A 288358-nucleotide genomic window follows, 5' to 3' on the forward strand; every position below is an offset into this window, starting at 1 on the left:
CCTATCTTGGGCACCACTTCTGTAAACACGCACATACTGATCTTTATTCAAGCATGTAAGGTCTATTAATTACTGTCACAAGTAAAGTTAAACCTAGACATAAACATTTGCAGGATCAAGGTTTTACTCTGCCTCTGTCATTTCTCTCTTCTTTGGGCCTGCCTCCATATGTGTGTCTGGGGGCTGAATGGGAGGAGGAGGAGGAGGCAAAGGTGGCAACTGCTCCAGGACCCAGTGATACAAAAGGGCCTGGATCTCCTGATTGCTGCTGCTGCTCTAGCTTCAAGCCTTTTAAATTGCTGCCAGAGTGCCACTGAGGGCTCTGGAGTGGGCGGGGTGGGGGGATACTATGGTCTAGGCAATGCTGAGATCTGGCTGCCCCCAACTCCAACCTTTCTGTCTCAGGCCTAGCCCATTCTGGGTGTGCAGAGAAGCCACTTCCCTAGCCACCTTGCCAAGGGGCCCAATAAGTCTGTTGGTCCTGCTGCTCATGTTATTGCAGGATCCCTAGAGGTATAGTGACATGTTGGGGCATGCAAGAAGCCAAAAGCCTCTGCAACCTGAAATTCAATTTCTTGCTCATTCCACTAGATTTGGGGTTAAAGGCAGGGGAGTAGATCTCTGCTGCTAGACTTCAGCACAACATTTTAGATGTAAACTATAGGCAATGTTCTTCTAGCGACACGTGCATTCCTTTACATGTTCTGTTTTAAGTCAATTGTAGTACACATAGCACCCCATTTAAGCTTTGCGTGATCAGGGCCATGGTTTAGGGACTTTGTTTTCTTTTTTTTTTTTTTCATTCAGAATTCTCTAGCTTCTGTTCTTGGTTGTTAGGCTATTGTTGTCTAAAAATGTCATTGCTTATGATAAAATATTATAAAGAGTGGATGTTTCCATTAATTATAAGTGATAGTGTTGATCATGTAGGTGATGAAAGGTGACTGCAGGTGATTATCTGTATTATTAATTTTTAGCTTTTACCAAATACCTACAATTTTCATAATTTGCTGCATAATTTGAAATAATAAAACATAAACAAATTTACATTATTTTATTTCATCCTGTGTAGATTACGGTGGAAATGCACAAGGAATAAATCAGCACAGGATTTGGTTCATTATGCTATAATATTCATCATTCATTACAGTCCTAATCAGAAGACAGATGGCTAAATTATGGTCTCAATTATTCTTTTGCAACCCCTCCCCCGCAAGCCGGACTGAAAGCAAAGGTATAAATCAAAGGATCTGATCACTTAGGATTGAAATTGCTGCCAGAATTGCCAGAAACAAAGTAACTTTGAAGTTTCTGAGATAGTGCATTCCAAATGAAACTGAAGATATAAGGTGTAGTTCAGAAATGCTATTTAAGATAATGTATGTGAGGTCCCTTATATTTGACCCCTTTGTGTTCAGATGCACTGAGACTCTCTGTCCGTGTGTGTAATTTGTAAATCAAGGAGATGGTAGGAGAGGTAAAGGAGTGTAATTTAAGAAGGGTAATACATTACACCCAGCTAACTTCTCTTACATCATCCCACTACTAATTCTTAAACTACACAGAAAGGCTCAGGGCATTTGTTTCTGAAGCTTGGCTATATACAAGAGAAGAGACAGAAAAGACGAGAGAAAGAGAAGCAAAACGCTACCAGGAGTTATCCTCCTGGCTCCAAATATGTGCTGAGAATGACACACTGCTTCTGCCCTGAGAAGTGAGCAGCCCCTGAAAATGGGGACCTTGTCCACCTTGCAATCTCTGTTTATAATCTCAGCCCAAGCCCTAGGGGCATCCTTACCTGCAGTCAGTTGGGGCATGAGGAGAGCCCTGTGCACACCAGACATTTACCTTAGTGACTGTGGTGGCTGCTCTGCTCTCAGCTGGACAGCTTTTGTCTCTGATAAATATGGTGCAGGCTTACTGATCTTGGCAGTGTCACAAAACTGCTTCTTGTCATTTATAAAACATTGTCAGGAAATACCCACCACCTCCAGTAACTGCTGTAGCACTACAGCTAAAAAGAAGCCTGTTGTACCTACATCCAAAATAGTCACTCTGTATAGCAGAAAATTCCTCTTCTGTTTCCTGCCTCCATCCATTTCAAAAACTGATAGCTACAAAATTCTGATCAGAAGACCTTACATCTTTTTGTACACCTGCATTTCTTCTTTGAAAATGAACTGAAATGAAAGAAATCTGGAGCACATGACCTATGAGGAGAGGCTGAGGGACTTGGGCTTATTTAGTTTGCAGAAGAGAACACTGAGGGGCCATTTGATAGCAGCTTTCAACTTCCAGAAGGGAGCTTTAAAGAAGATAAAGAGAAACTGTCTCAGTGGTGACAGATGGCAAAATGAGGAGAATGGTCAAAAGTTACAAAGGGAGAGGTGTAGGCTGGATATTAGGAAAAGTTATTTCACAAGGACAGTGGTGAAGCACTGGAATGCATTGCCTAGAGAGAAGGTGGAACCTCCATCCTGAGAGGTTTTTAAGTCCCAGCTTGACAAAGTCCTGGCTGGGATGATTTAGATGGGGTTGATCCTGCTTTTGGCAGGGGACTGGACTAGATGACCCCCTAAGGTCCCTTCCAGCCTTAGGATTCTATGATTCTACAATTCTGTGAGCCAATACATCCCTAAAAGAATCCCTGGGATAGAAGGAGAAAATAAAACATACAAATATTCTACAGTTCTTCCTTAGATTAGGTTGTTCTGTTTATGATTATGAGAGGTAGCAGTCACAATGCTTACAACAAAATAGATTTAAGGAGGCCAATGAACTAAAGTGCTTTCAGTGCAGTTCAGTTATTATGGTGTATGTCATTCACTAATACACAGCATGCTTCCAAGCATATGACAAGGCAATGATGAAAAACCACAATGCAGCCAGGAAATTATATTTGTATTCAACCAACTCAGCACAATTCCTGCCATCCTCCCCGTTCTCAAATTGCCTTCCAGTCAGAACACTGACCTTCTAGTCCTTTGCCAGAGCTCAGGTGGGAGGGATAGCTCAGTGATTTGAGTATTAGTTTGCTAACCCCCAGGTTGTCAGTTTAGTCCTTTAGGGGGGCCATTTTGGGATGTAGGGCAAACAAATTAAAAAAAAAAATCTTTCAGGGATGGTGATGGGTCCTGCTGAGAGGGCAGGGAATTGGACTCAATGACCTCCAAAGGTCCCTTTCAGCTCTGTGAGATAGTCAGACCTCCATATTTCAAACTTGCTGTGGCCAATTAGTAAGATTACAGCTTTCAGCCAGATCACATCCAGAAACTAAGCTACAACAACAGAAGGAAGTCACTCTGGGCAAAGTTGTTTCTTATAGAGCATTATGGAACTATGACAATCAGGCATGTCCACAGCACCAGGGTACCGAAACTGTTCTAGGCTCCCAGTCCTGTGAAAAGAATCCATCTGCCTAGAATCCCACTGTTGTCACCTGGACTCTATGCAAGTGTTAGAGTCCATGAAGGTGCACAACTTCAGAAGACGAGTACAATAGCTGACAGATATTATTCTTTCTGCACACCAATTAAAATTTAGAACTGGTGCCTGCCCTTTGACATGTAGCTGTTTGATTTTTACATGACCATCTTAGACTGCATTTCTTTATACTGTTCCTTAGTTACTCTGAAAATTGTTCAGTGTAACAAAAGCAACATTGCTTTTCAATTGTGACTTTTTAAGTTTAAAAGCATTCACTACTGACTGAGTTTGCTCTGTGTTTTTAGATCCATTGTTTAAAACACAAGAGGAAGCAAGGTATAGAATTAATGGATTTTGGAGAAAGATGACAAAAAATAAAAAGAAAGTATTGCCATATAAGATAGAATAGTTGGATAAAACCCATTACTAAAATTCTGTCAATACAGTACTAGCCTTTTAGGAGGAGCATGAAAATGTCCAAGCATTAGCATAGTTTTATGATCTTCTATCCTTTTTAGTACCTTTCAAGATCAGAAGTGTCCCAAACTACCATGTTCAATCACTTTCTGAAAAAAGAACTTTGTTATTTGCAAGAATTAGGTTTTTGACTAACGCTAAGCACATCTTTGATCATTTTACCTTGCCTTTGGACAATTTAGTCAGTTCAGAGCCATTCCCCAAAAATATAAATATTACTGCTCTTCTTGCCCATTTTTTCCAGAATTTACAGGTCCTGTTGTTGGATTGATATATTAAGTTTTAAGTAACCAAGATACAGAGACTTAGTTACATAAAAGGTATTTTCTGGCTATAGTCTTTACCAAAAAAAATGGTTACATTCTGCTTGGAGACAATGACTATTTCAATAAGCAGAAAACGTACTCCAGCTTTGCAAGGAGATGTAAATATAGTAAACAGGAACACAACATCAAAAGATATATGCTTTTTAATTAAATAAAACAGTGATTGTTTTAGCGCAACCCTTCCGCCCCCTCTCCCCACCCCCTTGAAGTAAATGATGTGTGAATATATTAGCAAATCAGTCAGTGGGCTTTTAATTAGTTGATTTCCTACCATTCATGCCCCCCACCCTATATTCTCAGCCAAAACCACAATTCTTCCTCCGTTAAGAGTAATATGATAGCTGTGCTGTTCTATCAGTTCGATGAAATTGTGGAAAATGAAAAGCACTTTCTGGTCCTTAGATGCTCTATCCAATTATCAGTAAAAACAGATTACAAATCAAACACCAATATACCAAGCTAGTGGATGTGAACACCTGCACACTAAGCGTGAATAAGTACAATTGATCATTTTTTTCCTTTACTGATTTCACTAACAATTAGCAACCTTTAGAGTGTTTATAGTATGGTAAATCTTCTAGCTTCGCACTAACTTTTGATACCCATTTATGCCAACTGGAGAAGAGCACATTTTTATGTGATGATAAATGTCAGAAAGTCTGACAAACTACCTTCTCCCAACAAACTGTTCTCAGAATATTTAGGCAGGCAGAGTCTTGTAACATAGCATAGGCTAAATGGTCACGTTGATTGTAGACACATTGGTTGTAGACACATTGGTCATGCATATCATTGGCTGCGTCTACACGTGCACGCTACTTCGAAGTAGCGGCAGTAACTTCGAAATAGCGCCCGTCACGTCTACACGTGTTGGGCGCTATTTCGAAGTTGAAATCGACGTTAGGCGGCGAGACGTCGAAGTCGCTAACCCCATGAGCGGATGGGAATAGCGCCGTACTTCGACGTTCAACATCGAAGTAGGGACGTGTAGACGATCCGCGTCCCGCAACATCGAAATAGCGGGGTCCTCCATGGCGGCCATCAGCTGGGGGGTTGAGAGATACTCTCTCTCCAGCCCTTGCGGGGCTCTGTGGTCACCGTGGGCAGCAGCCCTTAGCCCAGGGCTTCTGGCTGCTGCTGCTGCAGCTGGGGGTCCGTGCTGCATATACAGGGTCTGCAACTAGTTGTTGGCTCTGTGTATCTTGCACTGTTTAATGAAAGTGTGTCTGGGAGGGGCCCTTTAAGGGAGCGGCTTGCTGTTGAGTCCGCCCCGTGACCCTGTCTGCAGCTGTGCCTGGCTCCCTTATTTCGATGTGTGCTACTTTGCCGTGTAGATGTTCCCTCGTTGTGCCTATTTCGATGTTGGGCTGAGCAACGTCGAAGTTGAACATCGACGTTGCCAGCCCTGGAGGACGTGTAGACGTTATTCATCGAAATAGCCTATTTCGATGTCGCAACATCGAAATAAGCTATTTCGATGTAGGCTTCACGTGTAGACGTAGCCATTGTGTGGTAAATGTACAACACTGTGTATCAGACGTTACATAGGTGTTCTGGAAATATGTTCTTAAAATGTTTTAGAGTCAATTGATTAAAAAAAAATCCTGTATAGAAAAATGGGATGTGAATGTACTTGTCTGCCGCGATCAAGCTAGAAAAGGACAGAGAGGAGAAAACAGCGTGGCTTGATTACAAGCATAGGATTGTGAAAGTATGTTTGCATCTAAAGTAAGCAAAGTTATCAAGCTAATCAGGAAATTAAATTTACCAGGTGCCTGTACGCTGAAGAACAAGAAGCAGGAGAATGGAACTTGATGTGAGTTTACTTTTCAAAGGCTACATTTTTGGATGGATATAGCCAATGGGAGAGTGCCTTTGCTTCTGCAAATGTTGAGACCTCCTGCCTGAGTGGTTGAAGATGTAGATATTTTAATGTAAGTGAGAAAGCTGCTTAGGCAAAATTGTAGGTTACTAAAGTTTAGTTTTTTGCTATAGAAAGTGTGGTATTCTTGTTTTCTCTGCGACCAGATCCTCTCTCTTTCTCATGCTTAAAATCACTTAAATCACTGTTCTTTATTAATAAACATTATTGTTCTATTATAAATTCATCTCAATGTTATTATACTAAAGTAAGCATCCTCAGCTGAACCAACAGACTTGTGTATGTCCTATCTCTTTGGAGACAGAGGAATTGGTCATTTTCTGTGAGTGTCCAGTGAAAGGAACTGGAGACTGCCAGGATACAGAACTGGCGGTTGCTGAATGTTATTTGCAAAGCAAGTTTTTGACTGGCAGAGTCTCCAGGACTTTGCTGGTGTGGTGGACAGACTGGTGGGGCAGGGAGAAGATGCACAGTTGAAACTTTAGGAAAACTCTCTGGCTGAGATGGAGGTGTAACACAGGGATTTGACCGTTCTGGGTCCCCTAAGGAAGCATCAAATGTTTTAAAAATATAATAGTTCATCTTTTAAAATCATTCTTGGTTCATGGGGAAATAAAATGCCACATGGTCACATTTAATTTTTAAGTGTAATTTCCTAACCTGCTAAGATGGCAGCTCATTGTAAATACGCCATCTATTTTTTTTTTCTTTTTGGTTTAATGTTATGCATTATCACACCTCTTAAGGCCCTACTCCTGGTACAGCACTGTAGTGGGGCTTCTGCCTCACCCTTGAAGGGAAGGGGTTAAAACAATCTGGAGGGAGCCTGAACAGAGCCCCAGACAATGGGAGAGAGGTTTGTAAGGAACCAGTCAGAGGGCACTTTGCTGGGGCAGCCCTGTGTATGAGGAGAAGGGGAGAAGCACCTGGAGAGAGATGTTCTGGGAAGACTCAGGGGAGTGGGAGAGTGGCTCCAGACTGCTGGCCATGACATAAGAGCCAGGACAGCGCAAGGGTTACTGGTAAAGTGGCCCAGGGAGGAAGAGGCAGTTAAGGGGAGAGGAGGAGGGCAGGACTATGCTACCACCAGAGTGTCCCTGGGCCAGGACCCAGAGTAGTGTGTAGGCCTGAGTCACCATCCCACCCCCCACTCCTTGCACCACACCTGGCCACCGAGGGTGGTGGCCAGTACAGACTGCAGCTTGCCCCAGAGTGAGGCGCTATATTTTGGCAGCAGCTGATCACAGTGGAAAGTGTAGAGACCCAGAAGCGGGCATAAGAGACTGAGTAGAGGGCACTTCTAGACAGCAGTATCCCGCAGAAGATGCCATGATCTAAGGAGTCGTGTGTGTCCAGAGCAGGGCATCTAGAGAGTGCAGAATCATCTCCTTTGTTCCAGTCACCCCCACTTAAAAATATTATTTATGTAGCAATTTAGACAGTATCCTAGTACAAGCCAGATCATTTATAGAACAAGCCAGGCATGACACTGATCTGCCCCGAATATTGCATTATTTTTTCACTTATCTTCTGTGGAACAAAGCCAATTTTAATAGCCTATTACATAAGTAACCTCTCATGTTCCGTCAACATGCTCTCAGGTCAAGGAGTTTCTTGGCACCCCTCCAAGCCATCACAGCATACTTTTCCCTGTGTGCCTAGCCAGGTTGGCAAACTGGTGCTGAGTGGAGTGCATCTGTGGATCTGTCTACACAGGGTTCTCTTTTAAGATGTCTGACTCTCAAAGTGTTCTGAGAATAGAGTAAGCCCTACATTCCAGCAAGCACTAGAAATAGATGGTTCCCAATGGCTGCAACGTTTGTAGTAGCAATGTGGGAAATCTTCTTGCATCCTTCTCCCCCACGTTTTCTGTCTGAACACTTGGGCACAATTTGGCCATATATTGAAAAGTTTACTTTGGACCTATCTCTCTCAGATCTATTAGATTTAATCATGCCAATATATCAAACTGTACTCTCTGCATCCACTGAGGGGCAGAACTTTAACCCCTCCAAACCAAGACTCAGTATTGTGCCAGTTAAACATATAAACAAATATGCTGCTGCCTGCATCTGGTTTATATACAGGTCTGAAAAGGGTTCCTTACAGAAATGAATAGCAAAAGTCTCACTGACTTCATAAAGCTAAAATAATTCATGTGGCACAGAGGAGATTTAAAGAAAAGACTATGTTAATTTTAAAAAATGAATTATACAATTTACAATTCACTGGACATTCACTGTAAAACAATATAGGTAACAACTGAGAAAGAAAATTGTAGCTATGGTTCTTTGGTGCAGAGTCAATCACAGTTTTTAAGTGCACATTACATTGGGCCAGCTATGGAGCTGATATATGACTGAATAGTCTGACAACATTAACAAAGGTGATCTGATGAAATTAAGGGAACTCCAATCAAGTGCTGCAGTTTTGTTTGTCCATTGAGTTTCCCTGATTGCTCATTTTTATTTTAGTTAATGTTAATTTTAGACTGAATGAATCTATAATATTTGGACTGATTATAAGGGTTATGTTTGAACATGGATTATAGATAGATGGTCCAATTTTCATGTTACCTTTATTATATAAACCAACCAGATATTAAATGCACCTATTTAGCCATTTATGCTTGCAGTTACCAGATCTGGAAATCAAAGCTTTGAGACAACCTCATCCATGCTAAATACAAAGCTGAAGCTTAGTTTTCGATCACCAGTATAAAAAACTACAAGCATACATTTATAGCTCACATCTCAGACTTCTGAGTCATTGACACTGCCACAGAGATACCATTTTCCAAATCTTGGATTTAAAGTAACACAGTTTACTTGACTTGCTGCCTTTGAGCTCAAATTCACTAGTGTGTGAGATGCTATTCATTGGAGCTACCCTGAACAACAAAGGGAGTGCTTTAAATTCCATCAGTTTTTAGGTGAAACACAGCAATTTGGGGGTATATGGTTTTACAATATAAAGTGAAGAATGATTTCTCTTACAAAGAAGACTTTTAGGTACAGTACATTAGATTTCATACTTTGTAGTTAGTCGGGCTATGATAGTTAAAAGAAAAATTATTAGTTTAAGGGGAAAAAGGAGTCATTTAATCAGATATGCTCAGATCTCCAGATTAAGGTGTCATCTGAAAGACAGGAAAATCAGAATGCATGGTAATGAAGACAAAACAGTAAAAAGATCACAGTATCAACTAACTTGTTGTGTCTAGCAGTGAATCCGGGTACAAGTGCATTCATTTTCTAAATGAGAGACAAATTGTAGCTACTTTATTATTTCTTTTTGTTGTAAAAATAAAGGTATAGAATTTTATCTTAATTATAACAGTGTTAGGTATATTGGAGCGTCATGTAAGTTCACATAGGGTTTGAGTTGTTTGTGATTAAAAATGGTCTCATAAGAAACTTCCATTCTAATTAGAAGACACCTGGATTCATAAAAGAATACAGTACTTCCAAATAGCCACATGACAAAAGGATGCATTTGTATACTTCAACATTATAAATTCCTATGCCTATGTATTAAGGTTCTAACACTTAATATACAAAATCTTGCTTCATGCTTTCAGGGCTTCTCAAGGAAAAGGAACAAATGAAAAGGATTGAAATGCTAGTGTCATAGTATAACAGACACTTCAAAATGAACAGCTACTCAGTTAAAAGCACATTTAGCTGGCAAAATCAGATTGGCATATTACTTCTCCCCTTCTCTCCCACATACACTGGAAGAAGAATGAACCCAATGATGCTGGTACATATCAAACACTTGCTATGTGTTAAAGTCCTCTCTATGCCCAGTGAACAGAGGATATGAATTTATTATATGCCTAGCAAAAAAGCTTTAGCAGCTGACTTTTAAAAAAAATGCTGAAGGTCCCCAATTCAATCCCAGTGTAGCAACCAAGATGGCAGCAGTCACATCATGTCTGCTAATATTTGCTTGCAAATGCCAGTGCAACCAGAAAAGGTGACAAGAATTTGAATATAAAAGAGAGTTCATCAGCCTCTCTTTCAAGAGTGTTCCTGTTCAGTAACACTCAAACTCTTAAGTCATTAACAGAATGGCCCACTCCATTAATATGCCAGCTAACAGGTTTGTGGACCAGGAGTGTTTTTATGTCTGCTTAGTGCCTGTTAATTCTTTGTCTAAGACAGTTTGAAGTCTGTCCAATTTACAAAGCATCTGGGCATTGTTGGTACATGATGGCATATATGATGTTAGTTGACGAACATGAGAATGTGCTTGTGATTCTGTGAATAACCTGGTTAGGTCCAGTGATGGTATCCCCAGAATAGATGTGTGGACAAAGCTGGCAGCGGGCTTTGTTGCAAAGAAAAGTTCCAGGAGTGGTGTTCCTGCAGTATAGAATGTGGCTGTTGGTGAGAGTCCTCATAAAGTTGGGAGGGTGTCTGTAGGAGAGAACAGGCCTCTCACCTAGGGCCTTCTGGAGTGTGACATCCTGATTAAGGATAGGTTGTAGGTCTCTAATAATTTGTTACAGTGGTTTGAGTTGGGGTCTGTAGATGATGACCAGTGGTGTTATGTTCTTGGCTTTTTTGGGTCTAACTTGGAGTAGCTGGTCTCTGGTTATTCATCTGGCCCTGTCAATTTGTTTTTTTTATTTCTCCTGGTGAGTAATTTGGGTTTATGAATATTTGGCAAAGATTTGTAGTTTTTGGTCTCTGTCAGTAGGATCAAAGCAAATGCAATTGTACCTAAGGGCTTGACTGTAAACAATGGAACTAGTTAGGTGTGCAGGATGGAAGCTGGAAGCGTGTAGGTAAGTACAGTGATCAGTGGGTTTCCAGTTCAGTGTGGTACCAATCAGTCCATCCTTGATTTGTACTGTAGTGTCCAGGAAGTGTATCTCTCGCGTGGAGTAATCGAGGCATACGTTGATGGTGGGGTGCAGATTGTTAAAGTCTCTGTGGAATTCTTCTAGAGTCTCTATACCATTGGTCCAAATCATAAAGACGTCATCAATGTATGGTAAGTAGAGGAGGAGTAATAGGGGACGAGAGCTGAGAATCATTGTTCCAGGTCAGCCATAAATATATTAGCATATTGTGGGGCCACATGGGTGCCCATAGCAGTGCCACTAATCTGGAGATATAAATTGCCCCCGAACTGGAAATAATTGTGGGTGAGAACAAAGTTACAGAGGTCAGACACCAGATTGGCTGTGGTGGCATCAGGGATGGTATTTCTGATTGCTTGTAATCCGTCTTCATGTGGAATATTTGTGTACAGACCCTCTATATCCATTGTGTCAAGGATGGCATTGCCAGGAACTTTTCCAATGTTTTGTAATTTCCTCAGGAAGTCAGTGGTATCTTGGAGATAGCCGGGAGTGTTGGTGGCAAAGGGTTTGAGGAAAGAGTCCGCATAACTGGATAGTCCAGTGGTAAGGGTGCCAATACCTGATATGATAGGGCATCCGAGGTTTCCAGGTTTGTGGATTTTGGGATGTAAATAGAATAATCCAGGCTGGGGCTCAGATGGTGTGTCTAAGTGAGTAAGGTCCCAAGTAGCAGCAGGCAGTTCCTTAAGTAGTTGTTGTAGTTTCTTTGGAATTCCAAAGTGGGATCAGTGGAGAGAGGTCTGTAAAATGTGGTGTTGGAGAGTTGTCTGGTTGCCTCCTGTTCATAGTCTGATTTATTCATGATGACAACAGCACCCCCTTTGTCAGCTGGTTTGATTATAATGTCTGGGTTATTTTTGAGACTCTGGACAGCATAGTGTTCAGCATAGTTGACACTGTGGCTCATTTGGCATTGTTACTGTATTTTTAGTTATTGCAATTAGCATGAGTCCTACTTCCAAATTTCAGTCCGTATATCTGCACTTGTCAAAATTCTAAACACAGCTGAGATATTCTAAGACACTGACACATTTCAGCAAATGATAACCAACCATCCTGGGGTCAGGTAGAGTCCTCTATTTTGCAGTCATTCTTCTCTGGTAAGGAATAGCCTTTTTGGCCAGGATTGCATAATTCGGTATTTTCTCTTATACACAACGACCATTTGGGTACTAAGGGAACTGTGGAACTTTCTGGTCTATGTAAATGAGCTTTACTCATTCATTGACAATTTTATAGTGTTATTTAATAAGTAATTGCATTGCAATCTGAAGGCATTTGAGTAATCTCTTTGCCCTCTGGGTAAGCTTGGTTCAGCACCAGCAGGATGACACAGCTGAATAAATCATTAACTTTGGTTTCAGTATCTATTTGTTCCCTTCCTTAATATATGAAATTAAATCACTTGACTGTGTACTTCTGATCTCTGAGTCTATTTACTTCTTTGTAAAGCAAGTGAGAACATTCTAAAGCCATTCAGTTCCTCGTGGCATGTTTCCTCTAGGTTTACCTTGAAGACGTACACTGCACGTTCACTTTTCAATATACAAATACCCAACTGTATCATAAACAGAAATAGTGCCCATGGCCAACATTCGGTAATGTGTTCATTATCTAATAACCAATGATATTTCAAATATGGAAAGATATATCTTTTATAAAATAAGATTATAGTCTCTTAGGTTTCACTTAGAACAAACTTATTTTAAGGGGTTTGTGGGTTCAGTAGGCTTCAAAATTTTAAATACCTAAGTATCTCTGGAGAACACTTGTTGCCCAATGTGCCCAGACGCACAGGCAGACCTAAGTCTAAGTCTAAGTAAGTATCAGCATTTTAAGTCCATCTAAAACTATGGTTCAGTCATATATTGTTTGGTAATATTACATTATTTTCATCCACCAACATTGTGTTTTAAAAACAACATTAAAATATTATTCCATATCTTTTAACAATTATATGGCTCCTTTTTGTCTCAAGAGACCATGATTGGCAGTGGTGGTGAGGATCCATGGGAAGTGTTTGAGTCTGCAGCTTCTCTCCTGGCTTATCTGTCCAATACTTGGATTTTCACAGTTGATTGCAATAACCGCATGTCAGTGTATTTCCAAATTCTGGAGTCTGAGAGATTATCCTTCTGAGACAAAGTTCTTTTGCGTGGCTTGCAGATATACTATTGAAGGATGATGTGCCCCATTGTAGCAATTGTTGCTGGGTATTTTGAGCTGATCACGTAGATTCCCAGAATTTTGGGTCGATGTTGAACTTTTTCATGGCTTTTTTGCATGCATCCTTGAATCTTAGCTTTGGTCTTCCTCTTGTTCTCAACCCACATGACAGTTCACCAAAGAGGATTTCTTTGGGAAGACATTTGACACCCATTCTTCTCACATGACCAAGCCATTTAGTCTTCTGCCATTGAGGATCACCATGGCTGTGCCAAGACTAGCACCCAACTTTGAAAGGGGCATGGTAATTAGGGTGCCAGGAGATTACTAATGAAGGGCTGCAGTACATATGCAGCACTTCATTAGGCTACAGCTCCCCCATGGCAACTTTGAAGTGTGCAATTTTGAACTTCTGGCTTGCGTGTAGCCACGGGTCAGCCTGAGGAGTAAAGGGACTTCGAAGTAGCGCAGCACTTTGAAGTACCTGCAGCTGAACAGGGGCTGCACGCATGCTGGCGCTTCAAAGTTTCACACTTCGAAGTTGCTGTGGGGAACATTTAACCTAATGAAGTGCTGCATATGCACCACAGCACTTCATTATTAATCTCCCAACACTGTAATTACCATGCCCACTTCAAAGTTGGTGGCTAGTGTAGATGCAGCCTATGAGGCTGGGTATGCCAGATGTTGACAGGACATCTGCATTTGAAAGTTTATCTTGCCAGTTGATATTCATAATTCTGCAGGGACAGTGAAGATGGAAGCTGTTCAGTTTTTTCTCCTGATTCGAATAGGTGGTCCGTGCCTCAGAATCATATAGCAGGATACTCAGTACACATGCCTGGTAGATTAGTATCTTTGTTTTCACTGTCACCTTAGGATTGTTCCATGCTCGTTTGGTAAGTCTGCCAAAAATAGGAGCTGCCTTCCTGATTCTGATGTTTAGTTCTTCATCCATGAATAGGTCTGTGGTGACAGTGGATCCAAGGTAACAATTGTTGAACCACATCTAAAGGGCTGTTATCCAGAATGACATTGGGTTGCTGAGATATACCTTGAGTGAATACGACAGTTTTCTTCATGTTTATGTCAAGGGAAAACAACTTGCAGGCTTTGGATAAAGAATCCATAAGTGAGTGTAGCATGTCTTCATTATCAGCAATGAAAGCTGCATCATCTGTGAAGATTTTTTCTCTGATGAGGACTTTCTTGACGTTAATTTTGGCCTTGAGTGTTGCCAGGTTGTAGAGAGAGCCATCTAATCTTGTGTGGAGAAATACGTCACTGCCTGAGTTTTGAAATGTGCAATTTAGTAGAACTTAGAAGAATATGCCAAAGAGGGTAGGAACAAGAACACACCCTTGTTTGACTCCACTGTTCATTGCAAATGGTTCCTATGTAGATCCATCATATTGCACTGTTGCTTTCTTGTTTTCGTGAAAGGATTTTATGAGCTTGAGTACAGTCAGTGGGCAGCCAGTCTTGGTTAATACTATGTATAGTACTGACCTACTAACTGTGTGAAACACCTTTGTTAAGTCCACAAATGCTATGAATAATGGCTTTCCTTGTTCTCTGCATTTTTCCTGTAGTTTTCAAAGTGAGAAAATCATGTCCATTGTTGACCTGCCAGCCCTGAAGCCACATTGTGTTTCTGGATAGACTCAATCTGTGAGTTTTTGCAGGCATTTGAGAATGACACAGGCAAATGCTTTGCCTGAGATGCTGAGTAACAAGATGCCTCTGTAGTTGCTGCAGTCACACTTGTTGCCTTTGTTTTTATAGAGAGTGATGATATTTGCATCCTTCATGTCATGTGGGACATCCCCTGCTCACCAACATTTTAGGAGTAAATCATAGATGAAGGGGAAAAGCACAGCCTCATTTGCCTTAAGGATTTCAGCTGGAATGCTGTTGTTTCCTGGTGCTTTTCCATTACAGAGAGCATCAAGAGCTTGAGAAAGTTCCTCCTCTGCAGGCTCTGCATCTAGCTCAGACATTTCTGAAAGAGTTGGGATGAGGTTGTCAAGTTCAGGTTGTATTGTACACTTGTGGGTATAGAGACTTAAGCAGTGTTCCACCCATCTGGACATCTGCAGCTTTTTTTCTGTGATCACCTGTCCATTTAAATGCTTCAGTGGGGCGACTTTGGTAATGCTTGGTCCAAGTGCTTTCTTCAATCCATCATATATGATTTTCAGTTTGCCCAAATCAGATGCCTTTTGAATATTAGAACATAGATCAGCCTAATACTTGTTTGTACACTGCCTGGATTCTGATAACCTTGCACTTTAACAAGATCATTTTCACTTTGAAATATATTTTGTTAGAAAAATATAATCTGCTTCTTTTTGCTGTGTAAAATTTCTACACCTAGGTACCCATCATTGATTTATACGGCATTAATAAAATCCATGTTGCTATAAAATCTTACCGTGCCACAAGATTGGAATTCTGAAAATGTCCCCTAGTGGGAATTCTTATGAGTAATTTCACAATTTCGTTAAGACTTGCGATCATGTAGAAAAATGTTTACAGGACTTTATCTCTCAAGTTTGGGAATTTTTTTGTTAGCTTGGCTTTACTGAATTTTAAATCTAAAAATAAAAATAGATATATAGTCAAGCAATACACAGAAAAAATATTTAAAAGTTTTAGCAACTTGATTCCAAGTAGACTTTCATAATGTTAAATGCCAGACTACTGACCTTCTTTCCAAGGTGTTGAAAAAGAACCACTAAAGCAAACATCTTAGCAGTAAAAATAGTTTTCATCGGTGATCCTGAATGAAGTTTAGGAAACAGCAATAAAGCAAAAGTGTCAAGTATAAACTGGAGATGAGAAAAATACCTTAATAAACAATCATGATAATAAATATGCTGTAATGTTTACCAATATCATACAATATAACAACATTCTCAAGGTAATATCCTAAAATTCACTAAAGACCCTGAAGCATCTACAAAAGAAATATCATATATTCTTAGCATCTGGCTACACAATATTAGTTCTGTGATCCTTATCAATCAACTCCACATGAGTAGTTTTGCAAATGTAGTGTTTTTTCTGCCTTGTAAATACAGGATTGTCAAAGAGTGAAAATGAGAGATGGTTGCCATGAAAGCATCAAATAGAGAACTATGAATTATTGGGAAAAAAACCCACTGAGAATTGTCAAGTTCTTTGTCAAGGGAAGATGAATATCTCAGTTCAAGATATCAGAAGATTAAGGCCAGACAAAATCCTGACTAAAATGAATGTTTTCAAATCTTATTAACTGCAGCACTAAAAATTATGGAAATAAAGTAACTTTAACAAATGTACAAAGGGAAAACAAAGGGAAAGAAAACAATAATGTGAAAGAGTGAATTTTCTAAAAGTCAGCCTGTATGTAGCAGTCCCTTTCCAAAACAGAAATTTCAAGTAGGCTTTCCAAAGCAACTCCTTAGGTTAGGTAAATTTCTATGCTTCCAATAGATTCTAAAAATATATACAGGAATATTGTTCATGACTAGTGTCAATTTGCCCAAAATGCCCTGAAACAGTGGTGTTCAATGGCCAGCTACAAAAGGGAGTGCATGCTGCAGCCTCTCATTGAAGAATACAAGAAAAAGACTTACACTGAGCTCTGCTCAAGGGGAATTCTGGATAATGAGGTACCATTCATATTTGAATTCCACTCCAGCGAGGTCCATCTGGATAACCTTGAAGTGAAAACTGTGGATTTAACAATGTCCACTGCATTCTCTGTCCTGAGACTTATTTAGATCTTGCCAAACATGTATATATGAATTTCCACACCATTTTTGTCAAAATTGTCACCAGATGTAGTCCTGCATTTGGTTGCACTACACAAGACTTCATACTCATGTAGCGTTTACAGTGACACTACCACTACAATGATGATACATACTATTAGTAAATAAAATGGGCACCCCACTTCCCCAGTGATCTTGCTAAACTCCATTTTTAGAGTTAGCAAGCACAGGACTATTCCCCTTCTTGACAGAAAAAGTTACATGATCTAAATTGCCAACCACGCTGGTAGCAAGTGAGGAACTTCCATGTAAGTGTAAATGAGAAGTAATCATCAGGGGAGGTTTTTCTGCTGGGTCCTGCAGACATCAGTTCTTGGCTCTGTGGCTGTTAAACAGTTTTACCAATGACCTAAAGGAAATTATAACGCAAAAGTAAGGGGGGAGGTAAACAAAGAAGGTGACAGGTCACTGAGAGAGCAAGACGGGCACTAGCAAACAATAGCTATTTTAATACAGCTAAATGTAAATGTATGTATCTAAGAACAAAAGATGTAGGCTATACTTACATGCCAGTGGGACTTAATCAGAAAATGCTTTGGGTCTCATGGTGCAGAATCAGCTGAGCATGAGCTCTTAGGGCAATGCTATGACCAAAAGAACCAATTCACGCTCAGGTGCAGAAGCAGTGGGATCTGAAGAGAGCAAAGAGGTAATTTCCCCTTCTATATTTGGAACTGATGTGACCACAGCTGAAATATTGAACCCAGTTCTGAGGTCCACACTTAAGAAAGGGTGTTCATAAATTTAAAAGGATTTAGAGAACCACAAGAATGATTAAAGGATTCAAAAATATGGATTTTGGTGGAAGTTTTTTTGGTTTTTTTTCTTTTGTTGGGGTCCCTGACACACAGAAAAATAATTCAGGGACCATGCACAGACAAAAAAAGTAAGAAAAACAAACAAAACAACAAAACCCTGACTAACCTGCTCTCAAGGGTGAAACAATAAGCCACCCCCAAGCACCATCGCTACATTAAATCAATTCTCTTAATTATAGCAGCTCTCTTTCTGGTAGTGCTTAAAATGGAGTCAATTCCAGCTGCAACCTCTCAGTCTTCCCTGTTGTCTGTTTGAATTTGAAGCCTGAATTGGGTCTGAAACTCAACCCCTCCGCCCATTTACACCACCGACCTTAACAGCAAAGAAAAAAAAAATTGTAAGAAAAAATGAGACAGAGGAGCATCTGCTCTCCAGCATATTATTCCATGATCCCTATTTAGACCCCCATTCTAGTAATTAGTATATGTGAGTAAACACTTTCATACATAGGGAGCCCAATGCACTTTTATAGGAGTTCATCTAGGTGTAAGGTCTGAACAGATTGGATTTCAGGACAAGTTAATAAGTGAAGTCATGTTTTAAAATATTAGCCCTTTACATGATGAGATACATGGATTGTCAAGTCTGTTTTAACTGACTATTTTCTTTTTATATCAACTTGACACAAATTAATAAATGGTTTGAACTAGCAGAAAGATATTACTTGGAATTTTAGTAGTTCCTATCTTTGCTAATCTTGACCCAAACTGATAGCCATAAGTAGCTCAAGATTCAGAACAGAAACTATATTAGTGCTATGCTTCTATGTCAGGAAAATAGAACTTCTATTTAGTATGGAGAAAAGTAAAATAATGGCATAAAAATGGCAGCCTGACTTCTGTCTCTTCAATTGACTAACATTGTCTCAGAAAAATTTAAATTGCAAGGATCTTTTCATCCCTCTTTTTGTCTTAGAAATTAGTGGCTCCAGTCATCCTGAAATATCCTTGGTTAGACTACTCATTATTGACCATTACCTGTACTTTTCTGTTCATTTTCAATTGATAATGCTCATTATTTAATATTTCAAACAGAAAGTCACTCAGTACCAGACCATTTCTAAAAATCACATTATCAATTATACTAGGAAATATTTATAAGAAATAGCCTAATTCCAGTCATTGTAACTCATCTAGGATGAAATTCTGGCACTGTCAAAGTCAATGGGAATTTTGCCAATGATTTCAACAGGGCCAACATTTCATAACTTTTTTTTTTTAACTGGTGCACTGTCTTCATTCCAGCTTCAAATAGCTAGGGTTTTTTCCATGAACAGTAAATCGAATTATGTATAGCTGTCCAAATGAACGCTAGCTTAACTCCCCATATTAGACTATTTTGACATTTCATTTCCTATAAACCAGATTTTATGTTATTTGTCACTTACCTGCCAGCAAGAATCCAAAAGTCCTCAGTAGTCTGATTTTTCCAGTGATGATCTCTAGGGGAACACTCAAAATGTGCCTTGTTCAAAAAATGAAGAGTTGGATTTTCCTCCCACTGGAATATTTAATTATACTGGGATTTTTTTTAAAGAAAATACTATGAAGGAAACAACATCTGATTAAGAAACACGGTGTAGAGAAAAAGGTTGAGTCAAATGTTCAAGTGATTCAAGTAATGGACTTTGGATCCTTACAGCTCCAAATCATTGGTTTGAATCTAGTCCACACCAGAAATCCATTACCAGAAGATGGTTGCTTGGTAAGTTGTGTGGAGTGAATTATCACCCTTGCTATCTAGCAGGAAGTTTGTGAAATGAAAGCCACCAGCCGCAATAAGTAGAACATTAACTGATTCAGAGGAACAAGAACATTTAACTCCTGGTTCCCAACCTTTTCAGTAACATTGGTCACTTTAATGAGACAAACAATCCTATGGCGCACACACTTTTTACTCATGGATATGGGGGAGGAAGTGCGAGCATTTTGAAATCAGGTCCCAGCTCCAACATGCTCCCACCCTCTCTCTATCCCCACTTGCTGCAGCAGGGAGGGAGAAAGAAGGCTCCCTGCCACCCATTCAGGCCAGGAAGCAGCATTTCAGCTGCCTCCTGACACAAAGGGGCTCCTGTGTGGGTCAGCATTTCCCTTTGCGGCAGCTCTACAAAGAGCCACTGTAAGGGGAAGTTGACAAACCCTGCACCAGCTGGGACTCAGATAGTCTTCTGCTTGAGCCCCAGCTGGCCCTGGGTCTTAATTCCCTCCCATGGTGGCTCTGCAAAGAGCAGTGGTGAGGGGAAGTTGACAAAATTTAATGGGACTTTTGGACAGTTCTCATGGAACCTCAGTGTGTCACAGCATTCTGGTTGAAAACCACTGGTCTACACTATGAGGTTAGGTCGAAGTTAGATGTGCTAGTTAACTCTTACCTAGAATCTGTCTATACCACCAAGCTCCTTCCGCTGACCTTTAATGCTTTTAAAATTGATTGCAATACTCCACCTTGAGGAGATAAGTAACACTAAATCTGACCTTCCAGAGTTGAATTTGGCCAGCATAGGCACAGCGATGTTCAATTTGACATTCTTGGGCTCTGGGAGTTGTTGCGCACTGTCCCAAAGGGATCACGGTTGCCAGTACTTTCAAATACGTTGTTCTTCCAGATACACAGGAAAAGCCCCAGTAACTTTTGAATTTCATTTTTTTGTTTGGTCAGCAGGTCAAGCCCAGCAACACACCTGACAAGTGGATTCCAGCATGGACCGTGCAGGAGATACTGGACCTGATTATTGTGCGGAGAGAAGAACGTGTGCAGGCAGAACTCCAGCTGAAGAAACTCTGACATCTATGCCAAAATTGTACAGGACATGGTAGAAAAAAGATACACAGTGGATAACCAGCAAGGCCACATGAAAATAAAGGAGCTCAGGAGAACATACCAGAAGACAAAGATGTCACAGTCTCTCTGAGTCAGAACTACAGACATGGCGTTTCTATGAGTAGATGCATGGGATTCTCGGATCGGACCCCAATAGTATCGCAAAACTGTCTGCGGCTACCTCCAAAGTGGTTCTTCGGGCAGCCCTGGGCAGCAACAAGATGACAGTGTAGACAAAGAGGAGGAGATGCAGGGGAAGAGTGATCACCAGGCATGTGGAGGATCCACACCCACTGACAGCCAGGACCTCTTCCTAACTTTAGAGCGGGTCCCGTCTTAGAAATTATTCATTCTGTACACTTATGATAGGGAACACACATCTGGTGAGTGCACATTTGTAATCATGTTACAGTAGTTAAATGTCATTTGCGCTAATTCTTAATCTGCCTTGAATTCTTTGGGTGCACTTGCAGCCAGTCCACCTACACAAGAGGTACACCCCAGAACAATTTGTAATATGCCTGGCAATGGAGTAGGTATCCTCCCTGAACATATTTAAAAAGTTCTCATTGAGGAACTGCAATCCTTCTCGGAAGGTTTCTTGGGAGGATTGTCAATAGGACACCTTAGTATGCCAAGTCAACAGTACGTGATCTGGCATCATTACAGCACAAAGCAAAACAGCATATGGTCCACATCTCTGTACATATTGGTACACCATCTGCTCTCCATCATGCTGTCTGATGCACAGAACACTGACATCGTGCATGGTGTCCTGGATGAAATGGGAAAAGTTTTGTACCTCTATTTGTTCCTTTCTCCCCTGCCCGCAGTTATGACTGTAGGGTAGGGTGACCATTGATCCTGTTTTTCCCAGGACAGTCCTTTGTTTAAGCCATTTCACAGGCATCCCAGCTTTTTAAGAAAATGGGCAAATTGTCCCGTATTTTGCAGGATGCCTGTTCATTGGTGACTTGGTGTCTCAGAGCTGCAGCCCTTAGTGCCAGAAGGGTCCTCCATGGGGCAACTGCCCAGTTTCCCAGTGCCCTGTGCTTTGAGGCCTGGGGAGATTCTCTGTGGGGCAACTAACCCACTCTCTGGCTCCCCATGGTGGCAACCCCCACTGCCAGTGAGTTCTGCTGTGGAGCGGCTTCCTCATTCCCTGGTGTCCCATGCCTCAGGAACAAAGCTCCTTCTTCCAGGGATCCCCTCCCTGAGCAGAATGCCTCAACCCTCAGCATCCCAATTATCCACCTTGAGGAGGCAGATCCAGTGAGGTGGAAGCTCCTCCAAGGGGCAGCGGCCACATTCTGTGTCCCCTGCTGCTGTGAGGCTGCAAAGCCCCTGTTCTCGGCACCCCCCCCCACCGCCAGAAGGTTGCAGAGCTACCAGCTTATGCTCCTCCGTCATCAGGATGCTGTGGAGACCACCATCCCCAATGCCCCACCATGGGGCAGGAGCTCCCATCACCAAGAAGCTGTGACATGGGAAAGTGCCCCACCCGCATCTGTGGAGGCCAGTGTCCCATATCAGCCATAGGGCAATGTGGTCACCGTACTGCAGGCTTGCTGCCCTGTTTGCAGAGGGCTTGAAGGGATCGTCCTCAAGACCAGGCAGGCTGTGTGGGAAGGGGGCCCCATGCTGACTGTGCACATCTGTCGCATCTGACGAAGTGGGTCTTTGCCCACAAAAGCTTATGCTCCTATAAATCTGTTAGTCCATAAGGTGCCACAGGACTTCTCATTGTTTTTTTAGATACAGACTAACACAGCTACCCCTCTGATACCTGTGCACATCTGTGTCTCTCCACCCCAAACTCACTTCTCCCTCCCTTCTGCAGGCTGACGAGGCAAATGAGGACTGAAGTTTGCAATCATGCTTTGCAGCAGAGGTGACTCACACCCACTGTGAACATCTGTGCCCCTCCTTCCCAAATCTGCTGCTCCCCTTTACAAAGCAAACACATGAACAACAAGGAGGGCCATAGTATGCAAGCAACTTCCCCACGTTTTCAAAACAGAACCCAAAGACCATGTAAAGTGTTGCTTACAATCAAGCCTGCAAACTGAGGTCTGCTGCCCATTGCCCTGCCACGTCTTATAACTTATTGGTAGGTACTTCATTTAAAATGAAAAATACTGCCTTGTATCTTACAGCACGTGCTTTGTGCTATAAACTGATTTATTCGCTATAAAAGACTTAACCTTTTGGGTTTTTGGTTTTTTGTTTTTTTTTTCCCACTGCACTCTCTGTAAAGCCTGTCCTTGCTAATTTTTTCCAGTGTAGCTGAAGGCCCATCCGTGGTAGTCTTTCTCAGATTAGAAGGTGAAAATAATGTACATGCAACGAAATGTTTAGCAATCTACCCGCAACTCAATGCATGGAGGCACACAGTATTAGATGTCACCTGCATCAGACAGGGACATGTGAAGAGAATAGGAGCATAAGACATAGGAGCTGCGTCTACACCTGCACACTACTTCGAAGTAGCGGCACCAACTTCGAAATAGCGCCCGTCGCGTCTACACGCGTCGGGCGTTATTTCGAAGTTAACTTCGACGTTAGGCGGCGAGACGTCGAAGTCGCTAACCTCATGAGGGGATAGGAATAGCGCCCTACTTCGACGTTCAACGTCGAAGTAGGGACCGTGTAGACGATCCGCGTCCCGCAACGTCGAAATTGCTGGGTCCTCCATGGCGGCCATCAGCTGGGGGGTTGAGAGATGCTCTCTCTCCAGCCCCTGCGGGGCTCTATGGTCACCGTGGGCAGCAGCCCTTAGCCCAGGGCTTCTGGCTGCTTCTGCGGCAGCTGGGGATCTATGCTGCAGGCACAGGGTCTGCAACCAGTTGTCAGCTCTGTGGATCTTGTGTTGTTTAGTGCAACTGTGTCTGGGAGGGGCCCTTTAAGGGAGCGGCTGGCTGTTGAGTCCGCCCTGTGACCCTGTCTGCAGCTGTGCCTGGCATCCCTATTTCGATGTGTGCTACTTTGACGTGTAGACGTTCCCTCGCTGTGCCTATTTCGATGTTGGGCTGAGCAACGTCGAAGTTGAACATCGACGTTGCCGGCCCTGGAGGACGTGTAGACGTTATTCATCGAAATAGACTATTTCGATGTCGCAACATCGAAATAAGCTATTTCGATGTTGGCTGCACGTGTAGACATAGCCAGGATGAGATATTGAGGTTCCTGCAGGGAGCAAACAGACCTGATGATAGAGGTTCAGGAACAGCATATACAGAACAGAGTCCCCTGTACTCTGTGATAAATGACATGCCCTTCTAACCAAGTTCCATAGCGGGCTCTCTAAGACATCCTAGAATGCCCAGGAAGACTTCCACTCATCTTCGAGGGATGGCTCCTGGAGCAGAAGGCTGTCATTACCACCGCTTTGATTTCTACATAGGACAACTGTAATAAGCCACATGTACTTATGCTCCCTTCCTCCTACCCCTCATGTTATCAGACCCTTTTGGTGCCTCCAAGCGCTGTGTTCTGTGTTGCCAGTGTTCACTGTGCTGCCTAAATAAAAATTCATGATTTCAGAATAAAAGGGTATCTATTCACTCTGGCAGTTTGGGGGAGGAATGTTGGCTTACAGAGCAGTATACTTACATCAGGACCAGCTTGTTACTGAGCAACACTCGTAAACATCACATACTTGTTCATGAAACTGGTTTTCAAGCCTCTCCATGTGCAGTGCATTTCAATGTGCTCTTCTTAGTGCCCTGGGTGTCTGGTTACTCATAAATGGCAATGTGCCTCCATTCTTTACCCCACCAGAAACTTTCCCCCCTTGATTTCACACACCTTCTACAGTAAACAGAAAGCAGCAGCAACCATAAGAATATTGCTTTTGTTGAGGTTGAACCTAGTCAATACATTGCATCAGTCTCCTTTTAAATGGCCAAAGGCACATTACATCATTTCTTCATTTGTTCAGCCTATAGTTGAACTGCTTCTTAATGCTGCCCAGGCTGCCTATGTAGGGCTTCATGAGCCATGGGAACAAGGGCTAGGCTGGGTCTCCAAGGATAATTATTGGCATTTCAATATCAGTCATAGTTGCCTGGTTGGGGAAAAAAGTTCTGCCTTGAAGCTTTAGGAAGAAACTGGAATTTCTGAAGTTGTATGTGTCGTGCACCTTTTATAGCCATCCCACACTGATATCAGTAAAATAGCACTTTTGATCCTGTGAGTTACCCTGCCTTAAGGGCCAGGCAAAAGAGCCAGATTCACTCTTAAACCTCATCTCCTCAGCTGAGTCATTTCCTGGATTTTATAATCACCTGATCTCTAGCTAATAAATCTCAGCTGGTAGGTAGCTCATCAGTTACTGTTAAGGAGAGCCCAACGGCCATTACAGGGCCAGCTATCCCGTGAAAAGCCCAGTGAAATCAAAGAGAAATTCTACTTTAAAAAAAGGGGAAAAATAATATTAAAGTAATAACCCAATGTTGCTTGAAGTACTTAAAGAATTAAAATGCACAAGCTATAACTATGTCTGGATATATACACACAAATAGATCTCCCTTCACAATAGGGTTTCAATTCAATATATTAATTTTTTGCATATTTTATATTATATTACACACAATACAAAAGAATGTGGCATGGTTTAATTAACCTTTGTTATCTTATCATTTGGGATGACCTTGGTATAAATCATGAGTGGTTTTGGCTCAAGATATCTTTCGTAGATTTCTTGTATATTTGTGCATGTGTGTGTGTGTGTGACAAAGAGAGAAAATATACGCAAAGTCATCTTGCTCCCAGCAGCAAAATACTGTACCTCTTACACACAAAGTACAGATGGTGACAAATTGCTGTAATGCACTCATAGAGCTAATTCAGTGAAGCAGGCTCACAGCTTTATGTTGCACCAGCTGAAACCCACTATCACAGAGTATACAACATAATCCATGGGACACATAAGCATGAATAGCTATTTTGAGGCCCAGGTCTGAAATACATTGCCACCTGTCTTATTGAAAAACAAACAACTCATCTTCATCATTAATCCCATTTAAGCTTCCTGTAGTTACATGAGATTTCCAAAGCCACTCCAAAGTGCAACCCTGCTGCACAAATGAAGGGTAGGAACATTTTTCAATATCCTTCTCTTAACATGCCAGCATCACCTGAATCTTTCCTGGATTAAAATCACGTCAGGTCTGCCACATTCAAGATCAAGTACCTGCAAAGCATTGGGAAAACAGAAACCTCATACCAGCTAGGACTGATGAAAACAAGACTGAGCTGCATTTAGTTTTCATCCTGATCACTGAAACGTATATACAGTTAAGATAGATTACACATAAAAGTCATTAATTTGTTTTGGTGTTGATTATTGGCTTTGCTTTCTTTTCTCCCCCTCCCCCCGCCTTTTTTTTTCAATTTCAAGATTAAAAACAATTGGTGAGATCACTAGATTCAAGTGACAGCCCCTTAAGCAAGGATTTAATAACTGCTTGCTAGAGCAATAAGTAGCTTGGCTAGGAAAATAATGCAGTTATTGGGCTCATGGCAAAACCTTAATCTATCAACCTCACTTCTTTCTATTAGCCAACTGGGGCAAGATTCCAACTCCCATGTCACAAAGGTCCCCAGAAATCTAAAACCTAATGAGTGACACTGGTTTAAAATCAGCCAATCCAGACCATAACTAGTGAGGTTTGTCCAATGAATCACAGTAACTAGAAAACTTCTCCACATCAACCCCCTGGAACCTTTCCGCACGCAGGACTTCACAAACACATTGTTGTTCTGGATAATTAAATAGTTTTTCTTAAGCTGCACCAGAACAGCACGTAATCTTAAACGCTTGCCATGCCCTGATTAGTTTGACTTCAGGATGGTCCTTCAGGGCTAATAGTGTAAGAACTAATGCCTCCATGCACTGTTAAGTGTGGATGTTCAGTCCCAATCTGTATTTTAGGCTAATTTCAAGATTCTTAACACTTAAACAAACGATTCAAGTGCAGCATCTGATTAATTCAATTTGTTAACAACAAATTTTACACTTTCAGAGAAACAATGTTTCACTGCCAAGACCTCGAAAGGTCAATGAGCAAGGCCACAGTAAGTTCAAATACTGCAATATAATCAGGCATTTTGAAAGCATACCACATAAAGAGCTGGAATTGCTATCATAAACATAATACAGGTTAATATTCATTCTTGATATGAAAACATGTAGTTTGGAATTGGATTAAATGATGCAAGTTGTTATCATTTACATTACTAAAAGCAGGGTAACATTTTGTTTGTTTTTTTCTCACCCACAACAGAGCAAGACAAATTCATTTAACAGAACAAACTATTCCCAGGAACAGTACATGACCAGAGAAATTCTTCATCAGTATCCTGAAACATTTATTACAGCAGATAGTATATTTGAATTAAATGCTTATGTTTTCTGAGGGTCACTGAGTGAAAATTGCATTGCCCAATATTTGCAAAAGGTGACTAGACAAAAAATGCTTCGTCATTGTTTGCTTGAAAAGAGTAAAACTAACAGACAAATCACATTACACAATTTAATTAATTTTATTTTAAATTAGTCTGGTGATACTGATGTTCCAAAACCATTAACCTGGATTTCCAGTTTACATTTATGACAGACATTTTTACATAAGATAAAAAGCAGTTAGAATGGTGCTTTGCCTGTAAAGCCTGGTTTCAAAACAAATTTCAAAGAAGGGAATGTACTGAATAAAGATCATGGGGTAATGAAGCTAATTTTGGAAATTATTTGTTTGCCTTTATTTGTTTGGAAATGTGTTTTTGAAAAAAATTGTTTATTTAAATTATTGCATTTTCAAAAATACAGTGTTATTTTATTAGCTTACTTTTATTTCAATTTTCTTTTAAAAGAGATTTTGAAAATTTGTCTATCTTTAATACATTTTTAAATGGGAATTCTGTTAAATGTATTTTTTCTTCATTCCTATATACTATTATTATTCACTATGTTTCAACAAAAACAGACTGTAGTCAATTTGGTTTCTAAAAATATTTTCTTCTAGATTTCAAACTTTAAGGATTGATTTAAAGCCCTGCTCCAAATATGTCCTTTTTATCTCTTTTCTGGAATGTTTATTGAGCAGAAATCCTTTCCCAGTTTCACCCTATTTTTCTAGCTCATCTTGATTCAGTCTTTCTCACCCTGGAGTTAGTTATGTCAGTTTGGAGGACTGTCCTTGATTTGGTGATTCTCTTTGCTGTTCAGTTTTTTGAAAAGCAATCCCATTCCAGGCACATCCCATTTTCATGGCACAGCACAACCAAAGCTTTACACTGCTTTAAATTATGATAAAAGGAAGCTTTATACTGCATTTGGTAGTCCTAGTTCTTACAGTTTAGGAGGAGTTCCTGACCAAATGGACAAACACTCTAAAATATATTGTAGATGGATAGATTACACATACAGACACACACACAAACATAAGCTGTGTCATTACATTTGAGAACCTTATGTTGAATCTCCACCTCAATAGAAGGATTTGACCCCCACCCCATTCATTCAGCTCTTAATCTTTTCTTTGAAGACGTTCCATTTTCAATAAATACAGTAACCTTAACCAGACCAAAGAGAGAATAAGAATGAGAATGATGTATATACCTGGGAGGGAGAGGATGTGAATTCAAATTCCCTCTTTCAGGTAACTGACTTAATATCAGGCAACACAGAAGCTCTCATTGTCTTTCACCTTGTATAACTACTTAAATTCTCATTGGACCAGAGTAGAACAGCTTCAACAGAAAAGCCTGAGAGTAAATAAATCTGCAGTAGCTGGTAGCCTTGGGTTTCAGACATTCACCTAGAGGAAGAAAGAACTGAATTACCTCTTCTGGATGCTCAGCAAATATCCTGACTTGCTGGCTGTGAGTAATAGGGAAATTCACACTTTTCCAATTTGGCAAAAAAATCCAAATATTTTCTGAATTGAGTATTTTTTTCTGGGTTATTTTTTTTTTCTTTTTTTCAGCTCTCTGGTAAATTTAAAAAAAATCCACAGTAGTTCACCAAGCCTTGTGCAGAAGTATACATCTCAATTGTAGCGTCCTGACTTATCTTAAGTTTGCCTCAATGCATCTGTACCCATGTTTTGTCACTAATGCCTGTCACCAGAGCAAATCTCTAGAGCTGATAAGGATTAAGCGAATCTCAAAAGAATCCACACCTGCTCTCTACGGCAGCAAACGCACTCCCTTTTCAGACAAAAACATGCAGTATCTGTGGGGTCAGGGTATCAAAGACTAGTTTAGGACACATAGACTGTACAGCATTCTGGGCTGTAGTAGCTGATGCTCCTGTATCTGCTTCCCCATGGGCACTACAGCCTTCTTCCTGCATCTCTCTCTCTTCAGGCGCAATGGCCTCACCTGCCATATAGGATCTCCCATGGCGGTAGGGACTAGAGCCACTATCTCTCTCGGTATGCATTTATCTTGTCTGGCACCACTGTGGAGAAACAATCTATCTTGAAGAGTTTTCAGGAACAAATGAATACGTTTGAATTGAAATTTTGAAAACTTTTGTTAAGTAATTGAAGGCTGACAAAAATTTAATCCTGTCATTGGCATGACAGAAGTTTTGTCTGAGAGGAATATTCTCTGTGGAAAACAAACAAGCAGTTTAAAAAATCATTTACGCTTTAATTTGAAGGAATAAATAAGATTAGCCTCTCCTCAGGCTACCACGCTCAGTAAAAGCTACAGTCATTTTACCTAAATGAGTTTGAAAAATATGACACAGGAGGATGGACTGAATGATCCCGTTGAGGTCTCTTCCAGCCCTGCAGTTCCATGATTCAATAAGTGCCTGACAAAGGCTACTAACAGGAAGTGGATGGGTCAAAAGGGGCAATTGCCCTGGGTCCCTGAGAGTCAAAGGGGAACAAGGGTCCCAGCTGCTGCCACGGCAGTGGCCAGAATCCCAAGCCCTTTAAATTGACACTGAAGCCCCATGTGGCGCTCTACAGAGCTCCAGGCTGCACACTCTGGATAGCACTGGGAGTTGGGGCTGGGGGGAGCAGAGCAATCCAGGTGGCACTGAGGACTGGCTGCCCCAGCACTGCCCCTTCTGCCCAAGACCCTGTCTCTTCTGGGAGTGCAGAACCGGCCCCCTGACATACACGATGCCCAGAGACCTGACAATGGTCCTGCACTGGGGCAGGGGGCTGGACTCGATGGCCTCTCAAGGTCCCTTCCAGTCCTAGCATTCTATGATTCTATGATTCTAAGTCTTTCAGCTCACCTGCAGCCTGATCTTGGATCCTACAGATCAGACTGCACAGGTGAATATGGCTTCAAGTATCAGGTCTTCATGGGACAAAATGAACGCTGAGAATATTAAATATGACCTTGCTTAATTAACAATACTGGAGACTGGGTACAAGAAAGCAGATACAAAATATGGAGCTGCGGTCTTACTTAAAGTTTGTTGGATTGTTTTTTTTTCTCTCATAACTCTTATTTTGTGATGGATACCATGTTAGTTGAAATTGAAAAATGTCAGTTTTGATGGCTATTGCTGTTGGGCATCCAGAACTTGGAGCAATTTTTCAGAGCTGAGCATCACCCATATTTAGCTTTAAAAGCTACTTTTTGGGTCTGAGAACCCAGTAACTATGGACTATTTCTCCACGAGAGGCTTTTCCTGGAAAAACTGGTCTTTTGTTGGGAAAAACCACAAAACAGATACATGCAAAATGTGCTTTGTCGACAGTTTGTCAACAAAACTCAGCTCACCCACTGGCAGTGTTATACCCATCCCTGTTCAGGTACAATGCCTCTCTTGACAGTGTTCTGTTGATAAAACAGCCATGTAAACCGTCTTTTGTCAACAAACCGGGCTTCTGGTTCACCAGGCAGCCCTGTTTGCAGAGCTTCCAGTCAGCTGTTCTGTTGACAGAGGGCCAGACAATCTGGCTGTTCTCTGTCAACAAAGCAGATTGCTCTTTCGATCTGCTGTTACGTGTAGATGCAATCTGTCAACAGAAGTTTTGTGGAGAAATCCCTTCCGACAGTCACTTCTGTAGACAGAGGCTTTTCATTCAGATGAAGCCATGATGTCTCCAATTTAGAGACATGCTGAACACTCAGAGACTATGAACTTCAGCTGGTGCCCATCTTTCACCGATCAAGCCCATTCTGCTCATCCAAGTGAGAAAGAAAATCCCCTTCCACTTAAATGATTCTTGAAGCCTTGCTCAATTATTTCTGCTAGACAGCTTTGCTTGACAGCTATTATAATTAAGTGAAACTAGGTTAGAAAAAAATGCAATGACAAAGGACAATCAATGCTAGTAGTATTTAATCTCAGTTATGATGTTTTCTGAATATTATTCTATTGTAAATGGATAAGCTTTTGTCTGAATAGAATGTGAATAATATCCTCGGCAAATCCACTGGTAAATCCTTTTAAGTTATGTTCTTTATCCTTGCAGATGAAATATGGTTTGTATCGCCTAGTGTGAAATGTCTGGAAAGGGATGAAATCTTTCCTTTGCATCTCTGTTCCAACTTCTTGGGGCAGTGTCAATTCAACCACTTGCAGCATTGGCTTGGGAACACATTGCTTTCAATGATGGGATGACATTTTATTGCTGTCTGACAGAAGTAAGATCATGTGTTCATATTAAGGAACTTATGTGTCCCGGAGGCATTCACAGTGAGTGACAGAATACCAAGCTCCAATATGGATGTGTCTCTGTGGTTGAGCAATAAAATCCCTCTAGATAACACTTGGGTTGTAAACAACTTGTAACAGAATATGTGCCATGATATAAAGCTGACAAGTTCAGGTGAATAAACATATGCTCAGATTTGTAGTTGAAAATTACAAAACTATAGATTAAAGTGCATTAACTGCCACAATATTTCCTGTACATAAATGGTCTAGCTGGAGATTTATAACATATTTGCTCAAACATTAGGTTTGAACACAATATTGCATTTAAATATCAAAATGCCTCTCTGCCTGGCAATGGTGCATGTGCAATGGCTTGACACATGGCATCCCATGCACTCAGCAAGGGGACCAGGATTTAGCTGCCCTGTGCACCCAGCCATGACATGCACGTCTTCTTATTACAAGATCATTGCACCCACAGTCCATGTGTACCTTCTCAAATACTGGTGCACCACACCTTACTTCTCCCCAGCCCACCTTTGTGAGCTATGGAGTTAGGATGCAAAAGATAGATGTGTGACAGCTTCAGGTTTTCCCCTTCTGAGACTATTTATTGGTTGTATTGTGGGTCTGATACTGCAAGATATTTAGCATGACAACTCCGTTGACTTGAGTGGAAGCCTAGTGTGTGAGCAGCTGACTGCACTGGGCCAAAATAACCTGATTCAGCACCAGTTGAAATCAATGGGAAGCCTCCTGTTGATTTCAGTGGACACTGGATTCATTTTTAATAACCACCAGCTTAAGTTGTGTTCCTCCGTTTAGGTGAAGTAAGTGGTGCTATTAACCTGCACGCTTAGTCATTTTTGTCTTTTACATTTTATCAGTGTTCATTTGCTAATGAATGCTGTAGTTAAACCTGCTAACAATGGCTGGCATGGCCCTCTCATTTCACTTGTTCATATAAGCTATGTCTACACTACAGCGCTCCTTGTGGTCGAAAGATGCCCTTTCAAAGGGGAGCGTCTACACATGGGCCGGGGCTGGTGCCGTCAATGAGCGCTGTTGAAAGGGCCATTTGCCATGTCAAAAGGGACCATCCAGGATATCGAAAGAGAGCATCTATACTCACCAATGGCCTCTTTTGAAAGAAAGGACCAGGAAATGCTGCAGATGGGGTTGCAAGGCGTCCAAGCACTTCCAGGGCTGCAGCAAGCTGCTCCTTTAAAGTGCCCCTAACCAACAGCCTCAGCCTGCACAGCTGCCACAAGCCCTGCAGATACAGTGCCAACAGGAATGGACATGGAGCAGCAGCAGCTTGACACCCTGCTGGCTGCCACCAGTGGAGTGGGAGTCCGCTGGCCGCAGCACTGGTGGCCACACCTCAGCTCCTGGCAGCACCCCTGCAAGGGGCAGAAGGGGACTCCCCAGATCATGAGGTCCTCTGCACCCCCAGGCACTCTGCCAGCTCTGGAGCTACCCCACCAGCTCAGAGTGGTGGGAGCATCTTATCATGGGGGAGTGGCATGACCGGTGGCTCCACAATTTCTGGATGCGGCAGCAGAACTTCCTGGAGCTCTGCCAGTGACTGTCCCTGACCCTGAGACACCAGGACACCTGGATGTGGTGCACCTTCCCCTGGGAGAATAGGGCCACGATAGCTGTTTGGAAGCTAGCCACTCCAGACAGCTACCACTCTGTGGGACACCAATTTGGTGTGGAGAAGGCCAGGGTTGGGGCCATCATGCTGGAAGGAAGGAGGGCTGGGCATTCACCCACCGGACGGTGGGGGGCCCAGGTGGGGCCAGGGTGAGGCCTGGGGTGGGGCTAGGGGGGCTGGGCACACACCACACACCTTCACAGGTGCCTACGTTCCCCCCTCTCTCCCTGCAGGTGGTACACACTCTAAATCCAACAGCAACGAAGGGTCCTGCGGCACCTGCAGATTTCCAAGACCAGTATCTGATGAAGTGAGTCCGTGCTCACGAGAGTTCATGCTCAAAACTTTTCTTAGTCTATAAGGTGCCACAGGACCCTTCGTTGCTGTTACAGATCCAGACTAACACGACTACCCCTCCGATACTCTAAATCCATGTTCCTCCAGAGAGTCGTCCACATCAGGGACCTGGATGCAGCCATTGCAGGATTCGCCACACTGGAGTTCCTCAATGAGACTCACATACTTATCTGTGCTCCGGAGCACAGTGGAGGACAATTCATTAACAGGAAGGGCTACCATTCCATGGTCCTGCAGGCCATGGTGGACAGCTGGAGCCAGTTCCAGGACGTGTATGTGGGCTGGCACAGCTGCTCCCATGACGTGTGGGTCTTCCACAATTCAGGCCTGTGCTGCTGGCTTGAGCCAGGGACCTACGCTCCCAAAGGGAGATCCCACTGGGGTACACCACCATGACCCTTTCTCTGGTGGCCGATGTGGTATGCCTGCTGCAGATCTGACTCATGCAGTCCTATATGGGCCACCTCACCGCACCCCCCCCAGCCAGGAGTGCTTCAACAGCCAGCTTAACCATGCCCACCAGGTGGCTGAGCGCACCTTCAGTTGCTTGAAGGGGTGGTGGGATTGTCTCCTCACCCACCTGGACGTGGATGTTGTCAATGTGCCCCAGGTTGTGGGCACCTGCTGCATGCTCCACAATATTATGGAGATTAAGAGGGATGCCTTCATGTCGGGGGCGGACAGTTGAGGCCAGCACAGACTACCCCCAGCCAGCCACCGCCCCTAGCCGCCAGGCCCATCAGGATGGGATCCATGTCCATGAGGCCCTGCTCCGGTACTTTGATGAGAAGCTTCAGTGAGCACTACCCCAGCCACTCCTCAGTGGGCCTTCCACACACTGCTCCCACCTCCCGCACACTGACCCCACCCCATCGAGAACACAGTGCACAGGATTTTTTGAAAAATAAAATGGTGTATTATAAGCCGCAAAAATGGTGTGAGCAATTCTTATTGGTAAACATAATGGTCCAGCTTACTACACACAGGAGGAGTGGGGGCTAACTATTTACAGGGGGAGGGGGACTCAGATGGCCTGCCCAGTGGGCCATCACTCTGGGGCAGGAGTGCAAGGGTGCAATCCCTGCCAGCCCCAGGTCTCACACCCCCCTCATCTGGGATCCCCGGTGGGGCCGGGCGGGGGTGGAGAGTACAGGGAGGTAGGACTGGGGATCAGACGTGGGCTGGCAGTACAGGCCAGTGGGGTCCTCTACTGGGGAGCTGGAGGGTGCATCCATGGTGGGAGGGGCAGCAGATGGGGCAGCAGGAGGTGCAGCAGTCGGACCGGTGGGAGGTGGCAGCTGGGCCAGGAGCTCCCAGTAGGAGGCTGCAATGTCCTGGAACATGGCCAGAAATTCCTCGCAGTCTGCCTGGCATCAGGAGGTTTCCCCCTCCTCAAAACGGAGCCAGTGCTTGGCCAGCTCCACTTGGTGCCAGATGGAGGTGGCAAGGTGGGGGCCTCTGTCAGCCAACTTGGCTCCACTGTGACCGGGCCCATCCTGGTGCTGGTGGCAGCTCTGGCTGGTCACCACCCCTTGCTGCCGGCGGGGGGGGCTGCCCGGGACCGCAAATGGAGCAAGGCTGTCCTGGCCCTTGGATGAAGCAGCTGCAGAAACAGTGGGGAAGGGAGGAATAGGCCATAAGTACCAACCTCTGCCCCATGGCCCACACCCCCTCATCTCTCCATGGGTGCCAGGGTCCCATCCCCTATCCCCCATCCGTGGGTGTGGTGGCCCTGTGGGTGGTCCCCTTGTGTACTCTGCCCCTCCTCCCCCTGGGGGCAGGGCGCAGCACTGTCCACAGGAGTGGGTGCTGATGGGCACAGGCAGCTGCCGTCCTGGGGCCATGGTCCGCCTAGACCTTGATGGGCTGGGGTCTGCCCCTGCACCATGATCCAGGGTGTGTGACTTGCTGGGTACATACCTGTGGGTCCATGGCCAAGGTCAGGGGATGGCTGTCTGGCTGATGCCCTGCTGGAGGTGTGGGAGGGGAGGTCAATGACCAGGTATCTGTCCTCACTGGACCAGTCCCCAGCCAAGGCTAGCTCTGTCTACAGTGCTGGTGGTGTGGGGCTGTCTTCTGGTCCCAGCTCCTGCTTCTCTCCTGTCTTGGGCTCCTCGGCAGAGGTGTCCAGGATGGCCAGCAGGGAGGAGGTGTCACGGGGGCCCAGGGTGCTCCTGAGGTTCCTGTAATAAAGGCAGGCAGTGGGAGTGGCCCTTGACTGGCTGGCTGGGATCCAAGCCCTTGCAGAAACTTGCTGCAACTCCTTCAGCTTACTCCTGACCCGGGCAGGGCTGAGGGCAAGGTGACCCTGGGTAATGAGGCCCTCATCCAGCTGGGTGAAGGCAGACACATTCTGCCACTTGCTCCCCACCACCTGTAGCACCTCCTCCTCCTGCCAGAGCTCCAGCAGGTCCTGGAGCTTGTGCTCACTCCAGGAGGGGGCACAAATTTTTCCCCCGTGACTGGACCCGTGGGAGAGCTGGGTGCGATCAGAGGCAGGGTCCCTTAGGTTCCTGACCTGCCTGGCTGGTGGCCATCATGAGCAGGTGGCTGCTGGGGGTTGCACTGAGGCATGCATGGTCAGCTTCCTGCAACGGGGGTTTCCTGGTCCACGCTGCTTTTAAAGCACAGACCATAGAGCCCCACAGGGGCTGGGCAGCACTTCTCCACCTAACAGCTGATTGCCGCCACAGCAGACCCTACTTTTTTGAAAAAGCGGGACACAGAGTGTCTACACACATCCTTTTTGAAAAACAGACCTGAAAAAGCGGCCTATTTTTCTGTTTCAATGAGCAGTTTTGATTCCCGCAGGGCCTAACATCAATTTCATCTTCAAAAGAAAGTGCGGAGTGTGCAGACACGTCATATGCTGCTTCGAAGTGGAGTCTGCTCTTTCGAAAGAACCGGCTAGCGTAGACACAAATATAAGGTTAAAGAAAATTGAGCGGGGATGAGTGGGGGGAGCTGAATTTTAACATGATTTTCCCTCAGCTGAAAAGGGTTGGCAGAATAGTTTCCACTGAACAGACACTACACAAAGTCCATCAGGCCATTTTTGAGAGATTGAAAAAATACTCCCAAACTCCTTTATAAATTGCTAGACATTTCTGTTCTCTTCTCCCTTAAGCCACTCCAAATAGACAAATGTTTATAACTTGAAATATATAAGAAGAATCCATTGAGGCTTTTGTCTATCTTTTGATCAAATCTGATTAGATTAAAAAATATCTAAGTGACCAAAAATTATTTGGAATTTTCACAATTCTATTCTGCATAGTTTCTTGCCCTTTCACCTATACTGGCTGAGCTAAGGTTCACACCATGACCAGCATCTGATGAAGTGAGTCTGTGCTCACGAAAGCTCATGCTCAAAATTTTTCTGTTAGTCTATAAGGTGCCACAGGACCCTTCGTTGCTGTTACAGATCCAGACTAACATGAGTACCCCTCCAATACTATGTCAAGCAAGGGTAGAGAAATTCACACCAATGAACAATATAATTATACTGCCCTAGCTCCCAGCATAGACCACATGATGTTGCTGAGATTACTTATGTCAACACGGCTACCACCTCTTGGGAAGGTGGTTTAACTACAATGATGGAAGAAGTTCTCCTACCGGGATAGGAGCATCTTCATTTCAGTGATACACTGAAGCAACTGAACGGATGCAGTGTGTTAAGCCCATACTGGTCTTGAGCAGCACCACAACAAACATTTTAATTTTCCCTCCTGAGCCTAAGGGACATAGACTGCTGGAACAGCATTCAAAAAGGATATTTATGTTATGGAGACATCTTCATTAAAGTAATTGAAAAAGTGCTGGCTGAACATATGGAACAAAACCACATTTTTCGGCATGGATCATTTTAAGGTCTCCACAATTGTTACTACATACAGCTATGTCTTCACTTTTATCTTTCTCAGTTGTCAAGAATGCATCCCTTGTAGGTTTTGGCCCATAGTAGAGTAGTTTTTTAATCCAATTCACTCAGCTTAACTAATAGTTGTATGTGCCCATCTGGTTACCTGAAACATCTCTAAAGTTAATATGACAACATCTTATGGAAGTACTTACAGGGTCAGCACCTGCACCAATATCATATATACCTATATGAAAATAATATTAGGTTTTGGGCACAAATTTCTTTTGCAGGCAAGAATTCAGTGAAATGATTACTTCATTACTTCCTAAATGCCAAATTTGACAAGGAATATCAACCCAAATAGATCACCAGTGTGTTCCATTGAGATTTCAGTGGGCGATCAGAACAATGGAATATGAAAACAAAAGTGCTGGACAGCAAATAACAAGTTCTCCCTTGGGACATGAAACACACACACTGCAGGGCTCTCAGCTCTGAGAGTAAAGAAATTCCATTACTTCAAAAGGTGAAGAGAATCTCTTATGAGTTCAAATACTTAAAAAGTAAGACCGTGTCTCCACGTGCCACTTCTTCTGGAAGCAGCACACTAATGAGCTATCCAGAAGATGCTAATGAGGCACAGAGGCAAATTTTCGATGCCTCATTAGCATATTTGCACATGGTTCGGAGTCTGGCAGAAGCTCTTCCGGACTCTGACGTACATGTGGCCCATGTGGATCTTCCAGAAGGAAACCCTCCTTCCAGAAGCCCCCACCCCCCTACCCCCGTGGGTTGCACATCTGCACATGTACTTCAGAGTCCAGAAGAGCTCTTCCGGACTCCAAACCACATGCCGATATGTTACTGAGGCAGAGAAAATTTGCATCCATGCCACATTATCATCTTCTGGATATCTCATTAGCATGCCGCTTCTGGAAGAAGTGGCATTTGGAGAGACAGCTTAAGGGTATCCACTTGTTCTGTGCAGCATCACATTTCATTTTTATGTATGGTCTGTGGTCTATGTGTATAAATGTAGGATTGTTTTTCCCCCTCAACCCAGAGCAGAACTCCCTCTAATGTCAATAGCATATGTAAAGAAAGATTGGGATAGACTATGGTTTTTATGAAGCAACAAACCTTTCATTATTGTCAATATTTGCTTGGCATATTACTGCTGCATTTAGCATCAAAATACGCTCATTTTATGATTATTGCTTCCTCTGGTATTGGTCCTCTTCCTTCCCCTTCTGAGGGAACAGCTAAACAAGGGATATGTCAGTCACAGAATTGGTGATTTCACAAGTGTGTGGACAGAATAATTCAGTTATAGCTTTTGTGACAATTCAAAGTCCTTTAGTATGGAGCAAGAAAATAAATATTTATAAAAATGCTTTCCCCACCACCACCACTATAAAACAATATTTTGCACCACACCAAAAGAAGCAAAACAAAGTCTTTGATTTCTTTGTAGCCAAATTCAAACATTTTAATTATAAATATAATCGAACTCAGAACAGGATTCAGGGTCCAGAGGAGGGGTTTGTGGCACTATTCTCCCAGGCTGTTTCATGGTTTGGAAATATTTCTGAGATTTGTTTTGTGCAATTGCAGTTGATAGACATGTTCTTCATTCACACAGTAGAGTTTAAGGGCTGTTGAAAAAATTGGAAGGAACAGGCAAGGTGCCATGTTTAATCCAGACTCTTCTGTTAAGGAAACAGTTTCCACTGTAACAGAAATGGCCACAACACTACTGTTGCTTTTCACTCACATCGCAGTTAGACCTGAACATAGAAGAAGAAGCTTTCTTTTCTCCATAGTTGTTCATATGCACTATCCCTTGTAATGGAGCTTAATAACTGACTGATGAACAACACATTGAAACAAGTGTTGCAGACGCCTCAGGGTATGTGATATTGCTCATCATAAGTACAGGAACTTGTGCTGTTGAGGGTATTGCCACTTCTTTTCACCTAAAGCAGTATCTGTGATATGCAGGGCTTACCATTTGGTTCAGCAACTTTCAGCATCTCCCACCTGTACCAGGTGTTCTAATACCCTTCATACTGACGCATTTTCAACTACATCTGAGCCTTCAGAAGTCTGTGCACACACAGACCAGGTTTTTAGCTCACCTCAGATATTTTCCTAAGTACTTAAGAGTCGACAGAATGCATTTGTAGTGTGGATGCTCCAGGAGTTTTGTGGACAGAACCCCAGTTTTGTCAATAAAACTCTGTAGTGTAGACACAGCCTTAGAATATAATGAGAAATGAAAGATAGGGTAAGAAACAGAGGAAACATTGAGACAAATTTTTGTACTAAACATGACAATCTAATGGTCACACAGCAGTGACAATGTGTTCATTCTCTAGTCATTGTCAATTGTTCTGTCAGCTTCCCACTGGAGGCAAGTTTTAATCAAGATTGCGAGGGAAGTTCTGATGGTGACTCTACAAATTTTTATCAGGAGCTGCTGCTTAGCTTGAAAATATTGATCTAACAGATGATGAAAACTGGCATTGCTGGCTGATGAAAGCTAAGGCCAGGTCAACAGACTGGCAATTCATTGCAGATTATATATGGGGTAAAGGTAAGCAGCACATTTTGGAGTGGGACAAGATCACATTTTGAGACAAGGAAGGAAGAAGTACCAGTAGTCAAGACAGTATAGCAAAGTCAAGGGGTAGAAAGGGAAGAAATAGTGTGCATGTGAGCAATGCTGAAGGAAACAAAAGCCGCATCTATACTACAAGATACATTCAAATTTAAGGCAGTTTGCTCAATATTACAACAAGACTGTCTTCACTTTAAAAACCATTAGCTCAGTTTAGGGAGCACTCGTATTGATATAATATCGTCAGAACTGGCTGGATGTAGCATCAAGTTCAAATTTAAAAATTCAAATAAAGGCCAGTGTGGAAGCACCACTTCTTAAAATCAAATTTATTAGTCTCTAAAGGTGTCCCTTGTGTACCCCACAATGCCTCAAAGTGCTCCGCTCTGGCTGCTGTTCTCCAGGTGCGCAGGAACTGGGTAACAGGAAGACCATGAATTTCAAATTGGGATCAGGAAGCCTGTGGCTGTGGGTTCATGTTTGTATGAGAGCCTGAGAAATGTCTTTCTTTGCTATTAGTGCTTTGAGCGCATCTACCCATTACATCTAGCCCCAACACAGAGTTCATGGTTCTGTTTTTACCACTGCTAGCTGAGCACTTCATATTTTTTCTGTGCTGCATGATGTCCCATGGCAGCACGTCTGTTGTGGTGGGTGTACTTGTACAAGAGGTCAAAAAACTTCTTTTCAGTGGTTTACATTTGTGCAGGCCCCTCACCCACTACACAGTGCCTAAGAAGTCTCCCCCAGTGGCCAAGATTTCTGGTTGCTTGCAGCCATCCAGGGGAACTGCTTCAACTGCCCCCCCACCCAAAATACTTTCAGGGCCTTTCTGCCACCAATAGGAAGTCTCCCCCAACAGCTATGAATTGCAGGGCCTGACTGCCACCCGGGGGAACAGTTTAAGTGGCCCTTGAGCCACAGATCCTGCACCCCACAGTCAAAAAAGATTTTCAGGGACCATGTCAACTGGCTACTCAACCTCCCAAATACCAAACTTCCCCACAAGGGCAATGAAATTTGGTGAGACATATCCCCAACTCCCATGTTGGCAATGTCTGTGTAATGAAAAGGGAAGCCAAAAATCTTTTTTCCTAGCCTTTTCTATCCTCTTTCTTCTAACTTTGGACCCATTCACACAGGGAGGTGTGGGTGGAGGGTCAGTTGAGAACACAGACTGTGCACAGAAGCTGTATAATGGACTGGGAAGCCAAATACCCTCCCTCACCAAATCTCTTTTTTCAAAACCTTTACTATCAACTCTTCCTTCATACATTTTCATTGACCCTGTATTATCTTCAGGGATCAGATGTAATCAAGGGTAAGGGGGGCAGTTGGTGGAGGACCAATTGAGATGACACTCATCTGCTGATTTTTATAAAATCTTTCATTATTCAATTACAGCTACAATTTTACAAAGCAATTCAACTGTAGAAGAAAGAGATTTCTGTGCATTTGTGATCTTTGATGATGCACTAGTTTTCCTTCTTTCCACCGGGAAAAATGGACATTTGCTTACTACCGGAGAGGAATGATGGCAGTGCAACGTGTGAAGATGTCAAATACCAGTGAAAGTACCCAGAATGCTACAGGGATGAGGGAACTGTGGGATAAGTTCCCACAATGCACTGCTGCAACAGTCTATGTTTGCCGACTGAGTGTGGCAGCAAAAAGTCAACTTTGTGAGGAGCACTTGGGGAGCTGAGGATAGTCAAATTTGAGTTTATAAAATCCATCATTATAACATCAATATTACTAAATTTGAATTTATCTTGTAGTGTAGGTTTAGCCAAAGTAATGGTCAGAAAGGGATTTTTGGGAGCAGTGGGAAGTGAGCAGAAGAGCAAATCAAAGTTTGTAGGATGTAAGAGGAGGTTATGCAGGGCAGACGTGAACTTTATTTGTAAAAATTCTGAACTGTACACTTTTATAAGATCCTTGAGACCTTAAAAGACAAAGATGCTCTTCATTGTTTGCTACTTTAACTGGAAAATTTGGCATTGTCATGAGGAACCTTCACATAAAGAGGGACAGAAGACAAGAAAACAAACAAAAGTAAGGCCTGATCCTTGTTTATAGGACAGTGACTCTGCAAAGCACAAAAAGGGAGCTCTATACACAATTCTAGAATGTTAAGAAAATTTATTTTGCTCCCTTCTGTGGTGGAGATCATCTTAACACAGTCCCTAACATGTTAACCAACTTATGGCAGGAAGTGAGTGACAACTACGCATGTCTCTCCGATGCTCTGTGATAGATATGTTTCAGTGTTCCTTTGCACATTCCTCCACACCTCATTTCCTCCACATTTCCTCTTCTGAAACAATTCCAACTCCTACCCCATACGTGTTCCACTGACTAAAATATTTGGCACTGAAATATTTGTTTGTCATTTAACTCATCACTGTTAGGTTTAAGAGATAATACCCCAAAGATATTCATGAAGGATGGGACAGTTACATTTCTCAGAGCTATTGAATCACAAAATCAGTTGGAATCCGTTTGGAATCATTGCAACCATGAGTCCTAGAAACCTGCTTCTCCTGTCAAGACTTCTTTTATTTTAATGAAAGCTGAGATTCTGTGGACACATTGTGTGGCCTAGGAAAATACATTGAAAGGGGTGATTGATTGACAGTACCTCCTAAAAGGAAAAGGGAGTAAAATGTACTATAACTTAGAAGAACATAAACCAAAAGAAAATAAAAATCATCCCTCAACAACATTGAAATACCATTTGATACAAAAAAAATCTCCACCAGATATAAGCAAGTTGGGCTGACATCTCGTCTGTATTTGAAAAATTGTACTGCATTTACGAATTTAATGGTTGCTTGTGTCAATATAGCTTGTATCAGGCTTAGTCTACACTAATGTAGGATGTTGGTCTGAGTTAATCTATTTCATCTGTGTGAATAAAGTAGCTGAAGTTAATGTACTGACTGTGGTATCTTCACTGCAGTTAGTTGACAGCTGATGCTCTCCCATTGACTCCACCTGTGCTTCACAAGCTGGTGGCGTACTGAAGTCAACAGGAGAGCACTCACCAGTTGATTTATCATGTCTATACTAGGAGCAAGAAAGATCACTGCCCATTGATTTGGCAGGTAGTGAAGACATACCCTCAGTAAACTACAGAGGCCTCATCTACACTAGATCAAAGTCGATCCCAGATACGTGATTCATGTCATGCTGTTTGCATAGTTAGATTTGACGTATCAGGATCAACTTTCTTCACTAGTGCAGATCAGGGATTTTTGGGCTCATCCAGATGTCCATTAGTCTACACATCAGTATGGAGTACCAAGGTCGATGGCCAAGCCCAGAGAGGTTGATTTTGTCACATCTTCACGCATGCAGCAAAATCAATCCCCGGCATGCTAACCCTCCCATAAGTATTGACATACCCAGAGTTAAGTAAACTTATTTACAAGCTCAAGTGCATCTATACTAGAGATTTACACCACTTTAATTTGATCAATTTGAAATCTATTTAGTCAAACAAATGCAATTTTATTAATACAGTCCAGCCCCTTGTCTAGTTCCCAGAGAACAAATTTCAAGTTCACAAATATCCTATATTTAGCACCCTTGTAAAAAAAGTATTGGTAATCCTTCGCTACTGCCATTTGTATTGCACTTGTTTTGTGGATCTTCTGTCTAAAACATTTCAACTAGTTATATAAGAAGTTTTGTCAAAAATATGCGATTTTATCAAGTATCAAAGGTTTTTATGGGAATGTATTGATTTTGATGAAATTTTTGAGGTGACATAGCTGAAACATTTTGTTTCAGCAATGTCAAAAATATTTCATTTAAATTTTACATTCACATAATATGAAAATATTTATTTCTATAAACTATATATATATACTATTTCTATAAACTATATATATACATATATATTGTTTAGTATTCCACATATATAATATAACCTTTTAATATATGGTAAAAAGTGATATGTTGGCAGGACATGGTGATTCTAAGGTATCTGTTTGGTTTGATTTTTAGTTCCTGAAAGCTGAATATTGAATATTATTTTGCAGACAGATTTGGTAAATTTCTGTGTAAGGTTGTTTTACTTCAGTAAATGAAAGCATTATCTTAAAACTCAAGGTAAGAAATTATTATACATTATTTTATGTATCTTTATATAAAAAGTTACAAGTAGCAAGCATATGACACAAAGAAATAGAACAATAACATCAGTAAATATGAATGCATGCTTTTTACAATGTATTTAATAAAAGGGATTTTTGCCAACTCAGTAACATTCATGCAGATTATTTTCTCTGTGATCAAATTCAGTCATTTTGCTAGATGCATATCCAACAAACATTTCTATTCAAACGATTATGAAAGCATAAATACCTGATGTAAATAAATTGCTCCTGAAATTCGGTATCTTACTTTGTAACCAAATTTAAAAAGGGCCAGGTGGCGGGGGGAAGGAAAATGACCAATAATGGTAGTAGAGTCTTATTGCCATCTAGTAATTTTACTCAATGCAGTTTGCTGAACTTTATCATGATATGAGAACAGGTGAGCAGAGTCCATAAAACCTCTAGCTGGTATTTCCATGGTCCATACTTTCACATTTCATTGTAGCATGTTCAAAATCACTCAGGAACGCACTATTCTCAAGCAGTCTATATAATGAAAACAATGTACATACAACAAAAGTTCAATGTCAAATAATCTTCTTGCACATATCACACAACAGACAAGCTGATAAAGACATAAAATTTATCAACTGAAATAATACTAACATAAAAAATAAAGCTAGGATAATTTCAGCCAGGAGCTAATTTCTTCTTCAAGTTTCCAGAAAATCTCAAAGTGTATTTAAAAACTAAGGAACACTTGGTGGCCAGCAACCAAATTACAAAAGAAGCATGCTATTGTGCAATGAGAGTATGTTGCTGAGGAAGTAAAAATTGTCTGTTAATCTTAGGTTTAGATAAAAGTAGTGGAATGAATTTAGAAATAGATCCACTTTTTTTTTCCAGACAGTTGAAATAATTCACTATAGATTTTTTCCTTTCACAGTCCCCATGTTTTCGTAAATTGTTCTTCTCTGAAAACAAAACACAGTTAAAAAGCTTTCTCCCTATAAAGGAAAATATAGGTAGACATAGTTATCTAAAATCTGTTATCTGTAAAATAGATATATACACTTATAAACATATAGGTAAAAGTCCTGTGCCACCTTAAATACTCTACTAACACTATGCACCTGATGAAGTGGCTTTTAACTACAGCAGCTTATACCCAAATAAATATGTTATTATTTAATATGCCACAAGGCTCCTCACTGATTTTGCAGATACAGACTTCTACATCTATCCCTCTGAGATTTATCATATATATAACAATTATATGCAAAACAAATGAATATAGTCTATGATCTAGAAAGAACTTCCTTATGAATGTTTAGATGATATTTATTTAGATAAATGGCAGTGGTAACAAATTAAATGCAAATGAACAACTTAGTAAATGACAAATAAAATGATTTGTAAATGGGGAATATTAAAACAACACAGCTGACTCCCAAAACCACCAGAACTCTGCCTCACCACACTGGACACTGCTGAATGAGTCAAATGAACTAACATCAGGTAGCTTCATATTTTGATGAGTAAAACTAGCTAGGCTGCCAGATTTTACATGATGTGTAACATGACAGGACTTTTTAAATGTAATTGTCATAAATAAAAAATGAAACCATATATCCATGCAAATCATCTGTCTTTACAACGTGCTCAAAATGTGGACCATATTTAGCAGTGGGATGTTAAAAGCTATCAAGAATTTATGTTTATATTGTTAAAACAGTCAGTTGCAATTTTAAATTCTCTCCATATATTCTAAAATGACTCTCTATATGCAAAGCCTGTAGGTAGGTAGCATATACCTTGAAAACTATCAACATTTTTCAAATAAAACAAAATACAACGGAATGCAAGAGATGGTGCATGTATATTTACTTACCTTGAGTTTGCCTTTTAGACCCTAGTAGTGTTGTATTCAGATTCATGTTTGCTTAGAGACCCAATGAGGCAGAACCTGGAATGTTATGTCTATTTCATTCAACATAATAAAGTTTGCATAGAGAAAATAAATATATGCATGTATACACTTAATAAAGAGATAATTTGATCAATTTGTACCAATTGTACCAACTCATTTACACTGGCATGCAACTACATTAAAATAAACAAAGGATTTTTAAGAGACTTAGGTTAAAAATGCAAAAATAAATGTAAAACACATAAGCACAAAAATAATATATGCAAGGCAAAACACACGTAGATATAAAAAGTTTCTGAGTGCTCTTTTCCAAATAAGTCATCCATAAGTGATTCTGTTTTTTCTTTTTCTTTACTTGTAAAATTTTAGCCGTTCTTATTTAGAGGCATTTAAGATGCAATACACAATAAAAATAGCTTCTATTTTTAAAATCCCCAAGCTTTCCTTTTTTTCATTGATTAGAAAGACTCTTCTCAATATTTCAATATGTAAATATATAAGGATATTCTATAAGCACTGAAAGTTGGAGAGATATATTATATGACAAGCTGTGATATCATGGTTGATAACAGATTATAGTATTTTGAAAATAATGTAGAAAACAGTGTTTCGTAAGACCAGGCATTTCCCTATCTCGGCAGTGTTTTGCATTTGTCTGTCAGGTACCAAAATAGATCAATAGATCCTTTTTACTGATTAGGATTTCACCCTTCTCATAGCTTATGGACAGTACTCAAGGCCACCTCTTAGCTATAAGGAAACCACATGCATGAATCTCTTTAAAAAAATACAGATTTTTATCAAAAAAACTTCTTTGGTTCAGTAAAAATTGTACCCATCCCTAGTTGAGGTGTGTGTGTGTGTGTGTGTGTGAGAGAGAGAGAGAGAGAGAGAGAGAGTAAAAAAATGAAAGAACAAATAAACAAACAAGGTGGAGGAGTTTCATGAAAAGAGAAGATGGAGATAGAGTTAAAAAGAAAGAGTAAGGAGAGAGAAGGAAATGCAGGACAATATATAATGGCCTAACCTATAAAAATCAATGTATAAATTAAAAAACAATGAGCAAACAATAATATTTAGGGGCAATCAAGTCTTTATGAAATAGTCTTCATCAAAAATCTATTGATACTGACCGCTGGACAGCTTTATCATGTCTTGACAGCCTGTGACTTGTAGTTGGTACCTCTTCAATTTCATCTATCTCACATGCATCTGCAGCATCTTGTGAGTAGCTATGCTTCATGACAAGGATATTTCTCCTGTTCATGGGCTGGATGAGGGGCTTTACAGGCTGGGGTTGTATTTCTGTCAAGATAGAAGCATCTCTTGTGCTGAGGTTACTACGGCTGCCCTTAGTGCTAGACAGTTGTGATCCACAGTGATGGTCATGAATGCATTTTGAAGATGATCTCCGCAGTTTATGATAATTTTCAAAGTCATCTGCAACATCAGCAAGGTCAGCTGCAGCCCCTGACCCTCTAAGAGTACATAACTCATAATGAGGAGGCTCAAATACCTCCTGGAATACTGTTTGATCAAAGTCTGTTTTCCTTTGGACAAATTTCTTACGAGGTTGTTTGATCTGTACTATAACAGAGATAATAATGAGGATGATCACAATGCAAGAGGTCACCCCAATTATAGTCCCACTGGTATTGGTAAGTTGGTCCAAAAGGTTAGCCTTTCTTTTTTCTGCATGACAGAAGAAAAGCACTGGATTAATAGCCAATTAAAAATAAACATAGCTATGATGGTTTTGATACTTAGCATAAAGTTGTTGCTATTCTGTGTTTTGATTTTACAGAAGCAATTTTAAAAAATAAGCAAATAAAAAGTGGTATTAGGGCCAAGCTAAAGAAATCACATGTAGATTCCACCACCTTTTCTATTTGTCAGTGATAACCAGGATGTAACCAAACTTTAAGTTATGAAAGTCCAATTTCGATTTTAAGTACTGTCTTTAGCTTTATTCCCAAATACCCTTTGCATTCGAAAACAAATCCCACAGTCTTCTACACAGCACTTCATTTCTACGTTCATATGCCCTCACTAGATATCTAGAGTTGAGAAATGAGATCAATGAAAACAGAAACGGTTTATAGAGAATTAAAAATAAATATTTCTTTGTATTTTGGAACTTATCCAAACTACTAATATTAATGAGCTGGGGATATTCAAAGACTGAACTGAAACAGTAGAAAATAGAGGAGTTATACAAAATAACATTTCCAGCAAAACTCTTCTAATTTGCCATTACATAATTTATTTCCAGTAAGACATAGACCCAGGTTAAAGAATTTTATTCTTTAGAATGTCTCTGGCCCAAACTCAAAGACTGATCCTACACACTACCCCTACCTTATTATGGGTTGCCAAGTACCAATCTAGCTCATTGTTAGTATATGGAAGAAAGAGAAATTCTCCCTGCCTGCTAAGATAGTTGTCCCAGCATTAAAAATGTTCAGTGGCATCTCACAAAAAGGGAATTTAGTTTCATCTTCCTTTTCTATAGATCTTCTTGTGGTTTGCCTCTTAATTTATATGGGTACATTGGCTGACGATGTAGTCCAAAGGGAGTTGGAAGAGCATTACACGTCTTTGTACCAGGGCCTTTAGCTATAGGGCATTCAATGGGAATTGCAAATAATATTTATCTTTTAATTCAGTCTCATTTCTACTGTCACACTTGTGCACAACATATGGATGTAACTTCAAAATCAAAAACAATGAGGAGTTGTGGCACATTAAAATATAAGAGATTTATTAGGGCATCAGCTGTCATAGGTAGAACCCACTTTATCAGACACACTGGAGTGCCAATATAGTATATCAACAGAAGGGAGATACTTGTTGAATGTAGAACCAATTTGGTCAGTGTGGATGTAGATTACAAAGGTAATTTTCCCTCTTCTGGTATTTACACTTTCTCATCAGCTGCTGTGAGTAATCTACTTCCACCTTGACTGAACTGGCCTCATCACTCTTGACCCTACATATGATAAGTATCTCCCTTCTTTTCGGATACCATATGTATATTTGAAAAGAAGGGAGATACATATACATATAGGCTACATCTACACTAGAGGGTTTTGTCGACAAAACTCACAAAGTGCCTACACACAAAATGCATTTTGTCAACAGAAACTGTCAACAAAATAGCTGTGTAGATGCTCTGGGCAGCCCTTTTGTCAACAGAGCAGATCAAAAGATTGATCTGCTTTTATGTGTAGACAGGATCTGTTGACAGAAGTTTTATCAGAACATCTCTTCCAACAGTAACTTCTGTAGACAGATGCTTCTAGTGCAGATGTAGCCAATATTGTTTGTGTGTATATATATTTCCACTTCAGTGCATTTGATGAAGTGTGTCTTACCCACAAAAGCTTATGTCCTAAGAAATCTGTTAGTCTTTAATGTGTCACAGGACTTCCCGTTGTTCCTGGAGACACAGACTACCATGCCTACCCCTCTGAAATTTCAAAATCAAAGGCATTCACAATGAAACAGTGACACCCAATGCTTGGCCTGCAGGCATCTTTTCTTGTGGCCTGCAGGGTATTTAACGTGCTGCCTCACTCCCCATTGGAATGATACTTTTCCAGGGTCCCGCAAGGCACTGACAAAGAGCAGGCAGCAGTCCCAGATTCAAAAAAGCAGCTGCACAGCAATCAGACTACTTGTTTGCTGGAGCCAGCACATCTACTTCCTACTAAGAATCATAGGGAGGAATAAATAAAAACTTGCCTTAGTAGTAATGGTACCTTTTCAGCATGGCACTTGAACAACTGGAGATGAGATTTATTCTAGAAATTATAAGAAATCAGTCTCTCCCCACCCCACCTTTTTTTTAAGTTTATAAATCAAAAAAAAAACCAACACTTTTCCTCAACTGCAAGCCAAGCTTCTGCAAGGAATATTACTCATGTTAAGTGCTTCATTGTGTTCTTTGCCCATATGAGTTTATTTTCTTTCCCTGTTTCTCAGAGGATTTTACAGACTTTAGTGGATTTATAAGCTGAATGTTAAGCCGCCACATTTTTCCCCGCTTGATTTGTTCCTAAATTTGGTTTGTCTCATGTTTCCAGGAACAAATCTTCCCTGACAGAATAAGCAAATGGTGTTCACAGCCTCAAACAAGATTTAAAACATTTTTGCTGAAGAAACCAAATGCTGATTTTTTTCAAAAATAAAGAGAATCTGACTTAGGCCACTTGAAAACTAATGCCCCCACCTGAATCAGGAGTTCCAATCTCTCTCCACGACACAGGCATTACGCCTGGTTTCCTGTATCTAGTCTCTACATTTCAACCTGGCTTGGAGTTTACACATGGATTTGGCTGCTAGATACAGAATTACTCCTACTATCTCTGGAGTTTCAGCAGTGCTGTTATGAGAACCAGACATCACCACTGAAAAACAGATTTCAAACGATAAGGGATGTTTTTTCCCTCTTATCCCAGCCACCCACACTGATGTCAAAGGAGGTAATGATGGCCTAAAACTTTCTTTCTTTTCTTAGTCCACTTAATAAAAGAGCAAATAGGCCTTTATACACCACCTCCTGTGTCACTACTGGAAAGTTCCCTCTGACACGGACTCCAAAGTTGAAAAACAGACTCATCCTCACTTACATGCAAGAAAGCAGAGGACAAAGAGTTCAAGCTATCAGACGGCCAGCCCCTGGGTCAGAACCTGTGCAGCCCAGTTCACTAGTGAAAAGCTAAACAAAATGGCAAATGGTTTATGCAAGTTGGCTATTTTTTTTTCATCCCTTTCCATTTTCTTGGGTGCCTGCTGTATACTGTCCTTCATTTGCTCCTGCTTGAAGCTTTAACCTTTCTGGTATATAGGTAAATAAGTCACTGGGTATAATCATGCTGTTCACTACAGAGTAAAATGTTTTGACAATTCTAGTTCTGTATACTGATACATTACCTTTACAGTGGTTCTCATCCCAAGGGTACACACAGTTCTGCAGTCCATTGCAGACCAATGTATTATTAATGCACATATTACTATGGCAAAAAAATGCATTGGCTTCACAGGGGGCTAAAAACAAGAATGGAAAACAAATATTAAGCAGTAGATCACTCACCTTTCAAAACTAAGAACTCTAGGAATGATAATATCATCTTAAACAGAAATTAACTATATAACAGAGGTTCCACAACAGCGGTAATTCTTTATTATACTAGTTATATTATACCATACCACCACTCAAATCTCATATCACATACAGGATACTAATCTGGGGCACAGGATTTCTCTCATGTTTAAAATGGATGGGATTATTGCCCAGAATTGTTTTTATTCTAACAAATGTGGCAGCTTAGAATGTATAGAAACCAGTTCTAGATAAAATAGTGGTGTCAATGGCTTAAGAGCTTGAGCTACTGGATGTACTTATTTGACTCATATTACTAGCATCTGAAGATAGACATTCCACATGTGATAAAATAATAATTATAAGAAAAAATACAAATTCACCCTTCTGATAGCTCATGAACAAAGATTATAAAGCTCTATGAGCCAGAGAGATTGCACGGTTTCCCTAAGTTGTAGAGGCTGGAAGACTCAGGTCAATAATACTACCAAAGCTTGACTGGATCTGGTTCACCAAGCCACCAGATTCAACCATGGATGCAGTGAGTCACCTTAGGCAGACTCCCTACCTGCCCCATCCCCTGAACACCACTCAGAAAAGTGGATGCAGGGCACTGTTTGTCCTTCAGGAGCTGCAAGCCCAGAGAGAGAATGAAAGAGGCTTCGAGCGCTCCCCCCACCCCCAGCACAACCTGCTTGGCTGGTTTCTCGTCAATGGGAGCTTCCTGTTTGAAACATCCCTTTCCTTCTTCCTTACCTCTCAGGCTCACAAACACAAATGACCCCACCATAGCCCCCAAAACACTGCTTGTAAAATCAGCTGGTCTGCTAGCTGGGAGTCACCCAGGTAAGTCTCCTGCTCACAGCCTGTCTCCAGCACCCCATACCCTCCTTTGCCCCACCACTCTGCCCCTCACTCCTCCCCCACCACTCTGCCTAATGCAAACACTCTGCCTCTCATCCTCCACCCCTACTTCACATAACCCAAACCCTCTGCCTCTCCTCCTGCACCCACACTGCTTCCAAGATCCTGAACCTCACTCCTGTACCCCAGGACACAACCCAAACCTCTGCACCCTAGTCCCAGGCCCCAGGGCACAACTGCATCCTTCAACCAAAGTCCTTTCCAGACCCCATGTCCCCTCTTGCACCCCAATCCATTACCCCAAGCTCACTTCTGCACCCAACCCTCATCTCAGACCTTGCACCTTCTCCATTAATATAATGGAAAAGCGTGGCCCTGGAACACTCACCAAATTCTTGGAGTAACCCCACATGAGAAGCATTGCCCACCTCTGTCAATAAGTCTGGACAGTAGAATACTGAGATACCAGCACTTGGCTTCTGCATATCTCAGGTTAATCTGACTTTCAGCGGTAGAGAGCTGGCATCCAGCTCCAGGTTGCTAGGTGCCAGCTCCCCTCCACTTAGAGGAGTGGGGAAACTGACCAGCTGCTGCACTGGTCAGTTTCCCAGTACCAAGGAGTGGCGGGTTGCTGGGAACCTGGCAGCAGCCTAGATCCCATCTCCCTGCCTCTCTGGGAGCCAGGAAACTGACCAGCGCACCAGTGCTGGTCAGTTTCCTGGCTCTCACAAGCTCAGGAGAGCTAGGAAATAGGCTGCTGCCTGGTTCCCGGGTCCTCCTGAATTTCACAAAATTTGAGTTACACAAGCTGGCCCATGAACTTAGCGTAACTTGGGTGTCTAGTGTACATGCAAAATCAACCCCGTCAATTGGAATTATACATGTTTATAAATGAACTATGCCATACAACAGCCACTGAGAGTCCTTGGTATTAGGCTGGTAAGTATTCTTCAAAATGATTTAAAACACTATAATTAAAATATTTGATTCTGCATATTTAAGTGTCATATCAGTAGTTGTTCTGTCAATGTTCCTCTTAGTAATAGAAAAATTACAAATGTTTGGCATTTTAATGACAACTGTTCATTTATAACAGCACAAAACCAATATAAAGTCATTGACTTAAGCAAATCTTTGTGTTCATATAACACTGAAAGCATTTATCTAAAACAGCTAAAAGTTGTTACCTGAACTAATCACTGTGATTAATCTGAAGGGATCTTGCTGGTCACAAGGATGACTTTGCAAGTCAGATGCTGTGCTCATGTAAGCATGTGCCCTATAGTGGTTTTTTTAAGTAGAACTTAGGATTGCATAAATTCATGATACTAACACAGACATTTTGGAACAGTTTACACATAGACAAACTCAAAACAGTGAAAATTATTTATTCCAGCAGTGGACAACTTAGGTTACTGAGTGGGCTGCATAAGTGGCCCTTCTTCACCTCAGTGGGCTAAGTGTCATAACCAAGACAGTCTCCTGGAATAGGGTAGTTTTACTAACTGCATGTGTATACCTAGAATTTTTGCCAATTTGTGGGGTGTGCTGGTTGAACTACAGCAGTCCTTTGATTGTCTTCTGAGGGAGTGCATGGCTTTCACTGTTGTGTGCAATCCTCACACACATCAATTCATATGCTCTAGTTTTACATGCATGTCGCTTTAGTAATACCAATAGGGACAAAACTAAGTGGATGGAAACTGGTAGATCTGGCAACTCTGCAGGTGGGAAACAGTAAAGAAAATGTCATGTGGGCCACACATAGAATGTCAACAGGTAACAGGTTGCCTGGTTCTGACTTATACTGTGGAATTTCATGGCTCCCTATATCACATTAAAAGAACTCAATTTTTGTTCAAAAGTCCTTAACTGTAGCTTTCCATAATTGACTATAACAATTTCTTCAGCACTATTATGGTATGTTAAGCAAATAATAAATATTATCAAAATTTGTATGGTTCCCAAAAATAGTCACCCAATGGAACATAATAGCTATAATGTCCGTTTTCAATTTTAGCACATACACCAAAAGCCATATAATAAGCCAAGCAGATTGGAATGGCTCCAATAAAGCAGGTATGGTCCAATAGCTAAATACACCTTTAGAAAAAAACAGAACTAGTTATCTCTCTGATCATAAATATATATTTCTAAGACAGCACATTAATGTTTTTAAGAAATCTTTCATGTTACCCTCACATTTTCTCACCCCTTTTTTTACCCCTGTGTGGCTTCTTAAAAAACAAACCTGTAAATAGATGGGGTTAAATATACATGTCAAAATACAGCCAGGTGAAAACTTGGTGTATTTGGCTGACAGGTACTCCAGAAGTTGGAGGGAGTTATTCTTCTGTTTGAACCCTTGAAGGTTCCACTCCTATGTCTGTTTGAGTTTGGAATATAAACGCAATGCTTGAAAACAAAAGTTTAGCTAAGCTGAAATGGCTGGATTTCACTTGGCTACCACAGAAAACCAACAGACTAGATGCCTTGCTAAAATCTCAGCCAAGTTTGCTCAAAATCCTGGGAAAAAACCTTCCCCGTTCTTGTCATGGCCCCCAGCTGAGATTTACATTTGTTATAACAAGGTTTAGCCTCTGGACTAGACAAACACTACAAGAGGTGATCACCAGGCTTGGTAACAGTAACAAAACAAGACTGTATAACAGTAGCACAGTGTGAATGCACCCCTATCATCAGCAGGGGTGTGCTACTGCAGCTGTCCTAATCTGAATGAGGGGCTCTTTTGAAAGGGGAACTGCACATTGTGTATATACAAAGTCAGTTTCTCTTCTAAGACCTTATGCTCTAAAGGGAAAAAATTGGCAAAAGGGAAGCTTGAAGAGCCAGTCATGCTGAGGTATGTGGATACGGTAAGAAGGAGAAAGAATGTAGAGGAAAAGGTCCAAAAAGAGTAGATAGGGAGAGAAGAAAAGAGGAAAGGCAAGGAGGGGCAGTAGGAAGTCTCAACAAGTCAAAATATTCAAAAACTACTGTGAGCAAGGAGCACAGAAGAAAGTCACAGAGCATGAAGAGAAAGATTTGAAGAAGTGTTCGATCTCTGAAGCCATGTCTACATAGCATTCTCATTTTGGAGGAGAAACACAAATGAGTGAAAGTGAAAATGCAAATGAAGTGCTGATTTACAAATGTTATGTTTCATTTGCATAATCTTGTGTGATCATGCTTCCAGAAGAAGCTTTTCTAGAAGCAAAAATGCCATGTAGATAGGGTTCCGTCAGACAAAAACACTGTTTTCCAAAGAACCCTTCTTCCTGAAATGAATGAGGAAGAAGGGTTCTTTCAAAAAAATGTTTTTTTTCCAATGGAACCCCATCTACATGGCTGTTTTTGCTCCTGGAAAAGCCTCTTCCAGGGATGCAATTGCACAAGATTATGTAAATAAAGCATGAGATTTGTAAATCAGCACTTCATTTGCATTTTTGCTCTCGCTTATTTGCATTCCCTTTCTGGAACGGGAGTGCTGTGTGGAAGTGGCCTGAGTGTGTACAGCCACACGGAATTCTTCTGCCTTGGCCTCTGTAAATCTGTTCAGATCCTAAGCACCACAAAGGACATTAATGATGGAAAAACCAAAACCCATTTGGAAAATTTGAGGAGCAGCTCAAAGGAAGAATGGGATGTCACAATGCACAGAAGTAGAGGTAATTCCAAGTCTACAAAATGGGGCAAGGGAGGAATAAAGAGTGCCTGGAAAGAGGGCAGAGGAGGAAATAAGAGCAGAATTAGGAAGAAACAAGAGCATGATGTAGAAGAGAAAAAAATTGAGGTATAAGTGGCAGCTGATGTGTAGATGAGACTGGAAAGGGAATGACAAAATTTTGAATGAAACAGGAAATCAGTGAAGAAATTCAAGGATGGGAGATGATACAGTGATTTTTACCAACATAATTTTAAATAGACTAGGGACAAAAGATATGAGAAGCACGGAAGCTTTTTAGACTGGACAAAGTGGATCGCATTAGTGATGCTCTTCCTGGGAGTGGTTTCAGAAAAACAGCAAGGGTGAGAAACAGAGGACAGTTTCGAGATGAGAGTAGGAGGAGTGGACTTTGATGGATCAAGAACCGGTTTATTAAGAAGCTTAAAACTTCAAGGGAGAAGCTGAGCAAGGCTTTCTTAAAAGGGAGAGGAATGAACAACCAAAGGAAAAGAGAAAGGAATAGGAGGTTAAATGAAAAGAAAAGAAGAGTTGAGAGATAGTTGAAGGAGGTGAAGGCAAGATCACTAAATCTACAGATGAGCAGGACAGACTCCCAACCAGCCTGGGTAAAAATAAATATAGTAATAGCAATCAGAAACCCAAATGTGACAATCCCTAAATCTAACACGTAATGGATGCCATCATTTAGATGTTTAAAATAGTCAGCACCTTGACTCTGATCTTTTGATTAGTGGTTATTGAGGAAGTGAAGAATGTGACCTTGCAACATTGAGGTTGCAATGCTATGCTACCCCACAGCATAGGAGAATTAGATTCAAAGTAACTTATATATTTTAAAGAGAGAGAAAGAGCAATGAGAGAGAGAGAGAGAGAGCAAAGGTGTTTTTGAGCCTCACTACTCCAGAATGTAAGCATCTCACTCACTACACTAAGTAATAGATTACATTAAGATTGGCTGGACATGATGTGGAATCCCCTGAATAGATTGAAGAGATTGACCAGGTCATTAGGATCTCCTGAAGAAGATGGCACATAAGACACAAAGGAGATGGCATCTGGTAGCGTGGGATAGTTGACTGTAGGGTTTGATGGGATGCCTGAAAGTTTTCGAAATTTTCTTGAAAAGGTCAAGATCAAATTGTGCATCACTAATGTTAGGGGAGATTTTAAATTCAAGGCTAAGTTTTATTGCTCACAAAAATAAATTTTGATATAACTGGTAATGTGAGAAAATACAGCACAAGATTCTCCATACAATTATGCTGGTGGCCCCACAAAATATTTGCTATTACAGACAGGAGACGCTTGCAGCAGACTTACAAGTTGGGCGTGACTATGTAAGTCTGGTTTCCAAATGAATACTGTATTAATGAAATCATACCTATGTCCTCTGCATCACAATCCAGACTTAGGCTGTGTCTACACTTGCACTTGATTGACAAAACTTTTGTTGTTCATGGGTGCTTAACCCCCACAATGAATGATGAACTTTGCCATGGAAAATGAAAGTGTGATTGCTACTTTGTCATGAGTAGCACTCTGCTGTTGACATAGTGAAACTCCCTGCTAAGGGGTGGAAGTATTTTGTCAACAAAAGTGACAACAAACAACATCCACACACACTGACTTCAAGTGACAGAGAAGAGTAGACACAACCTTCTCATTAAAATCAGTGTAACAAAGACACACCCTTATAAAATCCTAGAACAGGGTTGGACAAATAGTGGCCCATGGACCAGATCCTGTCCTCGAGAGTTAGCCCTTGTCTGGCCCTCACCTTCATATTTACAGGTGCCTCCTCAAGTATCAGGTGATCACAGCTCTCAGTGGCCACATATTGTCATTCCCAGACAATGGGAGAGCTGCAGGAAGCAGTGACCCAGTTCATACCACTTCCTGACACTCCCATTGGCCTCAAATAGTGATCCGTGTCCAATAAGAGCTGTGATCACCTGACACCTGTGGAGGCGCAGGTCAATATAGTGGCAGCAGAGTGTCAAGGACTAATACTGGTGGACCACCACTCTTTTATTGTCCATCCCCATCCCAGAAGGTGACTGGACTAAATAGAAGTTAATAATATATATTCCTTCTATACAGTGAACAAATTATGACACTGACAATTCTTTTATAACTTTAAATATTTACAATTTTAATTTTAAAAAACTCAAAACATATGTCAGAGAGGTAGCGGTGTAGTATGTATCTTTAAAAACAACAAGAAGTCCTGTGGCACCTTGTAGACTAACAGATATTTTGGGAGCATAAGCTTTCATGGGCAAAGACCCGCTTCATGCATCTGATGAAGCGGGTCTTTGCCCATGAAAGTTTATGCTCCAAAATATCTGTTAGTCTATAAGGTGCCATAGGACTTCTTGTTGTTTTCAAAACATATGAAAATTCTAATTTTAAATTATATCAGATGAATGCATCAGCTAAAGTCAGTTTTTAAAACCATTTAGATTTTTTTGTCCAAATTCCATTTTAAGGGCTGGCCAGTCATTTAAGCATTATTTCACTGCAGTGCTACAGTGTATATCACTATCAAAACAGGGAATCTTTGCTTTCTGATTGATTCATATCTTCTCAGCTACTGAAAATATTGACACACGATGGTGCCCTGATAATAGAAGATTAAAAACACATTCAACACTCACAATATGAAGTATATGGGCGACTGCACTGAAAGAAAGAAAATAAAACCATGGGATGGCTAAAAAATTCTCAAAGGGTTGCCCTCTTCAGAAACAGCAGGGAAGCAGCTCTTCCTCTTTCTTCTCCCTACCACACCTCCTCTCCTAGGATGCTTTTTCACTACACAGTTAACTCAGACTCTTGTCTGTTTTCTAGCCCATACTTCCCTCCTTACCATCCACACAGAAAAGCCTCTGACCCATGTTTGGAGGTGTTTAATACCAGGCCAGCTGGGGGTGTAGATTAGAATCTGGGCTCTGTTTTAAACTCAAACTGAAACTCACTTTGTGGTGAGGATGATGACTAAATTGCTCAATGGCCAACAGTCCTCCAGTGCCTTTAGACAATTCTTCAGAAGGACAGACCCCTAGTTCTCTTGCAACTGATAGCTGATGAGCAAACAGTCAAAAGAGTCTTAACTCTAAGAGCCATGGGATATGCTCTGAGACACAGTTGTGCATAGAAAATAACAAAGACTGCAGTAATGGCAAAGTTTTGCACTGGGCATGGTCATAGTCAGATGGTCAAAACTAGGTGTTGATCACCAGGGTTCATCTTGATCACTAGGGATGATCTCTGCAATGCAGATGAAACCCCAGAAGTTGAGCAAGTGACTCTATCTCCCACCACCACACACACCATTTTTGGTATTGGAAAGTGAGTGCATATTTGATACAATCCCTCTGAACATCAAATAAGTTATAGCACTGTGCACTGGATACTTATATTTTCATCTGTAGATCACCTGGAACTGTTTAGTCCCTGATCCTTCTTAGCGAAGAGGGGCTTTCTTTTTACAAGCTCACAAGAAGCAAAATATTTCAGGTACTCTTCCCATCATCCTCAAAACAGTGAGAAAAGTTTCTCTTCTCAGACTCCAGAGAGAAGTAATCTGTCAGCAGTGCCACGTCTTCTACTTTATTTGTACCATTAAAATTGTTACAATAGCAAACATCACAATGCACTAGGGCTGGGTCTACACGTTCCCCTTCCTTTCGAAAGGGGCATGTTAATGAGCAGGTTCGAAATATGGTAATGAGGCACTGCAGTGAATATGCTTAATGGCAGCCACGGCGACTGGAAAGTGCGGCTTTTCAAATCGTGCGCCACCCGTGGAGACGGGACCTTCCGAAAGGATCCCCTCAGTTTTCGAAAGCCCTTCTTCTGATCACCAGATCCTTCTTAGTGTCATGGGAAACACATCATAACAAATCCTTTTAAACCTTGAATAACAATATATAGAAAATGAATGGAAAAAGCTAAACAATTCAAACATAAAGTATTAATTAAAGCTTCCATTTTATCAATAGCCCTTCTTCCCTTTCCTCTCAGTTATAGACATTGTAGAAGGAAATCACATTTAATAGTTTTAGAAAGTATTAAATAGCATCATGCATCTCTGTCTGGTAGAAAAGGAGAAGAGAAAAGTTAGCTGAGATAGGACTGGAGATAGGATTTTTATTACCGCTGCTAAACTCCAGTCGTGTTTCCTGGAAGACAAAACCAGAAACTTAGAAGGAAAGAGAAAAGACAGTGAGGGTGTGTCTACACTAGGAACCTAATTTCGAAGTAGACAGCAGAGAGTCTACACACATTTTTTTTCCCTTACTTCAAAGTTAACTTGGACCAGCTCCCATTGTGCAAGGTAATTTACATATAGAGGACAGAAATATTATGTCTTCCCAAAAAGCTAACAACGTAAGTAAAAGGGAATTTTGCTAAGGACTAGTAGTAAATAAACACCAGCATTTTTTTTATTTATAATTTAATGTGTAACTATTCCAATAACTTTGAAGTAGGGAGCCCAACTTTGAAGTCCTTACTCCATTCCTGGGAATGGAGTAGTGCCCTACTTTGAAGTTTAACTTCGAAATAAGGTGTGTGTAGACATTTAACTTAGAAGTTGCTTACTTTGAAGTTGTACTTTGAAGTTAGCAAGTTTTAAGTTATTTTTGTAGTGTAGACACAGCCTGAGTGTAGCTACTGTCCCTGATTTTGACCCATTTGCAACCTCATTAGTGAAAAAACAGAGGTACAGCACTGTGTAACAGCCACTCCGTGATGAAGAAAATTTGTATTGGTATCAAGCTGTTTACAGCATTGCTTTTAGTTGCATCATTTTTGTTATCAGCGTCCAGACTCTTCTTAAACAGAAATCAAAAGGAGAGACACATAGGAAAGAGAAGGCATTTGATATGGAAGGAAAAGAACATCTGCAGGATGGGGAGCAATAAAGTCTCACATCCCAGATGCTGTTTGGTATTTAGCAATAGCCAGTAGTGCCACCTAGCTCCCACTCTCTGATTCACTGTGGTCAGCATATCCCTCAGGATTAGGACGTTAAAGGTCCAATATTGCCTCTTGTATCCTGGAGTCCCAGGAGATAATGAAAGGGGCAGCCAAGATGGTGAAGCTGACTATTTCCCAGTCTTTCATTTACTAATTGTTGCATTAGTTTCACTAATGTTTCTTCCAAAGTCTTCTTTATTTGAGAATCATGAAAGAGAGTGATGGGTGGGTTCCTCCTTTTATTTTATCCACTAATTCAGCCTACTGTCTAACACACCAGTTTTGGTTAATTAACTTCCAGTCACACTTTTCTCTTGTTCATCAGGCAGGATCTTAACATAGCCCTTGAATTAGATCAGTAGGACTTTTTGTTTAGATAAATATGGTTTCTCTCCACTCTGCATCCTTTCCAACCAACATATAAGATGAATCTACACTAGCAAGTTCTTTCGAAAGATATTTCAAAAGAAGGGGGCTCTTTCAAAAGAGCCAGTGGGGCATCTCCACACAAAAAGCGTTCTTTTGAAAGTAAATGGAATGTGGCACTCTTTTTGAAATCGCTCTCCTTTTCCCATTTTAAGAAAAGTACCCCCTTTTGAAAGCTTCTTTAGAAAGAAAAGGTGTGTAGATGCGCCGCAGGCCCTTTCTTTCGAAAGAGCAGTCCTCATGGTGCCTGATTTGTTGATCCATTATCTCTTCTTTCGAAAGAGCAGGGGCTGTGTGGATGCTCTCACTCAAAAGAGCAGATCACTCTTTTGATCCACTTTTATGTGTGTGGACACGCTTCTTTGAAGGAAGGTCTTTTGGAAGAGATCTTCCTGAACGCTTCTTTCGAAAGATCTCTGTTGTATAGAGGTAGCCATATTGTTATAGGTTACAGGTTATACAGTACATCCCTGACTTTCTCATTGAAGTCAACTGGAATAACAGAATTGGGCCTATTTATATTAGTATACATGTTCAGTAGCATAACCAGTAACCCAAAATACTGCACCAGGAAATGCAGACCCATTAGGTAAGACATGAAGTCAAGGGGGTCACACCAGGGCAACTGTCAGTAGAACCTGAAATCTCATCTCTCTCACTGCCTGTGTTCTCCTACAAGTACACAGTCAGTAGTTCAGCAACCATTATTTGATTTGATTTTTGTTTTAATTTTATAAATTGGGAGGGAAACTAGAAGGTTTCAGTGTTTGAAGATTTTTTTTCCATATTTTGCCACACCTGAATAGAACAGACTACAGCCATTTTCTCTAGCTGATGGCTCTAACATATATTTTATTTTTCACTGTCTGCCTAACTCAAAACAAGTGAACAGATTTCACTCAAACTTCATAAAATGCTCCATATGTAAAAAAATTGCACCATGAAAAAAAATTCAGAAAAGCAGGAGTGTCTGAAGAATAATCTATGGACAGTTTCAACTACCCGTAGTCACACACAAACATATTGTTCAGCGGAGTACCACATATACATTTACTGTAATACACGCACCTACATATGCTCTTTTTATATATGCACACTCAATCTATGTCTCAATCAGGAAGTATGACTTTTTTTCCTGTGGAATTAGGTGGTACACCCTAGCTCTTGGGGTTTGATTGTTTTGCACACAGTGCAGCTCAAGATCATACATACAGAGGTTGCTTAATTTAGTGTTTCTCAACCGGGAGAGGGTATTTTTTTTCGGTTTTTTTAATTTTTTTTTCCTATGGAAAGGAGCAGAACTACATTCCACCACCTTTTTTCCTAGCGCCATTTTTAAAAGGTGCCACTTTGCCTCCAACACCCAGCCTGCAGAGGAAAGAGCAGAACTCAATTTAATTGGCTTAATGGCCAGTCAGACCAGTAAACCAATTACATTGACTCCTGCTCCTTCAGCTGTACAGTGGGAGAGCCGCACAGCTGGGAAAGCAGCAGGAGCATGTGGAGCTCATTTTGAAATATAAGTCCTAGGTTTTGGCCAGGGGGCAGTTGGGGAAGGTTAAACCTGGAAGTGGGTTGGGGCTGTGGAAGGTGAGTGGGGGTTAAGACTGGAAGTGGGTTAGAGCTGCAGGGAGGCAAGGCTTGTTTGAGCCTAGGCTGTAGCTGTATGGAGAGTTGAGCTGGGGCCATGAGGCCATGTGAAGGTGTGGGCTGAGTGGGAGATGGGTTGAGCTGGGGCCGTGGGGTGGGGGGTTGAGCTGGAGAAGGAGGTGGGTTGTGGGGAATATTGAGCCAGGGCTGTGCAGCTGTGTGGGGTTTAAGCCTGGGCCACATGGACATGGAGAGGGGCTGAGTGTGGGGTGGGTTGAGCTGGGGCCATGAGGAGATTGAGTGGATAGTGGATTGAGTTGGGGCTGCATGGGGTGTTGAGACCAGGAAAGGGATGAGTTGATCTAGGGCCACACAGCTGTGCAGGGAATTTTGCCGGGGAGGTGCATAGACCTGGGGCTTCGTGGGAAGGTTGAGCAATGAGGCTGGAGAGAGAGTGATCTGTGGCCACAGAGGATTGAGCTGGGGATGTGATTTGGGGCTGAAGTTCTGGAATATTTTTGTGTAGAAAAAAAGCACAGATTAAGGGTACGTGTACCCATGGGGATACAGGGAAGTCTCCCAGGAGGGTATGGCATCTCATCTAGATATTTGCCTAGTTTTACAACAAGCTACATTAAAAACATTAGTAAAGTCAGCACAATCTACAAGTTCATTCAGAATTACTTGTTTCTATTGTTTCATATGCCTTATGCTGAAATGTAAGTACAATAGTTCTACTCCAATTCATTTATCTGCTAATAAGATGGTAGAAATCCAGCCACTTTTCAGTAGTAGTCTTCTGTGATAATTTTGCATGTTTTTGTAAGTAGGTTTTAAGTGAGGTGTAACTTGGTGGTATGCAAAACAGATCTGACTCCTGAAAAGGCTATAGTTAGGTAATCTGAGGTTTTGAAACATGTTTCACAAATGGTGGCATGTGTGTGCTTAGAAGTATGCGAGAGAAATCTGGGGGTACTTACATTTTTAAAAAAAAGGGTATTTTATAAAAAAAGGTTGAGAAACACTAGCTTAGTTTATCCCCAGTCCTGGTATAGCTCTTGTCAGGTCTGCCTCCCATCTCTGACACTCCAAGTGCAGAAAGTGGGGCTCCGCAAAAACCTTAAAAATATCATGCCTTTAAAGGGTCTGCTTAAAAAAGGTCCCCATAGACAGATTCCCTGACCCTGGGGGGTGGGTAATTGCTACCAACCCCAAGTGAGAAAAACCCCCTTCAGCTCAGGTAGACACATTTAGGATATCTCCCTGTGGCGTAACCCCAAGATCTTAACCCTCCCTTAGGACAGAGCTTGGAAACAAAGAACTGTAATCTGATAGCTGACCTTTCAGTCTAATGAATGAATATAAATTGACCCTTCTCTAAAACACAGGAATCAAGTCATTGTCTTAAAATAATTTATTCACAAAATGAGAGAAAACAACTCAAAATATTCTGGTTGCAGCACAGAGAATTACTTCCCTGAGATTCATCTTAAAAGTTACAGAGTACAGTGGAAAGAATCAAAAATTAATCAGCCTTGAAGTCCATCACCAAATCCAAAAAATAAAAAATAACCTGATCTCACCTAATTAAACATTTCCTTTCTACTCACATACCCTTGTGATGATTATAACATGGCCAGGAGATTTACTGGATTCATTCAAGCATTTTTGGTCTCTCCCTGCTCTAGTGGCAGACACAGACAAAGATGACTCAGCCTACAATTGTTCACAATTTAAAAGAATTTCTCTTCCTCCCATTGGCTTACCTGATCATCCCCTGCAGAGAGCCCTCTGTTAACCCTTCACAGGCATTCTTTCCTGACAGCTCTGAAACACGGTCAGTCAACCTGCTCTATGTTAGAGTTGCCTAGGAGATCCTCATAGTTATGGCAGCTACAGAATGTCCCCTCTAGTGCCAGAAATCAGCTGAAGATCAGTGAGGCAAAGGGTGTCTCAAACTCTTTTTCTCCTACTGTGCTAGAGGGAAGGCACAAGAGTAGCATGCCTATTTACAGCTAAGCTCTTCAAGGCAGAGACTTTTCTCACTGGCTGCATCTACACTAGCAAGTCCTTCCAAAAATCAGTCCCTCTTCCAAAAGAAGACACAGAGTGTCTATACACAAAATGTCCCCTTTCAATCAGAAATTGCAAGTCTCTTCTGGGAGCTGTCTTCCAATCCAAGATCAGGAAGAGTGACTTTTTCCAAAAGATTATTTCAGGAAAAAGTGTGTTTAGATGCTCTGGGGGCCCTTCCCTTGAAAAAGCAGTCCTCATAGCACTGGATTTTTCAGTCCCTGGCCTGTTCTTTCAAAAGAGCAGAGGCTGTGTGGACGCTCTCTTTTCAATCCTCTTTTTTGTGCGTGGATGTGATCTTCCAGATGATGATTAATGCCATCATTTTCAATTGCCTTATTTCTAATTCACACTAGTACTGTGAGTGCAAAACCAGATTTAAATCATTTGGTAGTACCCCTAGGATACATATACACTACAGATCCCTACAGTGATCTTTTGAAAGAAGTCCTTCCAGAAGATCTCCTTTTAAAGAACTTCTTTCGAAAGTGTGCACCCATACACAAAAAAAGAATCTGCTCTTTCAAAAGAGAGAGTCCACACAGCCCCCGCTTTTTTGAAAGAACGGGACAGGGATAAAAAAATCAGGCACCATGAGGACTACTCTCCCCAAAAAAAAAAAAGGGCCTGCGGAGCATCTACACACATTTTCTTTTGAAGGAAGCTTATGAAAGAAAGCTCTGTCCTTCAAACAGGAGAGGAAAAGTGCTTTGGAAAGGAGCAACAAGTTCTTTTGATTTGAAAAGAGCACCTTTTGGCCACTTCTACACAAATGAGCAGCCCAGAAAATGCTAATAAGGCATGGAGTAAATTTCCGAGGCCTCATTAGCATATGGCCACTTGATTCAAAGTCCGGAAGAAGCTCTTCTGGACTCCAAAATATCGGTGTAGATGTGCAGCCCACGGGGATCTCTCAGGAGGAAATCCTCCTTTTGCAAGCCCCCTCTTCCTCAAAATTTACATCTGTGCCTCATTAGCATTTTCTGGGCTGCTCATTACTACCAGAGGAAGGGGCATGTGTAGAAACGGCCTTTGTGTGTAGACGCTCCATTGGATATTTTGAAATATCCCCTTCTTTCAAAAACTATTTCAAAAGAATTTGCAAGTGTACATGTGGCCTAAGTATACATACAGTACTAAACGCTTGCTTGGTTATGAACTGACATAATGAAAATAAATAGACTCCCTATACTGTTTCTATTCCATTGGCAGATTGCCTTTACACAGGGCTCTCCTCCTCGGACAGGTTAGTTTGGCTGAAAGGATGCGCTTAGCTGGTTTCACTACACGAGTCAACCTGGTGCTATATTCCACTATCAGAAAATGTGTTTAGAGAAAGAAACTAGGAAGAATGGTAGAATCTCCCTTTAAGACTGCAAAGCATAATAGGACTTCTAAAGTGCTCAATGCTAGCTTTTAAATCTGAGGGTGGCGATAAAGGTAGGTGAATGGATGTTATTTTCTGATGGAGGCTGGAGGAAGGAGATTCCCTCATTAGCAGGCATGTTCAATGCACTCAGGATTATAGATAGAGGGATGGAGTACTAATAAATAGCTGTCAAAAGTGATAGAATAATCTTCTTGTCTGTTGTTCCTCTAGAGGAATTTTCTCTTATTCATAGATACAGGTTCTGAGAGTCTGCTTGTAGGTGAACGCATAGGCGTGTCTCTTTAGAAGCAAGCTCACCGACATGGTTATAGATGTCTGCAGGTAGAATGCTTGTCATTGATCAGGGTGGAGATCACTGTCAGAGTTTACATAGGTGAAGTGAACAGTCAGTAGGTGGGGAAGGAAACGCCTGTAATATTTATAAGGATAGTTCAGGGAATAACAGTTTTTTCATGTCTCACCTGAACATGCAAACTAACCTTTTTTTTTTTCTTTTCACCCTTTTCATTTTGTCCCTTTATTCTGATTTTAAACACAAATTCTTTTTTTTTTTTTATTTTGAAGTGTGCTGCAGTCACTATCACATACGGAAATTATTAAATACTACTGGAGCATGGGGAAGGCACATTTTGAGAGAACAGAACATGGGACTGGACTATAGCTAGATGAATTGAACAGAGCTTAAACAGACAAACCTCAATGGTATTTGGTGCACCTGATGATTCTTCTTTGTTTATACTGAAGTGCTAAGCATCTCTGTTACTATTTCTGTCACATTAGAGGCAGTCACTCAGTTTTGTTGGTACAATTAAATTAGATTCTTTTGCATGATACTGTCTCCCTTACTTCAGACTAGTCTGACCAGTGATACTAGCGTCATTCCCTTGCAGAGCAATAGCAGAAATGCAGGGTCTAGTACGGAAGAAGAAATCTGTGATGTAGAATTGTATCTTCCAAGGATAAACTTATTTTATTTATATAGTCCTGGAATACAGGTACACAAACAGAATGCAGGCAAAACCTTCCTTCAGATTTCTGTATATAGAATTAATGGCCAGTACCCAAAAAGCTACTGGGCCTAAATAATTAATTCTAATGAGAAACCGAGGCATAAAGCAATATCTCCTTATAAGTGGAAACCATCAGGACCATTGCCACAACACAATGTATTTCATAATGAAAACTAATACCATAACAGTACGTATTTCAAGGAGTGAACATGGCATTCTATGAAATGGGCCTTGGAAGGTTAACTTGGAACCATGTCACTTTTTGACAAGGATCACAACATATAAAAACATTTGCCACTCATCATTGCGTCTATGAATATATGAAACAAATACATAAAAACGTCAGACCCTTTCTAAACTGCAGAGATTAATGAAGAACACACATGGAAAAATTCATGGCCTATTCTGTTAACAAACTGCCTTTTTTCCTCTTCTGGGTTAATCTAACAGTGGCGACTCAGGTCTCCACGCCTACTCTTCTGGTTTTCCTTTCCATGATCTTTGTGTTGCTGAATTATGTATGACTGGGGAAGCTGCAAATCTTGTCCTCTCAGTGTGGACCATCTCATCATTTCTCTGAGACACTAAAAGACAAACTTTTCATTCCTTTTCATCTTTTCAACTTTTCATCTCACTGCTCTTCAAAGAGAAACAGCCAAGCTGGCTTTTATATTCAAATTCGGCACATTAACACATGGTTTAAATCGTGATGGGAACTTTCTGAGTCACTATAGGGGCTCGTCTGCATACTTGGCTTAATCTAATTCTTGATCTCCCCCTCCACCCCTCCACTCTCTGATTTGCTCACCTTGATTATCTTTTTCTGATTTGTCCTCCTTGCTTACTGTTTTTGGTTCTCTGTGTCTTAAATATTGAGTCTGTTCTGGTCTGACTATGATCTGAAGAAGTGGGTCTGTCCCACGAAAGCTCACCTAATAAACAATTTTGCTAGTCTTTAAAGTGCTACTTGACTGCTTTTTGTTTTCATCCCTCTGTTTTGCATCTTATAGTTGACATATCAGACATCTACTTTAGCTTTGATCTTAGATACCTAACAACAATTATCTAGGTCCATAACCACCTCTGGCCTACTGACATGGTCCACATGAATTTAGCCTTTAATGTGTGCTAAGACTGTAACATGACTGTGACAGTTTAGAGGAAAACTGACCAGTTACTACAACAAGGAAATATTTTCAACCATCCTGCCAGAATATAGTCTAACGCCCAATGCCCATTTTTAATTATAAAGTGGGTATTCGTCAGCTTTTATAGATATGATCTTTGTTAGTGATGGTGGTATTTTGTTTGTTTTTTGTTTTGTTTACTTGCTTTTCTGTTTTTTTTTTGTTTGTTTCATTGTTGTTGTTGTTGTTTTGTTTTTTTGGATGAGCCAGGCTTAGAGAACTGTTTCAAGATTTCATGGAATATATTTAAAAAAATTGGTTTCCCCTGGTTATGACTGAATTTCAGAGCTTTGTAAACATATGTTTGCTCAAATTTTGGTCATAGGTTTATGTTCATATGCATTACTCTTCAGTCCTTGTGAAGCAGTGACTCTTCAGTGCCTATTCTCTGTTTCTAAGGTAACAGCGAAAGATTTTTTTTTCGGTTTTCCAGTGAATCAGACCTTGAATATTCAAGACTGCTCCAGCCATAGAAACAAAACAAAGAGCAGTATCATCTCAGAGGAATCTCTGTATTTCAGACTTCGGTTGATTTATAGATAAGAGAAACACGAACTACTCTTAAAGCTACAGCATGAGACAACTGTGACAAACACAACTGGGAGGCCAGTAGAACATCAGAAATTTTTAATCAGGGTCAAGTTAATGCATTACAAAGGTTCACCTCCAAAGTCTGATTACTTCATCGTAGAATACATGTAGAATGCACATGAAAAATATATTTGTTTGAATTCTTTGTACATTCTAGTCATTGATGGCTTTCCAGTAAACCAAATATTTTTATTTGTGGAATTCTGGCTATCCAGCTACAAGTTACTGCTATTGTCTGTATTGGGGTTATCTACCTTAACTCACCTCATCTTAAATAAATGGAAATTGAGGTAGGCGGAGGCCAAGAGACTTGCCCAAAGTCATAGAAAAATTCATTGTAAGGAATAATATCCTGCTTCCCAGTCCTGTTCTCTACTCACTGTCTCAGAAATCATTAAAATGTGTAACATATGGAATAAAACCTTCTTGGCAATTTCAATAGGAACTACCTTCCATTTTTTACTCTGTGTGAAAAAAAGTGTCATTAACAATTTAGGAGACTTACATCTACTGAAAGATAGAGTGTTTAGAGTCTTACGTTCTTGGAAAGATGTGAAGAGCATCTGGAAACGGCTGTTTCGACTGCCTTCATCTGCCCACATGCGGATTACCCCAAGACCTGTACGCAGCATCACATCGTTAGCAACTGTGCTACAAAATTTAGCTTTCAAATCCTCCACCGAGCTACTTCCATCATAGACAGCCACAAAATTCCTTTTGCATTCATTAGAATTCTGCATTTCATAGTCCAAGAACCGTAAATAGATCTAAAAAACAACAACAATGAAATTTATCAACTAAAATAGAAGCATAAATGCATACATATCTCCCTGTGATAAAAAGCAATCACTTGAACTCTAATCAGATCGCCATCATGTTGCTATTGAGGTGACAACACAGATCACTTTTACTCTATTTGCTCGAATACAGTAACTGAGCACTGTTTACCCTTCATTACATTTTGCCTTCTTTTAAAGTCTAGTCCAGATGAAATCTCAATGCTTCTTTTCTTCCCTATGTGGAGACCATCTCTTCCAATTTTAACTCCTAAATATATCCCTTTTAGGAGAAGCAACTGTTCCTTCTAATCATCCAGCCTGATGACAGGTCAGAAACTTTTTCCGGTACTGACACAATATTGTTCAATAACTCACCCAGCCAGGAGAACAATAAGGCAAATACTTGCAACTTCCTCCAGGGAGTCAGTGTGTGTCATCCCTGTGACATGGCTAAACTCCACTGATTCAGGAAGTGAGAATCTAGAAGCCATTCACAACCCAAAGATTATCTTTTCATGTTTTGTCAAACAGTCTAGCCACCATCTCACTCTTTTTCAACAAAGTCCCTACTGTAAAGTCAACAGGGATGCAACCAACAGAGTTTCTGTGACATTAATCTAAATAGTGTCTTTAAGGCTTTAATAAAAGAGGAATAGCTTTTTCTGGAATTTTAAGCCATCTTGTTAAGTGTAACTAAAACAATCATTCTGGCTAAAGAGGTCAGTAGATATGTTTGTGAATAATTAAGGAAAACTTATCCTCGATTAAAATCTATACGCCCTCCAACAGGGAAATCCATGTTACTGATTGGAGAGACTTTGCTAATAACTTAAACCAAAATCAAACACGGCAGTACTAAGAATAAATAAATAAATAGATAGATAAATCAAAGGTCAGGCAGGAAAATGATACACAACTAGAACACACAGAAAAACCAGCTCAACAGAGGAAAAAAATGAAGAAAGTGAGACGGTACAGCAGAAATAGGTAAAAAGTCCAACCTATATACGTATTTAAACCCACTGACTGAACATATCTCAAAGCTGCATCTTTATTTCAAAATAAAAACACAAAAACCGATGCCTTATTTTGCAAAGCATATTAATTCTCTCCTCAGTGAACTTTCTGCACAAACAAATCTCACCTTCAACTAGTTCTTCCCATGAAAATACAGAAGGGGAGAAGCACATGATCTATATTTTTGTGGCTTTGGAAAAGTATATAAATAACTCCTCCCAGGGAATCTGAAGGAATCTAGATTTCAAGACACTCATTTTTCAAAATTCCTAGGCTACATCTACAGTAGGAGCATCTGTGTACAGAAGTTACTGCCAGAAGAGATATTCCAACAAAACTTCTGTTAACGGATCACAGCTACACACAAAAGTGGATTGATCTTTTGATCTGCTCTGTCGACAAAAGGGTCCTCTGGAGTGTATACATGGCTTTTTGTTGACAGTTTCTGTCGACAAAATGCATTTTGTACATAGATGCTCCATGGCTGGGTCTACACTAGAGATTTTTGTCGACAGATGGGGGTCTTCTGTCGACATAACTCAGGGGTTGTCTACACACTTAAAGCATTCTGTCGACAAAGTATCATTATAACTCTGCATTTTCCTCTACATTATTATCCCTCAAAAATTTGAGGCATGACAATCTCTGGAGATAGTACAGTCGATGAAAGTGCAGTGTGGACACTTCTGTTCACAGAGAGGACTTCCAGTTGCCTGGGAGCCCTATTTGCAGAGCTGCCATTCCACTTTCCGGCACCAGACAACAATGCAGTCTGGCAGTTCTGTGTCGACAGAGCAAGTTGTGTGTAGATGCTATCTGTTAACACAGGTTCTGTTGAGATTATCCTGTCGACAGTAATGTCTGTCGTCAGATGCTTCTAGTGTAGACATCATGAGTTTTGTTGAAAAAAAACCAGTTTCGTTGACAAAACTCTCTGGTGTAAATGTAGCCCTGTTGATTAGAATGAAGAACTCTATTTAGCACCCTGCCATTTCACAGTGTTAATGTCCAAAACACCTATTAAATTTAAAATACAGTATTGGAATGTGTGATACTCTTTACACCTTTTAACTAGTGTCCCTTTAAAGAATGCTGTTCTTAACAGGATTTGTGTTCCTCAAACCACAGCATGAAAATAAGGTTTCTTGATTTCATTATATTCATCTAAACCATATTTTAATAATAATAGTGCACATTGGTTTATGTACACAGTATATTTGATCACAGGTTTAAAATATGGAATACAAACATTAACTGATCACAGCAACACTCTTGTGACTGTTAATATTCCTATTTTACAAATGAGGAAACTGAGTCACACAGTAAAAGTGTTTCAGTATCAGAATGATAAGCTAGAAGCCCTCACCTCCAATCCCATTCTCCAGACACTAACTCAAGATCTTCCCCGATGGCTGTTCTGGAGTGGTAATACAGTGATGAGCATGTCTGAGAGGATTAAATTCCAAACAATTTACATAACTTGTTCTAAAGTAATTTATATTCCTGAAGTCTCAGTCTACATGTGCCACTTCTTCTGAAAGTGGCATGGTAATGAGCCATCCAGAAGATGCTAATGAGGTGTGGATGTAAATTTCCCATGCCTCATTAGCATATGGCTGTGTGATTCAGAGTCTGGAAGAGCTTCATTTGCATGCCTCTTTGAAAAGAGGAATGCACGTTTTAGACACAGCCCCAGTGAGATTAACTTTTTAGAAATACTCTTTTAATACCTACATAAATATATCTTAATTGCTTCTTTGCCTTGTAATCATTGTAGTGGTTGCTTCAAGGATGTGTGTTATGTGCAAAGGAGAGTCCTCAAAATTTTGGGGAAAAAGGGGCTTCCAGAAGGAAGATTTTACTCCGCGGGCCATGCATCTGCACATGTATTTTGGAGTCCAGAAGAGCTTATTTTGGAGTCCAGAAGAGCTTCTTCTGGACTCCGAATCATGTGCCCATGTGCTAATGAGCTGCAGGAAATTTACATCTGCACCTCATTAGCATCTTTCAGATGGCTCATTACCACGCCGCTTCAGGAAGAAGCGGCACATGTAGACGCAGCCAAACAGTCTAGCTGGATTTTATAAAAGAAACCACGCATTGATGAGACTTTAGCTTGGTTAAGCTATAAAATGAAACACATGATTTAATCCACAAACTCTTCTTTCTGCAAAACATTATTTCATAACATTCTATTTACAGGACTGTCCTTTGCATGTAACACACAATTAATTGTGAAGTTGACTGAAGAACTGTTACATTGCTCTTTTTTGTGTGTTGCCAAATGTTCTTCATTACACTGATATTTTTAAGGCATAATGTCTTGAGGAACATCTCCATTAACCCATGAGTATGTATAATCCATCCTTGGGGCAACCACTACAATTATTACGAGGCAAAGAAGCAATTAAGATACATTTATGTATGTATTAAAAGCATATTTCTAAAAAGTTATTCTCACTGGGGCTGTGTCTACACATGCATTCCTCTTTTGAAAGAGACATACAAATGAGGGAAATTGAAAACGCAAATAAGGTATAGATTTACATGTGCAGTGCCTCATTTGCATATTCTTCTTTCAAAAGAGCTTCTTTCCAAAGGAGAAAAGCAGTGTAGATGAGGCTCTTTCGAAAATAAACCCCATAAAAAAAGGGAAGAAGGGTTCTTTTGAAGATGAGGTTTACTTTCAAAAGAGCCACGTCTACAAAGCTTTTCTTCTTTTGAAAGAAGCTCTTTCGAAAGAAGAATATGTAAATGAGGTGCCCATTTTATAAATCTGCACCTCATTTGCATTTTTGATTTCCTTCATTTACATGCCTGTTTTGAAAGAGGAATGCAAGTGTAGACAGAGCCACTATGTTTTGCTTTTACTTTCACCTCCTTACTAACTATTCTGCTCAACTCTTCCCCTGGCTCCCATCTCCCTGCACTTGAATGCTGCCTAAATACCTCATCTTCTTTCTCTCTGGTTTTCAATTTCTTCATACCTCTCCTACTTCTTCTTTCCCCCCAACTACTTGAGGTGTTCATCTATTGCTGATAGCTGGTTTCTCTAGCCCTGTTGGGGATAATAGTCCCCACAGTTGCTTTAATTCCTCTCCTCCACTTCTTAAATAGCATTAGCCTCTGGTACAGACTACTTTGTATCCAGTATTTTATAAAGCTTCTGTTTGCTAGGAAGACTCAGCACAGATGTTCCTTCTAATCTTTTCCACCCATGTGCAGATATTTTTCCATCCAAGTGCAGAATAATTTTTTCAAACATGCCTTGGTGCATGCAAAGTGCACCACCAATAGAAACATTAAACCTAGCAGTGGACACTCTGCACATCAGCTGGTTGGTATTTGAATTGCTCCTGAGCAGCATCACAAGAGCACAGATTACAGGGAACACTGCTCAGCACATCTGTAGGAGGAGCTGGAAACAAGCAATAGAATCTCCAGCAAAATCTAGCCAGACCTCTTCAAGCTACCAGCAGATGGTGAGGCAATCATGTGTTACTACTCTTTTTTAAAGGACAAAATTGTGAGTGTCTCCTGGGCATTCCTCTGAAGCTGGGACAGGCAAAGAGGAATTCTTTCCCACCATGAAAGATTGCGGAGAGCATGCCATCAGTAGCAGCCCCTGTGCTCTGGGAAGCATATGTCCATGTCAAAGCAATACTCTGAAAAAAAAGGGATAGAAAAAATCATGCCACTTCTACACTGATGGCTCATATCTTGTGGAGTGCAATCTGTCACATTCTACTGAACCAAGCAGATTGCTCACCTCCTGTGTGCAAGGAGAAGGACACAGAAATTGTAGCACAATGCCTCTGCCTTCCCCAGTGCTCGTCCTGCACTAATGTAGCTCTGCATAACCTCCTGATCAGGATGGAGACTTCAATGTTAATCTTATTTTCTTATGCTCCTCTCACACTCCTCCACCTTAGACCCGAACTATGGTTTCAAGTTATCATGAAGGGGAATGGCAACATACAGGGCTGAGGTCAGAGCCCATGTCATATCATGAGCTGGCTGGCAGAGGTGTGGTGAGCAGTGTCACCAAAATCCTCTCCTGGGGGCTGCAGGCAGTGGTTTACCAATATGCTTGTATAGATCCACACTCACATGTGAATCTCTGAGAGGGAAGCCCAGAGTGAGTTCAACACATCCTTGCAGTTAAGAACTATGCTCATACCCCTAATGTATTCTCCACAAGGAAAGGGGGTGTGAAAGTATGGCTGAAACTTTCAGGCCAACTTCCCATCCCCACCCCTACTCTCCCCCCAAAAAACCCAAACACATTATTCTAAAAGCTACATAATCACAGTAACACTATAATTTGCCTCATGGAGAAAAAGAAAATCCCAGTGAATTCCCTTCAGTAATTGGGGCTAACAGATTTCATTCATGACAAAATAAAATCAGGGCTAATTTTCATCACTATTACTTAGTACCATTCTCATACGTTCTAACACTCAGTGAAACTTCTTTGTTCATTCACTGTAGGCATTTGGTTCACAAGGGCCTCTTTATTTCTGCAGGCTTCTGTTTTAAAGACCTCCAGAGGCTTATCTCCCTTTAGCCTTATAAAAAAATAGACTGTTTCTAAACGTTAATTTAATATGGCAGAAAACATAAAAACAGGATGATAATGTGGATTTTTAACTCCCTGTTGCTTTCAAATAAGGCAACAATCATGTTCATAAATGAAATATTTTTTCTAGTCCAAATTCTGTTTTCATTCACAGGACCTTAGGTCTGGCATTGCTGGTACTACTGTGAGTCCTGCTTGGCTTTGCAAATACAGATTGGTCAGAAAGCAACACTGAAGCACTGAATTAAAATATTAAGGTTAAAATGGTACGTCAATCCTGAATACAAATGACAGAAGCTCCAGCAACAAACTGAAGATTTGCACATGAAAGCCAAGGAAGATCTGATCCTGCAAGTTTGCACACGCTTTCAACCCTCTGGCCGCACCTACACTAGCAAGTTCTTTTATAAATCAGGCCCTTTTTCAAAAGAGCAGTCCTCATGGTGCCGGATTTTTTCAATCCTTGGCCCATTCCTTCAAAAGATCAGGGGCTGTGTGGATGCTCTCTATTGAAAGAGCAGATCAATCTTTTGCTCTGCTTTAATGAGTGTGGATGTGTTCCTTCAAAAAGATCTTTGAGAAGATCATCTTTCAAAAGATTGGGGTAGCATAGATAGGGCCTTTATGGCCATCACAAAAGTTCAGTGCTCTCAGAACCTCATATGAGATAACCATCCAAAGTTCACTGAAATCAATCAGCACCTTTCTTTTGACGCCAGTTGAGCTTGGATCAGTCCCACAGCACTTCACAAGATCAAAGTCCTGAGCTAGTCAGAGTATTTATTCCTAAAAACAGAATCCCACTTAAAAGGGCTCTGACAACTTAACAACTGCTCAATTAAAAAATAAGAGCTAAAAATAATCTCAAGTACCATACCTGCTTTTGCTTACCTTTGCTAATTTGTGTGGTTTTATGATGACCTATTCCTGTATTTCTCTAACCTGATGATGTGCAAAACACCTACACAAATAGTGGAAGCTGACTAGCAAACTGATTATACTGGAAGAAAGAGTAAAACTGACTTTGTTAACTCACAATGCAATCAAAAGCCCATTAAAGTCAACAGCAAGATATTTATTGGTTTTACTGAATGTAGGGTCAGGTTTAAAGTGGTCCAAATGAAAATGAGAGATTTTTTTCTTATTTTTCTAATCTCATGTATTGTGATTGTGCTACTTGTAATACCGGTACATACAAAACTTTTACACATAAGTTAACAGAATCCTTTAACATACATGTAATGCCTTCTCCAGCCTCCATTCAGGTCCTTGAAATCAGTGACCAAACCCCCAATGTGAAGGGATTGGGTAGTTACTATTTTAAGAAAGCCCTTGCACATGACCATATTTAGCATTGTGAAGTCTTATTCAATTGAACACTACAATATAAACATAGCCACTGTATCTTATTTTTTTCCTGACAGAAGCATGGAAAATTTAAATTAAGTTATTTTCTGTAAAATCACCTATTTCATATTCTACTGGGGGAATCAGGGGTCAGGGAAAACATATGAGCACAATTTTAGCGTATTAGTTTTTATCAAGCTTTTAGATGTCACTGCAAATGCCAGTGCTATTAGCAACAAAAATGATAAAGCTTCACTGCAGCTGAAGCATATATAATTTATATCTGCTGATCGCATTATGATTTAAATAATTGTTTTGTCACCTTTAAGTTTTGTATTTTATCATTATATTGAAAAAAACTATGCTGGGCAAATTGTACTATTTTTATTTAGACCAGAATGTAACAGAAAGCCCTGATGGAATGTATGAAAGGAAAGGAAAGATTGTAAACTACAAATAATATATAACTCAGTAAACCAGTCAGATTATAATCTCTCCATTGTGAATTACTTTTGATGAGTTCTTTTTTAATCATTCACCAAAGTTTTGGGCTGACAATATAATTGATAAGGCAGGTTCGGAAACATTTCAGATCATTTCCCAGAATATCTGTCGATACGAGTGTGCAGAGAATCAGTTCTCTATAAGACACCAAAACAAAGTGCATAATAAAAAGGATTTCTGCAGCTGCCAGGAATAATGCACGTGAAAGAAAAGCTCCTTTCACTCTTGACCTAACTTCAAAATCCTGTACACCTGGTCTCCTTCTGCAGTGACTTTCCCTTGTACCTGAGTGGTGTAGGTGAACCTAAGCCTCCCTCCTGTACAATCCTGGGCGTAGGAGCATATCTAGGATGAGATGGATTGAATGGCTCAAGCGCTTTGCATGCTCCCCATTCTGAACTGTGGAACACAACAAAGGCAATCTGTGCAAAGTTGCTATAAATCAGAGCAGCACTAGGAGCTACCCTAACTTATTCTGCAGACTATGACAACTCCATGAGCAGTCCTGCATTAGGAAAGCCTAAATATTTTGGGTTTTGTTGTTGTTGTTGTTGTTTTGTATTTTTGATTGTTTGGCTGATACTCAACTAGTTTTGCATTATGGTGCAATAATTGTTTTCACTCTACACAATGAACATCATCCACAGCTCTTTATTCTAGCAGACCTGGGGAATCCCATCTATTTAACAGAAATCTTGTATTTATATTGCAATTATACAAAAAACAGCCTAATAAATAGGAACTTAAATAATCCTGCTCCTTCCTTTGCCACACAACTACTTAACATTTTCCCCAAGCTTTTACTGATAAAGAAAGGCTGCCATAGATCAGTCATCCAATTTTATGTACCATTCAGACAACTTTTCATTTTGGGTACTGAATGCCAAATGTTATAATAGGAAGGTACATTCTGTTCATTCTGCTCTGGAATAACACACAATGGCTTATCTCCCAGTTTTGCCAAGTCGGTGTGCACACAGAGACAAGGTCTATGTCTACATTACAGTTATCTGTTGACAGAAGCTACTGTCAGAAGATATCTTTTGAAAATCTTATGTCAACAAATTGTGGCCACAAACGAAAGCTGATTATACTGTTGATCTGCTCTGTCAACGGAGAGCAGCCAAACTGCCCAGCCACTCTTTTGACAGAACGGCCAACCAGAAGCACAGCAAACAGGGCTGCCCAGTGTTCCAGAAGCCCTATCTGTTAACGGAGGGCCCCCTGGAGTGTCCACACTGGCTTTTAGTCAACAATTCTGTCAAGAAAGGTATTCTGCCACCTGGGAGAACAGCAGAACACTGTTATTGGAAGTGCTGCATTCTGTCAATTTACTATTGACAGAATGCATTTGCAATGTGGCAGCTCTGAGTGTTTTGTTGACAAATCACCGGTTTTGCCAACAAAACTCTCTAGTGTAGACATAGCCCTCATGTAGTATAGCCACACTACCAAGTTTTGTTGCTAAAAACTGCCCTTTAGCAACAAAACAATGAAAGCGTTCACACTGCAATGCATCTTTTGTTGGAAAAATCACTCATTCCAGCAACAAAAATCATCCATCTCATAAAAGACTTTTTTCTCTCTCCCTCTGTTTATTTTTAAAAAAGAAGCAATGTAGACTCTTCTGTTTGTTTGTTAACAGAACTGGCTTCCTCCAGTATCCCACAATACCTACCCTGATGGCTCAGCTCAGTGCTTTGGCCTGTACTACCCTGTAGGCATGCACCCCTCCCCTTTCAAAGCTCCAGGGAATTTCTGACAGCTGACTGAGCTGTTCCACTTGAGGAACAAAGAACAAACCATTGTACTGCTCCTGTTTACCATGCACTAGAAACACAGTGACAGGCAGACTGCTGCGGGTCACAGGGCAGGAGAGGAGCGGGGCAGATTCATTTGCTGCTTTGACATTCCTCGGCCTGGGGAGCTCACAGAGGAACTCATGATGCCACTCCTAGTTGCTGCTGAGGGAGTGGGAGAACTCAGAAGGAATCCCAAGATGATCAGGGATCACCTCTAACTTCCCACAGTGTTGCACTGTGAAATATATACCCAAAATGCATTGCACATAATGGCTGTTTCTACACAGGCCACTTCCTTCGGAAGTGGTATGCTAATACAGGGAACAAAATATGCTAATGAGGCATGGATGAAAATTCCCCGTGCCTCATTAACATAATGTCACATGATTTGGAGTCCAGAAGACTGTTCTTCTGGATTACAAAACACCGTGTAGAAGCGTGGCCACCGGGGGGGTTTCCAGAAGGAAGTCCTTCTTCCAGAGGCCCCTTCTGCCCAAAAATTTTTGGGAAGAACGGGCCTCCGGAAGGAGGACTTCCTTCTGTAAGCCCTCCTACCCCCCCGGGCCACACTTCTACTCGGCATTTGGAGTCCAGAAGAACGGTCTTTCAGACTCCAAATCACGTGGTGTTATGTTAATGAGGCGCGGGGAATTTGCATCCATGCCTCATGAGCGTATTTCGCTCCCTGTATTAGCATGCCACTTCCGAAGGAAGTGGCCTGTGTAGAAATGGCCAATGAGAGTGATGGTGGCTGCAGTGTAGACATGATCTGTCAACAGAGGTAGTATGTGTGATCACCCTCTGGCAATTTTTTTTGGTCAACATTTGGATATTGACATAAATTTTCTCATCAAAACTTGATAATATAGACATACCATAGTTTGGAAAGCCTAGCCTCTGAAGCAGTTTCTGCTGATGGGGGTTGTGCCCTGACATCATGGGTAAAATGCACCAACTTAAGTGAATACATTTGAAGAGGTGAGTGAAAACAGGTGAATGCAAAGTTATTCCACTCAGAGAGAAGAAATCGTGTACTACCCATCAGTAATTAATTTTGATCCGTAAAGCTGAACAATAATGCGCTTTTCACTTGGTGGCTGAAAAATGACCCAGGTAAATTATTTCACATCAAACCATAACTGACTTTTTAATACTATTATTTTGTTTGATTTTTCCCTTCTCCTTATTCCCTTTTTTAAAATGACAGTGAAATTTCAAAATGAAACATTGTTTTGAAACTAAAAGTCAAGAGCTGCATCTACACTACAGATTTCAGTCAATGGAAGTCATGGCCGACAGATATAATCCAACAGAACCTCTGTTGACAGAACATGTCCACATCAAAAACAAGGTCCCTCCATAGATGCCCTCTGTCAACAGAGAGCTGCCAGGCTGCCCAGACCTCTGTCTACAGAACAGAGGTTCTGCAAACAGGGCAGCCAGTGAACCAGAAGCCCTCTCTGTTGACAGAGGGCCCCCAGAGCATCTACACTACTTTCTTGTGGACAGAAATCTGTCAACAGAGTCATTATTCCTCCAGACAGAACTCTCTCGGGAAATCTGCTGCATTCTGTTAACAGAATTCTGTAAGGTAAACCCAGCTTAGATGTTTTATTCCAAAAATATTCAGAAAAAATATCAAAACTATTAGTTGAATTCAATCTAGATTTCTGAATATTTATAATCAGTCTCCAAAAGGGTGAATAAATTATTTATTTAAACAAATTGTCCAGCTCTACTAAGTAGCTCCTGGATGAATGAGACACTCCAATAAAGACAAAGAAGAGAATGATTAGATTAAAGGAAAACATCACTTTGTTATACTCTATTTCAGAGATGAAGTAAATGGATGACTATGGAGAAAAAATATGAATTAAAAGTGTATTCATCAATGTCTCAATCTCAGGGTCCAGACTAATGATATATGAGTGTCTGTGGCTCTGTTTTCATTAAATTTCCAGGCTGACAAACAGAAGATGATATTCTTGGATTTGGCATTGAGTTTCAACATTACATTTACTGGACACATGATTTTAGTGTCAATACAAAGATCAGGAGTAAAATATGGAAAATCAAGGGATACATCACTTCACAGTTAATGATATCTCCTGATACTTTAAAGCTCAGAGAAAAGACACTTTGAAGAAACTTACCCATTATGCTGCCCAAATTGTTATTTATAGCAAATGAAAGTTGCTATGACAGTGAAGTAACAAGTTACCTTCTACTGCCAAAGAAAAATAGTTTAAATTTGAGCAAAATTGCTAAGCAAGATCCATATGTGCAAAGAAATACTCACCATATTCTTATTCTTAAATGAAGGGCCAAACCAGTAAGAAGATGCAGGACTGACCTTGGAACGTGGTGGTGCTCTGATGTACCATTTACAATCAACTGCCTCCGTGTCAGAAGCTTTTCCTTCTTTCACAATTTGCACAGATTCCACAATTCCTTCAGGTCCTCCCATCTCAAACTCACAAACTGAACAACAAAATACCATAAAAATGAAACCTGAATAGCAAGCAAGAATATTATCTATAGCAGAAGGCAAAGGCCTCCAAGTTTTATGAAATATCTAGCATACCAACCTGGCAATGGTTTCAAAACTCCCAAGTCCTTAAAGTCTGGATCTTAAAAATTTAGAAAGAGAAAATTAGTCTTATTCAATATGTTGGTTATAACACTGAGTTAGAATATTACAAGCACCTGTGGGAAAATAACAATACGCTTATTACCCAGAAACTTTTAAAGACCACAACAATTGATAACGAGCATCATATTGCTATTTTACTATTCAACTCTTATTTTCCAACATGAAATTCGGGTATGGTCATAATTTGCTTTGTCCCCAGGCCTCTTTCTTATCACTGAACATAAGATATGTTTTCAGGATGCACTAGTGAGCAGAAGCATAAGACAGCCATGCCCTTGATGCTTTGATGCAGCACTTAAATGCAAGTAGTTATCTTTCTAGACATTCCACACCTAATTCCCTTTTCTGCTTCACAAACCCTTGCACAACATGGTTACCATGGCTAAAAGAACGTATATAGCAATTTATGATATCTAAACGATCTGCAACCACAACTAGTACTGGTAGTTGAGCCATTGTCTTTGCCAAAAAAATAAATATATATATAGACCTTTGACTGTTAATAGACATAACATAATGCTATTTTCCATGGGTATATTGACTGAAGAAAGTTAGCGGATATTGCTGTTTTAATGCATACATTCACAAGGCTATTTTTAATCTTGAGACACTTTATACCCTGTTATAGCCAAGTGCATAGTTTACATGAAACAAGATTGTCTTAGCTCTGTGCCCCAATGGACAAGTGTCGCATTATACATATCAGCATCTCACAAGGTTTGGCAGAGTAAGCTGACACTGTTCAAGAAAAGCCCAAAACTGAAATGCAAAAGAGACTAAAATATTTCAAGAGAATATGATCTCTTGAGACTAGATTAGTCATTCTGGAATCAGAGTGTATATTGCATAATCATTCTCCATGACATGCATCTTCCAGCTTCCCATAGGCTGTCTCTTTACCTTCATGAGAAAGAAAACTAGAAGAAAAGAATGTGCTGGTCTTGGTAATTTTGTCAAAATTCATAGGATTCGGTCTCCCCAGAAAGGTGACAAATAGTTATGGCAAAAACTTTTCGAGAACTTCTCCGGGACTCATTAGAATTCTGAGCCATCATTTGCCGCGACTTCATTGGGATAGTTCAAGATATAAGCCATGAGATAGTTTGGTTCAATGATATTGTGTATCTGATAGATTCTCTGTCTCTGAATTAAGTCAATGTTAAAGCACGAAAAAATTTATTCAGAAATATGGAAAATGGAGCAAAATTTCTGCAATGTCCTCTCAGTCAGGCCTAGTTGATCAATACAAGAAGAACAGGACTGTTCAGTTTACTGGATCAGTTATGATATACTGGCTTTAAAAATAAATTCATAAAATCACCTCAGAACACTGTGTCTGCATACTTTAGTGTGTGTTTATGTTCTTTCCAATTATATTTGTTGTTTCAGAATATAATCTTAGAGTATAATCTTTGATAAATGTGCATAGGCTAAAGAGATTGCAGATATATCTGAGCAAACAGACAATCGGCATTAACTGTTAAACAAAAGACATTTAAAAAAAAGCCTCAGTGTAATTAGATATGACAGTTAATAAATTTAGCCATCAATACATATAGCTGAAAGCAAGATGTTTATTATATAAATGGAATGTATGTAATTCAACTACAAACTCAGATTAACACCCAAACCATAGATTTCAATGTACAGTGCAGCCATTCAATTTTCTTTAACAGCTGAATCATCACGGGTGGGAGTCTCAGGTCTGCTGAGGTAACTTTAAGGCCACTTTGCCTGCATCTATACTACTCTTTCCCTTTTGGAAGGGGTATGTAAATACAGTGGATCGAAAATCCTTATGAGGTGCTGATATGAATATTCAGTGCCTCATTTGCATGATGATGACCACTTGCTGCATTGAAAGTGCTGCTTTCAAAATGTAAAGTAGGCATGTAGATGGGGTTCCTTCAAAAGGAAGCCCCGTTTTCGAAAGCACCTTTCTTCCCAATTTGCATAACACAGGCCCAGTAACTCTTCCGTCAAGTCCTATCAGAGCCAGCACAGAGGCACACTTGTTCCAAAAGAATTTTAATCAACTCATGTGGAAGTCACTTGGGCTTGACCTGCATCTCCCATTGACTTCTTCTGGACACATGAGTTCAGAGGACACCTGAAAATATGCACATCTGTAGCTTTTCTGGAGCAAAATCATGAGGGGTTATTTTGAGATTAAAAAGAAACAAAACTAAAGGCTCCTGATGCTACTCCACATCAGCTCCATAAAGTATAAATATATGATACACAAATAAATAAATAAAGCAACAATCTAGAATGGAATTTATACATTCTAAATGAGTCTGAAATTCGAACAGTTTTCAAACAGTTTGTTATTTGAATAACCCATAGCTAGCAGATTTATTGTGTGTTTCTGAAATAATATCACACTAAATGTTTTATATTTGAAGTCTGCTGTTTGTGATTTAATAAAACAGATGGTGCTGATTCATTATTAGCTCTGCTCAGTCAAGGTAAGGCAGAGCAGAGCCTTTGTTAAGTTATTTATATACTGATTTGCTAGGTCTTCTGATTGGAGACAAATATCCTTTTGCTTGTAACTGGAAGAAACAATGGGCAAATCTAGAAGACATTATAAGGCAGAAGAAAAGGATGGTATAAAGGAATTTCTAAGGGAAACTGGAGTGCATCAGAAAGTGTCTGAGAAGTCTCTGGAAGGGGCAGATGACTTGCAGTCTCTATAAGACAGCACAGAGTATCTCCATGTGAGGATGCAGGAATGCATTTGATTCAATAAATGGAAGGAGTTGTGGCATATTGGGTTTGCTTGAAAAGGGATTCTATTGAGTATTTACTGGAGCAGAAAAGATTGCTGAAACAAATCAGAGGTATTAAGGCATCCTTGAAGTGGAGGGTGTTGCAGCCCATTTCTCAACTAAATGAGTTCCTAAAAATCAAATACATATGAACACCTATTGGAAAGACCAAAGAGCAGAAGTACAGCTGAGCTTCTAAGGAAAGAGTAAAGGAGTGAACTAAGATGTTTAGAGTGGGCTGCAGGAGAAAATGAAAGACAGGGGAATTCATTAGAATCCATAAATAGAGGGCAGAGGTTATCTATATAGTTTGTAAATATGCATGACAACTCTTATTAGAAGGGGATAAAGAGGCCTTGGGATCTGAAAAGGAGAGACAGGAGGAGAATATTAAGACATCTCCATAGATAGAAGTTTATGAAGGATCACTACATTTCTTCAAAAAGTAAATCAGCCACACCATGTTTTCCAGACAGTTTAGGCAAACTAGTCTCTCATGAAACTACAGTTACACACACGCACACACAAAACCTATAGAAGGTTACCACAATGTGGCCAAGAACTAAACTGCCTCATAAACGTTTTGGTCAGTCAGCTTATGAACCGATGCCTGATTCAGTTCTTCTTTTCATAGCAAAATAAATCAAGAGCTAAGTCTTGTGCAGTGATGAGCATCCTCAGCTCCCAGGCCGTGGCCACACTAGCCCTTCCTTTCAAAAGGGCTATGGTAATGTGGCACTTCAGAATACACTAATTAAGTGCTCATATGAATATTCAGTGCCTCATTAGCATAATATCGGCTGTGCGTGCTTCAAAACTGCCAGTTTCAAAATGCATGCCACCTGTGTAGCCAGGGGCCTTTCAAAACAACCCCCTTGATTTCAAAAGCCCCTTCTTCCCAAAGCCAGATGGGAAGAAGGGACTTTCAAAAGCAGGGAGGTCATTTTGAAAGGCCCCCAGCTACACGGGCAGCGTGCGTTTCGAAACTGGCAGCTTTGAAGCACACACAGCCACTATTATGCTCATGAAGCATTGCATATTCATGGTAGTGCCTCATTAGAATATTCTGAAGTGCCACATTACCATAGCCCTTTCGAAAGGAGGGGCTAGTGTGGCCACAGCCCCACCAACTGACTTCATTGGATGCCCACCACACATAACTCTTCACGAGAGTAATATAAAATAGCAGCTTCGCACAGTTTCAAACTTCATCAAGTTTCAGACTACACCAAGAATACATGATGGACAATTTTGCAACAAAAATACACCATTACTCCAATGTCGCAACATACATGCAAAACAAACTCTCCAAAACAATTCGGCATCAAGTCACTTTTATGGGAAAAAATACAAAATATGCCTAATATAACTTCCCAGTGGGCTCACAACACAGATGCAATAATGTCAACTATAGATATTTCACCACTGTGCTGGGCTAAAACAAAAGTTTCACACAAAACACCATGACTGCTAAAGAGACAATGCTCATAACGATGAGCAGCATAACAGCCGATTTCATGTTGCATGAAAATTTAGAAAACAAATATATTTCACATCAAAATACAGATTTCACAGTCTTTTCAAACTGAAAAACAAACATTTGGTATATATTCTGGAATTTGTGTCACTGCATACTTTATGTTACTGTATTACGTATTCGGAACATATGTTGGGAGAAAGATGCAGTTGAAGTTACTTTGAAGCTGTGATCTGGAATCGATCTTGCTTTTAACTTTTCATTCCTTCAAAAAGAAAGCAACATATCTGGCTTCTAAAATGGTTTGAAATTATGAAACAAATACGAGCAGACAGGCCAATAACTAAACTGTTCATGTTGAAGTCAATGGGAGTTAAGACACTTGTCCCTAAAGTAACAGAGAGGTAGCCATGTGAGTCTGTATCTTCAAAAACAGCAAGAAGTCCTGTGGCAGCTTATAGACTAACACATATTTTGGAGCATAAGTGAAGCAGGTCTTTGTCCATGAAAGCTTATGCTCCAAAATATCTGTTAAGTCTATAAGGTGCCACAGGACTTCTTGCTGTTTTTCTCCCTATAGTTTTACAAATAAGAAATGGTGTTATTTCATAAGATGTCTGAGCAACACATGGGCTGTGTCTACCCCTCCCTTTCAGAAGGGGCATATTAATGAGGCACTTCGGACCTGGTTAATAAGGCACTGATACGCATATTCAGTGCCTCATTAGCATAATGGCAGCCCGCCAGGAGGCCCTGAAGAATTACTTTGATTAGGGGGCCCAGTGAGTGCCACCCAGGCCATGCCTGGCAAGCCTCCTGCACACTGCCCCCACTACCCACATTCCCCCACCACCCACACACTGCCCCCACCAAAAGCACACGTAGCACGGGGGATAGGGAAAAATAAAAGTAAATTATTGTTAACTAATCAAAATGCTTGCCTATGGTTTTGGAACAAAAAAACAAATACCATAGCTATGTACATGTGGGAGGGATAACTATATACACGGGAGAATAATTATAATACATGAGGGGGACCATGCAGACAGGCCAGACATTGTCCCATCACTCGGGGCAGGAGTGGACGGGTGCGACCCCTGCCAAGTCTGGGTCATTGCTCCTGCCTTGTCCAGGGTCCCCGACAAGGCCAACTGGGGGCCAAGAGGATGGGGAGGTACAGCCAGGACAGGTCCTCAACCCAGTCATCAGCCCCCGGGGGCTCCTGCCCTGGGGGGCTGGCAGGCGGAGCAGCATGTGGGGCAGCAGATGGGACAGCAGAGAGGGTGACGTGGGGGGTGGGGGCAGCCGGTCCCCCAGCTTCTCAAAGGAGGCAGCCTCCTGGCTAAAGGTGGCCATGAAGTCCGGCCAGGCTTCCCAGTGTCAGGCAGCCTCCTGCTTCTCAAAGTGGAGCCTCTGCTCTATGACGTCTGCCTGGTGACGAAGGGCAGCAGCCACCTTGGGGTCCAGGGAGGTATGCCTCTGACCCCGGTGGGGACAGGCCTGTCCCAGTGCTAGTGATGCCCCCCCGGCAGTCGCAGTCCAAGGATCTGGGGGAGGGGGCTGTCTGGGACCACAGATGGTGCCATGCAGTCCTGGCCCTCAGATGATGTGGCTACAGAAACAGCAGGGAAGAGAGAGGGAGGCTGTGAGTACTAAGCCCTGCCCCATGGCCCGCGCCCCCCAGCTCCCTGTAGGCATCTGGTCCCCAACCCCTGTCCTCCATCCTCCATCAGTGCTTGTGGTGTCCCTGTGGGCAGCCCCCTCCTCCCTGGGGCTGGCCGTGGCTCTTTCCACAGTTGCGAGTGCTGATAGGCACTGGAGGCCATGGTGTCATCCTGGGGCCATGGTCTGCTGGGGCCCTAGTGGGCAGGGGGCTGCTGGAGGCGTGGGGGGCCCCTGGTCATGTATGGTGCCCCATGCCCTAGCGGTGTGTGCCCTGTCGGGCACTTACCTAACAGTCCACTGCCATGGTCAGGGAAGGCCCATCAGGCAGCTGCTCTGCTGGAGCTGTGGGAGGGGACATCCATCACCAGCTCCCCCTCCTCACTGGACCACTCAGACGGTGGGGCGGATGGTCCTGGCTCTGGCTCTGGCTCTGGCTCTGGCCCTGGGGGTGTAGGGCTGGCCTCCGGTTCTGACTCTGGCTACACATCCTGTTAGGGCTCCTCAGCTGTGGTATCAAGGATGGTTGGGATGGGAGGAGGTGTCGTGGGGGCTTAGGATGGCCCTGAGCTCCCGGTAAGAGGGGCAAGCAGCAGGGGCGGCCTCAGACCAGATGGCCGAGTCCCACGCGTGGGTGCAACCCTGCCACAGTTCCTTGACTTTACTCCTGACATGGTCAGGAGTGTGGGCAGGGTGACCCTGGGTGGTCAGGCCCTCGGCCAGCTGGATGAATGCTTCCACGTTCCACTGTTTGCTCTCCATTACATGGAGCACCTCCTCCTCACTCCAGAGCCCCAGCAGGTCACGCAGCTTGGAGTCAGTCCAGGAAGTGCACTGCTTCCTCCCCTGGTGGCTGGAGGCCTGGGAGCCCTGGGATGGTCCTGAGGGGGAGTCCTGGAGGGACTCAGGGGGTTGGTTGGCTGCCAAGTGCTTCTTTTGGGCTGTGCAGGGGCACCTCGTGGCATGGCTGCTGCCTGCATGGTCTCAACTTCGTGCTACAGTTCCTCCGGGTCCATGTGGCTTTAAGAGCCACTGGGCGCAGAGATCATAGGGCCCTGCAGGGGCTGGACAGCACGTCTCTGCCTAACAGCTGATTGCCTCCATGGTGGACCCCGTTATTTCAAAGTAATGGGCCACGGATCGTCTAAACATGTCCTACTTCGATGTTAGATGTCAAACCAGGGCGCTTATCCCATTTGCTCATAGGAATAGTGACTTCAATATCTCCACACCTAACATCTATTTCAACTTCAAAGTACTGTGCGGCGTGTGTGCATGTGGTGTGCGCTATTTTGAAGTTGTGCCTGCTACTTTGAAGTAGTGCTGCAGTGTAGCTGCACCTTCAGATTCAGAATCATTCAGACCCTCAAGACTACTCCCTTTGGGATCTGAGCTTTTTGGAGTTTCTTTTTGAGTTGGTGACTGAGACTCCTTCTCTTCTTAGTATCTATCTATTTTTTGGGGGCTTACCTTACCAGGAATACAGATTAACCCACATCACCCTCGGCTTTTAGTGAAAAAAGCTCTGAAGTAAATAAGATACCACCTACAGAGTTCCTCAAGATTATTGATAACTGGGATCCAGAGGTAGAAAGCAAATTAAGTGTGCTCAGCAGCCATTGTACAGGAGGGTCAGAATCTAGCCACAGAGTTTGTTCCATCATCAAGATCTTGAACCTTATATCACTAGGTTACAAGATCTGCTCCTCATTCAGGAGCTGATCTTACCGATAGCTGCTCTATGATCACCTTGCAAACTTCAGGGATAGCAAAAATCCTTCTCTCTGGAGTAATCTCCCAGCAGGAAAACATGTTTAAGTCCTGGGGATCCCAGTTTGACTAGAGAGTAAAAGCCCAGAATAGCTCCTCAAACAGAGAAGAACAAAGGGAAGACACGACCGCTCTTCATCTATAGCAACTAAGTTAAAACATAATACGAACATTTGAAGTTGGCATGTTTGATAAACTGTCTAAGGCTAAAGGCTGTTGAGGGTGGTTCTCCTGGACTACCCGATATATATATATATATATATATATATATATAAAATCAGTATGGGCTGTGAGGCTGGGGGAGAATGGCAGAATGGGCACTATTACTGAAAATCACTGCTACACCCAGGAATGAAAAATGAAATCACAGCTACACCTAGGAATGAAAAATGAAACACATAAACACAAAATAAGGAATAACTAGTTAAATGGTTGTACTGCTTAAAAGGAGCAAGGGGTTACAGTGCATCATAAATTGAATGAGTCAATAATGAGTTGCAATTGCAAAAGAAGACTACTGTCTCTGGGTGGCCTAGAAGCAGAGTTTTAGGCCACATCTACACTAAATGGAAAGCTTGAATTAAAATATACAGCTCCAGCTACATTAAGTATGTAGCTGGAATCGACATACCTTAATTCAAGCTTGTGCACAGTCTCCACAGAGAGGTCCATGAGAGCGAACACTCCCATTGACTTCCTTTACTCCTCAAGAGCCACAGGAGTTCTGGCATTGACAGGGACACTCTCCAAGTTCTGTTTAGCGTGTCCCTACCAGACATGCTAAATTGAGCTCCAGAAGATCAGCCATGGGAATGTCCGTTGTCCCCATAATGAAGACATGCCCTTATGTAAGACTCAGGCGGTAACAGACACATTGGTGAGGCTGTAGCTGGAGCATTGTGGTCCAATTTTTAGTGCCCCAATTTAGGAAAGATGTGGACTAATTAAACAAGCAAAGACAAGAAAAATGAAAAGGTGTCTAAAAATCCTGACCTGTGAGGAAAAGTTAAAAAAGGGCATGTTCAGTCTTAAGAAAAGATTGAAGAGGAAGAATCAAGTAACAGTCTTCAAATATGCTAAGGGCTTCTATAAAGATGGCTAGTATCAACTGTTTTCCACCTCTACTAAGGGTAAGAAAAGACACAATGGGCTAAATCTGCAGCAAGAGCAATTCAGGTTTGCAATTAGGGAAAAAAAATACATTCTAGCATTTGAGTGGTTATGATTTGGAACAGGCTTCCAAGGGAGGTCACGGAATCTTCTTCACAGAGGGTTTTAAAAACAGGTTGAACAAACACCTTGTCTGCTATAGTCTCTTGTCCCGCCTCAGCACAATTGGCTGTACTTGGTGACCTCTGAAGAACACTTTCAGACCAACATTTCTATTATATTGCTCAATAGAAACCCTGGGACACTTCTAAAATCATTAGAGCTGGTAATAACTATACGTAGCATTTAGTTTTTGTTTTCTGTGTATGGTGTCTAAGATTCCAGTTTTGTGCTGGCCTAGTGTTTGTAGCTTCCTAAAGGAAAGAAACCACTTCAGAGCACTTTTGCATATACATCTTAATTTTGCTTTACTTATTTGGGTATTTATTTGCAGTGTTATTGACCTGAGAGTACAAGGTTTCTCTTTGTGCATGGGAAGCATAACAAATGAATGTTGAAAAGGCCTGTGAAAATTAAAATGATTTGATATGCTATATGACAAATTAAGCTTCAGTAATAGAACCACAGTTCATTACCTGTGAATGACAAACATGAAATGGTTATTTTAAAAAGATTGAAGGATTTATTTGTGTACTTATTTCATTATATTTCTTAAAAAATTGTCCAAATAGCTCCAATTTTAAATTTTAAAAAGTGCTTTTAATATTTCAAAATAAAAATATTGTAGACGTCAGTTTGTTTTTCTTGATCTTGACCCATTTTCATCAGCAAATGGATCCAATGTGTGACCCAATGTATATCTTATAGAACTCCTCTGACTTTAATGGGATTCTATAGACTGAGTCTGGCAGCATTCTGCCATATACATAGAATTCTTGAAAAAATATCTATTGATCCTTTTACATTGATATTTCCATATGGAAAATTTGAATGGTATGAAAAATATTATTTCATCTGTACAACTCCTCACCTTTATTTATTTGACCATAAGGATACTTAAGGCCCAAACCCCCACCTAGCGCATATGTATATTAGGCTGACCTACTCAAGCCAATTACTCTGGTTAGTCAAGAGGGATGCACAAAAGAGAATTCCATGGGGAGCAAGTGCAGATCAGATTACAGGGGCAGTTAACATTATGCACTAAAGCTCTTACAGGGAAGAGAGAAAGGAAGTCTCAAGTCCCTAATATTAAATCAGACAAAAGACAGAATCTGGCTGGAGTTCCCTGGGGGATATAAATATTTAATAATTATAGTAACATGTATTACCATAACATCCAGAGGCCCCACACAGGTATCAGATCCTTTAATGCTAGCCACTGGAAAGATGTCCCCATACTAAAAAATTAGGAACAGAGCCATTGCCTATACCATACCAGGACCCAGAAAAATACCATTGCCCAGGACCCAGAAAAATCTCTTGCCAGCCCTGGATGTGCCCTTTCATCCTCTGATCAATTGATCAGCTGTGATTTGTCAGCTTCAGTGAGGCCATGACTCTGTTCTACTTCAAAGATATATAAGTCTACAATATGGGAAAGGAACTGCAGCTGTGCCTCTGTAGCAGAGTTACTTCATTTACTGACAGAAGGGAACTTTCCATCAATGTAGATAAATCAACCTGGCTGAGGTGTAGGGAGATCAGTGAAACAATTCTTCTTTTGATCTCGTGGCATCTACTGTGGGGATTCCTCATCCAAGCTATTTCATATAGAGTGTGAACATTTTTTCACAGTTCTTAAGTAGCAAGTCAATTAAAGTTTTAGGTGTAGATCAGGCCTGAGCCAATAGATCTCTACTGAAACCATGACAAGTATCAGAGAGGTAGCCGTGTTAGTCTGTAGCTTCGAGAACAACAAGAAGCCGTGTGGCACCTTATAGACTAACAGATATTTTGGAGCATAAGTTTTCATGGGCAAAGACCCGCTTCATCAAATGCATTGAAACTGTACATTCCTAACCAGTAATCAAGAGACTATCAGGTAACCCATATGTGGCTATTGGGAAGGCACAGAAGATACAGAGTGCCTCCTCAAGATACTTTCCCACTTCTCAGATGTCCTGGAGGAATGGACTCTGACCCCAGCCTAGAAGAGTGCTGGACAACCACAAAGCTGTCTATAGCCACAGCTGAATGATGTTAATCCTTCCAGATGAAGGGTGTTATGGAGTCTGGCTGAGCTATGTAATTTAGCCACTCTAATATCACAGAACCAACAAGGTTCAGTCTTTGTCACATTCACTTTTTTAGGGGCAAATTCTAGGCTTCCCTTAAAAAAGTGGCATGGCTGGTATAGAAATAGTGATGCCTACATGTCCAGCACAACAGACATTCTACAACAGAGGGACAGATGGCACAGAGTAGTTCGTCATAGTAAGCTTCTAGCCTTTTCTTCCTGCAAAATGACCAGTTTACCCAGGAGTTCTACTGAAGTTTAGCATATACTGTTGGTAGAAGAACATAGATTAGCTGGACTGAGAGCTAGACACTTGACCTAGCCTACAGCCCACAGATGAAATTCTTGGGGACATGGTGCACACTCACACATATGATCCACATCTAGTTCCTAGCAACTTTGTAAGGTTGAGGGGATCCTGCTTGGTTCTTTAGTGAAAGGAAAAGGCTCTCACACAATTATGCATTACAGGGAAGGATTTAGATTATAGATAGCATTAATGACAATCTATAAACAAGCAGAAATAATAAATTAATAACAATGTCCTAATTCTTTTGAAGGGCTACATGGGAATATAATTAACCCATTTTTACAAATTAAAATAGCAAAGTATATTTATGAGTATCTGGGTGGGTTCAAATAGCATTGCCTAGCCTAGAGGCCTGATCCCAGAAGAGATAAACTGAAGTGTTGCTTCCTGTTCATGCCCCAGTGCAACTGTGTGGAATAAGAATAACTCTATGGTAAAAACAGAGCCCCGAGGGGAACCAAGAGATTCTCAGCTTGAATTGGTGCACCTCAAGTTTTCCTCCTGTGCTTTAACCGGAACATTCATGCACTATTCCCCTAAGTCTCCACAAATGCATACACCAGCTTTGAATGTTCCCTTATTCTCATGCCCGTTTCTCACCTAGGAGGCAAAACAGAGTAGAGCACAATTATTTTTGATCTTAAGTGAAAGGTCCAATTGAATAATACTGCAAAGGATCACAAGTGCATTTAAATGACCCTGACACTATTTTCAGGAAAGGTATGCATTTTTGCTTCATCAGACTACACCATAATTTACTGCACAGTAGATTAAAATAGACATATTGTTCCTGAGTAGGAACAAGCCAAATATATAACTTCTATATAATTATAACTTCTACAGCCCTTTGGACTTGAAGGAACTTTGTGAAACAGGTATTCTATAAGATGCTTCTTGATTATTTGTGTATAATGATGTTAGATTTTAAAAACTTATTGTGCATACTTCTTATAACAAAGTTATTTCATATCTCCAAAATCCAACGTAACAGGAAATGCTCTCCATCTGGAACTGAAATCTGAACATGCACAGCTGAAGAACTCTGGACTCTTTCTGCTTCACAGAGATGTCAATGTTCTCCTCCCAAACACTATATCTTAGAAGAAGAGGCAAATACAGGTTTTAAATCCCATGAGTTTACCTTTAGTTCTCAACACCTGTGTCCCTTGCAAGTTGTGGGAGGAAGATTTAGCCACATCAGAAAGCAAAAAGGAGTAAATCTTCACTAACTCTAGAAACATCTGCAGGGAGACCCAGGACATCTGGGCTGTGTCTACACGTGCACGCTACTTCGAAGTAGCGGCACTAACTTCGAAATAGCACCCGTCGCGGCTACACGCGTCGGGCGCTATTTCGAAGTTAACTTCGATGTTAGGCGGCGAGACGTCGAAGTCGCTAACCTCATGAGGGGATCGGAATAGCGCCCTACTTCGACGTTCAACGTCGAAGTAGGGACCATGTAGACGATACGCGTCCCGCAACGTCGAAATTGTGGGGTCCTCCATGGCAGCCATCAGCTGGGGGGTTGAGAGACGCTGTCTCTCCAGCCCGTGCAGGGCTCTATGGTCACCGTGTGCAGCAGCCTTTAGCCCAGGGCTTCTGGCTGCTGCTGCTGCAGCGGGGGATTCATGCTGCATGCACAGGGTCTGCAACTCGTTGTCGGCTCTGTGGATCTTGTGCTGTTTAGTGCAAGTGTGTCTGGGAGGGGCCCTTTAAGGGAGCGGCTGGCTGTTGAGTCCGCCCTGTGACCCTGTCTGCAGCTGTGCCTGGCACCCTTATTTCGATGTGTGCTACTGTGGCGTGTAGACGTTCCCTCGCAGCGCCTATTTCGATGTGGTGCTGCGCAACGTCGATGTTGAACATCGACGTTGCCAGCCCTGGAGGACGTGTAGACGTTATTCATCGAAATAGCCTATTTCGATGTCGCCACATCGAAATAGGCTACTTCGATGTAGGCTTCACGTGTAGACGTAGCCCTGCACTTGTATTCCTGCATTTGAAATAGTACAGCTTTCTCCCTTCACTCTCCCTTGTGGTTGATCGTGATCCACTCTGCTTTTGCATCAGTTTCTGCTTGAAACCATCTGATTATGAAGAGGGTCCTATGGTAGCAATTCTCTATCATTTCTCCCCAAGGCTTACAAAGACCCCAGACACTGAACAAGAGCACAGAAGGGTTTTCACAAACTATAAGGAAGAGACCTGCTGTGTTTTTTTCACAAAACAATGTGTTGCAATTTGTCAGAGCGAACTCTTGGCCAGAAAGGATCCATTTCAAGAAACTGCCTGACTTGGAAAAATGCTGAAAAATATTTCACAATTCAGGTAGACAGTTTGTGAATGAAAAGTTGCGGTATTTTCATTAAGAACAACATTTTATTTTGAAATCTATCTTGATTTGCTTTATCAAAAATTAAAGAGGAAGAAAGGTCAGGTTCAAAAGAAAATAGTGCATAACTATCAAAATGAAACATCAAAACAAAAAGCAGTCAAGTAGCACTTTAAAGACTAGCAAAATAGTTTATGAGGTGAGCTTTCGTGGGACAGACCCACTTCTTCAGACCATAGCCAGACCAGAACAGACTCAATATTTAAGACACAGAGAACCAAAAACAGTAAGCAAGGAGGACAAATCAGAAAAAGATAATCAAGGTGAGCAAATCAGAGAGTGGAGGGGTGGGGGGAAAGATCAAGAATTAGATTAAGTCAATCTAATTGAGTCAATCTAATTCTTGATCTCCCCCCCCCACTCCTCCACTCTCTGATTTGCTCACCTTGATTATCTTTTTTCTGATTTGTCCTCCTTGCTTACTGTTTTTGGTTCTCTGTGTCTTAAATATTGAGTCTGTTCTGGTCTGGATATGGTCTGAAGAAGTGGGTCTGTCCCACGAAAGCTCACCTCATAAACTATTTTGCTAGTCTTTAAAGTGCTACTTGACTGTTTTTTGTTTTGATAGTGTATAGACTAGCACGGCTTACTCTCTGTTACTATTCAAAATGAAACATGATCACCTCAGAGATGGGCACAACTTGAAGAGAGAACATTGGACACACTGGACACAACTTTGAGATGGCACAAAGCCTTCTCCCTCAGATGCTTGACTGGCTGGTTCACATTCAACAAATAAAGTCTAACTGATTCTCATATGTTGGGATGGGAAGGAATTTCCCTGAGGTCACACTGGTAGCGATTGAGGTTTCTTCTTCTCCCTCAGCAGTGTGCGGATGAAGATCACTTTTTACTATTATCTCAGTATATCTAATGTAAGCACTTCCCAGTCTTCACAGGGTGTGCTTGGAACACTTTGCCCCCTCTTCTTTTTCTGCATATGGTATACATTAGACCAGTCTCCAAAGTCTCCACTATTTTGGCAAAATTTCAGTTGTTGGGTTATCATTCAGATATTTGTGGTGTGGTGTTCTGTGGCACCCAAAAGATCAGACTAGATGATCGGCAAGTGCTTCTGGCCTTTAACTATGTGACTAACTCAAATTCAAGGCAAAAAGTTATTTTTCTTTAACTCATCTTCCAGTAGATTTTGTAATTTATATTTAATATGATTAATTCCTTAGGAACTTTAATTCTGAGAATGCAAAATGCTACACCAAAGCAGATTAACATTATTTGGGAAGGGTAGCAGAAGCCCCCTACTTCCCAATAATTATGACTTTAAGAAGTGTAGGGTTTTTTTCCACCAGTTTTATAAAACAGAATAACGGAAATACAAAACTACTCACAATAGCTAATTCCAAAGCAGACTGTGAAGAGTTATGAAGAAATCACACAAACCCAACTGACAATGCAACAAAATGGCAGATGAAATTCAATGTTGATAAATGCAAAGTAGTGTACGTATGAGAACACACTCTGACTATACATACAAAAGCATGGGATCTAAATTATCTGTAACTGTTTAAGAAAGAGATCTTGATCCACTGTGGCTTGTTTTCAAAAAAGGTGTACTCAATGTGTGGCAGGCTGGCAGCAATCATAAAAGCTAATAGACTGCTTGAAATCATTAGGAAAGAAATATATAATGACAGAAAATATCATAATGCCTCTATATAAATACATAGTACAACCACATCTTGAAAAATGTGTGTGAATCTAGTTGCCCCATCTCAAGATTTACTGGATTCAGAAAAGGTATAGAAAAAAGCACCAAAATTATTACGGGTATGGAACTGCTACTATGGCCATGTCTACCCTAGCCCAAAACTCCGAAATGGCATTTTGAAGTTTACTAATGAAGCACTGAAATACATATTCAGCGCCTCATTAGAATGCTGGCAGCTTTGGCACTTCAAAATTGACACGGCTTGCCGCCACAGGGCTCGTCCAGATGGGGCTCCATTTCAAAAGGACCCCGGCAACTTTGAAATCCCCTTATTCCTATCTGCTGTTAGGTAAAAAGGGATTTTGAAGTTGGTGGGATCCTTTTGAAAAGGAGCCCCATCTGGACGAGCCTCACAGTTTCAAAGTGCTGTGGCTGTCAGCATTCTAATGAGGTGCTGAATATGTATTTCAGCGCTTCATTAGTAAACTTCGGAATGGCCATTTGCATGGCCACTTTGAAGTTTTGGGCTAGTGTAGATGTAGCCTATATGAAGAGAAAATAATAAGACTGTGACTTTTTAGCTCAGAAAAGAGACAACTAATACATACAATAATATGATATAGGTCTCAAATACATGATTGGTGTGGAGGAGTAAATGACACTTCCTTGTTTAATCTTTCATTTCAGACAAATGCAAAGTGCTCCACTTAGGAAGGAACAATCAGTTTCACTCATACAGAATGGGAAGTGACTGTCCAGGAAGGAGAATGGAGGAAAGGGATCTGGGGTTTATAGTGGACCACAAGTTAAATATGAGTCAATAGTGTGATGCTGTTTCAAAAAAAGCAAACATGATTCTGGGATGCATTAACAGATGTGCTGTGAACAAGACACAAGAAGTCATTCTTCCACTCTACTCTGCACTGGTCAGGCCTCAGTTGGAGTATTGTGTCCAGTTCTGGGCACTTCATTTCAAGAAAGGTTTGGAGGAATTGGAAAGGGTCCAGAAAAGAGCAACAAGAATGATCACAGGTCTAGAGAACATGACCTATGAAGAAAGGCTGAAAGAACTGGGCTTGCTTAGTTTGAAAAAAAGAAAATTGAGGGTGGACATGATAGTGATTTTCAGATATCTAAAAGGGTGTCACAAGGAGGAGGGAGAAAATTCGTTCTTCTTGGCCTCTAAGAATAGAACAAGAAACAATGGGCTTAAACACGGGAGGTTTAGGTTGGACATTAGGAAAAAGTTCCTAACTATGAGGGTGGTCAAACACTGGAATAAATTGCCTAGGGAGGTTGTGAAATCTCCATCTCTGGATATATTTAAGAACAGGTTAGATGGCTGTCTATTGGGGATGGTCTAGACAGTACTTGGTCCTGCCATGGGGGCAGGGGGCTGGACCCGTTGACTGCTCAAGGTCCCTTCCAGTCCTAGTATTCTATGATTCTATGATTCTGTGATTCTCAGGACACTAGAAATAGAGGATCACCAAATGAAATTAATTGTCAGCAGGTTTCAAAAAAACAAAAGAAAGTATTTCTTCACACAACACACAGTTAATCTTTATAAATCTTTTGCCAGAGGATGTTGTGAAGGTCAGGATTATAACAGGATTAAAAAAGAACTAGATAAATTCCTGGAGGACACACATACCAATATCTATTAGCCAGGATGGACAGGAATGCAAAGCCATGCTCTGAAGTGTCCCTAACCAGAAGTTGGGAATGGATGACAGGGAATGGATTACTTAATGATTGCTTGTTCTGTTCATTCACTCTGAAGCACCTGGCACAGGCCACTTTCAGAAGACAGGGTACTAGGCTAGACTGAGCCTTGATCTGATTCAGTACGGCTATCCTAATTATAGATACACCATCAGCATTGCTACCAATGAAAGGCATGGGAAGGGCTGGGATTTTTCTCTCCTCCCAAAAAAAAAGTCACTCAAAAAAGAAATAGCCCAGCGAGAAACAGAATCCAGAGGCCCCCAAATCCCATCCCCATGTCCTAACTATAGACCACACTTCCTCCCAGAACCACAGTTCCTGTTCACTTTAGCTAAAGGTGAATCTGTCATTACCCTGCGCAATGCAGAGCAATGACAACACAGTAGAGCAGTTTTAGCTAAATCCTGTTGAGTCACCTACAAATTAGTCAGTTTATTACAGAACATCTTATTATTAGCTTAATCATTTAGAATTGTAACTTTTTAAATTAAAGCAATATAATTTCTTTATCATTATACAATATACCTAGTATCAGCTTTTAGAATACTGCAGTAAGGGAGCATGCAATTAAATTTAAAAAAAAACAATTTTAAAAGAGCAAAAGGAAAAAATATTTTTTTATCTAACATATGGAATCATTTTCTTCCACTTATCTGGTCGGGGTATCCCTACTCTATATACCACTATGTATTTTGCTAATATAAAAATAATGTATAACCATACATAACACAGTTCTGCTGCTGCTTAAGTAATAAAACAGCATAAACAACTATGCATTCAACTTGCATTATTACAAGTGGAAGATACATATTTATAGGTACAGGAAAATAGATCTATAGTATAACTTTCTGCTCTAGAGCTGCATTAAAAATTAACTGAATTTTAAATTGAGGTTTCTTTATCTTTTTCATTGTGGTGACCACTTATTTACAGAGACCTCACAGCCTTTCCAAAAGCCCAGCACACCCACCACCTGGGTCTCAACATTTTTCTTTTGAAGCTCCTTCCCTGCCGTCCCCCTGCCCAAGGATGGCCTTATGGACCATCAGAGCCTCTTAAACCCCAACTTGAGAAATGGTTTAAACATTTAAAAAAAATACAAATATCATTACCTCGTATTTGGTGGCCATACTGTTTGGGGGAGTGGTGGGAGGTGGTAGACAAATGATTTTTTACAGTTGAAGTGGTATAGTGTTCTATCTCTCTTTCACAAGCTGCTGCTCTCTGTGGTTATCTTGGTGCCAGTGAAGTCACAGGGAGTTTTTGTATCAGTTTCAGTAATAGCAGGATTGGGCCCAGAATTGAACCTGGATTTAGAAATCCTGAGGGCTTTGCTTGATTTGGTGTAACCAACCTAAGCCTGAAAATGAGAACTGATATTTCATTTCAGTTCCATTGAAAACACTATAAACAATAATGGTGGACTAATATTGTCCTTTGGAAAAATGGCATTCACATTTCTTTTATGTTCTTCACCAAATATTTTATAAAACTTAACTGGCTGAATGGAAACAAAGGATAAATTTATTACACTAATAGATTGGAGAGGCAAATTATCTATTGTTTGTTTGTGTTTACAAGGAAACCGAGGAAGAAAGCCCATTTTCGTTTTCAGCATCAGGTCAAACATTCTAGTCTATCAATGTACTCAGGCGTTTTAAGTGTAGGTCAGCATCTTATAGAATGGGAAGGCAATACATTAAATTTCACTCGACCATCTCAGGATTTTGGCTGCCAAAGAAACAGATTTTTTTTCCCTAGTTTGATTTAAAAGAGTCATTTAAAATTACAGAATTATGTCATATTTAAATAAAACAATTTAATTTAAAAGCACTTCACAAACTGTAGAAAACATCGCTATGATGCAGCAATCAAACACAAAACTATGTTAGGCACTCTATACTTATTATTGTTATTGTTATTGTTATTGTTATTGTTATTATTATTAAATAAGACTATGTTAGAACTATATTAATAATAATTATTTTATTCTTCTTTTTGTTGTTGTCAATGTATTAGAACCCACGATTCCAGAGATTCTGAACAGTCAAACCTGGTATTTAAACTACTAAACTGCCCTCACCTCAACACACATTTTATATAAATTATAGTTAAAATGTCTGAAAATAAAACAACTTTCGTATACAGTTTATGGTCAGTGCATGTAATACTTGATTGCCTGATCCCTATAATAAAATTTATACATGGAACTTCTCGAATAAAAGCCTTTCCAGAAAATTGTTTGCATTCTTTCTTAATTGCCAAATATCAGAGAGAAAATAACTGCAGTGAAGAAAAGGGTTGAGAGAATCTAAGTAGTAATGGTATCATACAATCTTTTATTAACCCACATACCGCAAACAGCAGATCTGATAACATTGCCTCTAGAGCTTCAACTACTAGATAACATCTGGCAAATAATGTTTGTAAGTCCTGTTACACAACATCTTCTGGCTTTTCAGTGTCATCTAGGGGACTAATATGTGACTAGAATAATACATTTTACACAGTCTGCTTTTGTCATATTAGTAAGGATTTTTAATAGATGTGCTAGGGTGACTTCTTCTAATCTTAGTTCTTTAAGATTCTTTGGCAGTACAATTTTTATAATCTTGTCCAGGATTCAAATAACTCTTAATTCAAGGCCATACTAGGTATTAGATCTAGTCTTTCACTGTCAAAGTAGTCACATAATCTTGCTAAGTCTTTAACATGTAATAATTTCTGAAGCAGTCTTTTAAAATGCTGGTCAGGAAGTTTGTAAATTGCTTACGCCTTTGAAGTTTTCATAGGAATTTCATTCCCTTAAAATGGCTTTCTGAGCAGTTTGGTAGCAAGAGGTCTTATTAACCTAAACATTGCAATACTTCTGCTAGTGTAATATATATTTTAACCTGTACACTACATCTCACTGAAGTTTAATTCTCACCAACAAATTAATTCCAGCACAAACATGTAAGACTCTTCTTTCCTTTTGAATAGCAGACCACGATCATGAAAACAGTGTAAATTTTACATACTTGTCCAATCATCCAAACCTAATCAATCTGAAGATCTTGATATAAAGAGGTAGCAAATATTTCCTATACTGATTATGGTATGCAATTTTAACATTAAAGAAAGCCTTCTGCCTAGAGAATGGCTCTCTACAAGCTGACTAATGCTGTTGACAGTTACAGTACAGGGTTTATATGCACACCACTGGAATATTTTGAATGAAATTTTCCATGTTAAAACAATGCAATTGTCAGCTCACTTTTTAGTCAGATTGTGAGGACAATTCAAACAAGAGGTGATGATCATTAAGCACATAAATGGATTTGTAGATTTTATTTTCATCCATCCCTTTTGGACTTTGGATTCTTTGTTTTTAAGGAAAAGCTTTCCTCTGAGCCAAATTCAAAAGTAGTATATACATGGGTACTATTCCACTGATGCCAAAGAAGTTGCACCCACTGTGTAAGTGGTGAACCTGTTGTTGTGAGTGTTATATTTTTATCACAATGATTTGAAAAACTTCATAAAACTCATGACTGTATTAACATTGATTTTAAAATTATCTTACCAAACTGCTTTATTTCAACAGAAAAGATACAGGATCAGATTCAGCTTGAGTGACAGTAGGTCCGACCCAGTTGCTGTTAAGGGACTTGCACTTATTTACATCAGAGAAGAAATTTAGTCTAGCTGTCTCCAACCTGGTCACGTGGAAATCTGCACGAAGCACTTTGCAACCAGTGAATCTGCTAGGCCCCAGCAATGCTTTTCTATGCCCAGGAGTTATATTAGTAAAACTGACTCTAGAAAAGCTGGAAGAAGGTATTAGGAGGGTATGAGGAAATCTTCTTGCCTGATCCAATAATCACTAGTCCCAGTTTTGATGCTAGCTTTAAATATCTATGAATAGTTTGGTCTTTAAAACTTAAAAATTTCTCCTTTGTTTTTGTTCAAAATTTAGACGTGTCTTTGCTAATATAAAGATTTATTTTTTGCAACCAAAGAATTTAAATGAAATTTGAAAAAAAACAACCCTATGCTTCTATAGTTGTGTAAGAGGTACAGATGAAAAGAGAAAGGACCATGTCTTCCTGGATTTTTGTACAAAGCTGAGCACTGGAACTATACTTGGTATGTAGTAAATTATGAATAAGTAAATGGTAAAAAGGTTATCTAGCCCATCCTCTCATAAACAAAGAAGTAATCCCCACAGTTCTATATATTCACATGCTTTGTCATTCCATTTTAAAAATTCAGTTGACCAGAAAAGCATGCATTACCATAGCTAAGAAAAGACAATTAAAAACAGTCTACAGCAAACCTTATTCGTATAGAAAACCATAAAATTCCTTCACAAGGATAAATAAATACAAATTACTGTTGTAATGAATAACACTTAATTCTACTAATAATAAAAGCTGATGTATTGACTATGCTAGGACTAAAAAAACTTTGCAGTTCAATTTACCTATAAACACAGTTGCCATAAAAGCCACCAATTTGCTCATAGAGAGCACAGACAATTCCAAGATAGATAGCTTTCAAAGGGTAGGATTTCTACAAGAAGGATAACACATGAAGATAAATCAGCAACTGGGTATTCATCCACCAAGAAATTCAATTTGCTATTATATTCAAAGTAAGCTGAGCTTGAAAATATGGAAAAACAGCATATTAATCATTAAGTATTGCAGCGGTGGCGGCCAGGAGTCCCTGGTCCTTTTGAATCATTGGACCCTGGGGCAGGTTGCCCCTTTGTTACCCACAGCATTGGTGATTATGTGTGTTTGTGTGGGCGGAGGGAATCTATAGCAGACAGTTTTTACATTTAAAACTCAATAAACTCACGTTTCCTTCTTTCAACTAATATAAAAAGTTGATTTTCTTGTAATAAATACAAGGAATACACACACACAAAGTATACACCATCTACCTTAAATTTTGGAATAATATGCCTAATGATTAATTTTAAAACATTTACAAATTTCATGAAGCCATTTTCTTACTCTGATAATCAATAACTAGAAAACCATCATGGCATAAATGTGAACAATGGTGGAAAAATAATATGAACTACAGGAAAAAATGCATCCTTAATATATGGCTAGAAAATTTACTTCAACAGCTTTTTATACATCTTTTCAGATGTATATGCCGAATGCTACAAGCTATATGCTTCTGAGTGTTTAATAATAATAAAGTCCTACTCTTACATTTCTTTTTAGTGGTTTTGCATAACTGCACCCTTGCTAGAGTGTGCATACTTGGGAAATGATAGAAAACCTTTTGAAATTGGGGGAATTCCTCTTCCCTCATATGTGTGCATGCACATTTGAAGGCAGAGGGAGGACATGTGTGGGAGTAGTCAAAGAGGATATGTATGAGAACTTCTCACTGACCAGAATATACTTACTTACCCCATGTCTGGGTCCTCTCCCCTGTTTGTGTCCCTTACATGGGAGATCCACCAGCCCTTTTGAATAACTGGACCCTCATACAGTTTGTCTCTTTTGTTCCCACACACTCATTTCAGGCTTCCAGTTCCCAGATGTCTCTTCAGCAGAGACCCCACATCTCATTCTCATTTGACTAAGGGATTTCAAGTCAGCACGGGTCCCCGTCTTACATTAAGATACCACGGAAAGACAGATTGCCAAATAAAAAAGACCAGCAGTTGTTCTCTGCTTTTTCTTTGAAAGCAAACACTAGTGTATTACCAGCAGTCATATGTTACCACTCAGCTCTTTCTAAGGCATTATATTAATTCCTAAGATAAAGAATTAGAGAAAATAATAAAAATTCTATGTTCATACTAAAAAGGTGACCAGAGGTTGTCTTAACTCCAAACTATGGTTCTGATATGTTTTATTAATCCTTCATCACCAGGTTCTCTCAGTAGTTACAAATTCATTCCTCTTAAATCCAGAATCCAGAACTCAGGTTTGGTCTATGCTACTGCAGAAAGTCGACAAAAGTGATACTACTTCAGTTATATGAAAAACTTAGGTCGACAAGACACGCCATGGTATAGACCCTGAGGTAATGGGAGACTTGTCTTACTCTTCACGTGAAGATGGAGTACCACAGTCAACAATAGAGTATACTGCCATTAACTTAGAAGGTCTTCATCATGCTTATTAAATTGATACTGCTGCATCAATCGCAGCAGTGATCTACCAGTAAGTGCAGACCTGGCCTTGGAGTGGATAGATCAGCCAGTTCTTATACAGCTTGTTCTTGACTGGCTTTCTGTAACAGGTGATCAGCAGACAATGTCTCTTGTGGTCATAGTGTCCAAAGGATGGGTATTTGCATAAACAGAGTAAGGGAATTTGCATTAACCTCTTTTCAGGAGCTTCTCAGAAAAAAAATCACATGGATACTTTTCCAAAAATCCGTAATTGTCTAGCACATTTTTTATAAAGTCTTTTGAAGAGAGATGTCCTTAGGATTTATTGGGTCCAACGCATTAAGCTGGTGCCACTTGCCCACAGCAAGCTTGCGTGTGTGTGTATGTGTGTGTTTGTGGTGGAGGATTCATGACTTTTTTAGAGCTGTGATTTCATAATCTTCATCTACACATTAATTAAATATTTTAAAGCAAAAATTTAAACTAAAGTCTCGTAGACTAACACAGTAAATTCAAAAACTGAGGGCTTGTCCACACATTTTTCAGAAAAAAACCCTTTTTTAAAAAAAATAAATAAATGAACATTCACACAGCCAAGCAGGATAATTTGAAATAAGAGCACTTTTACATCAAAATAATTACTTCAGGTCTCTTTTGCTGACCCTCCACCCTTTCAAGGTTGAAAAGGAATGTGTGTGAAAAAACACAGCTATTATCAGAGAGGCAGCCATGTTAGTCTGTACTCCAACAAAACAAAGGAGCAGAAATGTAGCACTTTAAAGACTAACAAAATGATTTATTGTGTGATGAGTTTTTGTGGGACAGACCACTTCTTCAGATCAATCAACAGCTATTTATTATCAGTTTATGTGAAGGCTCTTTTCCAATGCTGTGACTGTGAACTGTGACTGTAAATGAGAACGCTCCATTTCTCAATGCTGTGGCTGTGTGAATGCAATTTTCCAGCCTTACTTATTTAGACGTCAGAACACCAAAGTAAGTAACATCAAAAAATAAAAAAATCTGCAATGTTGACACATCCTGAGAGTATATACCTGGGTTTAGAAAATGCCTGTTAAATGAATTCGTTACCACTTGAATGGCTTTTTCATAGTTTCAATGTCTACTAATAGGGCTGACAGGCTATTTCACCTGTAAGATAACTAGATCTTCTCTGGAGGAAGCAGAGCCACAGAACAGAGAAAGGAAGAGGTGAATGAGTGGACATTAAGGCTGTGTCTACACTGCATGTTGTCTTTTTCTAGGATACTTTTTTCAAAGTCTCATTGTCAAAATAAGTAAAGTCAAAAAATCACATTCACACAGCCACAGCACTGGGAAACAGAGCATCTCATTTACAGTCACAGTTCACAGCCACTGCATTGCAAAAGGAGCATTCACATGAGCCGATCATAGCTGTGCTTTGTTCACACGCATTCATTTTCAACCTTAAAGTGGGGTGGGTAAAAAAAAAAACAATCTGCGGGGCTGGAGTTATTATTTTGAGGCAGTAGCGCTCTTATCTTGACATTTCCTTTAATGACACTGAAAACGTGCCCCAGGGCTGTATTTATTTATTTATTTATTTATTTTCAGAATAAAGGCGCTTTTTTCCAAAAAAAAAACCACACGTGTAGACAAGCCCTAAGATGCTAAATCCTAAGTGGCACCCCAGATTTTCAGGTGCCCTACCCAGCTACATAATCTGTGTCTGGGTAAGGATGGCTCTGCTTTTGAACTCCCATCTCTCATATATATGACATCTCCTTCCTGGAATGGCTGCATATATTTAATACTGACATAAGAGTACTTAATGTCCTGTATTAAGTTCTTTGTAGGATACTGCAGAAATTCATGTGTCTTCCACATATAACAATGGAGGAACAGATGCTAATAGAAATATAAACACAGTCTTTATGTCCCACAAGACCTCAGCTGCTCAGATCTAAACAATTACCAGGTTTACAGATACACTTAGAAAAAAAATGAGCAAATACCAAAAACAAATAAATAAACAAACAAACAGACAAACAAAAATAGACTCCTTCAGGAATATACAAAAGCACTGTTTTCAAAATTAACAGCCCGGCAACCAGTTCATAGGAGAACTGAGGGCAATAGCTTAAAACAAGGAAGAGCAGTTACTCTCCCTGCTCCTTCCGAAAAGCCACAATCATATGTGTAGAAAATGGACTATCGGAAGTACACAGGCAATTGTCAAGCCTCACTAACAGTCCCTGTGGCATCTAAGGTAGAGTAAACCCTAGATTTAATGGACCCTGATATAACAGACTTCAGAAATAATGGACGCTGTCTGCCAGCACCCCCTGCCTCCCCTAAATAAATGCCAGAGACTCACCAGAGCCACCACCAAGGCTAGAGAACCTGCCGGAGCAGTTGGAGCTGCCGGGGCTGGAGGGGCCACCTCAGCAGCTGGGGCCACTGGGGCCACTGGGGCCAGAGGAGCTGCGGGGGGGCTGTAGAGCACAGGAGCTCTCCTCCCCCAGCCCTGTGTGCTTGGAGCATGTCGGCATCAGGCCGCCAGTGCCTGCAATGGTGCTAAGCAGCAGCCATGGTGTCAGAGGCTGCTGCTCACTGGCAGGCTGGGGGTGGCCATGCTCTACCTTAGTATGGGCGGCTCTGAGTCAGGGGCTGGAGGAGCCACAGCGCTGAGAGCTGCAGGAGGTGGAAGGAGCCAGGCCAGCATTCAGCTCCTCTCCTGGTAATTGGGAGAAGGAGATGGAGGTGTTAGGGGAAGAATGGGGCCGGGGTGGAGGGATGAAAGTCGGGGACAGACATCAGGAGTGAGTGATGGGATGGGAAGGTCAGCACATCATCATACAGCATAACCATTCAGATGTAAATTTTGGCATTAATGGACACCCCTTCCCTCCTATTAGTCCGTTAAATGAAGGGTTTACTGTATCTGTCGATACAGGCCATCACAGTGAAACCTCAAGCTCATAAAAAAACAAAAACAAATGAGAGGTGGAGTTTGGGGGAGAATTGTCTGAGTTCCAGGAAAATCACTGCAGAAATCCATAACACTAATGCTTGGTCTACACTAGGCAGGTAAGTCAATTGCAAATACGCAGTTCTAACTATGGCAATTACATAGCTGGAATCAATTTATCTGCAATCAACTTACCTGCCTAACCTCACTAAGGAAGGTCAATGGGAGAGTTTCTCCCTTCGACCTCCCTTTCTTCTCATGTTAGCAAGGAGTAGATGGGTCGACTGCCGACCCCCATGGGTCAATTTCCTGCATCTCCACCAGATGTACGAACTTGAATCCCAGAAGACTGACCCTGAGTACGGTTGATCTTCCGGGTAATGCAGATGTAGTCTGAATGCAGAATTACCATGCACTCCAGCTGTACCAGGGTGAAGCTACAAAAATCATCTTGGAGTAGTTCTGGTAATTATTTCTTGTAACGGCTATTACAGGGAAAAAAATGCCAGATATGATAGTGATGTGAGCTGTAACTGACTAAGTAACTTTGAAGAGTATTCATAATCTATTAGCCAATTATACATTAGATTAAAATATTTTCTTAGAAGAAATAAAGAAACTTTTCGAAAAGGGGGAAAGGGAGGTATCAGGAATGATAACGACAGTAGTTTCTAGAGTGGGTATGACTATGTTAATACACATGGTAAGTCTCTAATAATATTCATCAAGAAATTCATGTTTTCAGAAGACTGAAAAAAAAGACAGTCAAGGCTTCCCATGCAGTCAAGCAAAACCATTCTTCATTGCTTATTAAATATTAAAGGCAAAATGGGAGTCAATGAGAAGACATAGGACAAAAGAGACGTGGTTTTTAAAATAAAGATGGGCAAACATTAAGTTGTATGTTCAGCTTCACAAATCAAACTCACCCACAAGCTCCTGAGCTGTTCAGATCAGAAGTTTGGTTTCAGACCTGCCTCTTATTGGAAACAGTGTCTAGCTATTATGCAGTTTACTGACATTCATACTGCAGTACACAAACACTGTCCCTTTCGTCCCCCTTTTCTCTGACCCCTCTTCCCCACTATCCTTACCCCAAAACATTAGGGAAGCAGGTTTTTATTATGTAGTGAGCCGTATGATGATATTTTGAAACAGTGACAGGCCACACTACTGTAGCTATACAGCTTGTTCTAGAAATTGTATGTTTTTAGACATTGTTGGGAGTCCAATAGAGCAGCACGCAGGCAATCCAAGAAGTTTTTGAAGAATGTTGGGTACAAGTGCTGAAGGAACTAACCAGGTGCAATGCGCAGCTTAACGTGCTGATCACAAACAGGGATGAGCTAGTAGGAAAAGTAGATATGGGTGGCTACCTGCGCTACAGCGTTCATGAGATGGTAGATTTCAGGATCCTGGCAAAAGGAAGAAAGGTGAGCAGTAAAATACACACCCTGGATTTCAGAAGATGGGCAAGATCCCCTGTGAAGTTCTTACCCAGGGGAAAGGAGTTCAGGAGAACTGGCAGTATTTTAAGGAAGCCTTATTGAAGGCACAGAAACAAACCATCCCAATGCACAGTAAGAAAAGCAAATACGGTAGGCAACCAGCTTGGTTTACAAGGGAAATCCTTGGCAAGCTTAAACTCAAAAAGGATGTGTGTAAGAAGTGGAAACATGGATGTATGACTAAGGAGGAGTATAAATATATTGCTTGAGTGTGCAGGGGAGTAGTCAGGATGGAGAAAGCACAATTCAAACTGCAGCTAGCAAGGAATGTGAAGGGTAACAAGAAGGGTTTCTACAGGCATGTTAACATTAAGAGCGTGATCAGAGAGAGCAAGGAGCCTTTCTGGATGAGTGAGGTAACCTAATGACAGATGTTGCAGGAAAAGCTGAAGCACTCAGTGCCTTTTTTGCCTCTGTATTCACAGAGAAGTCAGCTCCCAGACTATTGAACTAGGCCACACGGTATGGGATGGAGGTGGGCAGCAGTCAGTGGCAAAACAACAGGTTGAGTTATTTAGAAAAGCTAAACATACACAAATCCATGGGTCCAGATTTAATGCGTCCAGCGGTATCGACAAAATTGGCAAATGTCATTGCAGAGCCTTTGGTAATTATCTTTCAAAACTTGTGGAAATTGGGAGAGATCTTGGATGACTGCAAAGAAAAGCAATATGGTACCCATCTTTCAAAAAAAAGGGAAGAACAACAATCCAGGGAACTATACACCAATCGGCCTTACCTCAGTCCCCAGACAAATCACGGAGGGTCCATTCTGGAGCACTTGGAAGAGGGGAAAGTGTTCAGGAATAGTCAACATGGATTCAGCAAGGGCAAGTCATGCCTAACCAATCTGATTAGCTTCTATGATGAGGTAACTAGCTCTGTGGACACAGGGAAGCCAATGGATGTGATATACCTTGATTTTAGCAAAGCTTTCAATACAGCCTCCTACAACATTCTTGCCCATAAGTTAGGGAAGTATGGATTGGATACATGGACTGTAAGATGGATAGAAAGCTGGCTACATGGTCAGCTCCAACAAGTAGGAATCAATAGCTCAGTGTCTGGTTGGTGGTCAGTTTCAACTGGAGTGCCCCAGGGATCAGTTCTGGGGCAGTATTGTTCAACATCTTTATTAATGACCTGGATGAGGGGATGGATTGCATCCTCAGCAAATTTGCAGATGATACTGAGCTAGTGGGACAGGTAGATACATTGGAGGATAGGAATAGGGTCCAGAGTGACCTAGATAAATTGGAGGATTAAGCCAAAAGTAATCTGATGAGGTTCAACAGAACCTCCAGCCTCCACCCCTAGTAAAGAAAGGATGTGGATGCATTGTAGTGGGTCCAGCAAAGGGCAAAAAATATCAGGGGGCTGGAGCACATGACCTATGAGGAGAAGCTGAGAGATCTGAGCTAATTTAGTTTGCAGAACAGAAGAGTGAGAGGCGATTTGATAGCAGCCTTCAACTTCCTGAATAGGAGCTCCAAAGAGGATGGAGAGAGACTGTTCCCAGTAGAGACTCATGGCAGGACAAGGAGCAATGGTCTAAAGTTACAGGGGCCATGGAGGGGTAGGTTGGATATTGGGAAAAATCTATTTCACCAAAAGGGTGGTGAAGCACTGGAATTAATTACCTAGAGAGGTGGTGGAATCTCCATCCCTAAAGGTTTTGAAGTCCTGGCTTGACAAAGCCCTGGCTGGGATGATTTAGTTAGGGTTGATTATGCTTTAGACAGGGGCTGGACATGATGACCTCCTGAGGTCCCTTCCATCCCTATGATTCTATGATTCTAGGAAAGATTCCAGATGTGGTTTTGAATGCATTTCTGAGTTCATTCACAAGTTATTCTCCTTTGAAATGTCCTTCTGCTGTTCTGAGGAATAGGGACAGTATTCCTTGGTATGCACCACCTAGCAACATGGTACTATGAGTCTACCTTGTAGGCCAAACTGTACTCCCTAACTCTGGGAAATATCTATTATCGTAGGAATCTTCACATACTGAATCAGACCACTGGTCCATCTTGTCCACTGTCCTGTCTTCCAACAGTGGCAGATGCCAGGTGTTTCAGAGGCAATGATGAGAACAGGGCAATTAATGAGTGATCCATCCCTTCCTGTCCAGTGCTAATATCCAGCAATCAGAGGCTTAGGGGCATCCAGAGCATAGGGCTACACCCCTGACTGTGTTGGCTAATAGGTGATGGATTTATCATCCATGAACTAACATAATTCATTTTAATTCAGTTATACTTGTTGCCTTTCTATGCATCTTTTCCAATTCTAATCTATCCCTTTACAGAGAGGGTGACCAGAAATGCACACAATGTTCAAGGTGTGGGTGTACCATGCATTTATACAGGGGCATTATGAGATTTTCTGTCTTATTATCTATTCTTTTCCTAATGGTTCCTTACATGGTATTCTTTGTTTTGACTGTCACTGCAGACTGAGCAGATCATTTCAGAGACTAATGCACAATGTTTCCAAGATCTCTTTCCTGACTGGTGATAGCTAATTTAGACCCTATCATTTTGTAGGTATAGCTGGGATTATGTTCTCCCATGTGCCCTACTTTCCATTTATCAATATTGAATTTTATCTGCTATGTCATTGCCTATTCCTCTCATTTTCTGAAATCCATACATAACTCATTGCAACCAGTTTGGGAGTTGAATAATTTTATAATTTCTGTAGACTTTGCTGCCTTGCTGTTTACTCCATTTTCTAGATCTTTGATGAATATATTGAACTGTCCTGGTCTCAGTACAGGTCCTTGGCAGACCCTCACTATTTACCTCTCTCCATTGTAAAATCCTGAGTTTACTCCTGTCCTTTCTTTCCTGACTTATAACCAGTTACTGATCCTTGAGAAGACCTTCCCCACCTGATCCAGGGTATTTACACTTTGGTATTTGAACACAACAGCTGTTTCTATGCCCATTATTTTATTTTTATTATTATTATTATTTATTTATTTTTTTAATACCTGTTCAAAAACGTCAGACTTCATAGTTCTGTAGCCCCTTTGCATTTTCAGGAACACCACTTAGCCACTGCTGGGACTTGCTTTAGAGACAGGGAAGGTCTCTGTCTGCTGCCATAAGGCTATAAAAAGGCCCCTCAGAACTTAGTCCTGTATCGATATATGATGTACGTTTGGCTGTGCTATAGGACCTGATTCTGCAATTACTCCTCATATGGGTCAACACTGTAGAACACAGCGAAAAATATGTGATTCTTCTGGAATTTTGAGTAAAGATTTTGCAGCTGACATGATTTTTTTTACAAGATGCAAATTCAAAATGCCTTTTCTAACACAGTGAAATTTGCAAAGCTGAGTCTATACCCCTTTTAATCTCTTTGAATAGGGTTTAAAGAGCACCAGAATAGTGTGTTGTCCTTCTGCAAATGTGTAATCTGACAAAGCTATTTATAATTATCATGCAATACCATAATACAGTTTGAATGTCTATGCACTAGAGCAGTGTAAATCCTTCCAAAATGAGATTAAATCAAATTCATTTTCCCCATAAAAACTTTGTTTATGATCCCTGATATGTAAAAAAATAGTTTGGGTTCCACTTAACCTCTTTTCTACATTTTCATACTCATCGTGAACACTTGGGTGAATGACAGTTTCATCTAGGTTCACACGGCTTTCTGATGGTTCTTTGTTTCAACAGAAACTGAATTCGAATTAGTGGCTGTTGTTGTTTTTTTTTTTCTTTAAGGACTAGATCCAGTTTAGCTGAATATTAGAGGAAACTGTGAGAAGTTCTGAGACAGCTGCCTAAACAGTAATGCTATATTCAGAGTTGTTGTGCTGAACTTATAACAAGCTATTGAGCTGTTCCTAAAATCCTGACTGAATAATCCACAAGCTCCCCAGTGGTCATATTGAAAAATATCCTGCTTGGTTTCGGATCAAAAAGGAAAGAGGAACATTTTAGAGAGGAGAGCAAAAATTAAAAATAAAAAGCCTGTGCACACATAAACTTGAATATAAATGAGAAGGATGGACCACAGAATGTGACTATGAGGGTGTCAGAAAAGGTTCCTGGTAATAGTGAGAATCTTGCCCATGAGGAACAGAAGGGGGGAAGTTCTAGCAATACTGAAGATTGCGTTTTGCTACTGACTTTAAAGGAGTCAGAATTTTACCAGAGTCCGGAGCATGAGCTGGTGTCTAAAGCTATTCTTCTGGAACTTCAAAACAACAAGAAGTCCTGTGGCACCTTATAAACTAACAGATATTTTGGAGCACAAGCGTTCGTGGGCAAAGAAGGTACTGACTAACACGGCTACCTCTCTGATACTCTTCCGGAATTTGACATTCTCTGTACCTTGTCTTAGCATTGTAGTCACTGCCACAAAAATATTTAGTCTCGATCCAGAGAATTTTGTTAGAATCATAATTCCATACTTGATGGGGGAGACGGACTTGGTGAAAAGCAGCAGAGATGTTGGAAGGGTAGGTTGGTGAAATTAACTATATTATAATGTCAGGAAAGCTGCAGATCTCAGGGGGTTTGTCTGTATATGAAAATAGCATTGTGTTACAAAAATCATTAGCTAACGAATAATCCATTATACACAATAAGCGAGTTAACATCATGTTATAAATGTTTTATTATATTAAGATTATCTAAGCAAAATGATCTTAAAAAAGGTGCATGTGTGGACACCAATGCTCCCTCTATTTTTTTTCCATCCATGTGTGGAATAATTTTTATGTGCACTGAGGCATATGTGAATGTGCTCTGCTAATCAGCTGGGCAGCAGTTGAATCCCTCTGGAGTACATACAGACGCATACAGCCTACAGACAATGTTGGCACACACCTGATATGCAGCCACAGTAGCACCAGCAATAGGATGGGGAATGGGCCTCTGTGATGTAGCCAAAGGCAGAGGATGGTTGAGAGAGAATTTCAAAGTAGCACTCTCTATGGAAGGAGGAAAAGACTCTGACAGTGTAAGGGGAGCCATAGATGAGAGGAGTCAGAGATTGTCTGCCAGTGTTAAAATCCCACCCTTTAGGAAATCAGTAGGTAGTCCATAGAGGGTGACACTCCCTTGCATATATACAAGTTGAGACACTAAAACTCAATAGTCACTTTGGAAGTACAACATCTGCCTAACATTTTGCAATTGCAAAATGCTCTTGAAGTGCAAAGCATGATTACCATTATAAACAGAGTTCTGAAAAATGGAACTTCCATTGAGAGCATAAGAAGACTCTCCATTTTATGACATGGGGCCTTCTTTCAGTTAGAAGCACCAACTGTCCATTGCCTGGCCTCTTCTGCAGTCCTTAACACCTGTGCACAGAGGCTATAAAAATGACACCATCCTGATTTAGTTATGTATTACACCCACTTTGTTGCAGGTGCAGAGGACTCACTAATTTTTTTCCCTGATCATGCAGCTGAATATAAAGCATTGGGGACTAACCTTTATGTTAATGAGGCTAAATAAAAATACAGTTTCTACTAACTAATGGGATTGAGGAGAAAAAATGAGCTGTCTTAAGACACTGCCCTGAAGAATTAGAGACCAGGGTATAAAACAAAAAAGCCCCAATTCTATCATAGACAAGTAAAACCTAGTTTACACTACTAAGGTAAGTCAATCTAAGTTCCTCTACTCTGACTATGTGAATAATGTAGCTGGAGTAGACAAAACTTAGCTCAAAGCACTGTGGCATCTCCTTACGGTTTTTCCCCAGGGAGTACCAGTGTCAACCAGAGAGTAATCTGCAGTCAATTTAGAAGGGCGAAACCAATTACACTGACCCATGTTGCATTGACTGTGGCAGCACAAATCCCTGGCAAACATTGGTATGGCCTCAGACAGTTCAAGTTAAATGTATGCTTCCTCCGTCTGCATCTCTGTCACATGACCGGATTTTTATAGTGGGTCTTGAAGCCATTTCAATGGCCAGTGTGGCTGTTGGGCCCAAATTTTTAGCCAGCAGGGCTGTATGAGGTATCTAATGAAAGCTGATGATGCCCTGAATCTATGTATGCTGCTTATATATCTGTATCGTGTATGCAGGTAAAATAGCTATGTAGCTGTATTAGAAACATTTTTTTTCTAATACACTCTGTAGGAAGTTGGACATGACGGACTACTTACAGAGTGTATTAGAAAAACATTTCAGTACTAAGCTTCTCAATAGAAGGTATGAACTCAGCCCCAGCCAGAATGAATGGACTATAAACAAGTGCTCAGACAGTCGAATCCACATCCCAGATGCTTGGGACTTTTCAATGGGATGCAATACATTGGTTTGGTGACCTGAACTGAAACAAAGGAACAGGTCCATCTAAGAAATTGGAGGCTGTCTTCTGGGATTCATCCAATGGCAGTATGCCACAACTGTCCACCTGAGTCAGGTGGGGGCAGACCCTCAAGGGACTACGGGGAAGAAGAAGGGACTTTGTCCTGGACCCAGATGAGGGAAAGCCATGATGTGGACTTAGAGGGTCCATCTTTGATGTTTTGTCTTTTGGTTTCTAAGGCTATGTCTACACTAATCCAAAACATTGAAATGGACATGCAAATGGCCATTTCAAAGTTTACTAATGAAGTGCTGAAATACATATTCAGTGCCTCATTAGAATGCCAGCAGCCGTGGCACTTCGAAATTGACGCGGCTCACCACCACGCGGCTTGTCCAGATGGGATGCCTTTTTGAAAGGACCCTGGCAACTTCAAAATCCCCTTATTCCTAACAGCAGATTTCAAATTGCCACAGCTGCCAGCATGCTAATGAGGCTCTGAATATGTATTTCAGTGCTTCATTAGTAAACTTTGAAATGGCCATTTGCATAGCCATTTCGAAGTTTTGGGCTAGTGTAGATACGGCCCAAGGGACTATGTCCAGCATGTGAACCCCAGTAGGCTGAATCTACAATGTTCCAGTAACTCAGTCTATGTTACCTGAAATGAACTTTCAGAGACTTTTAAGAATCAGCAAATAACACTGCTGTCCTGCATCAGTACTTATGATTGATGAATGTAAAGTATTTCTTTAACAATTTGTCTGTCTAACCCTCTTTTTTCTTTTTTCTTAATAAACCCAAAGATAGTAGATCTAAGGATCTGGCTTTTACGTGATTTGGGTAAGATCCAAATATATATTGACCAGGAACTGCAGCTGGGCCCTTCGGGGTCCAGAAGAATCTATGAAAGCCCATCACCTGAATTTGGGGGTTGTTGGTCTGCACTGGTATAGCAACTGAGAGGTCTGGCTAAGGACTGAAGAAGTGGGTCTGTCCCACGAAAGCTCACCCAATAAACAATTTTGCTAGTCTTTAAAGTGCTACTTGACTGCTTTTTGTTTTAACTGAGAAGTCTGTGTGTTTGCTGGTGTGGCTTCTGGCTGACTAGGGAGTTGGCAGAGGTGCTGTTGTGGCTGGTTGGATTTGCTTTAGTGAGAAGGAAATCCCAGCCTGGGGCTTAAATAGCGTGATTTTTAAGCAAAGATGCCCTGGAATGATTTCTCTAGCTGTGCCCAGAAACCTGTGCTATCACACTGTCTTCACATGAAGAAAGTATCTCAGACCAGGTGTACACTAGACCTTAAAGTCAACTGTAAATACACAATTTCAGCTATGGCAATTGCATAGCTGGAATCAACTTAGCTATAATTGACTTACCTGGCTATCCTCACTGAGGGAGGTTAATGGGAGAAACTCTCAAGTTGACCTCCCTTGCTCCTTGTGAGACTGAGGAATACAAGGGTCGACTGTTGATCCTTAATAGTTTGATTTCACACATCCCCACTAGGTATGCAAAATAAAACCCCAGAAAATCAATCTTCTGGGTAGTGAAGACATACCCTAATTTTCAGACATGGTTGTTTGCACCAGATATTCCTAATGTAGCATGTAAAATTGTTCAGCTGCTACTGTAGACTGACCCAAAGTGCAGCATTACATAATTTTTTAATCAAGGGGCTCATAGGGTACATGACTTGATTACCCATATTTTATTTATCTACTATTTCTTAGAAAATATTTAGTCAAAAATGCAGTAATTTGAAATAATTCCCCCAGTTTTTAGTGAGAAATAGGTAGCTTTCTGACTACCCAGTCAAATTTGTTCTGCATCTATTGTTTTATCTATTTCAGATTTGAGGACAATTTATATCTTCAAATCAGTGGCACTGCTATGGGCATCCACATGGCACCAACAGTATGCCAACATTTTTATGGCTAACCTGGAACTCTTCCTCAGCTGTCATCTCCTAGTGCCCCTCCTCTACTTGCACTACATAGATGACATCTTCATCATCTGCACCTTGGGAAAGAGGCTCTTTAAGAGTTCCACCATGATTTCAACAGTTTCCACCTGACCGTCAACCTCAGCCTGGAAAGAGATCCACTTCCTGGACACTACTGTGCAAATAAGTGATGGTCACATAAATACTCCCTTATACCTACATGCCCCCAGCTTCCATCCAGGGCAGACTACATGATCCATTATATACAGCCAGACACTAAGATACAACTGCATTTGTTCCAATTCTTCAGACAGAGACAAACACCGGCAAGACTTTTACCAAGCTTTCCGAAACTACAATACCCACCTAAGCAAGTGAAGAAACAGACTAACAGAGCCAGATGTGTACCCAGAAGCCGTCTGCTACAAGACAGACCCAACAAGGAAAACAAGAGAACACCACTGGCCATCACATACAGCCCCCAGCTAAAGCCTCTCCAGCGCATCATCAGTGATCTACAACCCATCCTGGACAACGATACTTCACTCTCACAGACTTTGGGAGGCAGACCTGTCCTTGCCTACAGACAGCCTTCCAACCTTAAACAAATTCTCACCAGCAACTACAGGCCACAGCACAGTAATTCTAAACCTGGAACCAATCCCTGCAACAAACCTCGGTGCCAACTCTGCTCACATATCTACATCAGCAATATCATCACAGGACCCAAACACATCAACCACACCATGAGGGGCTCTTTCACCTGCACATCCACTAATATAATATATGCCACCATGTGCCAACAATGCCCCACTTCAATTTACATTGACCAAACTGGAAAATCTCTGTGTAAAAGAATAAATGGCCATAAGTTAGACATCAGGAATGGTAACATATGAAAACCTGTAGGAGAACACTTCAATCTCCCTGGACCCTCAATAACAGATTTAAAAGTAGCGGTCCTAAAACAAAAAAAATCAAAAATAAATTCCGAAGAGAGACGTCAGAGCTGCAATTCATTTGCAAATTTGACTCCATCAACCAAGGATTGAACAGAGACTGGGAGTGGATGCCCATTACAAAAACAGTTTCTCCGCTCTTGACATTCACATCATCATCATCAATAACTGTGGACTCGGTACCCATTGGTGTCTGATGCCTCTCTCACTATCTCCTTCCATCTTTCCCTAACCAGTGCAGAGTGGCTTAGTTTCTGTAGATTAGCTTCGCACCAATCTACTACATCATCTATGCATTTTCTGTGGGTTCTGCCTCTCCTATTTGAACCATCCACTATGCCAAATACTAGGGTCTTGATTTTTCGTTCGTCATTCATTCTGCGAATATGTCCAAATAGTTGTAGCTTTCATTTTATAACCTTCTGCAGCAGGTTCTCTTTCGGCTGCATCTTCCTACATAATTCCTCATTGGTGATCTTCTGCATCCATCCTATTCTCAGAATCTTTCTATAACAACTCGTTTCGAATGCCAATATTCTTCTTTTCAAATCGTTTGTTATCACCCATGTCTCACATCCATACAACATGCTGCTGAATACACACATTTTCAAGATGCCCAGCTTCATTCTTAAGCTAATTGCTTTGCTTTTCCAGGTCTTATCCATCACCTTCAAACTCGCTCTTGCTTTTGCTATTCTAGTCGCTATTTCCTTCTTACAGTCCAAATCATACGTTATGTTGCTCCCCAGATATGTGAACTTCCCTACAGTTTCTAGTTCAATACCATCCACACTGATCTTCCTTCCTATTCCATTATCTCGAAATACCCTTATTTCTGTTTTATCGATGTTCATAATCAGTCCGTACCTCTTCCCTTCTTCGTTTAACACCTGCACCATTTTCACTAGCTTCTCCTCATCTTCCTCAATGATAACTATATCATCCGCAAACCTCAAGTTGTTAATTTTTTCCCATGCACAGATATCCCTTCTACCTCTTCCTTGATCTTGTCCATCACTCTCTCCAGATGTGCGATCAAGATACTTGGCGATGTTGGATCTCCTTGTCTCGTACCTCTACTTTGTTCCCAACTCCCTGCATGTTCTCACTGCTGCCTCTGCATTATCATTGATATCTTTCAACAACCGTATTAGTCTGCTATCCACTCTGTATGACTCCAACACTCCACATTAACTACTGATAACAGGCCACATCCTCCCTGACTGAACTGACTTGATTTCTCTTCTCTTAATGTTCACAACTCCACATGAACTGCTGATAATGGGCGACATCCTCCATGACTGAACAGACCTTGTCAACTCTGGCCCACTCCTTTACTGAGACTTCGTCTTTAAACCCTCCTCTGAAACCCTCCCACTCATGCATCTGACAAAACAGGTCTTTGCCCATGAAAGCTTATGCTCCAAAATATGTTTTAGTCTATAAGGTGCCACAGGACTTCTTGTTATTTTTTAAATGTTTTTTTTTCATTCCAAAAGTTTCTTCTATTATACTTGTAATTCTATTTTACTAATTAGAAGAAAATAGCGACATTTCCATTTTAATAGTATGACTGTGGGGTCATCTGTCACAAGATGCCAGAACACTTATCCCTTACAACCACTCCCCCAACCAAAACAAAACAAAACAAAATAATGAACAGCAGCAAAAAACAAAGCAAAATCTTTAAAAATAATATTTTTTTTAAAATGCTTAAATTTTCACAGGAATCTCTTCGTTAAATAAATACATCAGAATCTGTGAACTAACGTGTAGGTGTCTACACACCTCTTTGGCAGGACAGTGCTCTCTCCAAAGAAGTTGGAGATGGTAAAGATCCAATACTAGTAAATTATTAACCCATCCCTCTGCCAGGATTATTCTATACCATCTCCTTTCTAGTACTTCATTCAGCCTAAATTTCAAATATTGCAACTGAAGGAACTTCTATAAATTTACCAAGTCTGTCAGATGTTAATATTAGGAATGTTTTTTGTCCTGATATTCAGCCTTATTTTTCTCTTCCTTACCCTCACTACTTTTGTCCTAGTTCTACATCCTTCAGCCATCCTAATCAATTCCTCTTCCTCCTTATACATTTAACTTTTAAGTAATTAGAAAAGAAACAGTTGTCCTTTCTGTTTCGTCATTATTTAGCCAAGTTGTACCCATTTCTCTTGTTAATATTTCTTTATAAATCTATAATCACCCTTATTTTACTTTTTCTAAATGTCATAGAATCGTAGAACTCTAGGGATGGATTGGACCTCAGGAGGTCATCTAGTCCAGCCCCCTACCCAAAGCAGGATCAACCCCTACTAAATTATCCCAGCAAGGATTTTGTCAAACCGGGACTCAAAAACCTCTAAGGATGGCGATTCCACCACGTCTCTCAGTAACACATTACAGTGCTTCACCACCCTCCTGGTGAAATAGTTTTTGCTAATATCCAACTTACACCTCTCCCTCTGTAACTTCAGACCTTTGCTCCTTGTTCTGTTATCTGTCACCACTGAGAATAGTCTCTCTCCATCCTCTTTAGAGCCCCCTTTCATAAAGTTGAAGGCTGCTATCAAATCTCCCCACAATCTTCTCTTCTGCAAACTAAATAAGCCCAAATCTCTCAGCCTCTCCTCACAGGTCATGTGCTCCAGCCCCTGAATCGTTTTCTTTGCCCTCCACTGAACCCTCTCCAATGAGTCCACGTCCTTTCTCTACTCAGGGGCCCAGAACCGGATGCAATACACCAGAAGTGGCCCCACAGTGTCGTGCAGAGTGTCCCTCAATATCTCTGCATTGTTTTTTACTGCAGTGCCCAGCGCTGAGTGTAGCACTCTAGAGGCTACCCACACCCCAAGAGGTATTTTAGTGTCCCATTACTGCATAAAGGCTCTTCATGCAAAGCTCTGATTGCATCTACTGTGTTTGCCACCAAACCACAATTCAAGCACTTATCTAATTTGTTGTCCATTATGAGTCTCTCTCAAACAAGTCAGTAGAGAGTAAAGAGATTTAAACAGAGATCTTTGTCGTTGATTTTCTTCTGATCCTTACTGTGGTAAAAAAAAGTCATGGACAGTTCTGGTTGAAGATGACGTTAAAGGCTCAGGTGGGCAATCTTTGGAGGCACATGAGCCAGCCACTCTTCCCTTTATTCCTCTTCAACACTCCCATGGGGGTAGTCAGTCTTTGTATGGTAGTGCTGCCAATTTCCTCTCCCCGCTTGCATAGTTGGGCTACAGATCTTGACAAATCTCATCCTGATTCTTCACACATGAAGACAGAATGCGAGGAGGTGGGGAAAAAGTCACCATTCACGGAAGCCAGTTCTGCTGCTATCATCCCATCTTCATTACTTCTCCAAGTTGTTTATAGAGGACCTGTGATCGTCATCCGTATTGCTCCTGTGTTCATGATGAGCTTCTCTGTGCATCCTCCAACTAACAACATGAGGAAGCCCTGATATACGTCCCACCAGAGATGTAGCTTAGTCTTTATCTAAGAAGACAGGTGTGGAAACCCCTAAAACCCACTTTTTTAAGTTATAACTGGTTATGGATCTAGCCGTCCCTGACCCTCATAATACACAAATCAAAAGGTAAGAAAGACAGCAAACACTACTTTGGATTATGCAAGGATGAATAATACTATTATTTACTGCATGGATTCACAATCATTTTTTTAAGTCCTCATAGAGAAGACTATATAAAAAAAAGGGGTATTCCACCTGAAGTCTGGAATAAGTTTAGTTTGCTAAGCAATTCACTGACATTGATCTTTAATCAAAAAATAAACTCACACCAGTGGAAGAGGAATCTGGGTAGAACATGGTACCTGAAATTGGTTTTCTTAGCTGGGAAATTTTTGGATGGAATAAGTTGTGGATTGTGCTAGCACCGCCCCTTTCAAACAAAGCACCATAGCCCCTTTGAAATATGAACAATATGGAGATCAAGAATTAAGTACTTTTTTCTGAGGCAGAGAGGTGAGGGAATATAGTAGAAGCCCATGGATTGATGTAATTTTCTGATTATTCTTTTTTTTTTATTTAAATACCTTTTATTGCTGATTACTTTGAATGAAAAACTACACAGCATGGCAATCAGTTATGTCAACACAACAGAGACTCAGCTACTGACAGATCAGCGCTAATCCAACTTTTAGAGATAAGCACGTGACTCTTCAGTAAAATTTCACCGAAGAAATATTGCTCTTTCCATTCACAATTGTCTATAGAAAAACAAGGCCATCTGCTTACTGAAGAATTTCCCACAGACATCAATAAGTAGTTCTGCTATTGCATATGTGAAATGCATGTCCAGAAGGTATACTTTGCCCTGCAATAGCACAATATACAACAATATACATCATCTTAATATCTAGTTGAAACCCAATTATTAATTTTATATTATGTCTTGTGTTTCTTTCAGATAAATAAAACTATGTAGAGCCTTTTGAGGATAAATCCTGCTTGCTTTAGATATACACATTTATTAACCTCTGTGGTGTTGTTGGAATAAGGAAGTTAGCAAGAGTTATATCAGACTGATTTTTGCTGATGATCTGACAAAATATTCCAACAATGTAACTGAAACACTGGTTTCATTGGTTACATAAGTGACCAATTATAACACTTTTGCTCGAACTATATTAAAATAGGAGTCGTTCCGTACGTCAAACACCCTATAGAATGCCTTGAAATCCTAAAGACTGCAGTGCAATGCTACGGAAGCCACAAATAAAATAAAAGCTATTTTTATTGTAATGCTCTGAGGCAACATTTAACTGGAAGTCTGACTAGAGATCTTGATTTTACTCTAATAAATTAAGTAGATAAAATGACAAAGCACAGTAATTATACAACTGTTAGTGAGATTTGGAAACATCTTTCACTGGATCATTTTACTGATCACTGTATTGTTTGTGAATTCAAAATTTCCTTTTGGAATGCATGCTGTGATTTGCCAGTTATCTCCCCTACTGAGCAGAGGTATAGCAGTCCCTCTCTAATAAAGCAAAGTGAAAGAAAACAGTGATGTAATTTTCTGATAATTCCTTTTTCTTTTATTAAAATGCTTTTTATTGCTGATCACTTGGAAGGAAAAACTACACAGCATAACAATCAAATATAAACCACTTACTGCCTTATAATGCAATTTAAATGATTTGCTATAAAAGCATTTTGTTGAAAACATTGTGTTTTACAGTTACAGGAATCCTTTCACTCAATATATGTGGCAAGTATAAAAAAGGCACTGAAAAATAACTTGTCAAAAATGCTGGGTGTGTTGTGTAAAATGGATATACTGTGCACTGTTTTACTTGAATTGATATCTTCTTTTAACTTAGACAATATCCTATTCCAATTAAAAATAGTAAAGTATGTCACAATTATACATTATTACTAAAACAAGATATTAAAAAATCAAATGTTTCTGTCAAAACTAGTACTCACCAGGTGTGAAATTATATTGAGCAGAAAATCCCATAGATTCCAGCTCACCATCAGCAAAAAATTTAATCCACAGGAATCTGCCACTAGATTTTATCATAGGTGGATTCTGCTGTCCACAGAAACGTCCAATGATTGGGGAAAATCCAAAAGGTCCATCTCGCACTTCAATGTGATCAAATTTACACTCCCAAGAAGGCTCTATAGAATATTTTTCATCAAAGCGTAGTTCAATACATTGCCTTGGAGACGCTAGAGAGAAAAAAGAATTGCAGTTACAACTAGTTCATATTTTGTTACTTTCAAGCTGTTGATAAATTTATCTATTCCTGTTTCCCTACATATTATTAGATTTTTCCTAACCAATGGTTCTGTTCAGTATTTGAAAGTTATGACATCTTCTGTAGCCCATTGACATTGCTGTTCTTTTCCTAAGAAAAAGCATGTCCAACACTATTTTAAGTAAGGCAAGAAAACATTCAATGTTATAAAAGCATAATATGAGCTGGCAACATTAATTCACAGAAAAATTCTGAAGTAATCCAAGTAATGGATGAAACAAACTACAGGACTCATAAGGAAAATATACGTTTTTTCAGGGCTTACAAAAATGAGAAATTCTCTCTTCAGAACTAGAAATATGGTACTAAAGACAAACCTGTCCCCAGAAACACTGAAGTAAATGAAAGGTCTATCTAAAAATCCCATGACAAAATTTCACCTTAAATAATTTTAACACGTTACTTGGAAAAAAAATACAGGGAAACATCACTTTTGAAACCATCCAAACAGCATGTAAGATTAGATAAGTTAATTGAACAAACAAACAATATGCCATGGGAAACTTTAGATATTTTAGATCTGTTAAAATGATGGCTTGATCAGAGGCTTGAGTGTAAAGGAAATACTAAATTTACACATTTTTATGACAGTTAGGGATTGTTGTGATAACCTAACCTGACCTCTGGCCTCACAAACAAAACAGAATTTCACCCAGTACTTTGCATGAGAAGAGAAAGAGCTTGTGATTTGAACTATAGCATCTCTTTTACAAAGACTTTTAAAATAAAGAATGCAAGTTATGAAGAATCCATCTAAGTGACTTTTTCCAGTAGCTAATTACACTCTATTAAAAAGGTGTGCCTTCTTTTAGTTTGAATTTTTCCACCTTAAATTTCCAACTACTGTCTCTTTCTGTGCTTCTATTGATTTAGAGAACCTTCTACCATCAGGTATTTTCTTAGGCCTCTGAACTAAATTCCTCTTGGGGGTCATGTCCAGTATCGAACACATGGAATCACAGAACACTAGAACTGGAAGGAACCTCAAGAGGTAATCAAGTACAGGTGCCTGCTCTCTTGGCAAGACCAAACACCATCTAGATCATCCCTTATAGGTGACTATCTAACCTGCTCTCAAATATCTCCATCAATGGAGATTCTACAACTCCCCTAGGTAACTTATTCCAGTGTTTAACCACCCTGACAGGAAGTTTTTCCTAATGTCTAATCTAAACCTCTCTTGCTGCAATTTAAGCCCATTGATCCTTATCCTATGCACAGAGGCCAAGGAGAACAATTTTTCTCCCTCCCCCTTGTAACTTCTCTTTTCTAAACTAAACAAGCCCAGTACTTTCCGTCTTCCCTCATAGCTCATGTTCTCTAGACCTTTAATCATTCTTGTTGCTCTCCTCTGGATCTTTTCCAATTTCTCCACACCTTTCTTGAAATGTGGTGCTCAGAATTGGACACAAAACTCCAATGGAGGCCTAATGAGCACAGAGTAGAGTGGAAGAATGACTTAATACATCCCAGAATCATGTTTGCTTTTTTGGCAACAGCATCACACTGTTGACTCATATTTAGCTTGTTGTCCCCTATGACCCATAAGTGCCTTTCCACAGTTCTCCTTCCTAGAAAGTCACTTCCCATTCCATATATGTAGGAAGCTGATTGTTTCTTCCTTAGTGGAGTACTTTGCATTTGTCCTTATTAAACTTCACCCTTTTTACCTCAGACCATTTTTCCAGTTTGTCCAGATCATTCTAAATTATGAGCCTATCCTTCAAAGCAGTTGCTACCCCTCCCAGCTTCGTATCATCTGCAAATTTAATAAGCATACTCTCTCTGCCAATATCTAAATTGTTGATGAAGATATTGAATAGAACTGGTCCCAAAGCAGATCACTGTGAAACCCCACTTATTATGCCCTTCAAGCGTGACTGCAAACCATTAATAACTACTCTCTAGCTGCGTCTACACGCGTCAGGCGCAATTTCGAAGTTAACTTCGACGTTAGGCGGCGAGACGTCGAAGTCGCTAACCTGATGAGGAGATAGGAATAGCGCCCTACTTCGACGTTCAACGTCGAAGTAGGGACCGTGTAGACAATCCGCGTCCCGCAACATCGAAATTGCTGGGTCCTCCATGGCGGCCATCAGCTGGGGGGTTGAGAGACGCTCTCTCTCCAGCCCCTGCGGGGCTCTATGGTCACCGTGGGCAGCAGCCCTTAGTCCAGGGCTTCTGGCTGCTTCTGCGGCAGCTGGGGATCTATGCTGCAGGCACAGGGTCTGCAACCAGTTGTCAGCTCTGTGGATCTTGTGTTGTTTAGTGCAACTGTGTCTGGGAGGGGCCCTTTAAGGGAGCGGCTGGCTGTTGAGTCCACCCTGTGACCCTGTCTGCAGCTGTGCCTGGCATCCCTATTTCGATGTGTGCTGCTTTGACGTGTAGACGTTCCCTCGCTGCGCCTATTTCGATGTTGGGCTGAGCAACGTCGAAGTTGAACATCGACGTTGCCGGCCCTGGAGGACGTGTAGACGTTATTCATCGAAATAGACTATTTCGATGTTGGCTGCACGTGTAGATGTAGCCTCTGAGAACAGTTATCCAGCCAGTTATGCACCTACCTTATAGTGGCCCCATCTAAGTTTTATTTGCTTAGTTTATTGATAAGAAGATCATGCAAGACTGTGTCAAATCCCTTACTAAAGGCCAGGTATACCACATCCACTGCCTCTCCCTTCTCCATAAGACTTGTTACCCTGTCAAACAAAGCTATCAGATTGGTCTGGCATGATTTGTTCTTTACAAATCCATGCTGGCTGTTACCTCTCACCTTATTGTCATCCAGATGTTTGCAGATGAATTCCTTAATTATTTGCTCCATTATTTTTCCCAGCACAGAAGTTAAACTGATTGGTCTGTAGTTTTCTGGGTTGTTCTTTTTTCCCTCTTTATACATGGGCACTATGTTTGCCCTTTTCCAGTCTTCTGGAATCAATCCCTACTTCCAGGACATTTCAAAGATGACAGCTAAAGGCTCAGAAACCTCCTTTATCAGCTCCTTAAGTATTCTAGGATGCATTTCACCAGGCCCTGGTGACCTGAAGGCATTTATTTTTTCTAAGTAATTTTTAACTTGTTCTTTACGTATTTTATCTTCTAAACCTACCTCCTTTCCACTACCATGCATTGTTAGGCATTTCAGCATCAGCCTTCTTGGTGAAGACCAAAACAAAGAAGTCATTAAGCACCTCTTCTATTTCCAAGTTTCCTGATATTGTTTCTCCTTCCTCACTGAGTAGTTGACCTACCCTGTCCTTGGTCTTCCTCTTGCTTCTGATATATTTATAGAATGACTTCTTGTTACCCTTTGGCTACGTCTACACGTGAAGCCTACATCGAAGTAGCTTATTTCGATGTAGCGACATCAAAATAGGCTATTTCGATGAATAACGTCTACACGTCCTCCAGGGCTGGCAACGTCAACGTTCAACATCGATGTTGCGCAGCACCACATCGAGATAGGCACTGCGAGGGAACGTCTACACGCCAAAGTAGCACACATCGAAATAAGGGTGCCAGGCACAGCTGCAGACAGGGTCACAGGGCGGACTCAACAGCAAGCCGCTCCCTTAAAGGGCTCCTCCCAGACACAGTTGCACTAAACAACACAAGATCCACAGAGCCGACAACTGGTTGCAGACCCTGTGCATGCAGCATGGATCCCCAGCTGCAGCAGCAGCAGCCAGAAGCCCTGGGCTAAGGGCTGCTGCACACGGTGACCACAGAGCCCCGCAGGGGCTGGAGAGAAAGCGTCTCTCAAACCCTCAGCTGATGGCCACCATGGCGGACCCTGATAATTCTATGTTGCGGGACACGGATCGTCTATACGTGCCCTACTTCGACGTTCAACTTCGAAGTAGGGCGCTATTCCCATCCCCTCATGGGGTTAGCGGCTTCAATGTCTCGCCGCCTAACGGCGATGATAACATTGAAATAGCGCCCAACACGTGTAGCCGTGATGGGCGCTATTTCGAAGTTAGTGCCGCTACTTCGAAGTAGCGTGCACGTGTAGACATGGCTTTTATGTCTCTAGCTAATTTGAGCTTGTTCTGTGTGTTGGCCTTTCTAATCTTGCCCCTGCATGCGCTAATTGTTTGCTTATATACAGCTTTTGTAATTTCTCCTAATTTCCACTTGTTATACAACTCCTTTTTGATTTTTAGATCATGCAAGATCTCCTGGCTAAGCCAAGGCAGTCTTTTACTATAATTTCTAGCTTTCCTATGGAGCAGTATCATTTGTTTTTGGGCCCTTAATACTGTCTCTTTGAAAAACTGTCAACTCTCATCAGCTGGTTTTTCTCTTAGTCTTGCTTCCCATGAGGCCTTACTTACTAGCTCTCTGAGTTTACCAAAATTTGCTTTCTTGAAATCCATTGTCTCTGTTTTGCTGTTCTCCTTTTCACTAGTGCTTGGAAACATGAACTCTATGATGTCATGGCCACTTTTTCCCAAGCTACCCTCCACTTTCAAATTCTCAACAATTTCTTCCCTATTTGTTAAAATCAAATCTAGCACTACTTTCCCCCAGTAGCTTTTTCCACCTTGTGAAATAAAAAAGTTGTCATCCATGCAGTCCAAAAACTTTCTGCATATTCTGTGCCTCACTGTGTTAGTTTCTCAACATATGTCTGAATAGTTGAAGTCTCCCATCACCACCTAGTCCTGTTTTTAGGATAATGTTTTTAGCTGTCTAGAGAAAGTTTCATCCACCTCTTCTACCTGGCTAGGTGGTCTGCAATAGACCCCTATCACAATATCACCCTTGTTTTTCACCTCTTTTAACCTAACCTAAAGACTCTCAACATATCTGTCTCCTGCATCCATTTCCACCCCAGTCCAGGTGTGCACATTTTTTTTATATATAAGGCAGTGCCTCCTCCCTGTTTATTATGCCTATACTTCATGAATAAATTGCATCTTTCTATACCAATATTCCAATCATATGTATTGTCCTACCAAGTTTCTGTAATACCGATTATATCACAGTTGTGTTTGTTTATTAGGATTTCAAGTTCTTGCTGCTTATTACCCATGTTCATTGCATTTGTATATAGGCATCTAAACTACTGATTTGCTTTTGCCCCCCATTTCTGCTTAGTCCCTCTTTTTTCTCTGCTGTTACAGCCCATGATCCCTCCCATTTCCAACCCAACTCCCAGGTCTCCAGGTTTTTTACTTATCTGTGGGCTTTGGTCACCTGTCCCCATTGACCCTAGTTTAAAGCCCTCCTCAGTAGCTTATCCAGTCTCAATCCAAATACATCCTTCCCATTTCTTGAAAGGTGAATTCCATCCCTGCTTAGCAGTCCTTCATGGAACAGCATCTCATGATTGAGGAAGCCAAAGTACTCCTGGCGACGCCATCCTGGGGACACCTTCCAGAATGCACCTGTCTCTACCTGGGCCCCTGCCCTGAACAGGGAGGATTGAGGAGAACACCACCTGTTCCCCCCAGCTCCTTCATCTGTACTCACAGAGCCCTGTAGTCACGCTTGATCTGCTCAAGATTACACCTTGCAGTATCATTCATGCCCACATGGATGAGTAGCATGGGTTAGTAGCCAGTAGGCCAGATAAACCTCGAGAACGTCTCTGTAACATCTCAGATCCAGGCTTCTGGCAGGCAGCATACCTCCCAGGATGACGTGTCAGGGCAACAGATGGGTGCATCCGTCCCCTTCAGAAGAGAGTCTCCTACCACCACGGACCTCCGCTTCTTTCTCATAGTGGTGGCAACGGAACTCCCAACTTTGGGGGCACGAGGCTTCTCTGATTCACCTGTAGGGGATGATTCTTTATCTCCTGTATTTCCCTTATCCAGAATGGCGTAACAGTTTCCCAGTACCACTGTGGGAGGATTGGGAACAGGAGTAGAGCACTGCCTGCTGCCAGAAATGACCAGCTGCCAGCTGCCCTGAGCTACCTCTACCTACACTGTTGGTGTGTCTGCACACTTTTGTGGTGGGACAGCTCTCTTAACCTCAACTTTCTCCACACGAATACTGCCCAGGAACTGCTTGTGGAGTCTAATACTCCGAAGCCTAGCTACCTCTTCCTGTAGCTCTGTCACCTGCTTCCTAAGAGCTTCTATCAGAAGACACCTTCCACATTGGATGGTCTCCCCAGCCTGGACTTCAGTAGGTGGGCATTGCAAATCACAATCCCAGCAAAACCACACCTGGGTCTGGGTAGAGGCATCTCTTGTCAGGAGGTCTGTCTGAAAACAGGTGCAGGTGGAGGAGACAGAAGCAGTGCTAGCACACATGTTGCGGGTCTTCCTAACTGCAGTGGAACCTCTCTGTCCACTTCCTCCTTAAAGCTGACCTGTCTGCAGCCCTCTGCTCCCTTTGCTCCCTTGATCACTTCAACTCTGGCTTTTTAAGCCTGCAAACCTCAGTCAGGCCTACCCTTCGTTAGTCACACCGGTGAAGGCTGATCCTGAGGCTGATCAAAGGCAATCAAGGGAACAAGGGATCAAAAAGATTCCAACCTTCCCTGGCACACAATCCTAACTGCCACAGTCACTGAAACTGAAATCACCTGCAATCAGAAATAAAAATGTAAACAGTCAGGCAAACTCGACGTGGTAGTTTGGGATATCGTTTTTTGTATAAAAGTTCTAGAAAACTCAAAAATGGAAATAGCTCCCCCTCAACTCCTCCTCAAAACTCCCTTCTCAAAACTCCCTCCTGTTTGCAATCACCTGTTCGCAGGTAAAACTCTCTTTGAAGTCAAAAGGAATGATCATACTTTTCACAATCAGACTATTAGAGCCAAATTGTCAACTCACTACATATTTTAAATTCAAGAAGTATAGGGGTCAGAATCCTTTCACCCCTTGTTCCTGTAGCAGGATGTATTTTAAAGTAACAAGAAAATGTATGAAAGCAGAGGCACAACTAAAACCTATAAAACAAATAATTTTTCAGTGATTTTAAAAGGAGAGATTTTGAGAAAGTCTCTCAGTTCACGTTAGAAACCAGGCTAATTACAATATTCTAAATGATTACATATTAAGGAACAATAAAACTGATATAATATTTAATAAGAATTACTTTTGATTTGAGACATAATTTTATTTATAAAGGAGAGGTACAACTATAGGAATAAATATAACTATCTGTGGATATGCAGCATATATCTATAGATATGCAGGGCTCTAGCAGACAGCACCTTATAAAACTTGGAGCCATATTCTGTATGTTAATGTTGGATTTATGGAGCCATGTAGAGATCAACTCTCAAATTATTTATTAACTGCAGGAACAGCCCTTAGCATTTCAAAATGATGATGTGCATTAAATCTCAATAAAAATGGTCACAACATCTTTTATCCACGCTATTCATACATACTCCTATCAAGTTTTTAACAACTTGTTTCAAAAACAACGTGAATTACTAGTTCATGTAGGGCCATTCATTCAAGTTGCACAAAGATTTTTGAATGCATGCCACAATTCCTTAATCAGCTGTGCCAATGAAGACAAGAATCTGGCTCTGTGTGGGCCTGCTGCCTTTGCTTCTGGGAGCATGACATTAATTTCATGTATTGTTTGTTTTTAATTAAACTGCCTATGTTAGAAAACCCTATCTCTCCATCATGCCAATACATCCTACGAGAAAGCTTGCCAGTGGTGATTCATAGGCAAACAAATGCGTGACCAAACATTGCTTGATTTCCAAGGATTATTAAACATTTTGTGAGAAATACTGCAGAAATGACTCTGGCTTATATGAAGACCCTTTTTATACCACTTTGTCATTGATATGTAAATTACATGGCCAAAGTGGTGCAAAAGGAGACTTGTTTAAGTGAAAATCAGATCTGCAGTCTTGACTCAGTTAAAAATCTCATTGTCATCAATCGGAGCTCTGCTTGCCTATTGAGTGGAAAAATTTAGTTCATTCTGTACAGAAGCTTTAAGAATCTTACGTCAATATTGGTTTTAGGGTTTGAATATTGCTACTGTTTATTTTCTTCTCGTTTTATTTATTCTTAAGGAAATTTGAGACTCTTTTGTCTACCCGAGAACATAGCTCTGTATAAAGGGACGAGCAGGGTCCTACTGCCTTTATGGATGTTCCGGCAGAGATGGCACTTGCCCTGTGTTCTACATATAGAGCATGCACTGGCTGAAAAACAGATGGAACATCTGCTACTCCTATTATGCCCAGCTCATTCGACAGGCCAATACAGAGGAGGACAGAGCTTCTACCATCCTATTTGGGATGCAGCACTTTGTGCAACCCCCAACACTAAGGATTGATTAACCCTAATTCGTTCAGAAGGTACCTCCAAGCCCCATCCCATTCTCCTGAAAAATGTGGTCCTTAACTGTTTCAGACCATATTATATTTTGCTTTAAAATACATTATATTTTTAAGTACTGTGCTTAAAAATGAAGCTCTGAGTTTCAGGCTAACAATATTCTAAGTGAGCAGCATTATCTCTTGAAAATTATAACCAATTGTTTGCCTGAGCAACTGGTCAAACGAGAATGTCCAAGAGGACCTTATTCTCTAAAGTTGTACATTGTTTTATTTTAATGAAGTTTTTTGCACTAAATGCTTCAAGTTCAATTTTCATGATAAACAGCTTGCACTATAGTACTTGTAGAAGTTGAATTGAAAAATACTATAATGTTTAAATAGCGCAATTATTTATAATCAGAATAAATATAATGTGAGCAGTGTACACTGTATTCTGTGCTCTAATTGAAATCATTAAATTTGAAAGTGTAGAAATTATGCGAAATATTTAAATAATTGATATCTACTATTGCTTAACAGTGTGATTAATCATGAAATATTTTTTAACTGCTTGACGTCCATAGAACAAAGTGATTCCTGAAAATAGTTGTGGGTAATTAAAAAAGCCACAGCTCAGATCCTTACTTTTGGTTAAATACTGCAGAACAAATTCAAACATATGATTTCTGTGAAACTTCCTCTTTGTTTACTGCAAAGTTTTACAGGAAGTTTTGTATGAAGTGCTTCCTGTTCCCTAGCTTACTGTACAGGAACACAGTGAGCTCAGTTATGCAGCCCCATAGCAACAACTAATAGATTATAGTTTCTTCCGCAAGACACGCGAAAATGTACTAATTACTGGGATGGTCAATCCTGGAATACTCACGTATGTATAAAGGCCAATGATGGCTATAAGAATTTTGCCTATAGTTACAGTTTAGGCAAAGAATAAGAGTAAAAGTACTGCTGGTGTTTCATCTTAACCAAGAAGATTTTTAATTTTTTTAAAATATCTTTCTTCTGAGACTTTTAATACCATGGAACAATCACCTAATGCTTGCACATCTTGTCATTTTTTAAAGTCTAGTTAACTTCCACAAATGCTGTCTTTAGATTTTATATGTGCTTGTGAAAAAGACATTAGTTGCAAACTCTTTCTAACAGTTACAGCAGAACACACGAACATTAAATGTTTTAATTTTGAGCAGCCTGTAAGTCTGTGCAACTGACAGCTAAATTTAAGAAAAAAAATGTTTCATTTAGCAGATTGTCTGGAAATAAGACAATGATCTAAACATCTACCCTTCAAATTTGAGTTGCTGTGAGACTAATGGATTAACTTAATCCTTTCCAGTTGCTCAGATCCCTTAACTTGTTTTAGAAAATAAATTATGAACACATGAAACTCCATCAAATGTACTGTGTAAATGCACTTATATTGTTACTCAGGCAGACAGCTTTTCACTATGGTAAAATACCATAGCCCTACAACGTATATATACATACACACTAACACTAAAACATTCAATGTATAAAAGTTAATGATCTTTGGTAAAACATGGATGTCCTTCGAGAAATCTACTATTAATTTTATATTGATTATAAATGAAACAGAGAGAAAATATTAATACCTAAAGGCAAAATCATCGTAAGATCTGACTGACAACTTTTTTCAAATCCATAAAAATGATCCTAAGCATTGCTTACTTAATATGTATTAAATAAGCATTTAATTATAGAAACATTAATTGATCTGAATATGCAAGTAACAAGATTCTACACTTCTAGTACAAACGTTGAAATTCATTGCATGATTGACTGTCATTCTCAGATCATATTTAACACAAACAAAAGACTTTATTCTTGAAGGTGCTCCAGTGTGCACAATTCCTTTTGAAATCAATGGGACAAATTCATTGAAGGCAAAAGTAAATGCATGTCAGGAATAACATCAGTCACTAACAGCAGCGAATTGTCCTTCAGGAGTTGTGCATGTGTGACTCACTTTCAGGATCTGTCCTGATGTGAAAGTAATAAACACTTTCATTTTTATTTGCCCACTGAAGAAGGCAAAATCAGGCCCATACTAATTGATGTCATGGCCAGATGGGACTGTTCTGATCTTCCTCTGTAACACAGGTTCTAGAACCTCATGTAGGAATTCTGTCATCAAGGCCATAATTTCTGATTGATTTTGCGTATAGCTTTTAGAAAGCATCCAACCTTCATTTAAAAACTTATAGTGATGGAGAAACCACAACGCCTCCAGTTGTTTCAATGGTTAATTACCTTGACTCTTAAAATAATGACATCTTATTTTTAGTCTGAATTTGTGTCTTTGAAGGCTATATTAAAGAACTCGCTGCAAACAGAATTCCCTCCCAATCCCCTCTCACACACTTATAGCCCATGATCATGGCACTTACAGTAGACACCTATTCTTTATCAAAGCAATTTTGAAATGCCAAAAATGAGTGGCATATATTTGAGATGAGATACACTATTTTAAAAAAACTATTTTACTACAAATGTGATACCATTTCAATAAAACAGAACAAATTATGAGGCTCTTACTCAGTCCCATTTAAGTCAGTGGAAAATTTGCCTTAGTGAAGACTTCAGGATTATTTAATTAATATTTAATTAGGGTTTAGACTTCAGGATTATTTAATTAATATTTAATTATTAATGCTATTATTTAATTGATCCATTGTGTATATTATATTATATTATATTATATTGAAACTGAAAGAATACTTTTGAATACAATATTATCCTGTGAAACTCATTGTCACAAGTTACAAAAGATAGGATAACAGTCTATAAGATATATAAAATGCTTTGACTACAAAGGCATAAACCATGAAAAGAGATAGATATTAGCTTGAAATTTCCCTATGTGTACCCTGTACCTTGCTATTCGTTACAGGTATTCCATCACTGTTGTTGGAAGTTTCTGCTGTTGAAGACAACATACCAAAACAAATGGATCAATAGGCTGACCTAATGTGGGAATTCTATGTTACTGGATCCTATTTGCAAATTTTAGAAACCACAGAATAGACATTTATAGCTCTGCATTATATTGGTTAAATGCCATTAAAATTTACCAAACATAAATCCTTCAATTAAAACACAGGTATAGAAACACACACCCCTTTTATGCAAAGCTTTTAAACCACAATGATCCTGAGAGAGAGAGAGAGAGAGGGAGGGAGAGACCAGGACTATCCACAGCATTGAAGGGAAGATCTTACTATAACATTTTATAATGTCATCATAAGGTGTCAATATTTTTATCATCTCATTTCATGTATACCCTTGTGTTCAGATTTTTGTGTTTAAAAAAACAAACAAACGCCAAACAGCTGTAGCATATGAAACAGTGAACTTAAGTGTGCTATATACAATGACACCTGGGTTTGTGTTTTGTTTGTTAGTTACAGCTAATTTAGAATCTTGTAATCTGTATGACTTCTAATTATTCCTTACTTTGTACATTGCAGTGTATCATCATTACTGAATTTCAGCTGCATCTTACAACCTATTTGCCTACCTCAGTTACGTGCTTCTCAAATTCGTCACAAATTTCTACGGTTTTGACTGTATTGCATCATTTTAAGTAAACTGTGTATTGTGTCACAGTCCACTCACATTTTCAAGATCATCAATGAATATACTCAAACAACAATCACCAATCCTTTGGGTACTTCAGTGTTCAGAGTAAAGGTACATGTGCAACTTTGAGAAATGACATTCTGCTTCTGGCCCAATGAGGATAAGAAACCTCAAAGGAATATTCTGAGGATACATTCATTAATGCATGCAAGAAGCTCAGATTCTAGGAGCATAAACATCATATTGATTAAAAAAATAAATGTAGCAACATGTTGAAAACTGACCCAGTCATGTGTTTTGTCCCTCAGCAAATTTTAATCTGTGATGGAATTTAATTTGTTACCTCAGGACTACTTAGTTTCCTTAACAGATTCTTGACCAGGAAGAATTCTAGTTGATTGGACAAACTCAGTTTTCCTGTCAGATGTTGCACTTATTTTGTCCCCATATCATGTTCACCTTGGTGTTTTGTAATTCTCTAACTCTTGTTTTAATCAATTCATCAGGTGAAGTACATCTCAGTTCTCTGGAACTTCCAAGATTCGCTCTATAACTTGGCTTAAGAAGAGTTCTGTGAAAACTCCAAAGCTGATCTCGTGCATCAACAGAAGTTGGTTCAATAAAAGGTTACCTCCCCTACTTTGTCTCATTTATTTAAAAGAAATATTGATACAACATTTGCCTTCCTTGAGTCTCCAGGTATAGTAACAATTTTTTAACACATAGCACACTGTTAGGAACTCTGGGACAATTTTTAAAAGCATTTGGGTGCATATGCAGATAAGTATGCAGTTAGGTGAAAACAGTCGTGTCCTAGGTGGGTTTGAAAATCCCACTAGACACGTGTCTGTATCTACATTTATTTATCTGTCCCTCAATTATTTCATTTGTATTTAATGTTTCTATGTCAGTAATTCTCAAATTGTGGATCATGAGGCACAAGTGGGCTGAAAACCCTCTTTAATGGGGTCACCTGGGCTAGCTTAGATTTGCTGGAGCCTGGGACTAATGTTGAAATGTGGGCCAGACCACCAGAGAAGAACTGATGGCTTCAGCACTAGAAGGCAGGTTATAGGCCCCTTGCTGGGTCTGAAGCTCTTGGTTTTTGATCTTCTTTTTTTTTTTTGACCATAGTGTCTTTCATGTAGCCATTCTGTCAAAAATCACTTTTAAATTTTAATGTTATGGTACTGACTTTGGTTCAGTTGTTTCCTCAGATGTGTTTACATAATCCCTTGTAGTCACTCTTATATATCCCTAATTACTAGGATTACTGGGTGTTGCTTCAGACTTTGTCAAAGTTCCACGTGTGCTCTACAGGTACCTTTCCCACATGTGTGCTCTACAGGTACCTTTCCCACAAAGTAACCATTTAGGATATCAATAAATTGCTTCTCAAAATCTTGTCTACCATTTGACCAAACTGTCAAAAATAGTTTCAGTGCTTAGAATGATCATGCACAAATTCCCAAGACATATATGAGATGAAAGACATTATTAGAGACAAAAACAGTTAAAATTAAAAAAAAAAAAAAGTATTACTGGTTGATCACCTTCTATAATGTAGATGCACTCTCTGTCAGGAGGGTACTTGTTGGGATAATTGGGTGAAGTGAAGATGCCTCCTTCTGCATATTTTGTCCAAGTTCCACACTGCACTGGTTTCTGCCCTTCTAATGTGGTTTGCTTTTCTACTTAAAATGGAAAAAAAAAAAGAATCACATCACACAAAATATCTATTCTGTCTGTATTACACTTACAGCTATTTAAGAAAATAAGTAACTATTACGGGCCTGAACCTGTTTCCATTGAAGTCTATGGGAGCTTTCCCATTGATTTCACTGGGAACAGAATTGGGCACTAAGGGCTTGAATGGGTAGTCCTCCCTCAAAATAACCTTCCACTGCAAACGCAGGCACTAGGTCATCTAAAGCTATCAGCACGCTCATAAAATAAGTTATTTCAAAATTTTCATCAATTTACCTTATTGGTGCAAAACTTATATATAAATAAGTACACTATGGAATATTTAAATTAGCAACTTACCTGTCCCTTTCTTTGTTGCCCCAGCCAGCTGTAGGATGATTAGACTTGCTGCAACTGAAAGACAAAAGTATATGAGCCACAACCCACATAATACAATATATGAGAAAGCAACTGCAACAATGTCTCTCTAAATAATATGATTTAAAGACCTCCACAGTATAAAAGCAGACTGTTTCTTGGTGATATTACAATATTCTTTTATTTTAAGTCTATTTGCAATTTATAAGTTTATTTACCCTAATAGACATGTCTAGGTAAAGATGAAATCTCTTTAGTTTAAGGAGACATTTCCCCAATGTTTGGGTTCCCTCCTTTGCCCCCCTTTCAATATTAAAAAGACACTGGTTACCAATATGTATTTATTTATGTTCATGACTTGGGATAAATAAAAAAGCAAGTACCTGCTATGAACAAAGCAAAAAGAAAGACGTGATAAAGGACTGATGACACCAAAGTCTTGGTCCAAATATGCTTTCTTTAACTTCTGGCATAAAGACACGGCTGGCCTTATGGTGGATGGCATTGGGTGACTGCTCAGGGTGTTGTGGTCAAGAGACAAGGAATGGATTATGCGGTCATAGAAGGACGCTCAGGGCAACGTACAAGGGCATTCAGGTGCCAACAAACAAATTCTCCCAGGGGGGCATTATCTCTAAGGCCAGCCCTGCATAACGAGTGCTTGAAAATTAGTATGCCTGCACAGGTAGTTGAAAAAAAAAGATTTCTCCATCATTACCAAAAGCATCTATGAAATTTCATTTACAGGGATTTTTCTGGATGGGGGGTGGGAGAAATGGTAAATCTGGTTTATTTGAACTACCTTACAGAGATCATTGTTTTTTGTTTCAAGAAATTTGAAATAGTTTGCAGAAAACAGGGAAAGGGACAGCTCAGTGGTTTGAGCCTTGGCCTGCTAAACCTGGGCTCGTGAATTCAATCCCTGGAGAGGCCATTTAGGGATTGGGGCAAATAGATGTCAGAGGTGGTGCTTGGTCCTGGCAAGAGTGCAGGGGACTAGACTAGATGATCTCCTGAGGCCTCTTCCAGTTCTAGGAGATGGGTAACTCCAATCATTTATTTATTTAAAACAATTCTGAAACTGGACCAAAATGTCTCTATCCATGGATGCAGATTAAATCTAATAAGACTCAGCGAAGTTTTTCTTTCCATAAGTTTAAGACACTGATGCTGCCTTCAGCTTCTGGAAATTGCAGACTAGTTGTTAAATATATGGCACTTTAGATTGGAGAAGACCCACAAGTAAATACTGGGCCCATTATCAGAATGAATATTGTTCTTCAGAAAAGCAAAGAGATAGTTTCTTCAGAGGAGCAAAGGTCACAAGAAATCACAAAAAATCATCTCTTGATGTTGATGGTATCTACAGCTATCCCCTTGTCTTGGATCACGTGGAGAGGATCATGACAATATAATATAGAATAGCTACAGCAGTACCTGTAATGTTCACATCTTTTCTGAGCTAATCTATTTGGCATTCAGCCTGGACACATACAAAGACTGTATGGGTTTTTAGTTAATAAATTAACTATTTAGGGAATAAAGATTGAGTAACCATCCTGATTATTTTAGATCTATTGGCTGACATTGATACTTCTGCAAGGAGAATGTTTTGACATATTCATGGATCACTGAAAACTTAAATGGGGTTGTTTGTGAATATCTTCCTTTGTTTTTGTCCTGATTACAATTTCCCAGTGCTAGCTACACCAATAACCCTTTCACACAAGGTTTGACGCTGTTTTCTGTTGTATCACTTTTTGTGTCCAATGCAAATGGTATAACTTAGGACAGTTGGAGTATGTCTACACAGCAGTGTCATTGCAAAATAAGCTATTCCAAAAAAGATATTCTGAAATAGCTTATTTTGAGATAATGCTGATACACAAAATACATTTCTAAATGGCACTTAGCTATTTCAACAAACAGTGGTTACACATAATAGGGACTATTTCAAAATAAAGTCATTGGGTGCACAACGGCTTATTTCAAAATATCCTGTATTCCCTACGGTTGCATCTACACTACATTCACCTTTTGAAAGAGGAATGCAAATGAGGGAAATCAAAATGCAAATGAAGTACTGATTTAGAAATCTCATGCTTCATTTGCATAATCTCTTCTGATCATCTTTTTGGAAGGGTTTTTTTTTTTTTAAAAAAAAAGCAGTGCAGATAAGGTTCTTTTGAAAAAAAAGGTTTTTTTTCAAAAGAACCCTTCTTCCTGAAATAAAATAGATGCAGCCTGTCTTAACAGCACCTATCTCAAAATGTCTGTTTCAAAATAGGGGCTATTCTCATGCAATGAGACTTACCTATTTTAAAATTATTTTGAAACAGTAGTTGTACTGTATTGTGTGGACACTAGAAAAGTTATTGCTTTGTAGAAATACCCGAAAATACAGTCTGTGGTTCTTTCAGTTTCCTGATTCCACACAAACCTGTATTTCTAAGTCTTCTGACACATCCTCTATTTCAAATTTTGCAGATGTTTGAGGAAAAGTTTAGTCTCAAACAAAGAAAGACTGATGTGATGAGAAAACAATGAACTGAGAGCATAACCACATTACTTATCAGATCCAGCTTTCTTGCTGGATCCCCAGCTGCTACTGGATATGCAGGTGGTTATCAATTAAGAATGTTCTATATCATTTGCGCTTAGAAAGAGAATTGCTGCATTTTCAGGCATAGATTTTACACACCATCCTTACCAAAACATGTTGTACATAAGACTACACGTTCAAATAGCTCAGAATCTGAAGCTAGTGCAGAATGCAGCTGCCCATACACTGAAGTTGTGGTCCATGCAGGAAGCGCATGGCAATTGTGTCTATGATCTCCAATGGTTGCCAGTGAACTTATGGAGAGTATTAAATGATGCAATGATCTGCAATATGAAATTAATTGCAGAGGCTCTTTTTTTGTCATCCTGAATTCATGTCAATTGCAATCTGAGGTGTTCAAGTAAGTAGTCCCATGGATAAAATGGGAGGAATCTGCTGACAGGCACTCATGTGAGGAGCCAAGTCCTTAATATTCCCCATCCTCTACCTTCCAAGACCTAGATTTGGTGTCCCAGTTTGCCCTCATTTTCTCCTGGGGTGAAGACCAAATATTGCTTGAGGGGGAGGTTTGAAAGATATGTGGGCAAATGTCTTTTTGGCTGGGACATCTATTTATTACTTTTCTAAATCTATGTGCATATGTTCTGAGAGGTTGGATCTGTGCACTTTCTGAATGTGAGTAAAATAGCATCTGAAGGGTGCGTGCTCTGCAAAGAGAATAGGATTCCTTATGAGTCAATGGAGAGAGGGTATGGTGGGTTTGGTTGAAGAACAACCTAGTAATCTTTTAGCTCTCTCAGAAGATGCCACTTATTAGGTAAGTGACCCCACTATATCCTTACAGTGTACTTTTCCCTGGAGGACCTCAACACACATCTCCAGTTGACATCCTCGCTATACAGGTGGAGGAATGGAGCCGCAGAAGTCAGGTACCAGATCTCAGGTGCCAGGGACACTGTTGTAAAGTTTTGAGGTGAACTGAACTCACTTAAACTCCAGTTTTCAGTTCTAATCACTAGAAACTATGCTTTTTAATTTACTTAATTTCAAAATGGTGAGCTATGCTTACAGTTTGGGATGATGGTACAGATAAACCCTAAAAACAAACTTGAATAAAAATAAACAATGAAAACTTGAGGAGACTGCTTAATCTTGATACACTATATCCTACCTAATTGTAGTGTTCAAGGGAAGCGATTGCTCCCTTTACTTTCATTGGAGCAAACTAAACTTGGGCTTTTAAAGCCAACATCACAAAAATATTTATATTGCCCCAACAATCCACATTTTTCTTCAGTTCTTAAAGACATATGCAAACTGACCCATTAAAACTTCAAGGCAAAGTCAGGAACAAGTATCTGTCAAGCAGATTGACAGTACATGAGTGCAGAAATTTCTCCAGAGAAATATGCTTATCTAGCAATGGTTAAATTTACTGGATTACAAACAATATTGTGCATATTAAATCAGTTGTAAAACCTGATCCCTTCCTCCTTTTCTCCGCTCTTATTGCAGGAAAAATACAATATTTCCCACACTAAAAAAAAAAAGCCAAAAGAAGAGTCTGATCTTTCAGTTCTTACTGAGGCAAAACTGCTGGTCAGGGAGTTTTGCAAAAAGGAAGACAGCAATGTGAGCAATCATATAGGTTGGTAATTTTTAAAAAAATCAAGGTCCACCTTATTTCTTCATCTCCCTCTCTCATCACCTCCCAAGCCTCATCATCTAGTCTAATAGTAATCAGGCTTATTAGCACTCCTCTGGCGATGGACCTGTGAATATTTCCATTACATATCCATATTTGAGGAGGTTTCTTATTCTGCCCTAACAGCTGCTGAAGAATGTGACTTGACAAGATCTAACCTCGTAAAGAAATTTAAAAACAGGACAATTAAATATATTATTACTATGTTACTAGTTAGACATATCTTTAACAGGTATTATTTCAGGTGCCTCAATTTAAACCATCAAACCTTCACAACCCCTCCCCCTTTTCGAGACGGGGGGTTTGAGCAAATGTCAATTTCAGGACCCTCCACAGCTCTACTGTGCAATAGGCCCAATTAAGATTTTCCCCACAAAGCTCTCGTTTGGAAAGAGTACTGAGGTTGTTTGTTTCACACAGGTTCGGTTTAGCGAGTCCTGCTCCTTGCGCTCCGGACTATTCCTGGTTTCCCAGGTCGTTATTACAGAGTGCGTAACATCACCAGTGCGCTCCTCGCAGCCTTAAGGGAACTGTGCTCTCCAGCAGCGGCGGGAGCTCCTGCTACAGCTTAATTGGCTGGCGATGGAGAACGCTGAGAACCCTAACCAAGATTATGGCTCCTTTCCACGCGAGCTTTTCAGATCAACGCGGAGCCCATCCTGGCACAGAGAGCAGCCCCCACTCCCCGCCCCGTAAAATATCTCTTATGGGGGCGTGATGAGAAAAATAACAGGAACTTCCGAGTTGTGCCTCGGACGCTATCCTTTAACCCACCACTTTGTGTTTAATTGGTTGGAGGATCGTGGGCCAAACGTGGCTCTCGGGCACACGGGGGCTAATCCGGAGTGATGCCGTGGAAACCAGCGGAGCTGCTCCGAACTAAACCTCGGAGTGATTTAGAAGAGCAGACCCGAGCGCTGTGTTTGCAGCCCCCTGGCCGCGGGGGGCGGGGGGGGGGTTAAGCCCCAGAGTTAACTAGAAGCAAAGAGCTGAATCCAGACTGGAGTAGTGCCGGATGGTCTATCCTATACTAGAAGTCCTGTGGCACCTTAGAGACTAACCGATATATCGGAGCATAAGCTTTCGTGGGATATATCGGTTAGTCTCTAAGGTGCCACAGGACTTCGTGTTGTTTTTGAAGCTACAGACTAACACAGCTGCCTCTCTGATACTTCTCCCCTACTAGCCATCAGGCGCTCTTAAACTAGTTTGGCACCCCACTGGCTCCTCCGCACCTGAGTCTCTCCGCATAATCCCGGGTCAACCCACACCTCCTCACGGCCGCACACCCTGAGCCAACAACTGCGTGAGTCCCCGCAAACTCCGGGCTCCCTCTGCACCTCCTTGGGGTGCGCTGGCTGCCTTGGGAGGGTGGGAGAAAGTTGCAACCCAGGCCTGCGAGCTGCGAGCCTCCCCTCGGTCCACTTTCCAGCGGGCTACACCTGGAAGAAGGCGCGGGGGGGCGGGGGGGATGTTGCCTTGCCCAGCCGAGCAGCTTCAGGAGAGATACTCACTGTGGAACAAACTGCGCCCATGGATCATGTCTGTTCCGTACACAAGGGGCTTCGATCTCCACTAATTCCATTTAGCTACGGGAGCCTTCCAGCGGCGGGGCGAGGACGGGCAGAACAGGCGAGGCCCCTCCGCACCCAGCGAAGGGCGGCAGCGGGGGCCCTTCCCCTCGCCTTCAGAGCAGCCCCATCACACCAGCACCCGCAGCCTCCCGGTTGACTCATCCGAAAAGCAGCCGCCGGGGAGCGCGGCAGGGAGGCTGCCTAGCTGGCGGCGGCGGGCGCTGGAGACGAAGCCCGGGCGGCCAGCGCATCAAAAGAGGCGGCGGCAGCCGCGCGGAGGGGGTCCCTCGCCCGGCTCCCCCGGGCCACGCGGAGCCCGCAGCCGGGCGGCGCCGCTGCCGGAGGATCTCGAGCCCAACGTTGCCCAGCCCTCCGGCTGCCTTTGGTGCATGGGAGGAAGGATTAATGGGTCCGTCATCAGCTCCCCGGGCTTGCCGCGCTGGCGGGTGGGGGGCGGGGAGGGAGCCTACGGGGGAGGGGGCCCGGCGCTTTACCCGAGCGGGGATTTAGTCATAGCTGCGGGCAGCGCAAGCCTCAGCCGCGGGGCGAGCCTCAGCGGCGCCCACGGCCATCGCCGCCAGCCCCGCTCCCGGCGCGGTGCAGGGTCTCAAGCGGCGCAGCGCGAGCGGCCGGCGGCCCTGGGCTGGCGGGGGGGGAGCCGGCGGCGGAGGGACTGGGCAGCGCTCCCTCACTCCGCCAGTCCGGGGCGGAGAGCCGAAGCGGAGCCGGCAGGTTGCGCCATTCATTCCCCGGCGGGAGCGGCGCGGGGGCGGGGGGGGGGTGGCCAGGCAGGGGAGGGGGTCCCGCCGTCCCGCCCAGCGCTCCCCACCCGCCGAGGGCAGCGGTCCCGGGAAACCCGCCCCGGGCGGAGGCGCCCGCCGCGCTAAAAGTTTAGCGGCGCAGCCTGCGGCCGCCCAGGCCACAGCCGCTCCCCTCAGTGCCCGGCGAGCCGGGGACGCTCCGCCCCACCCCTGCCTTATCGCCCCCCGCCGCGCCGCGCAGCCAGCCCCGGGGCGGTCGGCAGAGGAGCCCCGGGGGGAGCAGAGGAGACGGGGAGGGAAGGGCAGGGAGACAGCAGCCAGCCAGGGAAGACGGGGCGCGCAACTGCAGTCTCCTCCCCCGCGCCCGGTCCTGCCCGCCGCAGCAGCCCTGGGCGAGTGCGCCGCGCCAGCGCCTTCAGCCCTGGGCGGAGGAGAGCGGGGCGGGGGGTTGGGCAGGGGGGACAGACCCGCCGGGGTTCCCCGAAGCGGGGAGAGGGGAGTGTTCCCACGCCCCCACCCCGGCTCCTCGGCACCTGCTGCAGCCGCCAAGCAAGGGAGGGGAGGGGCGGGAGGGGAGGGGAGCGCGAGTCGCCTCCTCCTTCCCCCCCTCTGGGAACGCGGGGGGCCGGGCTGCTGGCGAGGAGAGGGAGCAGGGGAAGAGCCCCTGCTGCTCAGCCCGGCTGCCCGGTCTGCCCCGGCGGCGGCAGCGACTCAGCGGGCTGGGGAGGGGGCCGAGCTGGAGCAGGGAGCGGGAAGGTCACGAGCAGGACGTGGACACGGAGCTGTCTGCAGCCGGTGCCGATGTGGCAGGGCTGCTGAAAGGAAGGAGCCCCGCGGGTCGGCCCTGCGCGCCTGTGGGGCAGACAGCCTTGCAGGACAACGCGGGCGGGGTGTCTCCGAATCAGTCGCCTCCTAGCCCGCCCCCCCCCCCCCACACACACACACGCGGGATGGCGGCGGGCAGCTGTAGCAATGTAACGACTACTGCGGGCCTGCGCTGCGCTCCTGGCCCGGAGGCTGCGCGCGTTGCGCGGGAAATCCAGCCGCGGGAGCTGCCGCGCCGTGCGCTCTCTGGCCGCTTAGCAGCGGCTCTCATTAAGGCAGGGCTCTGCGGTCTCCTGGGGACGCCGAGGGGGAGCCCTCACGTGAAGGACGAGGCCAGCTGGCTGATGTCACCGCACGCCAGCCGGGCTGTAGGACACCCCCTCTTTCCCCTTCCCTCTGCGCAAGGGCCCCGGGAGAGCTGGAAAGTCTCTGGCCCCAGAGTGAACGCCCGCGCCGGGCACGAGAAGAAGGTGAAGTCATTTGGTCGACGGGAGTCGCCTGTCAATCCTTCGGCTTGTCCTGTGATTTACATTCCCGCCGGGCGAGGAGCCGCGAGTACGTCAGCGCACGGCCGGGGACTCAGGACTCCAGGGGAAGCCGGGCTGGCGAGCAGAGGGGTCGCTTGGTGCTCCTGGGTTTTTCTCTTACTCACCTTCCTAGAGGAGAACCTGAAGACGGCTGTTGTTACTGTTCCTCCCCCTCTGGGCTCGCTCCCCCTTCCCAGTCCAAAGGAACCTCGTCTGCCGTGTATTTGAGAGTCAGCTGAGGCTCAAGTTCCATCACGCCGATGTGCAGAGTCTTGCTTTCATGGACCAGCAACACGTAGCGCGATGGGAAAGGGAGGGTTGGGAAACGTGCTGTAATAAGGTTGTTTCTAAGCAGATTGGCCGCTTCTCCTGCAGGGCAATGCAGGCAGCCACATGGCTAAGTTTCAAGCGATAATTACTTACAAAAGCTTAAGGTACAAGTAGACACAAAACAACTGATGCTGCTGGTCTGGTGGGAAATGTTCTGTGTCACATTTCACAAGGCTAAGCCTCCATGCTATCTCTCTGGCTAAATTCCTTCTCTGCCCCTCCATACAGGTGTTTGCTGCCTTAAAGCTCTCTTGGCCTCTTCTTGTTCGCATACCACCTGGGGTGGATGCTGTGAACTAAGAAAAAAAAAGTAACGAGTCTCTTCCCTTAAGGAGCTCTTAAGGGGAAGACATGCAACAAGTGCAGAATGGAGACTGCTCATTATAGCCAGAACGCTGCACAGAACAGCTGGGGTTTGGAAATCAACAGCAATGAAGTGCCAATCACTGTGGGCTACCTTATGACAATATTTTATCATCTCAGGAATTCTGTGTTTAGCTTAGATGTTCTAAAGAAAGAAGTAGTATGTTTCTACAACAAACAGCTTTTGAACAAGTCAAGCCGGTAGAGGCAAAATATATGTGGAAGTGTCATAATGAGAAGCTGGCACAGATCAGTTTCTGGAGGAGTAGATGCTTGTTGGATAGCCTTGGAAGACTCAAAGCCATTATAGTAAATATAATGGAGTGAACATAGTAAACCTCAAGCCACTCTAGTAATTTTTACCTTGTCTCTTGATTGGTTAAATGTTTTATCTAACATTTTGCAGCCTACTGCTGCAAAACCTATTATGTACATAGGAAATGTATTTAGACAGCCTACACTATCTACATTATCTGAACTTAACTATCCATCAAGTTTCAGTAGTAAACTGAAAAAGGGAGACTTTCCTTACATTGGTTTTAAGAAGCTTTTGGAAAACCAGTGGTAACCATAATATATTTATTTCCCATGGGCAACTCAATGTGGGGTTAGAATCTTGTACATCTTTCTCTGTCAAAACTTCATTGATTTCAAATGAAAAAAATTCCCTTAGTAATATCATCAAGATTTGGCCCTAGTGTAAGACATTAGGGTATAGCTAAGTTTTAGATGAGTTGTACTGATTTTGTTTAAAATAAGTAGTCCTATAGCACCTTGAAGACTAACATTTGTTAAGTAATGAGCTTTCTCAGGTAAGACCCACTTCAGATTTTCTCAGATCCCCTCTCCAATCCAAGTATCAGTTTATCCCACTAGCCTGGTTTCCTCCACCTCAGTTCTGCCCCAGGTTTGTCTTCCAGTCTCTCACACCTTGTTCCAGTTTCCCTGATTGCTACTCCTCCACCCTTCAAGACTGGCTTTTCATCTTCTACATTCCATTCAGGCAGTTGCCTCCTTCTCCATTCTGCTTGGATGCCAGCAGCAGGAGCACTGAGAGCAGAAGACAGACCTGTTAAGAGCAGGGAGACAGTGTCCTTGGAACCACAGGAGATCCTGGGCAGCCAGGAGACAACCGCAAGAAAAGTTGTGCTCAGACTGTGTGAACCTGGAATAGAGCATGCCCAGTACAGATAGAATCTTCAGAAAATTTAGCTGGCAAACTCCAGCGCGTTGCTACTATACAACTGAAAACAGATATTTAGAGGTGCATGGCTTGCCCAGATTTTCATAACGTTGGCAAAACACCCACATATTCTTCATGCCAGGGCAACCAAAAACTTCAGCCCTGCCAACTAGCCATGGAGACTCTCCCACCCTCATTCTGAGAGCCCGGTGAATCATTTTTATGAAAATTTCCAGAAATACATTAATCTTTCAGCAAAACACCAAACAGAAAATTGCAGCCCAAACAGCTGAAGTCTGCAAAAGTTTTCAGGAATTAAAAATAGGATCTGATAATGGAAAGTCTCATGGAACCTTAACTTTAGTTATTGCTATCTTCATCATGCACCAGTGTTATCCTTGTCCTTTCCTCCCCACTTGCAACTTCCTTCATCTGTTTGGTACAGCCACTTTTTATACCTTATTGTAAATTAAACCTCACCTCTGTCTCTCAGTGTGTGCTGTCAGATTCCCAGGTCCACATGGGCAAAGGTCAGTCACGTGGATCAGGTTGCAGGATAGAAGCCTTAGATTTTGTGGGGCAGATATTATCTTTTATTAGGTGCACAACATTTGAGACAATAGGATTCTGAATTAAATAATAATGTGAATTTGCAGTAGAAATAAAAAAGAATAATAAAAGTTCATTCTGTGGCGATTAAAGCATTTCATGGGCAATAGGGAACAACTAAGCTCTAAGACTCAGCAAGTGGTTGATTATGTTTAATGTTGATAAAAATTGATACAATATTTTCTGTGAAAAGTGATATTTTCAGTAGTACTTCTGGAAAGATTTTCATGCTCCTGAAAAATAAAAAGACATCTAGCATCAGTTCTGGACAGTATTTAATTTGAGATGCATATCTGGTCATATTGTATTTGTGCAGATGTGTGCAAGAACTTAGCAGAATTCAGTCTAAACTTGAGTAATATTACTATATGCTTTGTGAATTTAGGAAACAATGAAAGTAATAGCCAAAACAATCTACATTGGGACTGATAGAAGCAGAAACAATGGAAATGTTTTAATATATTCAGGTCTTACTACATTAATTCCCTTTCAAAAGGGGAACTTTATCAGTTTGGTTGATAAAGATGTTAATGGCACTTTAAGTAACTAACTGCAACTGGAAAATTCTCTCCTACTCTCCATTTACAGGAAATTCATGATATTTTTTTAGGTTAAAACAACATAAACAGTGAGAGAAAAGAACAGGAGTAACGACAAGTTATGACTCTCACTTCTATGAGAGTTAGACCCTAGAGGACTTCTCTGGGGTGTGTAGCTTATTCATCACAAAACCCTCCCAAGATAATTCTCTGAATAAAGAACCATGCACTCAAAATCTGGAAAGAATCATAGTAAATAAACCGAAGAAGCATGCTTTGCAGTAGGGATTTGATATGTCAGTATTACATATGCATTTAAAAACTGAAGCTATTCATATTACACAAGCCCTTGTGTACCAATAATGTCAATAACTCAGCTCAAAAGAAGCATTGTGTTCAAAGTGTGAACAAGGAAACAAAATACAAACTATTTTAAATTTTTGCTCTTTTTGATGAAAATGCCCCAAAATCAAGTTTAAAAGAAAAACATATTTCCAGTTTTTTAAGGAGAAAAAAAAATGTCCTAACTTGCTGCACTTTAACACGCAAGAGCTGCATTGACACTAGCATGATCTTCTGAAAAATAAACCTAAAGCTGGGGGCTCTTTTGAAAGACCCCACAGAGCATCTACACACTAAATGCATTCTTTTGAAAGTAAATTGAAAGAATTTGGCCCTTCCAGTCCCACATTAGGAGGAGTCCCCTGTTTAGAAAGATTCTCTCCAAAGAAAATGCATGTAGATGCTCTACAGGCGTCTCTGAAAGAGGAATCTGCCCTGGCACCAGCCAGTTTCCATGTGGAGACACCTGGCCAGTGGCAGTGAAACTCTATGTCTTCTGTGTCCAGCTGTGTTTATAGACACACAGACGCAGACCTGTGGCAGGGGGCTGAGTTCATGGCTGAAGCAGCCAAGGCACAAGCTGTTTGGAACACTCCCCCATGACTATACTTGCAGACCAGCAAAAGCCACACAGCCAGCAGCCTGCTCCCCCAGGAGTCCTAGGGTCCCCTCTCAGAGCCCTTCAGGGCTCACAGGATGCCAGCCAGCCCCGCCCCCTACAAAAGAAGGGCCCCCTTCTGGATGGAGGCAGAACTCAGGGACCTTCTGGGCTTCTGGAAGGAGGAGGAGGTCTTTTGGGAGATGGGAGGCAAGTGGTGGAACACTGCCACATTCACCTGCCTTGCAAAAGGACTGGCCATCCGGGGATACCCTGCCTGAAGTCAGCAGTAAAGGAAAGGTGCTTTGGCAGGCCTATACGCCGCTCAGGACTCTGCTGGCTGCTCAGAGGCAGGTTCTGCAACCTGCCCCTAATACCAGGAGCTCTGGGTTCCCTGACAAGCCTCTTGAGTTCTCGGAACAGCTCCCTGCCAGCTGCCATCCTTGACACCATGGCAGTGAGCCACCCCAAGAATCCAAGGAGGTGCCAGGACTTGAGGGCTGACCCATTCACCAGAAGCTGGTTCCACCCAGGGAGTGGTCGATTGAGAAGAAGGACCTCTTGATGGACCTTCCTCCATGGTCCTCCAGCTGGGCAACAGCCACCTGGGCACCACCAGACCTTGGCGAAGGACCATCTGGTAAGTACGTGGTGGGGCGAACACCCTGGCTAATGGGCCAGTCTCACCAGAGCTGCCAGCAGGCCACCCACATGCCCAGCAGACCCATGCCAGACACTTCCCAGCTGGGCATGACTCCCAGCATGCCACAACTGCCACTGGCAACACTCTGGACAGTGCTGTGAGCCACACACACAGGGAGGGGGTAGGCAGGGCTGGACTGTAGCCAGGGCTGCCCCACATGGGTGGGGACCCCCTCAGTGCCCACAATGCGCCATGGCCACTGAGCTGTTGGATGGGGGCTGGTGTCTGAAAAGAGGTTGGGGGCAAGGTCCCCACGCTGGTACCAAGGGACCAACCTTCTCATCCTCTCCATCCTTGCAGCCACACTGAAAGAGGGCTTGGAGAGCTCTGACCTGTCTGTGGTCCCAGACAAGCTGGCAGAGGAGGGAGACAGGTGACAACGAGGGGTCCTGCAGCAGGAGGGCATGGTGGTGGGCCACTGCCTGGTGGAGGTGGCCAAGCAACACCTCCTTATGGACAAGGCCCATCATGTGTGGCTCAGGGCAACATGGGAGGACTTAAAGTCCCACATAAAGGACATGGCAATGGTCCTGCAGGAGCATTCAGGGCTCCTGACCCACCTTTTCTACAAACAGCCCAATAGAACCATCTACAATGGGGAGTGGAGGCAAACTATGTACATTTAGGGGTTGGGGAAGAGGGTGGCCCCGCCAGCCACCTCTGCTCCTGCCCTATAGCCACCCCTACCATCTCTCACTAAGCCCGACCTCCCCCCGCTGAGCCTGACTCCATCACACCCCTCCATGGCCCTTCCTCCCCGTGTTGCCCACCCTGTTTCAGCCGCACCAGAAACTCCAGACCAGGGGTGGGAGGGCATCCTGGGGCTGATGGGGCTTGTGGTCATCTACTCCAACCCTGGAGTAATGCTTCTCTTCCCCCACCTCCAGTTAAGCTGCCCCCTACCCCTCCAGGCTGAGGTCCCCTCTCCAGGTTGAGCCACCCCCACTTCTTCAGCCCCCACCCCAAGTACATAGTTTGCCCCGATCCCTCCTGTAGATAGATCCACTGCGCTGTTTGTAGAAACTAAGCTGTTATTAGTTTCCATTAACTTGTTTATTTTTGCGCCATCCTTGTGTCCCGTGGTTCATAGTGGGGGGATGATGAGGGGTGGATGTACACAGCAGGTGCCCAGCATCTGGGGGACAGTGTGCAGGCCGACCGCTAGGCACATGAGGAGGCACTGCTACCAGTCCTTCAGCACCCAAAGACTCATTTGACCTCATTGTGAGCTTGGTTGAGGCACAAGTTAAAAACCTCCTGGGTGGGGTTGCGGTTGGCTTGCGTAGGGCCACATCAGCTAGGGCAGCAGTGGGAGTAGGCAGCGTCTGCCACCATGCACAGGGGCATGGTAACATCCTCGATTGGGAACTCCCATGGCGGGGACATATGTTCACCCTCCATGCGGCAGCAGAGCCCAGAATTCTGGAACAAACAGGCATCATCAGCCTGGCCTGCCCAGCCTATGCAGACATCCATGAACCAGCCCTTCAAATCCACCGGTGCCTGGAGTGCTAATGAGTGGTAGACCTGACAGTTTACAGAGCAGCCAGTCCTGTGTTCCAGGGCATGGATAGGGATGTGCATCCCATCCAAGACACCAAAGTAGTTTGGGGAGCTGAGTGCTGTGAATCCCACAACAGCTGTGTCCACGTCCCCCATGCAGATGACCCCGTGCAGCAGCATTGCATTCATGGCTTGGACGACCTGCACGGGAGGGAAGATGTGCACTGTTGTGAGGATGTGATAGGGTGTGCCTGGCACCCTTCTAAGCCCCTTCCCAATGCCTACTCCCAGCCCCCAGGCCCCCTGCTCCCTCCCAGCCCTAAGCAACCAAGGGTCCCCCTTGCCTGGGAGCCCCCTCCTGCTCAGTGATGGGTGTGTGACTCAAGCATACTTTACTTCCATGAGGATAACCCCAACAGTGTCTTGCTCACACCAAACTGGTGCCCTGCAGACTGGTAGCTGTCCTTGGTGGCCAGCTTCCAGAAGGCAATAGCAACATATTTTTCATGGGGGAGGGCAGGCCTCATGTGGGTGTCCCAGTGGTTCAGGGTGGGGGCAAGCCAGTGGCAGCGATCCTGGAAGGTCTGCTTGCTCATGCGGAAATTCTGGAGCCATCTGGCATCATCCTACTCCCCATCACCAGCTGCCCCCATCAGTCAGCGCTGCGGGGTTGGCTCCAAAGTCACCAGGGCAATTGGTGGGGGGATCCAGGGTCGATGGGCTCCAGGGATCCAGCAGTGGGGCTTTCCCCTAGGAGGAGATGGAGGGTGGCTGTGACCACCATGGCCAGGTGGTTGACCACGGTGTTCTAGATGGCCAGGTCTAGGAGCTGCCAATGGCAATCCATCAGGTCTGGCTGTCTGTAAAGTCACTGCACAGGCTCTGTGGGGCTTGTAGCAGCTCTTTAGGCCTCAGCATGTGCAGGGTGGGGGTGTTTGGGAAGAGCCTTTTAAGGCAGTGGCTGGCTGCAGGACCAGGAAGGGCTTGTCAGACATGCAAACGCATCTGTGGCATTTCTTGCTCCACTCTTTCAAAAGATTGCCTGTGGCTATGCTGATGCTCTTTTTTGAAAGAGTGGGATGGTCTTTCACATGGGTGCATCATGCCTCCCATCCACTTTTTGTGTGTAGCTACAGTCTTTCAATTTATAGTCTGCAGAACGTCTTCTGGAGGCTCATCTTTCAAAGGAGCACTGTAGTGTAGGCATAGCTAAGATGCGGAAAAATAAGACATCAGCATCTCTCTTAAATGGTTCAGACTAATTCAATTAATCAGTAACATGGTAGAACAGTTCTGCTGAACCTGGGATCCATATGCTGTTTGGTTTTGATGGAGAATCCACTTATAGGGGATCCTTTAACCATGGAAATTAATGTGTAATCAATCTTTAATGATTAAGTTTGGGTTCAAAGTAATGCTAATGTAAAATACAAGAGAAAATGTGTGTGTTGCCTTCAGATTGTTATATTATGTAATTTCATAAAAAAACATAACACACTGCATCATCTAGAATATCAGGTATTGATAACTGCTTCTCTAATGCCTGTGTTTTAACTGCTTGGATCTGCTGTCTCCCCATTATTGATGTATTATAGATAAAAAAAAAAAAGATTTTTTAAAAATCCTCACGTCTTTAAGGTAGGATAGTTATTATTGTTACTGCCCAAACTGAAACATGAAGCAATTAATCACAACCTCGTGATGAGACAGTAAGACAATCAATAGCAGACAGAGCCAGCCCCAGCTAATGGACAGGGCACATGGTGGAACATTGACAGTGGGTCCCAGCCAGTGGACAGTGGATGCTATAGTCAACTGGAAAGTGTGGCCCAAGGCAATTGTTTTGAGTGCCTTACCCTAAGGCTGAGCCTGATAACAGGATTCAATGGTTCTTGAATTTCAGATCTATTTTGCCCCTTGTCTTTACACATCTTTAATGTGTAAAGACAAAAGTGTAGTATAAGGTCACAAATACTAATATACAAAAGTTAGATGTAATTTTATTGTATTGGAATTTTTCTTACCTTATATATAAACCTTCTATACAAACCTCTAAAATAAACAGGGGCTGAAACTTATTTCCACATTTTTGAGCTCCATCAGTTCAAATATGAACTGATATAACAAATCAGAACGTATCACAAGAGCTCGTTTTCATAGTTGTATAACTGTAAAAGATATATATATCTATATCTATCTATCTATCTATCTATCTATATCGATATCTATATATATATATATATGTACACATGAAAATGAACTACTCCACAAATTCTTCCTCAAACTCTTTTAAAGGTCACATTTCGCATGAGCAACTGAAGAAAGTATCATTCTGAAAGCAATGTGTTTTGGCTAAATGATAAAAACCCAACAGGAAGTGGAAATAATGGTCATTTTTACTATTAAAGTCAGGTTCCTTTCCTCTTTCCTGCCCTCCCCCCGCCACCTCTTCCCCCACCTCTTAAGGGATGTGAAGTGTCTGGGAACAGGCCAAAATATAACCAAAAGGGAATTCCCAGGTGTGCGGTAACTGGATTTTTATATTGAATAAGGAAGATATTTTATGCATCCATTGTATCTATTGGCACAAAATATTGTGCTTGGGGGTGGGGAGGGCATGTGAGGTGTCTAATGAAAGCTAAGGATGCCCTGAATCTATGTATGTTACTTATATGTCTGTGCCATGTTTGTAGGTAGAATTATAGATTTTAGCTCTGTAGCTCTATTAGAAATGAGTTAGTACTAAGATTCACAATAGGAGATGTGTCTCCACCCCAGCCAGGATGAATGGACTAAGACAAAGGCTCACACAGCCAATACACATAAAAAGAATGTGGGACATCTCTCTTGGAATGCATCTAATGGCCACAGCCCACAATAGGCCACTGAGTCAGGTGACTTTGGGCTAGGCAATGGGATGGAAATCAGATGCCTAGACATCCATTCCACATATTACATATATGGGCTGAGATGTGCTGGCAAGCTCAACAACCTATGGGAGAGTGATGCAACAGCCTACCTGAGTCAGGTGATTCCAATTCTTCAGTGCCTGATGGGAAGGAAAAGGGGCTTTTTCCCTCCACAGGAGAAAACCATAAAATCGGCCTAGCAGCATCCATCTTGCTCTTTTTTCCTGTTCCAAGGCTCCATGTTCCAGCATGCTGGACCCAGTTTAACAGATTTGCCAGTAACTAAGAATATGTAACCTGGACTCATACACCTTATGGGGTGTACTTTCAGATACTTTCAAGAATCAGCATAGAACATTGCTGACCTGCATCAGTAACTGTAATTGATGTATGTAAAGTATCACTGTAACATTTTTTTCTCTCACTCTGTTCTTTCTTTGTTTATAAACCTTTAGATTTTTAGATCTAAAGGATTGGCAAGCATGTTGTTTTGAATAAGATCCAAGTATATATTGACCTGGGACTGTGGATGGACCCTTTGGGGCCCAGGAGAATCTATGTGGTGTTGCAGAAATCAGTTTTAAGATCCTCTCACCTGTGTTGGGAATTGTTGGTCTGGGCTGTTCAGGAGCAGTTGGGAAATCTGTGGGTTTGTTTGTGTGGCTTCTGGCTGGCCAGAGTGCCTATTAGAGGTACTTTTGTAACTTGTTGGATTTGCCTTAATGAGAAGGAAATCCATGCCTGTGGCTGTAAGTGTCCTGGTTTTAATCAAAGATACCCTGAATTGTTTTTCTTAGCTGTGCCCAGAAACCCCATCATATTACACCAGGAAATATGTGGGATTGGGAAGGATGCTAGCTCTGAGCCTGCTGCCCTCCACCCTTTGGTGTCCCAAACTTGAAACTTTTGCATACCCCTTTCAGGGCTTTGGCCTTATTGGTGTACCCCTCTCCCAGTGTTACACATCTCATAGATGTGGATGAGACCTCAAGAGGTCATTGAGTCCAGTCCCCTACCCTCTTGGCAGGACCAAGCACCAGATCCCTAAATGACCCCCTCAAGGATTGACTTCACAACCCCAGGTTTATCAGGCCAATGCTCAAACCACTGAGCCAGCTGTCGCTGCTTGCATCCTGATCATTAGTAATTTATTTTTTGCCATGTATCCCTTGAAATCCTTTCGCTTACCACCAGTAGTACACATATCACACATTGGGAAACACTAGGAAGGGAATGCTAAGCAGGAGTCTGTCGCAGAAATAATATGCTTTTGTAAAACTCCCATTTAAGTACAGCATTAGTTTCTGCAAATACTATAACATAGTATTTTATCTATCAGCCTTTGTTATATGACTGAAAAATGTTTTCAGAGGGTTTTGGGCTATTAAGGTTGATTAAGTGGCTTATGGCCTAACACAATATATAGGCTATCATATTTTATGTAGTGTGACTTGTCCATATGTTAATAACTTACTACATGCTTACTTTGTTCAATTATTGGAAAAGCTCTCTGTAGACTTGCTTTCATTCAAGCTCCAGTGGGTATACTTGTATGAAAAAATGTCCAGTGTCAAGTGGTGGCAGGAGTTGGAAATCTATGTACTATGATAAAAGGAGAGGCGTCCGTCCCACCCTGGACACTTGCTTCCTCACTGGCTCCCAGCCCCAGGGCTGCCAGGGTTCCCTCAGCCCTGGCTGTGTCCCTGCAGCTGCTGGGCTTCCCCTGGTCACTGGTGGATCCTCAGGTCTAGGGGTGCAAGAGAGCTCCCAGCTTGGTAACCACCCACATAGGAGTGGGCCCTGCTAGTTGTTTTAAAAAATAAAGTGGTGTAACTAGAGACAAAGGATGTACAGTAAAATTAAACTTTCTGTTCTATAAAGTGCATGCTTACTATGTAATTAAGTATACAGTAGAATCTCAGAGTTAGATACTTTGGTCATGTCTACACAGCCAAGATCTTCTAGAAGATCCTCCAGCTGTCTGTCGTAAAATCATTTTCCAGAAGATCACATCTACACATAAAAAGAGGCCCAAAAGCACTACCCATCCCTTCGGAAGAGTGTGTCCTCATAGCTATGTGCACATTTTCAAAATAATGGGTCAGGAAACATTGAAGGTGGGGGTTGCGTGGCCAGAAAGCCCTTTCAGAAATGCTGACCACAAGCTGCCTTAAAGGGCTGCTCCCAAACAGTCCTTTCCTGCATGTGCTGCTGAAGCCTGCTGAGCTGTTTACCGTGAAGCTGAGCTTGTGCCTAGTTCTGATTCTCACCCATGAGAGCTGTAGACCCACAGAAGCTGCAGACCCACAGGATCACCCTGGTACATATGCTGGCTACCCTACTGGTAGTCCTCCTCCACCTCCTGCCGTGCTGGAGACTTGGCCCTGCAACCCATCACAGCTCCTGTCACATAACCCCCTCAGGGCCATCTGCCATGTCTGGACCCACCCCACCAGCAACAAATGATAGGACCAGCTGGTTCTGACTGAATGGGACAATGCACGCTGGCTGCAGAGTTTCCGCATGAGGTGGACACTTTCATGGAACTCTACAGGTACCTCACCCTCCCCCATCTTCCAACTCCAGGACACGAGCATGCAGCCTGCAGCCACTGTGTAGAAGTGGGTCACCGTCACCATCTGGAGACTTGCCACCACACACAGCTACTGTGCCATAGGGTGGCAGTTCAAGGTGAGCAAGGTGACCATAGGAACTGCCCTCCTTTTGGTAAGGCATTCTCCACTTGCAGCCCTGGCAGCAGGAAGGGAGGTCGGCAGAGAGGTCTGGTCCCAGGCCTGGACCAGGGCCTGCTGCCAGAGGGCCTTCCCCAGTGGGGGCAGTGGTTCCCTGAAGTGCCAAGGGTGGTGGAGCAGAGAGGGGGCAGGGGCAGCCTTGTGCACAGCCAAGAGCAAAGCCACTCTCCATCCCCTGTAGGTCATGGTGGCCATCACCCAGGTGCTACTCTGGAGGCTTGTGCACATCAGGGACTTGGATGAGATGGTTGCAGGGTTCACTTGGCTTCCCCCACTGCTTCGGCACACCCCACATAACACATATCACCATCCATGGACTGGAGCCCTGACTGCTACATGAACCACAGGGGCTATCACTCCGTTGTGCTGCAGGTGCTGGTGGACCATCAGGGCTGCTTTATGGACATCTACGTGGGCAGCCTGGGCCCAGCCCACGAAGCACCCATGTTCCAGACCTCCAGCCTGTACCATGGGTTGGAGGCCAGGACCTGCATCCCACAGTGTGAGCACGTGGTCAGGGACGTGAGCGTGCCCTTGTGTGTAGTGGGTGACCTGTCCTGCCTTCTGCTGCTGTGGCTGATGTGGTCCTAGACTGGGTGTCCTGACCCCTCCCAGGGGCTCTTCAATGGCCGACTGGCCTGGGCTCTCTCCCTACATGAAGTCTGTCTGGTCCCACTTGTGAGAGAGATTTAGGAGCCTCCTGACGTGTGAACATGGGGGTGGAGGATGTCTCAAAGGTTGTGGTGGCCTGCTGCGTCCTGCAGAACCTCATCAAGGGCAGGAAGAGCCCCTTTCCCTAGACCTGGCTGGATGAGGCCTGGCTAAGAGGAGCCTGAGGGCTGCCAGGTTCACCTCGCGGGGATCCACATTCAGGACGTCCACCGACTGTTCACCTGTGAGCCTGTAGCCAGACAGAATCCCCCCGCTCTACTCCATCTTGCCCCTTTTAGGTGCCTCTGAGCACAAAGCACAAAGAAACAGCACAGTCTTAGAATGTTTGAAAGCACAGATGCGCTATCTCAAGCCCAGTCTTTTGATGCTTCAAAACACAGATGTGCTGTCTCAGCAGTACTCTGGACTGAAGAATACACACAAGGGCCTAACAGGTTAGCTGTTGACCACAGGGCCTCAAACTGCCCTTGGCTGGTACTGATAATTGATACACCCACACTTCGTCCCAGAAGAGGAACCTCCCACCCATACGAAAAGAATGTCCTGTTTTAATGATTTAGTTATCTCTATCTTACAAGTGTAAATTAAATTGCAACTGCCTTGTAAGAATTGGCATCACAAAGATGAACCAGCACAATCGGTACCTTTAGATAAGGAAGAATGTGTGTGACCCAAGGGGTATAAAGAAGGGTCCGGCAGACCACTCTAACTGAACTCCAATTACCTATATCTGACGGTCGGGTAAGGTCTTTGCCTCCCGAGGACCCAGGGGATGCCCTCCTCGCATCGCTCTTCCCGAGGGATCCAGTGAACGACATTGGCAACGCCAGGAGTCGAAGGATGCAGGGGTGAGAATTATACCTGCAATGTACTTTTGTGCACATTTAATAGCAAGAGTTCTTTAGGCTGAGGCGTCTGGTCCTCATATGGGTAACTTTTCACTTGTAATCTAATTGGCATGTCATATGTATCATCCTACTAGTAGTTAAGAAGATAGAGCAATAACCTTGTAACCATTAAGATTTGATTTATGTCTTTTAATAAATAGTAACCATCTAAGCTTTCAGCCTGACTCCTTCCAGTTACTGTAACTCGGCCAAACACAAAACAAAGAACCTTAGCCGTTTGGCTACATCAGCCTGGTCAGTGGTAAGGTGCAGTAAAAGCTGAGCACTGAGTCGTGCTGCCTCCATGGGACAGACTCCTGGGGCACCCGTCAGCCTCCCTGGCTGCCCACTGCAAAGGGACAGTCTGTCCTACCAGTTAAAGACTTGGGTTAAAAAAGCTCTCTGCACCAACATTTGAGGCACCCGTCAGCTACACACTGGCTGCCCGATGCGAAGGGACTGCCGGTCCTAGCAGTTAAAGACTCAGATGTGATAAGGCACACAGACCACTCATTACCTGGCCATTGGCTAGCAGAGCCCCAGTGAGCTGTCCCCAGGCACCCAGGGCCAGCTCCTAATGACTACTGGCCACTGCACTATCTTGCCTCCACCATGCTCCCCTGCCCATATTCCTCCGCCCCACTCCCACAGGGAACAAGAGACATGAGTGTACTGGGTATTTGATCAAGGTTTACATATATCCCAGTGAGAGACCTTCCACAGCACTGAGTAATGTACATGACCTAAATAGATCTTCATGAAAGATAAACGATGTAGTTGAAGCAAATACAACATTGCTGAGCTGTACCATTCTCCCTCACACCTATGCACAGGGGTACCCTGTCTACAATGGAGGCAGCATGGGATGAGGATGAGGATGCAGGAATGCGGGGAGGTCCTGGACAGGATGGGCCCTGGCCCACTGAGGGGGCTAGGGGGCCACAATGCACTGGAGCAGATTCCCCTCTGGGGCTGGTGTGGTGCCAGAGACATGGTGAAGTGGGGTCAGTGGATGTGCATTGGGCTCATTGGGGCCCAGCCTGGCCATGCTTCAGGCTTCAGGTAAGACTTGTGGGGTGAGGTCTGGTGGAGGCAGGGTGACAGGGCTTTGGAGGCAGGTGGGGCCTCAGGAGAGGCATCTGGGGGAGTGGGAGGCTGGGATGGCTCATCCTGAGGGGCCCTTTGGGCAGGGCTTGTCCACGGTGTCTCTGGAGGCCTCCCGCCAGCACTGCAGGTCCCCATGGTGCCAGTGCAGGGGTTCCCACAGGACCTGTTTCTGCTGCACGGGGGGCAAGCTTGTAGATGGCAAACTCCATAATCTTGGTAGTGGCTAGGACAACTGTGTGTCCCATTTTGGAAACAGCCAGCCCCCAGTGGTGTGGGTTCACTGTGCCAGTGTGCTGGTGTTGGTGTCCTGTTGCCATGGCCGGGGCTAGGCATATCCAGTGGTGGGGTGCATCCTGACTTCCCCTCAAGTAGTGCAGCTGTAGGAATGGACAGGTAAAGAGACACAGCACTTTGCTCCCTCAGCCTCCCCACACAGGGGACTGAGCTGGCAGGCAGGGGGGTCACCCAGACATGGAAGTCCCCATGTGGGGAACGTGTGGGCCATGCATGGCTGGTCCATTCTCAAGCCCCTTCCCAGAGATGTGCAGCTCATAGCACTGTCCACGGGTGCAGGTGCTGGGTCTCATGTGCAGGCATGCCCACTTGTTGGGATAGCACTCCTGCATGGGACCCCTCAGGTTGAGGTGTGGCTCTATGGCCAGCATGCCTCAGAATGGGGCAGGGGTTTGCATCGTCCCACCCCCCATCCCAGCCCGTCCCACCCCACCCCGCCACGGGGTATGCGACGCACGACGCACTTACTTTTGAGTTCCTTACAGCAGTGGTGGGTGGCCCTGCTGATGCTGTGATGTGTTGATAATACCAAGGGCCCCATGGTCCTGAGAGTGCTGTGTGTGGGGTGGTCATGGGACTGGACCTGTGAGCCTGTGTCCATCTCCCTGTGTGTCCCCTCTACATCGTGAGGCTGTCGTGTGCTGTCTGTGGAGTGGGCCAGGGGTGCGAGTGTCCACCCTGGGGGTGGGTGTGGGGATGTGTTGGTGCCTGGTTTGTGTCCTTGCTTGTGCAACGTAGTTGCCTTCATGCAACTGTCTCCAGGACTCCCTGCCACTTTAAGGGTGGCTGGGGGATAGAACCATAGAGCTCCACAGGTGCTGTATATACCCTGTCCATGCTTCATTTAGCCAGTGCCATGGTTGACTGTTCTTTCGTAAGAGGGGTGAGCAGAGCATCTACACATACTTTCTTCTGGAAGATTCTTCTGGAGGGGGCACTCTTCCTGAAACAGGAGCAGAGTAAGGACTCTGGAAGAGGCGCCGCCTTCTTCGAGACGAACATGTTTGTGTAGGCCTCACTTTTGGGAATGAGGTTGCTCATAACTCAAACATTTATAATTCAGAGCAAAATGTGATGATTCTTTTTTCACAAGTTTACAACTGAACATTGACTTAATACAGCTATCAAAACTTTGCTATGAAGAAGAAAAATCCTGCTTTTAACCCTTGTAATTTGAATGAAATAAGCACAGAAATATATTCCTTACCTTTGTTAACTCTTTTTATATTTTCTCCTGATTTTTAGTCAGTTACATTTCATACAGTACAGTGTGTGGTACAGTGTATTTCAATGTATTATTCCCTTCCCCTTTACTGCTGTCTGATTGCATGCTCCTGGTTCTAAATAAGGTGTAACTGATTGTGTATTTGGATTTTCTCATTGCTACTTATGTCTTTTGCCTTTGACCAAAACCAAACCAAAACAACAAAAAAGGGATCTGCACAAAAAAACTTTTTGGATGAACTACAGTGATATATCTGACCCATATTACATAGTCCTAAAAGCAGTTAATTGGAGAATTCAACTAATTTTATTTCATCAGTTTTCCAGGGGGAATATTTTAATTACATTTTTTCCAGGAGATTAAGGCTACGTCTACACGTGAAGCCTACATCGAAAGAGCTTATTTCGATGTAGTGACATCGAAATAGGCTATCTCGATGAATAACGTCTACACGTCCTCCAGGGCCGGCAACGTCGATGTTCAACTTCGACGTTGCGCAGCACAACATCGAAATAGGAGCAGCGAGGGAACGTCTACACGCCAAAGTAGCACACATCGAAATAGGGATGCCAGGCACAGCTGCAGACAGGGTCACAGGGCTTACTAGTGCTTCCGGGGCAACAGCTAGCTGCTCCCTTAAAGGGCCCCTCCCAGACACACTCAGCCTGCACAGCACGCGGTCTGAGGAGCCATAGGCACACAGACCCCGGGTGCTGCAGGCATGGACCCCCAGCAGCAGCAGCAGCAGCAGCAGCAGCAGCAGCCAGAGGTCCACCCAGCCCTCCCGGCAGGAGCAGGGCTTGCCCTGATCCATGCCATGCGGGAGGCAGCTGAGCACCTCCTCGCTACACCGGAGGAGGAGCTGCCCCCAGGGCAGCAGGGCTCAACCCCCAACCCTGCAGCACCCCGGCCCCGCCGCCGCCTCACACGCCGGCGGCTGTGGAGCTACCCCACCAGCACCGACTGGAGGGAGCGGCTGGTGCTTGGGGAGTGGGACGACGACCGCTGGCTCAGGAACTTCAGGATGAGCCGGCAGACATTTCTGGAGCTGTGCCAGTGGCTCACCCCCGCACTCAGGCACCAGGACACCGCCATGCGGCGTGCCCTCACAGTGGAGAAACGGGTCGGCATTGCTGTCTGGAAGTTGGCCACTCCCGACAGCTACTGATCTGTGGGGCAGCAGTTTGGTGTCGGCAAGGCCACCATCGGGGCTGTCCTCATGGAGGTAAGAGAACCCATGGGGGGAGGGCAGGGGAGGGGAGGGGAGGCCATGGCAGGGGAGGGGAGGGGAGGGCGGGGGAGGGCAGGGTAGGGCAGGGGAAGGGAGGGGAGGGCGGGGGAGGGCAGGGCAGAGGAGGGTGAGGGAGGGCAGGGCAGGGCAGAGGAGGGCAGGGCAGGGGAGGGGAGGGGAGGGCAGGGCAGGGGAGGGGAGGGGAGGGCAGGGCAGGGCCACGCACACCCTGCTCACCCCTTATTGGTGCTGTCCCATGTGCTTTCCCTGCAGGTTGTGCGTGCCATCAATGCCATGCTCCTGCACAGGCTCTTGAGGCTGGGGGACCCAGATGCCACCATCGCGGCCTTTGCCACCCTGGGCTTCCCCAATTGCTTCGGGGCTCTGGATGGGACTCACATCCCCATCCGCGCCCCGCATCACAGTGGAGGACGCTACATCAATCGCAAGGGCTACCATTCTGTGGTCCTCCAGGCCTTGGTGGACAGCCGGGGCTATTTCCAGGACATTTATGTGGGCTGGCTTGGCAGCACACACGACGCCCAGGTTTTCCGTAACTCGGGCCTGTGCCGCCGCCGGCAGGCGGGGACCTACATCCCCCAGCGGGAGATCCCTCTGGGGGACACCACCATGCCCCTCTGCATCATCGCAGATGCGGCATACCCCCTCCGGCCCTGGCTCATGCACCCGTACACGGGCCATCTCTCCGCTAGCCAGGAGCGCTTCAACCAGCGCCTGAACCACGCGCGCCAGGTGGTGGAGCGCACATTTGGCCGCCTGAAAGGACTCTGGAGATGTCTCCTGAGCCGCCTGGATGCAGTCCCCAACAATATCCCCCTGATTGTGGGTGCCTGCTGCGCCCTGCACAATTTGGTGGAGAGCAAGGGGGAGGCCTTTTTCCAGGGCTGGGCTGTGGAGGCCGGCAGGGCCGACGTGCAGCCACCCGCTGCCCCCAGTCGGCAGGTGGACCCCGAAGGGACCCAGGTCCGGGAGGCCCTGCGGGCCCACTTCGATGATAAGGCCGCGGGGTGAACTCTGCCCAGGCCCCCCACTGCCCACCCCTTCCTCCACCACACTCCCTGCCCCAACGCCCACACCATGGAGCACCCAACCGCACCCCCCTCCCACTTTTCCTGGACAAATGATAGCACGCACTTGTGGCTGAACTTCTTTTAGAACTTTTTTTTTTAACTATAAATAAAACAAGAACAAACTATATACAACGTGTGCAACCAAAATAATATGTACAAATAAAACAATAGTAATACAAAAGTGTGTTCAGTAATAAAAAGAAAACCAGGGATGATAAAGGGGAGAACTATTTACATGGGGGGGACGGGGCAAACGGGGGGCACAAAATAATAAGTCCCAACTATATACAAGGGGGGGGGCCATGTCCCGGGCCCCTCGCCCCTAAAGTCCGGCACTGGGCGTGGGCTGCCGGGAGCCCCGCCGCGGCCGCAGCCCTGGCTGGGGCTGGCTGGGGGCGGGGCGGACCGGAAGATATGCCCGGCGAGTCTCAGCTGGCTCCAGGGGTCCCTCGGCGCTCCGGCCCTCGGCGGTGGGTGGAGGGGCGACGGAGGACGGGACAGCGACGTGCGGAGCAGCTGGTGGTGCGGCGGGTGGAGCAGGCAGGGTGGACGCTGCGGCAGCCGGCGCGGCATGGGGGGCCAGGTAGTCCACCAGGTGATTGAAAGTCTCCATGTAGGCCCCCCATGCCTCTTGGCGCCAGGCCAGCACCCGCTCCTGCAGCTGCAGGTGCTGCTCCGTGACCTCCAGCTGCCAACGGTGGATGGCCAGCAGCTGGGGGTCCGTCGCCGTCGGCTGTTGGTGGCGCGGGGTCCGCCGTCTAGCCCGCCCTGGGGCCTGTTGGTCCTCGGCCGAGGGGCTTGCCTGGAGCGATGGCCCCGGAGGGGTCTCCAGGACCACTGATGCCTCGCTGGCGCTCTCTTCCGGCCCTTCCGATGGTGCAGCTGCGGGACACAGGAGAGGAGGGGGGGAAGAAGAATGGAGACAGGCGTTAGTGTGGGACCCGAGCCATGGCCTTTGTCCCCCCACCCCTGTGCTGCAGGTTCCCCATCCCCGTCCCCGGGAGATGCTGCTGTGATGGAGGAGGTTCAGGGGTCCCCCTGCCCTGCACCCCGTCCCCTGGTGGGAGCGACTCTCACTTCACTCCACAGGGTCTGACAGGAGAGGTTTCTTAGGCCACAGATGCCCAGTTTCTCCCAGGAGTGACAGCACCAGCTGTCACAAGAGACAGTGCTTCCAATCCATCCTGGGGAGAAGACCCCAAGGGGGGCCCCTCTGGGATGCAGCTTTCCCCCTCCTCAGGCTGGCTGCCTTCCAGCTCTCCCTTCCCCTAGCCTCTACCTGTGGCCCCCGCCTTCCCCCCCCAGTTCAAAGCCAGCTCGGCTCCTCCCTCCTCTTTCTTCAGGGCAGAGGTGTCACCTGCCAGCTGTAGCCCCAGGATCATCCTTTGCCCCTGGGAGCTATTTGGCTCTTGTTGTTCATATCTAGCTTGAGTCTCCCTTTTGCACTCCCCCAACTCCATCACATGCTGCTGCTGCTGCTGCTGCTGCTGCTGCTGCTGTTGCTGCTGCGGGGTGTCCCACCCCCTCCTCCCGGGGGCCCCTCGAGGTTCCGCTCCCCCCTGGCCCGGGGATGGGGCATGGCCCTGCTGTCCTTTGGGTCCATGGCCATGTGAGCACGTGGGGGGCCCTGGACACATATCTATTACCCCCGCCCCTCAAGCCCAGGGGTGTACACCAGAGGGGGGTACATACCTGTCGGTCCATTCCCACGGTCTGGAGATCCCTGGGGGGGCAGAGGCCCGGCTGCTGCTCCGGGATGGCAGGAGGAGGATCTGCAGCCCGGATTCTGAGGAGGAGGAGCCTCCCTCCTCCTCCTCCTCCTCCTCCTGCCGCGATGTCCCGGGTGTGGGCTCCGGGGGAGGCCCCCGGGGTGCGGGGCTTACCTCCGGGGCGGACTCCGGCTGCAGGGCCTGCTGGGGCTCGTTGGCCAAAGTATCAAGGGTGGCCGGAGGGGAGGAGGTGTGCCGGGGGCCCAGGATGTCCCTGAGCTCCCTGTAAAAGGGGCAAGTGACGGGGGCAGCCCCAGATCGGCAGGCTGCATCCCGGGCCCGGGCGTAACCCTGATGCAGCTCCTTCACCTTACTCCTGACGTGATCAGGAGTGCGGGAAGGGTGACCCCGGGCAGCCAGGCCGTCAGCCAGCCGAGCGAATGCATCCGTGTTCCACCTCTTGCTCCCCATTACCTGGAGCACCTCCTCCTCTCTCCAGAGCCCCAGCAGGTGCTGCAGCTCGGCCTCCATCCAGGAGGGACCCTGCTGCCGCTTGCCAGCCTGGCTGCCCGCCTGGCTGGGCTGGCTGCCCTGGCTCCCCTTGGGGGGGGGGTCCCCTGGGGGCGCTGGGGGTGCTGCCAGGCAGCCATCGCAGCTGGGGTGGCTGTCTGTGCTGGCTGAGGAACATGCAGGCTGGCCGCATGTCTGGGCTGCCGCCTGCACGTTCTCTCAGCTTCCTGCACAGGAAGGGAGGGGGAGGGGACCTTTAAGGGGCCGCTCCACGTGGCCACCATTGAGCTGAGGGGCTGCAGAGAGCGTCTCTCAACCCCTCAGCTGATGGCCGCCATGGAGGACCACGCAATTTCGACGTTGCGGGACGCGCAATGACTACACGGTCCCTACTTCGAAGTTGAACGTCGAAGTAGGGCGCTATTCCTATCCCCTCATGGGGTTAGCGACTTCGATGTCTCGCCGCCTAACATCGAAGTTAACTTCGAAATAGTGCCCGATGCGTGTAGCCGTGACGGGCTGTATTTTGAAGTTAGTGCCATTACTTCGAAGTAGCGTGCACGTGTAGACACGGCTTAAGAGGGTTTTATTTAACTTTGAGACCAATTTTCTCCTCACACTAGGGAGAAAAAGGAGTCCCTTTTTATTATTTTAAATAAAGTAGACTGTTCACAGTATCATATGGTAGATAGAGGACTGTGGAAATCCTGTGGCCCTGCTAAAAATGTCTATCTTCAAACATACTAAATGGGGTAGTGATAAACCAAACACCACACTAATTCTTGTATTTAAATTAGTTATTCGTGTATGTTCTGAAAAAACACTCATTTCTACACATATTGTGTCAGGCATTAGCTTGTACCTTTGACTCTAGAGAAAAAAGTTTGAATGATGCAAGGTATTTATTTTTTCTGCACCAAGTTGCACTATTATGTGACAAAATTAAAGTAATTGGATGGTGTACTGGCAACTGTCAGTTAAAATATACTGACACGGTTGCATACCTGTGGTTAGTTTTTCAGCTGGAATAAATCAATACAGTTCGATTGTAGTCAATGGAGATGCATTGATTTGCAAGAGCTAAAATTCTATCTTCACTGGTAATTTGCAGACTAACGGCTACTTTAGATTTGAGGTTCCATTTGTTGAGGAATGAGACAGGGAGGAGAGAAGGAGAGGAATAGAAGGGAAATTTAGAAAGGAACTTGAGTGCCCAGGGATGTTAGGTGCCTACTGGATTAGGCAGAGGCTGAGCAGTTTTTATTATCTAAATTTTGGATTTAGACACATAAGTTTTGCTAGTGCAGCCCCGTAGATACTGGTATTTTAGTTGCTGTGCACATGCAGAGCCATCTATGTCCTGACACAATGCACCTGGTCCATGCCTAAGACATGCTGGAAGCCTTAAACTATGCCTTGTCCTTCCTATATTGCCTACACAGACAATAGGCATGTTATGAGCAAGCCTATCATATTGGACTTTGCACAGAAGAAGCCCAAAGAATATGGTGTCCCCTATAAATATGCAGTCTAATACACTCACACAGCTGTGGGAGAGCCACATTAAATCCCACTTTTCCATGACATGGCATAAGGATTTGAACTTGTGACACCTAGCTCTCAGGTGAGTGCCTTAGCTATTAAGTTGCAAGATACCAATCCTGTTCAACTTGTTGATCAATGGTCTAGAGAAAGGGCTAAGCAGTGAGGTGACAAAGTTTGCAGATAATACCAAGCTCTTCAGGATAGTAAAACCAAAGTAGATTGTGAAGAACTTCAAAAAGATCTTAGCAGACTGAGTGATTGGGCAGCAAAATGGCAAATGAAATTTAATGTGGGTAAGTGTAAGGTAATGCACATTGGGAAAAATAACCCCAATTATACACATAATATGATGGGGGCAAATTTAGATACAACAGATCGGGAAAGGGATCTTGGAATTATTGTGGATAGTTCTCTGAAAACATCCACGCAGTGTGCAGCAGCAGTCAGTAAAGCAAATAGGATGTTCGGAATTATTAAAAAAGGGATAAAGAATAAGACAAAGAATATCATACTTCCCCTATATAAAACTATGGTATGCCCACATCTTGAGTACTGCATGCAGATGTGGTCTCCTCACCTCAAAAAAGATATACTGGCGTTAGAAAAAGTTCAGAAAAGGGCAACTAAAATGATTAAGGGTTTGGAACGGATCCCATATGAGGAGAGGCTAGAGAGACTGGGACTTTTCAGTCTAGAAAAGAGGAAATTGAGGGGCGATATGATAGATGTATATAAAATCATGAATGGTGTGGAGAAAGTGAATATTGAAAAGTTATTCACTTGTTCCCATAATATAAGAGCTAGAGGACACCAAAGCTGCGTCTACACATGCACGCTACTTCGAAGTAGCGGCACCAACTTCGAAATAGCGCCCGTCGCGTCTACACGTGTCGGGCGCTATTTCGAAGTTAACTTCGACGTTAGGCGGCGAGACGTCGAAGTCGCTAACCTCATGAGGAGATAGGAATAGCGCCCTACTTCGATGTTCAACGTCGAAGTAGGGACCGTGTAGACGATCCGCATCCCGCAACGTCGAAATTGCTGGGTCCTCCATGGCGGCCATCAGCTGGGGGGTTGAGAGATGCTCTCTCTCCAGCCCCTGCGGGGCTCTATGGTCACCGTGGGCAGCAGCCCTTAGCCCAGGGCTTCTGGCTGCTTCTGCGGCAGCTGGGGATCTATGCTGCAGGCACAGGGTCTGCAACCAGTTGTCACTCTGTGTATCTTGTGTTGTTTAGTGCAACTGTGTCTGGGAGGGGCCCTTTAAGGGAGCGGCTGGCTGTTGAGTCCGCCCTGTGACCCTGTCTGCGGCTGTGCCTGGCATCCCTATTTCGATGTGTGCTACTTTGACGTGTAGACGTTCCCTCGCTGCGCCTATTTTGATGTTGGGCTGAGCAACGTCGAAGTTGAACATCGACGTTGCCGGCCCTGGAGGACGTGTAGACGTTATTCATCGAAATAGACTATTTCGATGTTGGCTGCACGTGTAGACGTAGCCCAAATGAAATTAATGGGTAGTAAGTTCAAAACTAATAAAAGAAGATTTTTCTTCACACAGCACACAGTCAACCTGTGGAACGACTTGCCGGAGAAGGCTGTGAAGGCCAGCACTCTAACAGAGTTTAAAGTAGAGCTTGATAAATTTTCGGAGGTTAGGTCCATAAATGGCTATTAGCCAAGGGTAAAGTATGGTGCCCCTAGCCCTTAGTCAAAGGCTGGAGACCGATGGCAGGAGACAAATCACTTGATCATTGTCTTCGGTTCACCTCTTCTGGGGCACCAGGCACTGGCCACTGTCGGCAGACAGGATACTGGGATAGATGGACCTTTGGTCTGATCCAGTATGGCCATTCTTATGTGCTTATATTCTGCACCAGGTTGCTTGTTGAAGCATGTGACAACATTTCTCTAGGCTGCTAGGACAATCACCTGAAAGTGCAAGTCCCCATTTCATTGACTTTGCTTTTACAAAATGGAACAGCCTTAACGGAGCAATTCAGACTCCTTTGGGATACTGAAAAAGTCCAGTAGCCAGGACACTCTGGTGAGTGGTGGACCTCAGTTCAAAGTACCTATAACCACAGAAAGGGGATTCCAAATCCCAGGTGAGTGCCCTAACCACTGGGCTAAAAGTTATCACATTAATACTTGCTCCTCCTCCATGTTTTGCAAGAAAGGGCTTAGGCACCTAATTCTTGGAGATCAACAGCCGTGAATATCAAGCTAAGAACACCAGTCCTCACCCCCTCCCACACCCTAACTCTATCCCAGAGCCCTAACCAAGTGCGTGGGAAGGGGCAGGACTCGGATCCATTCTGGGTAACACCAAACAGGCTTTGAACTGGTCACCCTGAGAGTGAATGTGGGGATGTGGGAGCTCCACACATTGTGTTCTTGAGCTTCAGAGGCTAGCCCTGAGATTACCAGCAGAGATAGTCCACCTTGTTCATGTTTATCAGGCTAATGACAGGGTTGATACAAGTATGAGTAGATGCAGTAAAATAGGTACAAATAGGACTACAAGGTGGCAGTGTGAAGCTTCCCTCAATTCTTGCATTTTTTCGGGGGAAGCAGGAACAAATTTCATTTCCCTATCTCCACTGCGCTGAAACGATGTAAAAGCCTTCACCCACTGGTTTTAGCCTGTGTGAAATAAAGTAAAATAAATTTCATCCTAACTGACAGCAATTTGTACCAGGAACTAAATAAGCAGGAACATTTGCTGACAGATCAAGTGCAAACTAGTGACATAAAACGTTATAACAGTTTTTCCTCTTAAAAAGAGGTTTTGTTTTAGTTGTTCCTGAATGCTATATATTGAGAAGGTTTTTCAAGCAACAGACTAGAAAGCTAGCTTCTTAATTAAAGCAGCTGTTTGTCTTGTTCTACACATATGAGGCTTTTAGGAAATGGATATGAAGCACGGTGCTTTGAATAAGGTAAGCCATCATAAATTATATTTTGCCCAAATGAAATAGTTGAATATTTTGTTGTGCTTGTAAGCTCTCCAGGATATTACCTATACATTAAATTCTTTGATGAATATTGATTACATGAACGAGTATTTACATGATTAAACCTTTTCATAAAGTTTCATTTAAAACACTTGCTTTGATATACAGCTGCTATAATCTGCCTCTATCACCAAATTTACTACAACACAAAGACTCTTTTTGTAGCATGTGTTTTCTGTAAAGCGCTTGGTCTATGGAGGGATAATATGCTATATTTCAAGTTCATGTTGGAGCAAAATTTATTAACATTGGGTCAATAATGTTAAAATTAGCTTTGATTTTGATCTTTTGATCAACCTTTCATTCAAAGATCACATAGGCAAATTTCAATCAAGGTCTTCATGTTTAAGGTGAATGGTATGTATCTGTATATGACAATTACCGTTCAGCTTACTGAATGTATTCTGCATCAGCTTTCTAAAAACGAACAGCCTCCTGTTCAGTTGCAAAACTGCTAAACACTGTGTTTGTAAAACAGAGAAGCAATTCAAGAAGTAATTAATTCTAAGGCTCAGAGTAAACTGCTATTTTAATTAAAAGAGCACTAAATACTCAAGTCCTGCTGCTCTCTGTTTACAGCCTGAAAAAGCCCATTTCAGGACAAGTCTAAGTTTCTTTAAAAAAAATCAAGAAAAGCAAACATTGTCCCAGAACCTCACACTTACAAGACAGAAGTACGTAATTAAATTCAAAAGAAAAATTCTAAAAGGATACTAGTGAACCTGAACATCTTATCACTGAATTCACTGGAAATGGAGAAGATCAGGTACATTTCTTAATTATGCTATGGGATCTCTCTCACTAATCTCCTTCCAACCCTCTCTAAGCAAATCAAAGGGTATACAGACTTCCGTTCAGGCCATTCATTCTATGGAAGGAATTAGTCCCCAGTTGTGAAATTCTACTAATTGCTTTTTACAAGTTCACAGGGAGGGTAAAACACAGGACAAGTCTTCCCAAGAGGCAGTGAGTTAAAATGATCTGCACCATGCTTAAATTAAATCTGCTTCAGGCTACTCAGCCTGAAAATCACACATCAAAAGGGTGTGTCCGTACAAAGGAGTGGGGAGGAGGCTTCATGCATGGGGCATGTTTCTCCATTTGGCCAGCAGGTTCCTTCTCACCTCTGTTACTTATGCCTAATCACCTCTCAATAGACCTGTAGCCTTTAGGGCTTAAGAAACTCCATCAGGTGCAGAACACTTCAGCACATCTCCTCAGAAACACAGGCAAATATGACTGTATTAACCCATTCACAGAACACAGAATCACAGGGCTGGAAGGGACCTCAGGAGGTCATCTAGTCCAGCCCCCTGCTTCAAGCAGGATCAACCCCTACTAAGTCATCCCAGCCAGGACCTTGTCCAGCTGGGACTTAAAAACCTCAAGGGATGGATTCTCTGCTGTCTGTATGGGTTTCCCCTGGAATCCCAAATCAGGTTCAAGGTCTTAGCGTCTACCTCCCATGTTATCAATTGTGGGGCCCAGGATAGCTTAATGAAGGCAGTGGCTGATAATTTTACTTCTCTTTAGTACAATGGATGACGGATTCTTGATGGATGGATTGGACATGTCCTCAGAAAACCAGCCATCAATAGCACAAGGCAAGCCTCCAGGTGGAACCGACAAGGAAAAGGGAAAGAATAAGTCCAAGAAACACGTGGTGCAGAGACCTGAAGGCAGACACTACAAGTACGGGATGCATCTGGTCAGAACTTGAACAGATTGCCCAGGACAGGGGATGCTGGCGAATGGTTATCAATGGCCTATGCTCTAAGGCGTCGGAGTGGAAGAGGCTTACTACTATTACGTACCAAAATGGGATTTCCACACAGGTGAAAGGTGTGGTAGTGGGGCCAGTATTTGTCTGAGGAGCCCAGTGTGCCCTCTCAGGACCCCAGTTACAACCCTGAAGTGTCCCACCAGCTCTGCCCATGCAGGTGTATGAAATGTTCCATAGGGGTTCCCAGCCATTCTTTCATGGTCCAGCACCACACCCAACTCCCTGCACATGTGGCTTGTGGTGCTGTCCCGGAGGGGCCTGTTCTGTGTCCAGCACAGGTGCACTGGTTGTAGGGGTGGCCTGCTGGTGGCTGGGGTGCTGCCACACAATGCGCTTGGATGTGTGCCCCATTGGGTACTTATTGGAGTGACCCTCTGCAGGTTCTGTTGATGCACAGCTGTCCATTGCCCTGCTGGAAGAGTATGATGGGATGTCTATAGTGATGTTCCCTTCATCACCAGAAACTTTGGTGGCTGGTCCTGTCCCAGTCTCTTTTGGGCAGCTGCATGCTCCAGACTCCTCTTCTTCACTGGGGCACACCTCTTCGGATGCTGTATCCAGGACAGCTTCCAGGGAGGAACTTTCCCTAGGGCTCAGAAGGCGATGTAGCTCTCTGTAATAGGGACAGGTCACGGGACCTACATCTGATTGCCTGGCAGCATCCTTGGCCTTAGCATACCCCTGCTATAGTTTTTTAATTTTGCTTCACACCTGGTCAGGGTGTGAGCAGGTTGACCTCTGGTGGCCAGTTGTTTTGATGTATGGGCAAATGCAGCTGCATTCTTTCATTTGCCTCCCATTACTTTTAGTACCTCCTCCTTCTTCCTGAGCCCGAGCAGGTCCCACAGGTCCATGACAGTATCCTTTTCTTTGGGGGGCTGGCCGGAGACCTGGGAGCCTTCAGATGGCTCTGAGGGAGGGCCCTTGGATTTCTCCATAGGCTGGCTGCTGGCCATGTTTTATTTTATATTTCTTTAATGTGCAGTGTGCATCCAGCATGTGGCTGCAGCTCGTGCTTAAGCTGCTGCATGCATGCTCTCAGTTTACTGCAAAGGGCTTTCTGGGAATGTGGTGCTTTAACCACAGCTGGATGCAAACACCATAGAGCCCTGCAGCAGCAGGGCAGGGTGTCACCGCAGTCTTCCATGGCCACTGCCATGGATGACTCCTCTTTTGAAAGAGCGGTACATGGAACGTCCGCACACTTTCTCTTTTGAAAAGATATTTTGAAAGGGGGCTTGTCATTTCAGGAACGGAACACCAAAATCGAATTTTGGTCCATGCTCCTTCAATTTAATTTCGAAAGAACGCTTTATGTGTGTGGGTGATCCATGTGGTCTTTTGAAAGAGTGCCAATAACTTCAATTTTCAATGTTAGTGTAGATGTAGCACTAATGTCTACATACCCTCAGATGCTATGGTGATCAGCAGTATAACAATCTGTACAGGGTACACCCTAACCTGCACTAAAGAACCTTAAGGTCGCAAAATTAAGCATTCAAAATTTTTGAAATGACAGGTGTAAGGTTACCTCTAAAACTGTAATTTGTCCCCTTTACTCATAAGTGTTATGCTTCAGTCTTTAATGACATACTCACTTCCCCACATCAAACAAGGAAAAAATGCATACTGAGAAAACAAATTTCAACATGTAGCATCATATTGGCATTCACGCGGTTCATCAGCAGAGTTGGACCCTTCCGTTCCACTGTAAAGGCCTTTAAGGTTTGGTCTAACACAGTAACTGGTGGCAGTAATAACTTATCCCCTATGTGGTCCAGACCTGTGGAGGTCTGGTACACTTTTCTAGTGAACTTCAGAAATATTGGAGGTTTTGGGGTTTCACTCCAGTCTGTGGAAGACATCATGCTTACTCTTCTGCCCATTCTTCCCAAACTTAACACCTGCCCTGTCCCTTCCAACAAGTCTCTGTCCTAATCTCTTCTAGCTCCTTTTCCTAGTTCCATTTCCCTCAAGCTTCTCCCCATCCCAGTGTTATTGCCCACTAAGTCCTAGTCATAAGAATGTAAGAATGGCCATACTGGGTCAGACCAAAGGTCCATCCAGCCCAGTAGCCTGTCTGCTGACAGTGGCCAGTGCCAGGTGCCCCAGAGGGGGTGGACTGAAGACAATGATCAAGCAATTTGTCTTCTGCCATCCATCCTCAGCCTCTGACAATCAGAGGCCAGGGACCCCATTCCTATCCTTGGCTAATAGCCTTTTATAGACCTAACCTCCATGAATTTATCAAGCTCTTTCCTAAATTCTGTTAGTCCTAGCCTTCACAGTCTCCTCTGGCAAGGAATTCCACAGGTTAACTATGCACTGAGTGAAGAAGAACTTTCTTTTATTAGTTTTAAACCTGCTACCCATTAATTTCATTTGGTGTCCTCTAGTTCTTCTATTATGGGCACAAGTAAATAACTTCTCCTTATTCACCCTTTCCATGCCTGTCATAATTTTATATACTTCTATCATGTCCCCACTCAGCCTCCTCTTTTCTAAACTGAAAAGTCCCAATCTTTTCAGCCTCTCCTCATACAGGACCTGTTCCAAGCCCCTAATCACTCTAGTTGCCCTTTTCTGAACCTTTTCCAGTGCCAGGATATGTTTTTTTAGGTGAGGAGACCACAGGAGATGTGGTCTCCTCACCTAAAAAAAACATATCCTGGCACTGGAAAAGGGTCAGAAAAGGGCAACTAGAGTGATTAGGGGCTTGGAACAGGTCCTGTATGAGGAGAGGCTAAAAAGATTGAATATATGGTATTCAAGATTGGGCACGCCACATATTTATATAGGGGCAGTAAGATACTTCTTGTTTTATTTTCTATCCCTTTTTAAATAATACCTAACATCCTATTTGCCTTTTTGACAACCTCTGCACACTGCGTGGATGTTTTCAAGGAACTATCCACAATAACTCCAAGATCTCTTTCCTGATTAGTTATAGCTAAATTAGCCCCCATTGTACGCATAGTTGGGGTTATTTTTTCCAATGTGCATTACCTTACACTTACCCACATTAAATTTCATTTGCCATTTTGTTGCCCAGTCACTCAGTTTGATGAGATCTTTTTGAAGTTCTTCACAGTCTGCCTTTGTCTTGACTATCTTGAACAGTTTTGCCACCTCGCTGTTCACTCCCTTCTCCAGATCATTTATGAATAAATTGAACAGGATTGGTCCTAGGATTGACCCTTGGGAGACACCAGTAGTTACCCCTCTACATTCGGAAAATTTACCATTTATGCCTGCCCTTTGTTTCCTGTCTTTTAACCAGTGCTCAATCCATGAAAGGACCTTCCCTCTTATCCCTTGACAACTTAATTTACATAAGAACCTTTGATGAGGTACCTTGTCAAAGGCTTTTTGGAAATCTAAGTATACTATATCCACTGGATCTCCTGTCTGCATGTGTGTTAACCCATTTAAAGAACTCTAACAGATTAGTAAGACATGATTTCCCTCTGCAGAAACCATGCTGACTTTTGCCCATCAAATTATGTTCTTCTACGTGCCTGACAATTTTATTCTTTACTATTGATTGAACTAGTTTGCCCAGAACTAACGTTAAACGTACTGGTCTGTAATTGCCAGGGTCACCTCTAGAGCCCTTTTTAAATATTGGTATCTGAGTCCCTCTGAGTCCCTCCTACAGTCCAGACTCTCTCATTTCTCCCCTACTTTCCTTGTCCAGTAATCCCAATTCCCTTTCCTTTCTCAAGCCTTCAGGTGCCCATCCTCCACACATTCTCTGTCTCCCCAGACTCCCAGTCTCCCTCAATAGGCTTCTCATCCTATCTCCCTGTTCTCACTTCCCTTAGCAACTTGTTCCAGGGTCTTCACCCAAACACTCCCAGCCTCCCACCAGTTCATCATTTTATCTCTGGCTCTTACTTCTGTTCTTCTTGTCTAACCAGTCACAGATCTCCATTTTTTACCTCAGTTATCTCCCCACAGGCCTTCCCTACAAGACTGTGTGGAGCTGCTTTCCTTTGCATTTAAATCAGATGGCTTCCTCCCTCCCCCTAGATGCCTACCTTTGGGTACTAGCAGGTGAGTCAATGACAGCACAATGGTGAGCTCTTTCCTTTTACTCTGTACCTGGGTCCACCTGTGACATGCTTAATATAGCATTCTCTAACCCACATTTGTGTCATGTGTATAAACTTATATTTTGTACAAAGGGTGCCATGTAAGATACATTATGAAAGTCCATGATCTGCTGACATTCATTGTTCTGCCAAAAATGTCTATTATTGTATATGAAATTATGATATTCCACTATAAAGTTATTATTTAAAGGTATTGTGTGTTCAGGAGGTGCACAGCTGGCTCTTCAGTGGCAACAAAAGAGGAGACCCACACCCAAGCAGATATTAAGGGACCATCCTGGGTCACTGACAGAAGAGAATTATAAGCAAGAGATTTACAGTTCAACAGGGCACACTTGCACAGGGACTGCAGTTTTGGATTCCGCAACCCTGACTCAGCAAACCCCACCAGGACCTTATCTGAGCAAATATTTTTCCAAGGACATGAATTTAGTGTATAAAATAAGGAAGAATGGCATCATGTGACCACTTCTCTCCTCTCCCACCTATGCTGGAGGTAACAAGAATGTTAGGAAGATGAAGACTTGAACGAGGAGACAGGTCCTAGGCTGAGAAGAATGTTCAGAACTCTAGTAAGAACTGTAACCTGTCTGCAACATGCAGCTGGTGACAAAAACAAAAACAAAAACAAAAACAAAAACAAACAAACAAACAAACTTTGATTCAAATCTTGAATAGTCTGAAAGGTTAGGATTTAGAATGTGTTGTCTTTTTAATTTTCTTGTGTAACTCTGTGACTTTATACTTACCATCACTTAACATTTACCTTTCTGTAGTCAACTAAGTTTATTTTAATGTTTCATCTTTAAGCAAACTCACTAGTAAAGTACTCGTAATCAGCAGATTCCCCAAAGACTGGTGCATGAACACTATCCTTTAACGAAGTAGCAAACTAATGAGCTTGTATTGCTCAAGACAAGACCGTGAGCAGTGTAAGATGGTACATTTCTGAGGTACAAGGGTTGGGGGGGTGCGGATTTTCTGCTGTTCCCCTGTGTATTGCTCATAAATGATTTAGAGAGCATTCATGCAACTGCCATGGATGTGTGATTGAGTGATTGCAGCTTCTGGAGAAGTTACTTGTTGGCTGCTTCTATACTCTCACTCTCCTGTTGGAGGTCCTATGGTAATGAGGCAATTCAGAGCACGCTAATTAGGTGCTAACATGCATATTCAGCACCTCATTAGCATGATAGAACACACACAAACAACCTTCAAATGGCAGATCAACACTGAAGATGGGGGTATCTTTGAAATAAGCACCCCACGTCGACATTCCCTTTCTCCCACAGAACTAGATTGGAGTAAGGGAATGTTGGAGTGGGGTGCTTATTTCAAAGCTGCCCCCATCTTCACAGTCATCCTGCAATTCAAAGTCTGCACTTCAAAATTCGCGCAGCCACCATTATACTAGTGAGGCACTGAATGTGCATGTTAGCACCGCATTAGCCTGCCTCAAATTGCCTCATTACCATGCTACCTCTGACGGGAGAGTGAGAGTGTGGAAGCAGCCCTTGTCACTAGCAAAGCATCAGAAGGGATAGGCCTGGCTGGAGATTTAAGGAGGTACAATGATCCTGCAGTTCTAGGTTGTACCTCAAGAAGCCCAACACACCACCTCAATCTAGACCACACAGGAGCAGTGATAACAAGGAAAATCTACTTTGCCACTGTAGTCTGTATTGGAGAGAGCAAGAGAAACACATAAAGGTGATATTACTCATCAGATGTCATGTAGTAATCAGTAAATAGCATTTGTTATCAGTAACACTAAGCCGCTAATTTCAGAGGTTATGGTTAAGCAACCAAACTTGCATTGTTCTATTTGGGGTACAATATCTTGTATATGCGCTTTTTTTGAAGGGACTTTCAGTATTTTGCTTCCTTCAGGTCAGTATTTCTTAGCGTTTCCACTTACAAGCCTGACTGTGGATGGGAAAACACACACACACACACACACACACACATCCTCTAATCTACCCCCTGCAAATTTCAGAAAGAGGCTTAAACATAAATCCCAGACTTTTACCTGCCTTTATAGTTTTGATTCCATATTTATTAAAGACCTGTTATCCATGTCTTATTAACATATTATTGATGTTTCACAATCAATATGCCTTTCTCATTTTCATTAACATCTGAGAAGAACAGCTCATAAACTTTCAGTGCCATAACACTGATACTCTAAATCTGATCTGACTACCTACAAATACAATCTTAGCATACCGTTAATCCACACCCAAGTTTAAATTTCAACTCTGCAGCCCAGCTCTTGTCCTGACTGACACATACCAGGAAGGGCAAAAAGCATTTCAATATATTTTTAAATAGAACATAAAAAAACCTTCAAAGTCAGTTTGACTAAAATATTGTTCAACATTTTTTGCAGCTGTGTGGAAAACTCCCCAAAGTTTACATTAAAAATGAGAAAAAAAAGTGAAATTAACTTTATTGGTATAACTCTCGCATACAAATGGAAAAAAAAATCTATTAAAGCAAAATCTTTCTTGTTAATTGTTTATCTTCTGCAATATGTATTTACAGATGTCTTATTCACCAAATGCTTTATCTGGGGATATTTCAGTACTTTTCTCACTGCTATCCAGGTAATAAAGAAGTGAGTTAATAATAGATTAGGATTAAGACCAAGACTCTGCCAACCTGTAATCCTAGGCTGAATTTCCTTTATTAATTGTTTAACAGACATCTGTAATTATTACTTATGTTCTGCCATCTTGTGTTAACTATTGATTGTATGAAGGAGTACATTTTCAGCTAATATTTTAGTTTGGGTTATTGGCATTTAGAGAGGAGCACTGCTTTTTATTTGTATGAAAGAAAAAATGAAGTGACAGTAGGCTAAAACTGAAATCACAATGGAGATGTTAAGGTTTTTTATTTCACACAGATGCAGTAAATGAAAGCAAGTGTTTGCTTCTCAGTGAATCAGACATCAAGAACTGTGTTTACAAGATTTGGCTGCACTCCAGAGTAAATAGAGCTTTTCTCGGGAGTACATTTGACAACTGTGCATCCGAGTTCTTGTATAGTGAACATGAGAATCTTGAATGGCTCATCTAACTATCTAATCTGCTCTACCTGAAGTACAGTATAACAGCACTACAGAACAAGTAAATTTTACAGCTTGAAATGGTGTATGAATCCTTTATGGACATTGTGAATGTTTATAGCTAGAGCCCTACCAAATTCATGCCTGCGCAAAATGAGTCACGGACTGTGAAATCTGGCCTTTTGTGTGCTTTTACCCGTTACAGTACAGATTTCATGAGGCAGGTGAGCATTCATCAAATTGGAGGTCCTGAACCAAAATGGAGTTCTAGGGGGATCACAAGGTCATTTTAGGAGGGTCACAGTATTGCCACACTTCTGCATTGCTGCCTTCAGAGGTGGGCAATTAGAGAACAGTGGTTGCTGTCTTGGCCTGCTGACCAGCTCTGAAGGCAGCACCCTACCAGCAGCCATGCAGAAATAAGGGTGGCAATACCGTATTCATGCCACTCTTACTTCTTACACTGCTGATTTCACAGTTGAATATCTCAAGAATGGCAGCTGTTGACTAAGTACCCAGCTGTGCAGGCAATACCAGACCAGGCCATTCTTCCTTCTATGACTATGAAATTGATCAAAATGGACTTTGTATTTGGTAGGGCCCTAATTATAGCACTACAGTTCAGATGTTTAAACACACAAAAAAAGATATTAAGTTACTAGAATTTTTTAATGGAATTGGTGTGGTGGATGGAGTAATTCTGCAGAGGCCAAAACTTATGTGTTTCAGGGTTTTTAAACAGCAAAATAACAATGTTATCTGGAAGAAGGAAAAAGTGCCTGGGATGAAAATTTGAACAGCTCTGAATAGATAGATATCACACAGTATACTAGAAATGGCAAAGGTTTTTTTAGCTGTGATCTAACATTAGGATGCTTCAAAGAAATCACAAAAGGAAATCTTGAATAAGGCTATGTAAGCAGAGAAGCACAAGATAGCCATAATATTTAAAACTGCATAATAAAAAAACCTCAAACTGAGGAAACTGCGTGCCAGAATGGGCAGAGTGAGTGCTCAGCCCATCCACCTACCGAAATGCAGCCTAAAGAACTAGTCAGCTGCTTGCCTGGTTACCAGATTCCACAAAGAGATTAATAAAGACCTGATGATGATAGCTAAAGTATTCTTCAAAACCTAGGATGTGAATCATGGAATATTTTCCCCCATGGCTGCTCATACTCAGGGTACAGGGAAATGGGAAATACCTCTGATAATAAAATAGTGATAGGAATAATTTTATACTAAGTACAACATGCCTGCTCCTCTGACTTTGACGTAATAACTTGAGATTAATTAGTCGTCTTTGCTTTGCATCTCAGGCCACCATCCAAGGTCAATGAAAAGTCCTGTGGCACCTTATAGAAGTGGTTTTTTTTGGAACATAAGTTTTCATGGGCAAAGAACCAATTTGTCAGATCTGTTAGTCTATAAATTGCCACAGGATTTCTCATTGTTTTTGCAGATACAGATTAACACAGCTACCCCTCTGATTCTCATCCAAGGGCAGGCATTTTATTGCAGTTTGTCTCTATATTCTGTAGAGGTTTGAAAAAAATGAGATGATAAGACAGAGATACAATGTATATGGCCAAATGCTGATGTGGGAATAAAGTAACCTTACTTTGTCAGATGCAATAGTACTATGTTGGGGGTACTAAAGCAGATTAATCTGAGGTATAAAACAATAAAATAGTGTAAAAAATAGACTACTTTGCAGAATACCCTCAAACAAAATATATTACCAATCCTTCAGGCTAACCTTCAAAAAAGGGTGTGTGTGTATGTGAGAGAGAGAGAGAGAGAGAGAGAGAGAACAAAGCATTTGCAAAAGTAATGAAAAAACAGGCAAGAGTTCATTTAACAGTTTCACCAGCTGACATTAGCCATGGAATCTCTCTCCTTGTATTAATTGATAGAGGCGGCAAGACAAAAAACAAGCAAACAAACAAACAAAAAAAAGCCACGGCAACACATCCCTAGAAATAGAATACTGACAAAGAGCAAATGCCTGTGTGGGAGGTGGGGTAGGAGAGGAAAACAACTACCTTACTATACATTACTACCAAAAGGTCTGAGGATACATGAAAGTTTCCAGTGTTTTATTAACTTGCATGGGGACAAATAGTAGTGAAGGTGGTCAAGACTATGTAATGGAATGGAAATCAGGAACTGAGTCTGTTAGGAGTTAAAATAAGGAACCACTTTACTTTCCAATATATTAAGAAACAAGGGTAAAAGTCAATGATCTCGGAAGATGGTTCAGAATCTGATCTCTGGTCCAGACAGTCTCCATATAGAGCTTACAAACAATTTTCAACTCTTTTTTATTCTGAATTGGACTAAAACTAAAACCCTCTGAATACATGGATGACTATAGCCTTGTGTATAGATTTCTCGAAGCTAACATAGCCACGTTGCTAAAATGTAGCCTTAAGCAATATGCCTCAATGTACACTCTTTGGCTGTGGCTACACTAACCCCCATCTTTCGAGAGGGGTATGCTAATGAGCCACTTTGGCAGATGCTAATGAGGCACTTCCATGAATATGCAGCAACCAATTAGCATAACAGCGGCCGCACATTTCAAAAGTGCCGCTTTCAAAACGCACACTGCTCGTGTAGACAGAAGCCTTTCAAAAGGAACCCCCCAGATTTCAAAAGCCCCTTCTTCCCAGGACCAAATGCTTCTTCCCAAAACTCATTATACTAATGAGGTGCTTCATATTTGTGGCAGTGCCTCATTAGCATCTGCGAAAGTGGTTCATTAGCATACCTCTTTCCAAAGGTGGGGGCTAGTGTAGCCGTGGCCTTTCTAACTTAGCAGAAAGGAACAGCCTAGTGCTGTTCATGAAGATGCATTAAGCAGTCTGTTTGCTATTAATAGTAAGGGAGAAACAGACCAGAAGGGCCCTCCTGACTCACTGTGGTTACCCTTAGGGCTGATATTAAACAATGAAAACAATCTCCAGGTAAACATATGTTGTAAGGTGATTGAGCACAATATGATGCAGCAAAATCCATAGATATGCAAGAGAAGAGATTCTAAAGATGGGGTGTTTTGCATGGTTCTTTTGGGTTCCATTCTGTCAAGATCTGGAGCCTCAGTCCAGACTGACAGAAACTGGGGTCCTCTCTGGTACCCAGCCTAACTCGCCACTAAGAGAATGCAAGCAACACACTGGTAATTATAACTGGTGTGCGTGTGTGTGTGCGTGCGTGTGTGTGTGTGTGCATGTGTGTGTGTGTGAATGAATGCATCTGCTTTTTATTTTGTATTCTCAATAAACATAGTGTTTTGCCTTTCCCCCAAAACAATCCCGTGTGCTTTTTATAAGCATAAAACTCAGTGCCTGATTGAGAGCAGAATTTTATTTCCCAGAAAAATTCTGAGGAAGAGCAGAGACCTTGAACTTGGGTTTCCCATGGCCCAAGTCAGTACAACTCTTTTCTTATGCTCCCTTCTCCCACTCAAGAAACCTGTTCCCAGCAACAATTTTATGGAAACATAAATCTCCATGAAACATTTTGATTTTGACAAAGCAGCGTTTCACTAAAATTTCATCTGTACAAAAATGTTCCAATTTGCAGACAATTTGTAAGACTCAGAGGTCATGAATATATGACTCAAATTCCTGGCTTGCCTTTCTGCTCAATTGTGATCCAATTTTTAACAATTTTTGTGGCTATTCTTTGAACACCCATAAAGGTAACAACCCATATTGCAAGTTAGTTTTATGTAAACTTCAGTTGCTGTACTCATTTTTGATAAATCCATGTATAAATACAGGCTGCAGAATAACTAAGGGGACCATTCAGTGTTTGACAGATGGATAATTTCAGTCTGAATGGAAAAAGGAACATTAAACTAATGCAGAGAGAAACTGTTACAACCTATTAAAGAAACATCTGTAAAAGTTGCTTGAAAACTCCATGAAGATAGACATCCCCCTCCATTTTCTTTTTGAATATTCAATGTACCAGATCCTTGCCCTACAACAACCGTAATGTGTTGCTGTCAGACCTTCCTAGACCTATACGTATGGTTGTGCTGCTGGATATAGGCTATATGTCCCTCCAGCCTGGACTCCATTGTCTAATTCTATCCACTGTGAAAGAGGAATCAATAAGGGGAGTTACTAAATGGGTATTGTGGTCAATAAAGATGTCTTTAGAATAGCTCAGAAGTCATTGAGGAATGCTGTAGCATAACTAATTGAGCTAAACAGTGAAAAACTTTAATAATTTTGCAGAATAATAGAACTATGAACTAATAAAGAATGGATTTAAAAATGTTGTAGTCTCACCTTCTTGCTTTTTCACTCCCTTCATACAATAGAGATGTGCAGCATTGCCGTTTCTAAGCTAGGATGATGATTGTTCCTGAAAACAAGAATAATCCCCATTGGTTTTACATCAGGAAGGCTGTGTCTACACTCGCATTCATCTTTCGAAAGAGGTATGCAAACGAGGGAAATCGCAAATGCAAATGAGAGGCAGATTTGCATACCTGGCACCTCATTTGCATACATTTATTTCAAAATAGCTTCTTTTGAAAGAAGAAAACCAGTTTAGATGCTGCTCTTTCGAAAGTAAACCCCGTCTTCGAAAGAATCCTTCCCATAAGAATTCTTTTGAAGATGGGGTTTACTTTCGAAAAAACAATGTCTAAACTGGTTTTCTTTTTTCAAAAGAAGCTATTTTTAAATAAGAATACGCAAATGAGGTTCCAGGTATGCAAATCTTCACCTCATTTGCATTTTCAATTTCCCTCATTTGCATACCTCTTTCGAAAGAGGAATGCAAGTGTAGACACAGCCTTCAAGTGTTTTAACCTTATATCCATAGCTCTCTGTTGATCAGCCACATGAATGACTCAATGTATGGTCACCATCTAAACTTCTAAGACAAACAGCAGATTTTCTATGCATTTGTGCCCTTTACAGGTAAGCCAGGCATCTGTGATAACTAGGATCTCAGGGGGATCAGCTGAGGTCAATCAATTTATTACGGTGTACTGCAAGAAATGTCCTGGTCAATCCCCAAAGGTGGTGGCTATTCTAATATTTACATTTATCAATCCAGCAGAAAATAGCTTCCGTATCATCTTATTGTGCAATCAGAAATCCAAACAATGCAGTTCTTTTAAAGTACCCAGCCTCAGGTTTCCATTCAGACACCCTATCAAATAAAGTTCTACCAGTCTCAGAGGACTGGACACATTACCTTCCAGGTCAACGAATATTTCAGATCTCATCCCAAATACACATTTAAAGCCAATTCTTAACTAAAATTAGAAAAAGAAAAGAAAAGAGTATCTTGGTGAAAAGATGAATATACATACTGCAATGAGTTAAATTCCTGAGGTTCATATACTTAATGGAGATAGTGATCTCATAGCTGCAGATGAATCTTGTCAGATCAGTCCAGAGTTATTAAGTCACTGTCCATTTTAAGGGAAATAAGATCTCTTGGGATATCATCTTTTATGGCTTGCAGTTTTCCCCAGGAACTTCCAAGGTGGTATGAAATTTAAATATATCCCATCCCAGGGACTTTATACCTTTGCAGAAACCTCTTGGCTTGGGAGAGCACAATAGGGTTTTGAGGTAACCTTCAGTCTTCCAAACATCATAGTAATTAAAGCAAGATAATTTATCCAGTAAACAGTTCACAGTTTACACAACCTCAAAACAAACATATAAACAATTACTTCAATCAATTTTCATCATAAATATTAATATTCCTTTCTGATTTTGAATCAAACCTATAGTAGCAGACAAGGACCATTTGTTCACATCACAAGACCTGAGCAAACACCTACCATTGTACTACTCTAACAATGGAAGTTTGCATTTCAAAGTTCTACTGCAGCCTAATGAAATAGCCTTACCATCACACATCTCCTCAACAAGTCTTTAAACGTCATTGAGCTGGTTAACTCTTTATGGACATGTGCCACATTATAATCTGATGGCTAATATTTCAACCAGATAACGTCACAGAATCTTCTACGCTAATATCCTGAAGTCCCTATACACATCTTTAAGTCCTTTGAGTGAGTTTACTGAACTGCACAAAGTCCATGAGCCCACTGTCCCCCTCAAAGAGAATCATGATGGAATCTATGGTGGAAGTAGAGGGACACAGGTCGTCTGCCCTGGCAGAAACCTCTGATTCCCAGTGAGATCATATGCTGCACACCCTTGCCATCTGATCACCCCAATCTTGCTGTGCTCCCACTCAGACTCAGTATTTCTACAGCAGTCAACTTCACAGAGTTCTGGTGACTGAAAACTCAGTCACTCTGTTTCACCATATTGTACAGCTGAAATATGGCAGTCTGACCATAACTTCTGTTTTTCAGTGGTAAAGTAATTGACAATAATGTTTTTTGTCAGCTAAGGCTATGTCTACACATCAGCATTATTTCAAAATAAGCAATTTTGGAACAGCTATTCCAAAATAACTTATTTCAAAACTATACAGCTACACACAAGAATGCATTTGAAAACAGCACCCAGCTATTTTAAAATAGCATGTCCAGACACAATGCCTATTTCAAAAGAGTGCCATTGGGTACTGTTATGGCTTATTTCAAAATAGCACTATTCTGGCTACGTCTACGCTAGCCAAAAACTTCAAAATGGCCATGCAAATGGCCATTTCGTAGTTTACTAATCAAGCACTGAAATACATATTCAGTGCCTCATTAGCATGCGGGCAGCCGTGGTGCTTCGAAATTGATGCGGCTCGCCGCCGTGTGGCTCATCCAGACAGGGCTCCTTTTCGAAAGGACCCCGGCAACTTCGAAGTCCCCTTATTCCCATCTGCTCATAGGAATAAGGGGACTTCAAAGTAGGCAGGGTCCTTTTGAAAAGGAGCCCTGTTTGGATGAGCCGCGTGGTGGTGAGCCACGTCAATTTCGAAGTGCCGCGGCCGCCCGCATGCTAATGAGGCGCTGAATACGTATTTCAGCGCTTCATTAGTAAACTTTGAAATGGCCATTTGCATGGCCATTTCGAAGTTCTTGGCTAGTGTAGACACAGCCTTCTGTGTCTTACCATAGCCTATTTGGATATAGCTATTTCCAAAGAGGTGTTATTCCCCCTGCAATGGGGTTTATGAAATTTTCAATAACGCACGTGCTATTTCAAATTCATTTCAACATAGTGTGTGTGTAGTGCAGATACTTGCAAATTATTTTAAATTAACAGCTGTTTTCTCAAAATAACTTTGCTGAGGGGCTATAGCCTGAATGTCTATTCCTACCCAGAACCTAATGGAAAAAATTGTATTTCCTTTAGTAGGGGAATAGGATTGGTCCTTCTAGGTATCTACTACACTAAGTCCCATCTCTGAGCCATGTTTGAGACCAAGACCCCACCCTTCTATAGGGACACAAATCAGTCTGGCTTGGGTCAGCAAGCATTCATGTCCTAAGACTCTGCTGTGGGAAAAAGGGGAAGGCAAAGTGAGAATTCAAGATTTGGTCCGACTCAAATTGCAAACCCTACATTTTGTCATGGGCACACAGTTCAAGACATTAATCTGAGGCAGAATGGCTATGTAATGCAGCATGGATGTGTAGTACAGCTGTGAGACTCGAGAGGAGCAGTTATCAATTAAGATTTTACAGTGTGATGTGGATGCTCAAGCAAAGGCTCAGAAACAGAGTTCATAAGACCAGGTCTGACAGCTCTGGACTTTAGTATGCAATGTAGATAGTTCAGAGTGTACACACAATGGATCTATTTAGCTGAAAGCATGCATGGTTTAGTACGGAAATGCAGCCTTTTGGGACAGAGATTTAGTTATTACATCAAATGTCTGCCACAATCTAATTTCAGGAACAGGATTTATCAGAGCAATCAAATATAAATCTAACCAGGAGACATATTGGCACACAGTGTCACGGCTGTTGTTGATCACTTTCTTATTTCTATGTAGGCCTTTGGCAAATCGTAGTAAGCTAATGTTGCCTCTGTGCCTTGTATCCTTGGCATATACCTCAAATGACAATTTAATGGTCTTTCTTCCACAGGCATATTCATATTTACCATTCATTTTAGCTCTTTCCCCAGGATATTTTATGAATTAAAATGGCAGATTGTCTTAGCATGGTGTAGCCAGACAAAATCTCCCCACTACAGACCAGCTTTTGCCTCCCCTCTAAGGTGCCTCAGAGCACACATGGCACTGAACAGCAGTTAAACAACACAGTCATTGACGCCTTCCTAAAGGGGCCCAGATGTGCTGGCTCACCGTGACCCTGAGAAAGAGAAAACACAGATAGAGGGCTAGCAGGCTAACCATTAACAAAGGGCCTCAGAGAACTGCCCTTGGCTGGCATTAATGGAGTGATGCGCCCACACAGCCATCCCAGAAGAGGAATCTCCGCTCTTGTAAAAGAATGTCCTGTACTCCCAAAATTGCTTATCTCCTGTCTTACAAGTGCAAATTAAGTAAGAATTGACCTTGTAAAAACTGGCGTCACAAAAGACAGACCAGTACGATCTGGCACCATAGATAAGAAAGAGGATACGTGACCCAAGGGGTATAAAGATGGGCCAAGCAGCACACTGACTCTGAGTGCATTTCCACCAACTACCTGCTGGTTGGGTCAGGGGATTGCCTCCTGAGGTCCGCAACTGGGGACACCCAAACTCGTATTCGTCTTTCCGCGGAATTGAGTGACTGATCCTGGCTTGGCTACGTTGGTATCAAGAGATGCAAGGAGGGTAAGATATACTCATATTAAGGAGGGTAAGATGTACCCATATTAAGGTCTCCTTTTGGTGCGCACAGTAGACAATAGCCTTTTGTAACCGCACACTTATAACTGTAGCTTAATAAACTTGTAACTAGTTAAGATCTAAGCCTGACTGCTGTTACTCTCTGTCACCGCAACACAGCCGGCACAATAAAAAGACCTTTAACTGTTTGGTTACCACAGCCTGGACATTGGTGAGAGTGCTGGGAACTCCCTGCTCTAGCAGTAAAAGACTCGGGTGTTTAGGACCCTGGGGCATCTGTCAGCCTTGCTCAGGCTGCCCACTGCGAAGGAGCCCTGCACTCTAGCATTTAAAGACTCGGATGGTAACAAGTGCATAGTTGGTACCTCACCGCACATTACCTGGCCACCGGCTAACACATGGACAGAACAATTTGTTTTTCTTGCATAAGTAGCCATTTTCATAGGATTTTCATGATTGTACAGAACATCTGGTTTCATTTTAATCAGCCACCTCCTTCCCAATTCAGAATTATCCAGCTTTGAAGTCATTCCAATTTGCCTGTCACCAAAGCTTCAGCACAAGTTCATGTTATGGGCTCACCTCCAAGCAGATATAGGAGAACCCAAAAACTTTAGAAAAGTAATAAAAATCTAGCCATATAAATTGCAATTTTAAATAACATTTTGCTATAGTTTCCTGTTATATGTTTATTTAATAAGAAAATATTAATGTGAAAAGACTCTGAATTATCTCCAAAAGTTGCAGTACACCTATCTGTTTAGAAATCTATAGACTTTACGATGTTTTCAGAGGTTTTGTATGTAATTCAGCTGCTTTATAATTTATAAACCAGCACAATAAATTCTTCTGCACAACATATCCCCAGAAAGTCCTCTGCCTACATCCATTGTGGATTTAGCAACCACAACCATGGATCTGGACTACAGCCGTATGTCAAACATCAGCCTGCATAAACTGCTTCATTAACAGCTTGACTTCATAATAAAGTACCAGGTTTTTTCTTCTATCCTCTTTCTTTTAGCAATTTTATGGATATTTCAAAGAGTGAATTATTTAGTATGTTTTAGAAATTACGGTTAGTTACATTTTATGAAAAATTTTTTGAATTATATTAGCAATCCAATATAGTGAAGTGATTTTTTTTTTAAATATGGTTGATTGATAGAATAGATTTTCCATACTTGGCTTTTATGTAGCAAAGCTCACAGTTTAAACTTACGAGTAGATTATGTAGCTCTAAGAAGTGAGAAGTAAGGAGCTGCTTAATAAAAGGTGTTCTTCCAGAGGGCCACCTTTCTGTATTCAAAATCCCCAGCTATCATCCTCACTTCTGAGTTTCACCTAAAAATGCCCGTCGTGACTGCACATTAAAAATTCCTTAGTGTGCTTTCACATTCTAGTGGGCTTAACATTAGTGAGTCCACCAACAAGATGTGCATGGACGAACTAATCCCCAAACTATTTGTGTGCTTTAGAAATGTTAGAAGTTGGTTTTGATGACTAAAACTGGGTCCTGGGGTCCACTACTGAGTGCATTACTGAAACATTGGTGTTAGATGTTGCTTAAGACATTTTCAGTGCAGTCTTGGGGTCCAGTGAAGCTGCACTCTGTAGAACCTTGGGACAAGGCATTGTCTCTGTTACGACTATGTATGATTTTGTGGCTTTTTGAAGGTTGTTTGCTCTTTGGCAAATTCAGAAATTTAGCCCTAGAACTTTATGCCATTTTACACGTAGGATTCCAGCCTTACAGATTGTAAATGACATGGATTCTCACTACAAGCGCGACATAGTGGGCATTAAAGCTGTGTCATCTGGCAAACAGGAAGGATACCTACTATAAATGGTTATAAGGTTCCCTAGTCCAAGAGCCATCAGGGCTATGAACATACTTCTATATATCAGTGGCCATTGGGATATCCATATTTCCAATGATGAATACAAGTTAATGCTAACAGCTGATAACGTAACTTAACAACAGTCACTGGTCCTTCAGACAAGGTAAAGGTGTGGGTCATTTCCTAGACAGATAAAAATGCTTTAAGTAATCCGAGGATTCTGAACTAATGTGTCTGAGGTTCATTTTCCTCAAAGGGAGGTGGTAATTTGAAAAAAATGAATCAACTGGCAAAGGCCTTGCTTACACATGGATGGTGCATCACTTATAGAATAGTCCAGGAACTCATCAAAATTTAGTTCTGGGGAAGACTCAGGTTAAAAACAAACAAGCAAACCAGTTTTGTTCTTTCAAATAAATTTTCCTCTATGTTTGTTCCACTAGAGTGAATGTGACATCCAATAGTTGGCTACATTATTACCAATGATGTATTAATTCTCTATGAATTAATAACCTGAAATACAGCCTACCTCAACTATCATGCATGTGATGGATTTCATTAGTGCTAACAACCCTCTAGCTAACTCTACAGTCAGACTTTTTACAAAACTTAATAGGACTTAATTGATGATGTTTGCCAACGTTCAACTAGGATAAATTTAAGACTAAACTGGGACTTGGATTAGTGTCTTCCGTTGACATTGCACTTGAGCTGAAGAGAGGTATTTTTCTATTTAAAAAGTACTACACTCTGCTTTAAATCAAATTCAAGATCAGCTATATTTGGCAATAATAATGTAGTTGTCAGAGTATTCCTGACAAACCAACCACATGGAAACTACTTACAAAGAAGTCATGATAATGGAACATATTGGTTTGCAACCCAAAAACAAAGGTTTTAATTTTTCTGTTCTTTACATTATGGCGCTGTGGAGGTCATGCTGTGTGTGAGTTTGTCTGTGTGAGTGTATGAGCATGGGAGGGTGTGAGTGTGTAACCTTCTGAAAATTAGTCCCCCCTTTTTCCTTTAATAGTGGCCTTTAATAAAATACATATGATTGCATCCTGGGCTGTTCTTTAAAGTAATTAGGGTGATTTTTAGATCCAGGGGAAACATTGCCTCCCTTTCCCTCTTATTCCCCTGCCCATTATTAGACACCAATTAAATGAATAACTACATCTCACAGATTAAAGTGTAAGAACTACAAAATTGCTTGAGTAGTAACAAGTACATGCTTCTTCTGTAAACATTTGTGGAAGAAGGATCTTCTGGAAGGGGGATTTCCTTAGGAAGGACCCCCATTTCCTTCTGAGGGAGCCCCGTCTACACAGCAGCTTTGCTTCCAGAAGGGGACCTGCTGGAAGCAAGATCTCACAGGAATATGCTAATAAGGCATGCAATATTTTAATCCATGACTCATTTGCATCTTCTGCTCCACTCATTACCATGTTCCTTCCACAAAGCTGGCGGGGGTGGGGGAAGGCTGGTGTAGAAGTGACCACAGGCACTTTGTGAACTCATGCAGCTTGATGCTTAACAATACAGTGGAGGAGGTATAATTCAACTGTCTTTCTTGGGAGATGGTCTCTCTAAGACAGAGATGAGGAAAACTGGCAAAGTAGTATTGCTGCTGCTTCACCACTATGTAAACTTGTGAACAAAAAACTTCAGACTTCAAGCCCTGTTGGTTTGGCATCTTCACCATTACTGAATTAACAAGTAATTAATATGCACGCACATCCTCAGACCCTTCTTCTGCACACGAAGCTCACAAATCAATAAATTGAAATAGGTTAAAAAGTCACATCTCTTGCCAGAGTTCAATATGAAAACATGAGTTACACTTAAGTAAATGTATTTTTTTAATTCATTTAGTTTGTTAAGAAAGTGATGGAATGAGACCACTGGAAATTTGAGATCATTTATCTATAAGTTAGAATACAGACTAACACAGCTACTTCTCTGTAACTATAAATAAAATACAGCACAAGCAGAATCAGTGGGACTTCTCCCACACAAAAAAACTACAACAGAGACTTATTTTGGGTCATCAGAGCTTAAAATAAGTGTTTCATATTTCCCTAATTTAAACCCAGAAGTTATTTCTCTTTGGCTGCATCTGTGGCTGCGTCTCCACGGCCGTGTCTACACTTACAAAAAACTTCGAAATGGACATGCTAATGGCTAAATCTAAGAATACTAATGAGGTGCTGAAATGAATATTCAGCACCTCATTAGCATGCTGCCGGCCATTGCACTTTGAGTGCACCACAGTTTGCTCACCCATGGCTCGTCTACACGGGGGTCCTTTTTGAAAAGACCCTAACAACATCAAAATCCCCTTATTCCTATCAGCTGAATATTCATTTCAGCACCTCATTAGTATTCTTCATTTTGTCCATTAGCATGCCCATTTCAAAGTTTTTTGTGAGTGTAGATATAGCCAACGTGCAGCTTCTTCCAGACACAGCATGCTAATGAGCTAACTGGAAGATGCTAATGCTGTGCGGATGCATATTTTCCATACCTCATTAGCATATCAGCATGTGGTTCAGAGTCCAGAAGAAGCTCTTCTGGACTCCGAAATAAACATGGAGACGCGCGGCCCATGGGGATCTTCTAGAAGGAAACCAAAAACCTTCTGGAAGATCCCCATGGACCACATGTCTCCATGTGTACTTTAGAGTCCAGAAGAACTTTTTCTGGAGTCTGAACTGAAAGCTGATATGCAAATGAGGCATGGAAAATTTGTATCCATGCCTCATAAGCATCTTCTGGTTAGCTCACTAGCGTGCCACTTCCAGAAGAAGCAGCACATGGAGATGCAGTCTACATATGTCAGATCTTCCGGAAGAAAGCTGCCTTCTTCCAGAAGATCTGTGGAGCATCCACACATGCAAGGGGCTCTTCCAGAAGGAATCTAAAAGAATTGACCGCTTCTTCTGGATCCCTAACACTGGTTCCATAACAGGAATTGTGCCTTCTTCTGGAAGAAGGCATGAATGGACACTTGCAGGCCACTTCTTCTGGAAGAAGTGATCTGCCATGGCTGCTCCCTGCTGGAGCCCAGACACAGTCTAGCAAGCCCCTGGGGGCTCTATGGTGCTTGGCTCCAGCATCAGTTAAAGCTGCAAGGACCCAAAACCCTGCAGCAGGAAGTAGGGGCTGTGGAGGCTGGCAGCACACGCAGGGCTGCTGCACCCAGACTCCTGCCACCTCTGCTGTGGTGCCCGGCAGCCAAATGACCAGAAGTCAGCCTCCAGGCATCCTCCAGGGCACCCTGGGGAAGCCAATGAGGGCAGTCCAGAAAGGGAGCTGCCTAGGAAGAGAAGAGCCCCGGCATGGATGGTGCCAAAGCTGCAGGACCTCCTTACACTCTGGCGTGAGGAAGAGGTTCTCAGGGAGACCTCAGGGCACTGCCGGAATGCCCCCCACCTGTGCTTGCCTGGCCACAACCATGGGCCCTGTAACGACACTGTCTGGACTACAGACCAGGTCTGGTGCAAGATTAAAGAACTCTGTCAGAGCTATATGTGTGTCATGGACAGGGGCTGCCACTCCAGTGCTGCCCCAGTGAGGTGTTCCTACTACACGGAGCTCTGGGACATCTAGGTGGGGGATGACACCTCCTCAACCCTCCACATGTGGAACACTGTGGCAACGGAGATGCCTGCCACACCAGAGGGGGGGCCCCATCCCAGGGATGGGTGAGGTGCTGTCAAAGCTTCGGGCCAGGCAGCAGTGGCCAGGTTGGGGGTGTCAGAAGTCCCCCAGCCAGGCCACAACCCTCCTGAGTGTCTGCAGCCCAGCAGGCATGGGGGGTCTGTTGGCAGAGTCTGATGGAGGAGGCTGCAGCATACATGGCTGCCCTCTGCCACCAACATACATTGGTGGAGAGGCTCCTGGGCGCGGAGGCAGAAGAGCTTAAGTGGCACTGAGGCACGTGGGGGGAGTGGGGATGTTCCACCAAGTGTGCAGGGCCCTCGTGGTGCCTCTCCCTGCCCCAGCCACCCCCCACAGCTGCACCCCCTGCTGCTCTGCCCCCTCCACTGCCTAATCCATCCCCACCCCTGAGGCCCTAGCTGCCCTCCTTCCCTGGGACTTTCTGCAGTGGAACTGAGGGACCTTGGGGCCTGGATCCTGGACGTGATGGGCCCCATGGGAGGCCACAGGAACCCTCCCCCCTGTCCCTCCCACTGAGGCTGTGCCACCAGCCACCCTGCACTACCTCACCGTGCTCCCTGACCCATTGGGGCTGTGATGGGGATTGCACGCCTGGAAGAGACAGTCATAGAAGATGGGGTCATGGACCTCCACACCATCCCTTGGGTAGGGACGCCCCCATCTCCTTCTTCACCCAGGTTGCTATGTCCCTGCTGCCCTGACACCCCACTGTACATAAGTGACACCTGTTCATTTTAAGGTAAACTTCTATTTTATTACTATTGTACTTAATGTTCTAATCCATTGATATTGTTTTTCGTTTAATAGAGTTGGTGCATGGGGAGACATCTGAATCTTGCCTTCAGATGCCTAAAGGCATACTCAGTGGGGTTCCAGGAATGTCCAAGCTGGGCATTAAAGAGCTCCAGGGATGGTGTCAGCTGTCCATGTCTGGGTGCTGCATCCACAGCTGCAGAGGGTATACTGGGCTGGCAATGAGGCACAGCAGGATGGCAACATTGCGGAGGACATGTTCCCGCTAAGCGACATACTTGCATGCCTCCATCTGGTGGCACATGGAGGAGTTTCTAAAGATGCAGTCATCATGTGCCCAGCTGGGCCACCCCACATAGAAGTCAGTGAAGTGGCCCCAAGCATCCACCAACACCTGGAGTACAATGGAGTGGTACCTCTTGCAGTTCATGTATCGCCTGGTGCAGCGGCCTGGTACCCTGATGGCAATATGGGTGCCATCCATCATCCCAAAGCTCTGGGGGAACCGAAGCTCAGCAAAGCATGCTATAAACACGGTAAGGTCCCCAAGGTAAACAAGCTGCTGTGCAAGCACGTCATTGATGGACCTCATAACCTGCAAAAGGAAGAGAGCATACATGCTCAAAGGTGTGCCCAGGGGTACCCCAGCCCCATCCCTAGCCCACCCCTCCCTCCCTCTCTTACTCCCTCTCTCTGGGTGCCCCTCTGAGAGCAGGACTGTATATGGGTAGAGCATTGGAGTTCCCTGTGGTGGGCCTCCCTGCCCCTGGTTCTAGGCCCTTCCTGCCCTCTAGGGTCCTCATTGCCCCCTCCCTGATCCCTGAGATGGGCCGGGGCTTGGTGTGTACCTCGAGTACAACAGTCCTGACAGTGGACTTGCCCACCCCAAATTGTTGCCTGACGGAGTGGTAGCTATCCAGGGTGGCCTACTTCCAGATGGCAATGGCAAAGCACCTCTCTACCAGGAGGGCTGGTCACATCAGCATGTCCTGGAGGTGAAGTAGGGGACTGAGTCAGGAGCAGATCTCAAGAAACATGCCCTTCAGCATGCACGGGTTCTGCTGTAATTGGTCTTCAACACAATGGGCCATGACTACCCTGTCCTACCAGTTGCTGCTGGCAGCATGGGTCCACACATGGGGGATGGGCTGTCAGGGGCCCGGCAGGGGCAAGGGTTAGTTGGGGACCTCAAAGACCATGATGCATTCCCAGAGGAAGCCAAGGAGGGTGGCCAGGAGGCTCCCCAGCAGCCTTGTCAGTGCAACCCTGGCTGCTGCAGCTCCTTGGGGTCCACGCCTGACACTTGGACTGGTGCAGGAGCAGAGAGAGGATGAGCTGTGCTGTGGGCAGCATGCTGAGCCTCAGAAGCTTGTACAGGGAGGGGCTGTTGGGGAGGGGCCCTTTAACAGGCTGCATGGCCAGTGCCCCAGAAGGGCTCTCTGGTCACTTGACCCAGTCTGCAGCGTTTCCAGCCCTGTTCTTCCAGAACAGCGTCTGTGTATGTACGGACATGATCAGCTGGAAGGCCAGGAAGCTCTTTTGGATAGTGCTTTGTGTGTAGACACCCTCTTTCGGAGAATGATCTTCCTGAAGAGGGTTTCTGGAAGATCCTTTTCTGGAAGATCTGACACATGTAGACTCATCCTTAGGCTGTGTCTCCATGCGCCACTTCTTACAGAAACAGCACACTAATGAACTATCCAGAAGGAGCTAATGAGGCAAGGATACAAATTTTCCACTCCTCATTAACATGTCAGCATATGGTTTGGGGTCCGGAAGAAGCTCTTCCAGACTCCAAAGTACACGTGCAGACGTGCGGCTCGTGGGGATCTTCCAGAAGGAAACCCTCCTGAAAGCCCCTTCTTCCCTGAACCACATACCGATATGCTAATGAGGTGCAGAAAATTTGGATCCACGCTTCATTAGCATGTTCTGGATAGCTCATTAGCATGCCGCTTCCGGAAGAAGTGGCACATGGAGACACAGCCTTTGAGTTTAGTTAATTTCAGCCATTTTGATTGGCTATGTCTACACGAGAAGCCTCAGTTGACAGAAGTCACTGTCGGAAGGGATGTCCCAGCAAAACTTCTGACAACAGATTGTGTCTACACATAAAAGCAGACCGAGAGAACAATCCACGCTGTTGAAAGAGAACAGCCAGACTGCCTGGCCCTCTCTTGACAGAATGGCTGACCAGAAGCCCAGCAAGCAGCCCAGTCTGTTGAAAAATGGGCCCCAGAGCATCTACACAGCAGTTTTGTTGACAGAACACTGTCAAGACAGATGTCATACCTGAATGGGGAGAGGTATAATGCTGCTGTTAGATGTGCCAAGTTTTGTTGACAAAATGTATTTGTCAAGTAGACACTGCATTTTTTTCCTGCAAAAGCCTGGTTTTGTTGGGAAAAGCCACTTTTGTTGACGTGGCCATTACAACTAAAGGGAGAAAGAAATTCCTGTTTTCCCTGAAGAATTTAATGTAGAAAATGTCACCCCAAAATCTTGTATATAAGACACAAAGCTTATACCTGTGACATGCTGAGAAACTTCAAGTCCTATTGACCTTAGTGGAAGCTGACAGCATTCATCACATCAGAGAATAGAATACAAAATAATGAAAGTATTATTTCCTCATGGTTTGTAGTTATTCTACTGCCTTTGATACCATGGAGCTGTGCAACTCTGTAGTGTGGAACACAACACTGGTGCTGTTAAAAACTTCAGTTGTGCAACTTCAGAATCTGGTCTTACCAGATTTTTTTTTTTGGTGCCACATTTCCTTTTCTCTCAGCTTGGATTAAAAGAGGTGAATTGATGGTAGATATTTAATATTGCAGATTTGACAGGTACTAGTTATTGCATTCAGATACAGAGCCATTCTCTAAGCACTCATAGTTTAGAAGTGTTCAGACATGAGTTTTCACTTCAGTTTACCACTATAAAATTGGGTCTGGAGCCAAATTCTGGTTTTACATCCTCCAAATTTCATAGATTTTTATATCTAGCCCTGCCTTTCATACATCAAAGTTCCCATTTACAGCTAATATGTAAATTCTTACGTGGCTAGAATTAAAATATTCAACTCCAAAGCAGTGTTGCCAAGTTAGCATTGATGCAGAAATTCAGCATCATCTGAGCTGTGCAAGCTCTGCTTTTGCCCACCTGAGACAAAGGGTCTTTGAAAACCAGGACATCTATGCCAAGACAGAGCTCCTTCTATACCGTGCAGTTGTTATTCCAATGCTACTGTATGCATGGGAAACCTGGACAACATACAAACGTCATTTGAAAGCACCTGAACATATTAATGCTACCCTAGAAGAACACAAAATATCTCCTGGGAGGATAGGTGTATGAACACTAGAATCTCAGAAGAGTCAAACATGACCAACATGGAAGCCATTATCATCGTTCAACTACTTCTTCAGACTGGTCACAGGGTCTGCATGTCTGATCAGCACCTTGCAAAACAGATTCTGTTTTCCAAGTTGAAGGAAGGACAGAGTAGCATTGGTGGCTAGAAGAAGCCAGATAAGGATGTGCTGAATGCATACATGAAAAAGTGCAGCATTGGTGTCGATATCTGGGAAAACCTTGGCCAGCACCATTCCCAATGGAGTGCAGTAATCTGGGAGGCACAATTTGAGAGGTCTTTCTGCAGTGCAGATGAGGAGAGGTGGAGAAGAAAAGAGCAGCAAAAACTGCCCTGCACCCCTCCAACAGCTACACACACCTGCCCCTTATGTGGTAAGATGTCTGGCCCCAGAATCAGGCTCATCAGGCATCAGTGGACTCACAAATAGGAAGATGACATGAAGACGTCCTACTTGTTGTCTAGTGACCACCAACAGAGTTCTGGGATTGAGGTATTTTGTTTTTGTTTTTGTTTGTTTTTTTTCATGTCAAGAGATCTCACTTTAATGCTGTATTAACTTTTTTTTTGCATTTAATTGTGAATATCACTTCCTTAATGAGGTCTGATTCCAGCTGAAGCCTAAAGGTAGACATGATTGCTCTCAGAAGTTATCATAATATTACCCATACTTAAACTAATAAAGTATCCAACATAGAGTAACTGATTTTTGTAATGAACGATCCAAGATACTGCAAGGTTTCAGATGCTAGAATCATAGTGTTCAAAGACAGAAAGGAAGAGGACATACACAAGGGCTTGCTGAACTAGTAACGAAAAGTAAGCAACCACAAATATAGTATTGGCTACGTTTATACTGCAAGGTTTTTCAGGGTTTTACAGAAATAATTTCATACTGCAAGAGCATTTTGCAATTGAGCATTCACACTAGAAAGCCCAATTTTGAAATAAGTACAATCATGGGATGCCTCACTGGAGACCAATTAAGTCAGGCCAAGATAAACTATATCTCTATTTAGAAGTCATCTTAAGTCATTGATTTTCTTTGCTATCACTTGTTTGGCATAGGATTCTATGGATACCACTACTGAATCTACTTGCTTCCATAAGATTTTGGTTGCAGGTTGGAATCTGAAGTTGAAACTTTTAGGCCAGCTGATCTGTAAAAGAACTAGAACCCACTTTTTTTTAAATCAATTTAGCACTGAAATTATAGGTAAGACAGTACGTTTTTTGTAAAAAAAGAGGAGTCAGTAACCAGCCGGCCTCCTCTCTTCCATCCCCCAGCCAATCCCATAGCTGGGGCTGCTGAGGTGTCAGTTTTGAGTACTGTCAAGTATCAGCACAAAAGTACAGAGGAAAGGTGAGAGAGGAGAGTCCTTGCATTTGGTCAACTTGTGATGTAGAAAGAATGGCAGTGTGAACAGCTGTGAAACCCAGCTGTGCTACATACAAACTGCACATGGAAGCATCTAGATACTACAGAGAAGGAAGTCTTGGATATGCTTATTAATAGTTTTATTTTTTTCTGAAGAAGCGGATGTAGGAAGGAATCAGGCAAAGGCTGATCAATAGAAGTGGCTGACAGATACTGGGTCTGTCCCTGGTACATAACCTGCATCTATACCAAATGACAAGAAGGCATATAATCATCAACTGAAGGGGTTATTCTAAAGGTTCCAGAAGAAAAAAAGCAATAAAAGAAAGAATGACTAAACCCAAAGTGTGGTCAGGTATTACGGGTAGTTGCCCAGGTCTCACTGTACATTATAAACATTATTTGCAAACAAACAAACAAAGCAAAGTGGCTCAGGATAGACAAAAATATATTTGAGATTAATGTTTGGTGGAGGATTTGTGCTCAATTTCTGCAATCAAAGCCTGCCAGGCCAAGAAAAAACAATTGCTTTTCATGTCCACCATTAATACTCATTAGCAGCTGCTGCATCTCAGACTGCATCATATTTGCCATTATTTGAAGATTATGGTCCAACACTAAGGCACCTGCAGCATATTAAATGCAAACTGAATAACAGCAGTGTCTTGTATAAGACAGTTGGCTACTGCATGAATAAATTGTGTCAAACAGCTGGAATTATCCAGTCATTATGTCTGTGTCTCATCTTACATAACCTGCATTAGTCTTATGAGTTTGGAAATCTACACTGGCAGCTTGCCAACCCTCAAAAATTCATTGGTATTTCAAAGCCTCTAATGATTTTAGAAGGTATCACTGCCAAATAATGTTTACACAAGTGACTTTGGTTTGTTTCTCCTCAAAAGCATGAAAAGAGTCTCTTGGGGAGCTTAAAAATATTTCCTGCAAGTCAATTCACAAGTAGACAAGGTTCCTTTAACAGTTTATCATACCGTGTATTGATTGGAAAGAAATTTGTTTCATATATTCCTGAAAAGATTCTGACCCTGTACCTGAAAATTCATGGGTATGGCTGGCTTTTAAATCATTCTTTTAACTACTGTATCTTTGACATCGCATCATAGCAATTTTTTAGAAACGGGACTTCTGAGTATACAGAGACAACCACTGTTGTGCTGCTACATATCACTGAGTGGCAGTTCCTGACGGAGCCCCCCTTTTCTATCAACAGTATACAGTGTACATTATGCATACAGTACAACAGTATGGTGTACAGTTATGACAATTCAGAGGGCAAGTGAAAGTAAAAGAGGAGGCAAATAAGTGAGCAAGGAAAGGAGGGGCCATTATGTGATCCTGGGAGTAACTTCTTGTCTGTAGTGTCTGTGGAATGGGGGTGCTTGTGGTGTGCTTACTGCTTGACTAAGATACAGTGTGGTTTATTTGCTTGGAGGACAGTGTGCTGAGGTTAGTAGCCTGTTAGGCAAGGCTGAGAGCTTGTTAGCAAGGTTTTGATCACTAATCCCTTTAGCACCCATCAGCCCTTAAGCAGGGGACATGGCTACTCAGGAAGGCCAGGGCTCTAAAAAGTCCACTCCTAAGAGGTCAGAAGAGCAAGTGAACAGGGGAGTCTTGTGAGGGAGTTCTGAGGTGTGTGAGTGCTGCAAGATACACTTAACATCTCTAAACTTAGAACTCAAACCACTTGATTTACAAAAAGGAAAAATAGAAGAAGGTAACAACAAAATTAAAGGCAGCCAGAAGCCCAGCAATAGCGTAGGGGTTATCCAGTTTATTGCATCTAAAATAGCATGTATGATTACCTGCCCTATGGACAAAGATGTGTGTATTCAGTGCAAGGAGCTCCTGGCCCTCAGAGACCATGTACAGGGAGATCAGAGGACTGAACTGGAGGAGTTCAGGGAGACAGAAAGGTACATAGAGAACATTTTCCAGGACACAACAGACATGTCCCACCTCTGGTCAGATGGCCTCTGTGCTGTTGAAGAAAGTGAAAGTCTCAGGGAAAGACAAAATTCAAGATCATGACTGGTGTGCAGAAAGTAAAAATAAAGATGAGAAGTAGGGCTCACCAAATGAAATTAACAGGAAGTAGGAGTAAACAAAAACAAAAACAAAAGGAAGTATTTCTTCACACACAGAGCTTGCAAACTCCCTGCTAGAGGATGTTATGAAAACCAAGATCATAACAGGGTTCAAAAAAGAATTAGATAAATTCATGGGAAATAGATTCATTGATGGCTACTAGCCAGGTGTGTAGGGATGGTGAGCCTTCATTTGTCAGGTCTGAGAATGGGCAACAGGGGATGGATTGCTTGATGACTATATGTTCTGTTCATTACCTCTGGGACACCTGTCATCGTCTGGTATCAGAAGACAGGTCCCACGGCTAGATGGACCTTTGTATGGTTGTTCTTATGGTCTTAAATTGCTAGTGGTTAAACTGATTCAAAATACAAGATTTTAAGCTTCAACAGATTTAAACTTTTTCAAATTAGAGAAAATGTTACACTAACACAGCTACCGTTCTGTTACTATTCAACATGAAAGACACTATTCTTAGCCATTTGGAATAGAGATCCATCAATTATATGAAAAAACTCGCACAGATCCAGACAGACATCATCTTTCTCTCCAACTGCAAAAAGACGGACATCGTACCAAGGGACTGAAAGTGAAAATTACATTACAGTCAATATACTACACTGATTATGGTACACACTCTGTAAGAAACTGAGGATCCTCTTGATCAGTATCCTGTACAACAAGCAGAAGAAGATCAAAAATGTCCTCTCTCACCTTGAAACTCTCATCAATAGTCAAGCATTCACTTAAGACACCACATTGAGGGACTTTAACCATACGAGACAAAAAATCTATAATACACTCTTCCACTCCCTACAAAAAAGAAAGGACAATAAACTATCTAAATTACTTCATACCCCAGGATACTACAACTGTGACAACCTCAGCTCACTCGATAATATTGTTAACCTTTCCAGCTACAAACTCAGCCCAGCAGAAGAGTCTTTCCTATCCTGGGGACTTCCTTTGACTACGTCTACATTAGCCAAAACCTTTGAAATTGCCATACAAATGGCCATTTTGAAGTTTACTCATGAAGCACTGAAATACATATTCAGCACCTCATTAGCATGCGGGCGGCTGCGGCTCTTCGAAATTGAAGTGGCTCACCAGCGTGCGGCTTGTCCAGACAGGGCTCCTTTTCGAAAGGACCCCGGCTACTTTGAAGTCCCCTTATCCCTTTGAGCAGATGGGAATAAGGGGACTTTGAAGTAGGTGGGGTCCTTTCAAAAAGGAGATCCATCTGGACGAGATGTGCAGCAGTGAGCTGAGTCAATTTTGAAGTGCCGTGGCTGCCCGCATGCTAATGAGCCGCTGAATATGTATTTCAGCGCTTCATTAGCAAACTTCGAAATGGCCATTTGCCTGGCCATTTCGAAGTTTTTGGCTAGTGTAGACATGGCCTTTCTGACCCACTTCCTCCATGAAATTAATACAATTTTGTGGTGACCTTGAAGCCTTCTTTCACTGTTTCCATCTAAGAGAATACTTCCAACACACCAATGTCATCAGTCTCACTCGCTAGATCCCCCCATAACAGCACCAAAAGAAAAAGAGTTGTATGTGGACTCCCTCCGATGGTCATTGTGGCAGTGTGGATTTCTATATTCAATGATTTTGTAACTGTGCACAGAATGACACTAAGCACAAACAACACTGAGTGACACACAGTCCCCCTCTGCTATGTATATAGGACAAACGGGGAAAAAAATATAACTTCACCGAAGAACGAATGGGCACAGAGCAGACATTAGGAATCTGATTACACATAAACCTGGCAGCGAGCATTTCAATGGAGTGAGCCATTCTGTTAAAGACCTGAGAACATACATCCTACACAAAGAGACTTTAACAGCAGATCACAAAGGGAGATACGTGAACTGCAGTTTATGATCAAATTTGATACTTTGACTCTTGGCTTTAGTAGAGATAGCAGCTTCCTCACACATTATGAAGACAGTCTCCCTGCTTTTGATATTCCTAATAATCTCAGGCAGGATATTTAGTATTTCTCACCCTTCACTCCACCCTTCGGTTCTATACATCTGATATGCTAGTTTCTATTTCAATTGTTTTGGATCTCTGTATTATAAAACCATGAGTGCTGTACTGGAAATGTTATATTTCCAGATCTGAGGAAGTGTGTCTGCCCCACAAAAGCTCATCACCTAATAAATTATTTTATTAGTGTCTAAAGTGCTACATGGTTTGTTTAATCAAATCAGGGTTTAGTTCATCTGCACCAATATTAGTTTACCATACAACATATCAAAATTAACGGTACACTGAAAGCTTCATGAGAACAATACAGGTATGTTTCCTTAAAAAGATTAGAACACAAGCTTCCTGTTCCCCTCATTCCCTATTGTGCCTTTTAGGGAACTGGCGCATTGTAAAAAAATGTGGAGATGCTACTTAACTAGGATTGCTCACAGATTTCCAATAACTTTCCTCTTACAGTGTATATGAAAGCTTTTCTAGTCCGCTAGTAGTGACATTTTAAAGCTCATATTCAAATATTAAAATGCTTCTTCAGCTCCAGTTTGAATTACTTTTTTCTGATATGACTTATAGCCTGATCCTGCTAAATTTACTTAGCTGAGTAGTACCACTGACATTGATAGAACTTTTCCCACATATAAAGACTATTTGAGTAAATGTTGCAGAACTGGTGTCGCTAGCTAAATTGTGAGGCAGGTCAATCTGGATCATGGAGGGGATCCTCTAGGAACCCATTTTGAAGTAGTTTAAAAAGGGGAAAATGATCAAGAGCAGTCAACATGGATTCACCAAAGACAAGTCATGCCTAACCAATCTGATCAGCTTCTATGATGAGGTAACTGGCTGTGTGAACATGGTAAAATCAATGGATGTGATATACAAAGCTTTCGATACAGTCTCTCACAATATTCTTGCCCATAAGTGAAGAAAGTATGGTTTGGATACATGGACTGTAAAACGGATTGAAAGCTGGCTAGACGGTCAGGCCCAACAGGTAGTGATCAATGGCTCTGTGTCTGGTTGGTGGTCGGTTTCGAGTGGAGTGCCCCAAGCATCAGTTCTAGGGCCAGTATTGTTCAATAGCTTTATTAATGACCTGGATGAGGGGATGGATTTCACCCTCAGCAAATTTGCAGATGAGACTAAGCTAGGGGGAGAGGTAGATATGTGGGAGACTAGGGATAGGGCTCAAGTGACCTAGATAAATTGGAGAATTGGGCCAAAAATCTGATGGGGTTCAACAAGGACAAGTACAAAGTCCTGCACTTGGGACAGAAGAATCTTAAGCTTTGTTACAGGCTGCGGACTGACTGGCTACGTAGCAGTGCAGCAGAAAACGATCTAGGGATTACAGTGGATGAGAGGCTAGATATGAGTCAACAGTGTACCCTTGATGCCAAGAAGGCTAATAGCATATTGGGGTGCATTAGGAGAAGCATTTCCAGCAGATCTAGGGAAGTTATTATTCTCCTCTATTCGGCAATGATGAGGCCACATCTGGAGTACTGAATCCAGTTCTGGACTCGCCAACATAGAACAGATGTGGATGCATGGGAGCAGGTGCAGTGGTGGCAACACAAATGATTAGGGGTCTGGAGCACATGCCCTGTGAGGAGAGGCTGATGGACTTGGGCTTATTGAGTTTGCAGAAGAGAAGACTGAGGGGTGATTTGATAGTAGCCTTCAACTTCCTGAAGCAGGTCTCTAAAGAGGATAGAGACAGGCTGTTCTGAGTAGTGACAAATGGCAGAAAGAGAAGCATTGGTGTGAAGTTACAGATGAAGAGGTATTGTTCGGAAAAAAGGAAAAATCAGGAAAAACTGTTTCATAAGTAGGGTGGTGAAGCACTGGAATGCTTTACCTAGACAGGTGGTGGAATCTCCATCCCTGGAGGTTTTAAAGTCCTGGCTTAACAAAGTCCTGGCTGAGATTATTTAGTTGGGGTAGATCCTGCTTTAGGCAGGGGTATAGACTAGATGACTTCCTAAGGTCCCTTTCCACCCTAATATTCTATGATTCTATGAAAGGTCCCCCAAGTCCCCTGCCTGCATTCACTTTAGTATTTAGGGACTCCAAGGGGCTTGCTGTGCCTCTGGACTGAATCATCAGACTTTTCATGAGATGGAGTGAGATGGGATGGCAAAAACATGTCATTTTTTATCTAGTAACTGGCTCTTCTGTCTGTGATTATCAGACAGTACTAAATAGTGAGTTCTTGAGCTTGGCAGGCTGGCTGTGTAGTGAAATGTAGTTACCTAAGATGATTTTGTAATAATAACCCATATCTTTGTGTTTCAGCCTACCTTACAGTGACTATCATTGCTAGCTCCTGCTCACATTGGAGTCAAGTTATGATTTCCGGGGTGAACTTCATTGATTATTCACACCTTTCAATTAAACTATTTGTTTAGCTCTTTTTCCTAAATAATTAAGCAACTTAATTTGATTCCTAGCTAGCTTTTTTCCCACTCATGGCATCCCAAAGTATTTGCTAATTAATAGGTTAAATCACCATAGAACATCAATTGTATGAAAAAATAAAGCAGCCATTATATTCTCTGCCATAGCTGAGTAACCATCAGACACATAAGCCTCTTTTAGCAGGAGAAGATGCAGTCTAGAATCTTACTGCCATTTGGTAGCCTATCAACAGAAAAGAACAGATCCAGACATTGGACCTCATTCTCTCATGCAGTAGTGAAAGGCATTACTCACAGGCACACCACTGGTGTTTAAATTTCGCAGTTCCTTCTAAGCTTATTAATGTAGTTTGATTTATTTTACATCAGTTTTTCAATGTTTTGGATTACTCATTTGATAGGATGCCTTGTGTGTTATCCTGGGAAGGAGCAAGGCTAGGGGAGTAAACCCTGACAGAAAATCCGGAGGGGAGTCCTAAGGTGGTTCTGTGCCAACTTCTGGCATTGACCCGGCAACTCCTGCAGCTGAGCTGGTACCAGACGTAGAGGTTATCCTCTCCTTTGGACTATATCAGTAAAGCCAAGAGTGAGACACTGGTGTCTGGGCAGCCCAGGGTCCCAAAAAAATTGCCCAGGCTCACACCTGGAGAGGTACTGCAGCATTGCTTAACAGCGTTGAACCAACATGGGAGGTAACAGATACCGGTTATAGGCTCTTGCTCAATTGGCGTAGAGGACGAGAGCCAGGGGTTGCCTTGGATGGTGGGAGAGATCATCGCATCTCACTAGACAGTCACCACCGCCTCAAGCTGGGCAGCCCCCAGCCAGAAGGGTACTGTCCCGCCACAGTTCACCTGCCTCACTGGGTGCGTAAGGCTTAAGGTTCCCAAACCTGACAAGTGACTGAAATTTGAGCACCAGGCAAACCAATAAGAAAATCAACAAAAAAGAAACCACCAAAGTTTTAAGCTTGCTTGCTGGAATGTGTGGACTATGCTGACCGGTTTGACTGAAGATCTTCAGGACATCAGCGACACCCGAAAGACCGCAGTCATCAATGAGGAACTGAAGAGGCTCCAAGTGGACATTGCTGCTCTGCAAGAGACGCGACTCGCAGATTCGGGATCTCTAAAGGAAAAGGACTACACCTTTTGCTGGCAGAGTAAAGCCAAGATGAACCCAGGGAGCATGGTGTTGGCTTTGCCATCAGAAACACCCCTCTACAAATGGTGGAATTAGTCATGGGCAGATCAGAAAGACTCCTTCAGGTCATACTTCAAATTTGCACCGGTCCTGTCCACCTGATCAGTGCTTATGCTCCAACCCTGTACACTACACCAAAAGTAAAAGACAAGTTCTATGATGTGCTTAGTGCTGCCATAGCACAAATACCTGCTCATGAGTAACTGTACATTTTGGGTGACTTCAATGAAAGAGTTGGAGCCGATCGTGACTCATGGCCTTCCTGCTTAGGCCACTTCGGTGTGGGAAAAATGAATGAAAATGGACAGCGTGTTCTCGAACTTTGTACGTACCACAATCTGTGCATCACAAACCCATTTTTCCAAACCAAGCCACAGCACAGAGTGTCACAGAGACACCCACGCTCGAAACACTGGCATCAACTAGACGTGGTCATCACTAGACATGATAACCTCAAAAACGTCCTTCAGACACGCAGCTATCATAGTGCCGAGTGCGATACAGATCACTCACTAGTTTGCTCCAAACTCAAGCTGAGACACAAGAAGCTGTAGCACTCTAAACCAACTGGAAGGCCCCACATTGATGCCAGAAAGACAGCAAACTCAGAGACAGCTGAAAAGTTCAGAGTGACCCTCGAGGAGAATCTGCGCAGCAGCACTGGGGGTGCCGATGTGACATCCAGATGGCAGCAAATGAGGGATACAATTTACAACATGGCCTTGTCAGTGTTTGGAAGAAGAGCTAGAAACACAAATGACTGGTTCGAAGCTAACTCTGATGAGATGATTCCAGCCATCGAAAAGAAGCATGCTGCACTCCTGGAGTACAAACGCTCACCGAGCCAGAGCACCCTGCAAACACTCAGAGCAGCCAGAAAAACAGTACAGCAGACAGCCAGGCACTGTGCCAACAACTACTGGCTCGAGCTGTGCAGCAGCATCCAGACCAGTGCTGATTCTGGTAATCTTAAGGGAATGTAAGAGGGCACCAAGAAGGCATTAGGACCCACCCAGAACAAGATGGCACCTCTGAAATCCAAATCTGGTGAAGTCACCGCTGACAAAGCCAAACAGATGGAGCACTGGGTCAAGCACTACTCCAAGCTGTACTCACGCAAGAACATTGCGGTTGTTACAGCCTTCGATGCCGTTGAGCTCCTACCAGTAATGGATGAACTGGATCAGGAACCAACTGTGGATGAACCAAAGAAAGCCATTGACAGCATTACAGTAGAAAAGGCCCCAGCCAGGATGGTATACCACCAGAGGTAAGTGTGCCAGGGACATCCTCCTGGAACCCCTACATGAGCTAGCATGCCTGTGCTGGAGAGAGGGAGAGGTTCCACAGGATATGCACAATGCTAACATTGTAACCTTGTATAAGAACAAAGGAGACAGAAGCGACTGCAACAATTAATGTGGAATCTCCCTCCTAAGCATCACTGGTAAACTGTTCGCTCGCGTCATCCTCGGCAGAATCCAGAAGATTGCTGAGAGGGTGTGTCCTGAATCACAGTGCAGACTCCGCACAGAGAGATCTACCTTTGACATGGTCTTCTCTCTGAGGCAGCTGCAGGAGAAATGCAGGGAGCAGAGAAAGCCACTCTATATTGCCTTCATCGACCTAAACAAAGCCTTCGACTTGGTCAGCTGGGATGGACTGTTCAAACTGCTCCACAAGATAGGCTGTCCACCACTGTTACTCAAGATGATCCAGTCTTTCCACAAAGACATGAGAGGAACTATCCAATATGACGGCACATTATCGGATGTTTTCAGCATCAGGAGTGGCGTCAAACAAGGATGCATCCTTGCTCCAACATTGTTCGGGATCTTCTTCACACTCCTCCTGAAGCATGCCTTTGGATCTTCAACAGAGGGCATCTTTTTGCACACAAGATATGATGGGAAACTGTTTAATCTTGCAAGGCTGAAAGCTAAATCTAAGGTGTGGGAAGTCCTCATCAGAGATATGCTGTTCGCAGATGACGCTGCTGTAGTGTCACACACAGAAGACCAGCTTCAGAAACTGCTGGATCAGTTCTCCAAAGCATGCAAGGACTTCGGGCTTTCCATCAGCCTAAAGACACAAAGGTACTTGGTCAGGATGTTGCTGAACCTCCATCCATCAACACTGACAACTATACGTTAGAGGTCATCCACGAGTTCGTTTACCTCGGGTCCACCATCACTGGGCCCTGTCATTGGAGACTGAGCTAAATAGGAGGATCGGAAAACCAGGCACAACTCTGTCCAGACTCAGCAAGAGAGTGTGGAATAACATCAAGTTGTACACCCACACCAAAATGCAAGTCTACAGAGCCTGCATCCTTAGCACCCTCCTTTACAGCAGTGAGTCTTGCACCCTGTACGCCCGCCAGGAAAACAGGCTGAGCGTCTTCTACTTGCGCTGCCTCAGGCGCATCCTTGGAATATCATGGAAGGACAGAGTAACCAACACTGCTGTCCTTGAGCAAGTTGGAATCCCAACCATGCACACCTACCTCAGGCAGCGGCGGTTCCGCTGGCTTGGCCACGTCCGCAAGATGAATTATGGAAGGATTCCAAAAGACATCCTGTATGGCAAGCTAGCCTTTGGCAAAAGACCTCCCAGATGCCCCCAGCTGCGCAACAAAGATGTTTGCAAGAGGGACCTCAGGGAGGTAGACATTGAGCAGGACAGCTGGGAGGAGCTGGCAGACAATCGCAGCAGATGGAGGCAGGGACTACACAAGGGACTTCAGAAGGGTGAGATGAGGATCAGACAGCTATCAGAGGAGAAGCGAGCCCACAGAAAGCACAGTATGGACCTGCCAGACACCTGTTACACGTGCAACAGATGCAGCAAGGACTGTCACTCTTGTGTGGGCCTTCACGGTCACAGTCGATGCTGCAAATGATGATCCCAAATGGAGCTACGAAGGGCGCGATCCATAGTCTACATAGACTGAAGGATGCCTACTACTACTACTATTTGATAGGATTCCATTTCTACATTTATTTCATAGGATATTTCTTCCACGTATAAAACCTCTTTTGTTTTCAGTTTTCTGTTTCTGAGACAAAATAATTGGAAAATGCAACTTTTCATTGTTATCTTCATCATGTATGGATTGTTTGCCATCATCTATATTCTCAGGATTTTAATTGAATTTTGGGGGTAATTATTTTACTGTACTTGGGTAGAGTGAGAAGAATACTTATAAAATAAATATTTTTCCATTAATCTTATTTCAAGATAGCAGAAGATTATATTACACTAGTATAAATGTGATAATATTCAACTAAAACTAGAACTGTGAAGAATGATTTCTTTCATACATTACTTTTAAATTTATAGTTTTAACCAAGGCTGCTAATATTTCACCACAATCAGTCTCAGACTAAAATTATGGCAGATCTTATTTAATAATACTGTAATTCAGGACATTACAGAGTAGTACAAAATGTTTTCTGTGTCATAGACACACTAAGTGCTATTTTCATTTTAATAAACTGCAAGTACTACAGCAGAAAGCATTGTTAAGTATTCTATTTATTTTAAAAAAACACAGGACCTTTAATGACCCATTATATATTTGGTTCATCTCTGAACTCAGAACAGGGTGTAGAAAAAAAAATCTCTCTCTCAATAAATCAGAAGGATTCCCAAAATAAAAGATTGTTCTTCACTGAAGTCTTACTCTCATGCTTCATTATTTAAATATAACGAGTCTCTGTCATGTATACTGGAAATGGAATTTACACCTTCAGTATGGAAAGCTAGGAAGCAGGTGCAAAGTGCCATCAAATCAGAAGAATCAATATCATTCTTCAGTGTAAATCAATTAAATGAGTAGATCAAAGTGCAAGGCAATGAATGAAGAAACAGGACTCACTGCCTATTGGAAAAGAGGAAAGACATAGAAAAGGGGAGTAAGGCATTCTTACAACATTCTTACAACCCTATGAATTATTATTACAAAATTATGTTAGGTAACAGCCTTTCACTATGGAGCCAGCCTGCCAAGCTCAAGAACTCACCATTTAGGCATTCTTTCAACAGGGAAGGTCAGCATACCCTGTGGAAGACCTGTACATATTCCCAGGACTACACATATCCCCTGATTGAGAACCACTGATCTAGATCGCAAATGCTACATTTACTTTTTGCATAATCAAAATAAAATAGAATATAATCCTGCACATTCTTACAGGCTCTTAGATGAGGTATACTAAGGAAAAAAATCTCATGCTTGACTGCCTAAGTTAGGTGTATGTTCAGGAACCTAACTACGTGGCCTGAATTATCAAAAGGACACAGCAGTTAAAACTGCTGTCCCATGAAAAACACAGACCCTTGATTTGAGAAAGCCAGTAATGTTCATCAGCTTTTGTGTTTCTGATCCACTCTTCCTTTCTCCTGAAGATCTAATTTCAAAGCAAACTGGTAGAAGACAGCATTAGCACTTCAGTTACAAGGGTTAACACCAACAAACCCAGGTTGCAGCACCAGGTATTGAAATTGTGATCACCAGGGCTAAAGCCCTGTGCTCTACCACATGAGCTAAAGGACATCTGGCTCTCAGCCTGGGCTGTAGAACAGAGACTTCACTCACCATAGTATGAGGTCTCAGTGCCTCTGGGTGCTACACAAGCCTGGGTGGAAAAAAGGAGGAGAATTTAAAAAAATAAATTCTACAGCTGATTTTATTTAGTTTTAATATTTAAAATTTAATTGATTAGGGTAGGCAGCTGAGCTTTCTTTCTGCAGAAAGATGCAAGAGGGAAACTAGAAAATATGCTTATGTAAAATGAGTCAGTAATGCTACATCCAAAAAGAACCTTATTTACCACTTTAAAATCCCTAGCCTGGCCTCCTTCATAAATAGTATGATGCTAGTCAACAGGAATCAATTAGGTTAGCAGACAGAGGTGCAGAAGACATGAACAAGGCCACAAATATGCTGAAACCAGTTTTACCTGTAGCATGCATGGGTGCTTAGCATCTTTGAAATACCAGAACATTTATATAGTTTTAGACATTCAAGTTTGAAAACTCCGGCCTACAGGGAATTGGAGACCTCAAAAGTGCTCCACAGCCAAATGTGAGACTTGCAGAAAGGAAGGTTGTGACACCTCACAGGCACCTTCTCTGCTTGTGTTTAATAAATCTCATTAGTAAATGAAAGTCGAAAACCAAGTCCAAACTGTAACAGACAAAGCTAGTTTTCATACTTGCAGTAAATGAGCTTCAAATAAAATAGCAGCAGAAGGCAAACATGCCTGCTTGCTCCCCTTTAAAGTCAACTGCAAAACTGCCATTGACTTCAATAGGGTGGAAGCTAGCCAAGTATAGGACTAAATGGGGAACCATCCACAGAATAATGAATTACTTAGAAAAGAGAGAAGTGGACGATAATGGACGAAACTTAAAACATTCTGTAACTATTATACAAAATTCTGAGCCGCCAAAAGTCACACTACTTTACCCACACAATGAAAAAGAAACTGTTACCAGATTTTAAATACATTCCATTCAGAAATGACAATCCCAGTGCCCCGATGTAGGTCAGTGACCAACCTGTCAGCCTCTCCTATGCTACTTTCAAGAATCCAACTTGTCTTGCACGTCCCAAGTTTCATGTCACTTAATAAATAACTTGCTTATAAAATCAGACATAAAAACTTACACAGAAGAGTGTCATAGTACATTATTACTGAAAAGTGGGTTACTTTCCCTTATTATAAATCAACTGAAATACAAATATTGTGGTCACATTTCAGTGAATAATATAAAAGTGCCATTATCAAGCCATTGTCAGTGTGACTTTTAGTTTGTCCTGACTTGGTTATTACTCTTTATATAGCCTGTTGCAAAACTAGGCAGATAGCTACGTAGGTCAGCGTACCCCGTGGAAGACTTGTGAATGTTCTGAGGGCTACACATATCCCATGACTGAGAAGCACTGATCTAAACAGCGAATGCTACATTTAATCGTTGCATAATCAAAATAAAATAGAATTATGATGAGAAAGCATAAAAAACCCAGGGTAGTTTAATAAGCAAGCACAGACAAAAAGAGACCACCTCTGAAAAAGTGAAAGCAAGTTAACTACCATATTTTGAGAAGCAGATGCTTGAGTCAACTAAAAAAAGTTGTATTATTTTTTCCTAGACCATGATGTTTTTATACTAAAGAAGGAGGTTCAACTCAAAATGATTTTCGAACAGCTAATTGCTTCAAAGTAATATCAGCTTTAGAAGTATTCAATTACAGAAAAACTAAAGCTAACCATGACTTTTGTAAATGCTAATCAATTAGATAAGCAAACTTATGTGACTGAGTGCATAGTTATGTGTTTTTGATTAAAGCTATCAGCAAGCATAAAAAATAATACCATGCAAGGATCATATATTTAAGCAATCAGCCAACCAACCAATCAACCAACAACAACAAAAAACAGCACAAAATCCCCCAAGAAACAAAATGGCCAAACACTAATAATAATAATAATAATAATAATAATAATACATATGATGAAGGGCCAGCGAAAAAGCCATGGAGATTTCCACAAACATAATATGTGGTGAAAAGCTAACTGTTTGTTAATCAGCTGTTTTGTATGTGCATCTTAAAAGCAGAAGCAGTGATATCTTCTCAGATCTACATGTTGAAGATTATCAGGAAGGTGTACAATAGTTGTGCAGTCATATATAAAAGCCTGAAAGGAGAAAAAAGAAAACTGTTCGTATTTACTAGCAACTCATTTGGGTGTTGCCCGCCCTCTCCTCCCTGCTGAACCACTTGAGGTCCAGTATGAGAGACTCAAGATGTAAATTGGAAATGTTCAGAAGGATTTTCGTTTCAGATGAATCATCATGAATGCACGTTCATGAACACTCGGGCATCAGAGTGGTCTAGTAGTCGATCAAAAAGACCTTTTTTAATGTTTGAACTGCTTAATTGCTTTAGAATAAAGGCTTTCAAATGTGGGTACACCTATGCCTAAGAATATGAGGGGAGAACACAGGAAACATCTTGTAATAGTGGACAACACATTTTATTTAGTAAGAAATGGCAAACTAGTCACAGGTATATTATGACCTATCTCAGATGAGGGTACATGGTAGATTGCATTGTTTGGAATGGGATATACAGACTACAAAAATTGAAAAACCACTGGTTTAGAAGGTAAAAACAAAAAGAAATAATACCATGTACTAAAAGCAACCAGAGATGAGATAAATAAATCACGCTGCTGAGTCCTGGGACAAAATTCTTCTCTCCCAGTTATATTGCTGATCTCTTATCCACAGTCTAGATTTGTTATACACTTGGTACTCAAAGGCTGGGTCTACACTTGCCCCTGTCTTTGAAGGGGCCTTGTTAATCAGGGTGATGGGAGAATACTCATGAAGTGCTGCAGTGAGTATGCTGCACTTCATTAGGCTAATTCTCCCCTGTGGCAACTTCGAAGTGTCAAACTTTGGAGTGCTGGAATGCGTGTAGCTTTGAAGTTGCCGCTGGGGTCGGGGGGTGGGGTGGGGAGGGGAATTAGCCTAAAGAAGTGCTGCATATTCACTGCAGCACATCATTAGTAATCTTCCATAGCCCTGATTAACATGCCCCCTTCGAAGTTGGAGGCAAGCGTAGACAAGTCCAAAGAGGTTATTCAAAGGAGAGGAGCCAGAGGAGAATTTTAAGGCAAAATAAATTGCACAGAGATTGGTGGAAAGTAGCATGTATCATATAAACAAAAGCATTGACAGTGTCACTAAAAGTAGAATTTTTCTTATTGTTGCTAACCTAGAATGATCAGGGAAGATTAATAGACAATGGAATTTGATCCTCATATTTTTTGTCCAATACTCAGATCTAGCTTGTCAATGAAAGGACAATTATCTAGAATTGAGTTTGGCTGGGAAGAAGAAATGGGCATTTATGGCATTGTCAAATCTCTCATAGGTAAAATAGGAGTCCCTCCTCTCAACAAAGAAAAGTCATATATGTTTTAAGAAGACATGAAATGAGGCCAAATCAGCACAGATTACAGCAAGAGCACCGAGACCCATTCTGGGCATCCTATTTCAGGAAAGATGTGGACAAATTGGAGACAGGTTAGAGAAAGGTACCAAAACTAAAGATCTAGAAAACATGATCTATGAGGAAAGATTGGTGGGAGGGGGGAGAGGGGTTTATTTAGTCTGGAAGAGAGAAATCAGAGGTGACAGGATAACAGTTTTCAAGTACTTAAAATGTTGTTACAATGAGGTGCAAAGAAAATGTTCTTCTTAACCTCTGAGGATAGGACAAGAAGCTTTGGGCTCAAATTGCAGCAAGGACAGATTAGACTGGACATTAGAAATATCTTCCTTGCTTTCAGTGTGGTTAACCACACACATAAATTGCCTAAGGAGGTTGTGGAATGTCCATCATTACAGGTTTTTAAGAGAAGGTTAAATTAAACACCTGTCAGGGATGGTCTAGATGATGCTTAGTACTGCCACAAATGTAAGATACTGGACTTGACATCTTGAGGTCTCTCTCTCTCAGTCCCATGAGTTTATGACTGCATTTCTCTTTAGCTCTGCCATGACTAAACACTCTCAGCTGAGAACTAAAATCAGAGACCAATGAAGTTAGTAAACAAAAAAGACTGTCTAATCTATTTCTATATTATTTGAATAATTTTTAGCTCTCTTCTTAATCAGTTTCAAATTGGACTTGAAAAATTCAGAGCCTTTATTCAGTAAATCAGAATATCCTGTTCTACTGGTTTCTGGACTAGATACATTCAGAGGGTGTGTTTACACTGTGCCCTTACCTTTAAATAAGATATGCAAATAAAATGCAAACAAAAGCAAAATGAAACTAGCAATCTTTAATTTTATAGCTCACAATTAGAAAGTGAGCACAACAACAAAGAGAATTTAAAAGCTATGACATTTTGAGGCTGATCAAAGGGCAATAATTTATGGAAGTTTCAAATGTAATTCAAACATTTGAATAATAAGAAACACATACACATTCCTCCCTATTTATTGTAATATTTGCTTTAACAGGACAGATTGACTACCTCCTTCTAAATGAGTGCTATAGGTGGACACCTGGTTTTAAGCACCTTCTCGAAAGTAGGAATTTGAACTTTGATCTCCCATATCCTGGATGAGTGCTCCAGCTACAGCAGGAAGGGGCGTCAGGACATAACTATCATTCTGTAAATAGTGCTTAACTTCTAGGCTGAATTACTGAAATAATTATGGGAAGTGTCTAAATTATTCATTTTCACATTTTTGAATTTTAATTTTCCTCCTATTCTGGAGAAATCAGTTCACCAAAATAGTTATCAATTTGCAAAAAGTTTTAGTCAATCTGCATAGTTGCTGAAAAAATTATTTCAGATGAAAAATTTTGTCCAATTGTATTTACTTAGCTCTGGGAAACTGAGCAGACTTTGGTAGTGATTATGAGCAAATATACTCCTTGGCACAAAGACTGATGGCTCTAGCATGTCCCTGACCAATGCACACAAAAGCTAAGAGCTATGAATCAGTGTCAGATTGAGAAAGTTGCTAAGAAATTCCAGAAAAGGCAGGGCTAGGAGGGCTAGAGGCAATCTTCAAGCATCCCTCAGGTTTTTTTTAGAATGCAAAAGCAATACAGCTCAACCAGAAAGAAAAGGTACAGGTTCAAACTCCCTCCTCCTGCACTGTGCCATGCAGCAACAGCCCTCATTCAGAAGGGCAAAGGATGCTGCTTGGCCAGAGAGCAGCCATGGAACCCCATGTCAGTGGAACCGTGGCAGCCCTATGGCTGGGAGCTGTCTGGGGCATGCCCCACCATCGGCCCCGCAGCCATGAAGACCAATGCTATATGGTGGGGGGAACCCAGAAGTCTTGTGCAAGTGTACGCACCCAGGCAGCCAACCTGACCTCCACTTGTCTGGCAGATCCCCTCATCCAGGACCACTCATGTCCCTAGTGCACTGGATGAGGGAGGCACAACCTGTATTTTATTTAAAAAAAAAAGGGAGAAGTGATATACCCTAAGGCTGAGGCTACACTACGTTCCCCTTCTGGAGGAGGAAGGGCAAATGAAGGAAATCAAAAATGCAAATGAAGCACTGATTTACAAATCTTACCCCTCATTAGCATAATCTCGCACAATCTCATTTCAGGAAGAATTGTGTAGATGGGGTTCTTTCAGGAAAAAAAAGCTCATCGACGCAGATGTTTTTGGTTTCATAAAATTATCTTCCTGAAATGAGATTGTGTGAGATTATGCAAATGAGGTGCAAGATTTGTAAATCAGCACCTCATTTGCATTCCTCTTCCGAAAGGGGAATGAAGTGTAGCCACAGCCTACTTGGGCTTATCAGGAAAAATTATTACTAAGCACCGACAAACAGCTCAGATAGTTACAGAGGTTGCCTAGTTTCTTTTCAGGTATAATTCCTCCTTACTCAGCAGATACATATATCATCCAGGATTTCTCATGAACTGTAATAAATTCTGACTGACTATCTCTTGTCTACTCCAACTACACCTTTGGGCTCCAAACAGTATACCTAACTTTGAGGTGGTATTTTACAGTTCTTGGAATTTTGGACTTCAGGCTCTGCATGTGAAAGAACAAGAAAAAGAAACTTCAGCACTCATGGCAAATAAAATTCAGAATATGAAAAAAATCAAAACAATTATTTTTTTAAAATAAGAGATAGTGGCATAATTATGCCACCATTTTATAACAATATAAGAGACTCTCCCTGACAATCCAGGTTTTCCCAATGCTGGGTATCATTAAACACAAATTGACATCAGTAAAAGACTGAGACATTGAGTACCTCCAAGCTGCGAGTACTAAAGTAGATTATACACAGATTTTTAAAAAAATGTGCAGCAGAAATGGAGAGAAAGAATTTTACAAATGCTGTAGGACTTGAATATGTTAGGGAAGGCACACTTCTCATCCCACATTGTTCCTTTTCTCTCCCTCCCATTGCCTCAGTGTATATATTTACGACGGGCCTGATTCGGTGAACTTTGTATAGAATAAGTTGCATTTACTCATGCAAACAACTCCACTAAAATCAACAGAACTACTCAGGCAAGGAAATGCTTCTCAGGATAAGGACTTGCATTACACAGACAAGTGGAGGAGACAAAAAATGCAAAGGAGGAAGTGATGTACATTTGTATGTGCTCCTTGCTTTTCAAAGCCATAGGAAGCTGTGAAAGTGTTCACCATGAAGCACAAACCTATCTGCTCCCCAGCTGATGTTACTGGACCAAAGCCACACACTCCAGTCTGGAATAATGGAATGGGTTGGGTCACCTTGATCCATGGGGAGGAGGTGGTGGCTGTGGAAAAACTCAGAAGGAATCACAAAATCAAAACAATAATGCTGAATCCAGCTTTCCCTGGCATTAGGACTGTAGCATGAGGCAGGAAGGGTGGACTGAAGCTGGGGATAGGGTAGGGGTGGGAAGAGAATCATGTGAGCACTACCAGGGAGAGAAGTGAGGCTGCTATTAGGGTATCCCTCACACCCTGCTGGTACTGTGGTTGCCGCTGAGCTCTGGGGGACACTGGTTGCCTGGACACTAGCTTCTGCCTCAGGATTGGCAGCTTTGTGTTCATAATACAGTGTTGAACAGCGGTAGAGCACTGATATTTTCTGACAGAGATGGTTCTGTTGCAGGTTACCAGGACAGCTGAAAAGTACCCAGCAACCTATGAAAATGCCCATGGAATGAAGGGATTGAGGAACCTTCATCATGTGATGCTATACCTACCCCATGAACCATTGTAAACACTTCTCATAGAACTTCACAGCCAATTGCCCAGTGGGAAAGCTATTCACCATGCATTGTTCTCTGTGCTATTGTGGTTGTGTCCCATTGACATAAGGAGCATAGTGTGGAGACACAACAGAGGTTTAATTATAGTGATGGCTGTACGTCACTATGACTTGTGCTGAGGAAACTCTAATGTAGACAGGGCCCTAGAACAAGTGTGAGGAAGAATGGGTAGGAGGGGGAGAAAACACGCAGATAAATACTGATTAGGAGAGCAAAGCTATTGGCTTGTCTGGTTAGCACTGATATACTAGACAGACTGAAGTTGTACATCTGTAATGGAATTGTTTCACTCTCTCCATGAAAGCTATTGGGAAAAGAGTATGGCTGTGTCTACATTACCACCTTCCTTCGAAGGAAGGATGGTAATGAAGCTGTTCGGAGTTTACTAATGAAGTGCTGCCGTGCATAGGCAGCACTTCATTAAGCAAATTCCCCCCACGGCAACTCTGAAGTTTTAAACTTCAAAGTACCAGCATGCGTCTAGCCATGGCACATCCGCCAGTACTTCGAAGTCTGCTTACTCCTCAAATAGTAAGGAATGCCTTATATTGCAATAGTGACTTTATACCTCAGGAAAAAAAAGCTCATGAACCACAAATAGCAAGACATGGTATCCAAGAAAAAGGAGTGGGGGTGGTTACCTAAGAAATCGGAAACTTCAGCTGACATGGCCACCAGACTGGGGTGGGGGCAGGAAAGAGTTCATGCTCTTTAGAAAGAAAGATCGTTAACAAACCTCTATCTCCTGGCTCTCTCCTGGGGCCTCTCCCCTCCACCATATAGAAATACGTGCGGGGAGCATGGTTACATTCCCATGACGTTAAAAATACTGATCTAGCAGATAACCTCTCATCTAAGGTGAACCTACCTAGTTTATCAGTTTATTATCATATGTATAACTAGTTATTTTTATGGTTGTCTTGTAACGAGACTCCCAAACAAATTGAGATATATTAAGAAGAGCAACAAAAATTTTAAGAGGTTTTAGTTAAACCACTTAAGTCTTATTTTTACACTGGTGGACAGAAGCCCAAAGAGAGTAGTAATACTTGTTACAAAAATACTGTGCACTGCATGTGCAGAACATAGTGATGGCTTGGAATTTGTTGGCACTGGGGGGAAAAAAAGATGTCCCCCCATTAATGTATGTTTCTTCCTTTAAATGGGAAATGTTCTTTTATCTTTACCCTTATCAAGTTGTTCTAAGATAATTTGGTCTTATTCCTCATTTTATTTGTTTCTTGAGGAGAGGCAGGAGGGATATTTCATTATCAGTGATTCTTTTTTGTAAATTGTAGCCAGTATTTTAAAGAACAGAATGAGAAATATCCAAGCCAAAACTGAGTTATATGTTTTATGGGAAAAACAAATATTCAGGCAATTTAGCCAGAGGACAACCAATATTGAACTGGCATTTCTTTTCAATGTATTGAATAAGAATGACTCTTCTAGAAATTAGTCAGAGGATTGCTGGCTGCCTTATACATACATTCTGCTGTGGAACCAAAGCTATCCTGCAGATAACACACAATGTTGGTAAAGGAACACATCCTACCCTTTTGCATCAGATCTTTTCAGAGCCCTCAACTGGGATTCATTTCATATTTGTCTCATCAGAACTACAGTGTGAACAGATACAAAAATATGACTCACTACCTGATCACAATGGTCATCATGAAGTGATCAATCATTCAGGCCACTTTTTATTGTTATTATGACAAAAGATAAAAATACACATAGTATTTATTATATTTTTGTGAGTCTATTACCCATACAGATGCCTTGTCTACATTACCTGCACAATCGATCAATGTCAGCTATGCAAATAGCGTAGCTGAAGTTGCCATACGTACTGTGGCATCTCAGTTGCAGGGAGATTATGGAGTCTGCTATCCTGTCGATGCCATCTACTCTTCTTCTCTTGGTGGAGTTTACTGGCATTTATGGGAGCAAGCTTGGAGATCAATTTATTGCATTTAAAGTACACACGGTAAATTGATGGATGATGGGTTGATCTCTGCCACGTTGATCCACCACATAGTGGAGACAAGACCAGAGTACTGTTTCACTGTTCTTAAATAAAACGCATTGCCAATCTGTAGGTCTAGCTGGTGTAAAGAAAAGTTAAATTGAAGGAAATGCTGATATTTGCAACAACTTTAGCTCAGCTCAGAGACAATACTAAAACACAAAGAACTTCACTGCAGAGTAAGACTTGAAAGACACCAGAAAAAGTCAGAACATAATCTTCTCAAGAGTGCCTGAACTATGCATATACTAAAGGTTGCTCACTCTTGTCACTACTAACCCTATACTGTGCAGAGGGTAGTTATAGCTATGTCATTCAGGCTGAGCTGAGTTTTGTGTTGTGACTATCATTGTTGAAGTACTATATTATAGTGCACCAGGAAACCTAGAGCACACGAGCAGGGTATACAGAGAGCAACTATTTGCAACGTTTAAGTGCTTTACAGATCATATTCCCATAGTGCATAGTATCTCATCTTACCAACAAGATCTGAGAGTCTCAGTTCAAATTTTTAAAATTGGGATATGAATATTTCACTTCCAGCTATATCGCAAAGTTTAATTCACTGACATTTGTAAATTGCTTGAATAACCTTCAATGGGCAGTGTTGTACAAATGCAAAGTGTTGTTATCTTTGGACTAGAACTGCTGACAAGATTTTTCCTCACAATGCTTGTTATATTTGACTTAATAACCCTAACTGCCTGATCAGGAAATCCGCTAAGTTGCTGACTTGAACAATTGATTTCAGTGAGTTTACTCCTGTCCAAGAAAATGACAAAAGTTTCTTTTTAGATAAAACTACTCCCTTTCCAACTTTTTCCCTTTCCAAGGCAAACCTATATCTGCAAAAAGAATATTGCTGTCATTTTGCTTTACCCAAATTTAGATCAGGAAAAATCTGATACACTCCCATGTATACATGTATGCGTTCCCATGTACTTCCTGCTCATACCCTGCCAAATATTGCTAGCTTCAGGAGGTTAAATTTTCTCTTTCAAAAATAAAATCAAGCATCTCATTTACTGCTGTCATCAAAACGGAGCTTAAACTATATACTTCCAGCTGCACCCTTGGATATGGCTGTTTCAGATAAATTCATGATATACAGGTTCTCAGATAAGCTTGTCATTTTCACTACAGATGTAGACATTTAGAAGACCAGAAGATAAAAAGCATTAAAACCTGTTGTGAATCTACCTAGCTCTAAGTCTACATCAAGCCCCCTAGATATGCTATAATTGCTAAATCCATTTCATCCTGCTTAATAATATTTGTTTTAACTAAATAATATGTGATTGAGTATTACTAGAAGATTGAGCATTAAGTATTATTCTCTGAAGATTGTTCATAATTGTACATGGAAAATCTTAATAAAATGCCTGACAAAACTCTTTAGCTAGCCTGTAGAGTTAGGACCATATTTTGCCCTTTGATATACATGCACAGCTCCCATTGTGCCATTTCATCCATGACTTTTAAAAGTCGACATCTCAGTATGGCCTATTTAAATTCACAGAGGTTGCGTAAACTCATCTGAATTTGAGGAGAATTCCTGCATGGTCCTAACTTGGGAAAAAAAAACCCACTGAGTTAGACAGGTCTTTGCCCACGAAAGCTTATGTTCCAAAATATTGGTTAGTCTATAAGGTGCCACAGGACTTCTTGTTGTTTTTGAAGATACAGACTAACACGGCTACCTCTCTGATTCTTGCCACTGAGTTAGCTGTATTAAAAGCAGCAGGATTTGGACCTCAGCACTTTGGCAAAATGGTGGATTAGTTGCAAACAATGAACAGTCTGCTTTTATTTTAGGTGCATCTGAAATATGTAGTCAAGCATAAAAGGTATCAGGTGTACAAAGGACATAGTGATGAAATACACACATTAAATGTATGCTGTAACAAAGACCCCCCATGCCTCAAGACTGAAATATATTTCGCTTAGCCAAATAAAGCCTTAGGACATAAGCTGAAGTATCTATGTTGTAAAGATATGTTAGCATAAATCAGGTAATAACCTTGCTGAACTGGTTCCTGTGTTTGATATCCTGATGTTTTGAAAATAACTACTGAGTTTGAATACTAGTGTTTATGAGAGGTCAGCAGACACCACAAGATGAGCATAAGTAGCCAGGGTGAAATATGAGAAGTTATGTTGATAGGGTGAGGTAAAGGTTAATGAGCAAAAGGGGATATACAAAGTTAGCCATAGCAAACAGGTTACCCCAAAATCAGAGGAGAGGTGAAGTTCAAATAAGGAAAGGGGGTTGAAACTTTCTTGTATATGTATGAGCATCATCAGGTATCAACATAACATATTATGAACACTTTATCCAAACTGACATGAACTAGGGGAAGAAACTAGATGCCAGAAGGATGGCCAGTAGTGGAATGATGATGTAGACTATAATGATAACTAACATTTGATATTATTACAAAAAGTACAGTGTAGGTAAAGCAAACACCATGTCAGTTTTGCACATGATTCTTGAAGGTGAAATAGTACCAAATATGGGATAGTAGCCAATGAACAGATGAGGAACAATTACAATAAGTTACCATCTAAAATATTTACCTCAGTAACTTGAATTTTATAGAGCAACATGTGATTCTTGAAAGGTCAACTTTGAGGGAATGGGAAAATATTTGAAGTAAAATAATTGAACCCATTTATTTTCCTTACCTGGGGATGTTCAAAAATATTTAGCAGCTATAGTTACCTTTATGTAGTGAGATTCATAATCAAACTATAAAAAATGTTAGAAATTAATGGAGTTTACAAAAGACACTGAAGAAATGCAAAAGAACAGGAGACATTTTGAAATGTTATTATATATGGAATTCAAAGGCAGCCAACTAGTCTAATTCTAACATTCTATAATTACAAATAAGTTTGATATTTTAAAAGTTTTGTGGTAAAGAGATAAGAGATTAACTCTTAACAGACTGTTCAGGGATTTAAGGCCAAAAAGTGTCCCCTATTAAAGAGTACAGGAAAAAATCCGTAGCGAACAATTGGTCAAGTTCTGTCCACAGATACACATGTACAACTCCTGAAAATCTGACCACTGAATTTGTTTCAATTGGTCCTGTAGTCCTTCCTCACATTTTTCCCATGAGAAAATACACATGAATACAGTATGAAAATTCATTCCCAGTAAATCTAAAGAATTTTAAGTCCATGTGTTCTTAAGTAAGCAACTTGGAAACATTGATCATTTCCAAACTTGAAAACCATGAACAATAGTTTATGGTTGCATGAGACAAATAGGACTTAATTTTATTACTTCAGTGAGTTATCAGTGAGGAAACTGAAACAGCCAGTGTATTGTATCCTCTCCAGTCCCTCTTCTCCTAACTGCAGTGTTCCAGTGTATTTTTCTTTATTAGCATATACACCATGGCATGGCTTTAGTTGATAGCTTGCTCAGACTTTTTTGATATTTCAGAAGAGCATGTCCTGTAACCTATGCTTCCAATTATGAATAAGAATGGCAATTACATTTTGATTACATTTTAACTGCTGCAGTAAAGAAAGATCTTTTATTTAAAGAGTCCTAAATGGCATATTACTAAAATGCATGAGCAGGATCCTGTAAAGTCAGCTCTTCAAAGCCATAATTCATTTCACTCAAACAATTTCTTCAGGGAACAAGCCTTTTTGTTTTACTCATCCAGAACTTTGACTGGTCAACGCTGCCAAAGGATTTAATCATGACTTCAGTATTTGGCCTCAGTTGTATGACTGGAAAGTATGAACATAAATACACTGTGAGCACGTTAATGTGATTCTGATCTGGATATCACCTTATTGTGTAAACCTTGGTCTCAGCAAAGTTCAGCTGCGATCATCTAACCCAGGGGTTGGCAATAATTTTTTTATAAGGGGGCCACTCCAAGATTTTATTAAGTGGTCAAGGACTGCACATTTCTATGGATGGAATGTGAGGTCTGGGACAGAGGTTGGGTGCAGAAGAGAGCTCAAGGTAGGGGACAGGGTGCAAGAGTGGGTCAGGGGTCTGGGTGGGCATTTGAGCAAAGGAGGAGGTTGTGACTTGAAGCAGGGGCCTGGTGGGAAGCTTCTAGGAGGGGGTATGGTTGTAAATGATTCTGGCTAGGGTGAAGGGTGTAGGAGGAGGTACAGGTCTGAAAGGATGTTGTGTCTTGGGGTTGGGGAGAGGAGGGTGCAGAGGGTTTGGATGGTGACCTGAGGCAAGGGTTTGAGATTCAGGGTCAAGGGGATTTCTGGGGTCAAGAGAGGATTCTGACCTAGAGAAAAGGGGGGTGCGGAGTCTAGAAGGGAGTTGGGCTGCAGGAGGGGAGTGCCAGAGTCAGGCTCTGGCCAGGAGGTGCTTACCTTAGCAGCTCCCAGCTAGCAACACCCTCAGGAAAGTTTCCAGGTTTGCTGTCAGGACTACACCACTCCATGTGGCTCTCTATGCTGTGGAGGAGTCTTTGTGTGCCACCTCTGCCCCCAGCAAAATCCTTCAGCTTCTACTGAGTGGGAAATGGTCAATGGCAGCTGAGAAATTTGCTGCATTTTCTCTGCCCCAAGCAAAATCTCTCAGCTTGTATTGGATGGAAACCAGCCAAGTGGAGCACGGAGATATTGCTGGGGACAAAGGCAATGCACAAATCCTCTCCCCCACCTCCTCCACATAGCAGAGAACCATTGGGAGCACCTAGCTTCTTAGCATGGTGCTGCTCTATGCACAGGAGCGGGACACTGGCCAGACGAAAAGGCTTGGTGAGCCATATCTGTCCTACCCCTTATCTAACACAATGCTGAACATAACTTGCCCTTCTCATAAGAACATAAGAACATAAGAATGGCCATACTGGATCAGACCAAAGGTTCATCCAGCCCAGTATCCTGTCTGCCGACAGTAGCCAATGCCAGGTGCCCCAGGGGAGGTGAACCGAAGACAATGATCAAGCGATTTGTCTCCTGCCATCCATCTCCCACCTTCAACAAAAGGCTAGTCACCATACCTTACCCCTTCCTAAAAGCCATCTATGGACCTAACCTCCAAACATTTATCGAGCTCTTCTTTAAATTCTGTTAGAGTCCTGGCCTTCACAGTGTCCTCTGGTAAGCAGTTCCTCAGGTTGACTGTGCGCTGTGTGAAGAAAAACTTTCCTTCATTAGTTTTGAACCTGTTACCCATTAATTTCATTTGGTGTCCTCTGGTTCTTACATTATGGGAACAAGTAAATAACTTTTCTGTATTCACTTTCTCCACACCCTTCATGATTTTATATACCTCTTTCCTATTGCCCCTCAGTCTCCTCTTTTCTAGACTGAAAAGTCCCAGTCTCTCTAGCCTCTCCTCATATGGAACCTGTTCCAAACCCTTAATCATTTTAGTTGTCCTTTTCTGAACGTTTTCTAACACCAATATATCTTCTTTCAGGTGAGAAGACCACATCTGCACTCAGTACTCAAGATGTGGGCGTACCATAGTTTTATATAGGGGAAATAAGATATTCTTTGTCTTATTTTCTATCCCTTTTTTAATTATTCCTAACATCCTATTTGCTTTACTGACTGCCGCTGCACACTGTGTGGATGTTTTCAGAGAACTATCTGCTATAATTCCAAGATCCCTTTCCTGATCTGTTGTATCTAAATTTGCCCCCATCATATTATGTGTATAATTGGGGTTATTTTTCCCAATGTGCATTACCTTACACTTACCCACATTAAATTTCATTTGCCATTTTGCTGCCCAGTTACTCAGTTTGCTGAGATCTTTTTGAAGTTCTTCACAGTCTGCTTTGGTTTTGACTATCCTGAACAGTTTGGTGTCATCTGCAAACTTTGCTACCTTACTGCTTACCCCTTTCTCTAGATCATTGACAAATAAATTGAACAAGATTGGTCCCAGGACTGACCCTTGGGGAATGCCACTAGTTACCCCTTCCATTGTGAAAATTTACCATTTATTGCTACGCTTTGTTTCCTGTCTTTTAACCAGTTCCCAATCCATGAGAGGATCTTTCCTCCTATCCCATGACCACCTAATTTACATAAGAGCCTTTGGTGAGGGACCATGTCAAAGGCTTTCTGGAAATCTAAGTATACTATGTCTACTGGATCCCCCCTGTCCGCATGCTTGTTAACCCCTTCAAAGAGCTCTAATAAATTAGTAAGACATGACTTCCCTTTACAGAAACCATGTTGACTTTTGTTCAACAAATCATGTTCCTCTACGTGTCTGACAACTTTATTCCTTACTATTGTTTCTACTAATTTGCCCGGTACTGACGTTAGACTTACCGGTCCATAATTGCTAGGGTCTCCTTTAGAGCCCTTTTTAAATATTGATGTTATATTAGCTGTCTTCCAATCATTGGATACCAAAGCTGATTTAAAGGATAGGTTACAAACCACAGTTAGTAGATTTGCAATTTCACATTTGAATTCTTTCAGAACCCTTGGGTGAATACCATCCGGTCCCAGAGACTTGTGACTGTTTAGCCTATCAATTAGTTCCAAAACCTCTTCTAATGATACTTCAATCTGGGACAGTTCCTCAGCTTTATCACCTATAAAGGACAGCTCAGATTTGGGAATCTCTCTTACATCCTCAGCCATGAAGACTGAAGCACAGAAATCATTTAGTTTTTCTGCAATGCTATACTGTCTACTCTAGGTTAAAGTCAACATTGTGTCTAATTTTTGTTCCCAACACAACACATTTAACACTTACAAACAAACCCCATTGCAACCACCCAACTATGTTCTTTTATTCTAAAAATGGCAGTGTTAAAACTTAAGAAATTGGTATTGTAGCAAAAAAACAAAGCTATTAACATTGTCACTGTTGTCTCTAGAGTCATAAAGCTGCTTCAGATGTTTTACATTAAGCCCTATAAGTGTTTAGTGTTAAATAGTCAATTGCTGAAAATCAGTTTAGGACTTCATCATGATATTGCTTTTGTAAATGCGAATTGATAAAGTTAGACCTATCAATAGTACATGAGCTAGTAATTTGGCTTAGTGAAGCACTATTGATTAAGTATATTTAACACATTTGGTTGCCTTTTGGCACTGCTTTCACTACGATTTTCCCATTTTTGCTCCTCCAGGCACACATTTTACTTTCTACACAAGGGAATCTGTTCAGATCAGCACCGACTTTGCATAGAGCAGACAGACATGGGGTGAAATGGTGAACATTTTGGCAATGAATTCAGTGGGAACACAATTTTCCTTGATCTGTTTCTGAAGAGCTTTACAATCAAGTTTGGCAGCATTCAATTTTTCTTTTGCATTATTTCAACAAATCCATTTGTTTTACTCATTTTCAAGATCATTATGAATTTTAATTTTACAGCGTGCAGAATTATGGGTCTAATTATTTTTCAATTTCCATTGAAATAAATTTTCACTGTTATGAAAATTATTGGGGAGATTCTAGAGCCACACAAGAACAGTCACATAATATTGAGGACAATGTGTTTTTCAGAAAGTTTGTCATTGTTAATTTAAAAAAAAATCTTAAAATGTGTTTTGGACAACACTGAAACACTGTAGAAGCCTGCCTGGCAACAGTGTAAAAAAACATTACAGTGGCCATCCTGAAAAACTACAGTGGTTGCTACATTGGTCCAGAGAATCTCCACAGATTTATGTAGCAACCCATCTTGAATGTCATATTTATGGGCTCCCACTCCCCTTATCTTAAAGAAAGGGATTATTGGAGGATATTCTATAAGTATTAGTTCATGGGCCTCATCTACACTAGCAAATCCCTTCAAAAAATCAGACACTTTTCTGATGGAAAAAGTGTAGTGTCCACACACAAAATGCACTATTTTGAGTTCCTTTCAAAATAACGCAATGCTTCTTCTGGAGCCCCTCTTCTGCTCCCAAATGAGGAAAAGCACCTTTTCCCAAAGATTCTTTTCAGAAAAAAGCATGTGTAGGTGCTCCAGGGGCCCTTTGTTTGAAAGAGCAGTCCTCATGGTGTCAGATTTTTCGATCCCTAGCCCATACTTTCGAAAGATCTGGGTGGATGCTCTCTTTTGAAAGAGCAGATTCCAGTTTTGATCTGCTTTTTTGTGTGTGGACATGCTCTTTCAAAAGAAGAGCTTCTGGAAGATCATCTTTTGAAAGATCACTGTAATGTAAACGTGACAGTGGTATTTCCTGCACATTTAGTAGGTGTATTTTACTAGTACACACATGCATTACCAAGAATATTAAAGCATCCAGCATTATACAGAAGTCTGCAAGATTTAACTGAATTTCACACACAGCATTTTGAGATCTAGTGGGCATTGCTGTCTCCATTAAAGGGATGATGAAATAGACCATTGCCCTGTTATGTTCAATTGATATAAATTTGGATTTTGATCTCGACCCAGCAAAAGCAGGATTGGACACTATAGTGAAATGGCACCCACCTCTCATGAGCACCCTTCTGGTCAGGTGCATCTGCAGTCTTTGAGTCCTGACACTAGTATTGGGTGATTCTCTCAGGTCCTCCCTCCTGGAGGAAATGGTTTTGCCAGTTTGATGCTTTCCTGTCTCTACTCTCTACTGGGCCATTAAACCCTTCTGGGGTTTATTGCTGCCCAGTAGGAAGCCAGTAGGAAGCCAGTTCCCTGTTAGCCTCAGGTAAGGTGTGAGGGGACTCAGGACCACTGAGACCCTAAAAGTATAGAAGCCACTTGCCACAATGTCCTTTTAACTGAACCATTTTCAGTTTTACTTTGGTGGACCCCCAGTCTTCACAAGTGCTCCACCCTTCTTACCTCAGGGTTCACGTAAGTTCAGGCCTAGTGGCCATCCAGGAGCTCTTCCTCACTATCCCAGTCCAGGGTAGCACTAAGCTGTCCATGGTGCTGCCATTCCCTTTGACTAGCCAGAAAAACTGTCTGTACTCCCCTAGTCGCCACAAGGAAGGTACTTTCTGGCTCTTTTTATATGGCACTCCTGAACTCTGATTGGCTGCTTCCTCTGCAGTCTCTCTAGGCTGTTCAGAGGACTCCTCTATTGCTCTTTTCATAGGGTGGGTGTGGCATGACTCTGAGGCCAGAAAGGGACCTGTGAGCCTAATTCACTTTCTAACAGGCACACAAACATTACAAGGCTTAATCCAGTCACATATTTAGAATTGGTGCATGAATTCCCAGAGTCCCAAGCCTGTAGATCAGAAGGCATCCCACAAGACAGGAATACAGTCCTGAAAATAGTGACAGAATAAGGAAGTTTTTTTGTTTTTGATAAATAATAGCTCAAGATTTTTCACCACACATTTTGTGGGTTGCCATGAGGAAGTCACCATCTGCCAACTTTTGTCACACAGGAGCAGCTGAAGGAAAAGTTGATACAAGTACATGAAAGTGATTGTTGGAAACTGATTGTTTAATGGCGACTTCTCATATTGACATGATTCTTCAGTTAAACTCCCAAACATTTTAGCTCTGCCAAAATGACAATAGTAATGTCAGAGATACAAGGTCAATAAGTTTTACTGGACCAAAACGTTTTGAGAGAGAAGTATTTCAGATACACAGAACTCTTCTTCAGGGCTGGGGAACTAGTAAGGGTTTCACTGTTAAACAGAAGATGTAATAGATAGTTTTAGCACAAGCAGCTAGGTTCTAAGGAACCATTTAAAGTTAAGTGGCCTCAGTCATAAGACAAGAAAGTGAGATAGTGAGTTACAAATTGTTGTGATAATCCATACACCAGGGTCTTTATAAAGACAATGATTTTTAGCGACAAGTAAACTCATGAATTTACACTCCCTCAACACTTTTGAAAGTGTTATTTAGGTATCCTTTGAGGACGAGGACTGATAGGTCAGATACAGTGTGATGACTTTGTGAAAATTGTTCAGACACAAGAACAACCCAAACAAAATCATCTGCATATGTATCTCCACTGTTACAATGATCATCACCTCCACATCAGCATTTCAAGATCCATAGGGCCTACACACATCTATCACAACATGTGTTCTACACCATCCAGGGTACTAAATGCCCCAACAACAACTAGATGAGTGAAACCAGACAACTACTATGCTCTCTAATGAACGCACAGAGAAAAATGATGAAAAATAAATAGCAGCCTATTGTCATGGCTGAACACTTGAGCAACTTGTGTCTCTAATATCCTCAGACCATCACAGCTCAATAATACTGCATACAATGGAAATGTATGCTTTGGGTTCCTCTGATTTTGGCCTTCTTGAAAACATATGATTCAAAATATCCAGAATTTCAATTCCTGAATATATCTGTCTTTTTTAGGAATCATATCAAGTTAAGAAATATAAGTATAAATATAAGTATAGTTAATACCATTAAAATAGTTGAGCAGGTAGCGGTAGATTTTTCCACATGATTCATTGAATCTATTCTTTTTATGGGTAATGGTCTTACATACCAGAAGGATTTATTTAAGGTATTAAAGGGCTTGTCTACACTAAACTACACTACACTTGCCCTTACTTCGAAGGGAGCATGGTAAATGAGGTGTTGGGAGATTATTAATGAAGTGCTGCGCTGCATATGCAACACTTCATTAAGCAACTTCCCCCCCGCAGCAACTTTGAAGTGTTAAACTTCCAAGTGCCAGCTCGTGTGCAGACATGGCCAACCCGCTGGTACTTCGAAGTGCCTGGGCAACTTCAAAGTCCCTTTACTCCTCAATCCAGAGTGAATCTATTTTATGATAAAATAGTGAAAGGCTAAGATTATATGAGATTTTATGCAGAGGGTTTTGTTGTGAAATAAAGTCCAGTCCAGTACACCTTGATAATAAGAAAAAGGGTTAATAATTTAGTTATTTTAATTCAGTGGGTGCTAGAATATAATAATGCTTCTGAATCAAAGAATTTCCCAAGGAGGTGTATTTTAAAATGTACAAAGTAACCCTATTACCAGGGTTAATCTGACATTTTTCTACTCTTGTATAAACAACTAATTTTATACCCTTCAATTTTAAATGCAATATACAACCAAAATACAGTAATTACAATGTTGTGAAGAATAAAAGAAATCAATTTAGATAAACAGCTTAATCACTCACCATATATCCTAATAGCAGCAGCAAAGATTCATAACCTTTAGAATTTCCAGATCTTTTTGTCATTAATTTTTTGGCACTGTTCTGTAAACCCATTATAGGAACAACCTAAGCACCTAGTTGTGAAATTTTGTATATCTGCTAATCAATGATGTTCTTTTGGAACTGTCAGCACTGTTCATTGTACATAAAGCAACATACAGCAGGGATAAAAAATAAGCAAAATCAATAATTGTACTGTTTTCAGTAATGGGAACAAATATTGGAGAGCAGGCTGAGCAAATAATCTTTTGAAGCCAGGTTAATTGAATTACCCAGAGGCTGTGCCATGCATGAATCTGAAATCAAAGGAGACAGCATAGTAGCATGTTACTCCATTTACCTTTTAAAAAGAACACATACAACAGTATCATCAGTCCCTGTACAAGAGTAAGTTTTGTTTACCAGGATCCATAAAAGCAGATGAGATAATATCACCCCACAAGCAATCCTATCAACAGAACGGCTAACTGGAAGCACAGCAGACAGGGCTGCCAGTAGGTCGGAAGCCCTGTGTGTTGACAGAGCTTCCTCGCCCCCCATCACCCTGGGAGTGTCCACACTGGCTTTCTGTTGACAGATTCAAACAAAAAAGGCATTCTGCCTCCTGGGGGGAATGGTGGAAGGCTGTTGACAGAAGTGTCAGTGTTCTGTCAATTTACTATCAACAGAATGCATTTGTCACATGGACATGCTGAAAGTTGTGTCAACAAAACATCAGTTTTGTCAACAAAACTGTCTAGTGTAGATGTAGCCTCAAAATTTGCATGACTAATGGACACTGTCCTTCCTCTCTTCCCTTTCCTAGATCTGACAGATATGATCAAGACACAGATTGTGAAAGAAAGTAGTAAAAACAGTTCTGGCAGCATAGTGAGAAATAGGACCCTAAACTGAAACTAAGACAATTTTGCCTTTGTTGACTTTCTCCTCTCTAGGACACAACACAGACAACTTCTGTTCAATCCACTTTTCTTTAGGAAGTAATAATATATCCTTGTACCAGGGAAAACTTATATCAGCCACTGAGTAATGAATGACAGTTTGGATTAAACAGGTTGTTCAATATTCACATTTTATTACTTTGGCATGCATAGTCATTTATAATTTGTACAATAGTAGTGCAATATTTATAACAATTTAAAAATCTGTTAAATTATGCTGTCCAATACTGCAGCTACCCCTCGCCATGGGATTGAAAAAGTGATTGAGAAACCTTTAGCTTAGTTTCCACATAATTTTCCTTAGATAACCCTTCCCCAAAATCTTTTCTTCAGACCATCTGGACAAAACATTCCAAAACTGTAACATGTTTTCAATCTATGCCAAACAATTTCAAGCCCTGGTGGCTCCTTTTACAAAGTTTTCATCTCTCCATGGAATCTTCTTAAAAACTTTCCAACACAGTAGGATAGTGGCTCCCTTACATGATCTTATAATACTTGCAGCAATTCTCTTAATCTCTCTCCACTGAGTGGATATATCCCGTCAGAGATAGCTACATAAGGAGGGCAGCCATTCACAAAGACTGACATTCTTTATTAATTATATTTTTTAAGTTCTTCTGATAAGTTTTGGAAGAGTTGCAGTCACTCTGTATAGGCTGTAGTTGCAATATTAAATTTATGTATGCTGCTGTCTGGCACACAGTGCTTCATCCCAACTCCTGAAAACCTGTTGGCTACTGTTACACTACAGCAATCTGTTGACAGAAGTCAGTTGGAAGAGATTTCCCAAGAAAACTTCTGTTGACAGAGTACTGCTACACACAAAAGCCAATTGGAAGAGCACTCCACTCAGTTAACAAGAATGGTCAGACAGCCTGGTCACTCTCTCAAAGAAACAGGCACCTGTAAGCACAGCAGACAGGGCTGCCCATTGTTCTGGATTCCTTGTCTGTCAAGAGGAGGCCTGCCGCAGAGCGCCCACACAGCTTTTTTGTCAACAGAACCTGTTGGCGAAAGGAGCTCTTCTTCATCTGGGAGAGGCAGAAAGTTGTTGGCAAACATACTGGGTTTTGTCAAGATAAGGTCAACAAGTCCTGGTTTATATGTGGTTGCTCCTCTAATTTTATAGACAAAACTGGAGTTCTGCCAGCAAAATTTGCTAATATAACCGTAACTGTTGTGTAAAAGAAATTGTGATTTTGGACTGTTTCATAATACTTGTATAGGAGGTATATATACCATGATATATATATCTATAGATATATATATACACAGAGACAGAGACCGAGAGTGAGCGCTATATCTCAACCATTAAGTGTAGTAGTAGACAGAAATTTTCTTTTTCTTTCTTCTTGTAATCCTAACTGTTCTTCTCCAATATTAGTGTAACCTTTCTGCCAGAAGGAGTCGGCAGCAAGCAGGGCTGGGTTCAACATCTAGGGGTTCCTTTTCAGCCATCTCACATAGAATCGTCTTGAGCCCCCACTCAGTAGCCTGGGAAATTCACACATAAGCTTGGGAAAACACCACACCCAGAGTTCATAACCAATTCTCAAGTAACTGTCCCAGCTCAAATGGGTTTGAGCAGTGTCCTTGGTGTCTCAGGCTCACCAGTCCAATACTGTAAACAGCCAATCCACACACCCATACTTTCTTCACACCTCACTTTTCAAATGCCCCACTTGCAACTCAGTACAGTCCGTGCAGGCCATGGCACATCAGCCTGATGTATTCTGTCATTGAACCTGAGGCAATGCCACCTTTGCACTGGCCCAGCCTTCTTCTTTCCCCGGGCCGGCTGCTCCACTAGCCATCCACTAGTCGTGCCTGCCAGCCACCTGATGCTTCTTTTACCAGCTGTCCTCCAGTTGCTCCTGCTGGCTGCCTGCTGCTTCTCCTACTGGCCACCCACTCGTCGTGCATGCCAGCCACCTGCTCCTCCTCCTACCAGCTGGCCACCAGTAATGCCTGCTAGCTGCTTGCTGCTGTCTTGTGGGTTTTGCTGAAGGCAAAACCCTGCAGTTGCAGCTTTCTATAACTTCAGCTACCAGTGATTTCAGCTCATAGTGGTATTCAGCTCTGGGCTTAGCAACAGCATCTCAGGATCTACCAGGGTGAATTCTCACAGAATAACTATAGACCCACCTTTAGGTCTACCATTGACCAGTGGGGTGGGGAAAAGTGGGGAAGAGCTAGTCAAACCAGTCTTATAGCTGCATAGCCAAAAGGCTTCCAACCAGCTGGTTCAACAACTATCCCTCCCCCACTTTTTCCTCTCACAATGCTTAGATGGAGGGAGCCCTTCACAATCCATATCCTACACAGTAGTGATGACTGTCCATACCCCCAACAAAAACTTCAAGCATTGGTGAGACTCCACAATTCTTACACTGAGTGATAGCATAAATTGTTTTACAACATGTTGTTTACAATAGACAAAATGCCATTGCTTCATCTGCTCCCACCATGCTTTGTTTACAAGGTATTACATATGCACACTTTTGTATTTCATGCAAATGATCTCTGAAGGACACATTCCCCAAATCCTTCAGCAGTATTGAGCTCCTTCTGGCACATTCCTTACATCAGCATTCTAGTTTCTAGGAAACTCATACTATCGAGTCATTCTGCACTTCTTAGATATGTTAACAATAATGGGAGTTTCATTAAAGTCTGTGGCTATGTTTACATTACAGAGTAAAAAAAAAAAAAAGTGGTGTTTTCTTGACAAAACCCCTGGAGCATTCACATTCCCAGGGCGTTCTGTCAACAGTAAATCAACAGAATGAGGCACTTGTGTTGGCAGCACTGTGATGCCCCCCTAATGAGGCAGAACGCCTCTGTTGACAGAAAGTGAGTCTGGGTGTTCTGGGGAGGCCCTCTTTTTTCAGATGGAGCTTCTGGGATACCAAGAAGTCTTGTCTGCTTGGTATCCCGGTTGGCTGTAGTGTCAAGAGAGCACTCAGGCAGTCCAGCCACTTTCTGTTGATAGAGCAGATTGCTCTTTCGACCTGCTTGCGAGTCTGGCCATGATCTGTTGACAGAAGTTTTGTTGGAAGATATTTTCCAACAAAAACTTATGTCAACAAAACGCTTTAGTGTAGACACAGCCTGTAAGATAATCCCACAAAACTGATCAGTATGAAGTTTCAATAATTAATAACTAGTCTGGATATAATCACAGCAGATAGGTAACATTTATAAAAATAATTTATTCCATCAACTTTACTGTAATAATGAAATTTTATCCACCACATACGGTTATTGCAATTCATTTGCTTATATATTTCCTTTGTGGCTTTCATTGGACTTGACATACATATATCTTCCAAGAAACTAAACTATCAGCTATACATATAATTGAAACCTGCCAATTCCTCCTACCAGAGTTTTACTGTGATTGTTGGCTGTTGAGAAACAGAAGACAGAGACTGTTATAAGGAAACAGGGTTAGCCACAGATGTTATAATGGTATCTAAAGATGTTATTTCAAATGGCTTAGAAATTCTATACATAAACATAATTTGGATTCTATATTAAATATTCAACCAGCTATGTTGATTTCACAGTCATACTTAAAAGTTGTCTAACTGGGATTCATAATTAGACAGCTACCTCCTTGGGTTTTGCTTTTAGGATTTATAAGGATTGATTAATCAGGTGAGTTAGTGTAGTGGAATGTTTCCCAATTTTATTTGGCCATGGAAGCCTTTTAAACTCAAAAGAATTTTGCAGAACCCCATTCACAGGTTCTACCCCCCACAGCCCCCAAATCCACCCCCCCATCCCCAAGCTTAACCCTTCTCAAACCCAGACCTCCTAACCCCGCATCCCCATGATTAATCTGACTCAGCCCCAAACTGGCCCCTGGAACCAACCCATCCATGGTGCTGGCTGGGGATTCTATGCCAGGTGGCCACATGTACCCAGAGGAAGGAAGGCTGTTGTGCTGGTGTTCGGCTGATGGGGATGAGCCGAGCCATGCCCACCAGAAGGGGGAAGCTCTTTGGGTAGCAAGGTGAGTGAGGAACACTTTGCATCTCCCTGCCCTGCCTCTGTTGAAATAAGGGAAATAAATGCAGATGGTTTAATGTCCAGATTCCACCCACTGCCCTGCCAGCCGTTAAGCCAATTAAATTTAGTTCTACTGTTTCAGTAGTGGCAGAGCAGGGAGCCGGAGAATAGTTATTTTCATTTATCATTAAAACCCTTATATTCACTTCACAGAACCCCAGAGTTCCAAAGAACACCATTTGGGAAATAGTGGTCTAGTGATTTGACTCAAGTGATCATTTTATTCTAATATTATCATTAACATGTTGATTTCACCTTATTTTGACTTCAGTTTGAGAAGTATTCTGTTAACACTTAGCTAACTTAGCACTTTATAGCAGTTTAGCCTTTGTGATGTTTTCTTGGTTTTATTTTTAGTAGTTTTAATCACATCTTAATGTTTATTTCAATAAATAACTCATGCAAAAGCCATTGAGAATCTTTGGTGGATATCAGTCAATTCATTGAGGAAGCTAATTTGCCAAGGCTAATTAGTTTGCCAGTCACTAAATAGTTTGTGACAACCTTGCTTCAGAGATCACCTCTCTCTGCATATCATATTGCCACTAAAGAGGCCCTCGAGTTGGTGCTGCTTCAGTATATAAAAAAGGAAAGTTATGGATGCTATTTTTCCTGAGAGGCAGCATGGCTGACGGCCACTGCAGTCCCCAGGGAAAGGTGGGAGGGGATCCTGGCTCTGTGCTCCCAGAAGGGGCAGGGCAAAGAGTGGAAGAGGCATGGGCTAGCCAGTCAGCCCTTATTTCTGCCCAGACTGCAGTGCTTCCCCACTCCTCCAGCTGTCCAGAGTGGTAGCGTAGTGCTGACATGGCACTTCAAAGATGCCCAGAGCTCCGGCCACCATCACTTGAAATGGCCCCTGTACAACCGGTGCAAATGTCCCTTTCCCTCCCCCTCCTGTCAGTGGGCCTGGTGAGAAGTCCTTGTTTTTGGAATTTTGGTCCAGAATTATCCCTTTGTTGGCCTTCAGGGAACCTTGCAGTGCCCAGGCATTTGGTGAGGAATTAGGAAGGTTCAGCTAATGACAACCATTGGAAGAAAAAAAAAAGAGGGGAAATTATGCCTTTGTAGGTGGGTTTCCTTTCTGCCAAGAAATACTTTGTGTTTGCTACAGCTCTTTTAATCTTTATTGGATATTTTTTTCCATTTTGTCAAGAGTGCCTAAAGATGATCTTTAATGTTTTGTATGTTGAAACTTAAACAAATGTACACCTCTCTCTTCTGTAGCTTTCATTTAAATAACTTCTGTGTAAGTAGGAGAATAATTATACATTCAATTATTACAATATCACAGTTCAAAAAGATAGTATATCATTAATTTTAGAATGAAATAGCATCAGTGACTTTAGCTGAGTAATTTCTGTTTTATATTTGTGTACGTTACATCAGAATCAGGCTCCAAGTATTTGGTAACAGAAAGAACTGGACAAACTTAACAAACCAAACTTGAAATACTAGACCAATGCTAGTGTTCAAATATGCTGTATGAACAAGTAATGAGTATAAAAAGAAATACTAATTTCCCTTCCAAGCTATGTCTACACTTGGAGGTTGGGGTGAAATTCCCAGCTTTGAACAGATATACTTACTCTATGTCTCTTTCAATTAGCATGCTAAAAAATTTAATATAGCTGTGTATAACACAGGCACTAGCAGGATTTGCTAGCTACCTTGACTATTCATCCACCAGCATCTTGGGAGACTTGCACTTGAGGTGGCTAGCCTATGCTGCCATGGTCCATGCAGTACGCATTCTAATACACTATCTCACATTGAAATAGCACAAATATTCTATTTGAGCTGGGAGCTATGCCCTACCTTGAAGAGTAGGCTAACCCTTAGTAAACACCATCAATTTTATGCAATTAATTGACCAGGTGCCTTGAAGAAAAAAATGGTATGAAGACTATTATAATGCACACGCACAAAGATAAAACTAAGTTGGCACAATAATCAACTTTAATTCTAGTTTTCCTTAAATTTTAACTGCTTTACTTTGCAGCCTTAAAGTTTTTAACTTTTAAATGAAATTTAACTATGTAGAATTAATTGTTGCATTAGGAGTTTTGCCCAGGTACCAGCTTTGAAATCTTATCTGAATATGTAATGTAAATCTACTGAAGTTGGAGGGCTCAAGTCAGAATGAGACAATACTGTGCTCAACGTTACAATTTCAGCATGAAATGCTTGGAAAATAATTAATGTTGTCCTGGTCTTACTGTGAAAGTCATTAATTTCTTGCCTTATGTAGATGTCAACATTGTAATCCTGAGCACTGCACATATTTTCAGTTACTACATTTAAACTCGTTCATTTAGTTTATGTGAAGCACCCATTAGTAATAAATACTTAGAAAAAAAAGCCAATGACAAGAAGACAATAAACTAAAATTATGGGTCCTTTCGTCACACCTATACCTATTCTGTCTTGTTGATTCATGACCCCATAGCCAAAGGATTCCAGAGAGTATGCAGGTGAATTTGGTTTCTGCATTTGATTTCAATTCAAATCCCTTAAACAAGATAATATGAATTTCTGAAGGTCCCAACCTATACTTGTTCAAGCCATAAATCAGTCCCTTAAGGCAATTCTTACAGCAGTTTCAAAAGAATATGACTATGGAGGAGCTGCAAGAAGGATGACCTGTAAAAAGGCAACCAGACCTATTAATCATCAATATTATTGTGTTTGTTCACTGGATCTTGAATGAGATTTTCTAAAAGCCTCTTTCTGAGATAATGTGTCATTTTCTGCCTCTTAATTTTCCTTGTGTTCATTCTCCTGTAAGAAAAAATACACACACAGTTAACAGGAGCTGCTTGTTACAGGCTGACAGTTGTGTTGTAAAGAAGGGTTCAAAGAGACGTTTCAAGAACTTCAGTACCATCATCAGCTTCTGCAGTGGGCATGCATGATGGACAGCTGACTGACTAGCCTCAAAGCATATGCTCCCGTTTGCTGCTTTTTATGTTACTAAGTTTATTTATAGAACTTATAAGAAGATTTCCCCTAATCCTATGCTTTCATTACAACACCTTATGCCTGATTCAAAACCCATTATTTGTTCACATAAATAACTCCCATTTACTTCAGTGGTCTGTGGATTATGCCCTTTACCCATAAATGGCAACCTCCACAAAATGTATTCTTCAGCACCATGAATATTCTGATATGACTTTGCACCGCTACAATGAAGGAGCTAAATACGTGCCCAGTGCCAGAGTAAGGAGTGGCCACAAACTATATTTCACTCTTAACAAGGGCATGTTTCATTCTCACTTGTTTCTGCGTTTTGCTTTCACATACTGACCCTGACCATCAGGTGTTAATTAGAATCTCAAAGAAGAGGCAGACTGTGAATGGCTAACGTATTTACTAGTCACTACATCAATATAAAGACAAGTGCATAGTTTGACATTTAGGAAGGAAAAACATAAAATGCACAATTACAAAATGAGGAAATAACTAGCTAGACAATAGTGCTGAAAAGCATTGGGTGAAGGTTGCAGTGACTCATAAATCAAGCATAAGTCAAGGTGATGCAGTTGTGAAAAGGCAAAAACTCCGGAATGTATTATCCTGAGTTCATTAAATAGGAGTACCAAGTATAGACACCTTACAAATGTAAGGAGTATCAAATGTAATTGTTCTGCTCTACTTCTGTAAGGAAAGGTCTCAACTGCACAACAGTTTCCAGTTCTGGTGTGCCCCTCTTTAAGAAAGACATGGACAAGTGGGGCAGAATCCCTTGGAGAGCAACAAAAAGGTTTAGAACTATCTGAACTATGAGGAAAGCTTAAAAAATTGTGAGCATGTTTAGTCTTGAGAAAAGAAGATTGATGGAGAACCTGATAATCATCTTCAAATGTGTTCTGTCCTCTTATAAAGAGAAATCAGTTGTTCTCCATCATCACTAAAGGTAGAAAAAGGAAATTAAAAATAGCTCCCACTCCACACACAGTCCTCACTCCTCTGCAAACCGGCACAAGGCAGAAACCCACACACTGCTTGCACCAATGAGCAACAAAATGCAAGCCATTTTTTCTGAGGTAATTTCTAGCCATAAGGAAGTCATTTAGTGAAACTGCATCTCCAGTGCCTTCAGGCTAAGCATCTTTCAGCTGCAGGACATGCTATCTAATTACACTGGCAAATAAGCAGCACTCTCAAATTGAATTCCACGTGACAGTAAGATGTGGTGACATTTAGTGATCTTTATTTATTTGGGTTTATCCCTGTTGAAAGTACAGTGAAATCTGTACAAGAAACCATGATTATTATACAACCTCCTGTCTTCAGAACTACCCTAATATGTTTGGGACTTACACTCCTCTTCCTCGATTTTGGGTATAGTGAAGTGTATTTATTGGAGACTGGTAGACCTTCTAACAATAGACTGTTCTGAGTTTTGACATCCCAGTTACCATCAGAATTAAGAGAAAGGTGGTGTAGAGCCATCCTTGACACAGATCAGACAGGCCAATAAATCATAAATTCAGCACGTACCTTAATACAACAATATAGAATGATCAGACCCCACCCCCCAAAAGTAATCCCAGGCTCTTTGTCAGCATTTGCAGGTAGTGACTTAATATTAGAGAGAAGCCCACAAGTCTGATCTGTGTACTGTGAATTAGAAGAACACAGTGCAACTCAACTGAGGAAAAATCTTTAGAAACAGCCTTTTACAGTGGTTGCCTTTTACAAAAAGTGACTATTCATCAGCAGTTTTACACAGTGATGGAATCCGAGGCATCTCAGTTATCCTCTTTCAAGCAGACAATCTTTCCTATTGCTGTGCGGTACCCATAGGAAAATTATTTGAATGTCCACTGCCTTACTACATGTCTTCAGCTGCAGTGAAAATGTGTATATGATTGATTATTTCACACAAAGTGTAGTAGATTTCATGGGTATTAGATATCTTTACGCCAGAAAACAAACAACATTTTTAAAAATGAACCTGCAAGATGGAACATAGTAAAGCGCAAACAACTGAAGTTATGAATATGATCAAGAGTTCCCTAGAAAGCATGTTCACAGGTAACACCTGTGGTAGCCCACACATGAATTTACAGGATCATAAGTACCATGACAGTTTGTGGTGTCTACGATTCCTTCTCACCATTTCATACAGCGTTGCTTGCTCTGAATTACTTGCACATTTAACGTCAAAAAATCCCTGATATTGGCTTGCTTTATTCTTTCCTTCACACCTTTCTGACTCTATAGCATTATCAAAGAAGGCAAAATAATAGGTATACCAACAAATTCAGATGTTCCATTGGATTCAGAAATATTGCTGTCATTATCTATTCTCTTCTCTATCCTACCCACTGCCTTCATTTTGTTTCTACAGGTTGAACCTGTCTATTCCAGCATCCTTTGGACCCAGCTGGTACCGAGCAAGAGAATTTGCTGGACCACAAGAGATCAATGTTGCCTAACACATTACCAACACTTCCTCTGGTTATACTGGGCTCATATAAGACATTTAGAGCTAAATTAAAGATAAATAATAGCACAGAACACTGAGATCCAGGATAGGTAGCTATAAACAAGCTTTATGGGACCACAGAAAACTTGGCCACACCCATGATGAGTGGACATGTGGCTAACTAAAATCATGTCCAATTATGGATGTTACCAACTGAGAGAGTTCCAGATGAGAAAAATTCAACCTGTACTAACTTCTTTGACTTTTGCCATTACACCTATTTATCCAATTCCTAATGGCTGTGTCTACGCTATCACCCTCCTTCGATGGAAGGATGGTAATTAGGGTTTTGGGAGTTTGCTAATGAAGTGCATTAAGCAAATTCCCCCCACGGCAACTTTGAAGTTTTAAACTTCAAAATACTGGCTCGTGTCTAGCCATGGCTCACTCGCTGGTACGTCGAAGTGCCGGGGCAACTTTGAAGTCCCTTCACTCCTCAAAATTTAAAACTAAAAAGTTGCTGCGGGGTGCACGGGGTGGGATTTGCTTAATGAAGTGCTGCGTATGCAGTGCGGTACTTCATTGGTAAACTCCCAACACCCTAATTACCATCCTTCCTTCGAAGGAGGGTGGTAGTGTAGACAAGCCCAATGTCATTTCAACATTGTTCTCAGAAGCTCTGTTTGTTTCTTTTATCTCTCCACCACCATTGTTTTGCAGCGGGTGCAAATGACCAGAGTACAGAGAGTTGCTGGACTAATGTAAAAATGTTACTTCTGATTTCTTGAAATTTCATCAACCCTCAATAATGGATAATTACTGAGAATAATGAAGTCTGAAAATAAAAATTGCTGTGCCCAGGTTTCTCTTAGCATTTTCAGAGAAAATCTGTAAGGTGAATTCTTTTTTCCCCATCTCTTAGGCTACTCTACAGCAAAGTAGCCTATTTTGATGTAAGACCATCGAAATAGGCTACTTCAAATCATATCTTCCACACGTCCTCCAGGGCTGGTGCCATCGACATTGAACATCAAAGTAGCGACGGAGAATGTCAAAAGGAGCCAACCCAGAAGGAAATGCGGAGCGTCCACACACACAAGCGCTCCCCGTTGAAATAAGGGGCCAGCAAAGCCCCAAGCTTCTCCCTCAAAGGGCCCCTCCCAGACACGAATGTCCTGCACAGCACGAGATCCACAGAGTCGACAACCAGTTGCAGACCCCATGCATGCAGCATGGACGCTCAGCTGCAGCAACAGCAGCAGCAGCAGCAGCAGCAGCAGCCAGAAGTCCTGGGCTAAGGGCTGCTGCATGCAGCAACAACAGAGCCCTGCAGGGGCTGGACAGAGCGTTTCTCAACCCTTCAGTTGATGACTGCCATGGAGGACCCCGCTACTTCGATGCAGCGGGACGCAGATCATCTACACATGCCCTACTTCGACGTTGGATAGGAATAGAGATTTCAACGTCTCGCCGCTTAACGTCAATTTCAACATTGAAATAGCTCATGGCACATGTAGATACGATGCGTACTATTTCAACGTTGCGCCAGCTGCTTCGAAGTAGCCGGCTAGTGTAGACATACTCTTAATCATTATTCCTTTACAAAATTCTTCACATATTTAGTGCCCTGTTAGTGACTTTTGAAAACTCAGGTATTTGAGGATCAGATCGCAAATACTACTTCCTCCTTGTCTTCCTTTCTAAGAGGTTCAGAGCACAAATTCCTCATCCTAAATTGCTGTTTTGATCTTTTATCCTCTACAACCAAAAGGAGAGACTGTTTTTATGTGTGGAACTATTGAATAAAATGTCTCAGTTTCCCTGCTGTGGCTTATTTTCATTCTGGCTGGTTACAAAATATCAAAATGAAATAAAATAAAGGTGTTGCCATTGCTGAGCCAAAGTCTTCCCAGGATCCACAAGGGCGTAAACAGTGGGCGTAAACAGTGGGCCTTCCTCCTACTATCTTAAGCAGCCCTGATCTAGAAGCACTAAACAAAAACATATACATAGGAATACACACTTAGCCTTTGAGCCTGTATCACTCCTCCCTTTTCAGGCTAAACAATATTTTTTCCCCATTTATGACACAACTGTATGTTTTTACTCCTCAAAATTAACAATTATTTTTTTTTTCCTGCTTCTTCAGGCATCAGAGGACTTAATTGTCTGCTGTGGCATAGATGGTAATAATTTCTTCAGTTCACTAGCGGGTTCTCAACACATACTGTGCCCCACGTCTTTCCCTACCACACCCTTCATCTTTCTGCGCTTGTTTCATTTCCTCCCACCTCCTTCTGTCCCCACTTTTCCCCCTCCTCCACAGCATCTCCCAAACAACAGATCACTGGTGGGTGGGAGGCACTGAAGGCATGGGGAGAGAGAGAGGAGTTGGTTGGCAGGGAGCACAAGAGTGGAGGAAAAGGACCTCAGCTGTCTGGCTGCTGGTCAGTGCTGAGCAGCCACTTTTTTTTTTTTCTGTGGGCACTCCAGCCTTGATAGGAAGCCTCCTTTCAGGCCTTCCTTTCATCCTTAGCCATATCTGTTACTAAGAACCAGGTCCCTTCTACTGGCCTACTTGTCGCTCTCTTTCTCCACCAGCAAGGTTTGTTTACTAGCATATGATTTGACTGTGGACTGCCCACCACGCATGTAACAGCTATGCTAATCTATAATTGCTCTTGAAAAACATCAGTGCACCCATGCCATTTAATTACAATGGCTCTTCACAGCCCAAGGGTGATAGAGAATTAAACAGCAGTATCAGCAAAGGTAAGCACTTATTCTTCAAACCGAAGCAGCTAAAATCAGCACAAGACCCCAAGTGACCATCTCTTCTGTGATTTTTCCTGCTTTCATTATGTTCCACTGTTGTGAGACCAAGTATTCCTACAGACTTATGGTAGTTGTATCAAGAGCCAAGACACAAGTGTACTGTCAAGATAACCAAACTTCCTCTAGATTTAAACTAGATTTAAATCTGGCAGATTCTTGCTCTTTAACTTCTCTGTGGCTATGGTTACACTGACCGGAACAACCAGCAGCAGTATGCAAATAGGCGGTCTCAAAAATACAAATGGCTGCTTACTTGCATATTCACTCACTGGCAGACGCTGCTGCCAGTAGAAGAAAAGTTGTGTAAATGTGGTTGTCCTGGTGAACCACCCCTCTTTATCAGCTACCTCTTATGCCTGACTTTTTTTCTTATATTTAGAGGCTATGTCTACACTTGCAGTGTAAATGGGGCTCTTTCAAAAATAAACCCCATTTTCAAAAGAACCCTTCTTCCTAAAACAAAATAGGAAGAAGGGTTCTTTCTAAGATGGGGCTTATTTTCAAAACAGCCCTGTCTACACTGCTTTTTCTTTTTCTTTCAAAATAATCTCTTCTGACAAGAGATTATGCAAATGAAGCATGAGATATGCAAACCAGCATCTCATTTGCTTTTTCAATTTCCCTCATTTGCATTCCTTTCTTGAAAGAGGAATGAAAGTGTAAATGTAGCCAGATTATTGTAAGCTTTTTGGAGCAGGGAATTTTTTCTGCTTTGGTACAGTGCCTAGCACAATGGGCTCCTTGTCCATGACCTTCTAGGTGATACGGTAATACAATAAAACAAATAATAAACTTGCACATCTTTTTTCTGGAAGTTATTTTTATCTTGGTTGTATATATATTGTATAGTTCCATAAAATGGCCTAAACAACATAGTAATTCAATGAAATTAAGCTAGTGGCCTTTGTGCCTAGCCAGCAGCAGGAATGGAAACAGAACAATAAGATATTTATATTAAGTTTAAGTTTTGTAGACTAACTTCACCCAATTATTACTGCCAAAGAGAATTGAATATACAGAGTCCAATTCACCTACATGGGTGATAGCTGGTACAAACTTCCTTTCCCTTCACCATCCATTCCAAAGTATGTCAAAGAAACTGACCCAATAAGGTTGACAGACATCATGTAAAATGCTGGTGGAGACTCCACAGAAACCAGATGGTAAGCAGTAGAGAGATTTTGGACAAGAAGACTACTTCTGTAATGCATCAAAAGAAGAACCTAGTTATACAGAGACACTGTATAAATTTCTGTTCTACTTACAAGATAGACAAACTATAAAATGCCTTGTAGACAGAGACAATACACCCTGCCTTTGTCCTTTAGAAGAGACAAAGTGCTGAGCTATAAAAAATAAAAAATGAACCACATGCATTAGTAGGAATAATTGTTGAATCCATGGTGGCAAGCTCCCTGCTGCTACTCAAGACCTTATTCACTCAGACACACCATCTGAGCCCCAACCTGGATTATTCTCTTTATTTTCCAAAATCTACAATCCCGGAAACACCAGACATCCTATTATTTCAGGTATTAGCACCCTCACCACCAGACTATCCAGTTATGTGGACTCCCTTCTCAAACCCTATGCCACGAACACTCCCAGATATCTACAAGATACCACTGACTTCCTGACGAAATTATAAAACATTGGAAAAGTTCCTGACAACACCATTCTTGCCACCCGATGTAGAGGCTCTGTACACTAATATTCCACACAAAGACAGATTACAGACACCAGTCTGGTGTCTGACCTCTGTAACTTTGTTCTCACCCACAGTTATTTCCAATCTGGGGACAACTTATGCCTCTAGATTTGTGGAACTGCTATGGGCACCCGCATGGCCCCACAATATGCTAATACATTTATGGCTGACATGGAACAACAATTCCTCAGATCTCATCCCCTATTGCTGCTCCTCTACCTACGATACATTGATGACATCTTTATGATTTGGACCCATGGTATAGAGACTCTAGAAGAATTACACAGAGACTTTAACAATCTGCACCCCACCATCAACTTATGCCTAGACTACTCCATGCAAGAGATATATTTTTTGGACAGTACAGTATAAATCAAGGGTGGCCTGATTGGTAGCACACTCTACTGGAAACCCACTGATCGCAATACTTAACCTACATGCTTCAAGCTTCCATCCTAGATCCATTGTTTATAGTCAAGCCTTTAGATACAATCGCATTAGCTCTGATCTTACTGACAGAGACCGAAAACTACAAGATCTTTACCAAATATTCATAAACCTGAATTACTCACCAGAAAAAAAATAAAAAAAACAAATCAACAGGGTCAGATAAATACACAGAGACCAGATACTCCAAGACAGGCCCAAAAAAGCCAAGAACAGAACACCACTGGTCATCAAATACAGCTCCGAACTCAAACCACTGCAACACATTATTAAAGACCTACAACCCATCCTTAATCAGGATGCCACACTCCAGAAGGCCCTAGGTGACAGGCCTCTTCTCTCCTACAGACACCCTCCCAACCTTATGAGGATTCTTACCAACAATCACAGTCTATACCACAGGAATACCAGTCCTGGAACTTTTCCTTGCAACAAAGCCCACTGCCAGCTTTGTCCACATATCTATTCTGGAGATACCATCACTGGACCTAACCAGGTTATTCACAGAATCACAGGAACATTCTCATGTTCCTCAACTAACATCATATATGTCATCATGTGCCAACAATGCCCAGATGCTTTGTATATTGAACAGAATTCAAACTTTCTTAGACAAAGAATTAATGGGCACAAAACAGACATAAAAACTCTCCTGATTCACAAACCAGTCAGTCAGCATTTTAATAGGGTGGGCCATTCTGTTAATGGCCTGAAGGTTTGTGTCTTACTGAAAAGGAATTTTCATAACAGATTGAAAAGAGAGGATGCTGAACTCTCTTTTATATTCAAATTTGACACATTAACACGTGGTTTGAACTGGAATGGGAATTTTTTAGGTCATTATAGGGGCTCTTTTGCATACTTGGCTTAATCCAATTCTTGACTACCCCCCCCCGCCACACCTTCTGCCTCTCTACTCTCTGATTTGCTCACCTTGATAATATTTTTCTGATTTGTCAACCTTGATTACTATTTTTGGTTCTCTGTGCCTTAAATATTTGTCTGTTTTGGTATGGCTATGGTGTGAAGAAGTGGGTCTATCCCACGAAAGCTCATCACCTAATACATTATTTTATTTGTCTTTAAAGTGCTACTGGACTGCTTTTTTGTTTTCACAGTATATAGACTAGCATGGCTGTCTCTCTGTTACTATTCACATTTTCTGCGGTTCATTCTTGAAAGCTTCAACCTCTGGAATTCACATTGCACACTGGGTGGCTGGCCCCTGACACCAAAATTTTATGACACTTCCCCCTCACCCCAGGCTCCCACCTGGTGCACAACTGATTGAACCATTTCAACAGGTTACACACCAGTCTCCGAGGCTGGCCCCACCCAAGGCCACAGAACTGGAGGGCTGGCCCCAGGCCACAGACATTTTAGGGACCTGCCCCTGGTTCAAGATGACAGTACTCTCCCTTCCCAAATCATGTGGGTTGGGGGAAGATTTCTTACAAAGGAATGGAGCTTGTGGGCTCTCTCTTTCCTAGAAGAAGCAAGGAAATCCCTTCATTCTGTCATCTAATGCTTCCTTAAATTTCCCTTCTCTTCTTGAATCTCTACTACTTTTGACAGGGTAATGACTCCTTCCACCAGTCACCAACACCTGCTGGGACTCTTTCCTTCTCTTCTGTTTAGTCTTGGGGATTCATAATGAGTTTGGAGCAAACACTTGTAATTATCTCCTCATTCAATCATAAGTAACAATGGCTTCCTAGCATGTTCTTCACTTCTGTGGTGACAACTCACAGTTTTCTCTCTCTCTGCTTCCACTTGGCTCCTTCAGCCAGATACTATGCAGAAGTGGTAGTGTATCTTTCCTTGAGAATAATATGAAGTCTTTCCCTAGCTGCATGAGCCAGTTTGTTTCACTCCGGTTATCATGGGCTTCTGCTTCTGAAGTCCACTTTGATGTTTTCCAACAGGAGAAAACTAGCTGAGCAACCTCTTGACATGGTTCATTTAGCTGGGTGCTCTCAGAGCACATTTGGTAAGTTTATTTTTTAAAGCCACATTGACCACTTAGAAATATAATCATTGCACATTGGCTTGGGGTAGAAGGCTGCCCCTTACAAGCTTGAAGCAGAAAAAACAAGTTGAACAGCCTCTTGAAATGGTTCAGTCAGCTGGGTGCTCTCAGAACACATTAAAATGTTTGTGGATGGCCATTGTAAATTCTAGATTTTGAATCTTTTAAGATGAGTTGCAAACTCTTTATGAGTATGTTGCCTTTGTGTCAGAAGTGCACTCTATCAATTGCACAGATTACTCTCTGCAGCACTCCATAAAGGGCATGGAGTAATTAACAACCAGAAGGAGGATATATATGGGTCCACAAAAGGGAGAAAAAGTCAGCCAAGTCTAGGGGTACACACTACTTTCCTTGGTCTTTCCTGCTAAATCCTGTGCTGGGAAAAAGCCCTGACAAGCACTGAAATCCCACACAGAGCAGGACGTCCTGATGTCTGCAGACATGGTCTGCACAGCCTGGCAACTATGTGGTGTCTGGTGGGAGGGCTTGATTATTGCCCAGCATTGCTGCCCATCCCTGGTGTTTACTCTGAACAGATTCAACTACCCACACATAAATGAGATCCTGGATCTCCTGATGGCTCCAGGCCAGGGCTCTTTTGTGACCCTGAGAAATCAGGGCTAGATGCAATTGCCACTTTGAACAGAAAGAAAATGAATTCAAATTGGCAAGTTTCCTGTTTCCTATTTCCTGTACACCTGGGGCCTTTCTACACATGTCACTTTCTCTGAAAATTTTTGGGAAGAAGAGGCCTCCAGAAGGAGAACTTCTTTCTGGAAGACTCCCCCCCCAGGGGGCCACTCTTCTACATGCCATTTTGGAATCCAGAAGAGCATCTTCCACACTCCAAATCATGTGACCTTATGCTAATGAGGCACTGGAAATTTACCGCTGTGCCTCATTAGCATATTTCGGGACGTTAATTAGCATGCCACTTTCAGAGAAAGTGGCATGTGTAGAAACAGCCCTGGAGAGCAGCAGAGGTGAAAGCAGTCAGAACAGAAACATTCGGGGCATTGTGGGATACTTCTGGTAACCGATAAAATTGATTTAAAGTAACGCTGTTTCTACACTAGCACTAATTCAGCATTTTAAATTTGAACTTGGCATTACACTGCATGGGAGAGGTGGGATGAGAAAGTCGACCTTAGTGCCTGTTTAAATCAACCTAATGGTATTTGTGGTGGAGAAGGAAAAGACAATGTAGCTAGAACAGTATATTGATTCAGTAAATAACATATTGTAATTGATATATTATTTATGTACCATGAAATGTGTTGTAGAGAAAGAGATGCATAAGGAACAGAAGGGGAAAAGCTACATCCAGAATAGAAAGTTTAGAGATACCATATCCGAAAATGAGGAAGGCCCTACCATGAGTGTTTTCTGCATGTTACATGATACTGGCCTGAAAGGGGCCATTTTTTCAACTAATCTGCTCACGTTGTATCACATTATTCCCTGTCTTCTCATCTCTGCCAACAAAAACAGTTTCGACTGCCTGTCCACATGCACCAACGACTTCATAGCCTGATCCACACACCCTTTTGTACATGGATCACCTCTTCAAATCAGTGCATAGCTTATATATATCTATATATGTATATATATATCTATATATATAGATATATATAGATATATATGAGTGGAGAAAGATCAGCACCTGAAGGGGCGTAGCACATTAGAAAATGTCACAGATTTTATGATCCTTCTCTTCCCACTCTCCAATACATATGCAGTTCCAAACAGTTACCTCATGCCACTAGCCTGTTAATCCTTAAGGCCCTCCTGATTCATTTGGTTCAACTTCTGTTCATTGATTAACATGCCCCAAGAATAATCTGGGCGCTATAACAGGGGTCAGCAAACTTTCCAAGGCAGGATACAGAAATTTGACCTTTGATCACTATGTATGGTCCAAGTGCAGGTGATACTTTTTAAAATCACTAATAGTCCAACTTACAACAGCCCCATTAATAAGTAAATTAAGATGCAGAGCTTTACTGTTTAGGTGGTGGTTGGTAGCATTAGCTAGTCTTTTGTTAATCCATGGGCAGCATGGCTTTGAGCAGGCTCCCAGATGCATGAAGGAGGCAGGGCTGGGCTGAGCTCTCGCCTTGCATGTGGATGAAAATCAGCTCACATGCCACTCTTGGTACCAGTGCTAGGAGTTGTTGACCTCTGTGGTATAATGATAATGACATGTAGGTAGAGCTCAGCAACAAAATGCCTCTTATGGGAAGACTGTTCATGTATCTGGCCACCAGTTTAGAGAAGGTAAGTCTGGGACTAATATTGCAATGGAACTATGCCATTCTGACTCTACCCCACAATGCTGCAATGCAGTAAAAGTAACTAAATTAAAATAAAGGATTTTAAGTTCAGGGAAATCCATCAGTGTCCTGCATGCTGGGGGTACCCTTTGCTTCCAATTCCATTTGTTACTCTTTGATATCCAGCTTACGTGACTGGGGAGCAAATGAAACAGAAAAAATTGCATTGGCTTAAGAGTATTTTAAGAAAAATTTTAGAAACTCCTACTGCATTTTTGTCATGCCATATTTAAATTCACTTCATAGTCAAGACACAAGACAGATTGTCGGAGAGAAGATAACTGAGGACGGCAAGAGAAAAACAAAAAAAACCCAGCAGTCATGTAGCACTTTAAAGACTAACAAAATGAGTTATTAGGTGACAGACCCACTTCCTCAGATCTATATGATTTCCAGTCCAGACACAGTTATAGTATAGCGGTCCAAAAAAATTGTGACAAAAACTGATAAATCAAATACATGAACTGAAGGATCAGGGTGGGAGAGTGAGGAATGTTAAATGTCTTGCCTGAGATCATTAGGAATATCAAAGGAAGAGAAGCAGTCCTTGTAATGTGTGAGATAGTTGTTGTCTGTGTTCATACCAAGTGATAATGTGTCAAATTTGAATATGAAGCTCAGTTCACAAATCTCCCTATGAAAATTGTTTGTAAAGACTTTTGTCAGTTTTTAATTACAATTTTTTTTGGACCCCATACTATATATCACGGTCTGGACTGGAAATTAGATACATTTGAGGAATTGGGTCTGTCCCACAAAAGCTCTTCACCCAATAAGTCATTTTGTTAGTCTTTAAAGTGCTACATGACTGCAGTTTTGTTTGTCAGAATACAGACTAATATGGCTACCTCTCTGCTACTATTCAAAAGAAATGAAGACAAATTGTCTGATTTCACGATCTCCTGTGAGAGCACAGGAGGTCATCACTGAGTGCTCCACTAAAAATGCTTTTCTATCAAATTATTTGCTGAGTAAACAGTAAGCAAGTGTCCATGGTTACTATGGCTGGGACAAAATATGATTTCCAATAAGGGTTTGGCTGAGTTCTGGCCCAGATTTTGGTGCTCCTATTCCAATAAATATTTTCCACTATCAATTCAAAGTAGAAGTAGTCAGGAGGTGATGCTGTTCTCTTCGTAATGCATCTGAATCATTTTTCACAACTTTCTTCTTTCTTCTATTCACAGCCAGTGCCGAGACAGGAGGAAGGAAGGTTAAGGCTCTAGAAACAGCACCAGCCACTTCTTCATTCCTTATTACAGTCAAGTAATGTCAGGTCTTCTTCTCATCTGGTGTGTTCCAATCATGTCCCCAGTGTCAGATCCCACTACAGCTCAGAAGTAAACTCTGGAATCCCAGAAGGCTGCAGGTAGAAGGGGTATCTGTTGCTTCCAGAGATGCTACATGCCTCACTGCTTACTTTTGCAATCTGTATCTTAAACTAAAATGAGCATAAAGTTTATTTTGATTAGGGATTCTGTAACAAAATTTCTCTACAGCTATGTTGATTGACTATCTGCACTATAATTGTCACAGGTGGTGCCCAGCTAGTAGAGGATTGCTGAGTCTATTGGTTGTGAATATTGATCCTACATTTGTAGATCAGAAATGTTCAGAAAAGCAGCCTGCCTTGGAGTGATACTTTTCAAACAAAGCATACATACGTAAGTCAATAGAAGTTATTATGTGGAGACACCAGAGTGATTTGTAGACAAAAGGAATGACATCTCTACAACATCTCCCTTTTTGCTCTTTCAAGAAAACGGGCCAGACCCGTAGCCATTCTACATGACATTCACTGCCTTGTAGGCCCATAGCCCTCCAGGCCATATAAGCATGAGTCCACTCTAACAGAGCCAGACAAACATATGTTTTGGCTTTAGCTGATCTCTCACTGCCCTTTAGAGCTCTACAGGTAAAAGCTAGCAGTATGGAGACATGCTACTGTAAATTCTGGGAGGCCAGGAGGGATAGAGTATGCATGCTCATAGTCCTTGCCATTGGTGTTTCCTCTCAACTGCAGAGCTTGAGAGCAAAGCCATTTCCATTTCTGTCTTCCAGTCCTGCTCAGGGATTTGATCTGGGTGGAGATCTGGATCTAAAAGCATCATTCTCCTTTGTCTGAGTCCAGACTTCTCAGCCTGAAAATTCAAAGGCTGTAGAACATTTATAAAGCACTAGCTAGCAAAGGAGGATAGAAAGCAATACTGGTTTTGGTTGGGTTACACTTTTCTTCAGGCTAGGGAGGTCTGAAAGATCATAAAACTTCTGACTGTTAGAGGTCACTGTAGGAGAATCAGGCTCCTCTGTCCACAACTTTCTCCAGTACTTTTCTGCAGACTTTTCCCATGTATCCATGACAGAAATTGAATGAGTATGTGAACTCTTCACGCACAGCCAGGGCCTGTGGAAGTTGTTCTGAATACACGTAAGTGGCTGCGTTTCAAAACCTGGATTCCAGTGCACAGCTTAGAGGCTCAGTTTTCAAAAGTGCTGAGCATCAGCAGTTCCACTTACACTCATTGATAATGTAGGTGTACAGCATCTTTTAAAAAAATCATACCCCACAGTTTTAATACTTTTATTGTGTACTATTTAGCTACATGACTTAATTAAAAAAAAACACAATGGCTTCCTTTCTGCTGGGGATAAACAAATAGATCAACAATTCAGAATGAGTCATGGGAAATTGAACATCACTTCTGGAAGTGTGTCAAGGCTCACCCCACTCTGATACTACAAGTGCAGAAGGTGGGGTTCTACAAGGGATCTCTTTCAATAGTGACTTTTGTTGGCAGATTACTGCAGTATAGATGTGGTCAAGGAGTACACACATTGTTGGTTGAGAACCACTGCCTTAGGGAAGCAAAACCCATTTGTAAAGGATACAGCTGGACTCAATCTTGAGCAAAGATCATCTTTTTTTGTATATTCACTGGGCTAGGTTGTATCTTTGGATTCTTCCCAAAAGTGCCAGTTGAACAGAAGAGTACTCCAATCATTTCAGCCTTTCAGGGATTCATCTAACACAGTTGTTCAAGGCAGGGTGTAATCATTACTGAGTTCTCTCCACCCACCACATCCAAAGAATAAAAAAAGAGCAACTTTAGTGCTTCTCCAGGCTCAGCACTGAAATTTTGCTGCACCTTTACAGGTAGAGAAGGAATCATTTTATATAAGAAGCTTCTGTAACTGACCATTTCTATAACATTTGTTCTAACAGAATGGAATAAAAATATGTAGCAAACAGTAAGTGGCAGTCCCAAAACAAATGGCAGAAAACCTCACTTTTGGAGCATTCATTACAATAACCTTAATCATAATGGGAAAATTCCTGACTCAGCCTTTTTAAGCTGTTTTATTGAGATGTTTAATCTTCTTTATGATGCTATAAATTTATCAAAGGAATCAGCTCTTAAATTCCAGAATGTGCTGAAATAACTAGGATAAAATCTCCATCAAGATTTCAGTTACTGAAAACCAAGAACGGATGCTGAAAATCTGGTGGGAAAGTTACATTTTGATAGTGATCACATTGAGACTAAGGGTGGAATCTGTTTACCATTTTATCCCTGAGTAGAAACTCCTTTAATGTCACAGAAGAGGGGAACTATATCCCTAGTGGGTGTGGTCAGCATTCTTCAACTGAACTGTCCACAAAATAACTACTCTCATGGGATATTTGTAATTTGTCACTATCAAATTTATAGCTGCAGCTACAGGAATACATCTGTAAAAACATGCAATTCCCTTTGCACATGTGCATTGGTTTTCTTGTTCTCCTGTTTCTGTAGCACAGTTGTGATATCTGCAGGTTAAAAAATTAGCCCTTAGGTAACAGTGCTGAGATCTGTGCTCTCTCTCACACACACACACGCCCATGGCAGCGACAGAACTACCCTACACAGTTGCTTCAGCCAAATGGTAGTCCACCTGGGGGTTTGACATGATGAGAGGTGTACCTGGGTAAGGGGATGACACTTGTGTGCCCTCCATTCCCACCTCTTGCAAGGAGTGTGCATGAGTGTTACAGGATGCCCCAATGACCTCTTATACTCTTCCTTCTGGCTGCTGTCTGGATTAGCTCTACACAGTCTGATTTCCCTTCCAATCTCACAGTCCCTGAATCCTCTTTCTTTCCTTGAGCTTCATTTTGGTCTCCAGCGATATGACTCAGTTTCTCCTTGTTAGGGCTTGGTCTGTGGTACTTTCATAATACTGGTAGGGGAACCTTAGCCAGCCTACTACTGTGGGTTCCAGTCAGGGTCTACAGAGTCTCAACCAATCACCGTGTTTACTTTGGGCTTCTTCCTAATCTCCTTCCACAGGCTGTTTTCCCCAAAACTCCTGTAGGTAAGCCCTTTCTGTCAATGACAGGTCCCAAGGTTTCTGTTACCCCCCATCCCAGGTTTCCTCCTACACATATGTCAGTATCCAGATTAGAACTGCAGATTTTCTCTCTCTCCCTGAATTCCATTGCTGCTGAACATTTCCTGACGATATACAATCTGTATTTTTAAAGTTATATTGAATATAGTAATTATGTATTAAACTACCATTTATCCAGCACCTATTGGTTCAATTTAGTTCAGCAATTTGAAAAGTCACCGCCAGTACTTTGTCAAAAGTTTAGATACTCCAGGATAGTGTCATCAACTCTCCCAAGTTGATGGATATCAGAGGCCATTTGTGGGAATAGCATCTGGTCCGTCCCCAGGTGGGACTGTTGGCATATATACTCTAGGAATGCACATGAAGACCAAGATAACAACCAAAAAGACAATCATGAGTACAACGTCTTAGCTGTAGTGCAAGTTTTATGACAGCAAAAAAGTAACATGACAACTATAAGTGTATATAGAAGTCCTACAGACTCCATGCAATAACCAAAACTCATACTCACAATCACCATTATGGAGGTACACAGCTCAATAGATGGTGAGTGATAAAAGGGTGATTCCTGCTGGAGTTTTCACTGGGATCTTTCCACTTTTAGCCAATCAGGGAACATACTTTACATTGTTGTTCTGACCGTGCCTAACACCTTATGCATATACATGAAGGTTTCAGCCCTTTTCCTTATCTATACTCCTGGATGCTCCTTTTTCATATGTCATCATCTTTGTTTCCTTAATTCTCATAATCATTGATGCAAAATTCTCATTATCATCCATGCTATCCATGATAACCTGTGGTCTAAACAAGACATTCTATGTTGTTATGATCAAGTGTCCTGGAAAATACATTGTAGCCTATTTTTTTCTGCAATATCACCTACTGGTCCATCTTTTACTGTAATCTTACTAACCTACAGTCATTTCTTGTCACCCAATCAATGTCAAATATACTTAAACCTAGGGCCTAGTGTAGGTGTGTGTGTGTTAGGGGTCTGCCCCCTCTGGGCAAGGGAAGGCCATGCCAGTTCTCTGAGCCATCCAGGTTCAGAGCAGGAAAAATCTCCACAGGGCTCAGTTCCTCTTCAACTGGGATGAGCAGCCACGCCATACATAAGGAGCCTGGCCTGGGGCAGGGCATGGCAGTAGTCACTACAGGTTCAGCCCTTTGCAGCAGTATCATCAACTGTCAGTATTTAAGCACCTCACCCTGGAGCAGGTGGGGCAGCAGTCAGTATGTGGCTTAGCTCTTTAGAGCAGGTCTGAGCAAATTGACAGGCAAATCAGTAGTTTGTTCTGGGATAGAGGGTGACCCCAGTCAGTGCAAGGCTCAGCTCCCTTTTAACAGGGCTAAGTGGGCAAACAGTAAATAAGCACTGCGCCTTGGAGCATGGCAGGACAGCAATCAATATAAGGCTCAGCTCCCTGGAGTAGGGCTGAGGAAATGAACAGTATATAGTGCCTTGACTCTGGGCATGTTGGGGCAGCAACCAAAAAAACAAGTCAGTTGGGGCCTGAAGAGGAAGAAGCCTGCCATTCCTTGGGGAGGGTAGGAGAGCGTAGACCCCCCACTAAACTGCATCCCAGCCCAGGACCCTAACAGGAGTTGATGCTAGCTGGGGATCCGGGCTGCAACACACTGACATTGGCTTTGGCAGGGCGTTCCCCAGGTTACATCCTACCTCAGTTCCATCAGTGTGGGGTCCCACTCAGGGTCATCCAGGAGATCAAGCAGGTCCATGTATTCTGGGTAAGTGGCAGTCAGCAGGTCTGGAGACACAGGCACCTCCACATCTTCAGGGTAAATGGCTGTTTACAGGTCCACAGGCTCAGGCAAGTCCACATTCTCTGGGTTGCTGGCAGTTAGCAGGTTCATAGGCTAAGGTAAGTCTGGGCCTTCCTGGTAGTGAGCCCACAGTGGGTCAAGGACCCAGGTAGATTGTGGATCTCTGGGTAGAGGGCAAATGGCAGGTTCAGATGTGCCTCTGGGGTTGGGTCAGGGCAGCTAGATAGCCAGTCTGTTGGTTGGACACAGGATTTTTGGCTCCTGTTCTCAGAAGCCCAGCCAGGGCCCTTTGCTCAGCTCAGTGGCTACCCTCTAATGAACCACATGTCCTGCCTTTGGCACTTCCTGCCTGATGTGTCGATCTCAGGGTGGCAAGGCAAAGGGGCTCTGACTCCACCCACCATAGCCTCGGGGGGGTTCCTTTGCTTCTGGAATGGAGGAAGGCCACAGCACCATGCTACACCTAGTATGGCTAAGCTAAAATTGTACAGGCCTCATCCTATAGGCCTTTCGTTACAGCCATGCTTTACGTGTATAGCTAATACACATGCATCACTCCTAAATACCTGTTGATCTTAACCTTCTATAATCCTACCACCTACTTGTAGTTAGCACACACCGATTACATCTGAAATGGCATATGAGCTGACCAGAACACTAATAAAATGATAAATGCATGACAAAATAAATTAATTGTCTACAAAGCCCAGCATGACTCCATCCAGCTGGGCTTTACCTTCACTCAGGGCTTATCAGTCAAGCTCCTCTCTCCTCCATGTGCAGATTGTCAAGTTAATTGTTCCCTTCTGAGCCTTCTTTGACCCCTTCTAAGATAGCATTGGGTGAATACCCAATCAGAGTGACCTTCACGCTCCCATTGTTCCCACAACAGCACAGCCACCACACATCACCATGCACAGTGCAATAGAATTAGCACTGCATCTTCCCTCCACCCAGCTACTACAGTGGATAGTGCTGTCTTGGGTCCCATCTTATTCCATAATTCCCAGATAGCTTCTCTGAACACTTTAGGCTCATCAGAGGTACTGTACAGCACACAGAAAAAAAATCATTTCTCTTTCTGTGTGGCTTTACATGAAAGATTATAAATTTAAGACAGGAGTTTATGGCTTAACAAGAAGTAGCCCTGGCCTCATGTCATGGGAGGTCAGGAAGGGCTTCTCTTTATCTGGCAGGTAATTCTCAGTGATTAAATAAAGATGGAGTAAAAAATTGTAAATGATATGGGTAGGAGGAGCGTTATGCTTATCTCTATCAAAGAGTTCAGTGGATTTCTTGGGTTTTTTTTCTGTTTACAGTTTGGCAATATACATCATTTAGCATTTGAAGCAATAACAGGTTAAATCCAGACACTAAATTCAATGATCTTGGGCAAACTAACATGCAAGGCAGCAGCTCATCAGGTAATTAAATTAAAGCAGCTGGAATGTCTGGGATTGAATTATAGAGAATATAGCCCCTAAACTACCAAACTGTATAGGCTGAAATTCCATTGGCTTTTTTTTTCTTTGCATTTATAAAAAAGAACTGACAAACAAAGGCAAAATGTTATAAATGGGATCATCTGGCTACAGGAAATTGCAAGTACATTGATTTTTTTTTACCCAATGTATTAATGATTTACATACAGTAATGCACATTCTAGAGTTTCAGCTCCAATCCCTCCCCATCTCAAGTTAGCTAAAATAGTCAGCAATGTCATTTATGCACCTGAAGACAAGGTCAAGTAGTACAGTCAGAGCCAATACATTGTGTATGAACCAAGTATGATCACTTTCAAACACTTCCTCTCCTGCAGGGCAAGCAACAGCTATATTGACTGTTTGAGCCAAATGTATCTATCCATGAGCCAGGTTTCCGGCAAAGAGCATGTGAAAAATCATTGCATTTACAGCATGAGATTCTACGGGGGGAGAATAGGGTGGCATGATAGCAGAATCACTATGACTCTTCTGCATGACCTGCTGCAAGAATGAGGAGAGGGACTATACCGGGGGAGGTCTCAATAATTTTTGGTGGCCTCATACTGCCACCACCAACTCTTGTTGGTGGCCACTTGGATATTTTTTCCTAGCATATTGGATTAACTATAGGGAAAAAACAAGAAAATATGTGCATATACATATCCAAATCATTTTCATTTATTTAGGAAGAATATTTTTGAAGACTCAGTAATAAACATAAAGTACTATTGTCTCTATTCTTTACTGGACCTAAACAGAGTAGAAACAAATAAAATGCTGTGCTAAGGGAAGGCTAAGAGCTGGGTGCTTATCCCACAGGGAGACATCCCAAGTTTGTTTTCAATTTTTTTTTCACTTGGGTGGTGGCAGCTAATCCTCCACCCCAGGGTCAGGGAATCTGTGTCCTTGGAGAGTTTTTTAAGCAGAACCTTTATAGGCAAGGTATTTTTAAGGTTTGGCAGGCCCCCAACTTTCTGCACTCAGAGTGTCAGAGTGGGGAGGCAGCCCTGACAACGCCTGCATTGTCCCAAGGGTGCCAGATGAGAGAGGTTCAAGTTGTATTTCAGTGAGACTTTGCAAGAAAAGATGTTTTACCTACCTTGTTCTGGCAAAGAAAAGTAAAAATAAATAAATAAGAAAATCCATTAAAACTGCAAAAATCAATCCTTTATTTTCTGGAGCAGTACAGGGAATAAAACAATCTGCTTTTAATACTGGATACTTTTTATTTTATTTGCTCATTTTAATCTAATTGCCTTGTGCTGCCTTTAAAAAATGCTTATAGGAAAGATTCTAAGATAGTCTCCAGCAGGCCTCCAGAAACAATTTTATTTTAGCAAAAAAAGATTGTGCTTGCATTTTAGTACCTGCAATGAACTGAAAGAGAACATATTAGTAGATAGATGTGAAACGATTTTCTGTCTCAAACACGTGGTTAGGGCTCTCCAGTACCTAGTAACATTTGTAGACTTCTATATTACCTACTGAAACTGCTTCTGCAAGTAACTGAGGATGAATTATGTGAACACAAATTTTAGGGGTGCTCAAAATGGAACCCAGAACAATAAAGAAAAAATGAAAATCTGGAATTTAAAAAATGTTAGTGGATTGCTTTTACTGTGCTTTTAAATAAGGTGATTGTGTTTTACCATCTTTCAGAATATAGTACCCAGTTAATTAAGCAATTATGGTAATTAAGAGGAAGGACATCATGTATGTAGAGATCATGAAAAAAATTCAGTGTCAGCTGAAGTGCTTTTTAGCATTAAATCACATTAGTCTCAAGTATACTTATCGGTTGCAGCATTTTATGTGTTTCATTAATTCTTATATATATGGTTTAGAATAGAATGTGTATTCTTGAGTTATGAAAGATATGCTACATCTTCATTCTTTAAAGTCTTTCAGAAATGTATCTTGATCATCATATGACAGTGTTAGTTGGTTTTAATAGTATGCACCACTATTCTCTTCATAAAGCTCTTTAATATAAGAATGCTCAGCAGAAGTTGATTTTATGTAAGTGACAGATAGCATCAGTGTTTGTTTTTTAGCATTTTTCCAGTTAGCTAATTAATTTTTCTCTCACAGTTTCAGGAAATTATGAGAGGGATATGAGATAATTATTTAATGACCACAGCATTTTTCCTATCTGTAAATTTTAATTATCAAACCAGGCCAATGCAGCAGCCAGTTTTTTTCATTAGTTTATGTATATACGGTAAAATCAATGCTTCATATGGTTATTAATAAAAATCAAATCTTTTCAAGCCTAAATAAAAATCTGACATGCTGTCTTCCATTGCCGCGATGTCCCTTTATTTCACCCAATTCTAGGATAATGGGAGGAAGAATGACAAAGCAGCCTGTGCCACCACAGGCCAATCACAGCTCAAGTCCAGGTCAGGTTCTCTGAATGGCTGCTCTAAGGTTTGTGGGGAGGAGCGGGGGGCTCAGATTTGGCTGGTATATTATTAATAATAGCCTTAAGAGTGGAGACTTTTCTATTTCTGTTATTCATGTTATTTATCAAAAGTCAAACAGAAACTAATGTGAACCTAAAAATGAGAACTTGAGTCAATATGTAATTCTAGCTAACAAAGCTTTTTTAAAAAAGTATTCATTTACAGCTTTAATGCAATTAAAGAGTTTCTGTCCTCCTTCATCTGTACTCATTCCCATTTTGTATAAAAGTCATTGTCTCTTTATACTGTAAGTTCTCTGACCTTAAATTGGTCTTTGTTGGTTGAGGTTATGACCCACAAATAATTCAAGGTCTTTAGTGGAGCTAAGTTTACAATAGGGGAAGTTGGGAACCTGTGTCTCTCCTATACTAGTACTGATGACTCAGTGCTCCTGGTTTCATGGATCACAGGATCTTCTTTGCTGGAGGTCTCTAATATCTTCCCATTCATGATACTGAAGCTACAGTGTTTGCTGAACTTCATCAATAGCAATGAAGAGACAGATGAGCACAGCTACTCACCAGCTGAATTAAAATACAGACTCTCTCTCTGGACAGCATCTTAAATTGAAAGCGTTCTGGGGTAGCAGGGTTAATGAGTCTTATTTACAGAAAGCAATTTGAGAACACATTTAACTTCTACTCATGTGGAGATAAGCCTTGACCTAGTATGTTAATAAATAGGGGTTTCATCATGCTGGAGATAGAAGCCAGGGTTATAATTAGCAGCCCTTGAAACTCCAAAGGAACTGGCTGCTGCATTGGCATCATTTTTATTCAATGAAGTGGGACATCAGATGCAGCATCCTTAGACCTGTAAAGAGAAGGGGCAAAGCTCTGGCAGTGCCCAGAGGATCCTGCACTTCTGCTGGATAGTGTTTGCTTCAGAGGCTCACTGTGACCCTCCCCTTTACTAGAGGAATGGGTCACAGCCACATCCTCATCATTGGCTAATCCACAGTTTTGGGTGAAAACACAACTGTAGCCCTGGGAAACTTCAGGGAGAGTCACTATAGTAGCATGTGGTGGGTTGGGAGAAACTTTAGGCCTGTCCTCTACTCTGGGGTTCCATCCCAGGGACCCTAATGCAGGGTTTCCCCAACTCCCAGTCTGGAAGCTTCTTCCCTGGGCCACTTCCCCAAATAATCCATGCCAGTACTTTCCTCTGATTCCTGAGCAAGTCCATCCTGCTCCTCCACAACAATCTGCTTTTCTCAGAATCCTCAGCTCTCACCCAGTGCCCATCATATCTTCCTTCCGTTAGCGTGCATCAGCCTGCTGGTCTGGGTCTGTCACAAAGGATATCTAGTTCTTAAAGGGATCTTGGACTAAATATGAACTTTATGGTCAATCCAATACCTTTATAAAAACAAAAACAAAACCAAACCCCTCATCCAGCGTTTCATACTCGGAAATTCAATTGGGGAAAGGAGGAGTCTGTATAGTACATTAAAAATTAAAAAATATATATGTTTATAAGGAAATTCTCTGTGATTTTAACTAATTCTGTTATGGCACCTGATGACAGGAGTCTGAGAATAACATTATCTCCAGGAGGTTTTTGGCTGGCTACATGAACAATAGTGAATATAAATTGGTTTGTGTTCCACCCCCACAGAACAAGAATGAAGCTTTCTAGTTCTTTTTTTTATTTTGAAACCTCTCTTTTCCTTTTCATGGCCAGAAACATCATACCTCTTAACCAGATATCAATGGAAGGTATTGTAAACTGCGTTGGGGGAAATAAAATCTTTATTAACGTGCTCTCACTGTCATTTTAAATCAACTCTCCTAAAAGTCATGACAGTTTTTGCTAGCTTATCTAACCTACCTATTTAGATGGCATTGTAACTAGAGGGAAAAGCAGTGAAGCTCTGGCCCATGGAAAGTGACTAGTGTATAAACTTAACTGGTGTCATTTTGTTATTTGTTAAATTGCAAAGCTGAAGAAAACAAGAACTTTTTAATTCTGGTTAGCAAATTGATTAAAGAGACTCCTGAGTAAATGTGTTTTTGTTCACTGGGGGTTCATATTCAAAGCACTCTCATGTAGCTTGTAAGGGCTGATGTGGCAATTAGATTTTAAAGAACTAAAAGATGAATTAAGTTGCTATCACTCTTGTCCTATCATTAGAAGATGTACCATAGAAGGCACATTTTTAGTGGCTTAATTGTCTAATAGAAACATCTGTGTACTCTGTAAGAGCACCATGAAACAATGATTTCCTGCCCTGGCTGCTTGTCATTAAATGACCCTTTGTATCAGCAGATAGGAACATCATACTTCGTTGTGTTATTCAGAACACACTGAACAGCATGCGTTCTGGCATTATGGAAAAATATTTTAAAATGTGGGAAAAGGGAGGGGCAGTCAACAGCTGTTCTGACTGCAATTGAATATAACTGCAAAAGATCTTAAAATAGAAATTTCTAATACAGAAATAGTGTAAAAAAGTCATCACCCATCATGGGGCTTTGTCTATACTACTAAGTTTTGTTGCCAAAAATTTCCTGTTACCTGCAGAAGAGTGATGGTGTACCCACTGAGATGAAACTTTTGGCAGGAAAAATGACCAGTTTTGGAGACAAAAAACATCCACCCCAATAAGAGATCTCCAGGAAAGTTTTGTTAATCACTAGTCTTCCATGCTAGAGCAGCTTTGCTCCTTTTCCCATTGAAGGATACTTTCCCGCATCATTCTGCATATAGAGCAGAGTGAAAGCTATAAGCATTCAGTAGATATACCCTCACTTCCTTGCTTACTATCAACAGTGAGAGGTCTGCTAAAATTACCCCCACCTGTGGAAAAGAATGGGATAATTTTAGATTTTGTCACCTGCAACACTTCACCGGAACCTTTGCAAAGACCATGTGTTCTTTTCTCTACCCAGAGGAAACTTTTCTTTTTTCCCCGCCAACTCTTGCCAACACTCACCATGCTTTATGTGTTCACAAATATGTGTGCCTGGCTATGGTCAGAGGGAATGTGATTGCAATGTTGGAAAATGTGTATTTAGCTCAAATGCTTCAGTGCTGTGTTTGAATTTAGCAATCCTGTACCTGTGTAGTGTCCTCTGTGCTTGACCAGATATGGCCTTCAGAAACACTCTGTTCATCTTGGTGGATTATCTCCACAAGATTATAAAGAAAAAAAAGCACCCAGTTGCACCCCTGAAGACACATTTCAGAGGATACTACAGTTCTACACTGCAGAAAAAAAATGAAATTCAAGAAAAGGAATTCAAGGAGTGCTGGGAAGCCAAAAAGCTGAACAGAAAAGAGAATTACATGTCTTATGGACAAACTGAGCAGATGATTTAAAGTAATGGAGGAGCAGAGATGTCCTTAAAAATGCTGAAGACTGAGTGCCTTCACAGCTCTTTGGCCTCCCTCCCCATTTTACCCAGCACATTTCTTTCCATTTTCTGGGATTCCTTCATTTTTCCCTTCACTCTACATCCATCCCCTCACCCAACAGCTTTCCCAATGATAGCTGGATCTACACACAATTGTGAATTTCTGCCCTTTCAGAATGACTTCTTTCCCAGCAAGCACTTCCGTGTTGCTGTGTTTCAGTGTGCTGTTTCTTGTTCAATAAAGGCAAAGTTTTAGAATGGGAAATTATCTAGATTTTTTCTACAAATTCAGATTGAAGGCACTACAAATGCATGCATAGGTACATTAAATATTTTCACTGGAATATATGACCCCAGGTATCATCACTGACTCCTAGGAAGACCACATGCAATTGTGACAAGTTCTTTGTCAGTCTCCAAGGGGTGCTGTGTTTCCTGGTGGTTTCTTGTGTGCCTCAGAGACTCACAGTGGCCCTGTTGCTGCCTCTGGTCTTTCCAAAGGCAAAGGTGTCCACTTACTGAGCCATTCTCACCACAGGCTAATTTTAAGTGGGGGTAAAGCAGCTCCCCTTTACAGGTCTTGGGCTGCTCCTGTTTCCCCGGCAGGAAAACCCTCCTGGGGAAGGATGGGTGGAGTCCAGGCCCACCCATTACTCTGGACTCTGGCCCAAGGACCCTGGGACAGAGGCAGCTGGTGGGGCTTTTACACCTGCCCTAACAAAGTGACCTTTCCCTGGGCCACTTCACCCACTGTTTCCCTCTGGTACCTTCCCCCATAGCTTGTTGCTCTGCTCTGCTCTGCTCTGGCCTTTCATCCTTGTGCACCTCTTAACTACTTCCCCCCTGCTGCCTGGGGGGGAAGCATTTTAGAGAAAGAGCCCAGCAGCCTTAAATAGTCACAGATGCTTGATTCAGCCTCTGTTGCTGGCTGACTCCTAAAGAGTCTCAGCTGCTTAACCAGTCTGCAGGACTGCACCCTCTGTGGGCCTTGGAAGGGAACAAAAAGGTGTTTATCCAACTTCCAAAATGTTTGCCCTCCATCAGACTCTTGCTGTATGCAGGCTGTTGTCTGCTACACAGTGCGACATTGAAGCACCCTTGACACAGATGTACATCACTGCTGCTCATTGTGAAAGTGCTGCCTCAGAGCCTTCCTAATTTGAATTGTTGTCCTCTGGCCTTCTCTGACTATTGCATAAACTCAGCAGCCAAGCTGTCTGAGTAAGCACTCCATACCGGACTTAATATTTTAACCTTAGATACATAGAGATTGTGCAATATACAGCATGCAGCTATAACAATGGGGACATTATCCTCTTTAACATCTAGCCTGCCACAAAGGCATTGCCAACATGCCTGTACTATGTCAAAGGCATGTCTAACTGTCATCTTGCACCTACTTACTCTGTTGTTGAATTACTCATAACTGCTATCCACATGTTCCATCTAAAATTTAATGAGCCAGGGCTGCAAGAGGTGTGCTGGAGATCACTGTGGACATTTCAAAATCCCCTACTGTAATCTTGTGGCTGGGAAAGAAGTCCCAGCTTGCAGCTTTCTGTACAGACCAGTGTTCTTGAAGATGCATGCGTCAGGCATCTTCCTGGACCATTCTGTGTTGAAGTCAGTGACATATCTATGGTGATCCAAAAGTGCCTGCAAAACCATGGAGAAATACACCATCCTGTTGATGTACTGTTGAAAAGTGACCTGATGCCAAAATTGTGCCAAATAGGTGTGCCATCTATCACCACTCCAGCTGAGAATAGCAGAAGGCGTCCATTTCCATTTCTGCAAAGAAGTCCTCAGATTTCCCTACCTTACATTTGGAGCTCATGACCCTTGCCACAGTCCCCTTACAGCACCAGACAAGTGCACACAATCCACCCTTACAATAAAGTGGAGAACTACCCCACAACAGGAGCAATGGAGAGCTGCCAGGTAGTTATATACACTGTAGAATCCCATGCAGAGCCCAGGACTGAGAGGTGCAAGAAGGTACTCCACATCTCCACAGAACCCTATGCTACTGAGATTCTGGCCCCCTCCAGGCTTTGGTTCAATCATGCAGTACATCAGCAGTCTGGGTGAGGATACCATAATTTAGAGCATCTCCTCAGGCTAATTTGCCCCCAAGGAATAGCCGGCATGCAGCCAACCTAAAGTCCTTGAAGCCACTTTTGCTATTTCCTCAACCGTAAGAACAACCTGGGTCAGACCAAAGGACTGCCATCTAGCCCAGTATCTTGTCTTCTGACAGTGGCCAATGCCAGGTACCTGAGAGGGAATGAACAGAGTAGTTATATCATCAAGTGATCCATCCCATTCCTCCTTTTGAATATGAATACAGGGAGGGGTACAATCCAAATCAAATATTTCTGATAGCTGGTGAGTTAATTTTTGCATGGTTAACTATTTTGTCACAGGCAGGGGGGAATTCCCAGAAGATTTTTTTCTTTTAATTATTTGCGTTGGAGAGTGTTTGATTCTCATTTTCCTTAATTTTTAAGCTTTATTTTAAAGGAACCAGGCAGGGAAAAAAAAAAGAACATCTGACCATGGTGTCCATCTTATCCTATCATGCCAGGAAAATACAAACAGAATGAGACTGCCCATTCCAATGAGAAGGAACATCAGCAGTTGAGATTTGGGAAGGATGCTTATTCTCTACCTTAACACATGTATTCCAGAGTCATGAAAATTGACTATCCAGTTAAGTGAGAAACCACTACAGCCACAGATTCATGGCTATTTCAAAACTATTGCAAAAATTGTCTGTAACGTCTTTCTTCTTTTGAGTCTTTGGTACAGATTCTGAGTTGTCTCTCACAGGTGTGCAGCTTGGAGGCCAGAAGCTAGGAATGTGCAATGGTTTGGATCACTTAATGGTAACCAGTTCTGTTTGTTCGTTCTGGGGTGCTGGCATTGCTTACTGTGGCCTGACCCAGTATGGTTGGAATCATTGTGCAGGAAGTCTCACCCCTGCAGGTGCCACAGGGTTGAGGTACATCTCTATCCTAATGTTCAAGAAGCGCAAGGTCCGCACAAGTACAGAGCTAACAGAGGTTCAACAGAAATGGATTTGAGGAAATGGAGACATCACTTCTCCCCTTTGTGCACAGCTTTACAGCAGAAAAACTGAGAAAAATAAGCCAGGAGATTCATTGCATCAAGTTCACTCAGCAAAGCCCAACATCTGTCTCTCCCAAAATGTAACATGTCAAACACTTGGCCTGACAAACCCATACACAAAGGTAATATTTTATCTTCTACAATGCCTTCCGAGGATCTCAAAACAGTTGACAATTTTCCCAAGTCCTAAGCAGGTGTAAATCAATGAAGCTACACTGACATGCCAGCAAAGTTGATATTAGCTCTATTTTACAAACGAGCAGATTAAAGAAAAATGGGTGGAAATTCATTGTGTGGGGTACTCAGGCCACTTGTGTGGCATCCTAAGACAATTGCATCCACATGGTTTGGTCATTTATGAGGTGTAGGTGTTGGGACACCTTCCATGGTGCAGGACTTCCAGCAGTGGCCAATGCCAGATGTTTTAATAATAAGAGCACACCCCTTTTCAATAGAAAACTATTCAATGCTGCATAAAATGTGAGCACAAAGGATGAGGGAAAAATCCTTCTTGCTCCTTCCCTTGAACAACATCAGCTAATTATCCTAGGGTGCAGAAGTGCAAGTGTTATTAGTGCTCTTTATATCTAGCATTTTAAAAATCAAGCCACCATATTTGTCTAAAAAAATCCTACTGCAGCCTGAATTTCAATATACTGGAAGAATTTACTGTGAGGGGTTCTATTTCCTTTTCTTTTCTTTTCTTTTTTTTCCAAGTGTGTGAAATGACCTACATGGCTTACAGCTAGAGAATATTGCCCCTTGCTCCAGTGCCAGAGGCCTGTGCTTTTTTTAAGGATAAGGAGACTTTGTTCTCTAGCTCCTATGAAGTTCCAAGGGACCACGTTATGAAGTTATAGCAATGGTAACATTCAAAGATGGCCACAGATTGTTACGTTATAATGATTATTAAGCTACAGTCACCTGTATCTCCTCTATTAATGTGACATATGGGCATAGAAGTCTGGAATAGATTCTGCCTAATTTAAGACTAACATTTACGTAAAGATGCACGTCAGGAAAGTAAATATGCTTGAACTCCCATATCAATGGATGTGATGTGTTATAACATGTAAAGTCCAGTCTCTAAACCTGAATCTGGTGTACAAATTTAGACTCTCTCAACATCACACAAAGCTAAAAAGGCTGTTGAAAAAGGATTAATAGATTTGTAATGACTATTTTCCAAGGTATGCTATTAAATTAACAGCAGCATAAGGTCATGCAACAGAAACGGCATTAATGTGCAACCACAAAGCTTTCAAAGAAAGACTTAAGATGTACTCCTCTGTGAGATCATCCTTCCTACTGGGTAACATCATACAGTGCACCTGGATAGAGAAGCCTGGAAAGAACTTGACATACACCTACATAATTATGAGAAAACTCGTAATTAAAAATTGTCTCGATCCCTTTTGTATATTTTGATTCTCATTTCTCTAATTAGTGGTAGTTAAGCAAACTGGGAAACAATGCTTTACTGGCTGCACGAAGAAGCTCACTCTAAACACCTGCATGTTGGACTTATCCTGCATTGTAAGCCTCAAATTACTGTTAGTGGATACTTAAAGTTAAAATAAATCTTTTTAAATGAATGCAAAATTGAGATATTCAAAATGTTCCAGAGACTAAACCCAGGAGAGCTACTGAAACCAGAAAGCTTAGCATTTTCCCCACAAGCAGTACAAACCATAACCGTATTATGATTATGATGTAACAGTTGTTGCTTATGATTGCGCGAAAGACTTTTATGATATGCAAGATGGGAATTATTTAAAAAAGGAAGTTGTATAAGTTAAACAGACCCCTCAGGACCACATTTCTGATTTCCGTACATCAGTGGCAGCCACAAAACTACATGTGCATCTATTAACTGCACAAAATCCGTACGTATTTGAACAGATGTTGTTCAGTCAGATTAAGCACCTGCATTCGCATCAAAGCACATACTTCCTCTGCATGTCAGATAACTCAGAATTTTGCAAATATGTGCTGCAAGCATTTTTACAAATACAGCTACTTATTAACCAGCATAAAGCATTGACTGGGAGGCTATTTCCCTAGAGTTTCCTCCAGGTACCATTTCAGAGCCTTCCACAGGATGGGAACTGGTTCCCAGTGGTTTTTCCCCTTGACTGAGTCTGCATCTACACTATGAGATAAAATCAAATTTAATTCAGTTATCTCGATTTTACCATGTGACTGTCTTCACTGTAAAGACCATTAGCTCGATTTTGGATGCGATAATCTCAAGATACAAAACGCAGTTACCTGACGGATATAGCGTCAAGTTTGAACTCAAAAGTTTGATTAAATGAAAGTTTGGAAGCACCACATCTTAAAAGAATTTATTTGCCTCCAGAGATGTCCCTAATGTAACCCACAATTCCCCTCTCAGTGCTCTGCTCTGGCAGCTGCTGTCCAGTAACAGGAAGAGCCTGCATTTCCAAGCAGGAGCAGTGAGCCTTTAGCTGTGGGCTCGTGTTAGTATGACAGCCTGAGAAATGGCTTCTTTCTTTCTCTGCTGTTAGCGGTGTGAGTGCAGCTACCTATTCAAACATCTCCCACAGGGAGTTCACAACTCTGTCTGTACACTTGCTATTTTCTGCACTGCCTAGTGCAAGCCACTGACACATCGTGCCACGTATCAACAAGGCTGTGCTGGGGATTGTGCTTGCATAACACGCTGAGAAACTTCTTCTCAGTGCTTTACATTTGTGTGCGAACCCTTGTTTCCCCCACAGGCGCCACACAGTCTGGGTCTGTCCCACGCTCAGCCACGTCATGTGGGTAGCCCCCAACCCAACTCAATAAAAGGGTGTGCCTGTCCTTCAGTGCTGACAATGCTGCCAGTCGCATGGGAAAGAATGCCATGGGGAAGTCTCCCCCAGCAGTTAAGATTCTAGTCGCTTTGCTGCAGCCGTGGGGAGTTCCCCCCTGCCAGCATCTAAGGGTCTTGCTCCCACCCGGAGAGGACCACTTCAACTGGTCATCCAGTGACCACTCACCCTTGGCCCATAACCGGGCTTGCTACTGCCAGGGAAGGAACAACTCAACTGGCCATCCACTGGTACCTTCCCCCTTGGCCCATATCTGGGCTTGTTGCTGCCACCGGGAAAAGGTGTCCCCTGGCAGCTAAGGTACTTGCTGCTGCCAGGAGAGGACCACTTCAACTGGTCATCCAGTGACCCATCCCTTTGGCCCATACCTGGGCTTTCAGCCACTGGGGGAAAACCAAAAATTCTTTTCTTCCTGCACAGTCCGGGACCCCATATTAGGACTCTCCCCAACACCAATATAGTGTATCAGGAAACCAAAAATTCTTTCTTCCTACGTTCTTCTCAATGTAAGAAACATTCTGGGCCCCTGCATTATTTTCAAGGCTCACATTTCTGCAGTGACGGGAGGTGGGATACTCAGTGGATGGCTAGTTGAGAACACAGTCATTGCACAGAAGCCATATAGTGCACTGGAAAGCCAAATACCCTTTCCATTGACAACATAATGCAAGGGGAAACCAAAAAGTCTTTCTTTTTGCATTCCTCTCAAATAAAAAAACATTCCAGGCCCCTGCATTATTTTAAGGGACCACATGCATGCAATCATCAGTGTATTCCAGTTGAGAATACAGTCACGCACCTGTGTTGCCAATGTGATGTGTGGGGAACCAAAAAATTCTTTCTTCTAATTTTGAGTGTCTTCTGCATTATTTCCAGAGATTGGCATATTTTCAGGGGTAGGGAGAGGAATTAGGAAAATGCAACGTGGGAAGATGACGTCAAGACCAGCAAGCATATGCAGAGTGCTACATGCATGAGGGAACTGTGGGATAGCTTCCTGCAATGCACTACTGCAACAATCAATGTTAGCCAACGTATGTGTGGCAGCAATGACTCCACATTGTGGGGAGCATGGTGAGAGTGAGGATGGTCAAAATCGAACTTATAAATTCCAGAATTAGAAAATCGATACAAATAAATCCAAATTTATCTCATAGTGTAGACAAAGCCCGAGTTCTCTTTTCCCTTTTATGCAGCCAGCATGCCTATCAGAATGTCATCTGATCCTTACTTAGTCCAGGCCCCTACGGCTGGGAGGCAGCTGATTATGACACAGGTGGGGACTGGCTAGCTCCTGGCAGAAGGCAAATAGGTTGGTTGGTTTGTTTGTTTGTTTGACACCAGTGCTTGTGCTCACAGTAAACAACTCTGTTTGCTAATGCAGACCACTTGCAAAACAGGCAGGGGCCAACTGCTTCCCTTGTGAATGGAGATAAGTTAAAAACCATGGGTCTGTTTCTTCACAAAATTTGCACAAGGAGGTCAGTTGTCCAGAACCTTAGATGTTTAAATGACACAGCTTCATTCAATAGAGTTACACGAGTGTAAAACCAATGCTAAAAGAAAATCGGGACCCATATTTTCCTATCATTGTTCTATTTTCTCAACTTCCCATGACTTCTAAATGTGCAAGAAAATATCTGCGCCCTATTTTTCCCCATTCACTGAAGGTTAACTTATTTCTACCTCGCTTTCCCCGCCGACAAAGTTCAGCTTGCACATCAGGCAAAGGTTCACCAATTTCTCTCTTTGACCCTTACTAGTACATGACAGTGCACTTTCTGTATGAGGAAGGAGAGGAGTAATACAGCTAGCAGCTGCTTTCATCTCAGGGAGAAAAAAGATACTGCAGAAGAACTCTTATTACATCTTATTACAAAACATCCTACTAAAGTTCTTTATAATTAAAACTAAGAAGTCTCTCTCTTGAAAGAAGAAATTAAACCTTCATGCTACGCATGAGAAGGATGAACAGAGTGGGCTCACATCTTTATTCAAATGCTGTCATCAGAGTAATCTAAAGGAACTATTAGAGCTTCTTTTGTCATCATCAGAACTTTTTTTTTAAAAAAACTTAGTCCTTTCATTGTGCAAAGCTCCTTCAGAATGAAATGCATCCAGTTCTCTTAGGCCGTGTCTACACATGCACGCTACTTCGAAGTAGCGGTGCCAACTTCGAAATAGCGCCCGTCATGGCTAAACGTGTTGGGAGCTATTTCGAAGTTGAAATCGACGTTAGGTGGCGAGACGTCGAAGTCGCTAACCCCATGAGGGGATGGGAATAGCGCCCTACTTCGAAGTTGAACGTCGAAGTAGGGCACGTGTAGACGATCTGCGTCCCGCACCATCGAAATAGCGGGGTCCGCCATGGCGGTCATCAGCTGAGGGGTTGAGAGACGCTCTCTCTCCAGCCCCTGTGGGGCTCTATGGTCATCATGTGCAGCAGCCCTTAGCCCAGGGCTTCTGGCTGCTGCTGCCACAGCTGGGGATCCATGCTGCATGCACAGGGTCTGCAACCAGTTGTCGGCTCTGTGGATCTTGTGTTGTTTAGTGCAACTGTGTCTGGGAGGGGCCCTTTAAGGGAGTGGCTTGCTGTTGAGTCTGCCCTGTGACCCTGTCTGCAGCTGTTCCTGGCACCCTTATTTCGATGGGTGCTACTTTGGCGTGTAGACATTCCCTCGCAGCGCCTATTTCGATGTGGTGCTGCCCAAAGTCGAAGTTGAACGTCGACGTTGCCAGCCCTGGAGGACATGTAGACGTTATTCATCGAAATAGACTATTTCGATGTAGCGTGCACGTGTAGACGTAGCCTTAGTGGAATGAAGATAGATTTTAGTCTGATGCTGCATTAATGGTTGGTATATAATGATCATCTGAAATGGTATACTTTTTTCATTGCATATCCATTACGGAAAACATACCTCACTGAAGCATCAGGTCAAAGAGACAAATTGAACTAAAAATGCATGTTATTCAGAAATAAATAATAAAGTATTCAAATGCCATGAGCTCATCTGAGAAGATGCCAGATTATAGGATAGTTAGGCCAAACAAATTACTAAGAACAAAATGAGGTTTCTTTCCCTCTGCTGTCACCTGTCACTAACAAAAAGACAGTTTCTTGTTAAACTCTTACTAGAATAATGATTTTGGTTACATAATCAATTTCCAAAAGTTCTTTACATTTAACAGAGCTGTTTTCCAGTATGCAGTCTCCATGTTCTTCTTTGTGATTCCTGGAATTTAAAAAAACAAAACAAAAACATGTAACATAAAAGCAGAAGAAGAAACTTGTCACTGCAATTATGAATGCTGACAATTTCTACATCCCATATAAAGGCAACATACGTGGCAGTCAGCCTATTTGAAGGAGGCAATAATCCATACTTGCAAAAATGATTAGAAGCAATATTTTGAAAATCCCCACAGCTTCACTTTAATAACCCTAAATCATCCAAATCCTCAAGCAGTAGTAAATCAGTCATTTATCAAAGAGTTTACTAATCTCTCAAGAGTCAATTTGTGTAGGGAATTCAAAAATCCTTGAATTTCATACCTTTATCTTATTCTCCGAGCTATCAAAAACTTATTCCTACTATGATCCAAAAAGCATTTTGAGAATGTTACTTAGCAAAGCCTTCTAATGACACTTAAGTCACAGGAAGATTTTATCTACTTTTCCGTAGATACACTGAGTCTGCATCTACACGTGTAAGATCTTCCAGAAGCCCTCTTCAGAAAGATCACCCTCTGGAAGAGAGTATCTACCCACAAAGTGCCATCTGAAAGAGCTTCCCGGTCTTCTGGAAGATCGTGTCCACCCATGTGCAGACACTTTTCCAGAAGATCAGGGCAGGAAATGCTTCAGACTGAGTCACATGGCTGGAGAGTCCTTCCAGGGCACCGGCCCTGCAGCCTGCTAAAGGGCCCCTCCCCAACCACTTCTCCCTGCACAAGCTGCTGAGGCCCGTTGTGCTGCCCACAGCACAGCTTGCCATCTTGCTGCTCCTGCAACAGCCCACATGCTGGCCATGGACCTCGAGGTGCTGCAGCAGCACAGACTTACCCTGACAAGCGTGCTGGGGAGTCTCCTGGCCACCCTCCTCGGTCTGCTGCAGAAATACAGGGCCCTGCTGGGCCCCCGATAGCCCATCCCCCACATGTGGACCCACTCTACTAGCAGCGACTGGTGGGACTGGGTGGTAGTGGTCCTGTCGGATGACGAATGATGGCAGCAGAACCTGTGCATGCTGAAAGGCACGTTCCATGAGATCTGCGTCTGGTTCACTTCCCTGCTTCACCACCAGGACACAGGGGTGCAGTCCGCCCTCCCACTTGAAAAGCACCTGGCCATTGCCATCTGGAAGTTAACCACTCTGGATAGCTAACACTCTGTGGGGCAGCAATTCGGGGTGGGCAACTTCATTGTCAGGGCCATTGTACTCGAGGTAACCCACACTCTGGGCACCAGCCTGGCTCAGGGAGAGGGTATCAGGCAACTGAGACCCCAGGGATCCAGGGAGCCAGGGGGGAAAGCCCGGACCCAGAGGTCAGAGAGGCCTGCCACAAGGGACTCCGATGCTCCACCCATATACAGGTTTACTCCAAGAGGGGCACCCTGCGGGGGGGTGGCATAGGAAGGGAAGGATGGAGAGAGGGAGTAGTGGGCCAGGGATTGGCCCCGAGGTACCCCGGGCACCCCCATCAGCATGCATGCTCTTCGTCCCCACAGGTTGTGAAGGCCATCAATGACATACTCATGCAGTGGCTCATGCACGTTGAGGACCTTGACACAGTTGTGGCAGGCAGCTTGGGTTCCCCCAGTGGTTTGGGGTGATAGACAGCACCCATATCCCCATCAGGGCACCAGACTACCACTCTGGCTGATGTGTGAACTGCAAGGGGTACCACTCGATCATGCTCCAGGTGGTGATGGACACTTGAGGAAGGTTCACCGATGTCTATGTGGGCTGGTCCAGCTGGGCGCATAACACCCACAGCTTTGGAAACTCCTCCCTGTGCCACCGGATGGAGGCAGGCACATACATTGCTCAACAGGAACTAGTCATTGGTGATGTTGCCATCCTGCTGTGCCTCTTCGCCAGCCTGGTGTACCCCCTGCAGGACACCTGACCCCATCCCAGGAGCTCCTCAGTGCCTGGCTGGGATGTGCCCAGAACCCCAGAGAGTGTGCTTTTGGGCATCTGAAGACAAGATTCAGATGTCTCCTCACACACTTCAGTGTGGGGGTGGAGAATGTCCTCCAACTCGTGGCCTCCTTCTGTGCTCTCCACAACCTCATCGAGGCGCCCAAGGGAACACAGCACCAGGGCTGGATGGCCCTTGCACCGCCAGGGTATGAACAGCCACCTGCAGCCCCCAACCAGCAGCTCTACTGGGACAGGATCTGCATCTGGGAGACCCTCAAGGAGGTCTTCACTCACACAGCCCCCCTCCATCCCACGATAAACAGGGACACAGGGGTTGCCAAATGAACTGTATGAAACTGCAAAGATAACAATGGTTGAGAATGTAGGGTAGAAGCATAGTAAAATAAAGTTTGCTGTAAAAAAAGGAACTGGTGTCAACTAATTACAAGGTGGCATCAGGGCAGTGGGGGCATAGCAACCTGGATGGGGGAGGGAATGGGAAGGGAGGGTCCCCTACTCAAGAGACGGGGTGGAGGACCATGAGCCCCAGCACCCATAGCAACCTCTCCCGTCTTGGGTGTGTGGTCCCTGATGGGACACTAATGGGGCAAGGAGCATGGGGAGTTAGTGGTTGGCAGCCTGTGGTACACCCTTGGTGGGGAGGGGCAGGGGGGCCACCATGGGGTCCACTGTCAGGCCCTTGGCTCCTCCAGCACCTCTCCCATCCCCAGTATGGAGCTGCTGAAAGACAAATGGGGGGAGGGGGGATTAGGCCCCTGGCAATCCCCATGTAGCAGTCCCCAAGCCCCCCCATGGGACATCCCCCCAGGCTGGAACCAAGGGATGGTCATGTCTGGGCAAAGACCTTGTAGTGCAGGCCTATGGACCTGGCATGGTGGCCTGGGCAGCGCCTCACCTTGGGGGTGCTGCCACCTGTGAAGGGCCCTGCCCAGGAATGGACCACTGTGTGAGGGGAGTCCAGTCAGTCACAGAGGGCTCTCTGCCCAGGGAGAGGGTAGGCTGGGCATGGCTATACACCCTGGGTTCCTCCCAGTGTGGATCTTCATGTGCCAGGGCTCCTGAGGGGAGCATACAGGGTGACCTGCAGCGTGCCTGAAGCCCCGGTACACTCTGGGGTGGGGCATCAGGGGCGTGTGGTAGGGGGCCTGTGTGTGCCTCCACCGGGGGATCCACCATGCTGCGCACTTACCTGGGCTGACCTGATGTAGGCCTGGTGATGCCTAGCTGGAGGTCACCTTGCTGCTCAACACCAAAGGCACAGTGATGATCAGGGACCCCTCAGGCGAGAAGTCCTCTGAGGGTCTCTGGGCCTAGCTTCTGGGCTCGCCCTCCCCCTCAGTGTCTTCAGAGGAGCCCCCGTCCTCGCCCTCCAGTGTGGCAGGGGTCTCCGTGGCCACTGTGTTCATGAGGTGGCAGGGCAGGGCGGTGCCGTTCCCTACCCAGATGTCCCAGAGCTCCCTGTAGTAGAGACACCTTGCTGGGGCAGCACCGGAGCACCAGCTGCTGTCCCTGGCCAACACATAGCCTTGTTGCAATTCTTTGATTTTGCACCAGACCTAGTCTGCAGTCCAGGCAGGGTGGTCAAGGGCAGCCAGGGCCATGGCCAGGCAGGCACAGGTGGGGGCATTCCTGCAGTGCCCCAAGGTGTCCCTGAGGACCTCTTCCTCATGCCAGAGTGTGAGGAGGTCCTGCAGCTCTGACTCAGTCCAGGCAGAGGACCTCCTCTTCCTTGGCTGCTCCCTTTCTGGGCTACTCTCATCAGAGTTCCTGGGGGTGCCCTAGGGGGTGCCGGGAGGCTGGCTGATGGCCATCTGGCTGCTGGGCACCACTGTAGCAACCCAGCACATGCTACCACACTCCACAGTCCCTGCTTCCTCTTGCAGGGTTTCTGGGTCATTGCAGCTTTAACAGCTGCTGGAACCAGGCACCATAGAGCCTACAGGGGCTTGCTAGAGTGTCTCCAGGCTCTGACACAGAGATCCCATGGTGGACCGCTTCTTCAAGAAGAAGTGGGCCATGAATGTCCATATGCGCTTTCTTCTGGAAGAAGGCACTATTCCTGTTAGAGAACTGGCATTCGGAATCCAGAAGAAGCGGTGAGTTCTTCTGGATTCCTTCTAGAAAAGTGCTGTGCATATGTGGATGCTCCACAGATCTTCCAGAAGAAGCCAATATTCTTCTGAAAGATCTGACGTGTAGATGCAGCTTAGGAACTCTGAGTTTTTTTCTTTAAAAAAAGACCTATATTCATACAGAGCCTGATTCAAATGCTGTTGACTCTAATAGGCAAGACCTCACTATGTGAGACAGAAAAAAATTACAGTGCAGGACTCCTAACCAAATAGGAAGAACTCCTCAACTCCACTGAGGTCAGGATTTCACCTATTGCACAAAACCGTCCTCTTTAGCTATATGTGTCTAGCATAGAAGACAAAGCAATTGTTCTAGGGCAGGCAAGAAGATTTTTTTAATCACCAATTTGGCTAAATTCTTAACCATATATCAGGAAAGTTATTGATGGTGATGGTGATGATGATGATGATGATGTATCGTTTTCCACTATTAAATGCTACAGAAGCCAAGTTTTTTTTTCAGCTTTTCTAAGACTGACCTATAGTAATGTTAGATGTTTAGTTGTATTATAATTTCATAATTAATGAGACTTCAGCTTAATTGTTTCCTCTTTTCATACTGGCTAAGCTAATGTCCATGGGAGTTGCTTGTTTTCCTGTTCACTAGTAACAGACATCTGAGGAAATTATTGCAACATATATCTAGATCAGTCGTCTTCAGCCTATTTGCCATTATGGGCCACATCCATGACAAAACTGGCTGCACGTCCACACACAAAACTTGGCACTTCTGCCACCAACCTTCTGCCTCTCCCAGATGAGGAAGATTGCTTTTGCCCACAGAATTTGTTGACAAAAAACTGGTTGGACTTTTTGGGGGGCCATCTGTTGACAGGACAATGGGCAGCCCTGTCTGCTGTGCTTCTGGTTGGCTGTTTGTTGAGAGAGTGCACGGGCATTCCAGTTGCTCTGTTGGCAGAGTGGATTGCTCTTTTGATCTGTTTAGTGTATGGCCGCACTCTGTTGACAGGTGTTTTGTCAGAAAATCTCTTCTGACAGAAACATCCATTGATTGGTGCTTCTAGGGTAGCTGTAGCCTACATGTATAACTCTATGGGCCTGAGGATGGCACATGTCCAACAGCTGTATTAGGACTGGACCACAGGCAGCCCCTGGGTTGAGAACCACTGGTGTCAATTGTACCTGTGGGTAAACAAAAACATGTCAGCTTAAAATTGATTTTGAAAACACATTTTACATACCTATAATTTTAAAGTATCAAATGTTCCTCTCATCTATAGGATAATGACGATGATGATGATGATGATGATTAACAGCCACACCTCAGGTTGTTACCTCATTGGGACATGGACTTTTTGCTTTGTTTGTCCAGTGACCACACAATGAGCTCATAGGTGATATCACAATACAAATAAGCAAAATGGAAAACATTCCTGAATTAAAATCCTCTTGGCCCCAAACCTGAAAAAGGAAGTACATGAATAGCTCAATTTAAGATGCACGTATGGGTAAGTGTTTGCAGAATCAGGGCCTACACAAATGACAAAATGCATAGACCAAACAAACAAATGGGCAGGGTGGGGGAATAGGAAGGAAGAGGCGAGATCACAAAAATATTTTCAAACAATGCAGCTTGCTAGCTGTTAAACTGCTATCAAGGAGAGGGCTCTGAAGGCTGCACAGCAGAAATGACTCGTTTGAACCCATTTGAAGGGAGATAAGATCACGGTTTACTTTTCAGTTCTCATGTTTTAGCACCATTCTGCAGTGTTTGCATTATAAAGGAAATGTTTGTTAAAATAACTGTTTCTATTGTGGTGAAAAAAAAAACCCAAATCATTCCTATTGATCTTAATATAGCTAAATTTTGGGCTAACAAGATAAGTTGACAATGTCCTTTTAATTTGTCTAGGGACAGAACAATATTGATTTTGTGTAGAGGAGGTATATCCTCTTGAAAAGTTTCTTCCTCTGCAGCAGCGGGGGAATGTTTTCTTTCACTTAAAATGAATTAAGCATTTGTGATTCTTCAGTAAAGAATAAGTGTTACTTATTACAAAAATCTTGCTCTAGTCCATAATAAATGGTCTCTTCTATTTTAAAAGATTCATTTTTGTCTGGACTTCAGAAAATAAACAAGTAGTCATGGTATTAACCTGAGCATTAACAACAATACTGCACATTTTTCATGGCAGCTTATAAAGAACAGACATGAATACTCTCCTACTATGGGCAAAAATAACTATATAGACACTTATCAGAGAGGTAACTGAGTTAGTTTCTATCTTCAAAAACAAGTCCCGTGGCACCTTATAGATTAACAGATATTTTGGAGCATAAGCTTTTGTGGGCAAAGAGCCATGAAAGATGCGTCTAACAAAGTGAGTCTTGGACCATGAAAGCTTATGCTCCAAAATATCTGTTAGTCTATAAGGAGCCACAGGACTTCTTGGTGTGTTTGTACAGACACTGAAGCAAGACTTCAGTGAGATATGTCTGATGCCTCCAGGTAAGAACACATGTCTATGCCACATAGTACTCTTCTCACCCAGGCAATGCTTCTCCAGTCCACATGACTATTTGTACCACGAATGTGTCCCACTGCTTCCCTGCTACTGGAAACTGTCCCCATCATTGAAAAAATCTCCTGCAGCCGAAAAGTAGCAGTGGGGAAAGGCTTCAACAGTGAGGAGCTGATGGACCCTTTTCCCACAGCCTCCCCCATCCCAAGGCTGCTGATGTGTAGTTGCTTTTCATTACCTCCTGTAGCTACCCAGATCCTATGTATCGCTGCTTCCAACGTACACTCTAGACATATCTCTAAGTATTTCTCTGTCATGCTTTTTTAATTTTAAGAAGGAAAACACTATTAAAATGCAGCTGTTCTATGCCCAAGCTGGACAAACAATTGCAACGCATATCAGCGTATGCCTTTCTAGAAAGTGTTAATAAGCTCTTTTAACTCAATTAGGTCTCAGCTTATTAAATTTTAATGAAGCAGTAATCAAATTTGTCTTCGCTTTTTGTCTCCCAATGCACCCTAGGCTTATACAATGGCAGGCCAGCAAAGTGCACCCTGTTGCATCCTATTACTTAAGCAAATTAAGTGTGGTATTACTTTAGGGAATCACTGATACAATAGAAAAAAATAGCCATGTAAATCAGTGCTCTTTCGGAGGAGGTTTGTTACTACTGTTAATATTTCTCTGGCAGACAGTAACATCAATCAAATTTATTACTACTGGAAAATATAAATACTTAATAATGCAATGCTTATAAATTGTATGTGTTATTGCTGATTTCTGTATATTGTCCCTTTAATTAGAGTAAAGTTCCAGTGCCAGTTCCAGAGACAGCTGCAGCTTTGTATTCAGGTGCAGGCTGCTGCAGAGGAGACGCAAGCAGATTTGCTCTGCCACGGCGATTTAACTTGTCTTTATTGAAAACATTGTTTTTACCTTAAAATAAAATAAAAGTCCATTTGACTGGAAATATATCCTTGCCTCTGGTACATGGGTGTACAGACTTATCTTGAAGCATATGTGGTAAGTGGAGATGTCAGCTTCATCTTAATAAAGTCTGTCTCAGACTTTTCAGTCTAAAACCCTGTTTTCTGTGCTTAATTATTTCATCCATGCCAGATGCCTGCAGCAAGCTGATTTAGTTTTAGGTTTCTGCCAAAACCCAAACAAAATAATTCCACTATTTACACAAATAAGTTTAGAGGAAAATATGTTGGTTTTCCACCTTTAAAACAAACAAACAAACAAGCATGAGTTCATGTAGTTAAAGGAAGAGTCCTAATTCACATAAACAAGGAATCAGATCAAGATTGCACAAGCAACCTTAATTCTAGTATGCTGTAAATTTTGAGGGCTGAACTTTGCAGCCTTACTGTTCTTTCAACATAGTATGTGCATATTTATGTTAACCATTGTATTATGAAGTGAAATATATTTTTCTGTAAATCCACAATTCAAATGGACTTCATTGGGACACAAACAAAATTTCTGGGCACATACATGTGCAAAAGGTGAATTTATATGTGCAGGTACGTGGATGGTGGATTGGAAATAATCCTTGTTTTAAATTTGGCCTAAAGAATACATTCATGGGCACTAGGTTGAAAGTGCAGTCTTATATTTTGTCATTGAAGCTCCTAAATCCTGGACTCTGTTTTTACTTTCATAAGACAATTGTCTTTTTAAGGTACATAATTATTTAATAAACATATTTAATGAAATATTGTTCCATCAGAAAAATATCCCATAACAAAGAATAGGATTCAATTAAAAATTGAAGATTCACTTCTGTGTGAATACTTGATTTTTCAGTTAATTTCAGCTGAATCTCAATACTGTACATCACAGCATTGGGCCATATAAGGAGTTTAAAACTTTAAATGATTTACTTTAATATGGTTGTTTCAGTAATCACTCTATAGAACAAAAGTGCTCTCAAATATTGGCTTACAGTGCCTCTGGACTCTGGATGACCATCTTCAGTTGAAAGTAGAGTTGAAAAAATATTTGAGCTAAAAAATAAATCTATGTCAGGATGACACCAAGACCTTTTGGGAGAGGTGGGTGGAGATAGAGAGACCAAGCCACCTTTAAACAGCTAAGAGACTGGTTGTTACGGCACGTATCTGGGATGTAGGATACAATTACAAAGAGCAGGAACCAGAACTGGATTTCCCACCTCCCCGGTGAGTACTCTAACCAACTGCCTGTGGTTAGTCTGTGCGCGCACTTTTGAATCTGAGACTCTCTCAATGTAATATTTATCAAAAGCAATCTGTTACTTCAAAAAGTTTCACTTAACCTGCCACCCCTGGATCACCTCATTTTCACTGTAGTGAAAACAAAAGGAAACTTATTTTAAGAAAGAACAGAATTTCAAATAAAAACTACAGGGAAGTGATGGAGACAAAACACAGCACAAACCAGAGCTTATACTTAATTGTTGCAATTTCTATATAAACAAAAAAAAATAGATTCTCACCACAAAGTTCAGCCTTCAGCTGGGTCTGCTAGCTCCAAAAGGTCGGGATCCAAACTTTCATGAAGCATCCCTGCTCATCAAGGTATCTGAGTGGCAAATGGAACATATTTCTCCACCCTGTGATATGCTGAATGAACCTTTTCTTTATTACTTTTCACTTCCAATATTTACAGTTGGTCTGTGATGGTTCCCTTGACTTTGCTGGGTTGATGCCACAGTGGACAATTGGGGAATACATTAATTAGCTGTCTAGAATGGGGTGAGAACTGTCTCCCACTTGAATGGCCCAACACTGAGACATGTTAATTCCTGGAGACTCACTGTCACTTCAAGATCATAGGGGCATATGTGATGGGGCGCACTCCCCCAGAACTGGGCAAATTGGAGTTAATTCTGCACTGAGGGATGAGAAAGCCACACCCCTTCTACCTTAATGGGTATTCTCCAGCTGCTCAAAAATAAAAGGCTGCAGATCAGCTCAGTTGGGGCTGATGGCTGGAGGAAAAGGACATGTACTGCCTGCTCCAGGAAGGCCACAATGAAAACTCAGACAATGAGGCATCACAACTGAGGCAAACTGAGTGAAGCTTCTAGAGGCCCCACAGGGACTGAAGACATCCAAGGCTGTGGCCGCACTTGGTGAAAACTTCACAATGGCCATTTAGAAGATTACTAATGAGGCACTGAATTGAATATTCAGCTCCTCATTAACATTAGGATGCTTCCAGCCACGGCACTTCGAAAGCACCGCTTTCAAAAGCACACGGCTTGGTGTGGCTACATGAGGGCCCTTTTCGAAAGGATCCCCACCTCCTTTTGAAATCCACTTATTCCCCTCCCAAGAGTGGCCAAGCTCCCGATCAGGGAGGAGAACCAGAGACCCACACTGAAGCTTGAGTGCCGTGGCAGAAAGCAGCCCACGGAAAGGAGACAGTGAGCTAGCTCCAGAAGTCGGTGTGTTTTTGTTAGAGCTTTTCTCTGCTGACTCAATGGGTGAAACTACAGCCACCATTAAGGACCCGGGCTGGGGTCCACTGGAAAGGGAGGGCTTAGATCACCCTGCTTTCAGGAGGAGACCCCCCATCTCCTGCCTGTAACTGAGGGGGGGCAACACTGTCTTACAAATTGGGGTGAACTTACTGACTCTGCCCATTAGAACACATTGCCCTGTAGACTAGGGTGAGTTTACTGACTCTGGCCATTGGACCACAATGCCCTGAGAAGTGGGAGTGAGTTTACTGACTCTGTCCAGTGAGCCTCACTACCCTACAAATTGTGGTGAGTTTATTGACTTTGAGCAAAAGGCCACATAACTGCACACCTGTGGGTGGCCCTATAGACACTGATGGGCTGCGGGGAGAATAGATGAGGGAATTAACTGAACTTTTTGTAGGGCAAATGGGTACCCAAACCCAGCCCTACGGGTGAGCTTCCCCAACCACATCACAGCATACTTTTCAGTATGGTTATACTATTTATTAAGCATACATACCTCATAAGCAATTACGAACATTGATAAGTTACAAGCTTTCAGTAAAGTCCTTGATTGCTACTGTTTATGGTCCAATGTCATGAAAAAAGTATAGGAGGTGTAATGAGTTCGTCACATCTATAATAGAGGTTGCTTGTAAAGAACAGTAAATCCTATGCCATATGGGACCAGTGGACCTCTGTCACTGAGCTCAGCTACTAAATGTGCCACAGTATATTACACAATCTTTTTACTTACTACATACTCAGTTGTTATCCCCAGTGATTACACATCCCACCCCATCAATTCTTCTTCCATTATCTCTCACCAAGTCCAGTCCACCTATGGAAATTGTAAGCTGAGCAGACTTGTTATCTGTTAATGAAAGAGCCTTTAAGCTAAATTAACTCATCACCCATTTGCATCAGACTAATTCAACATAACTCCCCTTTCAGCATTGTGTTTCCATATGTTTCTCTTTATAATTTGTACTCAAACTACAATAACTTACTGATTTGGAAGTTTTCTACAATTCAGCTAATCCAAATTTCTTTGCAAGCAGTCTCTTCTGTGCAAATATGCAAATGGTTGATGCTTTTAATGATCAAAGCCGTCAATTTTTATCCTTAGCTCCACATAAAAATTTAACCTTTCATTTAGTAATTTTGCCCTCAAATATCTTGTAATAGTTCATATTTTCCTCTGAGAATTAGATATGTTTATCTTAGCATAGGTTTCATTTTAGGTAATATTTATTTACCGCTATCAAAACATCACCAATATCATTTCAGAAAGTTAGTTTTCATGGTAGCATTTGTATTACTCAGCATATATACACGGTCTTCTAGGGATTCATTTTTAACCACGTGTTCAATTCATTCTGCTTGTGAATGGTAATACTGGTAAACAAAAAGTTGGACTGAATTGTCTGGAAATTGAAATGCACTATTTATACACTGAGCAAGTACAGCCAAAAAGTCCTCATAGCAAGGTTATCAGCCTTTGGTCATGCTGCACTGAATGGACAACCTCTAGGGGACAGGGATGTTCTGCCTATTTAATTTTGGACTGCCAAGAGGGATGCTAATTGGAATGACATTTTTGTAGTGTGGATAAGCTCTACTACGTAAAGTACTCACTGCAACTTTCAAAACCTTTCATCTACTTCGAAACAGGTCACTCTTAGCTTACACTGATCTTCTGACCAGATAGAAAAACATGTAACCCCTCTGCCATATGCATTGGACATACTGCATTATCTTTACACAAAAGAACAAATGCAGACAAATCAGATATCAAGAATGGCAACATACAAAAAACTGCATGAGGACGTTAGCTTCCCTGGAGCACATTACTGACTTGCAAGTTGCCATTCTTCAAGGGAAACAAACAAACAAAACACAACCTTCAAAATAGACTTCAGTGTGAAACTGCTGAGCTGGAATTCATATACAACTTTGACACCTTCAGAATGGTCTTGACTACAGACATGGGATGGCTCTTTTATTAAAATAAATTATTTCCTCTTCAAATACTCTCATCTTCTCATAACTGTTGGAAGTAAGCCATCTCCAGCTTGATTTAATTAGCACGGATGTTACACTAACATCTCTGTACTTCTGCCTTTTTTTCACTTCAAGCATCTGAGGAAATGAGTTGTATCTCACAAAAGCTTATGCCCTAATAAATTTGTTAGTTTTTAAAGTGCCACTGGACTCTGACTTTTTAATGTAGCAATAAGTTAGTCGGCTCATTCCTCTGTTTTTTGTCTGATCTAGTGCTTCATTACTTTCTGCCACTGAAATGCAGGCAGAGAAAAAAGCATCCAACAGTTGTGTAATCAACCAATCTCATTCACCATAAAGAACTCTGCCCATATAAAGTATGTCAAATAACAATCTTTGTACATGTGGCAAGGTAAAAGGTGCAGAAATATTCAGCCAGGTCCCTGTAGGTACTGAAGTATAAATCTGTTTAAAATAGCATATTGAATCATCATTTCCAATTGCCTGTAAAAGTGATTTATTTGTAACATTCAGTGTCTCTTTGTCATGTGCCTTGCAGCTATTTTGGTGTCTACATAGCTTATTATAGTTGCACTTTGAGGCATGACACTGCCTAGGATTTCTGCAACCAAGTGGATACAGAACAGATAATTCCAATAGAAAAAAAATATTTAAATGCTTCAGTCCTGTTGCTCTGGAGCAGAGCTCCAGCCCCTTCTCACACGGGATCCCCTTTACTAGTCTTCTCCTTACTGTTTATGGCCTTGTGTGGGAGGCAGCAGAGCCAATAGCTCAGGGGCAAAGTGGGAGGGGTCCCAGCTCCCCATCCTGGAAGGGGCAGGCCTAGGGTAGTCTCTGGTGCTGGCTACTCCCTCTCACACCATGTGGAGCAGCAGAGAACTGCTGTCAGCATTTCCAAGGGGCACAGAGCCCCCCTGACATCACTGCCAAAATAGAATGAAATAAAACAATAGGAGAGCTCCTGACCCCCTTCAAATGCAGGGTCTTGGTGCAATTGCCTTCTTTCGGTGGGCCTGGTAGGAGGAAGGATGAAGCACAGAAGCTGCTGCTGTCTTGTGAAGAGGGCAATGACAACCTTAAAATCCATGCAAAGGCCTTGATTTTTAAAGGTCTCCACCACAAGACAGTAATTAAATGGATTATTTATTTCCTTCTTTGCCTTAATCTTCTCTGCTCTAATGCTCTTTTTGGGCTGCATGTCTAAGCTATTAACATTACTGCAAATCACATAGCAATGTAAGTGCTAGCAAAGCTCTGACTGTACTCATGTTCCCAAGAATTTCATTGCTAGGATTTCTCTAAGTAATCT

At 42.2% G+C, this 288358-nt stretch overlaps 1 protein-coding gene across 1 annotated transcript; it reads right to left on the reverse strand.

Annotated features, from left to right (window-relative positions):
- Positions 1-43934: 43934 nt before the first annotated feature.
- Positions 43935-203735, reverse strand: NETO1 (neuropilin and tolloid like 1). Its single transcript, XM_074985452.1, has 15 exons — positions 203652-203735; positions 202644-202742; positions 195489-195667; positions 188304-188310; positions 185265-185325; positions 137987-138040; positions 137494-137634; positions 123731-123979; positions 81301-81342; positions 81066-81193; positions 69223-69451; positions 50714-50827; positions 46912-47470; positions 45740-45814; positions 43935-44394 (listed from the first exon to the last, which is right to left on the reverse strand). The coding sequence occupies exons 1-14, from the start codon at positions 203733-203735 to the stop codon at positions 45754-45756; spliced, it is 2007 nt and encodes a 668-aa protein (XP_074841553.1). The 3' UTR covers positions 43935-44394; positions 45740-45753.
- Between the last annotated feature and the right edge of the window lie 84623 nt (positions 203736-288358).

The sequence above is a fragment of the Carettochelys insculpta genome, chromosome 2 (genome assembly GCF_033958435.1).
Source record: "Carettochelys insculpta isolate YL-2023 chromosome 2, ASM3395843v1, whole genome shotgun sequence".
NCBI classification, from domain to species: Eukaryota; Metazoa; Chordata; order Testudines; family Carettochelyidae; genus Carettochelys; species Carettochelys insculpta.

Excerpts from the sequence above, each read along its gene's own strand:
- NETO1 (XM_074985452.1), bottom strand. The coding sequence starts at position 203,735 with ATGGCTCACTCCATTGAAATGCTCGCTGCCAGGTTTATGTGTAATCAG. Across the intron at positions 69,452-81,065 it reads GAGCACCACCACGTTCCAAG|ATCTATTTACGGTTCTTGGA; the intron begins GTCAGTCCTGCA and ends GTTGTTTTTTAG. Across the intron at positions 45,815-46,911 it reads CATGATAAAGCTGTCCAGCG|GTTCTGCCTCATTGGGTCTC; the intron begins GTCAGTATCAAT and ends ATAACATTCCAG.